General features: G+C 36.7%; 7 protein-coding genes and 1 long non-coding RNA gene across 12 annotated transcripts; 4 read left to right on the top strand and 4 right to left on the bottom strand.

Annotated features, from left to right (window-relative positions):
* Nucleotides 1-1,287: 1,287 nt before the first annotated feature.
* On the top strand, nt 1,288-16,780 carry LOC111513801 (protein argonaute-2). Its single transcript, XM_074174895.1, has 6 exons — nt 1,288-1,428; nt 4,849-5,070; nt 5,984-6,763; nt 8,785-10,154; nt 12,972-13,752; nt 14,640-16,780. Exons 1-6 carry the CDS (start codon nt 1,413-1,415, stop codon nt 14,990-14,992), a joined length of 3,522 nt encoding a protein of 1,173 aa, XP_074030996.1. The 5' UTR covers nt 1,288-1,412; the 3' UTR covers nt 14,993-16,780.
* Nucleotides 16,781-20,867: 4,087 nt separating this feature from the next.
* Nucleotides 20,868-35,254, top strand: LOC111513702 (protein argonaute-2). Of its 3 annotated transcripts, none has more exons than XM_023169953.2 (6): nt 20,868-20,895; nt 23,564-23,689; nt 25,407-26,663; nt 27,772-29,141; nt 32,477-33,257; nt 34,689-35,254. In XM_023169953.2, exons 1-6 carry the CDS (start codon nt 20,883-20,885, stop codon nt 35,039-35,041), a joined length of 3,900 nt encoding a protein of 1,299 aa, XP_023025721.2. In that variant the 5' UTR covers nt 20,868-20,882; the 3' UTR covers nt 35,042-35,254. The 3 variants fall into 3 exon arrangements, with proteins under 3 accessions (XP_023025721.2, XP_023025714.2, XP_023025699.2); XM_023169946.2 differs by lacking the exon at nt 20,868-20,895 and adding an exon at nt 21,216-21,504; XM_023169931.2 differs by lacking the exon at nt 20,868-20,895 and adding an exon at nt 23,181-23,461.
* A 629-nt stretch (nt 35,255-35,883) lies between these two features.
* On the bottom strand, nt 35,884-40,077 carry LOC111513731 (protein brambleberry). Its single transcript, XM_023169963.2, has 4 exons — nt 39,720-40,077; nt 38,601-39,255; nt 36,789-37,178; nt 35,884-36,555 (listed from the first exon to the last, which is right to left on the bottom strand). The coding sequence occupies exons 1-4, from the start codon at nt 39,969-39,971 to the stop codon at nt 36,092-36,094; spliced, it is 1,761 nt and encodes a 586-aa protein (XP_023025731.1). The 5' UTR covers nt 39,972-40,077; the 3' UTR covers nt 35,884-36,091.
* Nucleotides 40,078-41,138: 1,061 nt separating this feature from the next.
* Nucleotides 41,139-43,253, top strand: LOC111513742 (dehydrogenase/reductase SDR family protein 7-like). Its single transcript, XM_023169970.2, has 4 exons — nt 41,139-41,274; nt 41,332-41,620; nt 41,794-42,157; nt 42,221-43,253. Exons 2-4 carry the CDS (start codon nt 41,447-41,449, stop codon nt 42,664-42,666), a joined length of 984 nt encoding a protein of 327 aa, XP_023025738.1. The 5' UTR covers nt 41,139-41,274; nt 41,332-41,446; the 3' UTR covers nt 42,667-43,253.
* A 535-nt stretch (nt 43,254-43,788) lies between these two features.
* On the bottom strand, nt 43,789-45,657 carry Pmi (Transmembrane protein Pmi). 2 transcript variants are annotated; one of them, XM_074174894.1, is made up of 4 exons: nt 45,405-45,657; nt 45,132-45,359; nt 44,323-44,435; nt 43,789-44,155 (listed from the first exon to the last, which is right to left on the bottom strand). In XM_074174894.1, exons 1-4 carry the CDS (start codon nt 45,418-45,420, stop codon nt 43,982-43,984), a joined length of 531 nt encoding a protein of 176 aa, XP_074030995.1. In that variant the 5' UTR covers nt 45,421-45,657; the 3' UTR covers nt 43,789-43,981. The 2 variants fall into 2 exon arrangements, with proteins under 2 accessions (XP_074030995.1, XP_023025757.1); XM_023169989.2 differs by having other exon boundaries at nt 45,132-45,352; nt 45,405-45,655.
* A 1,786-nt stretch (nt 45,658-47,443) lies between these two features.
* On the top strand, nt 47,444-201,194 carry osp (myosin phosphatase Rho interacting protein outspread). 2 transcript variants are annotated; one of them, XM_074174891.1, is made up of 11 exons: nt 47,444-47,836; nt 56,420-56,500; nt 116,404-116,469; nt 157,896-158,358; nt 179,689-179,867; nt 187,500-187,866; nt 189,009-189,303; nt 191,045-191,772; nt 193,246-195,145; nt 198,957-199,485; nt 200,905-201,194. In XM_074174891.1, the coding sequence occupies exons 1-11, from the start codon at nt 47,729-47,731 to the stop codon at nt 200,908-200,910; spliced, it is 4,722 nt and encodes a 1,573-aa protein (XP_074030992.1). In that variant the 5' UTR covers nt 47,444-47,728; the 3' UTR covers nt 200,911-201,194. The 2 variants fall into 2 exon arrangements, with proteins under 2 accessions (XP_074030992.1, XP_074030993.1); XM_074174892.1 differs by lacking the exons at nt 47,444-47,836; nt 56,420-56,500; nt 116,404-116,469; nt 157,896-158,358; nt 179,689-179,867 and adding an exon at nt 181,728-181,872.
* Nucleotides 178,430-179,480, bottom strand: LOC141482145 (uncharacterized). Its single transcript, XR_012465368.1, has 2 exons — nt 179,419-179,480; nt 178,430-179,338 (listed from the first exon to the last, which is right to left on the bottom strand). It is a non-coding gene; the product is annotated as an uncharacterized lncRNA (long non-coding RNA).
* Nucleotides 201,195-201,883: 689 nt separating the features above from the next.
* On the bottom strand, nt 201,884-222,555 carry Pex23 (tectonin beta-propeller repeat-containing peroxin 23). Its single transcript, XM_074174893.1, has 13 exons — nt 222,127-222,555; nt 221,636-221,971; nt 221,476-221,568; nt 221,100-221,392; nt 220,137-220,419; nt 216,773-217,072; nt 215,305-215,619; nt 211,590-211,776; nt 208,274-209,098; nt 205,577-205,980; nt 204,168-204,483; nt 202,713-202,858; nt 201,884-202,095 (listed from the first exon to the last, which is right to left on the bottom strand). Exons 1-13 carry the CDS (start codon nt 222,349-222,351, stop codon nt 202,057-202,059), a joined length of 3,762 nt encoding a protein of 1,253 aa, XP_074030994.1. The 5' UTR covers nt 222,352-222,555; the 3' UTR covers nt 201,884-202,056.
* Nucleotides 222,556-223,147: the final 592 nt, after the last annotated feature.

Genomic DNA, 223,147 nt, shown 5'->3' with positions numbered 1-223,147 from the left:
TTTATTACTCTGAGTTCCATCTCAGGACTATGGACTTTTGGAGTCGACATGAGTATTTACTATTATTTTGATGTATTTTGAATTTTTAGGAGCTTGCATTACATAGAGCGTTCGTGATTGTAAAATCATTATTAATAATAATATGATAAATGATGGCAGTAGAAAAAGCTAGTTAGAGTAATTGTTTGTGATTTCGGGTTTCTAGGCCATAGACTGTTGTTTTTTTTGTGATGATTTGCTGGTGCCCAAGTAGACCAAGTCTGAAGTTTCGAACAAGTACTGAGCGAAAGTAGCCACTATATATTTAAAACAATTCGACTCAAACATAATCTCAATTTAATATTTTCACAGTCAAAAATATACTCTCCCATTCTTTATTCGTTTATTTTATCTCTTGAAATTTCGTAATCAGGAGAACCATATCACTACTATGACGAAACACTCGTTACGATTTAGGGTACTACGACCTACAGGTAATATCAAAATACGTATGCTCTAACTACCGACTTTCAGCGACGCCTATCATTGGAAAATTTCTCAATCTTTGAGAAATCAAATACTGGGGTGAAGGCGAATGAAATTATCGAGTAATTATGGCGAATTCAGGGTTTGCTTTCATTGGTCAATGCCAAAAAAGGCTCAAAAACATTTTTTTCCCAACATCGGTTGTCTGATTCCAACTTGAAAGTATGAATTAGACTTGTCGCAAAATTCAAAAATTTGGAAAATTGGGTACCATTTACTGTGTTGCGTGGTAGAAAGTGAGCATGATCCTAACAGTTCCTGTATCTGAACGGTACACCTCCTATGAGTTCTGTGGTATTTAATTTTGGATGTGTAGAGACCTTATAGTTCATCTAGTTGGCAACACCAGTCTTTATTTCCAAAGAGTACACCAATTAAAGGATATTCACGTTAAGAAGATAATGACGTCATTTTTGGTAATTTTCTATATCCAACATAACAACGTTAAAATTTCTAATGAAATGCGTTTAATAGCAATGAAACTAGTAAAATTTAATTTGGCAGTTGCTCAACTGATAGTAAAATTTCAGACGTTGCCGAATCGAAAGAAACTCGAGAACTGTCAGTCTTTCTTTTCTTTTTAGAACTAATCATTTGTTTTGATAAGACCTGGAGAATTGTCGAAACAATCTTAACAAATTTGTGTTTCAACTAAGTAAGTTAATATAAGGTTGATAGCAATAAAACATTACAAAATAATTTGAAAGTTCGAAATAGTGCACATGTTGGCAACGCCGTAACTTGTCATTTTGTGATGTCATTCTCTTAACGTGAATCCTATTTTCTATATTCTGTATTTTACATGTTGGTAGATAGAAGTGCTGACGCGAGAATTGATCTACTTATAGTTATTTAGATTACTTGGTTTTTGCGAAATTTGAACAATCATGGGAAAGAAAAAAGGTCAGTATTTCTGATTTCACAAAATATAACTAATATCTATTGATTTACTAAGAAGACACTATCACAATTAAAAAATATTTTTTTACTGTTTCTTTGCTGTCAACCCCCCTGCCAAAACCGTGGTCAGACCCAGCACCTATTTTAACGACAATTTGTGCAATTCAACTCATATTTTTAGAAACTTGATGGTTCTATTTTTGAAGTCTGTTTTCTGAAAGTTTAATCCTGATTTCAGTACTACAGTATCAGTTTTTTTAGTAAAATTTTTATTTTGTCTATATTTTAATTTCAAATTCCAGTCTCTAAAGTGTATACCTTGGTAATATTCATCAATATGTGAATAATGAGTTGAAAGGCGCTAATTCCAGTTTTAGTTACATTAATTAGTAGTATATTCTTGTAAATTTCCACTGAAGCAGAAAGATTATGAACTATCTGTTTTATTTATATTGCATACATATAAGCACAGCTCAGTTACATATACAGTGTCCTACAAGTACCAGTGATAAACTTAGATATCTAACATACAGTAAAACTAAAATCATAAACTCCATATAGAGGAGCATGTAAAATCGATAAAAGCAGTCAAATGAATAATTATAAATTGAAGTTGCCAAAAGTCGTTGAAGATAAAATGCTAATATATATGTCATACACTTTTATTACATAGATAATAATTGAAGTATAAGTTTGGCTGGGATAATGCTGAAGACATCAACTGTTCATTAGTGGTTTTCACGAGTATTCAACTGGAGAAATCATGTTGAAGTTGAGAAATGTGCAACCTCGTCTCAGGCGAATATCTGGTTAGCTGAAATTCACCAACTTTTGACGGCCACGGTCAACTTCTAACGTATTAATTTCCGCATGAAATCCATGTTTAGTCAATGGTAATACTATATCAGTGAATATCTTGGTACAGTTAAAATGTACATCTTATCCAATGAGAAAAAACTTGTACGATCAGTTTCCTTCCTAAAAAAAAACTGAGTTGACCTGTGTCACATTTTTGACAGCGATAAACCTGCATTTTTTCGATAAAAAAAGGATTTTAATTTACTTGGAATCAGTGAATGGAGAATTCTGCAAAACTTGGAGAAAACCCAGCCAAGTACTTGTAATGAAATGAAGTTTTCACTGTTCCAATACACATCGTTACCTTGAGAAAAATCCATTATTGATATTGACCTGAATGTTGTGCTAAGAACACATAGTTTATAAATAAATACTGTATTCAGGTTTCCTTATACCACAAAATAGCATGATTTGAAAACCATTATTGTAACAGAAAAAATAAGGTACATATTTCTCCATACAAAGGGTTCCATGTAAGTGAAATTTTTTATCATAACTCTTTTATACATTATATTGTGTAACTCTACATTATTGATATTGAACTGAATATTGTACTAAAAATACTTTGCTTATAAATAAATACTGTATTAAGGTTTCCTTATACCACAAAATAGCATGATTTGAAAACCATTATTTTAACAAGTGTCTTAAACAGAAAATATAAGGTACATATTTCTCCATACACATGGTTCCATGTAAGTGAAATGTTTTATCGTAACTCTTTCTTACATTATATTGTGTAACTCTCCCATGAATGATATCTGATTCAATTTCATAATGAAAACTTATTGATTAGTTATTATTAAAAACAGCAGTATCTTAATAGTATGTTTCAATAATAATGCTATTCTTGTTTGTTAGCCTAATTGCTTCTGAAGTTCCTTTCATCTATTTCGGAGATTGGCAAATTGTTGATAGTGCTCCACGTAACATGTAACTTAATATCTCTCATGTAATTTTTCTTTTCTATCAGGATTGGAAAACATTGGTGGAAAAAAATCATAATCAACCACGGTTTTCTTGATTTTTTTCATTTTATCACACATTTCACCTATATTTTTGCATAAAACGTAGTAAGGTGAAAGGTTAATTAACCGTGATTATTTAATATATGTAGATAACAAAAATGAATGAAGGATAATCATAAAAATAACTAATTTTCATTAAATGAGACATTCAAATCGCTCGCCACTTTTCCAACAGGATTGTTATTTTTGGAAGGACGCCATTGTGTTTTATAGGCAGCAAAGGGGAATTCCCGCGACACAGGGGAATCCCTGCGCCATATGGGACTCCCCGCGATACAAGGGAATCCCCGCGATATAGGGGAATCCCTGCGCCAAATGGGAATCCCCGCGGTACAGGGGAATCCCTGCGCCACATGGGACTCCCCGCGATACAGGGGAATCCCTGCGCCAAATGGGAATCCCCGCGGTACAGGGGAATCCCTACGCCAGATGGGAATCCCCGCGACAAGGGAGAATTCCTGCTCTGAATAGGAATCCCTGCGCCAAATGATGATGTCAAGAATTGTGCCCGAGAAATTTGTAGAATTCTGTAGTGTAGGGCTACGTTCATGAACTTATTCAGAGTATGATATCACTCCAAGTCATTCATAGAAGTATTTTCTGGTGCTCAGAGTATTTGGCGACCTGATTCTAATCACGTGAGTCGTGACCATGCTCTGTCATACTCTGCATACTCACAGGAAGTAAGTTTATGAACGCAGCTATGAGTAAAATGAATTTGGTTAATTTTATACATAAAATAGAAGTGCTGGCGCGAGAATTGATCTATTTTAAGTTATTTAGAGTACTTGGTTTCTGTGAATGTTGAACAGTCATGGGAAAGAAATTTAAAGAAAAAATGTCAGTTTTTCTGATTTCACGAAATATACCTAACATTTATTAATTAACCAAAAATACACAAAGGCACTATCACAAGTAAAAAAGTGATATATTATGAAAAATATTTTTTTTACTGTGGTTCTTTGCCGCCAGCCCACTGTCCGCACTGGAGAAAAGGGGAATCCCCTCGACAAAGGTGAATCTCCGCGAGAAAGGGGAATCCCCCGCGTCAAAGGTGAATCCCGCGATAAAGGGGAATCCCCCGCGACGAAGGGGAATCCCCGCGACAATTTTTTTTTAATTAAAAGGATACATTGCTTTCTATATTTGGATTTTCAGAAAAGTACTTTTGAAAAATATAAGATTGCAGTCTATTCAACTGTCTTTATTTTCAGTGAAAACTCATTAGAGAAGAAACTGTTTTATTATGAAGATATTTTGGAAACTTAGTTTCTTTTACTATGGAATAATAATTTTACAATCTATTACTGGGCGAATCAAAACTCGAAAACAATCTTTTCCTAATTTTTCATACCAAATATTTTTCAAAAACTCACTCCGTCATCTCAACTTCTCGAAAATAAATGAAAGTGTTGCTTACTGGAAAAATAATTCATGACTAGTTTATCATTGAATTGGAAAAAAGTTCTAAAAACTCAATCATCAGTAGTGAATTGATTTTGCAGCGTTACGTTTACCAAAAATGTTTGCCTTTCAGGTAAAGGTAAATCTCAAGAGTCTCAAGGAGATGCCTCATCGAGTGCCCAGTCTCAGCCCACACCATCTCAACCACCGCAGGGGGCTCCCGCTCCCAGACAGCCCGAGCATGAATCTGCCCCTCAACAAGCTGCCCAACAATCCAAAAAGAAGAAAGGAGGTAAGGGTCAGCAAGGGCAACAGGCTCCCCAATCGAAACAGCAAACACCTTCACCAAGTCAAGGTGAGTATATTTTCTAGTTGATTACATCTAGTTATGGGGTGGGAATTGAATGTACCAGGTAGGAGCCTCTATATTAGGGCCTATAATTAGATCAAGGGCCTCTATATTAATAATAACCTGTGTTACAACAGAACTCATGTTAAAAGTGTTGCTAACGAAAGTTACATTGCATCGAGAAACTTGTAACCACAGTTGAATAAAATAGGTCTTTGAAAAACAGTTTTGTGTATTCTAAGTTTTATTTACTTCAAATCTTGTGGTATCTTTCCTGATAGAGATATTCAACATGAGTTTCTTATAACATTCAATATTGAAAGCCTTGAAAACATACTTAGTTGTAAATGGTTTTTAACTGTTGGGTAATATTATTAATATTATTATTATTATTATATTATGCACGACAGGAAGCCACTTCATCTAGCTTCTTTTGTGCTTGAAGTAATGAATAACAGATGATCTCCCTACAAAATGATTTAGATATTCGATAGCAATCATTTATAACTCAATTTCTAAATATTTGCCCTCAAAATTGTGTCTACTGTTGAATTTGGTCTAAAAAATATCTCCTTCACCATTGATCCTTGTATTGTGTAAATCTATCTTCCCTGTGTAAATATATTTCTTCTTATTTTCTCAGATTTGACTCTTATATAAAATTTGTGATTTGACTAGTATTGTTAGTTCTGTGTTTGCTAATGTTAGCGGTTATAATGTATTTCCTATTGACCTTCTCCTCTTAGGTTTCCTCAGGGCTTTGTTGTATTCACTTAAGGACCTTTTGTATTGATTTCATATACTTGATTTTCCTAGCGTTTTAAAATTTTTTATGTTTTTTGTGTCATCTGTGCCCAATCTTCATTCCTGTTTGATCTCTGCTTGACGGTGTATGATTTTATCTGAATTATTTTTTCAGAGGAATTATCTCAGAAAGGACCTCAACAGAGACAAGAATCAAGTCAACCACCTCAGCAACAGGGAAGACCACAACAAATGCAGAGAGGTCAACCCCAACAGCAACAGTCCCATGTTCAACCACAATTACAGGTTGCTCCACCACAAGGGCTATGGGGACAACCAACCCAATGGCAGAGAGGTCAGGTCCAATATCCACAGATGGGTCAACCACAATACCCTCCCCAGCAGCATCCACAAATGAGCCAGCCCCAACATCCACAGATGGGTCAGCCCCAACATCCACAGATGGGTCAGCCCCAACACTTTCCTCAACATCAACAAATGGGTCAGCCCCAACATACACAGATGGGTCAGCCGCGACATCCACAGATGGGTCAGCCGCGACATCCACAGATGGGTCAGCCACGACATCCACAGATGGGTCAGCCACGACATCCACAGATGGGTCAGCCCCAACACTCTCCTCAACATCAACGGATGGGTCAGCCACGACATCCACAGATGGGTCAGCCCCAACACTCTCCTCAACATCAACAGATGGGTCAGCCCCAATATCCCCCTCAACAACCGCAAGCACAATTTCACCCTCAACAACAACCACCACAAGATGCACCATTTCAGCAAGGCGGTAGGGGTAGGCCCCAACAAGGGCAACCACCACAACAAATGCAATCACCACAACAAATGCAGCAACAGCCCCAAAAAAGTCCTCAACACCAGCAGGAAGGGGGTAAAGGTAGGGGTAAGCCTCATCAAGCACAGACGCAGCAAACGAGAGGTAAGATTTTTCAATGTAATAATTATTCACTCATTGGAAAGAAGTTTTTTTGCTTAAATAATGATATTCTTTGCTACTATAATGTGAAATTGCAACTGGAAAACTATTTATTATTTTGTTTTATTGCACCAATCAATGCAACTGGAGCTCTTCCATGACTTAAAAAAATTGTTATTTGGCTAACGCGATTATGTTTTATCCTGTGAATATTAATAAAGGCCGTTTTACATGCCCTTGTTTTCATAGACTATGCAGGTTTTTGGAGTCTCTATTCTTAACCTCAAAAGCAGATATTAGTGATCGGATATCGAAAGCAAATGCCGATATTCGATATCTATATTAATATCGTTAACCAATATTGATATTACCGATATATCAATCAATCAATCAATTTATTCATTGTAAATGAAACATTACAACGTCGTTATTTCCTTAGTATTAAAATTAAAATTAAAATACTTATACACAGAGATGCACAGATCAAAATAAAATAAATAAATATATACAAAATTATCATACACATGTAAACCTACAAGAGATATAGTACATGTATTATTCATTCATAAAATCTTCTATTGAATAGAAATCTTCTATTGAATAAAGAATAATATCGATATTTAATGATATCGAATTTCGATATTGAGAATAATTCAAACAAAGTTTTTAAAAGTTATAATAATTATAAGGTAATTTCAGATAATTTACAAAGGAGTCCTGAAAATAAGTGAAATTCGCTTTTCATGCAATTTTGAAACCAAAACACAAATACCTATTCAACTGAAAAAGAAAAAATTATTCAAGGAATTATTGAAAGCCTAATTTTCATTAACACTGCTGAAATTCTAAACCAAATTCCAAGTGTCTTTATCTACACTGCGTTGCGTAAAAATAATATTTGAGTTTTTGACCACTCAGTCCGTTCCTTCTTGCTGTCAATGTTTGTCCTGCTTTCAAAAAAGTCTTTCTGTTGGTACTGACGTTGCCATGATTGCTAAATATTTTACAGCAATATTTACAAGTTTAGGGTATATTTCTCTATGCGCCTTCCACCACAACAAAGGATTGGTTAAAACACTTTACATCCCCTTGAAATAGAGGTACCACCCCCGTGCCATGTACATCGTCTATGTGGTAGATGGTGTGGATGTCTTTAATATTTGTGTTAGTCTCCACAAGAGTGGCGGAGCAATTTTTGTTATGTTGGTTGCATAATATTTGACTTCGATATTGAAATTTTGATATTAGGAAAATGGAGATATCGGTCTCGATAATATCAGTCTTCAGTATCGATACTGAAATATCGATATTGGCACTCCCAAATATCGATATTTAAAAATATCGATCTATATCGCTAATCACTGGCAGATATTATTTCTTGTAAATATATATTTTGTTCCATGAAAATTGCTGTCTCCATCTCCCCTTCTCTCTATAAGTTTCTTCTTTCGTCTTCTTACTGTTATGAAATCTTCATTTTCATCATCTTCATTTTGATTTGATAGATTTATGATTTCGATAAATTTTTGTTTCATTACGATTTCCAAAATGTTTGCAGAAATTTGTTTTATAATAGATTCAGCGATACCCTGATATGACCCTATTCAATGGAATGCCCCTCCGAGTTCTGGGTTTTTGTTATCTTTCTTTTTTTTTATTTTTGAATGTCCCTGTAGAGGTCTTCTTTTTGCTGTGAATTTGTTGAGGATTGCCACATGTTATCCGAATATTGATGACTTTTTTGGTTATTTTCTAGTTATGCAGTTTTTACCCCTAACAGTGTTATCAAATAAATTTGACACTTACAATTGTGACCTTGTCTTTTGTAATTTATGTTTTCCAAAAATGTATCCTCAGTTTGAACCGTATCCTTGAAATTTGTCTAATTATCTATTTCGTTTCTGCATTCAGGTTTATTTTGATCAGCTGTCTGCTTTAAACATACATTTTCTATGATTTCTGTAGGCTGCCAGGTCAGCCATGTTGAAATTTGCTGATATACCTAATAATTGTAATTATTTCAGTGTCTCCACCGACCCAACAAATGGCTAAACTTCAAGTCGATGATTTGCCACCTATGCAGTTTATCAAAGTCCAGCCTGGTACACTGGGTCGTAAAATTCATGTTGAAACCAATCATTTACAACTGAATCTTGGAAAGTTGCGCAGTGCAATTCACTATGATGTCAATCTTGTGCCAGATACTCCCAAGAAATATTTGAGGCTTGTTGTAGAGTTGTTCAGACAAAAACATTTTCCCAAACGATACCCAGCTTTCGATGGTAGAAAAAATTTATATAGCACAACAAGATTACCATTTGATGACTTCATCTCCGATGAAATTGTGTATAAAGAACCAGATGGACGAGATCGAAAGTACAAAGTTGAAATCAAGTTTGCCAATGAGGTTGATTTGACACCGTTACAAAATTTCAGTTTGTCCAGAGATACTCCACGAGAAGCTCTACAGGTCGTAGATATAGTCTTACGAAGTGCTCCAGCAATCAACTTGATTTCGGTGGGAAGAAGTTTTTTTTCGAAACCTACAGGAATTCTTGATTTAGGAGAAGGCATGGAAATGTATAATGGATTTTATCAGTCAGCTATTAGAGGCTGGAAACCCTTCCTCAATGTAGATGTGGCACACAAGGCCTTTCCTAAAAATATTAGTGTAACTGACGCACTGGTGGACCTCTTTGATTCGTGTTATCAGCCTTTCAGAAGAGAGGATCTGAGTAAACCTTTAGACGGCAGACAAAGAGAGACTTTTGAAAAGTACATTAAAACTTTGCGAGTGACCTATGAAATTCCTGGTAATTCATCGTCAAAGAGATCGTATAGAGTGAATGGTATAGATCGACCACCAAGAGAAAAAGTATTCAAATTGGACAATGGTAAAGAGATGACGATTGAAAACTATTTTGCAACCTTGAAAGGATATAGGTTGAGATATCCCCATCTACCCTCGTTGTGGGTTGGAGATAGAAATCGTCCCACTCCAATATTGTTACCTTTGGAGCTCTGTGTGATAGAACAAAACCAAGCAGTGAATAGAAAGATGACGGAAAACCAAACTAGTAAGATGATAAAATATGCTGCCACGAACACAGAGGTACGTAAACAGAAGATCACAACTGCTCTACGACAAGCCAACCATAACCAGAATCAAACTGTCCTAGAATTCGGATTCTCTGTTGCAAATGAATTTGAAAAACTGGAAGCTAGAGTTTTGCAACCGCCCACTTTGCAGTACAATCAAACACAAGACAAACCATTTAAGGGAGTATGGAGAGGAAACAAATTTTTCGTTGGCGTTGAGATAAATAAATGGACTATTGCATGTGCTGACAGAAGACCCCCAAGACCTGATGATCTCAACCGACTTGCAGATATGGTAAGTACTTTCCTATCTAAAGGGTTCACAAGTTGACTCTGTGTACACTGATTTTCACAGAGCTTTCGACAGAGGTTAATCATTAGCTTTTGATTCATAAACTTTGTTTATGCGGCGTTGACAGGCTAATATTGCAGTGGCTCAAGGGCTAACTTTCAGAAAGAACACAAATTATCAGGATTAATCATTACTATTTTCATATCATCGCAGCAACATCGGGTGTTCCCCAAGGATCGCATTTGGGACCACTATTGTTTAAGTTGCTATTTGCTGATGATTAAAAATGTTTTGAAATAATTGAAAGTGGGGCTGATACGTCGATTCTACGCAAAATTGTAAGTGTAAAGAGTGCTATGACGGACATTAAGAACAAAAAGGCATCTTGAGCTGATGCTGCAAAAATAAATATGCTGCAAAAATTGCCCCCGGTAGCTATTGACACGCTTACTAATATAATAAATGAATCTTATGTCTCAGGAACATTTCCAACGTTACTTAAATCAGCCATGTTGATCCCAATTTACAAAGGAGGGGATAGGGAGGATCCATCAAGTTACAGACCGATATCCCTCCTATCTATTGTTGCAAAAATCATAGAAAAATTAGTAAAGAAGCGACTCATGTCATTTGTCATTAAACATAAAATACTAAACGGTTAACAATACGGTTTCCAAACCAACAAAAGTACAAATGACGCTATCTATAAATTTTTACAAAACTTGTACACTAATCTTGATAATTAAGAAGCGACCGCGGCGGTGTTCTGTGACTTATCCAAAGCATTTGATTGTGTGAATCATGGAATACTGCTGCAGAAGCTTGAGTACATCTTACTTGAAAGACTAGGAACAATATGTGAAAGTTTCGGGTGCAGTATCTGAGAAAAAAATGACCAGCGGAGTTCCACAAGGCTGTGTCTTGGGGCCCATATTATTTTTGTTATATTTAAATGATCTCACTAACTTGAATATTAGTGGTAGGTTCAGTTTACTTGCAGATGATGCAACTATAGAATGGCACACTAAAGATAAGCATACTCTCGGCCAATTGATCTCTCTAGATCTAACTGAAATAAAAAGGTGGTGCGATGCCAATCAAGTGTTATCATTTAAATGGGACATCGACAAAATACAACTAAATAATGATACACTCATGAAATCTGATTATAGATTCTTAGGTATTGTATTGGACCATAATTTAAAGTTTGATGAGCATATTATGGCAATGGCAAAGAAATTGTCATCTGGGTGTTATGCTATCAGAGTTATTCGAAATGAAATCGGTTATCTTATTGCTAGAGAAGCCTACTTTGCTCTCCTGGAATATCACATCAGATATGGGATAGCATTTTGGGATGCCTGCTCACAAGCGTTGTTCTCAATGATCTTTAATCTACAAAAGAGAACACTGAGATACATATGCCATGTTAATCACCGAACTTCATGTAAACCCTTATTCATATCTCAGAGGATACTCACGCTAACATCAATCTTACTGTTAGAATCGACTAGTTTAGTTCATAAGCATAAACTACATTTATTAAAATCTGACACTGCACATAATTCTAGGGCAAATGGCCAATATATACCTTTATTAATCCCCAGAACCACCCAATGCCAAAATTCAATTGTTCACAATGGTACGAAAATGTTCAACCATCTACCGAAGCAAATTAAAAATATTCATAGCACTCAGAAATTCAGAAGGGCTGTAAAAAAATGTTATCACATGACCGTTTTATGATTTGATGGAATTTTTTGAACAAAATTTTGAATAGCTGTGACAGCAGTACAAAATATGTCGCATCCATGTCTCTCAGTAAATAGTGTTAAGAGTAGGTGTTATTTTAATGTTTTTATCATGTGACAACTCTGTCCTGTTTTGTATTTATAACCAATTGATATAAAATAAATTAGGGAAAACTGTTTCATATCGATTTTACTGTATTGTTGTGAAAATATTTTATAGTAGCATGACTGTATATATACATTGAGTTTATCCACTTTCAACATCCGACAATCCATATTGGTTTGCATAATTTTAATTTCATTTAATTATCATGGCCTCCTGCACATTTTAAGCAGTTAGGATTTATGTACTATTCATTACATTTAGAAGCTTTGTCAATAAGAATTCTATTCTTCAGATAATAAAGCATGCTTTGATTTGATTGGACGCATCCAAATGCCATATTCTTCGCTTCCATCGAACACGTCTTCGAGTCACTTTCGAATATAGTATGAATAATCTGACCTTAATTCAGATTTTGAAACCAAAGATCTAGCTGTGATGCTGTTATTCAAAAAATCTATAATTTTTTTCTGGGTATATCTCGTCTCGATTATTGTTCCCACAGTTTGGTCTCCCCATTACAACCCCAAGTGAATCTTGAGGCTGTACAGCACAATTTTCTCAGATATATTGCTTTCATGATTCGTGTGTACCATGACTATATTGCATTAAAAGGCCCGCAGAAGTCCTAATTCTTCTATTTAAAATTATCAAAGGACTGAGTACCAGCCCTGAGCTTCTCTCCAAATTATCTTTACTTGTCTCCAGTCATTCAACTAGGCTGGTGCAAATTTTTTATGCTTTTTTTCACACATTCAGATTCAGCACTTTTTAATTCTTCTTTGGAATCATGTGAACAGATTGTAATTGATTGTTACAGTATATATGAGTGAATTTGTTAATTATTTTGACAATGCCATAAATAAATATATAGTAAGGGTATCCAAAATGTATAAAGGATGTTTGGTTTGTTTCATTATTATAAAATGTAGAAAATATAATTGAACTTTTTTTTTTATATTTCAGATTTTGAAAACCAGTAGCCAATGCGGAATGCAAATCAAACAACCGGCACAACAACCATTCATCACCATGGGTTCAGCGGTACACGATATCAAAAAGTTTTTTCAAACTCAGAAAGATAAACAATATGACGTTATTTTTGTTGTTGTGCCTAATAGCGGGCAACAGTATTCCTTTGTTAAAAGTGCAGCTGAAATCAACACTGGATGTCTTACTCAGTGTATCAAAATGAATACTGTGTGTCGTAAATTGAATCCACAAACCGTAACTAACATTTTGTTGAAGGTAAATGCAAAGTTGAACGGCACCAATCATTGTTTACTCAGACGTCCACCAATTATGGATAAACCCTGTATGATCATGGGAGCGGACGTAACACATCCAAGTCCAGACTCTCAAAACATTCCAAGCGTAGCAGCGGTAACGGCCTCGCACGATCCCAAAGCATTCAAATACAATATTTGTTGGCGCTTACAGCCGCCGAAAGTTGAAATTATTGAGGATCTCGAAGCGATTACTGTGGAGCAGTTGAAATATTTTTATGAAAAAAATAGAGGCATGAAACCTGAACGGATTGTATTTTTCAGAGATGGTGTTTCAGAAGGCCAATTCGACCAAGTGAGGCAGGCTGAAATCAGGGCGATCAGATCAGCCTGCAAAAAAGTTCAGGCTTCTGATTATGAGCCAAAAATAACTTTTCTTGTTGTTCAGAAACGTCACCATACTCGCCTGTTCCCAACGAATCCTAGAGATTCTGAAGACAAGAACTTCAACGTACCTGCAGGTAAGATGAAAATTTATAAATAGTTTAATCTAGAACGATATAGAATTTGTTGAAAAATTGAATGAAACATAGCGATACTTGATGAGAATTCTTATGAAAATCACTATATAATTTTACTACGAAAGGTTTACAAGGTCTGCTCAAAAATTGAGGTGAAAGTTCAAATTTCGCGGGCTTCGTACACGATTAGCGATTTTTGACGTGATAAGTTCCTATGGGAGGGTAAACCGCTTCGTTACCTAACGCAAAACGGCGCCAGTTTGTCTGGCTTCCCTCTCTCTCACGCATACGTAAGCGGAAGGCAGGCTCCTCCTTTCTCGCTGGACAGACGCTCAGTGTTTAGTGTGTGTTGGACATATACTGTTGACGGTATTATGAAAATCTAGTATTGTACACCTTGAAAAGGTCTACAAAAAAGTCCGCGATGGTATATGTCTATCTCTTAGAGATAACCCACAATAACCATTTTTATCATCGAGAAATAATGGCTTATAAACGAACGATTCTAAGCAATACAGCATTAATCCTTATGCAAGTACCTTAAATACATTGTGCATTCAATATAGATCAATATGACCCTTAAAAGTATTTAATTCAAGTGAATATTTTTCGAAGATATTACAGGCTTGAAATGCAGGGAAATCGCGGTTGCGGCGGTACCGGCCACGGGCCGGTGGCGCGTGCCTATAAATAGCGCCTTCATGTGTATATTTAGTATCAGTATTGCACCCGTGTGGAGCCTGGGCGGATCGCTAGTATACAACGTAAAACTACTGAATCTTACAATACAAAACCTTTCTGGCGTGATAGTTATTAATATGAATATGTTAGATATGTTTGTAAATTATGGTTTCCTATTTCAAATAAATACCATTACATTTTTTCAGGTACATGTGTCGATACGACGATTACACATCCTTTCTTGCAAGATTTCTACTTGGTTTCTCATGCCAGTATTCAAGGAGTCGCAAAGCCTACGAAGTACTGCACACTTTGGGACGACAACGATATGTCTCATGATGAGATTGAGGCGTTGACATATCACTTGTGTCATATGTTTACTCGTTGTAATAGATCAGTAAGTTATCCTGCGCCAACATATTATGCCCATTTAGCTGCTGCAAGAGCAAAGGTTTACATCGAAAACGATAGGATAGATTTGGATAATTTGCAAAGAGAATTTGCGAAATATCCCATTCAGGATGTTATTCGGAAGGAAAAACCAATGTTTTTTGTTTAGGGTTTTGGTTTTTGATAAGATATATACTCGAATATGTTAATTTTATTTTAACTATACATACATTTACGAGGGTGGTCTGAAACTTGACAAAGATAGAAGACATTTTTTTCAGTTTTTTTAATTTTTCAACATAGTTCAACTCTACAAACTTCTCCCAGCGATTCTCCAATCTCTGTAACCGTCCAAATAGTAGTCAGCGTTTTTCTCTGCATAATAATTATTCACAAAGGTGATTGCCTTTTCATGAGACAAATATCTCTGTATTCCGAACGCAAACAAAGGAAACAAAAATAAGTCGCTTGGGGCTAGATCTGGTGAGTAAGGCGGATGGTCAAGCAGTTCAAACCGTAATTCATGGATTTTTGCCATGGCAACCGCTGAGGTGTGAGATGGTGCGTCATCTTGGTGAAACATAATTTCTTTTTTCTGCAAATGTGGCCGTTTTCCCCGCAAGTTCTGCTTTCAGCTTGTCAAATCATGATGCGTAGTAATGGCTTTTCCTATTTAAAGACAATCGATTAATATGTCCATTTTATGACATATAATCATATCAAACTATATAAGTCAACAGTGGGGGAGGGAAGGTTCTCTTTCTTTCACCTCCTTTATATTTTTCTTCTTTTTCCCATCCCACCACCCCAATGTACGTACGATCTGTCTTTTTATCCCCCGGTTCCTAGCACACCAGACAAAGCTCGACACTCTAGTAGACGATGCATGTGCTGCTATAACCCGGCATACCACAGCAGTCCAGTCCAGTTAGTCGAAAACACGAAGTTACTTATACTTACAGCCAAGCACAGAAAACCTCCAACCTCAGTAGCACACCATTCCGGACACAGGCTTGCAAGCTGCAAGACAGTCTTTGTCTCCCGAAGAAGCTTTTGTTATGTAGCAGCCAGTTACGTAACAGGAGGAGCATTGGTCACATGCGCCTGAAGATAGGAAGCAATGACCATCCAAAATATAGAGAGGGAGAGAACTCCATGACTATCTCAAAAAACAATCGCCATTACTATCCCAAGAAACAATCGCCATGACTATCCCAAAAAACAATCGCCATCACTTTTCCGGCCGAAAAAACAGTTTTTGACTTTTTTGGAGCCGGTTCTACCTTTGCAGTTCACTGTTTAGACTGTATTTTTGTTTCGGGCGTATAATGGTGTATTCAGGTTTCATCTACAGTAGTTAATCGGTTTTGGTCTAACGTGAGCAAACGCGGCACCCAATGCGCGGGCAGCTTTCTCTTGCCTAAATGTTGATTAAATATGTTCGTAACTTCTGCTATCTCTCTCACTTTAATTCGGCTGTCGTCTAGCCCCACTTGGTGAACTTTGGCGATGTTTTCATCGGTAGTTCCAGTTTTTAGACGTCCCGAACGTTCATCGTCTCCCAAGCTCTTACAGCCACTTTTAAATTCAGCTTCCCAAAATTTCACTGTGGTAAATGACGGTGCAGAGCCCCCATACACCGAATCGAACTCGTCTTTGATTTGTGTAGGCGTATTGCCTTTCAAAAACACATTTAATGACAGCTCGGTACTCGATTTTGTACATTTTCATAACACATTAACTCACTCAAACGACTGTTACTGCTGCGCGTCCAAAATGACTAAAACTTTGGTGATTAACTGTCAACAGATGAACAACAAAATTCCCTAGCTTTTATTTACTAGTGCTGCCATCTTTATGTTGAAGTTGGAAACTTTTCAGACCACCGTCGTATACCTAACATAACATTTATAGAATATGATATATTGATTGAGAAAAATAAATTACTTATTCCATGTATTTTTTTTTCTTTTCGGTAAACAAATTTTGACCGGAATAAGTGAGGGCGATGACGTCTCGAAACCAAGCCTCGACACCGTCCTCTTTCACTGCAATAAGGCGAACTAATGGTAAACTAGAGTTGAAACACATCACACAACTCGGTTATTTGGTTGAAAATCTCTGTGGATATTTTGTTTGTTGGATTGGAATAGAAATTCTATCGATTAGGAATTATTTGTTTTGATAATTAGGTAATAAGTGTAAACTACAGCCCAAAAACAACACATTCATGATTCAACACCAGTCAGCGATGTTTCGACCCACCATAGGTCTCATCAGTGGTGCTAGGTTGCACAATAAATGCGTTGCTGGACTCAACAGTCCTTGAAGAACAAGCCTGAGTAAGTAAAATCGAAAATGTTTTGTAGTTTCTGCGTAGAGAAAAACGAGCACTTCGATCGTTACCTCATTGCCTTCAATAATGTATACCGCAGTAGTAGACGAAACGTCAGGCATGACGGCCAAAAAGTCCGGAAAATAGCTTTCACATAGTTGCCTCCGGCCGTGATCAATGTAGTTTACTTTTTAATATATTTAGAAAAATTGTTCTTGTCTCCTTTCCCCTCAAGATAACTCGGTATACGCCACTTCATAATGAAGAAGTATATATTAACTAATTTTCTAACTTGTAGAAGATATCGTTGCAGGTAAGTAACCAATTATTTCAAGTACGAATATGATTGGTTTTTGTAGTTCTATTAGTAACAGATCAGTCAAGTAAATAAATTCCAAAAGCATTTAATATGTATTAGATTTGAGAAACTAGCCCACGTAGTGTCACATCAAGATTCCATTTGAAGTTTGGAGGTAAAGGGATGGATGTGCATACCTTCTGATTGTGTCAACCAGACTTAATAAGAGTTTAGACCTGCCATTTATGTCGTAGACGATGGTATGAGCTATCAGGAATATATCTGAAAGTAGACTACTACTCTTCCTATAGACCTCAAATTCAAGATCCTGATAACTTCTAATCACTGAGACATCCAAGAATGGTAACTTCTGGTCATTTTCATATGTAAACTTGATAGTTGGGGTTCTGTTGTTGAGAGTTAAAAAAGTCATTTACCTTTGATTTATATCACAAATCGCAAGTACATAGTTTACACGTTGGATCCAAGTCTAATTCATATCTGCTTATGAACAAATCAGGTACGAAGGGGAACAATGGGTTTTCCATTGCCATCTGTAGAAACAGTTGTTGATAAGCAAAAAAGTGTATCATACCAAAGTACCTGTTTGGACAGAGATCAGAAATAGTGAGAATTAGATTAACATTTGTGCTTCAAGCTATTGAAATTAGTTTTGAGGATCGATCGATAAAAGAGTATGCATACGTCATCAACTTATGCATCTGGCACAAAGTAATGTATCTAATGCAGCGAAAAATGCAACCTTTTAATGACCATGTTTTGTATTTGATAAATGTACTGTAAAAAAATAGGAGTTCGCTATCTCAAAGAGTGTTTGACCGGTTTTATAAAGTTGCCTTTCAATGGCCAGAGAATAATGATGAGAATTTATTACACGAGACTGTGTTTTTCTACCTTGGAATCGTTCTGCATCCAGATCCAACGTTGATTGAATTCCTTTTCTTAGAGAGGAAACTGGGCATAAACACAAGTGTTTATATGAATAACTATTATTATCGAAGTCTTGCACTTGTAGAGCGAAATTATTATTATCGAGGTAGAGACCACTTGCTTTCATTTTTGAAATTCACTAGTGAAAGCCGTATGTTTTGATTTTGGGTCATTAAACTTATTACTTTTTAGAACCTGTTCTATTTTTATTTCTTGTACGCTGTTGAGCGTACAAGAAATAAAAAGTATTTTTACATGCGATAACCGGCTGCGAGACTACATCAGCAATGTTCGGAAAGGATAAAACATCAGTATTGAAATTGTTTGAATAAAATCATTTCAGTGATTGTGCTAAAGTATTAAGAGAAATTGACTCTTCTCCTCAAACGATAATCACAATAAAAGAAATTAGCTTTCTCCTTGTTGTTTATGGAACAAAAATAAATGTATCGACAAGTATACATATTCAACTTCTATAAGAAAAACATGGAACAAGAAACAAGTACAACTAACGTCTTCCTCCAACATAAGCTTCTGCTCATCAACACTTGTATCGAGTATACTATCAAGTTCAAACAAGGCTCGGCAATCAACAGAACCTCGAAGGCTTGGGTTGGAAATTAACAGATAATACTGTTGTGGATCATGCCCGAGAGAAATTAGCGCCGGCCGCCACTGGTAACCAAACGTGACGTAGCTGAGAGCGCGGGGATGGCAATGTTCCCTGCCGCTCTAGAATAATCAAGATACATGCTACCGATGTCGATGGAACTTCGGCGAAAATTCCACGGTGTTCCATTGCGATATTTAAACGCTGGCTGCAAGCGTATTCCGACAGTCAAGTACACAGTGAAGTGGAGGTTACAGTGCGGTACGCGAAGTGATCTAGTAAGGCGATAGACATTCAAATGATATTTGAAATTTTCAGTTGAAGTGTTTGTTGTATTTCAAGTGAAATGAAGTTAAGTTTGAATATTCAGTGTAGTCAATTATTGGTCGACCCACGGGTAAAACGTAACAATACTTTGGAACCGATACAAATTATACTTCCACCTGCTCTGAAAAAACTCCTAGATACTATGTTTTGCAATTGCAAAAACGTTTGTAGTCCTAAACGTGGCTATAGAAGAGTATTAGGAATATTGCGATCATCATTTGCACTAATTTCCAAGGCCAGTATTGCTCGAATGTTCGATAGGACGGTAGCCTGGTGGGTTGACGTGGGTGGTTATTTCCATTTAGTCAATCGACCGCTGTGCGAACCGGTGGTTCGAATCGCAAGGCCAGACGATCGATTTTCACTTTCTATCGTCCAACGACCCGTGTTAGGAATCACACGTTAAAAGGTAAGACCTCATTAGTACTAAGAAGACAAGACCGTTGAAGAGTTTGAATCAGATTAAAATATTACCAGAAATTTGAACTACAGTTTAAATCAATCTCCATCAATCAATAAATAATCATCATGCAGTAAATGCAGTATTTTCCCTAAAACTTTGTCATAACAGATAGTGGAGTATGCCTACCGGGGAAACCACGGTAGAAAAACTCGCCAACTACACTGCCTCATAGGTAGGGTGGAAATATGTGCATATCATATAGAACGTAACTCTTCAACTTTTAGAATAGTGATATCTTAGGAGTGGTGATTCTTAGAAAAAAGTTGATAATATTATTATCTGAGCTATATTTTTGATAAAACTTACCGCTTTTTTGAAAAAACTACCAACAAAATTCTTTGACCATGAATTATTCCTTTGACACGCAATCCATCAATCAAACATTTATTGATTCAGTTTTCCTGCACAATCACATTAGAAAAAAGACATAACATCATAAAATACTGGCTGATTCAACAGGTCAAACAAACATAAAGAAGTCAATATAAAACATACATTGAAAAAAGTTAATAAACTACAATCAAATTAGGATTCAATGAGAAACTCATCCACAGAGTAGTATGCTTTTTGCAATAGAAAAATCTTGAGTCGTCTTTTAAAGACATTGATATTTGAGGATTTAATGTCCTCACTAAGCTTATTATATAGCTTAACCCCAAAGCACATGGGGTGATTCTTTGATACTGTCAATCTACTATAAAGTTGATGTAGTTGAAGAGTTATTTCTGGTGAAATATTCATGGATTTGCTCATTTCTAATTGAAATATTGTTTATATATATTATCAAAGTTTGGTAGATACACAAACCAGGCATTGTTAATAAACTATAATGAATGAATAATGGCCTACAGTGTTCACTTGAAGATGCACCAGTCAGAATTCTGGTTACCTTTTTCTGAATAATAAAAACTTAAATCAGCTGTAGGTGATAAGCCCCACTGTTCAAGACCATACGAAATTACTGACTGAATTAAACTGTGGTATAAAAGCTTGAGAACATCAAGAGAGACTGTTTGTTTTAACCGACGAAGTAAATATATATATATTTACTGAGCTTCAGTTTGACACTATCAACATGGAACTTCCAGGTAAGTTGATTATCAATATCAACACCTAAGAATTTAGTACAATTAACTTGTTGTAAAGTTTCATTATTCAATAAAACCAAATAGCTTTCATCAGTTGTTGAGATCTATGGGGACTTTTGGCACTTTATTTCTACTGCTCTACCCAAGGTCTCTACCAAAATTCTACTCTGTCGGAATTTTTTTCATTTGAAATGTCTATTTTGACCGGGTAAAAAAACAGCCGAGAAAAAAACTAACGGTTTTTATTTTAGGTGCTGCAAATAATTTTCCAAACCAAATTAAAAACAATGCCATATTCATATGTAAAAAAATAACGTGAAACCCATTTCGAACATATCTAGCTCCACCTCTGCGATATGGGAGTTATCTAATCACGATAAAGAATTTATATTGAACATGATACATGATAAAATTCGGATTTATAGAAAAAATATCATTCGCGAACAGAGTTGCTTTGTTCAAGACTAGTATTTGAAAGAAAGTAGTTTGTGTGTCTACAAAAATTCAATAAGCGTTGTTTTGTTTGTAAAAAAATTGAAATTTGTTTATTTCTAAAAATAGTAAATTTATATATTCTTTGGTGACACAAAAAAATGGGAAGGAAAAAAGGTCAGTATTTTTTAATTTGTGAGACAAGGGAATGAAATTATTTACCTTTCATGTGTGCCGAGTGAGCGCTATTTCGAAAATAGACAAACTTATTTATGTTGTAATAAAAATAGTATCTTTATTAAAGTTATATTTATTCACCATTGACGAGGTCATTGCGATCAATGACGTAGTTCATTACAATCACCTGTCGGGGAAACACAGAGAAGGCGTAGTAGGTAATTTTTACGGATCTGTTCATATATTAATAATTAATATAACCACTTTTTATCATAGTACCGAAATGAGTTGTTAGAACATTTTATATCTCTAGGATATTAGGTATTAAAAATTTCAATTCTCCTTCGATTTCTTTTTTTAAGTAATGCTTTTATTTGGTCCAGTCTCTTGACTATATATTATTTCTTATTCACTGAATTCAAAGTCATGAAAAATTAAATTAACAGTGTTGTAGAAATTTCAATGTTTTACTCTCTACTTTCAGGCAAATGCGTGAGTATTTCATTATAGGTTTCATTAAAAAAGAAAATTGATTGAATATAACAAGGTACACAAATACTCGATAAAACTCAAAATTGCTAACCAAGAATATATTGGCAATAGAAATCCAAAAACACAGGAATAATTTCAATAGAAAGGAAGAGGCAATGAACATTAGTAAAATCTGGCTACCTGTCCTTAATTGTACACAAACGAGGTCATTAATTCCGATTAAGAGAAACGAAACCACGCCCACCGATTTTATAGAATCGGAGACGAATTTAAAAATTGTAGTTTCAGCCTTGAGAACTACTCGAGTACTTCGACCGTTATCTCATCGTCTCTGATGTCTACCGCAGGCGTAGACGAAACGTCAGGCACAGAAACCTGCAGACCACGAACAAAACATCGAAGAGGAGCTTTGATATAGTTATTAAACGCCATGAAACTTTACACTCTTTGATTCTCAAAAGGGTTTGCAGTATGTGAATATGTAGCTTTTGTTACCATTGAAAAATAGTGGATACAATGAGTATTGCCAAAGTGCGACTTTCTCTATTGGTCAACAATCGAATTCAATAGTTATATCGCCATTCATACGGACATTCATCTCACATCGATATTATCATTCCATTTTTGACATCGAATTGCTCTTTTGCTGTGATCTCTCGTGATTAAAAACAACCAAATTTTGCGAAATTGGTCATCCTATTGTAGAGGGTGTGGGGGTTTCATACTCCAGTTTTATCTGCTTCTAGCTTCAGTACTAGATATGGTCACAATTTCAGGCTGATCTCGAGATAATTTTGTGCTACCTATATCTCGAACTTTTTGTTCTTGATTAAACTTCGTTAAGGTAGCAGAATTCACCGGGAAAACATATTCTTACAACTACAGGTGCTTCTCTACTTGTTGGTCCAAAAGAAAACTGAATGGATTCCAGTAACCTGCTCTATAAAATATTCATCACTATGTGTGTTTTTCTTATTTACAAATGGGTTTTTATTTTTCGGTGTTTCCGTTATAATTCAATAGCTTCTCGCCTCAGCTATTTCTGCAGTTCAACAGTTAAGCTAACAGACCCAAGGATCTAAAAAACCACGAAAAATTCAGCCGAAGAGAATATAAGGTATTAATTATATTCCTGGTGTGATGGGATTTCTCACAATCTATATCATATCGAAGATAAGTTATCTCAGGTAGAGAATTCTCGAAACACGAATGCAACAGAATCATTGCGTCACTTTTTATACTTTTCCGTTGAAGAGAGATGGGCATATGCGTTGTCATACGCAACATGATGCATTCCTGTTTCGAAAATTCCACTTCAGGTCTGCTGATGATGTCCGGAAGGTCTCGTTTCACCATAGCACACAGTCAGATCAGAGAAGAAAGATCCCCCGGTCCACTTTTTTCTGTATCTCATCATTTCCATTATTCATTCAGGGAATTACGCGAAAACTAGAAAAATCAATAGGTAATAAAAATATGTGACTTTTCTGCGCTTCCGTGAAAACACTCGCCACAATTCGCCTTTTTCATAGTTCACTGATCTACATCACACCTTTCTGTCTTCAAGGTAAAGGAAAATCTCAAGAAATTCAAGATGCCTCATCTAGTGACCGGACTCAATCCGTACCATCTCAACCATCACAAGAAGGTCCTTCTATTAGACAGCCCGTGGGGGCACTCCCTGCCCAGCAAGGTAAGGATCTGATAATGAAAAATAGGTAATGAATTAGAAACGGACAACTATTGAATTTTTTTTCAATTAATTACCTGTAGGTACTCTTACCGTTGGGCAGAGCTCGCAAGCAGATCTTTCGTTTTTTGAACATCACTATACTCTATTTCCTAATATGAAAAAGTAATGAATGCTCATTATGAATACAAAATGTTCCCCAAACAAAATGTTTTGATTTCGTTGTGATTTGCCACAGCCGATATACATTTATATAATACTTTACCAGATCCACCTCAGTTTTGAATGGCAAACATGTTGCAAAGAAAAGATGGTCGTTTTATTACCTGCAGTGGCATGCTTTTGGGTATTCAATCAGAAAAAAAACTTGTGGAAACTAGAAACTATATTTATTTATATACAATCATTATCGTTATAATATTTTTATTTGAAATATTCACATAAAAATACATAGGTATGTATGTAGGTCAGTCGGTAGCCAAGCGGTTCGGCGTGGGTGTTTTGTTCACTCACTCGAATTGACTGCCGTGTTGGTCGGTGGTTCAAGCCCTAGTCTGAACGATCGATCTTCACTTGCTACCGTCCAACCCGTGTTAGGAATCACACGTTAAAAGGTAAGACCTCGTTAATCCTTAGCTCGCACAAGTTTCGACTTCTGAGGGTTGTCGTTCGTAGGGGTGCGACAGCTGGTTAACGGAAAAACAGATTTTAAACAGATTTAAACAGAAACAGAACAGATTATCAAAGATATTAGGTCTAAGCAAAAATTATGATTTGTTATCATCAGATAAATCCGATGAATCTTCGTCGAATCCTATGATCAAAGATTCTAAAATTTCTTCAACTGACTGGTCTAATTAACACATGTCCTCTTCTTTCATAATATGTTCAATATATTTTCGCCATTTTTCAAAATGGACATTTTTAAGGACTCCTTGAAGAGTATTTTGACATCTTTCATTTCAAATGTCGCGTTTGTTCTTGCAACAAAACCTTCTACTCAATTAGGATGAGTGAGGTTTAACATTTGCTCAAAATATTCTCCAAACACATCGTCCTTCATGTCTTCATTGAAATCGCTTTGACTCAAACATAAACCACCCTCAATAAAACCCTCAACACTTATAATGTGGGTGATTCTGTCTCTTTTCTTTTCCAGAACGCGACTTTAATCTGGTAGACCAACCTTCTAAAAATGCTTGAATTGAACTTGTTTTTGTCTTGCCATATCTTTCCAACTGTAAATCCTTCCTCAAGCAAATAATTTCATAATTTTCGATTGAGAACGATTTGCCGTTTTGTTTTTACTGGCTTCCTTTAAAGTTTTCCACAATTTTTTTGGTCTACCATTGGAGATATTCTTTGGTCTTCTTTCAAAACTCCCATTATATTTTGTCGATGGTCGGTATTTCTTTTTTAAAATAAAAATAATGTAGTTATTCTAATTGTAAGTTTGTGATTTACATCAACAGGCACAGTTTTTCTTCCTGAAGATTGTTTTGGTGATTTCACAACTTAATTTTTCCTCTCACTCTTGAATTTATATACCTATCGATGATTTTGAAACTCCTTTCATTTCCATCAGAGTATCTATACGAAAGATTTTGGTGTATGAGAGCATCATATACATGAACATTAGCAGAAAAACACATTTGATCATGATTGAAATAGGCTTTAGAATTTGCCGTAGAAATACAGGTCTATATTTCGCTTTTTTCAGAGGGACTGCCTCAGACAGGACTACAACAGAGACAACCGGGTCAACCTCAACCACTTCAGCAACAAGTTGGGCCAGTTGATCAGTCACGAGTTATCCATCCGCAACAGGTGCAGATGCCACTACAAGAAACTCAGAGGGGTCAATTGCCACAACATGCTCCGAGAGGTCAACCGCAACACTATCAGCATCAGCCTCATCATCTTCAACCACAACAGCTACAACCTCAATTTATGCCTCAACAAGAGCAGATGGGCCCCTTGCCACAAGGGCCGTACGGTCAACCAGTACAGTTTCAAGGAAATCAGCCCCAATACTTCCATCAACATCCACAGATAGGTCAGCTCCAAAACCCTCTTCAATATCAACAAGTCGGTCAGCAACAATATAATCCACAAAATGAACAGTTGGCTTATCTTCAAAACTCCCAGTATCATCCACAACATTCCCAAAACCCTCCTGCACATCCACAGACGAGTCAGCCCCCATATTCTTTGCAACATCAACAAATGGCTCAGTCTCCTCCTCCTCTTCATCAGCAACTAGCACAACAACCCGAGAGAATGTCACAGCAACCACAAGGGGGAAGGGGTGTGCAACAACGGCAACCACCACAACAAAGACAGGTAGGCCAGCCGCAATATCAAGGACACTTGGAGGGAAGTCCACAGCAACAACAAGGAGGTAGGGGTAGGCCTCAACAAGGGCAATCACCACACCAAGCAGGGATAGGCCAGTCACAACAAGGTGGAAGGGGTAGAGCCCAGCATGGTCAGCCATCACAGCCGCAGCAGCATCAAGGAGGTAAAGGTAGGGGTAGGCCTCAACAAGGGCAACAACCTCAGCATCCACAACAAACTCAGAGTCCTCAACAAGCTCAGCATTTTCAACAAGTTCAGCATCATCAACAAGCTCAGCATCCTCAACAAGCTCAGCATTTTCAACAAGTTCAGCATCCTCACCAAGCTCAGCATCATCAACAAGCTCAGCATCCTCAACAAGTTCAGCATCATCAACAAGCTCAGCATCCTCAACAAGCTCAGCATCCTCAACAAGCTCAGCATCATCAACAAGCTCAGCATCATCAACAAGCTCAGCATCCTCAACAAGTTCAGCATCATCAACAAGCTCAGCATCCTCAACAAGCTCAGCATCCTCAACAAGCTCAGCATCATGAACAAGCTCAGCATCATCAACAAGCTCAGCATCCTCAACAAGCTCAGCATCCTCAACAAGTTCAGCGTCCTCAACAATCAAGAGGTAGGACTTTCAAGTAGAAATTTTTCGTAGACATTATTATTTTTTGCTGAAAAGGTATATAGTTTTTTTGAACATGGGTATAACTTAAGTACCTAATAATTATTTTAATCGAACATTTAGAAATTACGCACAAAATCGCTCACCAAACGTAAATGAACTTTCATATGATCCACGATAACGAAAATATCTCAGGACTTAAATGGCTCCTGATTCATATATTGAGTGAAACGAGTTATAATAAAATAATAATTTACCAATTTACCAATCACCAATTTATTGGTGAATACCAAAGGGCCATCGATCGAAGTCCTTCAGCCAGTGTATAACTTTTTAAATATTTGCAGTGATTTTAACATATGCTTACATAATAGATACATAATATATATGATAGGTACATAATACATTATATTTCTGACAAAAAAAATATGACAGTGATTTGATGTTTTCCCAAATAGTTTTTTCCGGGTATTTGAATTTGGATGGTTGTCCTTCAGCTCTTTCCCTACATAATTCCTCCAAGTTAGTTTCATTTTTGGCAAAGCGGTATCCTAGGTCTGATAGTCTCTACTTTATAGGTTTCACTTTTGTAGTTCTATAAAGCAGTGCGTTTGAGGGATTGTGTAATATGTGCTGAGGGTGACGCATTTTGGTAATACTCCTTAGAGTAGATATTTCAGCTGTTTAGAGATTTTTTAATGCACGATTACGACAATTTGAATAGATTACATGTGCATATTCGAGAAGTAGGCTCCATATCTTTTATATGTTTCAGCTGCAGTTTTAGTGTTGATTCCTCGTTTTTTAAATGTCAGACTTACAAAGTGTTTTCCTCTATTGATGCATTTCTTTTTAATCATTTTTGTATGGCTGTTCGTTATAATATATTCCCACAAAATTCAGAAGTTACCTAAATTTTCTAAAACTATCGGAATTTTTCTTCGAACCAATCTCCGAATTAACTGCGACAGTGGCGTAATTCATTTCATAACGACAAGGCAGTTATTGAGCCCACAGTCAACATTTTCTTCAATGATGATGTTTGACTGTATCTCAATCATTTTTTTATTCAATATCGAATCGATTATGACTGTATCATTGTAATTTCCAGTGGAACCGCCTACCCAACAAATGGTTAACCTTCAAGTCGGCGATTTGCCACCTATGCAGTTCATAAAAATCCAGCCTGGTACACAGGGACGTAAAATTATAGTTGAAACCAATCATTTACAGCTGAATCTTGGACAGTTACGCAGTGCTGTTCACTACGATGTCAATCTTGTACCAGAAACGCCAAAGAAATATTTGAGGCTTGTTGTAGAGTTGTTCAGACAGAAACATTTTCCCAAACGATACCCAGCTTTCGATGGTAGAAAAAATTTATATAGCACAACAAGATTACCTTTCGGTGATTTCATCTCCGATCAAATCGTGTACCAAGAACCTGATGGACGGGATCGAACATACAAAGTTGAAATCAAGTTTGCCAATGAGGTTGATTTGACACCGTTGCACAATTTGAATTTGTGTAAAGATACTCCCATGGAAGCTTTGCAAGTCGTGGACATAGTACTGAGAAGTGCTCCAGCAGTGAATCTTATTTCAGTGGGAAGAAGTTTTTTTTCTAAACCTGCAGGAATTCTTGATTTAGGAGAAGGTATGGAAATGTACAATGGATTTTATCAGTCAGCTATAAGAGGATGGAAACCATTCCTTAATGTAGATGTGGCACACAAGGCCTTTCCAAAGAATATTAGTGTAATTGATGCACTGGTGGAACTCTTTGATTCTTATCATCAGCCTTTCAGAAGAGAGGATCTGAGTAGACCTTTAGACCTCAGGCAGAAAGAAACTTTTAGAAAATACATCACCACCTTGAGAGTGACCTATGAAATTCCTGGTAATCCTTCATCCAAGAGGTCATATAGAGTGAATGGTATAGATGAAGCACCACGTGAAAAAAATTTCAAATTAGACAATGGAAGACAGATGACAATTGAGAATTATTTCGCAACTGAGAAGAGATATAGATTGAGATACTCCCATTTACCATCACTATGGGTTGGAGATAGAAATCGTCCCAATCGAATATTGTTACCTCTGGAGCTCTGTGTAATAGAGCAAAACCAAGCAGTGAATAGAAAGATGACGGAAAACCAAACTAGTAAGATGATAAAATATGCTGCCACGAGCACAAAGGAACGTAAAGAGAAGATCATAACTGCTCTACGTCAAGCCAACCATAACCAGAATCAAACTGTCCTAGAATTTGGATTCTCTGTTTCAAATGAATTTGAAAAACTGCAAGCTAGAGTTTTGCAACCACCCACTTTGCAATACAATCAAAAACAAGACAAACCATTTAAAGGAGTATGGAAAGGAAACACATTTTTTGTTGGCGCCGAGATAAATAAATGGACTATTGCATGTGCTGACAGAAGACCTCCAAGACCTGATGATCTCTCCAGACTGGCAGACATGGTGAGTACTTCATTTGTCCGAGGAAGTATCATATTCAATAAAGCTTTCATACTTATTTTTCTCGTTAATACAGGTATAATTCGTCTATAATGTTTCATTACCTTTTGTACAAGCATGATTCTATAACAATTCTACAACATTATGTCGTAAGATTACAAGGAATGTTGCGAAAATTTAAATTGACTACAAGTTGAGTTAACCGTGTTTTTATATAACCAATAATTGACTACACTGAATAATCAAACTCAACTTTATTTCACTTTAAATACAACAAACACTTCAACTAAACTTCAACTATTATTTGAATGTCTACCGCCTTACTAAATTACTTCGCGTACCGCACTAAACGTCCACTTGACTGTCCCGATATCCTCGTGGACAGTCCAGTGCTCAGTATCGTAATCGAATGCCGTAGAAATTTCGCCGAAGTTCCGTCGAAATCGGTAGCAATATTCTTGCTGCTTCTAGAGTGGTCATCGTAAATTCGCGCGCTCTCAGCTACGTCACGTTTGGTTTATGGTTACCAGTGGCGGCCGGCGTTATTTTCTTTCGGGCATGATTGACAACAATATTTTAAGATATTTCTGATTTTTGCTGAAACTGATCCAAGATCGTGCAATGCATCCCAAACAGTGTTTAGTGCGGATTTGTGAGATTTTCTCCACACACCACAACGGTCCTCAAAACCCTTGCCATCGTTCAAATTTTACATGATTTATTCGCCAGAGTCATGGAAAATTAGACGTTTTGGATGCGCCCCACTCAGAAAAGCCGTGGCGGACATTTCAACGATGTTATATTCCACACATACTAGCATCAATAGGTCTTTCAAACGCATACAAAATTTCGATGATATCTTACACACACTTTATTATACAGGGTGGGCCATCGAAAACTTAACATTGAGGTTTTGGGTACTAATCTTGCAAATCCTAAAAAACGCTCAGGCAGGTCGATTTTTATTGGGAGGAGGACAGTTTTTCCCCCATTTAAAGCGTCGTCACTTCATCCTCGGAGCAGAGGGTGAAGAACCCTTGGAATTTTAATAGGGAACTGGGGGAGTGTCGCACATCGTTTGAAAGATCTTGGAATTCTCTAAACAACGGTGTACTTTTTTTAATTTGGACAACCATATTAAATTTAAAGTTGAATTTACTTTATTCTCATGTTAGCATATGCTCAAAATGGGCACCTCCAGCTTCCATGCAATAATAGAGATTCTGCTGGAAACGTTCTCGAACATTGTGGAGCATTTCTGGAGTGATTTGGCGACATTCATTTGTGATTCGTTGCCGTGAATCTTCAAGTGATGTAGGAGGAATACGGTAAATTCTGCTTTTCAAATAACCCCACAGAAAGAAATCTAACGGCGAAAAGTCTGGTGATCATGGTGGCCATTCGATAGTGCCCTCCCAATCCAGTGATCCGGAAAAGTCTGATCTAAGTACTGCCGAACAGGCAGAGCATAATGCGGAGCAACCCCATCTTGTAGAAATATTAACAGATCCTCCCGATAATTGTGGTTATTTTCAATAATATCGGTGAGAAGGGTATTAATAGTATCTTCCAGAAGCTTCAGATTCATTTGTCCGGTTGAACTGCCTTCTAAAAACAATGGGCCAACAGTACGGTCACAAAAAATTCGAGCCCATACATTTGATTTTTGTGGACGTTGAAGTATGCACTTCATGAAAAATGTGAGGATTCAAATCAGCCCAATAGCGATAATTCTGTTTAAAATCTGTTTTTCCGTTAATCATCAGCTGTCGCCTCCATACGAACGACAACTCTCAGAAGTTGAGAAACTTGTGCGAGCTAAGGACTAACGAGGTCTTACCTTTTAACGTGTGATTCCTAACACGGTTGCAGAATCATCCCAGCTTCAACCAGATGAATTCTCTCGAGAAAAATATCTGGTCGAGGCAGGAATCGAACCCACGGTCTTCCGATCGTGAGTCGGGCGCACTACCACCACGACCAATTCCAATTATGGCGATTAACTGTGCCAATTAGAAAAAAAGAACATTCATCACTGAAGCAAATGTTGAAAACAAAATGTGGATTTTCCACCGCTCATTCACTAACCAATTCACAAAATTGCAAGCGTCGATCGAAATCATCTTCATTCAATTCTTGCGTTAATTTAATCTTGTGTGTTTTTAAAATACGCCGAATGCTAGTTCGTGACACCCCGGAAACAAATGCAAAATTTCTAGTGCTCAAAGTATGGTCAAGCTCAACATGGCCCAGGATTGCCACTTGTGTCGCCTCATTTGTTACTGGTGGTTCGATTTGCCGTTTTTTATTTGTTACAGATCCAGTTGTGGGAAATTTTGCAATTAAATCGAAAACATACTTTCGCGACACATTCTTCCCATTGTGTTGATTGAACAGTTCAATCAACTCAGTTGTGTAAACCATTGTTTCTTTAGTAACACTTTACGGCACTCACTACTAGTAATAAAGTAGCCATTGTTTCTTTAGTAACACTTTACGGCACTCACTATTAGTAATAAAGTAGATATCACTTTCAACATAAAAATGAGATATTGAAACAGCATTTTTAAACATTTCTCAATTGTAATAGTCCTCTTATCAGAGAAGAACTAAAAAATTAACAAAAAAGTAGCGTAAGAAACAAATGAAAGAGTTCCAAATACATTCCAACTGAGCAGTGGCGTACAACAATTTGTTGCTATTAACAATATTGAAAAAGTTAATTATTGGAAAGAACTCTTTTAAATACGTCCAAATTTAGAAAATGTACACCATTGTTTAGAGAATTCCAAGATCTTTCAAACGATGTGCAACTCGCCCCTATTCCATATTAAAATTCCAAGGGTTGTTCACCCCTCTGCTCCGGGGTTGAAGTGATGACGCTGTAAATGGGGAAAAACTGTCCCCCTCCCAAAAAAAAAAACGACCTGTCTGAGGGTTTTTCGGATTTGCAAGATTAGTACCCAAAACCTCCGTCATGTTTTCAATGGCCCACCCTGTATTCATTCATATTAAAGAATTACAGCCAATACTAACTCTTGCTGTTACTGATCTCCAAATCTGTCCTATATTGTTCATCATGCTTGCAGTTCTAAATATTGACAAATTCTACACATTCTTTTCAATTATTTTGGAAAAATCATTGAGATACTGTGAATATATAAACAGTATGAAAACCTTTTGATACGTCATGAAACAGAGTATCTGAGTGCTTAACACCTACTCAAAGATTTCATAGAGTTAAGGGTAATGTATGGAAAAATTCATACTTTACAGCCAATATAAGCATTTAATTGTTTTGATATGTAAGTCATCATTTTTTTTCTTTTACATTTCAGATTTTGAGAACCAGTAACCAATGCGGAATGCAAATCAAACAACCGGCACAGCAACCATTCATCAACATGGGTTCAACTGTACACGATATCAAAAAGTTTTTTCAAACTCAGAAAGATAAACAGTATGACGTTATTTTCGTTGTTGTGCCTAATAACGGATCACAGTACTCTTATGTTAAAAGTGCAGCAGAAATCAACACTGGATGTCTTACTCAGTGTATCAAAATGAATACTGTGTGTCGTAAATTGAATCCACAAACTGTAACGAACATTTTGTTGAAGGTAAATGCAAAATTGAACGGCACCAATCATGTTTTACTTCAACGACCACCAATCATGGATAGACCCTGTATGATCATGGGAGCGGACGTAACGCATCCAAGTCCAGACTCTCAAAACATTCCAAGCGTGGCAGCAGTGACGGCCTCGCACGACCCACAAGCATTCAAATACAATATTTGTTGGCGCTTACAGCCGCCGAAAGTTGAAATTATTGAAGATCTCGAAGCGATTACTGTGGAGCAGTTGAAATATTTTTATGAAAAAAATAAAGGCATGAAACCTGAACGGATTGTATTTTTCAGAGATGGCGTTTCAGAAGGCCAATTCCAACAAGTGAGACAAACTGAGATCAGAGCTATCAGATCTGCTTGCAAAAAAGTTCAGGCTTCTGATTATGAGCCAAAAATAACTTTTCTTGTTGTTCAGAAACGTCACCATACTCGCCTGTTCCCAACGAATCCTAGAGATTCTGAGGACAGGAACTTTAACGTACCTGCAGGTAAGATGAAAATTCATTGAATGTTCGATATAGTATATTGTGAGATTTTCACTACAAAAGGCGGGCTACGTAAATTAGATTAGCGATTTTTATGTCGTCTCGAACATATGTACACAGTTTCAGCTGTTTGGTTTGTTGGTGAGAAGCATAACAGTTGGAAGTGTTTGCGTGGGATTCTTAGCACGGGTTGAATGATAGGGCTCGCGGCTTGAACCACCTGTTCACACAGCGGTCGATAATCCAACCATAAATAACAGCACATCTCATTTTGTGAGAATTGACCCCGAACAGTTACAAACAAGGAGTTTCCTTAGACGTGCATGATCACGCTGAGGATTTACCCGAGATGATCAACATGTACGGATTACGAAAATTAGCACTTTCTCCTGGGAATCTATTTCTCCAAAGTATTTAGTTTGTGTTTATTACTCAATCAGATGAATCTTCTGACCACAATTCCTTGATGACTTCTGCAAAAGCTTCCATTAAAGCACCTTTCCAGCAACCATCCCATGTTTGATAAACATTGAATTACACTGTTCATGAAATAGTTGTTGCTAATATTTTACAACCCATTAAACACGAGAGTTTTGATTGAAGAATGTATTACTGATCTAATGTTGTAACTGTTGATACGACGTTCGCCACTGATTTCTTCTGAGTAATCACGGTTGCGATGATTGACCCCATCATTGGAGATTTTTGGGATAAGGAATTCGAAGATAAACTGCTTGAAACTGAATTAGATAAATTCACAGCAGAGCTTTTGAGTTTTGGAGATGATAATTCCAGAACTTGTTCATATTTCTCTGTATCTTCTGAGGAATATCACAAGAAATATGGGAGGTTTTATGAGGAGTCAATCTCTCGATATGACTAGGGCACAGTAAAATAACACAACCAGTGGGCTCTTTTACCGCCCGAGTTGCCAGGAACCTTCAACCGCTCTTACGATGAGATTCTCATCCAACGCGTTCATTGCTGTAATATCGAAGGATTCGACGTGCCACGGGCATCGAATCAGTTATAATAAACGGTCGGAATTTGATATTGTGTTCAGTTTATTCGCTCTTGCTATTATTGTTTCAAGTTTTTGTAATTGTTATAAGTAGCTTACCACAAAATCTTCTATAATATCCTTGAATTTCGTTTTTATATGAGCGCACGCCTATGGTAAAATAACGAAATTGGCTCCGCACTTCATTTCGAGGTCACCGAGAACTTTGTGAATTTATGAATGAAAGTAGTGGGAGTGGACTTACTGGTTGATTTTTACTATGACTAGGCTATGAATATGGTTTGGAAACAGCGGGATAAAGAAAAATTAGAAAATTGGATATACCACGTTGACACACCAAATATGTGTGGAAATTTTTTATTTTGATAAGTGGATTGAATACTATGAAAAACTGACATATCATTTTTTTCTAGGTACATGTGTCGATACGACGATTACACACCCTTTCTTGCAAGATTTTTATTTGGTTTCTCACGCCAGTATTCAAGGAGTAGCAAAGCCTACGAAGTACTGCACACTGTGGGACGACAACGATATGTCTAATGATGAGATTGAGGCGTTGACATATCACTTGTGTCATATGTTTAGTCGTTGCAATAGGTCTGTGAGTTACCCTGCGCCAACATATTACGCTCATCTAGCTGCTGCAAGAGCAAAGGTTTATATCGAAAATGATAGGTTAGATTTGAACAACTTACGAAGAGAATTTGAAAAATATGCCATTCAGGATGTCATTCGGAAAGGAAAACCAATGTTTTTCGTGTAGGTTTTTAATTTCGATTAGTTTGAAAGTATCAACTTTGAAGTAAACTGTTAATATAATAAAAAAACATAAATATGGATATTTTTACTCTACAGGTACCCATGAAAAATAACGTTCATAAGAAACATAAAACTGATTTCTGATATGTAAGTTGTTCCTGTCATAACTGTTATATTTTATCTGTTGAGAAAAAAAATAAATGAGTAATTTTTGTGAGTTATATTTTTTATTCAAGAGAATGAATTTTAATTTGAAAGAGTCATGAGAAAAAAGTTACACTTGAAACCTGAAATCATTGTTAATCTTGAGGTAATGATAAAAAAGATGGCGAAAAAACGAATAAACTAACAGTACATATTTCAACAAATTCGATTTGCCCATTATAGTGATGTTCAAAAAGAACCAAAATTTGACAATATTGTTTCAATTTTTCATAAATTATTCAAGAAGGAACTGAAAACAAAAATCACTTGCTCAACACCACGTTTTAAGCTGTCTCCGAGAAACCATCTACAGTTTTAATTTTTTTATATGAACCAGAAACGATCATAATTGTTCAATTAGTAATTTTTAGAAGGTCTAAAATAACTTTTTTTTTTATTTAATCAACTTTGTATGTCTGTCGGATATAATTCAATGTCCGGCGCGGTATTAGCCGGGGAAGTAGTTGTTTTCCGGCAGACATTCAACAAAACCTACTGAGTAGGTACGACGAGAGAGATGAATATTTCGAGATCACATTTCGAAATATTAATTTTGTTATACGTATGTATCTCTCCTTGATATCATTTTTCGCAATTATTGAACAATCTACAGAAAATATTGGAAACAGAGATATCAACACATTAATAAATAATAAGTATAATTGAAAAAAAAAGAATTTTCACAAATAAACAGCTTGAATTGAATAAATACAGTCTACCATGTTCATTAAAAAACATTTTGACAAACTCTAGTCTAAGCGGAATGACCTTCAGATATTCTTCCGATCGCCTATGTACATTCATCCTCAAGTTATTAAACACCTGTGAAACCACCCGAGTCTTCATATCGTTATCCTATCACAGATTCACCAGTTTGATGTCTGAAACAGAAATCACGACCAGGCTGGGATATCAACTTACAGGGGGTACCTTGTCTTGTTTTAGCACGACATGGAGATCTGATGCTAGTATTCAATAAAAGGGGAGTTCGACTTCGACTCCTAGATCTGGACGAAGTAGGGTAGTGCCCATTTCTAGATATTGGTGGAGTGAAATCGAAATCTCGGAATGTATCTGAGTTCTCGTGACCATAATCATCTTCGTATAATCTCAAAGGAACAGCGCTGTAACCGTTAACCGTGCTTTCAGAGTTATATAATGTGGAAGTCACTTTATCATTCGTTGAACTTCCAACATTATCGCTGGTTGCGATACTCTCCTTGGTTTTTATAGGTGATGTGGACTCTTCCCAAGATATCGCTTCCTTCTTTCTTTTGTTCTTCAAATCAAATGCCCCGAGGATGATAAATTGTACTGAAAAATAAAAAGAAAGGTTCTGAGAATCATAGCAAATGAAAATGAACGTTAACACTGTCGACTCCAAGAGGAGATATTCTTTCACCTTTCGATAAGTCAATTTTTTTTAGGAAATGAAAATGAACCGTCTTAGCTTGCATATGAAAAAAAAACTTGTAACAACACAATGAATATAAAAACACGAAGAAATCTACTGAGTACCACCTCAAGAGATTGAAAAGTGAACTTACCAACAACAAATATCAAAATTGTGCTCAGAAGTCCCACAAAGTCCAAATGTTTTTGTTCTCCATAGAATGCCACAGCCAAATTCAGAGGCGGTAAGGTGGCAACAACTAATCTAGTGCTGGTCCTAACCCCCATGAAGGCACAACTGAGCATTGCCAAAAGTATAAATGTTGAATGCCAAAGCACAAGATAAATGCGTTCTATAGAATGATCTGTTCCTCCTAGAGCAGAAGTTATCCAAACTAATCGATCTTCCAATGTCCGCCATGTTCCTCCTACCAGAGCTGCCAGGTTGTGTACTGTCTCGTTCATCTCTTGTAAACTTCTCAAGGTAGACTGATACTGCCTGCCGAACTCCTCATTTTGAGCAAAAAGCAACGAAGATGTTTTGTCTGAAATGTATAGAAAATGAAACATTTTTCACGAGGGTTTACTTCTTGGATTTCTACTTCTCCATCTTCAAACAAAAAATGATAATGATAATGAAAATTTATTTCCCAAGAGACAAAATATTGAATTGAAATAGTCAAGTTCACATATTAGAAATGTTATATGTGTGAGATGTAACAAAAATATTCATAACAATATCCTTTTGAAAAGAATTCATCTGTTGAATAAAAACATCTCATAACAAGAACATTTTTTTGAGTTGCTTTCTGAAAGTCAATAACGAAGAACAGTTTTCTAATTCATTTGGTAATTTATTGAATGCACGTAAGCCGTTATTAGTAGGAGAGAAATGTAACTCTCTATTTTTACAAATTGGCAAATGGAAGTGATTTTGAGAACAATTATTTACTTGATGTACATCCGAATTTTTCACAAAATTGTCTCTATTCTTGAAAATATAAAAAAACAATTCAAAAATATATAATGACTGAAGTGTTTTATATTTGCTGAAAAAACCTCAACAGCTCTCGGTACTAGGCACATTCATGATGCACATGATTTTTTTTGTACAATATAAACTTCCTGAAACGTGGTTGACCATAATGTATACGACTCTTCATTTGCCCATAATACACCATCAGCAATTGAGAATGTGTAAGTAGCGTTTTCAAATTTTTCAGAAGATATTACTGAGAATGGAGCGCTGATATCAGACTCGAACAATGTACTTCCTAATCGAGATGTTCATCAATGCACATTCCTAAAAACTTGACATGGGTGTCAGATTTGGAAACTGGTATCATTTACAGTGAGATAGGGTTTTGTACAAAGTTTTTGACGGTTGTGAAACCGAAGATATTGTGTCTTATCTACATTGAAAAATGGTGAATTGTTATATGTCCAAGTTGCCAAAGATCGGATTAGCGCATTACAACGTGTTTTAAGGGTTTCAGCAGAATGATCTAACAAAAGTGCAGAGATATCATCTGCATACATTGTAACATGAACATTTTCACAAAGGTTTTCAATATTATTAATATATAGCAGAAATAACATGGGACCCAAAATGGAACCCTGTGGGACATCTATGTTGATATCAGCTAATGTAGAATTTGTAACCCTCAACTCATTGCATTATTCATTTTTCAAACATACATACTGTTTGTGATATTGTAGAAAGCTTGTAATTCATGTCAGTACACTATTTTCTATACCCTAATGCTATAGTCTCTTTATCAAAGTATCATGATCCACATAGTGAAAACTTACAGAGAAAGGCAGACACAAATCCACTTAAAAATGAACTATTTGCATAAATGTTTAGTTCATGCAAGGAGTTTCTTTATTCAGATACAAACTGAATAATATTTGTTAACTATAAAAGCTCATTTTACATTTTTTTCAAGCAAATTCAATTCACTTACCAATTTTTTCAAATATTTCTGTTGTTTTGTCCTGAATTGTCATAAGATCTTCAATCAACTGTTGATGGTTCAACTTGGTTTCACCAGATTGATCATTGAGCTGTATCAATGAATTTTCTAGTTGACCTTGTATGTTTTTAGTCATTTCGACCAACTGATTGTGTGTTTCCAATATCAATCGTTTTTCATCAGTCAATCTTTTAATATTATCCTCAATAGCCAACTGTCCATAGAACTGAGCTTTCTGAATGTCTTGCTGCTGCTTTGACAAACTTTCGTGACCTTCACTGAGCTTATCATAAGTTTTTTCCGCAAGACCTTGCAAACTCAGTTGGGTATCTGAGATACGATTGAGATTTTTTAGTTGACCGCGTGCTGCCTCCATTAATCGATTAACAGTATGCTCAGCTAAACCTCGAAATTGACTCTGTCGTATTGTGTAACAGACAGCTCTGGCTCTGTTGCTCATCAAGTGATAACTTGTCCATGTGTCAGAGTCCATGTTTGTCGTACATTCCCGAATACTCATGTCATCAGAACAGGGATAAATCTGGCGACCTTCCACGAATGACTGGCAGTTCAATAAGTGCACTGCCATCTTGGCCAGTTGTTCGTCGTCCATTTTATCACAGTCAGATTTTAACTTCAACACCACCTAGATAGTGGGAATGAAAAGTAATGTTACAAATGTAAATGACACTCATCATCTATTATTTATCAATTATTAATCTAATATAAAGGTTTGAGTCAAATCTTTTAAAATGTTTAGAAATCAATGTATTCAATAATTCTAAACATTTGCTTGATGACAAAATAAAATAAATTTTTTTAGTAAGAATCTCATCATAGTAAATACAGATTACATAACCCTTTGACTAATAATAGAAACTGAATAAAATGAATATATTATAAATAGAAAGTTGAAAATTCACCAAGTTTTCCATAATCAACCAAGTACCCTTCCTCTAATAAAAATATATCATAGCTGAACAAGATTAGAAATTGATCATCCATCAGTATAATACTCATGATATAGTCTGTTCCAGTAATTATTTCAGGTTCATTATCAAATCATGCTTTGATTCTAGACTCCTAGATATCATGGAGGGAAAATATTACCCTTTGCTGACAGGAATCCAAATCTGTCAAAGCAACACCAGTTAGTTTAGCTGCTTCACTCAAAAATTTCTCGTCCGTGGTAGATACTTCATAAGGTATTTTTTGATTGTACATTTCTTCTTGGTAGTCTTCCATAGGTCCTTCATTATGGAAATAACTTCGTATTCCAGTGAATAGGTTATCAAAAAGTGCATTCCCAGGCGTGAGCGATGATAAAATTATTAAAAACCAAATTAAAATATTCATCTTCATCTGGAGATATATTTTACAATAACCAATATTCTTATTTGAAATTCAAACTGATATAAACGGCAGTTACAAACTTACAATCGTTCGTATCGCACATAAAGCAGTGACAATGACATATGACAATCTGGCGGTACTCCAGTACCACAGAACTATAACTTCTTGAATTGAAGGGGTTATATTTTTAGGAGTGATTTTTTGGGAAAGAAAGTTTTTGGCTTTCTACTACTCCATCTTGATACAAAAAATTTAGGAATCTTCTTATAGTTCTGTGTCCAGCACTGACACATTTAAACTGCGTGTTTTGGCACGGTTCAGATACAAGATTACGGGAAGAACTCAGGCTGAATTTTCGATATATTGCTTCAACCAATGAAATCACGCTAACGTTTCGAATGGACCAATAAATGATTTCATTGGTGAACTTACCGGTGAATTTAAGAACTCGCCTTTTATTTGACTGATTTCTAAACTGAAATAAATAAAATTAAAATAATTTTCGGAACTAAAGTAGTTTTAAACTTGATTGAAGTAAAGAGTAATATTGATTTCCACTTCATTCGTTACCTTGCAATCTGTATATAATACAACTGGAGGCATTTTTATAATTTAAAAAGAAATCAAACACTGGTGCATTTATTGATGCAATTTTGATAGCATTACCGAAGAAGTTTTTGCGTTTTTTCAATTACTTTCAACTTTTGCCTCTTACTTAGTAATTCCCACATATAGGAATCCTGGGAGGGACCATTCCCATCGTTTCTATACTCTTTTATTTCTATTCCATTTATTACTTTTCACTGCGTTGCAATCGACGGAATCATTGAAATGGAGTATTGGGGAAAACATGACGTTGAATATTAAATTATTGTCATGATTGTTAAGTTAACCAATATTATTTTCGGCGTTTTCTTGGTATTCTAGATTCTACTCATTCCAAATGGACATACAAAAGCTGTGGGGAACAGCTGAACTCTAAGGAACGCCTGAACTCTAGGGAACGCAACCTAAGGCAAAGATTGATTCAGATTATTCAATGGACTTATCATCAATGAATTTAAGAACTCGTCTCAATGAAGCCACCGATTGCTCCAATAGATTTATCTATTGGAGCATTTTAAACGTTAGCGCGTTTCTATTGGATAAAGCAATTTATTGGAATTTCTCTTGTTGAATTTGAGGACTGGCTTAAGCGAACAGTAATGTCATTTATCACAGATTAAATATTTAATCTATGCATTTACCAATTATTTTTTCAACTCAATTTCAATATTTTAATCTTTGAATATTTGAAACGGAGGTAGGCGAGGTTCGTTTATTATTGTGACTCCGATGTTTTTTTATAAATGAATCTAACCTTTTTCAGAATTAAACAAACGTCAAATTTCTGGTCACATCTAATCATCATTAACTTGAACTTTTAACCTTTTCTTTTATCAGAACGTCAACTTTTGAAAATGGATTGAAGCTGTCTTTAAGAAATGTTCCATTTTCTGGAATTAATGTTTGAAAATAAGATGAGCGATGCAAAGAAACTCTACGAATCCCTGAGTTTAGTTGGCTCTTTCACTCTTGCAATTTCATTGCCATGGATTATACTTCGAGTTTTCAGAGCTTTATATTTACAGAAAGGCTACAATGAACTATTTGGAAAGGTAAGCAGAATACATTGCTTGTGAGTTAAAAGGACGAACTGCTTGTTTTCTCGATAATTTTCTTTGGGAAAACAGTATTATGTTTTGATTCAATAAAAAAAGTTTATTGGATATGTTGACAACAGGAAATGATTCAAATTTTCAGGGCATGTATTTTTTGATGGTATTTCTAGGTTGTGGTTATTACGGGAGCAAGTTCAGGTATTGGAGAGGCGCTTGCTCATGAATTCTACAAGCATGGCTGCCAGGTGGTATTGTGTGCCAGAAGAAGACAGGAATTGGAGAGAGTAAGAAATGACTTACTACATTCCCACTGTACTCTACAAACCCATCCGCCGATAATCATTCCTTTAGATCTTAGCGATGTTGATAGTTTGACGGATAATGTCAAAAAAATTTTATCTATCACCAAGAAGATAGATATCTTAGTTAACAATGGTGGTATTTCACACAGAGGTAGAGCTCTTACTACAGATCCTGATGTAGATATGAAAATTATGCAGGTGAATTATTTTGGATCGGTGGCTCTAACAAAAGGTTATAATCTCTTCAGTTTGTTCTGAATTTATTATTCCAGTAATATGGATTTCATTATTTCAGCCGTTTTGCCTGGTATGATTGCAAGAAAATCTGGTCACATTGTGGTCGTCAGTTCTATACAAGGTTTAGTAGCCTTGCCCGATCGATCTGCCTACAGCGCTTCTAAACATGCATTACAAGCTTTTAGCGATAGTTTGAGAGCTGAAATAGCAGCAGATAATGTATCTGTTACAGTGGCAAGTCCGGGATATGTTAAAACTCAGTTATCAATGAATGCTCTGACTGGTTCAGGGAGTTCCTACGGTCAGATGGACAGTACCACAGAAAATGGATTTAGTGCCGACTATGTAGCAGCTCAGATTGTTAAGGCCATCGTGGAAAAGAAAAAAGAAGTGGTGATATCAACGATTCTGCCCAAGTTGGCAATATTTTTGAGGAAATATTTGCCATCCCTCTATTTTTTTGTTATGGTTAGAAGGGCTAAAAATTCAAGCTTGATTAAATGAACAGATCCATCACAGCTGGTACAAAATTCAGTAATAATAAACTCATCAGAAAGTTCGTTCTACTTGATATATTTTGTAAAATCCCCCAATTTGTGTTTTGAAAACAGTATTAGTATTATACGAAGCAAAAGTACTCAAATCATCTTTCAATGAAATTCTGGACTCGTGACATCTCTAGTTTCCATGCAAAGTTTATTCAGTAAACAGACCATCACCATTCATTATTGTTTTTTTTCTCAATACATAATACTTGATGCAATATTTTTACATAGGGGATATTGACATTGAAAGAAATACACTTTGAAAAAACAAAAAACTTCTTGGGTGAGATGCAGCAAATTTCATGCACAAGGAGAATCACTATCAAACAGAAAATAACTTCACAAATAATATGGCTTATAATCGAGTATATTTAGATGAAAAATTTGTTAAATATGATAGAACTAACATGTTTGATGAAAATCCATTGTAACGTATTCTAAAACACACTTTACGTGAGATTTTCGTGTTTCGCTATATAATAGCACATGTTGTGGCTTTGTAAACTAAAAGTGAAAGTATCACACTGAATTAAAGTGTTTTTTGCATACGATTGTTTATTTTACGGTTAGGCGGACAAACTATTGTCAAATATTTTTCTTCTTTCATTCGGTCATAGTGACTGAGGACAGACAAGAATTTGTACCTACGTATGTGAGGATGTCCTGCTTAGAATCGGTGGACGCCCTCAGTGTACATGTTTGAAGGGATTGATAGAACTTGGTAACACTGCTCGAGTTCTGAACTAAAACCGATTCTACATGTGAAGGATGAACTTTTGAAAGGGTTGACTCTGACTTCACACGAAGACGATAGTGGTAATTCAATTGTAAATTTTGATGATTAGGCAGGAAATATTCCAACTTGTAAGAGTTCTGCCAGGTAACATTCCAAAATGGAATTTCAACAGGCATGTAGCATAAAAGAAATAGCTTGGAAAATATCTGTACTGAGAAATATCTTTTGGATTTTGAAGTGCTCAGGGTTCCCCTTGGCGATAGATGGCTCTTGAGTCTCTTAATGATTATGCCTTACTCACCTTTGCCACAAACACCTACTGATGAACAACAAATCACCCTAAAGTTAAAAAATAAACAATGAAACATTTATTCATAAATCACATTGGCGAAATATAGTTTGAAATGTATAAAAAAAGGAATTGATTTATATATTGTCTACATTCTCTCGTCTATATAATTTACAAGAAATTCTAATAATGCCCACAAAATGGGGCAATCTAACAACCGAACTTGTACCTATACATTGACAAAAACATTTATTTCATTTTACGGTATAATCTGTACAAGCAAAAGGCTGCCGCAGCTAACGAAACTGTACAGTGTAACACTTTTCGCTTTGTATCGTCCTTTCGCACTAATACTACAGGTGATGCTGCTGTGAGGCCTCCTAAAATTGGTAATCTGGCCAATTTCCTTGGATCCCTCTCAACCTGAAAAAAAGCATGACTTTCAAGTATACCAGAGGCAAGTTTTGATTTCAGATTAGTGATTAGCAGCAATTGAAACATTTTCGAAACTTGTGCAAGACATAATATAAATATTCTCCCTATTTTCAAGCTGGATTCAAGTATGTACTAGTCATTCTTTTATATCTTACCTGATATTTAACACAATGGTCAAATTGCCAAGATGCTGTGTACAGGCCTGTACATAAAGTTGAAACAATACTAAGAGGAGCTTGAGGAGTGAAGTTGTCGGACCAGGCAATACCTTAAAAACAAAATGGCACAAAAAAATATTGGCTAAATATAACAGAAAACATGAAAATATCTTGACATGCTCCATCACCTAGCACACTTCAATAATGATTCACAAAATGGCATTTTAACTAAAAAAAGAAGGAAATATCTCTCGTATATGTTATTTTGTGTTAGATAAGCCATGAACAATTTTGAACTATATGTAACCCAAAAACTTAATTTCTGTAAGATGTTGAATTGGTTTGTTTTTAAATGCTAAAAACTCTTTATGAGAATTTGAATACCGTTTGGATATAATAATAATAATTATTATCATATATGTACATATATGATAATTTTTCATGACATCCATTATGATGCTGCTTCCGCCCTTATTTTTTTGTGAAGATTATTTGCTGAATAGCAAAGAAACTATGAGGAATATCAAGAAATTTTATTGAATTCATTCTTATTAGATTGAGAATATGTGCATGTGTTGATCCTTAGAATAGTTTAACACCAACTTGGTTCCTCTCTATATTACAATCTGGTTCCTGTTACTTAAATGATTTCTAAACTAACTAAACGCTTCTCTAATGATAAAAAATTAGGATTTATATTTTGTGATCTACAGCATGAAATTCCTTTCTCAAATCAAGAGCTTATGTCTTTTGATACAAGCATTCTCTGTTAGAATCTAATAGTTGTCAAATATTCCATTACCTACCTGATACAATGGACATAACTCCTGAAATAACAGCGGTTTTATGTAAATAATTTCCAAAAGTGATCCATCTGGCTGTTTCATCTCCTAGTTGGGTTGGTTCAATAACAATATAGGAGCAACAGCTCTCAAGAGCTTTCTCTAACTCCATTGAAAAACAATGAGAGGAATATTCTCCATCATAAATTTCTCTGATTATGGCCATATTAGTTGAATGTAATGCCCTGAAAACTTGGAGATTTGAATATCGGTAAGTACTTTCTATTAATACAATACCTATCTCCTCCTGCATCCATTATGAGACAAGACAAATAATACAGTCAAATACAATTCGTCAGTTAGCAGTATAAATTGTACTTCCAGTGATACATTATCTTTTTTTACAGATATAATTATCCGCAGAGATTTATTAATTATTAGCAAAGTATTTTGATTATATAACTGTCCAAAATACTTTTGAATTCAGTGGAAACATTTTCTGTACTGAACCCTAAAATGTCAACAAACTAGACACAAATGACGATTGACAGACATGACATGACCGACCTGACACAGAACTCATTATAATATTTCAGGACATAATTATAGAATTTCTGTAATATTAATGCGACTGTTTATCGGAGTTTTACTTGTTGTCTACATAGATCTCGGAGGACGAAAAAATATAGGAATGAATTTCTATTTTTTCATGTAGCAATATATTTGTTTGTACACAAATCTCTTGAACTGTACGAATATACATCAAATCGTGTTTTTTCAGTATTTGTCGGACTGTTTTCGACATCCAATTGGTAAAATTCTCATTCGGTTATTATTCATATTCAGAAGTGTTCGCTTAATCTGTTTGTATACTTCAATCGAGGGGACGTTCTCGTCGACGGGAGAACACGTTTTCTCGTTTTATTCTGTGAATGTTTGCTGTCAGGAGTCACGTGCATTGCAATCTTTTAAGGTATCACTTCAAGGGAAACATCCTGAATGCCACAGGAACGGTAAAATTCGGATTACCAAAGACTGGTCAATCGCTCCAGTTACCGTAATTATTATCAAATAAGCAAGCAAGAAAAACTTGTTACTGATTTTATTTTTTTGAGGAAATCGATTCGAAGGGATTTTGGTGATGAAACAATACTGATGAACTACATCAAATTGAACGTTATTATACGTAAAAGAATAAAATTTAACATTGAGAATCCAGCTTAATTTCAAGTATAATAAATTACACAGCATATAGAATCAATTTCATAAAATAAGGTCTAGTTTTTTTTGTTAACTTCTGATTGTACCAACATTTAGAAAGTGAACTGACTGAAAACAGTAATATAAATTTTCTGAATAAGTTCACAATAACGTTAAATGAGCATCTGTGACAACCCTTCAAATGTCAATCTTGTTCTCATACTTGTAATACCAAACGTTTCGTCTACGACTGCGGCATATATCTTCAGTGATGTATGCGTCGACTGCGAGATTCAGAGTGATATATTGAAGTCACAACAACACCTGACTGGCTGTTTTGTTACAGAGATTTTTTGGAGAGTGAACATCCTATACTGAAAATAGTGTTCTTTCCTATGTTAGCGTGCACTATACAAATTGAATGAGATTTTGAATTATGCGCTTCGATCTGAGGAGAACGCAGAAGGTAAGTTCTTAAATTCAACAGCAATTCTTCAGTGATGCTGTGAAAGATTGAGCCTGATAGATAAAATTTTCAGCAAAATAAGAAACGTTCACGTGGAGTTGAAATACTTCTTCTTTTTTTCAAATTCATTGAATGTCAGTTGTCAACCAATCTAAATGCATCAACTGTATCGGCTGGTGTGGCAATGGTGGAAATAATCATATATTTGAGGAAAATTAATGGATGTCACATCTGTAATCCATCAAACAATAAAACAATAAAACAAAATTGGTGGAATGACGTGCTCATCATTGGATTCAAGGAACTCGTGTAAAAGTCAAAAATATTTTTCACCACAGAATATGGAATAAGTATAAGTAACAATAGAAGACAAAGAGAAAACGCGAAACTAAAACTGCCCAGTGAAAATGTAACAATAAAGTGTTACTTTAATACTTTATGGATTTTCATCAAGTATCGGTCAATTACATCACATATATCATTTGAGTATTGAAAAAATACGATTGTGTTAGAATAAGAAACATCACTCAACTCTGAAAATATGTGATAAAATTACGACGCGTTTTCAGAAGCACCATTAAAATCGACGGCGCATCTGCCTGAAGCGATTGTGGTCTCTAGACGCTTTTTAACCTCAGTCCTAGTAATCTCAGTCATATGCTAGTGGTATTTTGCGTTGCGGGCTCAAACATCATCGACAGTACTTGTTTGTTCACAGGTGAGTGTTCTGTGCGTTCGTTCGTTCAAGTCCAACGTTACTCGATATCGGAATAGGACTTATTCCTTCTCTTTTCTTATAGGGTGTGTTGTTTATGTCAATGCAAAAAATAAACCAAAGTGACTAAGTGAAGTGTGTGCGATGGCAATCATTTTCGGAAATTTGAGTTGCCACCAACTTTTAGGCTGCGCCTGCGGCTGATAGGTAAACAAAGAGAGGTTATTAGTTGAGTGCAACATGTCCCAGTGTAAGAAATTTACTCCTAATATTTTTCATAAGACGAAATGTTCCAGTTGTTTTCGACAGAAAGAGGAACACTCAGCCGAGGCACTGGAATGCAACAGGGTGAGTCTCGCTATTTTTACATACATGATATGATCATTCCCCTTTTTTCCCTTTGCATACTCTTATAATTTTGGAACTTTAACTTGGATATAGGTAAGTTCAGAATGTGTTTTCGATTTGAAAATAAGAACCCAACTGCAGAGCAGAAGCCTGTTAGAAAGAAAAAATAAAATAACAGTATAAACAATGTTAATAATATTATACAATTTTGTGCTTATACAGGAAAAATAGTTTCAAGTGGATCTATGATTTTTCACGATTTTCTCTGAAACCGGATCTGCTTGAAAAAAGTTGTATGTGAATGTTATAAATTATAAAAAGATAACAACTATACTACGAACTATATTAGTAACCCAAAATTATCCGAGAAAAATCGAAAAAAGTAGCTTTTTTGTTTTTGCTTTATTTTTCTCCCACAAAAAACATTGGTTTTTCACGATATTTGGTGGAAAGTCACTTTTTCATATTATAAAGATGCTCTATTTTCCCGTGCAAAATATTCAGTTAACCTTTTTATTTTGATGTTAACAAATAATGCTTCATTAACAAATATCCCAGTACCTAAATAACTACTGAAAACATGTTTTTCTTTTTCAAAATCACCAGTGGTCTTTTTTTTTTCAAATATTCACTGTAAATGTGAAAGAAAAGTAACATTACTATGGAAAAAAATGTTGGAAAAGTGAAAACTGAGAAAGCTCAATTTTCTTTTTTTTTTTTCATTTTACCTCAAATCTATCCATGGCTTGATGTTAATTTTTCTCGAGTTTCTTCTACACAACTTGGAATATTTTTCAATAAAAACACAATACTGATATTTTGATAGAGGCTTTTTTTCAATTCAATATCAAAGAATTGTGTGTTAAACTGAATATAATGAATAAAAAATATTGTTTTTTAGGGATTAAATCCTTCAAATCGATATAGTGAATTAAAAAATTGGGGCTAGGCCATCAAACTGCCACAATTCTGGACTAGTTGTATTCTTGGAGAGTCTATACACGGTCCATACACAATGTCAAATAAAATTCACCAATACGTGTTCAAGCATTATACTGTGCCAATACTCTGAACAGATACAGGAGACTGAGATAAACGAATTGCCACACTTCACCTATTAACATAACCTCACAAAAATAAGACAACAATCCTGCAATTCAAACTCCACTTCGAATACCAACAATTTATATATGTACAAAGTACTTTTAAATTTGAATCGAAACATTATAGTAGCAATTTCATTGAAATCGAAAAGAATACGCGACGTTGATGCATCACGTTGCGTCAAGTAAGTCGGGTGACTTGGGTGCCGGTTCTGCAATACATAGACAAATATTTTCCAACAATACCATCTTTGAACCCCTATTTTCCCTCTTGAGGGGTGGAAATTTCTGGCTCCTTTTCTTGATGCTTATTAACGCTATACAAAGAACCTACCTGCATATTTCAAGATTCTAGGTTCAGTAGTTTCGGCTGTACTTTAATATAAGAGCGGGCACTAGCTAGTAATTTATATTTTACTTTAAAAATACAGTTACTGAAAAAAGATGCAAACTGCACCAAGTGATGAATAACTTCGGAAATCGAATTATTTTACCTATAAAGAAATTTCGCAAATCTAACACAACCGTCAACGACGTCTGCCCTCACGGGACTGCCCGCGTTCGGGACGCGTTCTCGGCAATGGCACCTCATTGGTTAGACCGCCCCTCTACCCCGCGCATCGTCCCCCGTCGTCTTACAGTAGACGCGACGCGCAGTAGCTTACTGCGTTGCGTCAAGTTAATCTTATCGTGATAACTTTTAAACGATGCGTCCAAATTACTTAGTGTAAGGGACAAAGTTTATCTATATTAAATACTTAAAACGACAATTGTATCAATTTTCATAAGAATTTGACAGATATTCTAAAATGTGCATTGTAAAAGAAGTATCCAATTTAATTATATTCATGGCTCAGTATTTGGCATATAGTGGCTACCACATAAGAGGTAGATATATATGCTATACGCTGTATTTATGTGAAGTTTCATCAAAATCCGTTCAGTCGTTTAGGCGTGAAAGAGCCACAAACATACATACATCCATCCTCACAAACTTTCACATTTATATTAGTATAAATAGATTTACTCAGTCTGTTGTGATCCACAATATTTCCAATAAAATTTTCTACACTTCCTAACAATTTTCATGCTGCTCTCAATTTTCATTTTCTATCTATAAGTAGTTCATTTTCAAAAGGCGTTTAGTGATAATTCAATCAAAACAAACAATTCCAATGGCATGCTTACTTTTTAATCAATATGTAAAGAAGTCTTGTCTTATAATTGTTATTGTATTATTTTCCCAAGCATGACACGCATGACCACCACATTTAAATCGACTAACCCTTTCATACGTATGAAAACGCTTGAAACAAACACTTGCGATTTTGTAAACAATTGTTCGTTTTTGAAAGCAATGACGTTTCGGTTTCGATTCTTGACCAGTTAGTTCTCTTTCTAAAATGATTATAAGGAATTTCTCTAAAACTAAAGTGAATTTTAATTTTTTCAAAAAACATTTATCACTTTCTATTTTGTCCCCTTCAAAGTAGTCCCTCTCGGAGCAGTTCTGAAATAAACTTTTGGTATATCCTTGAACTCTCTGCAATTTGGTTTTTATCTCCTCAATCTTCGCAAAACGCCGACCTTTGACCTTTCATGCGTCTCTTCAATCTTGGGAACAGAAAAAAGTCGCAGAAGGTCAAATCTGGCGAATACGGTGGCTGAGGCATGATCAAATCATCGAAAAACAGCTGAAACTTGGAACATATGTTCGAGACGAGAGTACCAACATAAAAAAACGCTAATCCAATGTATGTAGCCCGCGAAATTTGAACATTCACTTTATGTTTTTGTATCTTTATTGTAAGATCCCCTTCGCAATTCCACATCACGTTTTATGATGTGTTTATTTTTATTCATTATTCAATACTCAAGATTCACTTGCAGGTGTGTAGTATAGACTTCTTTATAAATTTCAATTAGGTATAATGACACTTCTAATGAAGGTTGCCTCTAAAAGGAGTGTTCACATTGGAATTTTGCAATTTGTTGTCTCACAACTATTAATTATCGAGTGTTTTGTGTTATTTGAACTATTAGTTATTGTACAACAAATGTGATTCCTTTCATCTTTTACCAAGCTCATGTATATTTATTATGGAGTAGCAATGGAAACATATCCAAAAGCATGTTCATGAGTTTTCTATTGTGTGTATGGGGGAAGAAAATGTTCCAAAGGGTGCATTTGAAATATAATAAATCTGAGTAGTATTGCCAAAGCATACTTATATCAAATTGCATACATGTTTAATGAAGAAAAGAGAATTGAAAATTTCCATGTTTTTTACCACTTTTATTATTTATTATTAACGTTACTGCAGTTTCGTCCTATAAGGACATTTTCAAACTTATACATTAAATTATAAGTATAAGTAATGTATAAGTTTGAAAATGTCCTTATTAAATTTAATGTATAAGTAATGTATAAGTTTGAAAATGTCCTTATAGGAAGAAACTGCAATAAGGTTAGTTACAAATAAAAATGGTAAAAAACAGAAAGTTTCAATTCTCTTTTCTTCATTATGATTTCCTACCACGTATTAACGTATACATCCATCAATGTATTGCATACATGTTTTTTAAAGGTAAGATTAGAGAAATCAGATCAATGATCAGAAATCTCTGGGAAAGAACTAATTGAATCATGAATGAGACTGATAAAAATCATTATCAATTTTTCGTAGAACTTGATTATTCTCATTTCATGATTTTACAGAAAAGAACACCTCATTCTATTTTCACTGAACAATTCCTAGTACAATCCTCAATGCCTAAAGTTATTAGGGTGTTTCAAAAAGCTTTGTCCGTTTCAATGTCACGTGTTTTTGTATCTCCATATCTCAATAAATATTTATTCTACTGTGTCGTGAGTATAAGTATCGATAGAGAAATTTGTATTATATACATTGATGCCTGCTCATTTACTCCAAATTTTGCTCCTTCAGTCTATTACTATGTGATGTCGTTAACGATTTTCGGATAATTTTTCTCTACAAATTCAAATTTATTTATTTGTAATACTCTACAGGACATAGCCCAATTACAGAGCAGGAAATAACAGAGTATAATAAATACATCACAAACAAGTGACTGTAAAGTCTACAAACACTACAAACAAGTGACTATAAAGACTACACATTTTATATTTATTATAGGTGACAAAACAATTATTTTAGGAAGTGGGATTTTATATTTGACAATTTGCAACTAAATATATCTAAATTATCGCTAACAGAATTTGTCACTTTACACATGGTATGGATCGGAGAATTCTCCAGAACATTTGTGCGAGATGTTTTTATATAGAAAGTACTCGGGTGTCTGGAACAGATTCAAGGAATGCTAATATTAAACTTTTCCAGTAATGTTGGGCAGTCAACTATGATTTTGATAATTTTATAGGTTATTGCAACACTATAATATTCACGCCTTTTTTCGAGACTGCAAAAGTTATGCTTTTGTAGCAATTCAGAGTGAGTTGTTCCTATTGGAGGATAAATGCCATCGGTTTTTAGGCTTAGCAGTTTTGAAAATCGTCGTTGAATTGCTTCTATTCTATCAATGTGATATTGATAAAAGGGGCTCCACACAACTGACGCGTATTCTAACTTTGATCTTATGAGAGCATAGAATAAAGTTTTTAAGGTCGAAGTTTTTTTGAAATCACTACTGTTACGTGCAATTAATCCGTACAAACGACAGAAGGAGGTTACAACATTATCGATATGTCTATTAAATGATAGTGCAGTGTCAAATGTGACGCCAAGATCAGTAAATGTTTCTGGTCTCACCAGGGAAACGTTTTCTATTGAATAATCAAAGATTAAGATATTCGTTTTCAAACTGTAGGACATGACCCTACATTTATCCGGGTTCAGTGACAAGTTATTTCGATAACACCATTCTACAACCTGTCCTACGTTTGCTGAGAGGTTCACACAATCATCTATGTTCTCAACGAGGCAGTATAGTTTGAGATCATCTGCATATAAAAGGAAATACACATCTATAACATCTGCAATATCATTAATAAATATATTGAAGAGCAACGGTCCCAGATTCAAACCTTGTGGAACACCGGAACTAGCACTATATTCGGTAGATTTGAAACCATTGAGCTGAACATATTGTTTTCGATCCCGTAGATAGGACTGAAAGAGTGCGATTAAGGATGGAGATAATCCAAAGGCTACTAGTTTGTTCAGTGGAAAGCCATGGTCAAGCCTGTCGAAGTCGTTATAAAAGTCTGTGTAAATAACATCAGTTTGGGCCCTATTGTCAATAGATTCAGCAATATGTTGGGTTACAGTGAGAAGATTGGTGACCGTTGAACGATTTTTCATAAAATCGTGTTGGTTTATACTTATATTGCAACTAACATGCCGATATATAACTCGCTCCAGCAGAATCTCAAAAAACTTTGCAAAGTTGCAAATAATAGAGATATGCCGATGATTTGAAATATCTCGTCTATCTCCTTTCTAGAAAATGGGACAGACTTTTGATGATTTCCAGATCCTTGGTATTGTAGCCGATCTTAAGCAGATATTAATTAGTATAGATAGAGGACGAGCAAGCACAAGTGCACAATCTTTTAGGATGAAAGCTGGAATGTCATCTGTACCAGCGGTCTTTTCAGTCTTCAGCGACCTTAGTGCCTCGTATACTTCGTTTTCACTGAAGCTTGATATATCAAGAAAGTGATTATTATCAATATCAGAGTTTGGTTGAAAAGGGGAAGAAGCGGTATACGATTGTTTAAATAGATTGGCGAAACCGTTTACGATATTAGAGGGCCCCTCCAGCAAATTGAACCAAACCGCTGTTGAAACAGTCAGAAAAATTAACCAGGTATTTGACAATGATACTGTTAATCCAGGGCAAGGATTTGAAGACCCTGGTGGACACTGACCTATCACAAACTGAGGTTAGGATGGCGGAAGAACTGGGCGTCAGCTTACATGCGGTTTTTGATGGTTTAAAAAATATTGGAAACGTCAAAAAGCTCAAAAAGTGGGTGTCCCTCGATTTGAATGATCAACAGAAATTGTCAACTCTCGTGGTCTGTTCTTCTTTGCATTTGCCCAACCAAAACGATCCTTTTTTGGATCGGATCGTCACGTGTGATGAAAAGGGGATCCTATACGACAACAGAAGACGTTCAGGACGTTGGTTGGACAGCGTTGAGACACCCATGCACTTCCCAAAGGCGAAAACCTACCAAAAAAAGACTGTATGGTGTTCAGCGGCTGGTGTGATTCACTATAGCTTTCTACAACCAGGCCAAACCATCACAGCAGAGTCCTATTTTGAGGAAATCAACGCCCGTCTGAACGTGGCAACCAATTGCCATCTTTTCAAGCACTTCGGTAACTTTCTCACCGGTAAAGCCTTCGCAAATCATGACCAGACAAAAACGGCCTTCGTCGACTTCATCGAATCCCGAGTACGCAATTTTTATGCTGACGGGATTGATGGACTTTTGTTACGTAGGCAAAAGTGCACTGATTCAAATGGCGCGTATTTTGATTGAGTTGAATAAGTTCTCATTGATATATTATGGTTTTAAAACAACTAATAAATTTCGACAGCATCTAATCTAACACATCTTGAAAGAGGCAAAAGGATGATAAGGATTCTAGTGCTATCAAGATGAATAAATGTAATGAGCTTTCTATTTCTTCATCTCAAAAAAAAATTGAAAAATTTACAAATAAAGGAAGAAAGCAGTTAAGATGGAAAACTAGATGTCCAAAACATTGAAAGAAACTAATTTTTTGTGAATGAAAGTCAGTTTTTCATCGACATTTTTTGGGTATTTTCACCTTCCACAATCTGAAAAAAAAGAGCTGAGAAATAATTCAGTACTAATCTTAACGTTTCGGAGGCTAAAATCGGCCTCCGTCTTCAGAAATGAACAAAATTTATGCAACTAGGATTCCTATATTTTCGATGTTTTACATACATAGGTTACCAAACCAAAAAATTAACAAACATCTTTAAACCCTTGAACATCAACATCACCTACAAGCTGAACATGAAAATAACACAAAAAATAAACAGCTATGAAAAAGAAGAAGACAAAAACCTAAACGGAGTGTACAGCATACAATGCTCGGACTGTAACAAATTATATATCGGTCAAACCAAGAAAAAACTGATCTAAAGTTAGGACGACCACAAAAAAGCATACATAAACCCAATAACATATAAATCAAAACCTAAACATCCATGAATTAAAAAGTCACAATTCACTTATCGAGGAACAAATACAAATCAAAACACAACAAAGACCTAACATTCAATATACTCCACAAAACGATACACATTCCTAGAGAATGAACCTAGAGAAACACCAACACAAAGGATATTACCTGATGTTACCCAAGTACAGGCAAATCTAATGAGACATCCGGATGAAAGGAGAGGACAAATACCTGCTCAAGTTCTAATTAATGAACCATCAACAACAATAACAAATTCACTAAGGCACAGTCTGCTATCGAAAGCGCTCGCATATATTAATTAGAAGTTAGTAAAGCTTCAAATCATTTTTGTGAACAAGTGTTTATTTGCTGATTGCTGATTTTTTATTTCTCAAATTCTTCGATAGATGTCAAAGGAGTTTCGAAATGTGAATTATGTCAATGTTGTGGAAGGTGAAAATACCCAAAAAAAGGTCGATAAAAATATCCAAAACTAAATGGAATAAACATTGATAATAATTTAAGTTGAGCTGAGTTGTGTTAAAAACGAAACTTGGAGTCTATTTTATATTATACATTTACTTAGGGATGTTTTTCCCTAATGAATATTAGAGACGGGGGCATCCATTATCTACATATTTTTCTAGTTGGCTATGACTTTGAATTACGACAGTTACTTATATAATAGTATATGGTCGATATTATAATCTTAGTTTTCGTTAATATGGCAAAAATAGTGTTCACATAGCTTGGATTTTTTACAGATTTTACCCAGGTCTCGTCACGAGTTATCTCAGGTCTCAATCTGCCTACTCCTTAAATCGAATATTTCGATCAGAGACGATCAGAGATAACTCGTGACGAGACCTGGGGAGTAGGCAGATTTAGGCCCCGGCCTCAGGTCACACAATTTTTTGAAATTGTCTCCAAAATCGGAGCCGAAACGTCCAGACGCGGTTCAACCCGAACTCAACGACAACATACTACTGACCGCGGAAACGTATCTGACGATTCTCATATCAATTTTGTGATATATGGTTAATAAATAATTTGATTGAATGATCGATCGATTGACCGGCCACCTCGGTGGTCTCAAATGAGTGAGGGGTGAGTGGATTAACTTGACAGAATGAATTAAATGATGTTTTATACTCGTGTACATGATATTTCGCCCGAATTTTCTCTGCCAGTGAAATGTGGCCAGTCCGCCTCTGAATAAGCTTCACCGAATCGTGTCCATTTTTAATGACATATTACTTTTCGTTTTGCAGGCGAGCCGTTCCATAGCCCGCAGCGGGTACCTGTTTATCGCACCTGACTGGGATTTCTCCGTACCCCTCAACAGAACCAAGGTGAGTTATCCGATGGACAAGGTTAGCGATACGATGTGACGGAATGAATCGATTCTCCCATTCTGCGCCACGATGATATAATTGGCTTGATTCATGATATGGAAAATGATACTGGTTTGCTTATAGACTGATCGAGTTAGGGGTATATTATACATATCAAGCCTAATCGGTCCCAAAATTTCTTCATATTTGCAGAAAAAAGAACAATTCGAAAAGTAAGAATTTAAATTGGCCGCGTGTCTGTTGACCAATAAAAATGATCGTGTGTAGAGCGGAGTTGCCAAGTGTATTGGTTTTTAATATCCAATCACAGATCTGATGCTCCAATTTGACAGACGCCATTTTGTTGTTATTGTTGTCAACTCGGTGTGAATACAACTGTTACAATTATCTAATTGAAGAACATTTTTTGTAAAAAATAGGTCTCGGCGGGTGCCTATTTTACTGCATATTCCGTGTCATTAGTTTACATTCCGAAAAATATTTTTCAGGTTATTTTTGGATTGATATGTTCTGGAGTAATTCTACATTTCACTGTACATATTTTTGCTTCTCTTTTCAGTCACCATACTGCTCCTCGGCCGAGATAAAATAAAAATTAAATCAAAACTTTGCATCCTTCAATAAAAGACAAAGTCTGAAATGAAAGTCATATAAATAAAAGGGACCTACTAAATATACCACCTACCGTTTCAATTTTTCATTCTTCATTTCGGTACCAAAGTATTGCAAATTTTTCAAGTAAAATCCATCGATCATTTCAAAATCGACTCTTGGTAAGTTGTCGGAAGTCAGCTTTAACAAAACTAGGCTCAACATTCATTTTGAAATTATTTTAACAAAATACGAAGTTTGTGGAAACCGTTGACACCATTAGAAAGAACACATTGTCGCATACACTACAGAGAGCACTGGCTGACTGGATGACAATATGGCTAATATACCAGTAACGTTGAATTTCTTATTTTTGGTGGGTGGCATGAATGCATAATTGATTTATTGGTAAATTTTCGTTATGTGGACACCCGGCGATTTTGAAAAATTTTTTGACTGTACTTACGTATTTTGATGCGTAGATTACGAATCCGAAAGAAAAAAGCGGCGCTCTCCCTTATTTAAAGAGTTACGGCCCTTCGAAGCTCAGAAAAGGGCAACTTTTCAGCCTTCTTTTTCACTAAATAAACTATTTAAAAACACAAGCATTTATTCACTAGGTCACCTTTACACCTTATTACTCATTCTTTAACACTTTTCACTTCAATAATCAACATTTTTCTTATAAAAAACTTAATTTAAAAACGAATGCTTCTCCTGGTGACATTATTCTATTTTTAGGTTAGTTGCTAGTGACATTTCAGAAAAAAGCGGTTGGTATTGGCCGTCGCCTACTATTTCAAATTGGTAATACACCACCAAAAACCAATTTACGATCTAAAGAATGAAGGTAAAAAACATTTGAATTACTTCAGGAATATGGACTGCATCAGTCGTACCAACAATATCATTAACCTTAAAAACGTAAAATACAGTGATATGTAACCAAAAAGCAGCTCCGTACATTTTTTAACATTTTTATAAGAAAAATGTTGATTATTGAAGTGAAAAGTGTTAAAGAAGGAGGAATAAGGTGTAAAGAAGGCTGAAAAGTTGCCCTTTTCTGAACTTCGAAGGGCCGTAATTTTTTAAATAAGGGAGAGCGCCGCTTTTTTCTTTCGGATTCGTAATCTACGCATCAAAATACGTAGGTACAGTCAAAAATTTTTTCAAAATCGCCGGGTGTCCACATAACGAAAATTTACCGATTTATTTTATTAGGGTTCATAAGTATTCGAAAACCATTTGAAAATACAGCTCGTTTAATTCTATTTAGAATTATATTTAGATATAACTTGTACTATATCAGTTACCAAGGCAAATATTATTGTCCATTTTTATGCTTAATTCGTGGATTCGAGCGATCTTATTATTGTATATTTATTTGTTTGCTGGCTTTATTTAAAAAAAAATGAATGACTAATTACAGAAAATTTTAATTGATCGTTCATTTTCTCAGGAAAATGGAGTACTCATATCACAATTTATTAGTTTATTCGGCATTGAAAATGTATGTCATATCGGATCCATTCTGCTTGTTTTTGCAACAGAGTTTCAACTTTTTCTTAGCTGACAGCTCGCGAAGGAACAATTCGTTTTTTTTGTTTTCACAGAACTACTTTGCAAAATCACGTCGGGGTCACCAATTGTATTTTTTAAACTACTTTTGAAAACGTTCCTGATTGAAGTTTTTTCAATTAATTCTTTTCTATCATTTTTCTAAACAAAGCATCAAAACAAAAACATCTCCAGCAACACCTAGCATACTCCATTTAAAGGAAATTGTAGGGCACTACATGTTTGTCATCGCCCCATCTGCCTGTGAACGAGGTAACCGACCGCGTATCCGAAATTTGCCCAATTCCTCGTGTAACTTGTACTTGTACTTGAAGACACTGAAGTTATTCCCGCATATGCTGTTGGCGATGCAACTGCCGCCCACTGACTATATTTGAACAGTTTTCTTTCTTTGTATAAGGAATTGGACAAATTTCGGATATGCTGGTACAAATACAACTGTTTACCTGACAAGGCATAAATACGCTTTACGAAGTCTAAAAGGTAGTCATCGGACAGCAAGCCATGATGGTTAAACCTCTGAAGAAGGCCACTTGCGCCAGCGAAACGTCAGGAAGAAATTCCAAAAATCCACGGCTTTCAAACTTGAAAAGCAATGACACAGAAAACATAGCTGTCGATGTGTTGGTTAGCTAGATACTCTCTATTGATGCCATTATGTGTGGAATATATAAATAAATTCATTCAAATGTCCGGCACGGCTTCTCTGGGTGGAGCGCATCCGAATAGTCCAATTCTCCGTGACTCTGGCGTCGGTGTCGTTGGTGTCCAGATCATCCAATACAGGCCGAAAGAAGTTGGTAATCATCGACCTACAGTGCTCGCAGTTGACAGTGATTGCCTGGTCAACGTCGTTCTCAAAGAAATATGGATCGATGACGCCGCCAGCCCAAAATACACAACAAACAGTGACCTTTTCGGTATGCATTGGACGCTCTTGGATCATTCATTCAGAAGTGGGCCTCATCGCTGAATATTGGATTCAATTGCCAAATGCTCCACAGCCCATTCAGCGATCACACGTCGTTTTCTGTGGTCGTTTGCCTTCAGTTCCTGGGCCATCATAGACCTATGGTGATCGCCGTTGGCAATGATTACCTGGCCAACGTTGTTCTCAAAGAAATATGGATCGATGTCGTCGCCAGTCCAAAATCTACACCAAACAGTGACCTTTTCGGGATGCTTAGACGCTCTCGTATCTCATGTGGATTGGTGTCGTCGCAAATTCGACAATTTTGTTTGTTCAAGTACCCATTCATCCAGAAGTGGGCCTCATCGCTCAATATGATATTTCCATGAATATTAGAGTCAGTTGTCAACTGCTCTAGAGCCTATTCAGCGAACACACGTCGTTGAACATGGTTATTTACCTTCAGTTCCTGGATCAGTTGAATTTTGTAGGGGTCCAGACCCAAGTCATGAAGCAAAATTGGCCAAGTTGTGGTCTGCGAAAGGCTGGGTTCTTGTGGGCGACGCGAAATCGACTGTCTCGGATTCTGCTGCACACTCGATGTTTTCGGCGATGTTTTCGGCAGATCTTGCGTTTCGTCGTCGTACGGGTGATGTTTGATCGTTTACTGCACCAGTGGACTCAAATTCATCCACCACATCGCCAATAGTCCTCTCGGTAAGACGATTATGGCGACCGTAAAATGGACGAATCGCGCGGTAGGTTGCCCGAACAGAACATCCATTTTGATACAATTTTATTATTTGTACGTGTTGTTGAATGCTATAGCCGTCCGTGGTGACTTGGCAAAAGCCTCTTTATATGACTCGAAAATTGTTGGAAATTCTCGCAAGGTTTACTCTAATCTAGTGACCTTAGAAAACTGCTATATTGAGTGATACAACTTATGATGATATTTTATCTCGTAACAGATAACAGTGAATAACTAAAGAAAAAATATATGTCTAGCACAATTTGAAAATTTTTATTATGATTAAAATAAATTTCAGTAAACAATTGTACAACAGATGGTGTACGAGGTCTGTTAAAAAAACAAGCTGAATTTGCATTTCGGTAAGAAAAACAGCCGAAGCAGTTCATGCACTTTGTTGAATCTCCACAGCGATTTGGTTTTCATCTTCTCAATCGTCGCAAAACGGTGTCTTTTCATGTGTCTCTTCAATTTTGGGAGCAGGAAAAAGTCGCAGGGGGGCAAATCTGGTGAATACGGTGTCTGTGGCATGATTACGGTGTTGTTTTTGGCCAAAAAAATACTAACAAGCAATGACGAGTGCAAAAGCCATGAGCTTATTTTCCAGAATACCGGACGTTTTCTTCGTATTGCTTCTCGCAAGACCATGTTGCAAGAACACCTGATGCGGTATTCAAAGAAAACAATGAGAAAAACCTCGAAATTTTATCGAAATCGAAACAGGCGCTATTAAAACTGCCTCAACGACGGACTGTGGCTGCCCATCGTTTTGAGGTTCAACTCAGTACACCTCGAACTTCACTGTTCAAAAACTCTTTCATTTGGAGAAAGGCGTTTATGTGAAATGAGCTTCCTGAAAACGTTTTTCCAAATGGATTTGATCTACAGCGATTCAAATCCAAAAACACTTCAAAAATCCCCGTCAATTTTTGATTGAAACGAGTTATTTTCCACGAATACGACATTTGCACTGATTGTAAGAACCACTTCAAAATATCTTGTTGACATTGACGATCGTGTGAACTGACCTTTTAAAGCCGTTTAAATTGTCACTATACTACACACACTACACTAAAAAAAATTTTTGAAGGTTAAATTAAACTGACTTTCTGAATGGTCGAATAAATGTTTGAACCGAAAGTCCCCCGCTTCCCTACAGTAATATAAACCCGTACGTAATCACAAAAAATCAAGAGATTATAAATCAGGTGAACGCGGAGGTCGTTCATTCAATGCTTCATCTTTTCGCAATTCAGTGGCGCTGAAAATATTCGTCAAATTCAACAGTATTATGAAAATCATTCGATGTTTCAACAAGACGGTGCAATATGTCTTTATTGTTTGTCAATATTTGATCGGGAGGAGAGGCAGTTTACCCACGGTCATCATATTTATTGCCCCTTGATTTTTGTAGGGATAATTAAAAAGCGAAAAGTAAGAAGCTGAACAACGCTGAATTTCATAATATATTTTTTTATTACAATTTGGTGAAATATCGAAATTCAAAGACTATCGTATAAAGATAATTTCAAAAACATATATCCATGTAAGTGAATTCTGAAAACCGGATTCTGGAGCAACATTTGCAGATATTTGCAAAAATTTTCAGTTAGTGACTTTACAAAAAAGTCTTTTATAGAACGTCACTGTTTTAATTATTGTTGTTAATTTAGAACATGTAGAGCATCTTGACAAAAACTCTTCGATTACCTTTTCGAGAAATATCAGTTCGTATTGAATGATAAATCCATCATGTCGCCCACGTGGAAAAATAATTGCCGTAAACTATTTTTATAAATATAATTTCCGGCACTCTCATATGTAGACCCGCATACAATTATTCAGCTCTCATTTAGAATTCGATAATATGCATAACTGTGAAATTGTTAATTGATGAAATAATAAAATAATACCCTGAAATTACCCGCATTCGCAAATCAATTCGTTTATTTTGAGAAATAAATTACCATTATTATATTTTAATGTAGGTAAAATGTTGATATTGCAATTGTATCTTTTGAAACCGATTTCGTTTCTCGACAGCTTGAGAGCTTGAGCTTCAGCATCGGATTCGTTAAGAATTATTCAATTTAATTTTCAGTACATCTCCAAATTGACATTTTGTTGAAAAGTGTTACTTTAATTTACATATTTTTATGAGAAACTGAATATTTTGAAATAAAATCTCGACACATTCATCTCTACCAACGTACCTGGACATTTAATTATATCCAACAGCCAAAGTGAAATGTTGGGCAGCTGAATTTAAACGTGGCCATACGAGTTTGGGAGACGATGAACATTTGGGACTTCCAAAAACTGCAACTACCGACGAAAACATCGCTAAAATTCACCAAATGGTGCATTTGAAGCATAAACAACCCCAGCCGGTTCCGAGAAATTCGACCTCAAGTGCGATTTAGTATTAACGTATGGACAGGAATTTACAAAGATAGAATTTTGGGTCCTCATTGATTTGACAAAATTCTGAATGGAGAAACTTATCACTAGTTTTAATGTTTGTTTGAAGGTGATTGACAATGTTAAATGATGAATTTCACTAGTTCGGACTTCCATTGTCTAAATATATAAAATGATTTGAAATCCCTGAAACAACTAAAAAAGAAGAATTAAAAATGAATAGCTGAAAATAACAATTAAATTAAACAAAATAAACCTGAAATGAGATAATAGTGAAATAAAATACAAGTAAAAATAGAACAATTGAATAAATAAAAATGAAGAAATGGAAAAAAATACAAATAAAAATAAAAAATGGAGAGATTCCAAGTCACGTTAGTTCACGACGTTTCGATTGTTAGTATCTACAATCGTCTTCGGGTGATGACTGGACTGATTCCTCAACTAATTACGACGTGGAAAGCCTTTACACCAACAATCCGGTCGAAGAAGCACTCCAAATCATACAGAGAAAGCTATCCGAAGACGGGAACCTGAAAGAGAGAACAAATCTACCTATAGAAGTAATAATGGAATTACTAGGATGCTCTTTACGAAACTGTTATTTCCAACTGAAGGAAGAATTCTTTACACAAGATGAGGGACTGCCAATAGGATCGCCACTTTCACCTGTCATAGCCAACATATAAGTATATGGAGTGGTTTGAAACACTGGCCATTGAAGAAGCCCACAAGAAACCTCGAGTCTGGTTGAGATATGTTGACGACACCTTCATAATATGGAACCATGGGATTACTGAACTAGACGCCTTCCTGAAACACATCAACAGCGTGAGACCTTCCATCACTTTCACAATGGAGAAGGAAATCCACAACGAATTGCCATTCTTAGCCGTTTTGGTGAAGAGGACCGACACCAAGTGGGAAACATCTGTATACCGAAAACCCACTTATACGAGACAGTATCTGAACCACGAATCCAACCACCATCAATCGACTGAAAGAGGAATCATCGAGACTCTATTAGACCGTGCTTTTGGACTCTGTAATACGAAGGAAGGTCTCGAGAAGGAACTAGACATCATCAAAAATGATCTTCAACGGAATGGCTACTCCAAAGCGATGGTAGAAAAGACTTTGGCTAAAAGACAGCAGGAGCCTCGCAAGGAAGAGAAGCCTTCACAACTAGTGCTTGCACTTCCCTACATCAGAGGATTATCGGAGAGGATAAGAAGAATTGGTTCCAAGTACAACATCAGAACCTGCTTCAGATCCGGTAACACTGTCCGTAGCAGCCTCACGAAAACCAGGCCACCAAATGCGAACTGCGATTCCAAGAATTGCATTTACCGGATACCCTGTGAAAAATCCTATATTGGTGAAACTGAGAGGCCATTGAATGTTCGAATTGCCGAGCACAAGAAACATACACAGCGAGGGGAAACCAGCAAATCAGGAATAGCAGACCATGTTTGGACCCATCAACACAACATCGAGTGGTCCCAAGCTGAGATCTTGCACAGAGAGAAACATTGGTTTAGGATAAAATTCAAGGAAGCCGCATACATGTTGTCCAACAACGTATTCAGCCAAGCCAGCGTAGAAATACGCAACATATGGAAACCCATCTTCAAGCAAAAAATGGCCACCTCCCGCCAAAACGGTCATCTCCCACGGAACCAGTGAAGCGGAAAATGGAAAGCGGGGATAAGTGAAAGTACTCGAACGACCTATAAAATAGTCATCCTCGGAGGAATCAGTCCAGTCAACACCCGAAGACGATTGTAGATACTAACAATCGAAACGTCGTGAACTAACGTGACTTGGAATCTCTCCACTTTTTATTTTCATCTTCCTTTTTCATTTCTTTATGTTTATTTATTCAATTGTTATTTTGCTTAATATAATTGTTATTTTCAGCTATTCATTTTTAATTCTTATTTTTTAGTTGTTTCAGGGATTTCAAATCATTTTATATAGTAGACAAAGGAATTCCGAACTAGTGAAAAACCAGTTTTTAATGTCGATTTTCGAAGACTTTTTGGATTTTCTACCTTTGGCTAACTATAACAACATCTGGTTTCAACATGGTGCTCCGCCCCACATTACCAGACGAGTATCTAATTACCTGACTGAAAGGTTTAGTGATAAATGGTCAGAGAATAATGGGCCGGTGAGGTGGCCAGCAAGGTCTCCAGACTTATGAATACATTCTTATGGGGTTCTCTGAAAAATAGAGTTTATGGTTAGAGGGAATATCAAAATATTGAGAACCTTTAACACAGCATTGTTGGAGAGTTCGGAATATTGAGGAGGAGGGAAATTAATCGTGCAGAGAAGAAGGGCACTGTTATGTTATCATGAACACGGCCAACATTTTGAGCATTTGCTTTGATTTACTTTTGTCTTTACATTTTAGTTAACTATTGTTGTTTGTTCAAAGCTCTATTTTAATTGAAAGGACACAATGTCAAATTTACTTCATACACACCTCATTTATCAAATTTTGATTGTTGATTCTGTCTCAGTATTTTTTCATTGGCTTTTCAAACGAACCAAACTCGGTGAGATTTTGAACCAATAACTTGAACATAGTTCGATGCGGTTGTCGTCTATCGGGATACTAAATACATTTCCGATGTCCTAACACTCTTCCTATCGTATTTGTAATAAATTTGTATCATATCTCTTTTTTATTTCATTCGTGAAAGCCATTTTACGCCAAAAAATCAATGACTTCTACAATAGCAAAATGTCATTGAGTGTAACAAATTGAAAAGTCAAATTTAGAAACATCAGAGTCAAAGCCTATCATGATAAGAATAAATTTTTTTCAATAACTCCAATTTTTCGAAAAATAATGATAGCTTATGATACATCATTGAAAAGGTAAAATCTGGTTCTGTTCAAAACATGGGTAAATTTTCGTTATGTGGACACCCGGTGATTTTGAAAAATTTTTTGACTGTACTTACGTATTTTGATGCGTAGATTACGAATCCGAAAGAAAAAAGCGGCGCTCTCCCTTATTTAAAAAGTTACGGCCCTTCAAAGTTCAGAAAAGGGCAACTTTTCAGCCTTCTTTTTCACTAAAAAACACTATTTAAAAACACAAGCATTTATTCACTAGGTCACTTTTACACCTTATTCCTCCTTCTTTAACACTTTTCACTTCAATAATCAACATTTTTCTTATGAAAAACTTAATTTAAAAACGAATGCTTCTCCTGGTGACATTATTCTATTTTTATGTTAGTTACTAGTGACATTTCAGAAAAAAGCGGTTGGTATTTGCCGTCGCCTACTATTTCAAATTCGTAATACACCACCAAAAACCAATTTACGATCTAAAGAATGAAGGTAAAAAACATTTGAATTACTTCAGAAATATGGACTGCATCAGTCGTACCAACCATATCAATAACCTTAAAAACGTAAAATACAGTGATTTGTAACCAAAAAGCAGCTCCGTACATTTTTTAATATTTGTATAAGAAAAATGTTTATTATTGAAGCGGAAAGTGTTAAAGAAGGAGGAATAAGGTGTAAAGGTGACCTAGTGAATAAATGCTTGTGTTTTTAAATAGTTTATTTAGTGAAAAAGAAGGCTGAAAAGTTGCCCTTTTCTGAACTTTGAAGGGCCGTAACTTTTTAAATAAGGGAGAGTGCCGCTTTTTTCTTTCGGATTCGAAATCTACGCATCAAAATACGTAAGTACAGTCAAACATTTTTTTCAAAATCGCCGGGTGTCCAGATAACGAAAATTTACCAAAACATGAAGAAACCAATGTAGCGCCCATGAGAAAGAGTTAAGTTGATGATTGTGGTGTGAAGACGAAACGTCGGATAGCAAATCTGAAAACACCATTATGTAGCAGGGAAAAAGTGGCAATGTTGAAGTGCAATTTATTTTGGAATCTAGGAAAAATAAAGTCATCTTTGTATCTCTCATAGTTTTCGAGATCCCAATGGTGAGGATCGAATTTGGATTGAGGATCGAATGTGTACGGTTTTGAGGGTTTTTCCAAGTTCAGTTGGAGGGATGATGGTTGATTTGAAACCGCTCTACGACATGTCCGCTTCGAAAACAAAGTTGGCGGAGATTATTTCCGTTTTCATTGTGACGACACGTTTTCCTTCAAGTGTTTATGAAATCGTGCCCGAATCGTTGAAAATCTTCCGCGCGTTGTAAATTTATAGTTCCGGCGGTAATTTAAGAAGAGGCGAGGCACTCCTGCAGTAAACATACGCCACACACGCTCACATACAGCACCGGCTTTAGACTGGGAGAGCAAAAGTAGTTTGATTCTGGGGTTCCCAACTTGATTTGGCCCTGAAACCTAATTGCGTATACATTTCTGACGGAACCCTAGCTGGTTATTTCGATAAATGAAGTGTTCATCTAGGAAACTCACTAAGAAGATACAACAAAGCCCCAGGTCGGCTAAAGACAAAAGAGAGCCACTATCAGCAGCACATTGTTACGTTTTCCAGTGAGTTTGCCAATAATTGACTACAATCTACAATTAAACTTAACTGTATTTCACTGATATACTGACAATACAACCAAATACTTCAACTGAAACTTCAAACCAACATTCAAATGTCTACCTCTTTATTAGATTACTTCATACCGCACTGTCAGCTAGACTTCCCCAATATGCGTGTGGGTAGTGTTTATATATGGCGATCGAAGTCTCTTGAAGCCGATAGGGATGTCACTAAAATCTATCGTAGTGACGCGGCATGTAGAACAATCGCGAAGCGCAAGCAGAGTTGATAGATACTTGCTCAAGTGATATAGAGGGGAAACAAGATTTTGCTTGATATAAACTTTTGAATAGTCCAATTACTCTATATTTTGTATTAATAAATTCTGTTTATAAATAAACTTGAGTGTTGAACAAGATTTTTAATACTTAGCTTTTTCAAAACAGCTGCCGTTTCGGAAAAAAATCCATTTCCGTTTTCAAAACCTGCAGTTATTTTTGAATACGTCTTTTTTGAAAATATATATATGTATTGCTTCTGATGAATGTCAAAGTAATAAAATGTGAAGACGTCACACTCGATAGCCTCAGCAATGGTAACTACACTCATCGAATCACTATTAGAGAAGTTGCTGAGGATGTCGACATATCGGTTGGCTCATGCCATTTAATGTTTTTGGAGTTTTGAATTTTGACAAAGAACCGTCGCATGAGCATTGCTCAGGAATTGTTGAATGACGCCAGCGGCGATACAGATTTGCTTAAAAGGGTTATAACAACACCGTAATCATGCTTCAGCCACCTTATTCACCAGATTTGTCCCCCGCGACTTTTTCCTGTTTGATTGAAGAGACCCATGAAAAACGGCTTTTTCAAACGATTGAGGAGATAAAAACTGAATTACTGAGGGAGCTCAAGGGCATACATATCGGAACTGCTTCGAGGATTAATAATAATAATAATCTCTATTCAGATTCAAATCACGAAAAGAAATAACCAAAGTAATACATATAGTTGAATAAACATCGTAGAAACCACAGACGCATCGAGTGTTGCTTGTATGTGGTGAAAAAGAGATCCAAGGCAAAAATTAATATATGATAAATATTCAAGTATGAGAATAAATTATGTAAAAGGGATTTGCATATGAAAATAAACTACCTAATATATGAAATTAAAAACACATAAGATGATATAAAATCACAAATATAAGTATAAATATGAAAAGTTGTCAGTTTTGACATATAATATTATTTGAGTATAAAACCGTACAAACATAAAATTAAATTGACAATTAGGTATACAATCACAATTGTAAAATACGCGTACTAGTAATAATATATAAAAACATGTTGAAATCGATATGGATGTTGATTGGACAAATTGATGACACAAGTGTATCTGAGGGGGACTCCATTGAAGGGGACAAAGTAGAACTTGATGAATAAATGAATATTTTGTGAAGAAAATGAAAATTCACCTCATTTTTTGAACAGAGTAGTACACTTGTTACCTTAGGAAAGTATATGAGCGGGTTCTTTTATTCTTCTTTATTTTTCGTGAGGTTCTTTGGTGATTATTTGTGTTTCATTCTATTTCATTAGGTGTTCACCAGTTGATTTCAAAATATGCTCTGCTATCCGATCCTGTTTGTTGTCTTCTATTTTTGCATTCACGATGTTCCTTTTTTCTTTCATTTGGTAGTTTTGAAGTTTCCCCTATATATGTGCAACACTACAGGAAAAATGTATATTATGAATTTTTATCCATATTCTCGGGTTTTGTTCGTCTAAGGAGAAATCTCAACATATTGGTGGATCTAATAGTTGTCCCATCTTCATATCTGTAACAAATTCGTCTCAATTTCTCGGAGAAACCGAGCAGTTATCTGATGCGTATGCTGTTGCTGAGTTTGTGATCATTATGTGATCACTGTTAGTCTATATTTATCCATTCTTCAGATTGTGGAAGGTCCAAGACTAAAAAAATTAACGGACAGTAAGTTCTCCACAAAATAATGAGTATTCCACTTAATCGTTTCATGTAGCGTAGTGACAACATCTTTTACTGACTCAGCTGACAACTTTTCCTCCAATTCATAACCAGCTCACGATTGTTACATAAAAATCATTCGATACATTTTCAGATATACAAGGTCCGGCTATTAAATAACGATACTGGTTACGAAAAAGGGTTTTATTATGAAAAGTATTCTACATTCGAATGCTCCCCTTCAATTTACTCCCTTCCCCTCGCCACACATCTTTCCATACGTTTTTTTCATTGATCGAAGCAGTGCTGGAAGTCTTTTTTGGTGAGGGCCTTTAGGAGCTCTCCCGTTTTTTGCTTTACCGCTTCTATCGACTCAAATCGGACGCATTTCAAAGATGATTTTATCTTCGGAAACAAAAAAAAGTCGCACGGTGCCAAATCTGGCGAGTACGGCGCGTGTTCGAGCACTGGAGTGCGTTTATCGGCCAAAAACCGCTTTACATATAGCGCGTTATGGGCATGTGCGAAATCCACGAGTTGTTCTTCCACAACTCGGGCCGTTTCTTACGAACTCGTTCTCGTAGTGTTGCCACAACTGACAAATAGTGAGTCTGGTTGACAGTCTAATCCATTGGAACCCATTCAGTCATCACGATACCGTTAATGTCGAAAAAAAAAACGATCAACATTGCCTCGAATTTTGATTTGGACATCTTTGCTTTTTTGAATCTGTGCGATTCAGGGGTCTTCCAAAGCATCGATTGCCGCTTTGTTTCAAGGTCGTATTAAAAATCTACGTTTTGTCTCAAGTAATAATGTTTTTCATCAGTCCGGGATCTTCTTCTAACCTTTCATGGAAATCTGAGCAGACCTGTTGACGCAAGAGCTTTTGGTCAGGAGTTAGGTATTTTGGCACCAACTTTGCATAGACTTTTGTCATGTGTAATTCCTCATTTAAATTTTTCTAACCGTTTCTTTATCGGCGTTTACAGCCCCGGCAATCATCCGGATGCTCATTCGACGATCTGCACGCACAATTTGGTTGATTTTGATCACTGTTGCCGGAGTTGAAACAGTGACAGGGCGACCTGAGCGCTGGTCATCTTCAGTGCTCTCTCGGTCCTCACTGAAGCGCTTACACCACTCAAAAACACTCGCACGAGATCGAAAATTGTCCCCATAGGCCTCTTGCAACAATTTATAGTACTCAGTCGGAGTTTTTTCAATTTCACGGGAAATTTGAGATTGATACGTTGCTCCTGTTTTTCGTCACACATGGTTTTCGGCGCGAGTAAAAAACACGTCATTTTCAAACAGCTACTGCACAAAAACTATAATAGTGACGTGAATAGAGAAGATTTCCAGATACTCAACGCTTTACCACAGTATTTCTGTATACAGTAGTTTCACTCAGCGTCGGTCCCTTTGATGTCGGTGTCCAGGAGTTTCATTTTTTATAATGATGACGTATTTGACACTAATGGCATTTCTCCCTACTACAATCTCAACCAAAGCGTGTATACACTGCTCAACATAACAACTATTCATATAAACTGCTAAAAAAAAACAGTCTATGAAAACCATGTTGGGCACCTGAGAAAATTGTACAAATGATAATTTTGCATTTGTGTAATATTGAAGTAACCCAGATCATTTGGGCAATGATGAACTAAGTTTTAAGTAGATTTTAAAAATTCATGGGATCGGATGTGACAAAATATACTTTAATTTCAACAAGAAAAAAGACAAGATGAAGAACGAGTTTTGTTATTCATGAACCATGGTACGAATCCATGCGAAATTTCTTTGTAGTGATTTTTGGGGCCAAATATAGCATATTCATTTATTGATTGAAGAATTCAAGATGGCGGACGAGTTTGCCGATTCGATTATATTAAGGACCAATTATTAAAAATATTCCTAATCGAATTCATCACTCAAGATTAAGGAATCTGTAGAGCCTATTCTTTCTGAATTATGTAGTTACTATTCAGGACTTGAAGAAGTAAAAAAGTAATTAAGTATGTAGTGTTCAATCATACAAAAATAATTTTTTTGTATGTATGTACTAACTATAAATGTATGTGAGAGTTTTCGGAGTCGGAAGTTATGAATTATTTACACTGTAAGATAATAGGTTGTTTTGCTGCTTCCAGCTTTTATCCAAGTAAAAATTGATAATAAAATCACTGACAAGTCCAAATGCATTTTGACTATACCATTATATATGTTTTCCGACAGAAAACAACTACTTCTTTAGCTAATAACTCGACATATATTGACAAATGTTGATATTTGAATCTATACAAGTCTAGATGTCTAATCAACCCCGAAAAGTTGCTGCGTAGATTAAAAACAGTTATTCTAAATGAAACATGTCCTATTAGTCAGCAACTTCTTATATAATGTAAATTTGACTATCAAAAATACCTTACGACTGTTAACCTTTCGGAATCCAAGTCGCCTCAGACATAATTGCAAAGATTCTCACTTTGAAGAAACAACTTTGCAAGAGCTCTCTAGGACAAATAGTGGGACTTCGCCTGATTCGAACAAGGAACCAACTGCGAACCGTTTTGAAGTGTTCCTCATCAGTGCAGACCATGCTATCACGGTTGTATACACACAGGGACTCGTTATTCCTCCTAGAGAGCTCTTGCACAGTACCATGGTTCATGAATAACAAAACTCGTTCTTCATCTTGTCTTTTTTCTTGTTGAAATTAAAGTATATTTTGTCACATCCGATCCCATGAATTTTTAAAATCTACTTGAAACATAGTTCATCATTGTCGAAATGATCTGGGTTACTTGAATATTACACAAATGCAAAATTATCATTTGTACAATTTTCTTAGGTGCCCAACATGGTTTTCATCGACTGTATTTTTTTGAGCAGTTTATATAAATATTTGTTATGTTGAGCAGTGTTTAAACGCTTTGATTGCATGCCTGTCTTAAACTCGTCGTTTGCGCAGACCTAAGACATCGACGCGTGGGTCTGCGCGTAGGAAACTTCAAACCACAAATCAGCCTTTATGAAATTACTGTATACAAAATACTGTGGCTTTACTCGTTTTTCCCCACCCCTCTGTGGCACCCTCTGGACGCGCAGTCTCGTTATTTAATAGCCGGATCTCGTATTCGTACTGGCAACTAATATGTAGTCCACCACCTGACAGCAAGCTGACTTTTGCCGTTCCTGTGTTATGTCAACTGTCACTGAAAAATATTTTTTTGTACCTCCTGCGTGGTTGCTCCACCAACTCAAGATGGTCCAGCTGACGTCCAATTGGGTGAATTATCGACTGAGAATAAATGACTGCCAGAAATTATCACCGGCTTCGGGGCTATCAAGTCCGGCCCTGCACACACGCTTGCACACCAAAACGCATCGACTTGAACATGTATTACGGTATATTTCCTGATAACCCACTTCCTAATGTAGCTTTTCCAGTTCGGCATTAGACCAAATCCGACTGGGGTTTGTAGAACGTTAATTGCCTCGGGTCGTTATCTGGGGCGTTGCGAGTGCCGCGACAAGGGACTTCCTGACTAGGTGACACGCGTCTCCGACATCGAAGATTACTAATTACTTTCGCATCCGAATGTCCCATTGTATTCTCCAGTTAATGATTTTTTTTCGGATAATTTTGCCAAATGCCTGCGATGTTCGTAAAAATTTGAATTCAGGTTCCACTTCCTTCCCATTCAAAGTTGGCTCTGTAGCTTGTACTTCGGGAGTGAATGTCACACCTCAGCGGTGGAACATGTCAATTTTTCAACCAATAATCCCTCGTTTTCAAACGGTTTTTCCCGAACAGTTTGTTGGTACACCTTCCACTAAACATGCATATCAAAATATCTCTGTGGGTGTTCCCCAAGGCTCTGTTTATGGACCAATTTTATTTTTATTCTATACGAATGACCTGGATAATATCGAATCTTCTGCTTCGAATCAACTTCATTAGATATGCAGATTATCAATATACTTGTGCCTGACAAATGTAAAAATGCCTTGAAACAAAAATGTACGACTGCTGTTGATAAACCTCATTTCATGGTGTGATCAGAAGTCTCTTCATTTCAATGGTATCAAGACAAATATAATTCGATTCCACAACTACCAAAAACAATGCGAAACTTCAGTAGATTATTTTATCTTTGTAACTTCAAATAAGGATTTCTGTATTCGTTTTTCCATAAATCTATAGAATGTAAAATGGTCAAATAAAGTACTCTACTCCATTGTGTTGAACAATTAATATCAACAATTCAAAATCGACAGGATATTTTGGACAGCTAATTTTGGAAAGTTTTTTTATTATCGAATACTGAACGCGCAAAGCGATTTCTGTCCCACTGAAAATTATCGATGATTATGGAGAAAACAATACCCGTATGTTCGATTAGGCAAACGACCTCCTCGTGAACACTTTCACTGTCAATCAACCGAAATCTTGACGCATTTTAAGCGGCTCACAGTGAAACGCACAACATTATTATTATCGGGCCGAGTTCATGGAACTTATCAGCTGTTTATTATTCTATTTCTAATCTAATCACCAGGAGCTGGATTTCTTTGCCCATAAATGGAGTACCGAAGCAAACGCGGAGGTAAACACTTTCTGTTTGCATCGGATATTGCTGTTGAAACGTGTTTGCTTTGTACGAAGCTTGTGTCCCACGATTCTCGATCCGACATTCACACATACTTTGGAAGAAATAAATTTATTCGATTTTTGGAAAAAATATATATAATTACGGTTTTGTACGCGTACGCTCGAGAAAGCTATTGTTGCTGTTTTGTAAACTGTTCTGTGAAAATATATCAATGAAGTGTCACTTGAGTGACAAATACGCAAGTACTTGAGTAACGAGCCACAATAAACCCTTGCGGGTTACGGTGGAGGGTCGAATAGACCCACTCACTTTGGGCCTAACTTACTTGAGCAACACTTGAGCGTTACTTGAGTAACTACTGAGTGTTACTTGAACAACACTTGACCATTACTTGGTAAACTTGAGTGTTACTAGAGACTTGAATGACACTTGAGCGTGACTTGAGTAACACTGAATATTACTCGACTAACACCTGAGTATTACTCGAGTAACAATTGGGTGTTACTTGAGTAACACTTGAGTGAGTAACACTGAGTATTACTCGAGTAACACTTGAGTGTTATTTGAGTAACACTTGAGTGTTACTTTTCGAAAAATATATCTGTAAATAAAATACGGTTTTATAAGCTTTCAGCTTGAAACACTCGAGAAAGTTGTCGCATAGCGAAACACGTGTTGCGTTTTTGTTAACTGTTCAGTGAAAATCTCACAATAAAGTGTTCTCGCATGATACATGAGTATAACATGAGAACACTTGAGTGTTACTTTTCGGAAAATATATTTATAAATACGGTATTATACGCGTTCACCTTGAAACGCTCGAGAAAGTTATCGCACAGCGAAACACGTGTTGCGTTTTTGTAAACTGTCCAGTGAAAATCTCACAATGAAGTGCTCTCACATGTCACTTGAGTATTACTTGAGAACACTTGAGTGCTACTTTTCGGAATATATATATATATATATATATATATATATATATATATATATATATATATATATATATATATATATATATATATATATATATATATATATATATATATATATATATATAAACGTTTTTAAACGCTCGAGAAAGCTATTGTACAGCAAAACAAGTGTTCCACGAGTAACACTTGAGTGTTACTCAAGTGTTGAAGGTATGTATGTATATGTGTGTGTGTGTGTTCGGATTGGTTTCCGCGGTAAGCAATTTGGTGTTCTACAGTCAGGGTTGAACCGCTTCTGTTGATTTCTTCTGTTCGACTTCTACTTTGAAGCCACTTCAAAAAACCAATTAACACTAAAGTTACATGACTCGACGCCGGGGTCGCAATCTATTTGAACCCTAAGTCATGTCACTGGCTTCATTCTCAATTTGTTCAGATCCAATATAAACTTGATGTTCGGGTCCAGTATTTATACTACTGGACAGGTATAGAGCAGGTACAGGTACACGACTTGCCGAAAATGAATTCTTGACTTTTTAATTGACGTATGTTACCTTGAGATGTAATGTTATCCTGGGAAATTGGTGCTCATTATGTGGCCCGTTTCAAGGTGATGTTTGAAGAGGGATGAGGCTGGATCTGCTTTGCGAACAGTTCGTTCATGTTCACAGGCTCTGTTGTTAATTATTCTATTGGTATGACCTATGTAAGTTCTGGGGTAGGTGGAACATGATATTTCGTATATACCCTGTGCCTAATTGCGTGTCATGTCCTTGGGTGTTTGTAAAAGGGCAGAGATTTGATTGTTGGTTGTGAATACTGTTCTTGCGTTGTGCCTATTGAGAATTCGGCTTACTTTGTCGGTAACTCCATGGGTCTAGAGTAGAAGAGCTTTTGTCTGGTCAGTTTGTTCATCGGGTAGTTTTGGTGGTAGGGTATGGGTTTGCTGTCGTTGGATGGATCTTTGGATTTGGGAGACAGGATAGTCGTTTTGGTGAAGGACGGCTTTGAGATCGTATACTTAGTTCCTTGGATGTGTTGTGGTTGTCAGTGAGTCTTATAGATCGGTGTATGAGACTTATGGGTATGGGTAGGTTTTTGGTAGATAGTGTGCGAGAAAGTTGTTGTACGTTGTGATGAGAACGTCCATGCCGAAGTCATGATTAGACGGAACAAAATTCGAGCTGGTAGACCATAGTCCATACCACTTATGATGTATGTCAACCCAGATTTTGTTCTCTGCGAACAAGAATCAGTACAAAAAGTTCCTATGCCTATTACGACATTCATCAAGTTTTATAATTGATATTTCATCACATTGTCTGTTTTCAATTTTGAGTTGAAAAATTGATTTAATGTTAATGTTAGAAAACGGAAATGATCCGTTTGCAGTACATAAAAATTCAACGTTTTCTGCAAAAAATAAGGGTTTCAAGAATTCTTTCCTCAAGCCCGTCGTTTTTGTGTACTGCCTACGACTATATCAATCACGGCACTCTACTGGAAAAGCTGTATAAGCATGGAATTAGTGGCTGTCCTCTAGATTGGATAAAATCATTTACATTCAAACGTACACAATATGTAGCAATTAACAATCATTTCTCACAGCAAACTGAAATAGACATTGGTGTCCCTCTGGGTTCCATATTGGGGCCAATTCTGTTCCTGTTCTATATTAATGATTTGAATGAACTTTCTGTACCTGCATCCTTCACAATGTACGCTGATGATACGTCGTTAATCATATCTAAAAAAATGGACTCTTTCTTGCGTGACAATTACAATGAGTTGTTTACTCCTTTGAATTATTGGTTTTCAGCAAATTACTTATTTTTAAATACCTCTAAAACGCAAGCACTGGGGTTTCACCATATCCAAAATGAGTGTAATGAGTTGTCATTCCAATCAAACGAATCGGGTCCATCAATCTTAACTAGTTCGGATCGAACAATTTTCGTATGATTACGAATAGATAAAAATCTCAATTGGAAGGCTCACTTCCATTACCTAATCTCAAAGTTGAATTTGATTGCTTTTCAATTTAGAAATTTGCGGCATGTACTCAGTATATAGTAATTGATACAGCTCTACTATGCACAAGTTGGGAGTAGGCTACAATACGGTGTGATATTTTGGGATTTATGTACCCTAGCAAAAACGAATTTTACTAGCAATGACGGGGCTTTCATAGATTGATTCATGCAAAGATATATTCAAGAAACTGAACATATTAACAGTACCATGTCTAGTCATATCAGAGTTGAGTATGCTAGTTTCAATACAAGACAAAAGAATGATTTTTCAACTCTATATGGAAAATTCAAAATAACTCTCCAATTTCCCAGTCATATGGCTTCTAAAATATACAATGCTCTTTCTTGAAATGTGAAAAACTGTTTGACAAAACAATCATTCAAATATAATTTGAAATCCTTTTTGACAGTACAGTGTTTTTATAAACTGGATGCATATTTGTCGTGGCAATTTGCGGTGAAATCAATTTTTAGTATTAGTGTATTTTAAATGTAAGCAACTGACTTTTTCTATATGGTTTGTAACTTTCTGACGACCACTCCCCACACCGTGGGGTAAGTAATCATTAGGTCCGAGAATCATGTGCTCTGAGCAAGCGCAGTGAGCCAAGAATGACAGCCTTCTGCATCTGTCCGGCTAAGATTTCTGCCTCACTGCGGCAAGCCGGTATGGTTTTAAGATTTGAGAGTAGAGAGGGTATTATTCCACCAATGACTCCAATAATCAGAACAACCATCTTGACAGAATGATCTGGATAGAGTCTGCGGAGTTCAAAGAGAAAAACTCGATATTTTATCCGTATTTACTATTCTTTTCTAACGATATTCGTCTCGCCAGGAGCTGAAAACTCCACGACAAATATCGTTTTGCTCTGGTGGTCGAGAAGGACTACATCAGGCTTATTAGGTTGTATAAGCCTGAGGGTGGAGAACGAATAGTTCCAATGAATTCGGCACTGCTCGTTCCCCACAACGGATTCAATATCCCCCGGAGCGTAGGGCAACACCGGTGTCTCGTCAATACCGTATGAGTGGCGTAGATATTAATATAGCACTCTTAGGGCCGCATATGCCGAGACCGCATATGCTGGACATGCTGATAGCAAGTGCATTAGGGTCTCGGGCGCCTCGCGGCAGGTCCTGCACCTTGTGTCAGGAACCTCTATGCCAATCACGCGACTGCGGTAGACTGAGGTGTTGGAGACCCCATCCTGGCAAGTCATGATGAACCCCTCAGTTTCCGACTTCAGTCCACTCGATCTGAGGAAAGCGAACGTCAGACGATTTGATAAGCCAAGGTCTCCAATGTTATTGAAGAAGACCCCATGCATTGGCTTATTCTTGTGTTTCCGCAGAAGTAAGGTGATCTCTGCGGCTTTTATCTGAGCTTTTTGTTGAACGGGTTCCAACTCGGTGACAGAGTTGTAGTCACCTCGTTCAGTGTCGAAAACTAAACCGAGTTCATCAGCTGCTAGGGCAGCTGCCCTAAAGAGAAATGCTCCAATTCCTACTCTCTCATGGTCACGGACCATGCAGAGAAGAGGATTCGAACTCCTGATAACTTTAAAGGCCATATCCAGTATCATTCTGTCATGTAGACACTCCAAACTCAAAAGTCCACGGCCTCCCTGTTGTCGGGGGAAGTACAACCGTAGAACGGACGATATGGGATGCAAACTCCTATAGAGATGCATAAATTTTCGGGTCTTTACGTCGAGTTGATACAGCTCCTCCCGAGTCCACTTCACAACTCCAAACGAGTAGAGTAAGATTGGAACGGCAAGCAAATTTGTTGAAGCAATTTTGTTCTTCCTCGACAGTTCCGATGACCAGATCTGCCGAAGTTTGTGCTGATACTTGCCGCGGAGAGAGTTCTTCACTGCTGTTACCTCTTGTGAGTGGCGTTGTTCCACCCCGAGGTAAGTATACGTCTCTCCGGCATCCAGGTGGTGTAGGATGCCTACATCTACGAGCTGCACATCCTCTCCGTAGTCCCCGCATCGTCCTCTTTTGAGATGGACCATTGCACATTTGTCTATCCCGAATTTCATACCGATAGCATGCGTGTACTCTTCCACCACCCTCAAGGACTGATGGAGATCCTTCTCTCCAGAGGCATAAAGTTTAAGATCATCCATACAAAACAAATGGGTGACCTTGTGCCTCCGGTTTCCGGGGGTGCCACAGTTATATCCTCGAGTATTTCTGAGCGCAACGGATAATGGCAATAGTGAGATGCAGAAAAGGAAGGGACTATTATTATTATTACGAACTGAATAGTTAATGGCCTCATCTCTAGAAATAGGAAGAAGTTGTCGCCCTCGTATGTCGCATTAAAACATTCATGACATGAAATCCCTATTAAAATTCATGGGTGCACATATATGGTTGTATTCCAGGAAGACTTCTCAGTCTCCGATGATTCACTCTGTAATTATCATGATAGAATAATTAATTAAGTGATACTCGTACGTGTGAACCCACAGTGCATGCATACATCAGCTCGCAACGGTTAATCGATGCCATATCTAAAGTAGGTCCCGGATCTGCTTTCCATATCGCTTATGATCGAAAAAGTCGCGGAATTATTTCGATATTACAATCTTCACCTGTTTAAACGGGTTATTTTCGAGTGTTTCGCATCGCGCCGTACAGGTGATTAAAACTTCATGTTATAGTCTAGTTAGCAAGTGCCATTGCATCAAAAATCCGTCCTCCAGAATCGAAACATACGATTGAGGTGTCAGTCGAGTCTAAGTGGCATCTGAAAACATTTGTGAAACTCTTCAAGACAAAAATTGTAGAAGTTATAAACGATTGAGCAGAAAAAACTGACACTTCCCTGGCTCACCACGCCGAATTTTAAATTATAACTGCGAGACTAACTTCGGTGTGAAGTATCTTGCGTAAATGTCTGTCGGATATAATTCAATATCCAGCGTGGTGTTAGCCAGGGAAGTGGTTGTTTTTCGGCAGGCATTTACCAGAACCTACTGTGTGGGTAGTTAGTGGAGATGAATGTTTTGAGATGTTATTTCGAAGTATTCATTTTCTTGTATTTCTGTTGAAAAAATGAAGTGAATGTCCATTGCGATTTTGTAATTTTTTTATGTTTGTGTAGTTCAAGTAAACGATGTAGTGCAACCTACCTTCCAAGGGCATACACTTTTTCAAATGTTTTTGTCTGTAAAACTTCAAGTAGTTGGTTTTTGGTAAAGTAATATTCAAAATACAAATTGTTATGCATTAAAAAAATTTGTATTTCATCTTTCCTCGAATTTTCATTCCGTACTTTGATGAGCTGTCGCGAATGATAGGAAGCGTTGTCAAGAACTATTACACTATTCGCATCCAAATTTGGGATCAATGTGTTTTCAAACCATTCCTCGAAAATATTAGCTTCCATGTTCTTACGATAGTCAACATTGCAGTCTTCAATTTTTTTCCACATAATTTCTAAGAATTCGGAAACCCACCTTTACTTCTTCCGCAATGCACAATGGTTAGTCGCGATCCTTTGTTTGCAGGCATGTTAGGCGTACACATTCCCGAACCATCAGTCTACCCTTTCGTAACTGTGTCGTGAGTGTCATACCAAGTTTCTTCTAAATAGAAAATTTGTCGTTGTTCTTGTCTATATTTAGTTATTTGTTTTAAGTATTTGCTACGCAATTCCACCATTCTTCAGCTTTCCATAACTGCTTGACATTTTTTTATTATTTTAAATCTGAATCCTAGTTTCTTTATCCATTTCTGAAGAGTTTTGTCACAGCAACTTTCTTTATGGCCGGAAGTATTCAATTTCTTCCTTATGATTTCAGTTGTAGGAATCTCATTGCTTTTGTAACAGTCGTATATGTTTTTTTTAATGTTTTTATTAGATGACCATCTAAAGGTTTTGGTAATCCTGTATTCATAAGGTTTGTTTTTGACTATTTTACTTACAGTTGAGAAAGGAATTTGGGTCAAATCTGATGTTGCTTGTGATAGTTTGTTTCCCCCGAAACCAAACTTGGGATGTAGATTCTTATATACATTGAAACATACTCTCTGTGTTTCAATATTCAACTGCATCCGAATCTTATTCAATGGTATCTCTTTTTCGCATTGTTCACCATCGCTATTGAAATCACTACACTGGAAAAAATGTGCGTTGTTATCAGACTCGTTATTACTATTAGTACTTGTCCAAGAACACCACATTTCAAACAGATAATAAACATTTTAGGTAATTGTAACTGCACCAATATCAAATATCAACACTCAAATCGCGATAACCATCTCCGCATTTCCTGATTTCTATTCGTCACCGTAACATGACTTCAAATTAAATTTTATGACTCTCCAGCCAATCATAAAACTCGGTTAGAAAAAATTATCTAATACGAACCGCCAATTCTGCAGTCCACGTGGACTATTTCGCAGCCGGTTCACTTCTATGTATTGGTTTTTTGTCCATAGAGAGTGCCGCCAACTTTAAATGTTCACAATATCGTTTACTTCGACTATACACTCGTATCGAACATATGTTCACAGTTTTGACTGTTCAGCATGTCTAGTTTGTTGGTGATAGGTAGAAAGGTAGAAGTGTTTTACTTATTCGGCAATTTTCTGCAGCTATCTGAAAAAAATGGACCAAAGAATTTGCATCATATGTTGTATACAAAATGGAAGTGAATTGCTCAAAACATTTGAAATGTTGACAGTGGCATACTGTGATTGTACTCTGAGCCAGAAAAAGGTTTACAAGTGGTAGAAGCTTTTCACAGAAGTTCGAGAAGATATGAATGACGATGATCGCCCTGGAAGCTCCAGCACATCAACAATCGATGAAAATGTTGAGAAAGTGGAGAAGGTTGTTTCCAAGGTTGAAGACCCATGAGGAGACGGCGTTTTGTGACGATTCAGGCGATAACAATCGTATCTCTCGTCCATACATTCTTCAGTTTTGATTTCTAAAAAAAAACTGGTTTGGTATTCTGCGAATATCTACATAATAATTTTTGTCGATTTTTTACTTCTATTATTTGAAAATCTTATAAGTAAATGAAGTATGATTTAAAAAAAAATTGGGAATCTAATCTTTAATAAAAATAATTTGATTTTGTTTTGTCGATAAATATTAATATTGGGTGACCATTCATTTCAAACCATTATAATGCTCTCTCATGATATGAAAAAACTTTGATAATACTTCATTTGTTTATTAAATACAAGCGAATCACGTGAAAATTCGCGGAAGCGGCACTACTTGTTTCAAACCTGATTTTCACCTAAAAAAAATTATAAATGTTGCTCGATAACGGGGGACTTTTCAGTAAATTGCCTGTTCTTCAAGGATCTTTTTTCAAATTTCAGATATATCAATTAATATTACTGGAGTTTTTTCTCAACACCAAATCGTTATTTTTAACACCTCGACACGTGTTTCGATCACCAAGTGATCATCTTCAAAGACGAAGATTAAAACTGTTTTAATCTTCCTTTTTTAATCTTCCTTTTTTAATCTTCCTCTTCGAAGATGATCACTTGGTGATCGAAACACGTGTCGAGGTGTTAAAAATAACGATTTGGTGTTGGGAAAAAACTCCAGTAATATTCATAACTACACCAAAAGTTCCAAACAGTGCATCATAAGTATATCTCAATTAGTTTTTGGTGTATTCATAAAAACGCACTTTTGCTTTTTTCACTTAATTGTTCATAAATTTTGCAATTTTTACCCACCTTTTTCAAAAGTTTCATGAAATTTTCAGTTGTTTCCGAATCGAATGATACCTCAATCGTAATTTTCGTTTTTGGAGCACAGGTTTTTAGACAAAATGGCGGTTGTGAACTAGACTATGAAGGCAGTGGTGATTTTGTCGACGGCCTACACTCATTAAATAAATGGAACAATGACGAAGGTCGCCGCTGCTGGTGTGCGGACGAATATGGTATCCGATTTAACGGAAAATATCGATGTTGTCGCTTTTATGTTTCAAGTTGGCCATATATTTTGTTTCGATAGATTTATGAGCGACTCGTACTAGCTGGCCAGGTAGTGAGTGACCTTCAGATTGTTTCGGCCGAAAAATGTTATTTTGTCGTTGAACATGCATCGATAAATTCTGCGAAATTGTTGAGGTTAAGTCTAATTGACATTGAAAGATAGTATCAAAAAATTTCAAAAGATTATTCAATACAAAACAATTACAAGGTCTACCAAAGGTATTTTTGAACCTGAAACGGGGCTGGTCAGGAATAAACTATACTCTGCCTATCTAAGCTCCAAAACATTATCATGCATAGTGCACGTGATCTCCCAGGCAAGGCTGCTTGTACAGAGTCGCACTAAAGAACGATCGATTTTTTTGAAGTGATAACTTCTTATGGGATGGTAAACCGCTTGGTAACTTAACGCATAACGGCGCCTGTCTGGCTTCCCTTTCTCCTCTCTCTAACACACAGCGCTAGTCATATTTCGGACAAACGATGCTCTCGCTTCTCTTCGCATGACTCAGTGTTCAGTGTGCGATCGACATATATTGTTGACAGTGAGCATATAACCGCTTCTGAAAGTAATAAGTGGAACCAGCACTTATGAAAGCTGTTGTTATTTTGTATTTCAGACAGAATTTTGTTCAATGCAAAAGCCAAACAAGATAGAATGAAAAAATCAGGTATATATAGAATAGAGTGTGGTGAATGCTCTGCAGTATATACAGGCCAAACAGGTAGAAATTTTGACATGAGGCTTCGTGAACACGTCTGTTTGGGCAAAATATCTACAATGTATGAACATTGCAATGAGATGAGTGAAGATAATCTCAAAATTTCACACACATGTAATAAAGGAAAGAAAATGAATTTGTTGGAAGCAATGGAAATTATTGAATCAATTAAAAACCTGAAATATATACCCGTAAACGAGCAACTCGATTTATGTTGGTATAAGTTTGACAACCCTGGCAATTTCTATAATCTCCCTTTAACTACCTCCCCTTCCAGGTTACCTACAAACTCCCTATAAAACATTGTGTTCAGATTTCGAATGTATTAGTTAATTTTATACTTGACTATAGCTATACAAAGAACCTACCTGCATATTTCAAGATTTTAGGTTCAGTAGCTTCGGCTGCAAGTTAATATAAGAGTGTCAGTCAATCACCACTTAAACAATATTGAATAGCACCAGCAAAAAAAACTGAAAGGATTATAATGAAATACATAGGTAATTCTACTAATTCCACTCCTACTAATATTATAAATGCGTAAAGTTTGTAAGGATGGATGAATGTAATGTATGTATTTACGTTTTTTACTTTTTTACGCCTTAACAGCTGCTCAACGGTTTCAAATGTGAGTTTGTATATAGACAGATCATGACCTGGAATAACACACAGGGTAGGTTCCCACGGTAACGCGGGTAAAACAGCAGGGAACAGCTAGTATATAAGTGGGTACCTATTGATTGACTGACACTCTCATATTAAAGTACAGCCAAAGCTACTGAACCTAGAATCTTGAAATATGCAGGTATGTTCTTTGTATAGCGTGAATAAGCATCAAGGAAGGGAATCAAGAATTTCCACCTTCAAGGGAGGAAAATAGGGGTTCAAAGAATTTATTTAATTTTGTCAGTTTTGAAGTTGGAAACCTGAAGTTTTGGGTTGATAAAAAATATTGTAACTGTTTAAAATGCTCTTAGTACGACAAACCAAGCCGCGGGCAGCAGTTAGTAATGATTTATATTTTTACTTTAGAAATACAGTAGTTAAAAAATATGCCAACTGCACTAAGTAATGAAAAGCTTCGAGAATCAAATTATGTTACCTATAAAAAATCGCAAAACTAACACAACCGTCAACGAGGTCTGCCCGCGTTCGGGTCGCGTTTTCGGCGATGGCGCTTCCTTGCTTAGACCGCCTCTCTACCCCCGCACATCGTCTCCCGTCGTCCAGGCCAGTATGGCCAGGAATCCAGACCAGAGACAATCTGTTACGTTTTCCTATCGAGGAGACTCATTTTTAGCAATTTGCTACCAATTTAGAGTTTGCTCGGTAGAACCCAAGAGCTTCTGAAGCCGCTTGACTGTTCGAGAATATTTTTATTGAGTTATGTATGAGGTAGCGTAAATTTCCGCTTGAAATACAGGAATAACTTCAGTAAAGAATCCTGTACTGACACCTGTCGGATATAATCCAAAGCATTTCGTGGTATTAGCCAGGGAAGTAGTTGTTTTCTAATAGGTGTCAGTCCATTAAAGCACCTGGGAAAGATGGGATAACGACCGAAACTTTACAACTTATAGCTAATCATATACACAAACCATTGACGCACATCATGAACCTCTCACTGAAGACTGGTATTTTTCCAAAAGCATTCAAAATGGCAATTGTAAAGCCTCTTTTCAAAACAGGATCAAAACGAAAAGTCTCAAATTATAGACCAATATCACTAATCTCAAATCTAGCAAAAATCTATGAGAAACTTTTGAAACACAGAATCACAACATTTCTTAAAAATATGAATTGATGTCGGATAAGCAGTTCGGGTTTCAGGTGAACAGATCGACAGAAGACGCTATTAACCTATTAACAACTGAAATAAGTCAAGCTGTAGACAATAAACAACCTGTTCTATGCATCCTGGTGGATCTTGAAAAGGCATTCGATACTGTCTGCCATGAATTGCTTCTAAATACTTTGGAAAGTATAGGTTTTAGAGGTACTGCGTTTCAGTTATTCAAGAGTTACCTGAGTAACCGAGAACAATGTACCGAAATCAACGACTGCATAAGTTTTACCCGAGTCATTGAATTTGGTGTTCCACAAGGCACCGTCCTTGGTCCTATACTCTTCAATATATATTTGATCGACCAATTCAAATTGAATTTAGAAGGAAATGTGATGAGCTTCGCTGATGACACCGCAGTATTCTATAAAGCCAAAACTTGGGATGATTTGAAAATTTTAGTAGAACGAGACTTCGGAATTATCCTTGAATGGTTTGACGGGCAACTACTGACAGTAAATAAGGATAAAACATACTTCATTCCCTCCACTTCTTACCCCAAAAAATTACCTAATTTTGACACCATACAGATCAATCAACCTAATGAAGTTGTGAGAATTAAAAGGGCAGACAGTCATAAATACTTAGGAATTTACCTTGATTGTAACTTGAAATGGAACGTACATGTAAATTATGTAGTCAAGAAATTGAGGAGTATTCTATACAGGATAAAACACTATTCGAATATACTCACTACAAGTCAAATGAAAATATTATACTACGCGCTGATCGAGAGCCACCTCAATTATGGAGTCATTGCTTAGGGTGCAGCCAATAAAACGTTTCTTATAAATCTGGAAAAAATGCAGCATGGACTTAGGTCCAAAACTTTATAATGAATTACCAAAAACCCTGAAAAATATACATAACTTAAGAGTTTTCAAACGAAAAACCAAGTTATGGGTTCTCCGAATCCCCCGCCTTCAAATACATCAATATGTTGATGTAAAAAATATGTATTACTTATAATATTTATTCATTTTTTTTTCTCAAGAAGTTTCACTCTGATACATAAGTTTGAATCAGACTTGGAAATGCATTATTTTTCTTGTGATCATGTGTTATTTGGGTATATGTCTAAAAATGTATAGCTTATAGTTAAGCTATACATAGTTTACCTTTTGTGAGTTATCTTAATTTATTTGCAACGCATTATTTGCATACTAACTTTGTATAACTGTGTAACTTGTATGTGAATAAATTATTATTATTATTATTATTAACCTACAGTGTAGGGAGTTGAAACTGGCCTAAATGAATTGTTCTTTTAGATGATTTGATTTATAGCCAGTCTCCAAGTATGCCCACTGACTATATGTGAAAAAAAATCTCTCATATTTCCGTTGAATATATTTTCTCCGAGACTAGAAAAGCAAAAACTAACGCTGCCATCGGCCAAGTCCATCAAAAAAACAAAAACTGTTCTCAACGTTCTCTCACATTCAATAAAATGAAAGATATAACATTGATTGATGCATAACCGTTATTAGCTTCACCGTGGGTTCTCTTATTCCAGATACACAGAACGAAATTGTTTTTCAATAATACTTTTATTTCTCGCGGAAGTCTTTAGTTCTGATTGAGTGACTGAAAATAATCGACAGCGGTGGCATAGTATGTTATGTTATACTAGAAAAACTTTCGACACGATTTGACACAGCTGAATTGATATCGGATGTAGTGGAGTGTGAAAAGCCCGAGAAGAAGGCAAGAAAATTACGAGACTTGTAGTACAGTCATAGTTGGGGAAAAAAAAGAGGTTACCTGGAAAGTTTTCGGAGAGTTTTGAAAATTGATTATTTTATAGATTTTGAGGTGCTCTTTTCGAATTTCCACTGAGCCACCTGATATCTTTGCCGCTCGCGCCGCCATAATGAAAAAATGGCGTCGAAAAGCAGATTTTTGAGTTATCTCGCGAAAATGCGTATTGTATGGTTCTTATTATCCCAAGAAACATTGAATGTTCATGAATAGGGATCAACTAAATCAACTAAAGATATGAATTCAACAAAAAAATTGAATATTGAACAAGAAAACACAAGTAATTAATATGAGCAGTCCACATTCAGTAACAATTTGCGACGCTCATACGCCGAAACTATCGATTTTAAGAAAAATACTGTTGAGACATAAATTGTGGGAAATTTCCTCTAGTTTAATTTTGCAAATATATGTTTTCCTCGTGAAATGACTTGGAAAGTAGATATTGTCAAAAAACTGTTTTTGACGCCATTTTATCAATATGGCGGCGCGAGTGGTAAAGAGCTTCTCAAAACCTATAAAATCAGACATTTTCAAAACTCCGAGAATATTTTCTAGGCAAAACTACCAGAAGACTGTACTACTATTATTTTTCGTAGTATTAGTTTCTACATTAATTTAATGATGTATTTTAGGTATGATGGAGGATATGATAAAAGCGAATGATCATTTGATCCACTCAGAAGTACAAGTGATTTCGTTTTCCTGATGTAAAGTCTAGTTAATAAAAAAATTGAAAAATACACTCGAGGTTTATTTGTAATCATATCAGTTGCTAGGTGTCTATAGGCTTATTTTAGTCATGCATTTATACAGGGCGTTCCAACGAAAACTTGACCCCCCTGCAAGTCAGAAACGGACGTGTGATCGGAAATTTCAAAGAACACGTCAATTTTTATTTCTAGGGTGACTAATTCTGATATGGAAATCATACCCGAAACTCCACCCCCCTGCGGTCATCAACTACCCCGCCTATTTTTTTCAATGGCATGGGGGGTCGAGTGATACATCTTTTGAAAGGTATTTTGTCCCTCTATTACTTCTGTTTTTTTTTCGAAATTGGTTCTTTCGTTATTGAGAAATCAAATGTTGAACGTTTTATTTAAGAAAAAACAGAAAATTCGCTGTCGCTCATTTTATTGAGGAAACCAACAAAAGTAATATCAATGGCAACACAATCAACGGATAAAGTGTTAAAATGACCTCCATCTAGTTCCATGCAATGATACAGTCTACTTTCGAAAGAGTTCTTTAATTTATAATAGGGGAGCCCAAGCGGGGATCTCGGGATTTACTAAAGCGCGGCAGATTAATATACAGGGGGATACCTTGATACCTCCACCAAATATGAGCCCCATATATGAGGTCGCCTATGAGGGATAAAGGATCAGATTATTAAAAAAAAAATTGATCATCAGAAATTTTCGAGCGCGTCAGATTAAGGTAGGGTGAGTTAATTACATGCTAAAAAGTGTATATTCCAGTAATCTGACAATTTGAGAGTGATGTAAAGAAACGGGAGGGCAGCAAAGTTGTAAAAAAATAACGTCATTTCGAAATTCTCGAGCGTAGCTAATTTTTTTTTATTTTGAAGGAAATAATTCAAGGATAACGAAAAATATATAATCTGACGATTTCCGCAAGCCGAAATAACAAAAATTCGTCGATAAAGTTTAATGCGTGCAGCTGTGTGATACCTATATTTCCCTCTCCGAGTTTCTATTCCTCTATTCTCTATTCACTTTTTCTCTATCTATTACTCTCTCACTCCGTCCCCACTCTGAATTCTGTTGCCATGACGCCATCACAGCTGATCACAGAGACTCTTTCGTGATGAAGATGAAGATGATGATTAATTAATCAATTAATTGTAGTATGTAGAAATTAAACTTTCTATGTTTTTTACCACTTTAATTTGTAACTAACATTACTGCAGTTTCGTCCTATAAGGACATTTTCAAACTTATACAATATATAAGTATATATTTGAAATTTTTATTTCTGGGCATTTGTAACCGACGGTCCTGTATACGAAAAAAATAATGAACTATCATTTTAATAATAACTCGAATTATTAAATAATTCATACCCGTCAGTTTCGATGTATGGCTTCGCTAAATGTCTGCAACATTTAATGAATATGCATTAGCTCGATATCACTTCATCCGATTAATAAATATGAACGTATGACAAATCCATGTCTATAAGGGAATGTTACACATACGCTCGTACCTGACCCAATTTTCTATTTTATTCGAAGGCGATTCACATTCTCATTGTAGGCCGTTTATGGATTTCCGTGACCGTATCGGAAATGAATTGATGGTTAGAGACAAATTGAGACAAGCTAGATGCCGCTTAGTGATCGGGACCCGTGTTAAGTTAGCAGAAACAATTCGAAATTGCATTTATTTTTGGGTCACAATTTTAGGCTGATTCTGTACTCTATTCCAGAATTATTTGCTCTTCATTCAAAGGATATATCGTGGGTTATGCTAGCTTAACGTTAAGCTAGCAGAACCCAACCACAGAAAAAACATTTTTTTGAATCAGATTGAGTCATAACTGCTGCTCAACTTTAAGCTAGCAGAACCCAACCACAGCAAAACAATTTTTTCGAATCAGATTATGTCACCATTTAAGGCTCATTTAAGGCTCATTTAAGGCTCCTATTGTCAAATAATACCCCTTGTGATCAGGTACCCCTGTTAAGCTAGCTGAACCACTTTTAGTTTTTTAAATTTATTTTTAGGCTGATTTTAGGCATATTTTATACTCTATTCCAGATTTTTTTTATCTTAATTTGACGGAGATGTCGTGGGTTCTGCTAGCTTAACGTTATGCTTAACGCTGCTAGCTCAACTTTAAGCTAGCAGAACCCAACCACAGCAAAACAATTTTTTCGAATCATATTATGTCATCATTTAAGGCTCATTTAAGGCTCCTATTGTCAAATAATACCCCTTGTGATCAGGTACCCCTGTTAAGCTAGTTGAACCACTTTTAGTTTTTTAAATTTATTTTTAGGCTGATTTTAGGCATATTTTATACTCTAATCCAGATTTTTTTGATCTTCATTTGACGGAGATGTCGTGGGTTCTGCTAGCTTAACGTTAAGCTTTTGAATTAGATTTAAGGCTCATTTTAGGCTCCTATTGTTAAATAACACCCCTTGTGATCGGGGACTCTTGTTGAGCTAGCTGAATCACTTCAAATTTTAATATTTATTTTTAGGCTAATTTTAATGTGATTTTGTACTTTTATTTCAGAATTTTTTGCTCTTTATTTAACGGATATATCGTGAGTTCTGCCAAGCTGAACGTTGAGCTAGCAGAACCCAAACACAGAAAAAAATTCTAGTATCAGACTGCGTTATAATTCAAGGCTCATTTTAGGATCCTATTATCAAACAACACTCCTTGTGATAGGGGAACCCTGTTAAGCTAGCTGAATTTTTATATTTATTTTTGGGCTAATTTTAGGCTGATTATGTACTCTATTCCAGAATTTCTTGCTCTTCATTTAACGTATATATCGTGTGTTCTGCTAGCTTAACGTTGAGCTCAACATTTCTAGCTCAAAGTTGAGCTAGCAAAACCTACGACATATCCATTAAATGAAGAGCCAAAAATTCTAGAACAGAGTGAGACAAAATTAGTCTAAAATTGACCTAAAAGTAAATTCGAAGTGATTTTGCTAATTTAACAGGGTTGATCTTATACTCTGAAAATGATTCAAAAGTGGATCAAAACACTTGAAACGTTGACAGTTCAGCAGAAATGTTCGTCCTTGTTATCAGAAGTGCAAATTGGAACTTATTAGGCTGAGAAAAGGCGAATTTAAAGGGGACTTTTGATAAAATTACTGCTTCCCTCAGATATATCAGTCAGGTAAAAGTAAATTAGTTTCCTGAAGTCTCATTCGAAGTAATGCACATTTTTGTTTCGAGGTTCTCTGAAAATTTTGAACATTATTTATCTGAAATTGATACACACGCGAGAGAGAGAAAAAAGACACGACTGCATCCATAATTTCATAACCAGTTCAGTTAATTTTCCAATTAACCTTGAAATATCATTCAAAGAATAGAAACATTTCGGTCATACATATATCATCAAAACTTGACCTTGAGTTATAACTACTTCCGCGTTTTCATTAACTTGTCATTTGATGTCCAGCAATAATTATCTTCACTTTCATGATGTACTTTGTGTTGTTTTTTTTTCCACTCTAATAACAAAAAGCACATACATTATTATTCACGTAACAAATACTATCTTTTTCACTTCAAAGTATCCCATTCAGACTAGTTTTTGTCTGTTTGGTGGAATTCAAGTTTCCCGTTTATTTTCGAAACTAAAACAAGTTTTTGTTTCTGTTTTCGAAAACGATCATACCTAATAAAAATAATAAGTATACTTATGCACTAAGTCCTGTTATTCCAGTTATCCATGACAAACAATTGAAGCTGTTGCTAGGACTACCTAAACAAATAGTCTAATGAATACGCTGTCACTTTCAAAATTTATTCGTTGTGTAGTTTATAATTAGATATGGCAAATTATACTAGAAACGAGAAAATTGACATGTTGCTAATTTAGGGAGAAACAAAAAAGAATGCAACTGATGCAGCTCGAATTTATGCTCAGAGGTTCCCTAATCGTCGCCATCCCACTCGGCACTATTTTCCAAAAGTGAAAAGAAAAATGCAAAATGAACCAGAAGAAAATTCCAATCGTCAGTGAAGAAAAATAAGTAGAATTGTTAGCCTATGTTGAAGTGCATTGTACGGCGTCAATTTGCCAAATTGTTTCTGAGTGTGATATAAGTTATTCGTCCGTTTGGAAAATTCTTCACTAATATAATTATCGATTATTCAAGTACCAACTACACCAACTACACCAACATCTTTACGATAATGATCACAACCGAAGATTGACTTATTGCAACTAGTTTGTGGCTAAATACAGAGAAGATGTACGTTTTCTATTTAAAATTATTTATTCAGATGAAATCCGATTCACCAACTTGGCTATGTTCAATAAAGAAGGGCATTTTCAAGAGCGATTTGATTTCAATTGGTGGATGGGTATTATGAGAGGAAACCTTATGGGGCCAATAATTTTCGACTTACAACTGACTGCGGAAAGATAACCACAGTTCCTTAGAAATCAAATTAATGATTTCATTGAAGATTTTCCACTGGCTAATCAAGTTGAGCTTCAAAATCGTAGTTTTCCCATGTTACTTGATCAAGAATGAAGCGATTTACACGATCTATGGCATTCTAGATCAAAAAATAAAAATTGGAATAAAAATGATTTCATTTATCCAATACTTATCAACAAGTGAAGTACGGTTGGATTTAGAATGTCCTTCTCGATCGAAATGTACTATTTAAAAATCGAAAGTTGGGGTCATTTCCGGTCAAAGCGGAAGTACGGCAAAGCAAGTAAATATTTAAAAAAATGTAAATTGAACTATAATACACAACTCCCAAATTTCGTTTTTCTATCTCCAACAATAAAAAAATTATAGGGGTTAGCCACCTTAGAGAATCACCCGGTATACTATACCGTAAGTTATGTCACACTAAAGTCCAATTAACAATTATCAGATAAGCTAAATTCGAAACATAGATATATGTTATAATAAATCATATTTATGAAATTCGATACGTAGGTATACGATTTTCTTGTTTCGTCATTACAAAATAGAACGTAACGGTCCTCTTTGCCGTAATCGAAGTTCTGTTCGGTTATTCCGTATACGTGATTATATTCTCGACTCGAAAATAAATATTTACATGAACATTTTCGATCGGTCGGGCGTCACGTTAGAATAACTGATTGATTTATTGCCGTAAAAATGTGTCCGTTTCATTTCGATAATTTTTTTCTGTAGGAATGTGTAAATACAGAGAATACAAAGCCCATAGAAGCTCAGAAGTAGGTATCCTGGAATTTATAATATCTATCCTTACCACCAGAGAGCGATGACAGTACGATTTCTGGTTGTAGTAATGAAGACGTTTATTATCATTATTATCATATCGAAGTCGGGATGTACGCCAAAGTTAAATTAAATTAAAAGTTCGACTGGTTGTCAGCGACTGCTACCCAAATCTGTTGGTAACTACATAGAATAGCGACATCGTACTGCCATCACTCTCTGGTGGTGAGACTAGGTACTAAAAACTCCAGGATACACTAAAATCGTACTTATGAGCTTCTATGTGCTTTGTACTTTTTGGTAAAAGGTAAAAGTGCAATCTCTGGCATGGAATAAATAAAAAAGTGCACTTTACCCAATCAACAGAAATGCAATACTAGAAGAATATTGAATTTCTGGTGATTTGGGAAAAGTGCTCTTTTCAGGATGTAGGAATGCAGACTAGATACTTACAGATTTCGACCAGCGTAGAAGTCTTAAGGTGCAAATACAAATTTAAAACAGGCATTTGCTTCAATAACTTTGCTACATATCTGACAAAGCACCCGATTAGTTTTAGAACTAACAGCCCAAGGACACTGATAATCACAGGGCAATGATGAACATCTTTTTTTCAAATTTGACCTATACCGAGTATAATTTTTTTGGACAGATCAACGTACCTGCACAATAGGTTCTGGTAAATGCTAACAACTACTTCGCCGGCTAATACCAAGATGGATATTGAATTATATGGGACAGACATGGTGTTGCAGTTTCGAGGTATTACATCTCATCAGTACAGAAAAGATCCGACTCAAACAACAGTATGGTTCAAATCCAGACAACTTACTCTTTTATGATATCGAGTTATTAATTTTTCAATTCATTTTCAATATTTCTTTTTAATAACATAGGTTTTCACGGCCGGGTTATTCATTGCTGAGACTCCAAGGTATAACATTCGTCCTCGCAGTCAAGGCACATACCACTGATGATGCCTGCCGCAGTAGCAGACAAAATGTTTGTTACTTCAGGGTCCATTCGACCATGGCGTACTAGCCTGGATTTTGCTCTTTTCAATATATTTTAATATTAACATATGTTACAGAAAGGATTTGAAGCTTTATAACTTCTATTTATTTATTATATGCGAGCGCTTTCAATAGCTGGGTGTGCTATCATCTTCGTGGCTCTACTCAAACTGAACGTTTTATCTTCTTGTTTGTTCTTTTATGCGGTTAGAACGCCTTAGTGCAGGTACTGCAGGTAAATTTGCCTATATTTAGGTTACATCAGGTAATATCCGCATAAAAGAACAAACAAGAAGATAAAACGTTCAGTTTGAGTAGAGCCAAGAAGTTGATAGCACAGCCAGCTATAGAAAGCGCTCGCATACAATAAATAGAAGATATAAAGCTTCAAATCCTTTTTGTGACATATGTTAGTGTTGAAATACTAAAAATAAAGGAAATTTTGTTGCATCATTAAAAAAAATGTCAATATATATATATATATATATATATATATATATATATATATATATATATATATATATATATTTTGTCAGTCCTATTTTGAAATACTCTTGCCACTTCTTCAAGTTAGCATTTCTAAATTACAAGCTGTATAGTTGTCGAATGCGGATTCACATAGATATACACTGCCGGGCATAAAATTAGGTCAACAAATTTATGTTTTTCGATTTTTTCAAAGACAAAATACAAGCACTACAGGAAAATCCTCAATGCGCTCTAAGAGCGGTGCCTGTGCAAAGTAGCGATTCAGGTTGGATTGAAATCGTTAGAGAAATGTGTGCTCTTGTTCTACTTGATTACTCCAAGGCATTTGATACCTTAAGACATGATATTCTTCTCTCTATCTTACATTTCATTGGATTCGCAGACACTGCTTGTTCAATTATTAAGTCTTATCTATCTGGTAGGTCGCAACAAGTGAAATTAGATGATCATATTTCGGATTCTGTGGACATATGTCAGGGCGTTCCACAGGGAAGTATTTTGGGACCATTATTATACACCATTTACACTAGCAACTTCTCTCTACACCTGACAAATTGTAAATACCACTTTTATGCAGATGACACACAGCTATATCTCTCTTTCAAATTTTGTGATCTAGCGGAAGCTACGGACGTCATCAATTCTGACCTGAATAAATTGCTGACCCTCACAAATAGTCATTCATTAAGAATCAACTCAACTAAATCTGTTGCACTCTTATTTGGCACTGATCAGGAAGTGACCTCAGCAAAGAACATAATGACAATAAGGGTAGGAGGAGACAAGATTGAAGTGGCTGATTATTGTAAGAATCTTGGACTGATTATGGATAATAAGTTACGATTCAAACACCATATTACCCAAAAATTAAAAAATGCATATATGTCATTGAAACTTATTCACAGTCAAAGACATTTTCTGAACTACAAATTGAAAATCAAGCTGTGTGATAGTATGGTTCTCTCCCATTTCAATCATTGTGACGTAGTTTATGGACCTTGTTTCGATAGTTCGGATATAAGAAAAGTACAGAAGGTTCAAAATTCTTGTATGAGAATGATATATGGAATACGGCGTCCTATGCGTATTTCACATAAATTAAAGGATGCTGGGTGGCTAAGTATGTTCAACCGTCGAAAGCATCATATGGTATGTTTTTTTTACAAAATTTTGAAAAATAAAATCCCCCAATACTTATATCAAAAAGTTGGATTTAGGACTGACGTGCATCATTTGAACTTGCGACGGAGGAACATGCTAACTATACCCAAGCATAAAAAAGAAGTATTCAAACGATCTTTCTCTTATAATATAGCGATTTTCGGCGATGTCCTGGATGTACCTAATTTTTCGTTGTCTTGTGATGCATTTAAATTTAGGTATAAACGAGTTCTATTTAGTCAACAATAGTTTGTTGCCTGTATCAGTGGATTCTGTATGAAATCCTACTCAACAATCATAGTTGTTAACATAATATTTGGTTAGAGTTCGAAAATGTATAGTTTACTTTTCTTATCGTGTATATGTATTTATTGGCTTCTCAAGGGGCTGTGGAAGAATTGGCTGCAGAGTCTAACTGCTCTCCTTTTATTTACCTGCATTTGATACTTTTGTTTTGTAAAGTTATTTTGTATTATTTTTATGTACTGGTAAATAATAAATGTATTATTATTATTATTATTATTATTATTATTAAATTCATTTGGAAAAACGCTCTCAGGAAGTTTATTCCGAATACACGCAGTTCTGCAAATGAAACAGTTCCTAAACAGTGAAGTTCGAGGTGTACTAAGTTGAACCTCAAAACGATGAGCAGCCACAGTCCGTCGATTGTGCAGCGAGTATAGCGGCGGTACCACGAAACTGGTCTGACTGGTTCTGCAAACTCGTAGACCTGGTTCAGGACGAGGCAGGACCACAACAGCTAGGGATGACCGCTTTCTTGTATCTGGCGCATTGAGTAACCGAACAGTTACGGCAGTTTCCCTTTGAAGTCATCTGCAAGAATTCAGAAATGTAAACATAAATCTGGACAGTTAGGAGGCGATTCCGTGCTGCTGTATTATCTTCTGGAATTAGAGCTACTGGACCGCCGCGTTTCCGTGAACACCGGCTTTCAAGATTGAACTTTTCAGGAGAACACTTAGCTTCGTTAGACAGTAGCAGATTGAAGGCGTGTATTGTTTGCCGCTGAATCGCGATTCTGCCTTACGGGCTGAAATATACGTGCACAAGTATTGAGACGACCATGCGAGAGATATGCTGAAGCGTATATTGCCGAGCAACTTTTCTTTGGTGGAGGATCAGTTGTGGCATGGAGAGACATATCGTTTGACGCTCGCACGGAGTTAGTCTTCATCGAGAATGGGACATTGAATGCGCATAGGCACCTGATGGAGGTTCTACAAGACCATGTTTTACCATACATGGATTTTCTTGGAAGGACGCAACATTCATGCATGGCCCTAAGCTGCTCGTATCGTTACTCAGTATCTTGACGAGGTTCAACTCGCGTGATTTGTTTGGCTTGCGCACAGTCCGGATTTGAAGCCCATCGAACATGTTTGGGATAAGCTTAAGAATACGAGAATATTCCGCAGAATGTAATCAAAAATCAGATACAAAGCTTGCTTCGTCGTTTGCAAGCTGTTATCACTGAAAGAGGAGGAAACTCTCGTTGCTCCTTACATTTTTATTTTTAAACCAAATACATATCAGAGTGAAATTGTTCATTTCATTTCCTAGCATACTGAAGTAAAATTGACATTCTTAGTATTAATTTTAGAGTTAAAAAGAGACTAAAATGTCTTGTATCTTTGTTAGGTCGAAAACTTTTCGGTTCACCCTCGTACTCGTATGTTAATGTGAAGTTCCGAATCAGGGGGACCGAATCAGGTTTTTAGAGTTTGGCAGAGCCGTATTCTTACCATCTGACCTGAAAGACCACACTCACTAATCGGCTTCGTTAAGAAGCTGGGTTGATCACCTATGGTGCAATTGCTTGGTGGCCGAAGGCTTTACAGAAAACGGCTCAGGCGAAGGTCTCTGGCTTACAGAGACAGGCTTGTATGACCATCAGTGGTGCCATCAGTACCACACCATCACCGGCCATGGAGATCCTTCTAGAGCTACCTCCTCTCCACATTTTTCTGGAGAGAGAGGCTTGATGGACTGTATATAGACTTTTGCACATTGCCAATTGCATAATCAATTATATGCAGAGCGCAACAGACTGTTGGTTGACATTGGAAGTCACAGCATTCTGGAAATGACCTCTGGACTTTATGCCTCTAACTGTCAACTACGAACTGCCGTAAAAAGTACTATTCCCGAGTAGAGAGGGAGGATCTACTCCCGGAGGAGTAGATTCTCCGGGAGAAGGAAATATTAAGAGCAGATAGTTGTTGGTTCACAGACGGATCAAAAACACCTTCAGGTTCTGGTGCAGGTGTTTTCAGTCGCAGAGTCAGGAACCTGCCTAGGAACCTATGCGACTGTATTTCAAGCGGAAATTTACGCTATTGAATTGTGTGCGGGGAGATTGGAAGAATCCAACCTCATGCACAAGTCAATAAAAATATTCTCGGACAGTCAAGCGGCATTGAACGCTCTTGGCTGCTAGTGAACAACGTCTAAATAGGTATCAAATTGCCAAAAAAGACTTTCTTCGATAGAAAGACTCAACAGATTGTATCCAGTCTGGATTCCTGGCCATATTTGGAAGGCAATGAGGCTGCTGACTCCCTTGCAAAGGAGGGTTACTGCAAGCAGCTTCATCAGACCAGAACCTGTTATTGGCATCGCATTTGGCTTTGACAAACGAATATGGGACACCTGGATGATAAGAAGATTTATGGGCAGAAATTTCAAGTATGGCCCACTCCAAGGCGTTTATTTGCCCTTCGAAGCTTGATACCAAACAGTTGTTGGAATATAGTAGGGATGAACTACGATGTCTAACAGGCCTTCTCACAGGTCACTGTCATTTGAATCATTATATGCAGAGACTGTCGGAAGACAGCGTGTGTCGCTTCTGTTTGTAAAATGATGAATCAGCAGGGACCGAATCAGGTTTTTAGAGTTAGGCAGAGCAGTACTCTTACCATCTGACTTGAAAGACCACTCACCATACAAACTAATCGGCTTCGTTAAGAAGCTGGGTTTATTTGGTCGAGTGTGAATTGTGAGCCACAATAAACCCTTGCGGGTTGCGGTGGAGGTCGAATGGACCCACTCACTTCGGACCTAACCTAACCTAAAGTGAAGTTGAACGAAATACCTTCTTCAAATTCGTCATCACCTCTTGGAATATCACCTGACTCACGAATTTGATGAAGACAACCCTGAATCGTTATTCTTGTTAGTCCTCTTTCTAACGAACGAACGAAATTAGTCAACAAAATAATAGGAAAGATGCTCACTTACAATCTCTTTTCCTTCCGCAAATCCTCTCGTTTCTCCGTTCCGCGAACAACGTTCGATTGTTGTTTTTTTTCTTGCGATTGTGATGATTTCACAGAGTTCCAGAGTTGCAAGTGAGTCACCTTTCATCTATCCGAAGGCAATCATCCCGCTGTAATATATTATCATTCCGCAATTTGCAAAGAAATTGTAACGATTTCGCTCGTATCGACGAGGTGAAATCACATTGAACGAATGTTATATACGTCGAGTTCAAGGCCTAACGAGATTTTAATTCTAGTCACACGTTATTTCTCATATTGATTTGCCGATTAAATGAATAGAAGGTGAGCGATTCCGATTTGGCTTCACTTGTCTTTACAGTCGATATCCAACTGAAGTTTCACTGTAACCCGTTTACTGTTTACTTCGTTGATTAGTCTCATCAATTTGTGAAAATTATGGTTTTCAATTTTCCCAAATCTATAATTTGTATTCGTTTGGTAATTGAGAATAACGATGAGATTGGAACCTTTGGTGTGAAAGTTGAATAACTTTTTCGAGATCAATTGCCCTAACACCAAACTGATATTTTTGCACTCGACCCGCGTTTCGCCGACAAAGTTAGCATCCTCAGGAGAAGAAAATTGATACCTAGTCTAGTCTGGTTAGTCCTTATATACTAAAATTTGTTACCTGAGGTTGTATACCTGAAGTCCAATATGGATTCTCGGTAATTAACTACCTTCAAGTTATTAGTAATTATTCTCTTCCTAACAGAAGATTAAAAAGCGGGCTAAACGAGATGGGTCCTTTATCACCATTCACGTTGTTTTTACATTTTGCCATTTCTAGACTCTCGCTGAAGGAACGGCTATGGGTAACCCATTGTCTCCATTTATAGCGAACCTATTCATGGGTAGGTTTGAGACGGAAGCTGGGAAAGAACTCAGTTACTTCCCTACGGTCTGGATCAGGTATGTTGATGACATATTCGCTGTAGTGGATACAAGGATAACCAGAATTGAGAATGTCCTTTCAGCACTAAACAACAGGTGTAAGGGTATAAAATTCACATATGAAGTGGAAAAAGAACGAAAGTTGCCGTTTTTAGATGTATTGGTCATAAGGAACGAACAGAACGAAATAGAATTTGACATTTACAGGAAAGACACGGGCACTTTCAGATACATTCCCAATGACTCGGATCATTGTCCACAACACAAAATGTCAGCAGTCGACTGTATGGGTGTTTCAAGAGGAGCCAAATCCAACAAAAGTTATTCGCGCAAGAAGCACTTCCAAACAAATGGTCGCCTATTTTTTCGGAAAAACTGGACATTTCGCAACCGTACCATTAGATCAACGCAGAACAGTCAATTCTGAGTGGTACACAACCATTTGTTTGCCAGTTGTCTTCGAAAAAATCAGGAAAACCAACCGCCGAAGACGGATCACTCTTCATCATGACAATGCGAGCTCTCACACATCGGCGCAAACAACTGCATTTTTGAGCACCCAAAACATCGATTTGATGAGTCATCCGCCGTACAGTCCTGACTTGGCACCAAATGACATATTTTTATTCCCGCACGTAAAAAACAAACTGAGAGGTCAACGTTTTTCGAAGAACCAGAAGAAGCGGTTGCTGTATTCAGAATGAGAAATCATTGAGATACCTCAATCAGTTCTCGGACTTCTCTGTTTAAGAACTCTTCCATTTGGAGAACTGCGTTTATGTGGAATAAACTTCCTAAGAACTCCTCTAAAGTTCAGTGAAGAAAAAATCAAAAAACCTGAAAAAGCGTGCAGCCATCATTTATTGTCACTCAAAGAGTCTACTTCAAAGTTAGAAGAGTTTGCGTTTCCAGCAGTTTCTTAAATTTGTGTAATTGCTTCATCGCTTTGGTCTCACAAAATAAGTATATCACCTGAATTTCTCTTGTGGGAGAAATATCAATAGACAAACGGTCTAATTTTCAAAACGTTGCTATTGTTGTGCAACATCGACTCTTGCAATTACTTAATGCCACAATGATTGTTTTCTATACCAAAGTGAATAATATGATTGTTTGTACTCCACATCCCACATGTTTTTTTTCTCACGTGAGATATTGATTACATTATACAATTTATTTTTTTATCATGAACCGCGTATACGGTTGTTAATTATAGGTGTACGAGCTATAATTTGAAACTTGAAATATAAGATTTCGTATTCGGTCGTGAGATATCTGCTGGAAGATATGATGTGTTCAGATACTGAATCGGATAGATCTAGTCAATAGAAAATCGTGGATGAAGGTCGCATATTGAAAATTATGTGTACTATTTGACGTTTTTTTGGGGAATAACTGCTTTTTAGTTGAAATTTCTTGGGTTTTGCAGAGGTTAAAGATTCTTTTTTTAAAGATAAAACACAAGCACTACAGGAAAATCCTAAAGGCGCTCTTAGAGCGGTGCCTGTGGGAAAGTAGTGATTCAGTCAATCTTGATAAGAGTATTCATCGCCATTCTACATATTGCGGATGATATAATGAACAGCAATAGATGAAAACGAATGTACGGTGGTGTTAATCCTACTAGATTTCAGCCGGGCGTTTGATACTATTAACAAGAGTTTCAAATGGACAATCATTTGATAGATTGCAACTAAATGGAAGAAAATTAGTTTTTTCCAGATTCACTGTCAGGAGCCTTTGGTCAAACCATTTTTTGAGCAAGTGGAAATCTGTTTCTACGTTTCTACGAATCAGAATTATACTTAAAAAAACAGCACGTGCAACTTCTGTTTAGGGGGATCAATTTCGATATGGAATTTAAACCAGAAGTTCTTTGTGGGCAGCGGTAGGGCCCTGTTATAGGCTTAAGCCTCTTCAGGCTTGGGGTTAGTTTACAAGTGATTATTCTTATCTATCTTGTTTTATATATTGTAACAAATTAATGAATTAACTTGTCTTAAATAAATTTATTTTCAAAAATATTTCACTTATCACAAACTAATTTATTTTTCACAACACTTAGCAACTAACACTTAATTCATTTACACTATTTGAATTTCATGTTTTGCCGCCCGATTCACTTTCTGAACTGCCCTCTTGGGTCGGGAAGACGTGCTTATATCGGTTACGGTCCTTTCTAGGATTCTCTAGTCGGTTCGGTACTAGAATTTTACCGGCTATTCCCGACTGCATTCTTTCGCGGTGTTTGTTCCATGATTCGGCCGGCGTATTGGTCAGAAGCGGCTTCATATTCGTTACAATATCTAAGTTTTTCGGTTCGGATAGTCCGGTTCCATTGCGGTGGCCGATTTTTCTTGGGGTTTAGGTTAGGTTAGGCCGGGGGTTGGTGGGGGTACGACTTCAGTTTATTCCAGGATGTATGATGTCCACGATCTGATTGTCAGTAGGTACTTCTCGAGGATGTCCTGGATCTGCTCCATTGAGTCTTTCCTTGCTTCCAGGAGTCTGTCTGGGGGAAACGGGAGCTTTTCTCGACATCCTTCTGAGAGTAATATTTATTGTGTTGGGAGGGGAATAGGTATGGGAGGTTATTGATGTTGCGTGGGATTCTTCTCTCGGTTGTTGGCATGCGGTGGGATCGCCTTAGGGAGAGCGTACAGTAGATTGTGGCTTTATAATCCAGCATCGGTGTTATGAACATTTTGCACGTGTGTATTAAGAGTCTTAGTAAAATATTAGTAATGAAGTTGCAGGGAATGGAGTACTAAATTAGCCTAAGCCTTGATTCCAAAGTGGTTTTGCTAGGTTGACAAGTGTTCTGCGGGAGTGTTCCGTTCCTTCGAACGCATCGAAATGGCTAATCAATAATAATTAATAAGCGCCACGTATTCGAAATGGAAATACAAAAACTAATTTTTCACTCGCGTATTCTTTCATTTCGATCGAGGTCTGTCGGAACGTTTTTACGAATAAGGCATTATCGATTAGGTAACCCGATGGTCGGTGGTATTCTCTTGCTTTGTCTCGAGAACCACTTTCTCATCTTCTTCGCGGGTTATGTAACAAGTTAACTACATCTTCCACGATCCACGTCTGAAAATATTCTTCCTCGTTTTCGTCTGCATTGTAATTGATGAAAGAATTCTGAAAATATTTCTCACGGCACAGATATGTGTGCGAGTATTGTTCAATTAAATGTGCTTTTTTTTTTCGAAACGATTGGTAGTGTAGCCGGGATTCGATGTTTGTTCAAAGATTTTTTGTTAATTTTTGATGTTGCTCATTAAATTTTTTTGTTTTAAGGACAAAACACAAGCACTACAGAAAAATCCTGTAGTGCTTGTAGTGCCATAGATTAAGATGCTGAGAAAGATGAAATGTCCACTTCAAGTAGTCCTAAAAAAAATAAATACAGTGTGTCTCACTTCTCATGGAAACACCCCTGTATCTTCCGTAATATTCGAGGTAGAACGATGAAACTCTCAGGACTGATGAAAATGCTCAAAATGCACCTACCACCTGAATGGGGTTGGCCAAAGTGATATACACTGTCCGCCACTCGCGATGGAACACCCCATTTTTACGGTTAAACATATTACGGCGCAAAATAGTTCGCTTCCAATACCTGAACCCCTTCATTCTATCTGGAGAGTACTCTCAGGTATGAAAGATACAGATGATGTGAGCCTATCTGAGGAAAATGTCACAGCACCACATTCTCAGATTATCGAGATAGTGTGAAGCACAGTGTATGAAAAATTATCGGTGACGGCATCTATTATAACTGACGAATATTATTCGTAAAACTAATCCTGGTTGCCGAACATCCAAATTCTATCCCAACCAGAAGTGAGAGCTCTCGATTGATGAGCAAAAACTGCAAAAAATGGAAAAAATCTATATTCAAAAGTTCACATCTCGAAAACTGTACAATTCTGAGCTTTGACAAGCCATTTCTCATAAGAAATGTGCGGGATCCTTTATCAAAATATTGAGGAAACATTTTACCATCGGAAACAAAATTAATCTACATACTCATTGCAACACCGAAACAACTGTTAATTTTTAAAGAAAAAATCGCACTCGGTGAACAGGTAGAATTTGGATTATTTTACCTACTTGCTGAATTGTTGTCTGAAATCATTTGAAGGGATTGAATTACATCAGTTTCATTCAATTTCGTTCATGTTTTGATGTCAAAACCAAAAAAAAATCTACTTCAATTATTGCGGAAGATACGGGGGTGTTTCCATAAGAAGTGAAACAAATTCGGATTTTTCAGGACTGAAATTTTTTCAGGAAAAAAGTGTAATCGTAGTAAGTTGGTAGTCCTGATCACGAATCTGAAGGAATTTTGAGCCTATTTTGCCCCCTAATATGTTTTACCGTAAAAATAGGGTGTTCCATCGCGAGTGGCGGACAGTGTATATCACTTTGGCCAACCCCATTCAGATGGTAGGTGCATTTCCATCAGTCCTGAGAGTTTCATCGTTCCACCTCGAATATAACGGAAGATACGGGGGTGTTTCCATAAGAAGTGGGACAAATTCGGATTTTTCAGGACTGAATTTTTTTTCAGGAAAAAAGTGTATTACCGTAAAAATGGGGTGTTCCATCGCGTGTGGCGGACAGTGTATATCACTTTGGCCAACCCCATTCAGGTGGTAGGTGCATTTTGAGCATTTCCATCAGTCCAGAGAGTTTCATCGTTCTACCTCGAATATTACGGAAGATACGGGGGTGTTTTCATGAGAAGTGAGACACACTGTATAGTTTAAAAAAAACTAAAAAACGCTTTTAAAGAACATCGAAAAATACTAGTATTATTGTGAAAAAAGTGTGGGCGCTTGATATACAAAAATATGGCACAAATCGCCCACGCTTTTTTCACAATAATATTAGTATTTTTCGATGGTTATTGTTTTAAGCTTATTTTTTTTTAATTACACATTTTAGTTCGCTGTTCTTTAAAAGCGTGTTTTTAATTTTTCTAAACTATATTTATTTTTCACTTTTCAGTTCGATGTTCTTTAAAAGCGGTGTGTTTTTTAGTTTTTTAAAACTATATAATCACTAGATGCTCCCTAAGCTATAATACCATAGGAAATGTTAAAATTAAAAAATGCATGGTAGTATATTAATAAGAGGGATCTATTAACATTACAGCGTAGTTGTTGTATACAATAAGATATTGAGGATATCTTTTTACAAATCGTATTAATATGCTTGTTCCATTTTTGATTTTTTGTTATCTTCAAACCCAAAAACTTTGCCTCCTCTTGTTGTAGAATGGATCCATTAATTGACGTTACTAGTAAACTGTGATCTGGAGTGGTTCTTGAATGACTTAAACGTAAAAGCACAGTTTTTCTTTCATTTAACAAGAGACCATTGTCTGAGAACCACTTTAGGGTTCTTTTTATTTCATCATATGCTTTATTAACTGTGGCTTTAATATTTTCCTGAGTTATTAATAAAAATGTGTCATCAGCATACATAACAAACTGATCACTATAAAAATCATTTACATATATTGTATATAAGAGTGGACCTCATATAGAACCCTGAGGAACCCCTAGGAAACAATTTTTAGATTCTGATTCATTTCTGCTAACCTCTACATAGTAGTATCAACCCTCTAAGTAACTTACAAACCATTTGTGGGTTATTCCTCTGATTCCATACATTTCAAGCTTTGTTAGGAGAATTTTGTTATCTACCAGATCAAATGCCTTACTTTTAAGTCTATGAAAATCCCCAGCGTCTTTTTGCCTTCATCCAACTCCCTGTACACGTTGTTGAGGAACTGTGTAATCGCTTGATTTGTGGACAATCCCTTGCGAAAACCAAACTGGTTCACATTAAATAGACCCCATTATTTAAAAAAAGTTTTCATTAGGTTTAAAACATATTTTTCATATACCTCTGAGAATGGGCTAATGAGGGAAATTGGTCTGAAATTTTGTATGTCAGTGTCATTTCCCTTCTTATGAACTGGCACAATTTTTGAAATCTTCAGGCACTTTGGAAAAATATCCTCTTCCAAGGAGCAATTGATCAAGTAGGTTAGAGGTTCGGCTATAACATTTATGCATTTTCAGTATAGTCGTGCTTATTCCGTCGTCATCGGTGGAATTTGAGTGGCTTAGGTTATATGTAATCGTATCTTCAATTTCCATTGCATCAGGCGAAATTTTAAAATATGAAGGCTACAAGCGACATCTCACTTGACTACTACTCCGATTAAACGGTTCGTGGGCAATTCTTATTAAAATAACATTTTTTCAAGAGGGTTACTTATATTTGATGTTTCTCCAGGAGACTATTCGATATTCTTACTTCTCAACTCGCGTTTGAAGTATCATAGCTAGTTTTGAGCGTTGTCCAAAAATGCAAGCTCTACAAATCTTTTTTTACTTCATTCCCACGATATATCATATGACAGACAGTCTTGCACTACGAGCTCATAAAAATCGTATTCAGTGAAATATAATCCAAGTACATGCAAGTAAAAATTGAGAAGAATACACTTTATTTGATGTCATGGAAATTTTTACTTGAATTAACATGCTGCTAAAGAAATTACAGTTGAAAATTGAATTGTGGCGAATATAATAATGATAATAGTGAAAAAATAGTAATAATAATAATATCGTTTATTATAGAAGGAAAAGGGTTAGCCAAAGGCTATCTTCCACCTCTCCCAAAAATTATACAGAGAGTATAAGAAAATAATTATAAACATACTTATTTACAATCATAACAATGATAAAGAAGAGAAAAAATAATACATCATATAGTTGCTAATAACTCTTAATATTTTTAACATTATTTTGGTCAATTTAACAATTTCATTGCACTATTATACATTGAATTCTAATTTTTTTTAATTAGCACTGAGCAGTAAGCATCTGTGATTTTATTTCTTTCCTAAATTGATGAATATTATGATTTGAAAGGGGTAAAATTTCATTCAGATAAGAAGGGGCTATATAAGGAAAACATCCTTGAGATTTGGAAGTACGATGCCTAGGTATATTAAATGAGTTAATTCTCAAATTGACTATATGTATGTCAGAATGCCTGCTTAATAAACTATATAAATACATATATAACATACTAAATATCATAAAAATAAAAGCATGAGGTCGTTTAATTTCGATTAAATTGGTACACTCGACCACCCTGTAGATTTCTATGGGTTGAACAAAGCCTGCAAAAACGGTAACTAATCTTTCATCAAGTTTTTTACAAACTGTAGGTTTTCGGCTACAATGAATAATCTGAAAGTGTCGAGTTTGTACATTCTATGCAGTTCTTGCTCAGCAATTAAACTGGAAATATTGTGCTTTAACATAGAACGCCATCACTTACCATTGGCTGAGATGAATAGAGCTGTAGGGCTTCTTCAAGGTGGCATGCGACAAAATGATGTAGCTCTTCGTTTGGGGGTCTCCCAAAGTGTTATCAGTCGATTGTGGCGGCGTTTCCGTGAAACTGGCAGTCCAGCCGAACAACATCCAGGGCGAGGACGCGCTACAACTGCAGTTCAAGACCGATTTTTGGTCTTAACCGCAAGAAGACAACCGACAATCACAGCACCTGAGTTGGTTAACGTGTTACAGCAGACGCACCAGGTAATCATTGGTCGTGATACTGTCAGAAATCGACTGCATGAAGCAGATCTCCACAACAGAGTATTCGATTTTCTTCAAGAAAAGCTCTTATTTGACGGGAAACATTTTTCTGGATTATTTTGGAGAATGAGGGCAGAATGTTGATAGGGCGTAGGTCACTGAATGTGGCGGGTGCATTCTTTTTCGGAATTGGAATTATATCAGCAACCTTCCAAACCTTCCAACAAAATATATCTAGGAGACACCCTGTATTGTAGTAGTGCCGTCCCTTCTTAAGTCCACAAGATTAAAAAAGGATCGAACTGGCAACATATGCATTTATATTCAACACTCAAAACGAATTTCAAATCTCCTCCAAAATAGTAACATCCCTTGTAAGCCAGCGATAAATGTTTTTACCTGACCAGCTATTTCTGAAATATTTCACCTTGAGTTCGGTAAAGCACATCTACAAGTCACTAAACAACGTTCACCTTTTTCAGGTACCATCTTAATGTCCTTTTGGTGGCTGTTGCATTTCTATCCTCCTTGATTTTGTATGAATTTTGCAATTCGTCTTTCTGGTAATATTACTCATAAATCTTTTATGAGAAAAAGAACTCTTTTGTCGCAATTGTCCTGGCAGAGGTAGGTAACTTCTAGAGGATATAAAATTCTTCTTACTTTACAATGATTTATGTTGCATGTTGACTCATATAAATGTCCAGCTGAAAATACTGGCGCTTTATCGATTATCAACAGAAAGACATTTATGAGTTGTATTTCAAGGTGATTGTTTGTCTCAGATATGAGATTTATGACTTTGAAACATAGATACTATGAGTAGAAATATCGGATCTTATTCGTCTGCGAAAAATTATTTTCTGGCACGTCGTTAACCTCCTTGATAATACTTATGTTCAGTAAGAAATACTTACGAATTATATTTTTATTTGAGTAGATAGGCATTTATTGACTAGGTTAACAATAAAATTCATTTTCTGATTGATTCAGCCGTTACTTGATGAAGATCCATAGTAATTTCATAAACTTGTTTGTGTTGTGTAGTTTATGAAATTAAAATAAATTTGTTGTAACAAGATAGATTTGTGGTACATTCGAGATATACCCCTACACAGAAGATACAAATAACATTAACAAGACAACATAACATTAACATAACATAACGACATAACATTAACATAACATTAACATTGACAGATTTGTAGTGAGGCACAATTAAATCCAGAATATCACACAAATACACCTGAAATACTTATGGCAAATTGTGAAGCTTTTGATGAGAACTCCAAAGGTTATTGATGTCATTTTTAGGAAAAGGTGACAAAAATACTTCTGTAACTTCTTCAGCATACACGATTTCGTCATAATTGTCCTACTGAGAGGACTATTCCCAATGTGGTGGATGAATTTGAGTCCACTGGTTCAGGAAACGATCAACCAACATCCGTACGTCGACGAAACGTAAGACTACCGAAAACGTCACCGCTGTCTGCGAGAGTGTGCAGGAGAATCCGAGGCCGTTGATTTCTTATCGCTCACAAGAACTCGGCATTTCGCAGATCACAACTCGTACAAAATTCAACTGACCCAGGAACTGAAGGTAAACGATTATAGAAAAACGACGCATATTCGCTGAATGGGCTAAAAAGAAAGAAAAAAAAAGCGATTTATTTTCAACAACAGCATTTCCTGTAACTGTACTCAGTTACAGGAAATGCTAAAATATTCGTATACGTAGAATTTCAAAAAAGGAATAAAAAATTGAGTATATAACACAAAAAGTTACAAATCATGCAGTGTAGCAGTACTGCCACAAATGTTATTTATAGTATTATTAAAAGTGATTCTGGATACATGATACCAAGACGTTCAGAGAGTCGAAGTGAATATCGCAATATTCACAGATTTTATTGAAGCTACGGCATATCAAATTCAGTGGTGATCGTAGTTTAACATTTGTGCGTGATGCTTCGCAATAGAATTTCAGATTGTGTCGACCTTCACTTCTTGGTACTGAGAAATTGATCTCTGGTAAAAGAACCGTACTGTATATATTGTTGTTTAGTAATTTATGCAGGAATTTTATACCAAGGATAACTCTCCTATTTTCCAAAGATGTCATATCAAATCGTGTCAACAAAATGTTATGATCGATGCCTCTCTTGGGGTATTGTCCATCAACTTTTATACATAAGTATTTTAAGAACTTCCTTTCCACGCTCTCAATTGATGTTTTTTGGTAGTCGTAAACTGAATTCCATAAAACAGAGCCATACTCTAAGATCTGGCATACGCAAAATATAGCAATTTTAAGGTGGCAATACTTTTGAAGTATTTGCCCTTTCTGTAAATGAATCCAAGCATCCTATTTGCATCAGCAGTCATATTCCTTATATGTGTTGTAAATGTTAATTTACTGTCGTATGTTATACCAAGATCTTTTATCTCGTGTACGCGGTTGATTGTAGTATTGTTGATTGAATAATCGTAAATTAAAGTTCTCTTTTTTGTTGTAAATGATATTATTTTACATTTGGCTACGTTCAGTTGTAGATGATTATCATTACACCAAAGTTTGATTACATCTAATTCATGTTGTACACGTTGGCAGGTCAGTAATGTCGTGGATTTTATAATATAGTTTCAGGTCGTCTGCAAATAGTAGGCTAGGAATAATCAAAGAGGTTGCCAAGTCATTAATACAAATTAAAAATAAAATAGGTCCAAGATTACAACCTTGTGGTACCCCAGATGTACGTACATACTGAGCCGATATTAAAGATTGATATTCGACGAATTGTTTTCTGTTAACTAGATATGATTCAATTAGAGTAAGCAGGTGGTTAGAGAGTCCCAATTTTGTCAATTTGCTGAGAAGAACATAATGGTCTATTTGATCGAAGGCTTTTTGATATTAATTTACAGAGATATCAATTTAAATAGGCAAGATTCGTCATGCATACATGATCTTTGTTGTCGAAGCCATGCTGAGTAGAAGAAATAAATTTTGAATTTAGGAGAACATAATATTTTGCACACATATCTCGAAGAGTTTAGAAGAGTTACATAACATTGTAATTGCCGTGTAGTTTGTGATATCGCTAGAGTCGCCTTTTTTCAATATTGGACAAATTCGAGTCGTTTTCCTCTGCTTAGGGAAGGTATAAGTTGATAAAATTAAGTTGATTATGCCTATTAGAGGTATAGAGAGAATGTCGATGCAGTTCTTTATCACAAGACTAGGAACATTGTCAACGCCTGCGGTGAATTTATTTCTTAATTTTTTTGAAGCAGTAACAATATCGATTTTGGAGAAGGCAGTCATGTTTAATGTATCTAAATCCGAATCATGAGAATTTTCACGAAGCATATTCTCGTCCGAAACCAAGTATACACTTCTGAAGTACTTGGCGAATCCATTGACAATATCCCCAGGCTTATCAAATACCTCATCACCAAGTTTCATTATACTCGGCATACGCGAATGACCTTTTTTACTGTGTATGAAAGACCAGAAAGTCGAGCTGTCAGATAAAATAGTATTTTCAGCCAAGTTTGTAAATTGACTATATGCTGCTCTGGAGCAGTTGGCAACTGGCCCTTATTTTTAGCCCATTTCCGGATGAATGGGTTCACGAACAAACAAAATTGTCGTATTTGGGACGACATCAATCCACATGAAATCCAGGAGCGAAAAAGTCACTGGTTGGTGTGGATTTTGGGCTGACGGCGTCACCAGTTCATATTTCTTTGAGAACGACGTTGGCCAGGCCAACACTGTAAACAGCGAGCACTAAAAGGTCGATGATTACCAACTTTTTTTGGTCTGAACTGGATGATCTGGGCACTAACGACATGTGGCACTACTTGCCACATGGTGGCCCTTTTCTGGATGGAATCCAGCCACCTCATGGTATGTTTGGGGGCAGAGCTCCATACATGAGAACAATACTCCAAAGAAGGTCTGATCTGAACTTTATAAAGCATCAAAAGTGCTGTGTATACAGTTTTTTTGTTCGGAACAGTGCTCCAAGCTTTTGAGAAGCAGCCTTTGTAATTCCAGCGACATGATTGTGCCAAAAGACATTGGTGTCCATTTTAACCCCCATCAAACTTATCGAAGCAGTAAGCGGAATTGTCTGACCTGACATTATTATATTCGGTTCGGAGACATTATTTATCTTTTTGGAGAAAACCGATGCCTGGGTTTTGTGGCATTGAATTGAACCTGGTTACTTTCATCCCAATACGAAATCACTTTTAGATCCTCGTTAAGATATACAATTTCCTGCTGCCGGTGAAGATGTGCCTCCGTAACCGATGTCCTGGAATCCAAATGGAATGACGAACAAGAGCGCTGTTTTCAGCAGAGTAGTATATTGAATTCTTGGTTTCTTCCAATAAGTCGTTGATATACAATAAAAAGAGGGTTGGACACAATATGGATCCCTGGGGAACACCATCGTTAAAGTACACATTGAATACTCTGCACGAGCGATTTGAGGGCATGGTAATCTAACGTGGAGGTGATGTGAACTGGCCACCGAGTTCGTGCGATTTGACTCTGTTAGACTTTTTCTTGTGAGGTTTTCTCAAACCACAGCGGTCCTCAAAACCAACATAACCCATGCCATCGGTTAAATTCAGCCTGATTTATGCACCAGACTTATGGAAAACTGGACGTTTCAGATGCGCTCCAACCAGAAAAGCCGTGGCGGACATTTGAACGATGTTCAATCATATGAAAGTTTCCTGGAATGTTGTGAGTTTAAAAGCGAATAACGAAATATTCTATTTTGATAGAAACCCATTATAATTGGCGTATTCTACACGGGGTGGGAAGAGTTTAAAGAAAAATAATTTGAACAATCCCTTCACGCGCGGTTTTCAAACGATCAATTCCCGGTTGGAATAGCATAAATATTGCATTATAAGGTTTATGATTTCGAACAAATCATCAAAATCGGAGATGTATTTGGGGACTTTAGAGGATTGCCTGCTTTACATATCCATTGACGCGACTAGTGACATCTGTTCGACGAGAAAGAGACATCCTTCCTGCGAAGACCTACCCCACGTTGCGTTGTGCCTACTCAGGAATCGTATAGAGCGATAAACACGTTCTTATAACAAATAGGCGCACACCTACATGCACACCTTTCCAATGTGAGGAATAATCGTTGAATAATTGTACATAATATGAACAGCGAGTACTATTCAATAGGCGTCTGCGGGGTTCGGGTTGTGCGGTGAGTTGATAATTCACTGCATTGAATTTCCATAAAATGCCCACGGCACGTAGAATTTGTCTCACTCGAAAAGTTACGGGAATTGCTCCTGGGAACATCTGTTGGGAATAGTTATTTACGTTACAAATTCAGAAAATACTGTTTTTTGGACGATTGGACAAAATCCTAGGACGAGGTATAGACGAGTCCTGGAAGTCCTAAAAGTCTGGAAGTCCAAAAATCTGTAGTCAGGTGTATTACGTACACTATATTTTCTGCAACCGTGTAGAATAACGAATCAATGAGACACCATTCTTTGATATATTTCTTTGTGGAACAGAATTTCAAACATTTTAATTCTTATTTGTTTAAAATATTGAAATTCGAACAGAAGTTAGGTACTATTTTTGTTTTTATTTTCTTAAGATGTGACATTAAAAATTCACATAACCCCTCAATTGGTACCCTTCTATCACCAACCCCTATTTTTCAATAGCCATTTTAGTAATTGACTCACATTTTCAAGCCTGGTCATAGATTAGTTATTCCCGCCAGGCGTCGACCGCCTACCGTCTCACTCAGAGTAAACAGCACACAATAAACCTTTTCTTACTCCCTACACATAATCGAGCGTAGATACGGGTTGCGACGCCACCAAAGCTATGAATCTCTCCGTATTTTGAATCCACCACGGCTGTGCAACTGCACACGACTAGTCTTTGAAAAATTGATGAAAAACGTTGTCGAATCCAGCATTTCAAGTGGCAAGTTCCGGGGTAGAAATATATCCCAAAGCCAAACAATGTCCGGTTGTGGCTTGATTTTAGCACACCATGTTTTTTACACGGACAATTATACGTGGCATGCTTTCGAGTGGGCAAACCATCTAATGAAAAATATTGAACACACCGTAGCATTGAGTGTTATTGTTTTGACACACACAATGGGTAAATCATCATTTACTACCCTAGAAATTCCTTAGGAATAGTTTATTTTGAAAAGTTTATATTACTGCTACTTTCTCAAAGAAAAAGCGTCCGGGAATCGGGTACTTTCCGGATGATTGCCGAAAATAGAATTTATTATGGTAAATCATGCCCGAAAGAAAATAACGCCGGCCGCCACTGGTAACCATAAACCAAACGTGACGTAGCTAAGAGCGCGCGAATGTACGATTGATCCCCGCCACTCGAGAAGCAGCGAGAATAATGCTACCGATTTCGACGGAACTTTCTACGGCATTCGATAACGATATTTAAAGGCTAGCCACGAGGATATCGACACAGTCAAGTGGACGTTACAGTGCGGTACGCGAAGTGATTTAGTAAGGTATTCAAATAATAGTTGAAGTTTTAGTTGAAGTGTTTGTTGTATTTAAAGTGAAATAGAGTTAAGTTTGATTATTCAGTGTAATCAATTATTGGTCAGCCCACGGGGAAAACGTTACATGATTATTTGCTCAAGTGTGATAACCAATAATATGCAACCAGTTTGGAAATTTTCATTACGGTGACATGCGCTATGCCACTTAAAAACCAACTGGTTTCGTTTTTCCTTGTTGGAGATTCCTTGTTCCTTCAATAATTTTGAAAAATATTATTGTACATGTCAAAATCAGAAAAGTTAACGTTCCACAGTAATAACAAATAACTGCTAATATTTTCCTAGTTGTTTTAGAACGATTGCATATTTCACAGCTGACTTATCGTTTATCCAACATATTATTGCACTTTTCTGCAGATAATAATGGAATCTAATAAAAATAACATCATAATGATTAGTGACCTTCGACGTTTTATCATTCAAAAACATTATAAATGTCATGAACAATGATTATATTCACATTAAAGTGAATCGTAGACATAATTGCTTTGTAACATCGTTAAAACTCAATTAAAAGTCATAATTGCGTGAAAATATCTCTTCAAGTGACGCAGATTCTATCACGTTTTATGTGACAAAATCATTAGGAAGAGTGGAAATGTTTCATTTCGAAATCAATAGAAAAATGTGAATGAACCGTTGAATATGTTGAATATCAATAATTAATTGTTGATTTCTTATTTGACAGTAAATTGCCAACGATATGACATATTCTTTAACAAATAGTATGCTGAGTTCAACAGTATTGATTTCTTTCAAACTTCAGGTTGTATAGGCGGTTTTAATTTTTGTTACAAATAAACTAAATTACACCTTCATTTTACTATTATTGTCGTAGAAGTATAAAGCCGAAACCTTTTTTTATTATCACGCTTTTATTAGCTTCACCTGTACGTATGTATGTATGTATGTATGTTTCTTTGTTTGTTTGTAACTCTCAAGCTCGGGATCTGGACAGAATTATCGACATTGAAATTGCTTGGCATAACACTTGACAATACTTTATCTTGGCATCAACATACAAATCAGCTTAGGAGCAAGTTATCCAGCACTATTTATGTTCTACGACAACTTCAAAATATTACCAGCTTCGATATATTAAAAAATACTTATTATTCGCTTTTACATTCTCACATTGGTTATGGGATTGTTCTTTGGGGAAACTCATCTGGTTCTCTCAATATCTTTAGGTTACAAAAGCGAGCCATTCGAATATTGGCAGATGTAGGTTTTCGGGAACCGTGTCAGCCAATTTTCAAAAAACTAGGTATCATGCCTGTACCAACGTTATTCATTTCTCATGTTTTGCTAGAAATCCACAGAATTGCGAGTACCTTACCTAAACGTTCTAATATTCATCAGTACCGTACGAGAAACGCTGAAAAGATCTGTACAAATCGATATCGCCTAGCTTAATCACAAAAAAATTCTTTGGATTACAACTTATATAACTGTTTACCAGTCAAGCTGAAAGATCTTAGTATGAATAAATTCAAACAATCCGTCAAACAACTACTATTGGAGGGCTGCTTTTACTCTGTCTTTGATTACCTGGGGTATTTTAAAAATCGCTCCTAAGTCTCAACATACAAGCAACATACTCATCTGACTACCGTAAATATGCTATATCATGGTGTTCTTTCATGTTTTTAATGTTAATCTTTATGTTGCTCTACTTTTTATCTTAAATTATATTTTATACTCATCCGATCTGAAATTACTTTTGCTGTGCGTAAGCATATGTAACAAATTTGTCATGACTTGCTACAAACATGTAAAGTGTAATGTGGTTAAATGAACTTCTATTCTATTCTATTCATTATTGCTTGATCTATTCGCGGGCAGATGGGGCTGTACGTCCTCCTTGATATAATTCGAACACACTTTACACGTATTTCTTCATTTGAAAAAAGTATTTCTTTTTAGTAACACACGCGCCTCGTTTCGAAACTGAATAGTATATTCTGTGAAAGGGGTGATTTTAACGATCCCTAGCAGCAAAACTGTTTATTTTTTGGGGTTGGTACAATTGTAACGCTGGTTGATAACTAAATGGACTACATCATATCAAAAATTAAAAAAAAATCCACCGAGACCCAAATTCCATAAGGATTTTGCGGGGTCCTTTATAATTTTGAATTCTTCAAGTATAGAATTTTTTTACAAATAAATTTAACCTTTTTTTATTGTTTCAGAGGTGGCAACGACGCTGGTTTGTTCTGTACGATGATGGTGAACTCAGTTACTCCGTGGACGAACATGTGAGTACAAATGTTTTATATTCAAGAGACAATCTCTTTCAAATGTTTAAACATAAATGAATTCAAGACGCTGGTTGACTGGATAAAATAACAAAATTGTTCTGTATGATAGAATGTATTGAATGTATCTTTTTCATCAAAAGTGTGGAACTCGTCCTAAGATATATATTGGTCAAACTGGCAGAACATTTAGGAATCGCATCCAGGAACATCATATGAGCTATGTAAATAAGAAAATAAATTTAACATAATTGAATAGAATATTATTAACGCTTGAGAAAGCTATTGTATAGCAAAACACGTCGCGGTTTCTGTAAAATCCTTTATAGTGAAAATTGTACAAGAAACTGTATTGATGAGTTTCAAGTTCAACATATTCAAATCATCTTTTAGAAGAAAATAATATCTTCATCGGAGATTTCGAAATTTTACACATTGAAAATAAAGGTTTGAAGCTAAATTATTTGGAAGCATTGGATCAAGGCCGTAGCCAGGGGGGATCAAGGGGGATTGATCCCCCCGAAAGTTCTTCAAGCAACGGCAGTCCAAAAATTATATCAAATACAATGATTGGCTTGTTTAAACATCACAGGAGTCATGAGAATAACACTAACCGAGGCAATGGAATTAATTACTGGTCTGTCCCTTCTGGACCTGCACGTTAAGAAGGTTGTGTTAATGGCCACGTTACGATTGCACACGGCTGGTGTAAACCTCGAAGTAGGAATGGGTTAATTGAGACTGAGCCTATGGCGAGAAGCGCTTACTGCGCGAACTCTGCTGCAGGCAACCAGTGATGCAATTGTACCCAGGTTTGTGTTTAATAAACCCCACAAAATACAAATAAAACAGAACACAAGGTCAGATGCTACAAATGCAATACGCATATATACAGACGGCTCAAAAACCAAAGGAGGTTCAGGATGTGTAGTGTATTCCAGATCACTAAGCCTAAGGATTGAGTGGAGAATGGAGCGTGGTTCAAACAGAACTGGCTGGTATCTCAATCGCCACAAAAGAAATAACCAGGAAAGGAATTTCTGGCAAAAAATAACAATCTGCACTGATAGCAGACAAGCCCTATCAGCCTAGAACAGACAACGTGTTACCTCAGGGCTAGTACTAGAGTGCCACCAAGATTTAGCCAAAGCCTCGGTAGATAATAACATCATCCTGAGGTAGATTAAAGGGCACGACAGGAGTAAAGGTAATCGCATTGCCGACTCTTCAGCCAAAGAAGTGGCTGGACTGAGAATTTTAGGACCCAGTGGCACCTACGGCCTGATGATTTCGAGAATTGCGGAACCAGCCAAATGTTACACCCATGCTGAATCCCTAAAGAGATGGGATGGAATCAAAGGATGCAATCTTGCCAGGATCACCCTGGGCGATCCTGAGAAGCTAGCGCCGAAGAAATATCTGGCGATGACCAGGAAAAATCTACGCTTAACAGTAGGATTTCTGACTGGCCACTGTCAACTAAGCAAACACCTCCATAATATGGGGCTAGTGGACACACCTACATGCAGGATGTGTGAACAGGAAGATGAAACTGTCAGGCATGTCCTAGCGAGTGTCCGGAGAGTGTGTGTTCGGCGAGTCTTGGTCTACACCTGCCGAAATGAATGAGATGTCTCCCTGTGACATCGTCCATCCTGTCCTTTCCACCTTCCTGGAAAGGACAGGATGGACGATGACTTAGGAGGACAACTCCTCGGGAGGATGTACAATGGGTCACATGTGGCCTAAGTGCTGTGGGTCTAGACTCACCCTCCCTACTCCACAGATACAAATACTATTGGTATTATGAAATCCCTTAGAATTTTTATCAAGTCCTTGGCAAAACGAACCAAGTGCTTGAAAGATAATATTGAGAAAAACTTTCCCGAAACACAATGGAAAAACCTTACGGCAATGTGCGTACAAACTTTCAAAGATCTTGGCGACACTACCTGTTTCCACATGTACCCCTGAAAGGACTTTCTCTTCTCTGAAACGCCACAAAACTAATTTAAGAGACTAAGGAACGACTAAGACTAAACGGTTTGGCGTTTATGTCAATCCACCGTAGAATTGACATCGACACCGAGGACGTAATTGATTTGTTTGCTGCAAAGAAAGCTATAAAACTGAATTTGATTTTGTAAAAAGATGTTAATATTTCTGTAATGGTAATGGTTTTCTAATAAATATATATGATCATGTAACACAATTTTCTTTCGTTCATTATTTTTATATTTCATGTTTTTCTACTGTTCCACCAAACCCCCCCCCCCCCCGAAATTGTTTTCTGGCTACGTCCTTGATGGAAATTAATAAATTCAAAAATTCAAACATTTCACTGAATGACCAACTGGATTTAAATATATCACCATTATTAAAAGCCGAGGAAGTATTATTATTGATATAATATGCTCTCTAGGTAATCATAATTGAGGATGTACCTAATGTATATAAAAGTTGTACTTGTGATACACTGTTTGGAACCTTTGGTATACTAATGAATATTACTGGAGTGTCGAGGTGTTAAAATAACGATTTGGTGTTGGGAAAGAAACTCCAGTAATATTTATATTAAAGTTGAATAGATGTTTTAGGTAATTATGATTGAGTAAAGTAACTGGGTAGGTAGTCTCAATTGTGTTTACGTGGGATATATAAATATTAGAGTGAGAATGAACTTTTAGTACGTAATTTAGTACGGAAAATCTACTGTGTAGGTGTGGTTTACGAAATTACTATGAATCTTCATCAAGTAACGGCCGAATCAATCAGAAAATTATCAAAAGAAGAGTAGTAGAAGAAGAAATAATTTTGTTTTGTGCAACTTCCCTCACAGTATTTCTCAGTCTGTGACAATGTACATAATTTATCGCGTCAGCAGCGTTCGGTACTGGTCAACAGAAGAGTTCTCATCCTGCTCCACGAAATATATCAACCTAAACGCAAAGTCACTTTTCAAAAAATATTTTTTAATTACAAACTGTGAAAATTCGAAATTACAGAGATGTTATTTATGAAATCTGAACGGGGTTCATAGAAAACCGCCCTGCACTTCAGGAAAAATCAATAAGCTATACACGCAGTGCTTGGACAATTGTATTTTATGGGATTCTAGCAGTTCTACCAGCGTATGCCATATACAAGAAGATCAGAGACATAAATCTGCCTTCCAGAAGGAGCCCCCCAGAAATCCATAGCATTGCAGAATATTCAACTTCCTCAGTAATCCTCCGAAGTTGAATCTGTAAGGAAAGGAATAACATCGTACCACCTTAAGGGAGAAGACTTAAGATCTAATGAACTTTCCATCATAACCAATTCAAATACAGCAAAGACCTAGAAGTCAACCATAACAATATTTTACAAATGCACAAGTATTCAAACCAAAAAAAGTTTAATGCATTTGAACTAAAAAATGAATCTCAACCAAGACCTAACCTAATGAGTACGTCTACTAGAAATACTTGAACTCAACCTAGTTCAATGAATATATCATCAAGAAATCCTACCGACTGCGCCAAATATATCAACGTACATGAAAGTCACTTTAAAAAAATATATATGGATTACAAACTGTGAACATTCAAAATTACAGAGATGTTAACTGAATGAAATCTACCAACTGACTGATATATAAATGGAGTTGAGTCTTTAGGTCGATTCAGCAACATCAGCATGAAATGGCGTCCACGATGTTGAATAAGCTCTTCTCCCTTAAGGTGGTACGATGTAATTCACGACAAAACCCGTCCGCACGTTTCACAAATCACCGTCCAAAAAATTGAACGAATTGAGTGTCGAAGTTCTGCCTCACCTACTAACATACTCGGATCTCTAGCCGACTACCATCTTTTCAAGCAGTTCGATAACTTTGTCACCGTCGACTTCATCGAATCCCAAGCACACAGTTTTCATTCTGACAGAATGAATCAACTTGTATCGCGTTGGCAAAAGTGCACTGATTCAAATGGCGCTAAATTCAATCAAATTGAGATAATACGGTTCAAAATAGACTCCAAAAACGGTCAAAACTTTTGAAACAACGCAATATAAAGTGAAAATGACGTAATAGTTTATAGATTCTTATAGTGATTAGGTGTTTGACGAGTTGTTTCGTAACAACATTTGTTATCGCTTCGTGTAAACACGGTGGCTATCAGTTCTTTTAGAATGTTTAGTTAGAGACGTTCACCTGACGATATATGTTTATATTCGTGCATCCATTCTTATATTATTTTATTACCAATCACCTTTTTTGTGTCACGGTCACACACGGATTAAACGAACAAGTTAGTTGAATCATTAGCTTGGAATCGAACGTTTCAGTTCAGCGGATCGAGCACAGCGACCTAATTTTTTATTTATTCACTTATTTTCGCCACTTTTTCATACCCACAGTTTTTTCGGAAATGCTGCGGATGAAATGAGAGCGCTCAACATCTGGGTAGGGGGTAAAAGGACACTTACCCGAAGTTTGAAACGAAACCAGAAGAAGGGCCCTCACAATAAACATGAATCCAACATTTTTTTTTTGTATGAAGATGGAGAAGTACAAAACGAAACACTTTATTTCCCAAAAAATATTCTCTACTGAAAATATACCCCCTTCAATTCAAACAAGGTTCCTATGGCTGGGACTGAATCAAATAAGCGAATGAATGTCGTTACGCACTGTCATCAATGACATGAGTAGATTCAACTCATTCCTGACATGAGGTCGCAAGTTCATGAATAAATTGGGTGCTTCGTCTTATAATGTTATCCATGTTATTTTTATATATCAGATTGTGTAGCAGTCCTTTGAATGATATCTGATTCAACTTCACCCTCAATTATTGCATCATTTGCTATGGTAATTCAACCAGAATCAATGAAGTATTGGTTCTCCAACAGAAAATGCTAAGAGTTATGACTTTGAGATCATGATCTAATCATCTTCGTAAAAAGTTTATGTGGAAATTAATTGCTTTCTCCCTTTCTTCGGGAGATTCCCACTTTTCTTTGTGTAAAGATGGAGAAGTATAGAAAGCCAAAAACTTTCTTTCTCAAATGGTCTCCTCGAAGCATCATTTTGACATTTCTTGTTGAATCTATTATGGAATGAAAAGAGACAAACGTTGGTAAATAAAGTGGAAGCTTATAATGATTTTTCAACAGTCATAATTAAGAAAGGAAATATTTCTAATTATAATAATATACACAATCCATTTCTTACACACCAGAACAAAAAACCTGTTTCTTACGCGCGTTTTGCTAACCAAGCATGAGATGACTAAAATTGTTAATAGGTTTTCCGACAGTCCGAGTCTCTGCATATGACACCTCTGCCTGTTAGACATCGTAATTCATCCCTACTGTAGTTCAACAACTGTTTGGTATCAAGCTTCGAAGGGCTAATAAACGCCTTGGAGTGAGCGTAATCCTGGAAGATTCTGCCAGAATCTTTCAGGATTAGGACTAAAGCGATGCCAATGACATGTTCTGGTCCAATGAAATTGCTTGCAGCAACCTCCTTTGCAAGAAAGGCAGCAGCTTCATTGCCTTCCAGGCCAGTATGGCCAGGAATCCAGACCAGAGACAATATGTTGAGTTTTCCTATCGAGGAGAGCCGTTTTTGGCAATTTGCTACCAATTTAGACGTTGCTCGGTAGGAGCCCAGAGCTTCCAAGGCCGCTTGACTGTCCGAGAATATTTCTATTGATTTGTGTATGAGGTTGGATTCTTACAATCTCTCGCCAGAAGTCCATAAATCTTCTTGCCATTCAGGTGTTCAATCTTCGTTTGGCAAAGACTAAAGCGATGCCAATGACAGGTTCTGGTCCGATGAAACTGCTTTTAGCACCCTCCTTTGCAAGGGAGTCAGCAGCCTCATTGTCTTTCAGGCCAGTGTGGCCAAGAATCCAGACCAGAGACAATCTGTTAAATCTTCCTATCGAGGATAGTCGTTTTTGGCTACCAATTTAGACGTTGCTCAGTAGGAGCCCGGAGCGTCCAACGCCGCTTTTTATTGACTTGTGTATGAGGTTGGATTCTTCCAATCTCTCCGCACACAATTCAATCCCGTAAATTTCCGCTTGGTTTCTAGGCAGGTTGATATCTCTGTCCTGGGTATGCGACTGGAAACACCTGCACCAGAACCAGAAGGTGTTTTTGATCCATCTGTGAACCAACAACTATCTGCTCTTAATATTTCCTCCTCTCGGAGGATCCAGTACTCTCTACTCGGGAACAGTACTTTATAAGACAGTTCTTAGTTGACAGTTAGAGGCATAAAGTCAGAGGTCATTTCCAGAAGGTTGTGACTTCCAGTGTCAACCAACAGTCTGTTGCATTCTGCATTGAATTGATATGTGCCATTGGCAATGTGCGCAAGCCTGCATGCAGTCCATCTAGCCCCTCTCTCCAGAAAAATGTGGAGAGGGGGTGAATCTAGAAGGATCTCCATGGCCGCTGACGGTGTGGTACTGATGGCACCACTGATGGCCACACAAGCCTGTCTCTGTAAGCCAGAGAGCTTCGCCTGGGCCAAAGTAACTCAAGTCGGTTAATTCCGTCAGCATAAAGAGTTTGTGCTCAGGATTTGATGAAGTCGGCGAAGTCGGCTAAAATATCCAGAAGGAAATTTCGCAAACCAACGTCGAACAATGCGTTCTTTATTACTATCATTGCCAAATGCCTGGTTAATTTTTCGGTCTGTTTCGGAATCGCTTTGCTTCAATTTGAATTCGTAGGGATAAATTGACAGAAAATCACTTAACAATGTCATATAGTAATAAGCTGAAAAGAGACAAAAAATTGAAAATTAGTACAACATTCTCTATCGATCAATATATATCACGACCCAGTAGAATGAATATTTATTGATATCTACTAAATAACAGGACATTAAAACGGACAAAACTTCTGAGAAAAACCTAATTGGTATATTTTAACTTGAGTATTATTGACATTCAAGTAATATTTGAAGTCGCTACTTTACATCCAGCGTTCCAACGAAAAATTTTAATTCGGAAGCAAACAACCATGCGGTGAAGAGATCATGACAATTTTTATCGGTCGGTCGGTAGCCGGTCGGTTCGGCGTGGGTGCCTTGTTCACTCACTCAAATCGGCCGCTGTGTTGGTCGATGGTTCAAGCCTCAAGCTGTACGATCGCTATCGTCCAAACCGTGTTAGGAATCACACGTTAAAAGGTAAGACCTCGTTAGTCCTTAGCTCGCACAAGTTTCTGAGGGTTGTCATTCGTAGGGGTGCGACAGCTGGTTAATGAAATAACAGATTTTAAACAGATTTCGAGGAGTTTTAATGATGATATGAAATCCATACCCAAAACTTCTGCAGATTTTTTTCGATGACACGGAAGTAGAGAATCGTACTTCAGTTGAGATGTTTCTTGTCCACCGTTTTTTTTTTTCAAAATTGGTTCATTCTTCATCGAAAAATTGGATTATTGAAAGTTTCATGTGTTTTTGCAATAGGATGGAAATTACCGAAGGAAGACCTACACAAGTTGGCCTTCAAATTCAGGTAATTATCTGAATATTCCTGTATGATTGGAGAAGTGTCCGGGATCAGAAATTGAATGTTTCTAACACAGCTGTTTCGTCGACTCTGGATACATATTTTTTATGTGACAGAAGACCGCGACACGTGTTTCGCTATACAATACCATCATCGGGTGTCACGATACTCAGTATTGCAACAGAGGGGGTGCGTACTACAAAAAATCTGATTAGTCTGAAAGGTGTCCCCCTTCAATTAGAAATCGACGTGTCCGAGCTTTTTTTAAAAATCTTACTTTTTATATTCAAAAACGGCTCTGTTGAGTTTTCGTTGTTACACACTGTATAGGGTGGGTAATGTCATAATACCGTATAACACCGTAAATGATATCAGGTAAACCTCATTGTTTCCGTTTGTTGTTATAATATATCCCATGTTTATGTTATTTTCATAACGTCGTATGCCAAGTCATTTGCATTAATTATGTTGTTTTGCTGACAAAAATGTTGTAGGCATTCCGCGTAGATTCCTTAAATTTTTAATAGCTTGCAAACCACTCATCGGTAGATATGCAAATATTTCATTCTTTCGTGAACACCTGCTTCTAAATTGACTTTCTTCGAAGCTTGAGCTACCGTGGGTTTGGCAAAAATTCAATTACTTCCTACCGGCCATATATTTGCTCTTTTATTGGCTGTATAATATTTCTTATTCGAAAATGGCAACGACATATTTTGAGTGGAATACTATTATAATTTGACGTTGAAAAGTTTCGGTTTCAATATACCCTCGATTCAATAGAGAATGAAGAAACTTTCTGTTATAAAACTCTTCATTCTTCAGATATATTCCAGTTGGTTGTAATCCGGAAAGCGTAGAGGCCGATTCACTGACGTAGCGATTTGGAATGTTAGTTTAAATATAAATGACCGCTTACTTGAATAAATATAAAGAAAAAACTGCATGTAACAAGTTTTCATCACTGTGTAATGTAGTAAATAGTGTAATTTTCACGAAAAAAATATTGATATAGATAAATTTGGAACTCTTGACAAAGATGTGTAGATCATGCAAAGAAGTAGCTTTCAGACCCAAACTGGAAAAAACCCTCCTAAAACAACTACTTTCATACAAAAATTGAATTACACGAAATGAACAATACTTTCCAAACAACTATATGAACATTGAATTATACAAAAACACTTTCTCCTATTCAGTTCTATGCTCATTAATGTTTAAAATAATGGTCATATAAAATTTGGTAATTGGAGAGCTATTTAGACGGTTAGGACGTTATTCTTCATCAAATTGGATACGTTGGTTATTTCAGGCACATTGTAACTGCTATTTACACCATTCAATTTGAATTAATATCTCAGAAGTTATTGCAAAATTGAAACTTTCAAGCAACGAAATAAATCCAAGCGGCCTCACGCGTGATAAAAAAAGGTTGCAATTGCGTTGGTATTGCTTTATGTGGTGAATGACTATGAAGGCCAAGATCGCATTTTTGACCTGTCTTGTCTTCAGGTAGGTACATGCATTGTCATAACTAAATGTGTATGTAAAATTTCAGGTCAATCAGTTGGGGATAATTGCTTTAAAATTCATTTGCAAGATTTTTGACTCGGGCCTAATATACATACCTTGAAGCAATTCGATAACTTTCTCACCGGTGAAACCATCGCCAATCAGACAAAAACGGCCTTCGTCGATTTCATCGAATCCCGAGCACTCAGTTTTTATGTTGTAGGAATTGGTCGGCTTGTGTTACGTTGGCAAAAGTGTACTGATTCAAATGGCGCTTATTTCGATTTAATTGACAGATACTTTACCAGTTTGAATGGACTCAAGAAAATGGACAAAACTTTTGACACAACCTAATAACAGGATACAAATGTAAAAAAATGTGTTCTCCTCAATATTTTCACCTTGAACTCAGTTGTACCTACTATTCGCAACGATCGTTATTTTTTATCGCCGTATATTTACTGGCGATAAGCATGCGTGATGGCATTTTATACTTCCAGAATTCAAAATAATTCTTCACTTTCCATTTTATTGCACACGTAAGGAAAGGACGTGCCTGATTTATCAAACTATCATATTACCATATGAAGCTGGACATTTTTAAATAACGTATTTTGCGGTCATCAGTTTCTCCCATCGCTGCCTGCGTGGATATAATGTAATTAGTGTAAGCGGAATGCGAGATTCAGTACTTCCAAGGTCATCATCACTCGAAACTGATTTGAACGAATGCTCAGAAAGGTTCCTATTTTGCTTTTTTGCGCGGCAGATGGTATGCGATATGCGGGTTCCATTTTCATTTATCATTTTCCCATGGCAATGTTCTCGTAACATAAATGAGTTTCATTTTAAGTCAATCAACGCCTTCGATTATTCCCTTTGTGTATTTATGTGGATTTTTATAAATGTATTGACACATGCGCTTTTTAATGATAGCACTGTAAACTGAAATAATATTTTTAAACATACTCTTAATAAAACAGACTTTTTAAATTGGTTTTCGGGGTTCCGTTTCTGACATGGTGGTGGGCGGACGTGCCGATAACGACCGCTCACAAAGAAGGTACGCGGACGCCATTGTTGGAGGTGGAACTCATGTTGTGTATGTCCGCCGTTTTCTAACGTGCATGCAAAAGTTGAAAAATCGTAAAATTTATATCACGAGAAGAGATAAATCTAATTAAGAAAACAGAAGTCTTGGATTACAGCGTGATTCACAATCAGACCAAGCTGTAACCTGTTACGGGTTCAATTATACTGATACCTCCTAGTTGACTCATAACTTTAATAGCGATCTCGTAAGCCAAAACATTATAAAATGTATTAAATCATTCAGGATGAATAACTTGAAGTCACTCGGTGATCTTGCACAGCAGAAAAATATCTGAAATAAAGTCATATTTTTAAAAATGTCAATCAGCACAAGAAGTACTTTACCTACTTTGAATGCTTTCTCATTCAAGATACCAGTTTAGTTCATTGTGAATTTCCGAAAAGAATAAGAACATTATCTGTTTTATCACCATTCCTCAAGTTTCCATTTTCATATAGGTTAGTTTGTTATTGTTTGGATAGAGGTTATCTAAAAGATCCAACCCTTCTAAATATTCAAAATTTGACAGAAAGGATGTCATTCATCTTCAATATTCTCAACTTTGATGAAATGTCACTAATATTCCTAGTTTGACCTCCAGAATTTATCTGTTTCCTTTTTCCTTTATATTGTGGGCTTATCAAAGTGGAACATGTGGTTCTGATTTTCTCAAGTTATAGAGGATTTTCTGAGTCTGAAAAATAAAAAGTAGTTGTAAAACCATCAAGAAAATTGTCATAGGATTGATATTTCAACCATCCAATGTGGATTTTGGTTTTCAACTAACCTTAAACGTTTCCTGACGAAACTCTCTCCGAGACAACCCTCCATCGAAGGTAGGTATTCTGCTGGGACACATTCTGGGGATTATCCTCTAATAAGTGCATTTCGTATGTATTAATGAATCCACAGGTTAGTAACTTTTCTGTCTTTTCAGGTCTCTTTTTGTTTAGTACCTAGTTTTACGTTTTCTCTGTACGAAGGATATTACCAGCTCCCACATCATTATGTCCAATTATACACCAATTTAGCTAGCATGCATGTTTAGAACTTTGCTTTACACCTAACCGCTTGGAGACAGCTTCATCCCTACTTAGTAGATAGAGCTTGCTTGATTTCCTCTGCTAGTTAAAGTACAGACTTCCCCCAATCCTGATAAACTGGACGGACCTTGTATAGAAAGCCATTGTTGGGGATTGCAAAAGAAAGGACAACCTCCAAAGGAATATACAAGTAGGATCTACTTCATTTATTAATTTTGCCTTGTACAACTTTTGCTTCTTTTTAACATATAAGGAACATTTCATATCATCACGAATACTCCGTGAACTCGTAAGAGCAAGTAGTGGTATTTTGTAGTTAGCACCTAGAACATAGTGATTATAAATATTAATTATCAATTAACCTTATGCATTGAACTGATACCTTTATTATTTTAAATCAAAACTAGCTACTTACCAAGACGTCTGTGAACCAATAGTATATATACTAACGGGGAAAACATTAGTAAATAATATCATTCTTGTATTATTTGAAATATCTATTTTTTGATATATATATATATATATATATATATATATATATATATATATATATATATATATATATATATATATATATATATATATATATATATATATATATTGTATTTATAATTGCAATTGCACATGCACCATATTGCAATTATTCAGACATTTGACAGTTTCTATTTAAGAATATAAAAATCGATCAGCTGATCGACCGTGGGTTTATAGAGTAGAAGAATACGTTCCAATATACCGACGGCCCTAACTTTCGGAAATTCTATCCAGGGTTACATTGTTACAGGAAAAGGGTATTTACCCAAAGAGGGAAATTAATAAATATTGTTTTTTGTTATCTTTAGTGTCAAATAATTTATTTTACCCACCAACCCTCTACCGGCTGACTAATTTTGAGTTTAGAGTTTTGTTTTTGAGTCAATTCTATTACGCCCCAATAATTTGATTTTCCATCTTAGTCGGTGTAATAAACCATCCGAATCGAGCTGGCTAAATGCGCCTATCTGGAAGCAAAGGCCAAGAACTTTGAGTGAAGTGAAGTGAAATTGGTTTTCATTGAAAATGGAGATTCACTTTTCGACGACAGTTTTGACTCTTTTAAGCCGCTCGATCTTATGTCTTTCATTAAGCGTGTCCTATCTTTAATTTTAAATAAAACAAAGTGTGTGAGATATCACCGAAATTTGTAGTCGTTTGAAAGACCTATCGATGCCAATATGTGTGGGATATAACATCGTTCAAATGTTCGCTACAGCTTCTCTTGGTGGAGCGCAATTGAAACGTCCAATTTTCCAAGACGCTGGCGCATACATCAGGCTGAATTTGACCAATGGCATGGGTTATGTTGGCTTTGAGAACTGCTGTGGTTTGTGGCTTATTCGCACATACCTGCAACTTGAGAAAAACCCACAAGAAAAAGTCTAACGGAGCCAAATCCCAAGATTTCGGTGACCAGTTTACATCTCCTCCACGTGAGATGACCATGCCCTCAAATCGCTCGTGCAGAATATCCAACGTGGCATAAGCTGTGTGGCACGTAGCGCCGTCCTGTTGAAACCACATGTCGTTGGTGTCCAGATCATCCAATTCAGGCCAAAAGAAGTTGGTAATCATAGACCTATAGTGTTCGTCTTTGACAGTGATGGCTTGGCCAACTTCTTTTTCAAAGAAATATGCACCAATGATGCCACCAGTCACATATTCACACCAAACAGCGACTTTTTCGAGGTGCATTAGACGCTCTCGGATCTCATGTGGACCATTCATCCAGAAATGGGCCTCATCGCTGAAGATGATTTTTCGACATCAGGTGCCAGAGTCAGGTGCCAACTGCTCCAGAGCCTGTTCTTCGAACGCACGTCATTGTCTATGGTCGTTTATCTTCAGTTCATGTGCCAATTGAATTTTGTAGGGGTGCAGGCCCAAGTCACGACGCAAAATTCGTCAAGTTGTAGTTTGCGAAAGGCCGAGTTCTTGTGAGAGCCGTGAAATCGATTGCCTCGGATTATCATACCACTCTCACAGACAGCGGCAATGTTTTCGGCAGATCTTGCGTTTCGTCGACGAACGGGTGTTGGTCGATCGTTTACCGAATCAGTGACTCAAATTTATCCACCACATTGTGAATAGTCCTCTCAGTAGGACGATTATTTTGACCGAAAAAAAAGAAGCGCGCGGTACGTTGCCCGAACAGTCCCTGTTGAAAAACCCTATACAATGTTAGTGCAATACTATTGCTATCTAGGATTGTCAGGATTGTTAGAGTTTTTATATAATTTATTTTTCAATATTATATAACAAAATGGTCATTCATAATGTCATTTGAACGAATGAGGCATTGCTTGGTCCTATTTTCAATTTAAGATTCGAAGGTGTGTCCCCACATGGGGGGAACAACCCCCCCCCCCATGAGCAGCACCAACACCAAAGGCGAAAAAGCCCTGCACGGCTGAATCTAAGGCATCGTCAGGTGTAGCTGACGTGCAAAAACCCTCATATGGGAAGGTTGTCGTAGGTATCAAGGTGGTAATCTTGCAACTTGACTATCCGACTACCTTATTAACAGAACATATACTTTGTGCTCCGCTGGGGTCCGAATCAGGTCATTAGAGTTCGGCAGAGCCGTACTCTTACCATCTAACCTGAAAGACCACTCACCATACAAACTAATCGGCTTTGTTAAGAAGCTGGGTTTGTTTGGCCGAGTGAGAATAGGTGTGAGCCACAATAAACCCTTGCGGGTTGCGGTTGAGGGTCGAATAGACCCACAAACTTTGGACCTAACCTAACCTAACCCCACCTTCGATAGAGGGATGGTGCAATTTAATTTGAAACAAAAACATGCTGGTTTGATAATAATTTTGACGTCTTTTTTTCTTTGTCATATTTCATGAAAGTGCTGAAATAATGAAATCCGTTTCAAATTCACATCCTGTATATTATTGGCGTCTTTACTACAGATATTGTTCTAGTAACGATACATTATTAAAAATCAGTTATGCTTGTGTTCCTCTCTACATGTGTAATTATTATGATTACACGACTTTGAGAAAGACATGACATTACATTTATCAAGGTAGAAATATAATTCGTTCGTGATAGACCACCAGTAAATCCGAACAGTATAATTCCGAGCACTAGTACTTTGAAAAATTTCAAAATCTTTTAATATAATTCAATAACTAAGGGTGATCATTAATACAAATAATAAAATCGGCAGGCCAAGGTTAGATCATTGAGGTACAAGGTACTATTTCAATAAAGACAGATTCTCTCGTTTTAATTGACCCACTGCCCTGTAGCTCTCAAGTTGTTATTAATATCAATGAACAACATTGAAGTTTTCCGATAAAATGTCATAGTCAACCTTACTGAAAATTTGTCAAAATCTGCGAATAGCATGTCCACCTGGTCGTCTTAATTTCAATCAGATGTGAACATCGTTCTAGAAAAAGAATTCAAATAATTTTGCTATAACAGTCAAAATATCTACAGTTTGTTTTATTTTCGCTCGCACAATATGAAAAAATGGAGTAAAAAATATAAATATTGTAATGGAGAACGTATGATTCATTAGCTTTGCTTTCGATGGGCATAATTATTAAATATGACATTTTACTGATAAATAGAACATATTTCATTGTGAATCTACACAGTAACTTGCTGGCATAAATTTAAATGTTTGCACTTGTATGAGGTTCTCCCTTATAATTTTAATATTTCATCATATTGTGGAAGGTGAAAAAAAAAACGACAAAATAGGTCGATGAAAAATCCCGATTCCTTCTACAGAAAATGGCTTTCGTTCAATATCTACATTCTAAAGAATGTTTAATTATCCTGATTTAGGCTAAAGTATTGGATTATGTCATTGATTTGACACACTCATTTCATTTAGGTACTCTTTGACATTCATTGTTGCGTCGAAATTGTTTTTCGCATATTGCCTGTGGATACCCCATTGTTTGTCCTCATCAAGAAAAAGGCAGTATTGTTATCATCCAATCGGTAATTTCAATTGAATTTCACTATCTAATATCTGTAGAGTAGGGAGGGTAAGTGTGGACTCACAGCACTTAGGCCACATGTGATCCATTGTACATCCACCCGATGAGTTGTCTTCCTAGGTCATCGTCCATCCTGACCTTTCCAGGAAGGTGAAGAGGTCACCAGAAAACATCTCCTTTATATTGGCAGGTGTAGGCCAAGACTTGCCGAACACACTCTCTTTGGCAACCTTGAGGTGTCTCACGGTGGCCTCCGCGAAGGTTTTGGAAGGTGGAGCGATATTACTGTCATTGCGCGGCTTCTTCACCTTTCTTGGGTTTCCCTCCGTAGAGGTGCACAAGTGAGGGAGCTCTCCTGCAGGGTCAGTCGATTCCTTGACTTCATTCAAGACGGAGCTCTTGGCGCACGTAACAGGAAGTGTCTTTGCTGTTGGAGGTGATCTGCTATGTCCAGCCTCATTCCAAACGGTAGATTGATTGGGGTGGACATTTCTGTTCATCCCCAGTCACCGCCTTAGATGGAGCTGAGCACTTCTGTCCAGCCTCGGTATTGGTTTTTGTTGTTTCTGTTTTTGTTTTTGTGTTTGTTTCATTCATGTGTGTTCCCACGAGTAGCAAGGGAGGAGTTGGTCACCTCTGGCAGAGCCCCGCATTACCAGAGCTAGGCTGATTACAATGAGGTTTCCCACAGTTCCCCAACGGGATCGTTCGTGACCGCATATCATCCTGCGGCCATTCAGCTGTCGGCACGATTCCTTACACCTTAGCTTGGGTAGGCTGGTCCACGGTGGCATGTTTTGCAAAGGCTTTTAGGGGGTTTTAGTTCCCCTAACCTCACTTACTTCTGCCACTGACCAGAAGTTCGGTGACACCGTCCGTAAGACCACATTGGCTTTCAGGACAGGACCTCCAGTCCCCTGGCCGTTCCCCTATCCACCACCTGGGGACGCGCCCGATAGGTAGTCCAAGCCACGGGTTGATGAGGTTATTTAACCTTCAAAATAGGGGCATCAGGGGGATAATCCGGAGTATCTTCATCATCCACTTCCTCATCCTCTCGTTGATTGTATATCTTCTGGGTTGTTAAAGATACTTTGTTATTTTCGAGCAGAACACATATGGACTTTAGAGAATTTTTCCCAACCAAATTGCTCAGGATTCTTCACCCGAAGCTGTATCTGCAGGTATACATGCAGCAGGTAAAAGCTAATTCCTTCTGGAATTGTTTAGTTTGTACCATAACTCCTATTTCCTCCGTACAGACTTGCCAAGAAATTATCTCACCTCGCCTCGCCAGTTGTGAATATTCTTAGGGTAGTGGCAAGGATTGGGTGTTCAAAGCAGTATGAGGATGGCAGTCTAATGGAAATAGATGTTGGACGTTGCTGGCATACTTACCAACAGCACGACGAGGACAAAGTCTGTGACAACTGTGGTTGATCTGGGTTCCTTGGGCAGTATAATTTCGGTGGTAATAGTAAGCTTGGCAGCATCCTCAACAGGTTCATGCTACCAACGAACCGCATTTTAATTTATGATGAACCCAAAAAACATCAAGTTCGAACATACACCCGAGTTTTCAATTTTTGTTTGGTGAACCATTTGAATTGTCATTGTGTCCATTGATCGGAATGTAGAATGAATCTGATGAAAACACCATTCTTATACCAGAGCAAAAGTACTGACTATCGAGTCGTGTTTCGTTTAGCGAGTTAGCATCATCATGAGATGTCTGAAACTATCATTTCCTGATTATTCTGAATTGTTTAGCCAAATTCACGTTCCTGTGTGAAAATTTTGGGGCGGCGCTCCATACAGGAGAACAATACTCCAAGGAAAGTCTGATATGAGCTTTATAAAGCATCAAAAGATGTTGAGGTCTTTATTTTTCTGGTTCGGAACGGTGTTTCAAGCTTTGGGGAAGCAGCCTTTGCAATTCCAGCGACATGATTGTGCCAAGACAATTTGGTGTCCATTTTAACCCCCAACAAACTCATCGAAGCAGAAAGCGGAATTGTCTGACCTGAATTTATTATATCCGGTTCGGAGACTTATCTTTTTGGAGAAAACCAATGCCTGGGTTTTTGTGTAATTGAATCAAACTGGTTACTTTCACCTCAAGACAAGTGTGCTATCGTCAGCAAAGCAATAAATTGGATTCTTGGTTTTTTGCAATAAGTCGTTGATATACAAAAAGAAGAGGGTTGGAGACAATGTGGATCCTTGGGGAACATCAGCATTGATTGTAAAAGTTTTCGAGAGATATCCATCGACGGCCATTTGCAGGAAAGGTTCTTTCAGGAAGCTGAAGAGCCACACACAAAATTGATCGGACAAGCCATAGCATCGAAGTTTGGCCAGCAAACATTCATGCCACACACGGTCAAAGGCCTAAGAAATGTCAAACGCAAGAACTCTTTACTCTCCATGTGTCTTGATTACGTTATTCCCAATATGGGTGACATACGATGGAAGGTAGGCTGTTGATCTTTGTTTCCGAAAGCCATATTGATGGTCGCTCAAGATGTTGAAGCCTCCCAAATATATGAGGATCTAGTGGTTTGCGGCTTTGTCAATGATTTTTGATATCACTGGTAGACAAGCGACTTGTCTATAGTTATTTGGAAGAGTTTTCTTGCCCTATTTGGGAATAGTCTGAACGCGAGCAATCTTCCAACAAGAAGGAAAAACCTCTTTCTTGTAAGAAACATTGAAAAGTTTGCAAAATACTGGTGCGAGTTCATTTGCGCACTTTTCAAGTACGACGACGGGCTTGATCAGGACCAGACGCCTTGTTGATATTAAGCTGCTTCAAAATTCGCCTGACTAGACGCTGTCGAAAAGTAATTCGACTATGGAGTGGGACGCAAATTGTTCAGCTAGTAGATTCGCTTTTTCTATGGTTTTTGTTGCAATTGAACCATCCGCTTGAGTTAGAGGTGGAATTGTGGATTTTGTAAAAGTTCTGATTAACAGCTTTAGCTACCGACCAGAAGGATCTAGACCCGTTGGGATTGGCAAGCAGTTTATCCCTAATTCTTCGATTGTGAAGTTATTTATCCTAAGTTTGCAGCTGTTGCGAGCATTGACAAACCTGGTTCGGTTTTCGGCACTGGGGTTTTTGCAGAAGTTTCTCTTTTGCTCAGCAGAAGGACTTCGCTGAAGTTAATTTAGTGAGCTACAGACCCCTTTTCGAATATTACTCCTCACCAGTGCAGGACAGAATAGAGTATAAGAAAAAAAATCAATATTCACTCCCCCCAACTTTTCTGGTATTAGCCAGGGAAGTAATTGTTGTCTGGCAAGCAGTGGAAATATTCATTCTCCATTATAGGAGTCACTTTGGTTTGTGAGGCGCGTTTTTATTTCGAGCGATATACCTTACTTTTATTGGTATGCCAACTGTGCCCGTTAATTTGATGTAGCAAACATTCTTCCGGCAATTTTCAACATCACATAACCGAGACAAATAATAAAATGAAACATAATTCTGACCTGGTTCGTGCCACATACCCACACGGCACTACGAAGAAGTTTTGAATGTATTCAAATTTAGAATAACCGTTATCACATATTTTAATTGGAATTATTGTTGTTAGTGCGGGAAAATTGACCTCGTTGAGATGAAATACGCGAATGCTTCATGGGTCGAGTTCACAAAATGGAGTTTTGGAACAAGTTTTTTTTTCAGAAATTGAATGTCAATAAATTTTTGTACACGAAAAATCTGTAAATATCACAAAATTGCAATATTTTCAGACAAAAGTTTCGTAGAGGGTGGTCTCAGAAGCACCCGGCCTGACCTAGAGATGGCGGTAGTTGTTTCAAACATTTCACTGCATTAGAAAATACACAATCTAAAGAGCATATGTTTCGAGTTTGAAGACGCTGCGTTGTTTAGTAGATAGATAGAAACTTTCGAACGTACAGTTCATATAGAACGATATCCGCTGAGGCAGCATGCGTTATAGCGAGGGTTTCACCGATAGAAATGCAAGTGCTCGAGAGAATGGAACGCAACAGTGGTCTGTAGCGTAGGTTCAGTTGCCACCTACCTCATGCGTAGGTGGCAACTGAAATGGGACAGTGGTCTCTATAGGAGATGGACGTACCGACTCATTCCAAACGTAAAGAGCTGGGTTAACCCTTTGGAGAAGTAGATCATTACCTTACTCAAGCACGTTCTGGACACGGCTGCTTCGGTGAATATCTGTACGATAGAGGAAGACCGGAGTCTGCATCCTGCATTCAGTGTCAGGTAGATAATGATGCGAAGCACACGCTTTTTGCATGTCCAAGATGGACAGAAATGAGTACGGAATACCACCGAGAAACGGGAAAAATATTAAACATCGAACATATGATGGAAGATCTCAAAGGAGAAGAGACCTCATGGAACTGTGCATACAAAGTAGTGGGGAAAATTATCGAGACAAAGGGGAGGGAAAGTACAAATTGAAGTATCTAGTTACTATATATTTTTTTTTGTTTGTTTGTCCGATCTTTGGATATATCACGGGCCAAGTACTGAAGTAATGCGAGAGAGGATCCCGGTACTTGGCACCAAGAATAGGCGGAGGGGTTTTAGTCGGTAAAAATCCGGCACAGCGTCTATGAAGATTTTCCCTCCTCCTTCTGAAAAATAAAAGATAGAGAGATACATGTTATATCTTCATGCATTTATTCAACTACGTTACATAATGTTTGTAGCAGGTCATATAAATAAATGAACATCTATACATAGTCATGGGTAAACACTTTCACAACAAACCATTTCACAAAAGGCTAACCATATCGTCAATCTACAACAACTTCAATACCAAGATAAAAAAATGAATATTACCGGAGTTTTTTCTCAACACCAAACCGTTATTTCAACACATCGACACGTGTTTCGATCACCAACTCGTTATTTTAACACCTCGACACGTGTTTCAATCACCAAACCGTTATTTTAACACCTCGACACATGTTTCGATCACCAAACCGTTATGTTAACACCTCGACACGTGTTTCGATCACCAAACCGTTATTTTAACACATCGGCACGTGTTTCGATCACCAAACCGTTACTTTAACGCTTTGACACATGTTTCGATCACCAAACTGTTATGTTAACACCTCGACACGTGTTTTGATCACCAAACCGTTATTTCAACACCTCGATACGTGTTTCGATCATCAAACCGTTATTTTAACACCTCGACACGTGTTTCGATCACCGAGTGATGATCAGTTTGATCTTCCTTTCGAATCCAGAAACGGAGAGGAATATCCACAAAGCGTTCATTTATCTGAACATTGGGACATGAGATAGCTGTGTACCAGATGAATGCCGCGTTTGCTCACACTCGAGCGAAAACAGTGTCGTGAATATGTTTCAATTGAGTGTTTAGCGGAGTTTGACAGCAACAAAGCTAAGAAAAAGTGTTGTTTCATCAAAACAATGCACCAGCTCACAAATCCATTATTGCCATGACCAAAATTAACGAATTAACGTTTGAAATGCTACCTCATGCACCCTATTCGCTAGATTCAGCCCCCTCGGATTATTTTTTGTTCCCGAACTTGAAAAAATGGCTCAGTGGTCAAAGATTTTCCAACGACGAATAAGTTCATGGCTATTTTGAGAAGTAAGACAGTTCTTATTATGAAGACGGTATCGAACTTATTGAACGTCGCTGGAAAGAGTGTATAGAGCTACAAGGAGATTATGTTGGAAAATAAATACTTATAAAAAAAAATAGTTGTTGTCTTTGTTAGGCCGGGTATTTCTGGGACCACCCTAAAATTAATGGTGGATCACTGATGGGGAGCAAGGGAGCAATACTCTGACCCCGGACTGTAATTGTATATATTAATTAGATAATATCTTGAGGTTGCAGTCAAGGTCAAGGATGAAAACTTTTTGCTAGTTTGTCAAGCTTTCGGAAATGTTTATTTCCTTCTTCAGGACAACTGAAAAGATGATTGTAAAAATATATGTATGAAACGTTACAGATATAACTTACTCAACATGAGATCAATATAAAAAATTAGCAGAAAATCGAACAAAAAATAATTTGAGAGTTAGTTTTGACACGACATAACAATTATTTGTTGACATAAAAATAATAATTTTTTTTACAATCTGTCAGTTACATAGTGGATGTAACAGCATTACCATTTCTTCTTCGACTATCATTATCTAATTTAAATAAATAAGTATACATTCGACTGAGATTATTTGAGTCAGTTTTTTTATTCATGGAATTTAATTCTTTATTTATATGTATCATTTCTAGAAAACAACGTTTATAGAAATTTTGTTCAATTTCTAAAATACTAGCATTAGTATAGTTCATTTGGTGGTCTAATGAATTTACATGTTCTGATAATACACATGATAAAACATTTCTTCTGCAGTCGACCTTTTAGAAGTCTTGATGTCTGTCCAATATACACTTTATCACAATCTTTGCAAGGTATTTTATAAACGATATTATAATTTTGATCAGTATTAACAGGTGTTTTTAGTTTTGAGAAGAACTGATTTGTTGTTTTAACATTCTTGTGAGCAATTCTGAGATTTGTTTTCTTTAGAACATTAATCAATTTTGAAGTTAAATCTTTTACGTATGGAAGGCTATGGATTTTTTTGTTTGAATCTTGGTTTTCTTGGTTTGTATTTGAGGTTGTCTGAATTGAATTTGTTTTAGTATTAAAAAGTAAAGTGTTTACAAGTTTTTCTGGATATGAGTTTTCAATAAGAATTCTTTTTAAAGTATTAAGGCAATCATCTTTAAATATGGAATTTGTGGTATAAATAACTCTTTTTTTTCATGTTATTAATCATACTAATATCAAGATATTACCTAACTAATTCATAAATTCAGTCATTAAATATCCTATTTTAATATATATATATATATATATATATATATATATATATATATATATATATATATATATATATATATATATATTGAAATAGAGATGAAGAGAAAATTACTTTTTCTTCTCTATAGAGTTTAGTTGGAAATTATGTGTTTAGTATTATGTTCTATTTTGTTCCCATTGTATGATGTACTTTGAGTTGGTTGCTAAGCAGCATGTTGCATGATTCTATGCACGTTGCTATGCTGCATATAGCAGCATTTCTCCATGCACATTGAAGATATTTCGTCGTCGATGTTTGTTATATCTCACTGTGGTTCAGTGTGTACGTATATAATTGGATTTTATAAATCACAATCTTTAACGAAAACCCTCAAGAAATTATCATCAGAACACATGTCTTTTTAGATAAAAATCTCCAGCGACTACTTTTTCTGCAGTGTAAATTAAGTCACGTCAAATAATTTATAACCGGAGATGCAATTTAGTCTTTATGGTTGCGTGCAATTATAATTGTGCAGAAATTTTATTACCGTAATTAAAGTAACATCGAATCAATTAAGAACATTGTAATTTGGAATAGGAGGAAGACGTTGAACTTTCAAAAGATCTGGAACTCGGAAGACTAATTCCAGTCGAAAATAATTCGGCTGGAAATAATGAACTCCTTTCGATTCAACTTGAGTGTAACGTTACTTTTAATATGGAAACGGAGACAAATGATATTTTATCTTATTGACAAAGTAAACTTTGTTGAAACCGTATCGGAGAAATATTTATTCAAAAGTCATTCTCTGATCTCTTCGGTATTGTTCGTTTCTAGATATTTATTCATGGCATCACAATGCTCGTCTTCAACCTTAGGTAAATGGAGTTCATAATGACTAATAATAATATATAATGAGGGACCTATTGGTGACCAGTACGACTCACAAGAGGTAACTTCAGCGAAGAATTCCCTCTACGCCAAGTATCAGCAAAAACTCCGACAGCTCTGGGAAGAACAAAGTTGTTGTTCCAAATATGCTTACGTTCTGATGGTACTCAACTCATTTGAGGTACTGAAGTAAACTCGTGTTGGCACCAACTCGATGAGAAGACCCCAAAAATAATGCATCTTCAAGGGGTTTTGCACCCAAATCTATCGTTCCAAAGTTGTACCAACTGGATTTGAAGACCCGAAAAATAAAGTATCTCCAGGGGTTTTTGCACCCAAATCGTCTGTTCCACCGTTACACTTTCTCCGATCGTGAACTTTCGAGTTTGGAATGTCTGCATAACGAAAATGTTCTGGATGTAGCCTATAAAGTTATCGGGATTTCGGATCCTCTTATCTCCATGGTCCGTGCCCATGTTGAAACAGAAATTGGGGCATTTCTTTTTGAAAAAAGCTTTCCTAGCGACCTATGAACTCAGTTTATTTTTTCTACAATGAACGTGAAGACTAAAAAAAATGTATTTCCAGGCGATTTTGCATCCAAATCGTTTGTTCCAATGATGTACCAACTGGATGTGTCCAAAAATAATGCATCACCAGGGGTTTTTGCACACAAATCATCTGTTCCACAATTATACTTTCTCCGATCATGAACTTTCGAGTTTGGAATGTCTGCATAACAAAAAAGTTCTGGATGTAGCCTATAAAGTCATCAGGATTTCGGATCCTCTTATCTCCATGGTCCGTGTTCATGTTGAAACAGAAATTGGGGCATTTCTTTTTGAAAAAAGCTTTCCTAGCGGCCTATGAACTCAATTTATTTTTCTACAATGAACGTGAAGACTAAAAAAAATGTATTTCCAGGCCATTTTGCATCCAAATCGTTTGTTCCAATGTTGTACCAACTGGATGTGTCCAAAAATAATGCATCACCAGGGGATGAACGTGAAGACTAAAAAAAATGTCTTTCCAGGCGATTTTGCATCCAAATCGTTTGTTCCAATGTTGTACCAACTGGATGTGTCCAAAAATAATGCATCACCAGGGGTTTTTGCACACAAATCATCTGTTCCACAGTTATACTTTCTCCGATCGTGTACTTTCGAGTTTGGAATGTCTGCATAACAAAAAAGTCCTGGATGTAGCCTATAAAGTCATCAGGATTTCGGATCCTCTTATCTCCATGGTCCGTGTTCATGTTGAAACCGAAATTGGGGCATTCCTTTTTGAAAAAAGCTTTCCTAGCGGCCTATGAACTCAGTTTATTTTTCTACAATGAACGTGAAGACTAAAAAAAAAATGCATTTCCAGGCGATTTTGCACCGAAATCGTTTGTTCCAATGTTGTACCAACTGGATGTGTTCAAAAATGATGCATCACCAGGGGTTTTTGCTCACAAATCATCTGTTCCACAGTTATACTTTCTCCGATCGTGAACTTTCGAGTTTGGAATGTCTGCATAACAAAAAAGTTCTGGATGTAGCCTATAAAGTTATCAGGAGTTTGGATCCTCTCATCTGCTTAGTCCGTGTCAATGATAAAGCAGAAATCGGGGCTCTCCTGGCGACCCATGAACTCAGTTTAGTTTTCTCCAATGAACGAGATGACTACAAGTCTGTCATCGAGTTGGAACTCGATCAATAAAAGGCTTGCATCAAAGCCGCAGATATCACAATTTCGATTATACACAAGAATAAGTCGATGTATGATTTTTTTCAACAACATTGAAGAACTTTGCTTATTAAAACGTCCGACTTATTTCTGCTTTTCTTAGGTCGATCAGGCTCAAGTCAGGAAATGAGGAATTAATCATGCAATACCTTGGTCCACATTAGTCGAGAGGTTTCCGGCAAAGGGTGAAGGGCCTGTCATTAAAATCATCATAAATTTGTTGTTGGAAAAAAGGTGGAAAGATGGATGAAATACCGAGATGAATTATTTCTATTAAACTTTGTCATATACGTTTTTCATCAAGAATTGGCCGATTTCATCGCATATCCGGATGTTCTTTTCGAATTCTGCTCTCGAATTATCCATTGAAATAATTGTTATAATCATTGAAGTTCTAGGTGGAGTTATTCCCTTCCTACTTTCCAATTTCAAGATCATACCGGCACGCCGTACTACGGCAGAAATCTTGAAAGGCAAATGCAGGAGGCTGTCATTCTTGTCTTCTTACGCCTACTCGGGGCACATAATTCTCGGACACAGTGATCACTTACGTCTTGGTGTCTTATTGGTAATCAATGACAGCGCGTCAAATTTGCTTAAGCAGACAATTCAACTGGAACTACGTGGGATTCACCCAAATAATATTCTCTATTCGATAGTGTCGCATAGATCCAGAGCATTTTCGAATATTTTTGTCGTATTTTAAAATATTTCATCCAACGCTGTGTTGTTATTATTGGCCTTGATGCATAAGATTAAAATGTCAATATTGTTGTCTAAAGTATAATCATTAATTGTAGATTCAAATAATAAATATGTTCTCATTCTATAATTGTTTGGTACTTTAACATTTGATATAAGTCGACTGATTTCAAGTCAGACAAATTAGAATTCAATTGGGTTCATTCGCCAAATCAATAGATATTTTTACTTATCGATGTGTGCCAGAATGCTAAATTACTTATCAACCTAAACGGACATAGCGGAGTATATATAATATTGTTATGGAGAGAGACTATCTCATTTCGGCGAGAACCCAAAATTTTGTTTGTATGTATCCTTCAGCTACATTGGTGGACTTCCAGCCACCGTGTCTCTTCAAATTTGTTATGTTTCCACCATTATCGGCTAATAACGTCGCTGAAGTTCGACGAATGCTGTGGCCTGTGTAATTTTTAGAATTGTGTTAGTTGAAAAATTCCAAGATTCCCAATAATTGTTACTACCTGAAAATAAAGATAACTAGCTTCGGCTCCGCACGGGTGCAATGTTGCTACTAAATATACATATAAACCCGTGCTAAAGGGCGAAGTGCGGTCTTCGACGCTCTATCATTTTAAATCTGAAATATCTTCGAAAATATTCATTTAAGTTACGTGCTGTAAAGGGCTATTGACCTATAATGAATGCACAATGTATTTAAGGTATAGTTCAAGTAAACGATATAGTGCAACCTACCTTCCAACAGCTCCCCTTTAATAATATAGTTAGGGAGCTAACTAACTTTGTTATTCAATAATCATTTCTGATTATATAAGAACCACAATAAAACACAAAAATAGAGGGAAGACTCCGTATTGTGTGCCCATACTTTTCAGCAATACTGTCGAGGGCATACACTTTTTCTGTAAAACTTCAAGTAGTTGGTTTTTGATATAGTAATCTTCAAAATACAAATTGTTCGCATCCAAATTTGGGATCAATGTGTTTTCAAATCATTCCTCGAAAATATTACCTTCCATGTTCTTATGATAGTCAACATTGCAGTCTTAAAGTTTTTTTCCACATTATTTCAAAGAATTCGGAACCCATCCTTTACCTTACTTTGTTTGCAGGCATGTTAGACGTACACATTCTCGAACCGTTAGTCATACCAAGTTTCGTTCAAATAGAAAATTTGCCGTTGTTCTTGTCTATATTTAGTTATTAGTTCCAAGTATTTGTTACGCAATTCCACTTTTCTTCTGCTTTCCATAACTGCTTGACTTTTGTTTATTATTTTAAATCTAAATCCTAGTTTCTTTATCCAATTCTGAAGAGTTTTGTCAAAGCAGCTCACGTTATGGCATGAAGTATTCAATTTCTTCCTTATGATTTCAGATGTAGGAATCTCATTGCTTTTGTAACAGTCGTATATTGTTTTTTTCAATGATTTTATTAGATGAACGTCTAAAGGTTTCGATAATCCCGTATCACATCGCGTCTTGCGTTCATAATGTTTGTTTTTGACTATTTCAAGTACAGTTGAGAAAGGAATTTCGGTCAAATCTGATGTTGCTTGTAATAGTTTGCATCCGAATCTTATTCACTGGTATCTCTTTTTCCTATTGTTCACCATCGCTATTGGAATCACTACACTGGAAAAAGTCTGCGTTGTTATCACACTCGTTATTACTATTAGGACTTGTCCAAGGACTCCACATTTTAAACAGATAACAAAAATGTTAAGTTATTATAACTGCACCAATATCGAATTTCAATGCTCAAATCGCGATCAGTTCCTGAACTGAACACGACGGCGATAACCATCCCCGCATTCCCGATTTATTTGTCACCGTAACATGTCTTCAAATTCAATTTTATGATTCTTCAGCCAATGATAAAACTCGGTTAGTAAAAATTATCCAATTCGAACCGCCAATTCTGCAGTCCACGTGGACTATTTCGCAGCCGGTTCATTTCGATGGTTCTTTGGCCTTTGTGCCGCCAGCTTTAAATGCTCACAATATCGTTCACTTCTACTATACTTAATTAGATAAAGATTGCTAAGTATTGCTTAGAATTGCTCTGTAAGTAGGCAGTTGTTTTTCGAGAATAAAAAATTGTTATTGTGGGTTATCCCTAAGAGATAGACATATACCATTGCGGACTTTTTGGTAGGTTTACAATACTGTAGTACATTTTTTGATCTATCTCGTAGGGTTCAGCTAGCATTCACAATGCAATCCCAAAAAAGCTGTTGAAATTTCATAATGTTCCACTCATAAGTTTGTTAGTTATTATGCTAAGAGTAACACTACTTTTGTTATATTCAAAACAATGGATGAAAACCAATTTCGTGTTTGAATTTAACATTGCTTCTTGATGGGAAAAAATACCGTTCAAGCGAAGCAATGGCTTGAGAAGTGTTATAAGGACTTCGCTTCACTAGAAATAACAATTGAACGTTGGTTTGCTGACTTCAAACGTGGTCGTAGAGACACCGATGATGCAGGACGCAGTGGAAGTCCAAATGAGACAGTAACACCAAAAAACATTAAAAAAAACACACAAAAAATCGTTTTGAATGATCGAAAAGAGAAGTTGCGAGAGCTTGCTGACGTTGCAAAGATATGTTGCAAAAGAATGTGTTGGCTTTATATTGCATGAGCATTTGACTATGAGAAAGCTCTGTTCGAAGTGGGTGCAGCGCGAGCTCACTCTTGACCAAAAACAAGAATGTTTTGATGATTCTGAGCAGTGTTTTGCGTCGATGTGTGACAATGGATGAAACATGGATCCGGAATCAAAACGATCATCATCTGGGTGAAGAGCAACTGGTGAACCTCGTCCAAAGTGCACGAAAGCACAACAAACGGCTGGAAAGGTATTTTGGGATGAGTGACTATTTTGAGAAGAGAAATACCGTCAATAGTGATTATTACATAGCATTATTGGAGCGTTTGAAGATCGAAGTTGCGGGAAAACGACTCCGTTTGAAGAAAAAGAAAGTGCTGCTTCATCAAGACAATGCACAGTGTCACAAATCAATAAAAACGATGGCAAAATTGCATAAAATGGGCTTCTTATTGCTCTCGCATATACCATACTAGTACTATGTTGCTGTATCGCTGCTGTTCCGATGTTTTGACAGACTCAGAATCGACAAACTTAGGCGTGCGCAGCGTTATAGAACAGTGCTTTCGAAAAAATTGTTCCACAGCGCCATCTAGTGGCAAGTTACAGAAAAATTGATAGCCTATAAACCTTCTCTATGAAAAATTACTTATACATGTCAAGTTTCATTACGATCGGTTGAGCGATGTAGAAGTTTATCACTTACCAACCAATCAACCAACAAACATCTATTTTTATATATACCGGGTGTCCCACATTTTATGTGACAGGCAATATCTGGTTTGTTGAAGGAGATACACAAAAATGTTTCATACAAAAGTTTTAGGAGTTCATGAGAGCTATATTTTGATATAATTTTTAAATTTACAGGGTGTTTGGTGTAGGTGCTACAGACCAAAATTCCATTTTTTAAAATAGAACGCCCTGTATATCATTACATATTCAGATGCTACATTAAATTCTGATATCATTTCATGTTTGGTTTTTGAAATTCGGTTACTTCGTTGTTGAGTTATTGCTTAAAATGTAAAGTCTTGAGAACGACTATTATTTTTTTAAATATCTCATACAATTATTCTCTCTGCATCAGATCACATGAAAATTAGTCAAAATTTTGGGTGTTCGAAGTAATGGTTTCAATTTTGAGTTGTGGAATTCAGTCAGGAATCATTTTGAATATGAAACAATTGCGAAATTGAAAGAGGTGTATTCGAAAACAAATCTTTAATTAATAACAATGTAAATAATATAACTTGATAAATCATTTCATAAGAATGGTAGGTACCTAGAAATAAGTCATAAAAATTGTTCAAAGTGATGCCCATTAGATATTATACCGGCTTCGAAACGTCGAATCACTTCTCTCGTACAAGTCGCTCTTATAATATCAGGCGTAATATCACTGCACGCTAGTCGAATTTTCATTTTCAGATCATCCACATTCAAAGGGGGAGTAGTGAAAACAATATCTTTTAAATAACCCCATAGGAAAAAATCAAGCGGTGATAAATCTGGGGAACGAGCCGGCCACCGAATTGGACCCTTATTAGGTACCAATCCATCTATTTGGGTACGTTCTATCCAGATGTTCACTAACAACCTGTGAATTGTGAGGAGGAGCACCATCTTGTTGCCACCAAATTCTTTGTCGTTCTGCTATGGGAATATCTTCCATCAACTGGATCAAATCATTTTCTAGAAAATGTAAATATCGCAATCCATTGAGATTTTCATTGAAAAAGTAAGGTCCTATGATGCGGCCCTTGAACAATCCACACCATACAGTAATACCCCAAGTAGTTTGAAAATTACTTTCGCGGACCCAGTGGGGATTTTCTTGAGACCAATAGTGACTGTTATGTCGATTTACAACTCCATTATTGTGGAATCGCGATTCATCGCTCCACAAAATTTGACTGAATATGTTAGGACTTTCATGTAATATTACCTGAATACAAGCAATGAATTCAAGTCGTCGTTCAAAGTCCGTGGGTTTCAAACCTTGTACCAACTGAATTTTGAATGGGTGGTATTTATTTTCTTTCAGAATTCTCTGTACATTAGATTTACTCACACCGACTTCTTCTGCAAGAGTACGGATAGAAACATGTGGATGAATAATAATATAAGCCAACACATTGATCTCTAAATCTTCAGTTCTAACAGATCTCGTATGATGACGATGCTTTATAGTAGAAGGAAATGACCCAGTTCGCAATTTTTCTACAAGTCTCGAAAAAGTCATTCGTGACGGAATGGGTCTGTCTGGAAAACGTTCTTGGTATAGACGTTGTGCTTGACGGCAGTTTTTCTGACATTCCCCAAAAATTAATAAAATATCAATGCCAATCACTTGGACTAAACGCGAAAGGCATACTGGAGTTTTCGCACAAAGAACACAGTTACTGTTTTGCAAAGAAACACTGAATCGAACTGACAAGTAGATACAATTCAACAACATTTGTTACTATGGCATCAACAATCATAAGCTACTTGATGAAATTGTGCAATATAAAGCAATTCACCCTCAAGTTAGTCACATTCTCAAGAATTCCAATATTATATTCAACTGATATCGATATCGTATCGTAGAGGTGAGAATAATGGTTTGTATTCAGTAGTAGTCTAGTTCAATTTAATAAAAGATATAGACTGGATTCTTGTACGAGTAAATAAGTTTTTTTGAAACTTTATATTTAAGGAAAAGTGCAATAACTCAACAACACCGTAACCGAATTTCAAAAACCAAACATGAAATGATATCAGAATTTAACGTAGCATCTGAATATGTAATGATATACAGGGCGTTCTATTTTAAAAAATGGAATTTTGGTCTGTAGCACCTACACCAAACACCCTGTATATTTGAATTATATCAAAATATAGCTCTCATGAACTCCTAAAACTTTTGTATGAAACATTTTTGTGTATCTCCTTCAACAAATCAGATATTGCCTGTCACATAAAATGTGGGACACCTGGTATGATTCGCCAGATTTGGCTCCTAGCGACTACTGGCTGTTCGCAGACCTCAAAAAAATGTTCAACGGTAAGAAATTTCGGTCGAATGAGGAGATTATTGCTGTAACTGAAGCAGGGGACTAAGAAAAAGACACCTTTTTTTCGTAGTCCCCGGACTTTTTAGCCCAGGTTAAAATTCAGCTCAGTAAGAATTTTTCCGAAGATTGGAGTTACAAAATATTGTCATTGCATGTTCGTTTACGTGCACCTAAAGGAAGGATGTGAGGGAAATTCGATCATCCTCAATTTCGCATCTGCGACGCTCAAGACGATCTTTGAGAAGTACCACCGATACCTGTGGGAAAGGAAACGGAATATCTGTATAATATGCAAAACGTAGGTAGGCACGAATGTCTACGACGTAGTTTTTGTGTGAAAACATGTAGCGTACTAAAAGCCTCAATACACGCAATATTCATTACTCTCGAGAGATAAATGAGTACCCACTTCTCTCGGAGAACGAGATCTATATAATTGCTTGAAATATTTTATACGAAATTATTCATACCCGGGATACCTATTTGCTCGCGTGATACTCGAATGCATTTATAATTTTAATTAGTACTTAAGATTTATTATTGGTTAATCGCAGCAAATTATCGCCTTATTCAGATACATTTAATATTGTGTTCGATTTAGTCAACTGCGAGAACAAGTACCGATGTGTTATCAGGTGTGAACCCTTATTAAGGATGCATCAAATTGATAGATTTATGTTCTCGTATCTTTTACGTTCGTTCGTTTTATGCAGGGGAGCCCACGATGCAAAATGGGGATTTACCTGAGCGTCATTGTGACATATTAGGTTGCAAAGCTTAGATGATAAGAAGAAAAAAATGTTATTAATATATTACATTTTCATCGGTGGGGGAAGCGGCTATAGATTTTTAAATATTTAAAAATATACTGTTGCATGGACATACTCGAGCGCGTCAGATATTGATACCATCAATGTCATACGTATTTTTAATAATGTTGGTATGTTAATCTGATCGTTTGCATGATGTGAATGGTTGTACGTAAGGGTTAAAAGTGAAGAGAAAAAAATTTAATCGAGTGCGTCAGACTTTGTAAGGGGGTGTTAAGTGCGACAAAAAAAAAGCTCTCATTCAATAAATAATCTGATGATCATGGCCTAATCTGACGATTTCGATCTGACGCAAATTCGCGGCCATTATTATAATGTGCAAAAAAAAATTCGCCATTTTGAAATACTCAAGCGTGTCAGATTAAGATATATATGGTTCATCCTAATGTTTTACACGTGCTGTCTCATAATCTGACGATTATCTAGAGGGATTCGCTTAATCTGACAAACCCAATAATTTTTTTTTATTTTTTCAATTTATTGAACTTAATTGATCGAAAAGCTCAGGAAATAGCATGCAAATGAATAAGTGTATGTTTTTTAAGTAGAATACTTGTATTTATAAGAAAATAATTTTAAAAAAATGCTCAAAAAATTTAATTTTTTATAATCAATTGAATAATTAATGAAGAAAAGAGAAATAAAACTTCCTATGTTTTTTTCCACTTTTATTTGCAACTAACGTTACTGCAGTTTCGTCCTATACGGACATTTCCAAACTTATTTATTGTATAAGTTTGAATGTTCTTATATATTGTATAAGTTTGAAAATGTCCTTATAGGAGGAAACTGCAGTAACGTTAGTTACAAATAAAAGTGGTAAAAACATAGAAATTTCATTTTCTCTTTTCTTCATTATGATTTCCTACCACGTAGTAATGGCTACATCCATTAATTAATTGATAAATTGATCTTCATCTTCATCACGAACTAGTCTCTGTGATCAGCTGTGATGGCGTCATGGCAACAGAATTCAGAATGGGGACGGAGTGAGAGAGTAATTGATAGAGAAAAAGTGAATAGAGAATAGAGGAATAGAAACTCGGAGAGGGAAATATAGGTATCACACAGCTGCACGCATTAAACTTTATCGACGAATTATTGTTATTTCAGCTTGCGGAAATCGTCAGATTATATATTTTTCGTTATCCATGAATTATTTTCTTCAAAATGAAAAAAAAAAATAGCTACGCTCGAGAATGTCAAAATGACGTTATTTTTTTACAACTTTGCTGGACTCCCCTGTCTTTACGTCACTCTCAAATTGTCAGATTACTGGAATATACACTTTTCAGCAGGTAATTAACTTACCCAACCTTAATCTGACACGCTCGAGAATTTCTGACGATCAATTTTTTTACTAATCTGATCCTTTATCCCGATTAGTTGTTACGTTACGAGTCATTACCGTAACCACTCCTGCATTCGGCGTTATTTCGTACCTCGTTCAGAATGTTTGATTGGTGTTACGTTACGAATCATAGGCTCATATGGATAGGCGCCTATGAGCCGAACCAATATTGCAATCGGCGTTATTTCGTACCTCGTTCGCTACGTTACCGAATAATTGATACAGCCATATCTTGAAATGCTTTCGAAAGCGTGTTATTTGACTGCGAGTCGAACATGCCATTGGCCAAGCCCATCCACCATTGGTTTCCGCGTTATTTCCCACATCGTTCGGTACGTTACGGAATTTGATCAGTGGTGTTGCGTTACGAGTTATAGGCTCATATGGATAGGCGCCTACAAGCCAAACCACTATTACATTTGGTATTATTTCGTACCTCGTTCGTTGCGTTACGGAATGATCGATTGGTTTTTGGCTCATTTGACATTGGCTCATATGGACAGGAGTCTACAAGCCGAACCCACTATTTCATTCGGCGTTATTTCATACCTTGTTGGGTGCGTTACGGAATGATTGATCGGTTTTTGGCTCATTTGGCATTGGCTCATATGGACAGGAGTCTACTTCATTCGGCGTTATTTCGTACCTTGTTGGGTGCGTTACGGAATGATTGATTGGTTTTTGGCTCATTTGGCATTGGCTCATATGGACAGGAGTCTACAAGCCGAACCCGCTATTTCATTCGGCGTTATTTCGTACCTTGTTGGGTGCGTTACGGAATGATTGATCGGTTTTTGGCTCATTTGGCATTGGCTCATATGGACAGGAGTCTACTTCATTCGGCGTTATTTCGTACCTTGTTGGGTGCGTTACCGAATGATTGATTGGTTTTTGGCTCATTTGGCATTGGCTCATATGGACAGGAGTCTACTTCATTCGGCGTTATTTCGTACCTTGTTGGGTGCGTTACGGAATAATTGATCGGTTTTTGGCTCATTTGGCATTGGCTCATATGGACAGGAGTCTACAAGTCGAACCCACTATTTCATTCGGCGTTATTTCGTACCTTGTTGGGTGCGTTACGGAATGATCGATCGGTTTTTGGCTCATTTGGCATTGGCTCATTTGGCATTGGCTCATATGGACAGGAGTCTACTTCATTCGGCGTTATTTCGTACCTTGTTGGGTGCGTTACGGAATGATTGATCGGTTTTTGGCTCATTTGGCATTGGCTCATATGGACAGGAGTCTACAAGTCGAACCCACTATTTCATTCGGCGTTATTTCGTACCTTGTTGGGTGCGTTACGGAATGATCGATCGGTTTTTGGCTCATTTGGCATTGGCTCATATGGACAGGAGTCTACTTCATTCGGCGTTATTTCGTACTTTGTTGGGTGCGTTACGGAATGATTGATTGGTTTTTGGCTCATTTGGCATTGGCTCATATGGACAGGAGTCTAAAAGCCGAATCACTATTTCATTCGGCGTTATTTCGTACCTTGTTCGGTGCGTTACGGAATGATTGATCGGTTTTTGGCTCATTTGGCATTGGCTCATATGGACAGGAGTCTACAAGCCGAAACACTATATCATTCGGCGTTATTTCTTACCTTGTTCGGTGCGTTGCATCATGCCCTATTGTCTTGCATGTATTTGTAACTTTTAATTTTTGTATATATTTGTTTTTAAGTGGATATCAAGTCTTGAAGAATTCTGTTGGAAGGGGGTCTTCTCAATAGTAAATTTTACTTTTCTTCACTAAAATAATCCACTTTGGAATATTCACCAAAAATGCAAATTCACCCTGACACTGTGGTCGGAATAAAAGTTCAGAAAATCTCACGTTGAATGAGTTATTCTTTTAAGTTAATTATCGAACATCACCCGGAAGGGTAGTGATACGAAGAGCTTTCTTATTTCCTAGCTTCCTAGATTCATCGAGATAATATTTTATGTGTAATTACTGGAGAAAAACATAAGTTTCGTGAAATTTATGTATAAAATTAGTTATGCTCGACTCGTACAGCAGTACTTTCACTGGTACCGACCGATCGCCATGTACAACCTGTCGTCTGTATACATGCTTTATTTACTTTCAATATGTTGAGTAATTCTTTCGAATCGGTCGAATTTAAGCGTGAGGCACGCAATCGAAAGTGAAGCAGATATTTTATGAATTCGGAGTACAGTGCAATTAACGGACATTGTCTTAATAAACTTGCAGGAATGTTTTTTTCGTTCATTTGCTTATTTTGGTTTCAAATTTCCAAAATGAGTTGAGAACTTCGAAAATTTTGAAGTGACATCGTTTGGGATGAAATATCCGTAATCAAACAAAAAAAATGATATTCAGTCAACCATGTGAAAAAACTCTTTGAGATATCAAACATGCAATAGCCTAAAATAATAACCACAATCATTCTGATAATGAATAATATCGTATCCATCAAAATTACCCCGTTATATGTGATAATTTTTCAAACGGTTTAGTGAACTATCCTTAAAAGATAAACATATGCCTTCTCTGACTTTTCAGTAGATCTATAACAGAGGAACGATATGTAGGTTAGGTTAGGTTCAAAGTGAGAGGGTATATTCGACCCTCCAAAGCAACCCGCAAGGGTTTATTGTGGCTCACACCTATTCACACTTGACCAAATAAACCCAGCTTCTTAACGAAGCCCACTAGTTTGTATGGTGAGTGGTCTTTCAGGTCAGAGTACGGCTCTGCCGAACTCTTAAGAACCTGATTCGGTTCCCAGCGGGACAGGCACACATTTTGTGCTCTGCGGTTTCACCATTTTCCAAACGGAGGCGACACACCCTGTCTTCCGACAGTCCAAGTCTCTGCAAATGACAGTGACCTGAAGGAAAGGCCTGTTAGACGCCGTAGTTCATCCCTACTGTAGTCCAACAAATGTTTGGTGTCAAGCATCGAAGGGTGAATAAACGCCTTGGAGTGAGCCAATCCTGGAAGGTTCTGCCAGAAGTCCATAAATCTTCTTGCCATACAGGTGTTCAATCTTTGGCAAAGCCTAAAGCGATGCCAATGACAGGTTCTGGCCGATGAAGCTGCTTGCAGCACCCTCCTTTGCATGAGAGTCAGCAGCTTCATTGCCTTCCAGGCCAGTATGGCCAGGAATCCAGACCAGATACAATTTGTTGAGTCAGTCCTATCGAGGAGAGTCGTTTTTGGCAATTTGCTACCAATTCAGACGTTGCTCGGTAGGAGCCAAGAGCTTCCAACGTCGCTTGAGTGTCTGAGAATATCTTTATTGACTTGTTCATGAGGTTGGATTCGTCCAATCTCTCCGCACACAATTCAATAGCGTAAATTTTCGCTCGAAATACAGTCACATAGGTTTCTAGACAGGTTGATATCTCTGTCCTGGGTTTGCGACTGAAAACACCTGCACCAGAACCGGAAGATGTTTTTGATCCATCTGTGAACCAACAACTATCTGCTCCTAATATTTTCTTCTCCCGGGGGATTCAGTCCTCTCTACTCGGGAACAGTACTTCATAAGGCAGTTCGTAGTTGACAGTTGGAGGCATAAAGTCAGGGGTCATTTCCAGAATTCTGTGACTTCCAGTGACAACCAACTGTTTGTTGCACTCTGCATTAAATTGATTTGTGTAATTGGCAATGTGCACAAGTCTATATGCAGTCCATCTGGCCTCTCTCTCTTCAGAAAAATGTGGAGAGGAGGTAGATCTAGATGGATCTCCATGGCCGCTGACGTTGTGGTACTGATGGCACCACTGATGGCCAGACAAACGATATGTAGTGAACTGTTTGAATTGTAGACAGACATACGCGATGGAAGAACTATTGTATAGGTAAAGTTTGCCTTCCTTGATATTCTTTTCATCCAAATTACTATTTTCAGTCTGAAAGTATCGCTTTCAGGGTAAACCAAACTGCGATTTAATAGCTTTCAAATGACTCTGTTGTATAGTCTGGCGAATTAAGACGCCTAACTCGAAATCTGACCTTCGTCTAATCCAGACATATAAACAACATTAATCTATTTTTATCACTTGCGGTGAAACAAACCAAATAAAAAACTAGGTCATTTTTGTATTGTGGCCTCAAACGAGTGTGTGATAATTGACATTTAATGATATGAGTAATTGCTTTTTTCAATGCCTCATTTTCAAGGCGATATTAAATGACTTCCAGCAATCAGTGCGATCGCCCGCATGTGAAAGCGACAAAAATTCGAATGAGGAGCAAGTTTAATCCCGATTTCAAGACCATCAACATCGTTAGGGTGTATTTTACGAACAGCAAGATTAATATTTTACCACCAAATTGCAGTCTTTTAATTTGAATATACTGTTGACACGGTAAGGAGGACCTGTTATTGTAAGTTCTGCAGTATATACTGAGAGTTTCAATGGAAACCCATAAACGTACGTGTGTTCGAGGGGACTCAATTTTCATAAAAAATTCATAAACGCAGTTTTACCTCCTACCGGGCAGTAGATACCTTCCATACTTTTCAGTGTCTTGTCTCTGTTCTACTGTAGGTTTTTACAAAATTGGCTCACTCATTCATGACAAGTTGTCAACAAATAGCAACAGTAATAACTGTTATATCTCGGTGAATATATTTATTCAATTCGATCGAAATGAGCGTCATTTGAGTCAGTTCACTTTGGCTAATGTAACACAAGTCGATTCATTCAGTCAGCATCGAAAGATCATTGGACAACTAAGAATCCACCCTGGGTATATTCATAGATATCGAGGGAGCGTTTGATAAAACAACCTTTCCAACAATTACCCAGCAACTACACCACAGGAATGTACCCCTAGTAGTAGAAGAATGGATACTCAAGATGCTCTCTAGTAGAGCAATAAGTATCAATGTAAAAGACATCACAGTTAGAGGACTGTCCACAGGGAGGGGTCTTATAAACCCTTCTTTGAAACATAGTTCTGGATACCATAATTATTCACCTCAACAACAATGGATTCTACACAATTGCATGTGCAGACGGGATAGTTATCATGCAGACAGTCAAATTTGTGAACACACTGTGCGATAGAGCGCAGGATGGGCTCAAATTAACAGAAACATGGTGTAAGGAACACTTACTGTCGATCAATCCCAAGAAGACTGAGATGATTCTTTTCATCAGGAAAAGAAGTTTATGGGGCTTAAAACCTCCCGAAATCTTCGAAAGCAAACTAAACTTCTCTGAAGAGGTGATATACTTTGGCACTATCCTCGACAGAAAGCTAACATGGAACTTCACCTACAGAGTAGAGCAAAAAAGCATTTGTGGCTTATGAGCAATGTCGGAGGACAGTGGGATGCGCATGGGGTTTTTCACCCCGTGTGGTCACCTGGGTCTACACTGCATTAAAAGACCTATGTTAACGTACAGAGCCATTGCATGGGAATCGAAAAATCTACAAGCAACGACCATCTAAAAATTATATCAACAACACCAACCGCGCCAATGGAATTGGTTACTGGTCTGACCCCTCTGGACCTGTAGGTTAAGGAGGTTGCTTTAATGGCCATGTTACGATTGCGCACGGCTGGTGGAAACCTCGAAGTAGGAATGGGTCAATTGAGGCTGAGCCTATGACGAGAAGCGCTTACTGCGCAACCTCTGCTGCAGGCAATCAGGGATGCAATTGAACCCAGGATTGTGTTTAATAAACCCTACAAAATACAAGTAAAACAGAACACAGAGTCAGATCTACAAATGCAGTACGCATATATACAGACGGCTCAAAAACCAAAGAAGGCTCGGGATGTGGAGTGTACTCCAGATCATTGAGCGTAGGGATTAAGTGGAGAATATGAAAAAATACCAGCGTGGTTCAAACAAAACTGGCTGGTATCTCAATCGCCACAAAAGAAATAACCAGGAAAGGAATTTCTGGCAAAAACATAATAATCTGCACTGAGAGCAGACAAGCCCTATTAGCCTTGAACAGATCAGGGCTAGTACCAGAGTGCTACTAAGATTTAGTCAAAGCCTCGGTAGATAATAACATTATCCTGAGGTGGATTAAAGGGCACGACAGGAGTCAAGGTAATCGCATTGCCGACTCAAAAGATGCAATCTTGCCAGGATCACCCTTGGCGACCCTAGGAAGCTGGCGCCGAAGAAATATCTGGCGATGACCAGGAAAAATCTACGCGTGACAGTAGGATTTCTGACTGGCCACTGTCAACTAACAAAACACCTCCACAATATTGGGCTAGTGGATACACCTCTATGCAGGATGTGTTAACAGAGGAATGGAACTGTCAGGCATGTCCTATGCGAATGTTCGGAGTTATCGTCAATAAGAGAGTGTGTGTTCAGAGAGTCTTAGCCTACACCTGCCAATATAAAGGAGATGTCTCCCAAAGACCTGTCCACCTTCATGGAAAGGACAGGATGATGATGACCTAGGAGGACAACTCCTTGGGAGGATGTACGATGGGTCACATGTGGCCAAAGTGCTGTAGGCCATACTCCATACTCTACATATACAGATCAGTCAGCATGAAAATTGGGTGCTCGGGATTCGATTGGCGAAGTTTCTACCGGTAAGAAAGTTATCGAAGCGCTTGAAAAGATGGCACTGATCACTGAGTGACCAAAGAGCCCGAAACCTGTCTGCAAGTGTGTTTCAATAATTGAAAATCAAGTCCGGCAGTGTTATCGCCAACAGCGTATGCAAGAATAACTTCAGTGAAGAATCTTGCACTGACACCTGCCGGATATATTCTTACCGAAAGGATGTTTAACTCAGAGTCCATTCAGCGATCTCCCCTTTCCAAGTAGAAAGCCTTCTCACGATAATGCGAGCTCTGTTGCAATGGGCTTTTTTCCCTAGCTACTTGTGGATTCTGAACAAAGTAACCAAATAATTCCTCATAGGAGTTGGACGTCGTCGACTAAATGACTCCAACCGTTCTCCCTGTAAAATCGGATCAAGGTTAAGAGCTTTTCAGTTTTTTAATTCCTGATCCTATTAACACACCTAGGAAGCCTCATCTAGCAGATGATGCAGCCAGGAAGAGACTTGTCACTTCCTCAAGAGCAGGGTACGTTATGAATCTGCCTTGCATCGAATTCTTGAGCAGCGGAAGTAGAATTTGTATCAGGAGAGGTAACAATACGCCTCTGAGTAGGTCCTGCGAACGCTTATGCTCTAACGATAATTCACTCAAACCAAAGGCGGACTAACCTTGCATGGTTGAATTTAAGCTATCATCATATATATCGATTGTAGATGCCCTCATATGGGTACGTTCTACGGCTATTAAGGTGGCTAGGGAATCTCACATTCGACAACCTCAATATCGACCAATCAACTGGATTTTTTCCTGAAGTTGGTGCACAAGTACGATTCAAGAGCTGCACATTCCAGCCTGGATGGCTATATGCCACCTGAGAGTATCACAAAAGCGTGGGTACAGTTAGTATCCTGTCTCTCTGAAATTTGTCAGGTCCTAAGATATCTACCTGGCGAAGGAAGTCACAGACACCGCCAATCAGGTCCTCACTAGATTGAGGAAAATGTACCATGGTATGGCAACGTGGGAGTGGATTATTCTTCATGAAGAAATTCGAGTCCTGCTTATGCAAGGTGCACACTGCGACAGGACGACTTAGGACGGGAACATGCCGTGACGGGAACATGCCGGGACGGGAACATGCCGGGACGGGAACATGCCGGAACGGGAACATGACGTGAATGTATCCATCTCTTTTTATAGTTTCTTATGGGGAACACGCACTAAGGTAGGCAACGGACCGGCATATGCCAGGACGGGAACAGGAAGGGCCAGACAGATGCTGTCTCCGCTTCAAGGCCACGTCTCGTCTTGTTCTCGTCCAGTGCCGTTCTGTCGCAGTGTGCGTTAGACTTGACAGAACACATACATTGTGTCTGCGGTAGGCATTATCAAAGGCGATGAAGCAACGGATGAAGTGTTCGGGTTGTTCTCACAGCAGTGGAAAGTGGCTTGGTTTCCAATGATGAGGTATCTGGTATGAGGACAAGCCCAGCACTTCGTCCGTTGTCTCATCGCCTTTGGTAATAATAAATCCAAAAAATAACTTTGACGTAGTTCTCTCGGATCTTGAAACTTTACACCCTTTGATCAAATACACTTATTTTACCTTCGTTTTTCTGTTTCATTATTAACTTTGCTTTTTTTCTCTTCCAGCCCGACACGGTACCCCAAGGATCAGTCGACATGTGCAAAGTTCTCGAAGTTACAGGCGCCGAGCAAGTCACCGGCCACCCCCACTCTCTCGCCCTCACGAGTCCCGATCGGGTGACCTTCGTGAAGGCGGCGAGTCGCGAGGATGCACGCTGGTGGGTCGAGTTGCTGGCGGTCTTCCCGCGCCGCCACAAGCGCAACGCCACCTTTCCGGGCGGCCGGGCCTCCCCCAGCCTCCCCAAGTTAGGGAGGAGTGCGTCGCCGCAGCCACCACGTCCGCGCCATCTGTCGGTGACGGGACCGAGCCCGCGCGCGAATTTCGAAACGCCGCCGCTGAAGGAAAGAGAGTCGCCGCCCAAGGAGCCGGATAGGAAACCGGCGTGGACACCTGCTAGGACTATGCCTATCGAGACGCCGACTAGGACGATGCCTATCGAGACGGCCCCGTCCAGTTATTCGAGACCTGGTGAGTTTCAGTTTAATTTTCATCTTATAACCCTTAGTTTATTTTTTTCGCGGTGGAATAATGAAAGCTCAAGATATTTGCATAAGCTTCACAGAATGCTCCATGTAAACTCTGTATTCCCATTTATTTTATTGAGAATGGATATTTTTGGCACGACCAGGGTCTCCAGGAAATGAAAACTATTTTCTTACTTTACTAATACTTTCCAGTATTACCATTTATTTTATCAAAATCAATATGCTGGAGTTCGATTTAATTCCTCGTTTATGCATGTGGTGACAAACCCTATATAGGATCTTGTTTCGATGGTGGCCCAAACTTGTTTCGAAGGGAAGGGGAGTATAAAAATATGTCACATATATGTTTATCTACCATAATGAATAATTTTATTGATAACGACCGTTGAATATCAATTCTCTTATAAAATATCTACATGTAGACGTAAATAACCTCCTTCCCTCTACTGTTGAACGGGGCAAGATATCAGAGTTGAACAAATATTTGTAAAAGGAATTACAATATGATTTCCCAATATTCCCTGACATTTATTTTCTCAGGAGGTTGTTGTCGGGAACTGCACCTTCCTAAGTGGGCCGCTAGTGTTTAGCTGTATCTGGCCACTTATTTTTTGACCCTTGTCTTGTATGAACCATTTTTCATAACGATATTTCAGTTCAATAATATGTTCCTGAAGAATTACTTTGCACAAGTCACACTTTTGTCGCAGACAGGTCAAAAATGTAAATGAGTTCGATTGTAACCGACAATGAACAGATACATCTGTCAAATATTCAGTTGAAAAGTAAATAAAGTTCACTAAAATCCATTCAAATCAATACATGGTCCTACGAGCCGGATTAATCTAGAAAAACATTCGGTGAACTTAAACTAAACAAGTGCGTGTATCCAATTTAGGTATTGGCATGCGTGGCAGAGAAACAGGCAAGCCTGGCAGAAACCATCAAATTCCACAAAGTGGGTCTCCTTTGAATTCACATTCATTCTTTTCCAAATAAAGAGTAGATACAGTCCACTAAAATCTATTGAAGCCAATACATGGTCCTTCGAGCCGGATTAATCTAGAAAAACATTTGGTGGACTCAAAAGTAAACAAGGGCGTGAAACCAAGTAAGGTATTGGCTTGCGTTCCACAGAGTGGGTCTTGTTTGAATTCACATTCATTTATTTTCAAATAAAAAGTAAATACAATCCACTTAAATCAATTCAAGTCAATACGTGGTCCTACGAGCCGGACTCAAAAACAAACAATTGCTCAAAACTAATCAAGGTGTTGGCGTGCGTGACAGAAGAGCAGATAAGCCAGGCAGAAACCATCAAGTTCTACAAAGCCGTCTTTGAATTCACATTCATTCTTTTCCAAATAAAAAGTATATACAGTCGGATGGAAACAATCAATGTGAGACGGAAACTTTACCTTCTGCAACAAAAGGCATTTAAATATACCTACGTCTCCGGCTTGTCCTAGAATTTTGTCTGCTCGTCCAAAAAAACAGTATTTTACAAGTGGTACAAGGTTTTCACAGAAAGTGAAAATGTTGAGACGTCATTTTCACCAACACTGTTGTCGTGGACTGCAGGGGGTTATTCACTAAAGACGCAACGACTTCTGTCTGTTTCTCGACCGAGATAGATTTTCTTCCAGCTCCCCTAGCTCTTGCTACTCTTCCAGTTGTTTGGAAATTTTCAACCAATTCCCTGAGATCTCTTCAGCAGATCGGATTATCACGTAATCTTGTATTGAACAACGGTTCTGCCTCACAAAAATTACGGCCGCACTTGGCGCATATAAGGTTCACTTCTGCGTTGAAATTGAACCTTTTTACCCAATTCAAGACGCTGTTACTGTCGAGTCTGTTGATTTTGGAACCGCCGGGAGGTACAAATTCTAAATCCACGGTTCTCTTTTCTGGATTTGAGAGAAGTCTTTAAACGCAACAGGATATGAGATATTGACAACCGACGCGGAACCCTGCGTATTTATAGGTACAGCTGTGCCACATTAACGAAGTATCTTCGGTAAATATAGTTAAGAGACCTTCGCATTTAACTGAATTGTTCGCGCCTCCTATAGAACGCATGTGTTATTCAGATTTATGCAACCGGCAAACAAATTATCAATGATTTCATTCATACGAAGCAAATAATCGTATGCAAATCAAAAATACGACGCTAAAAATTTTTTTCTCTCACATGTTGGGCGGATTGTTCTCGGCGATCCCACCTTTATAGTGTCACCAACTGTAGAGACAGCTGTTATATTTGCATTTTGAAATTATCAGTGACAAAAGGGCGTTTGATACTTATGCTAAATTATACGGGGATTATCTTTTATGTTTTTTTCAAAAAGTGGAAACCACCAAATGTGGCATCATTATATTTGTAAAATTCGCCTTTCATCACCCTAACTAAACTCAAAAATACCTCAAAAATTGACGACTTAGTTGGCTTCAAACCACTGAGTAGTTTGAAAAAACTACTACAATGCAAGTGTTTCATTAAAGGTTTTCATTGGATGAGGCTTAGAAGTTATACATATACAGTGCAAATCTCATGATGGACGACCAGAATAGCTAGATAGATAGATCTTTATTCTTGAAAAATATAGACATTATTCATACATTTTGTTTAGGATTTTGAATAAATATATAACAAAAATATTCAGATCCATGAGATCATACATATTACAGGTGTAGTTTATGAAATTACTATGGATCTTCATCAAGTAACGGCCGAATCAATCAGAAAAATATTACAGATCATTTCATAATTAAACAACATATACGCACAAAGCATTGAGCTTGACTGCAAATATAGTTGTTTTCTTTTCCTCTTTTCTTCCTATTCTACTCCTTTTTTTCTATTATATTTAACAATTCTAAAGTATCGAAATGATATTAGAAATCAAATAATTTGATAATAATTCTGACTTCTTTTCATATCCTCCAGTATATTATTATATGCTAGTTGTTGCCCGTGGCTTCGCCGCGTTGAATTTGATTTGTCACATTAAGTTTCGTGACAGATCATTTCAAATAAATAGTCACAATATTTTTTTATTAACTCAAAACTTCAGGTTTCCAACTTCGAAACTGACAAAATTCAATTAAATCTTTGTACCCCTATTTTTCCCTCTTGGGGTGGAAATTCCTGATTTTCTTTTTTGATACTTATTTACGCTATACAAATAACCTACCTGCATATTTCAAGATTCTAGGTTCAGTAGCTTCGGCTATACGTTAATATAACAGCGGGCAACAGCTAGTTTGGAAAATCCGTATCTACAATATTATGACAGATAACTGCTGTTGTATAGGCAATTTTTATATTTAGGGTCATCCCATATTCCACATAACAGATAATTTGTGAAAATATTCGATTTCACCACAGTTTTGGAAAACTCGGATTAAAAATCGCGGAATTTTCAAATTTACCCAATCCTAAAAAATACACAAGCCACATCATTCGCCGAACTTCATCGACGTTATTTGCTGATACTGGAGGAAACATCACAAATTTGAAGAGACACGATGAATGGATACACAGATAATTCACTCACAAACAAAATTAAAATTGCCAAGACAGTTAAAAAATTATCAGATGGAAACAATCAATATGAAACGGATACTTAACCTTCTTGTTCGGACTGCAATTTGAAAATACCTACGTCTACGGCTCGTCCTAGAATTTTGTCTGCTCGTCCAAAAAAACAGTATTTCACAAGTGATTCAAACTTTTCATAGAAGGTCGAGAGAATCTGAATGACGAAGCTCGCCCTGCACATCAACAACCGATGAAAATGTTGAGAAAGTTAAGAAAATGGTTTGGATCAGATTAGCTGGCCCATGGCCTGAGTCACTGCAACATTTTCAGATCTATTGTGATGCTCCTTGGTTGTTAGAGCTCATTGTCTAGCTTGATCTTTTTGATGAGACTCCATAGCCCTGATACTGACCCCTTCATAAAGCTGACAGCCTCTGGTTTCACTTCCCCGCATCTTGCGTGTCTCAGCCTTGCTATCGATTCGCATTCACAGAGCACATGCAGTGTGGTTTCTACCTCTTCTTGACAGAAACTGCATTGGGTTTCTTCTGTCAGACCCATGTTGCTCATATGTTTCCTGAGTCGGCTATGTTCCGTTAATAGACCCACCACTACCCTTACAACCGTACGGTTGTGGTTGAGCAGGTCTTTCGTGAATCTGGGCGATGGTTTCTTTATGAACTATTTCGCCTGCCTTATTTCTGAGAGCTTATTCCATCAATATATCGATTTGGCTTGCATCAATGAATTCATGGATGTCTTCATTCATGCTTTCGCTACCTCGCAGAAGGGTTCTGGGCCTGTCATAGCCTTGGATGCGCCTTCACGGGCTAGAACATCGGCCTCATCATTGCCTTCATGACCTTTATGTCCGGGTACCCAAGCTAGAGTCACCCTATTTTGGGTATTTAGCTCCGCGCTCAGACAGCTTCCCACCAGTCTTGAGAAGACTCGAAATGAGTTGAGGTCCTTAATTGCCGCCTGGCTGTCAGAGAAAATGGCAATAGTTTCATTTGTGACCTTCTGCCTGTTTACTTCTCCTATACAGGGTTCGATGGCCGCTATTTCTTCCTGGAACACAGTTGCATTATGTCCGAGGCTGAGAGTGATTCTCGTCTTTGCTCTGCCTCCGTATATACCGGCTCCCACTCCTTCTTGGGTCTTTGAGCCATCTGCATACCAAGTTTCTTCCGCTTTTACCGGTGGGCCGTTTTGCTAGTCCTCTCTACTTAGTATGGTGATTTTGAAATATTTTTGAAAGTTGTACTGGGGAAGTGTTATCCACGGACATTCCTAGTATTGGATCTGCCTTCAGTTAATTGTACAGTTTCAAGTATTCTGCACCGTGTGACTTGGCTGATTCGGGTTTGCCCCTGCATTAGCCTGTGTGTCACCAGTCGAGCTTCTCTTCGTATGTAGATGTGCAATGGTCCAAGTCCGAGTAGGATCTCAAGTGCTGTAGTTGGGGTAGTTCTCATGGCTCCTGCGACGCTTAGGGTTATGGAGAATCGTCGTGCTGTTAAAGAAGTTGTTAAAGAAGAAAAAGGAATTGTTGAATGACGTCAACGGCGATCCAGATTTGCTCAAAAGGGTCATAATTGGTGATGAATCATGGGTGTATGATTATGACATCGAAACCAAAGTATAATCGTCCCAATGGAAGAGCCCAGGAGACCCAAGACCGAAAAAAGCACGTCTAGTTTGATTACATGTCAAGGTTTTGCTCAGTTTTCTTCGATTACCGTGGCGTAGTGCAACAGGACTTCTTGCCACATGGTCATATGCTCAATAAGGAGTATTATCTTGAAGTTATGCTCCCCTTATAAGAAGCAATACGAAGAAAACTCATGGCTTTCGCATAACAATAACGCACCTGTTCACTCATCGTTGCTTGTTCGTAATTTCTTGGCCAACTTAATCATGCCTCAGTCACCGTATTCACCAGATTTGGCCCCCTGTGACTTTTCTTATTGCCAAGATTGAAGAGACCCGTGAAAGGACGGCGTTTTGCGACGATTGAGGATTGGAAAACACGCTATCACAATTTTATTATAGCTAAGAGGGGGACTACTGTGAACGGGACAAAATAGAAATTGGTGAATAAATTGATATTTTTTGAGAAAAATGTCACTTTATTTTTCGAACAGCGTATATGCGGCAAGATTATTCGCAGTAGAGAATCGTATTCAGTTGATTGAACAAAGTTGGCAGATTAATTGGAAAAAAAGAACGGATAGTGGTCAGGTTCCTCGTGTGCGAGCGCGTGTAGCGGGATTCTTTAGATAAATCTAGTTAGCATAGATTATGAAAATATTTGTTATGGAAATAGTGTGAGTACCTTCATGTGACCTGAAAGTTATTAGAGAGTAATAACCTCGGCGGATAACCGCAACGTCGTTCCTAAATATAAATAAAACCCGACAATGAAATAAGCGCAATAAGATAGGTAGTTAGCGAGGCGGTTAGACGGAATCTGCATCTCCGAGATTCTAAAATCTTCCAAAAGCTCACTTTTTGTTCGTTTTTGGATTGATTGAAACTTTATACAGACGTTATTTTTGGTATGAAAAAAAAAGGATTTTGAAATAGTCGGTAACAATCTGAATCCTCCATTTTTATATATCTCTTGGAACGAAAATCTGTGTGTTACTTTTTTGAAAAATAGACATGAATAGATAATTTTTCGACTACGTTGAGTACACAAAAAAAAGTAGTAAACGACAGATCAAGGTCACTGTCATCATACTCAGTTAGGGTTACTTTCACTAGTCAGTGTATTTACGACAGATTCAACAAACCATCAGAGATAATTAATTAGTGAGTACCCTTCGTTATCTACCCATTCGTCAGGAATTGGTCTGGGAGCGCTGTCATTCTGAAACGAGCCCTTAGAGAAATAACAGCAAATTCAACGACCTGTTGATACTTGTAAAATACGACTACTCTTCCTTACCTAACGATTTGTTATGTCAGGATAGGTTAAATCTGTCCTTTACCTAAGGATTCGTTAGGTAAAGGACGGATAGCGCTTTTAAAACGACAGAAGCCCATAATGAATTAACGACAGATTCGACGACTTGTTAGAGATAATTCTATAGTACCTTCTGTTACTGAGGGTCTGCCAGGTAACGGTCTATTACCGCTGTTGAGGTGAAAGATATTTATTGAATCAATGAATCCAGCTGGAAATGATTGTACAGTTTTTTCTTTTACCCAACGATCTCAGAAGTACCTAACGGTTTGTCATGTAATGGACAACTGAAAGGTAGCGGACAACTGGCACTATCATGATGAAAGAGGTTTTTAGTGAATCAACAGCAGATTCAATGACCCGTTGGATATAGTTGTAAAATACCCTTTATTGCTGAGGGTCTGTCAGGTAACGGTCTGTTAGCGCTGTTGTGGTGAAAGAGATATTTTTTGAATCAATGGATCATCGGTGGGAAATGATTGTACATTATTTTCCATTACCTAACGATCTCTGAATTACCTAACGGTTCGTCAGGTAACGGAGCTATCATGGTGTAACGGCAGACGGAACGTCAGGTAACGGACAACTGGCGCAATCATGGTGAAAGAGGCCGTTAGAGAATCAACAACAGATTCAACGACCCGTTAGAGATAATTATAAAGTACCTTCCACTACCGAGGGTCTGTCAGGTAACGGTCTGTTAGTGCCGTCGTGGTGAATGAGATATTTATTGAATCAATGGATCCAGTTGGAAATGATTGTACATTATTTTCCATTACCTAACGATCCCTGAATTACCTAACGGTTCGTCAGGTAACGGCGTTATCATGTTGTAACGGCAGACGGAAGGTCAGGTAACGGACAACTGGCGTTATCATAGTGAAAGAGGCTGTTAGATAATCAACAATAAATTCAACGAACTGTTATAAATAATTGTAAAGTACCCGTACCGAGGGTCTGTCAGGTAACAGTCTGTTAGCGCTGTCGTGGTGAATGAGATATTTATTGAATCAACGGATCCAGTTGGAAATGATTGTACAGTATTTTCCATTACCTAACGATCTCTGAATTACCTAACGGTTTGTTAGGTAATGGACAACTGACGTTATCATGATGAAAGAGGTCCTTAGTGAATCAACGGCAGACTGAACGTCAGGATAGCGGATAACTGGCGCTATCGTGGAGAATCAATGGCAGATTCAACTACCCATTAGATATAATTGTAAAGTACCTTCCATTACTGAGGGTATGTCAGGTAACAGTCTGATTGCACTGTCTTGGAGAAAGAGATTCTTGATGAATTATAGACAGATTCAACGACCCGTTAGAAATAATTGTACAGTACTCTCCATTACCAAAAGATACGCCAGGTAATGAACCGATCGCGCTACCAGTGTGAAGAAGGCACTCATGGAATTAATAACAGAATTAACGACCTGTCAGAATCAATTATTACCCCGACTTACCTAACAGTTCGTCAACTGGCTTTGCCAGTTTCGAAGTAAAAAAAGCTCTTAGTGAAACAACTCCAGGTTTAGTGACTCTTTGGAGTTACTTGTTCTCAATGACCCATCAGGTAACGGACCGATAACAACGCTGAAGTGGTGAATCAACTTAAAGGACTATTAGCTCTGTCGTAGTAAAGGTTAGTAAGTTAACGGTACATGTCATGACTCCTTAGAGATACTTTCACTGTATTCCATCTCCTAACAAGACGTCAGGTGACGGACCGATAACGTAGTCGTATTGAAAGAGGCCCTTTGTGCATCATTGCAGATTTAATGACTCATTGGAGATAACTGTACTGCGGGTCTTCTCTAAATTGAGTCCATCAGTGGAGGAAATGGGACTTCTCCAAAAAACAGTTAGCGCAATCGAGAAAAACCTGAGCATTTACCAAGGAATAGTCAAAAACGGCAAGGAATTTAAAGTCTACAAAACTCGAAGGAACTCCTCATATCAAGGCATCATAGACTATCGAGAATATGAAAGACCGGTACCAGAAACAATGAATACCTGACAGAAAAACAAGGAAAAGTCGATACTTTGTGAAATGTGTTAGCTTTTGGTGCTCAAAAGCCCAGAATTTCTATTTTGATCTAAAAAATAACGGGTAGAGCCCATTGGTCCAAGATCAACCAGATGATAAAGAGCACACCTTCACCACTAACCTCTAGATTGGTTTTTCGGTCATATATGATGAAGAAATATGCTGAATCAATTGCGAAGAAATTGGTATTGCAACCTCCAACCAGACAAACAGAACCTTGGATCTGTTTGGTGTTGTTGTTCCAAGATCATAACATCCTATAAACCTAACTATCAAAAGGGAAATAGAAGACAAACGGTAAAACCTGAAAACAGTGAACCTAAATATGGTGCAAACGATGCTGAGGAAATCCAATTAACTTATAATGGAGTATAGTTCATCAAATGAAAAACTGTGAAGAAGACTGCAAGTTTGAGAAGTCGGCAAATAGGAGGTATTCCTTTTCAGAAAATATATTCAATGGGGATAACCGGGTATAACCAAGAATGGAAGCTCATTCGAATCTGATATACTCTCCAAATTGAACCCGTTTTTTATCGGTATACATATTCAATATATATATTCTTCAAAGAAAACGTGGGAGGTTCTATCGCTTTGCCGTTCACACTTAGCCGATTTTTTTATTAGTAATTCTTCCCAAAATCGATCGAGTTAAATCACCGTTATATTTTTTGTGGCGTATGTACGAATACATCAGTGTTCTTAAGTGCATCAGCATGACTGGAGTTATCTTAACAATTGTTCACTCTAGGTAGTAATGCATGGAATTTGGTACGATGAGTCGGCAAATGCTGTTCAATTTCGAGGCGTTTCGAAATTTGCCCAGAAGCTTTCACACTTCATTCAGTTGATTTCCATAAAGTTTACGAGTGATATTTAGAGAATTATGTACTTAGTTTTGAATAGGAAAACATAGTTCTCATGTATGACGTTATTACATAATTAGTGTGGGGGATTCGGCGCTATAATATTTGTAAATCTTTCAGTTTGTTGATGTGAAACATCTATAGCCGCCCGTAAAATCGATTTCTGTCGTGGCGACGGGCCGCCATGCGTAAGCGACTGTGCGATTCTCTTTCCACTGGTTCGGCGTTACGACATGTTTCGCTAACACAGTAGTTTCTTCAGCAGCGATTTGAATACTACAAGTTGCTTCTTACGCTAATATTTATATACCACAGGTAACTACAATTGAGACTACCTCCATCAAATTACCTAAACCTCTACAATAGGGAATGTTCCTGCTGACGAAAATTAAGTAGTTTTCAGGAAAGAGCTCTAAAACAACGCATTTTAAACTTATCAGTTCAACCTTTTTCTTTAAAAAATTATTTAAATACTTAAAAAAAGAGGAATGAAATAATGCATTCAACATTTAAAGGGATTCGTTTCTATTTCACCATTTGGCAACATCGGTTATAGCTAATAAAGGACAATGAATCTGTTACCTGTATGAGACAAACAAAGATGACATATTTCAGAGGCGTGCTTTTCTGTTTACTTATGTTCCGGGTTCCGAGACATTCTGTGACATATGACATTTTGTGCACCTAAGCTATATTCCTCTATATAAATAAATTCAATTCAATTAAATTTTATTTGGAATATGTTAATATACAATTTATTAATATTATGGTTAGGACCACTAGGAGTTTGAGGAAAGCAGCCTAAGCGCAGGTGGCTTGTAATGTGCTTCCGTCTGTCTCCCCGTGGAAGTACTTTAAAAATATATCAGGCACAAAAGTAACAAAAGATTAAATAACTGTTGCAGTTGTATTAGTGAATAGACAGAGGAAGCTGGTATATTTCATGAGAATAAGTACCTATAATTATCTAGGTTTACATAATATTGGAAATAGGTACACATACACTGAAAGACACATAAATAACAAAACAACTGTTGTTTATGTGGCTTGTGGAGGTGGTATTGAACTATAATTTATATTCTGCCTTAGTTGTTGATTTATAAAGATAATTTTCCTTTTTTGAAGTAGAATATCTAGGTACGTAAAATTATTTCAACTTGATATAGGCGCTGTTGCCAATATGTGAATTAGAAACAAATCCCTTTGAAAATTGAAACCCAACATTTGAAATATTAATTTGAATACTTTTCGAAGTGAATTTGAAAAACTCATGAATTAAACTCAACTTTATTTTGTTCATACTTGAATTTGCTGTAATAACCCAAATTGAAGAACATTTCCCATTGGCATGTAGCTTTGTGTAAACAAGTCATTGAAATCAACACGAAATGACTATCAATGTTCATTACGTAGCCATTATATATTTTCGTTTATTCAATATTCATATATTCATGTAGTTATATTTGTATCTGTTCAGCTGGGCTTAATATTGTTCTGTCCATATACTCTGCTCTTGTCTAAGCATTATTTTATAGTATATATTTGTTAATTTAATGTGCCGTATACACGTTTTAATTTACTAGACTTTGCCAATAAGACGTTCAGATCTTGGGTAATAAAGCATGTTTTGATTTGATTTGATTTGATTTGGACGTCTACTGCGTTCGACATCATCGGTGTCTCTACGACCACGTTTTAAGTCAGTAAACCAACGTTTGATTGTTGTTTCTGATGGAACAGACTCCTTATAACCATTGCTTCCCTTGAACGGTATTTTTTACCATCAAGGAGCTGTGTAAAATTAAAACACGAAATTGTTTTGGATCCATTGTTTTGAAAATAACAAAAGTAGTGTAACTCTCAGCACAATAACTCACAAACTTATGAGTAGAATATCAGAAATTTCAACAGCTTTCTTTTGAAGATTAGTACTTACTGAAAGAGCGGTGAATGCAATAAGATTAGCGCCATCTATGTGTTAGTCCCGAGACTTTTCATAACATGACTGTTCTGTTTTGATATTAATTTGAATATCCTAACAGAATGATGTAAATAAAATCCAATTAATTTGAATTAGAGTTTATTCATTACTGTCAAAAATAGGAAAGTCTGAGATCGTCAGTCGCAAATCAGAATATAAAAAATATAAAAAATACTTTGTTTTTATAATGTTATCCTGACCACAAATACAGAGTGATTCAGCTATACATATATAACAATGACAATGGGTGATATTATAATGATAGTGAAACTTAGCAGTTCTCCTAACTTCGGTGGTATACAGAGTGCAAAATCCACAATTAAAGGAACATATTATATCCTGAAGATAATAAAAATGCGTTAGCCTTGAGGGGTTAGCCTAGAGAAAATCAAAAGAGAGAGAGAGAGAACTGTTCATTTCGTCTGACAGGCATATGTCATTTGTCATATGAAAATTATGAAGAAGAGGAGACTGAATCTCGTATAATACGATGTGAGGAGAGTTCAGATAGCTTGATATTATGAATAATTTGATGTTCAAGGGATACACTACAGGGTCTGGGATATTCAACAGTTCTTTTTGATTAATTGGGAGAATTATTGAAGTCTTTCTTTTCTAGCTTCAAAATTGAATAGAAAAATGGACATGCTTTCGATAACCAGTACCTTTCGCTTAATGTGAGCACTGTAACATAGTTTTGCAAGTAAATCGCTCGGATATGATCGAAAACGAAAGTGAATATTTATGCGCTGTGGCTACTTGTGAATCAGTTTGTCAAATCCGATTATACAGTCACGTGAAAATGAAAAGATGTAGTGGCATTTGTCGATCATATTAGATTTTTTGTGGGAATTTATTTGATGTTTCTTCGGTGCACACCGTATTCTCAACTATGAATTGGAGTTCAAGAATAGAGAAAACATTTTTGAAAAGTTCATGAGAGAATCTTTTGGAGTGTTCAATTGATTTATTAGATGCTTCTTCTCAGAAACAAGCTACCGTCATGCTTGATGCCATAATTGAATATTTACTCATTTTGACGCACGTAATTACGTTAGTAGAGCAATAAATTGTATTAATAGCCAGTTATTAACTTATATAATTATATGTTTGTTGACAATTGTAATCTCGACTTTTTATTTGCCGAGTTGAAATTGGATATTCTTATTTTTAGTATATATGTACCTATGTTCATTTTAAAAGTGGCATTGCAACTATTCCAAGAACGTTTTTGATATATTTCAACTCCATGTCATTCGATGGAAACTGTAAAATATTAAATTTAATGAGGGTTTACCGTTCCTGAATATTGTAAGATAAGTTCATTTGCAGAGACCATAGTAGCATTCGCCGAGAGGAACACGAGAGAGGGACTAGGACCTTTTCAGCTCAAAAGCGAAGAAATACAACATAATCAAGGACCACAAGACACCGAAGTACACAGTCGACACAAACTTCACGTTTGGAGTAATGGAACGTGGAACGTTTATGGATAACATAGAATGGGAGTTGTAATTTGCTGAGTAGAAAAATTATTCTATTACAGCTATCCGCTCGAATTGTATACATCCGCCGTCCAAGTGGAACTGTTCGCTATTTTGCAATGAGCAAATAAAATCACTTGGAGCGGATTGATGTTCTTATACACAGTCAGGCCGCAACTGGATCATTAATGAATCCGAATTGATGTCGAGACTGGTCTGGGAGTGGTAACACAGAATATTTGACCTATATAACGGGTCTTCCGACAGGGACTTCTGGCAAAAACATCGTCGCTGTCTGTGAGAGTGTGCAGGAGAATCCGAGACATTTGATTTCACGTTGCTCACAAGTACTCGGCCTTTCACAGATCACAACTTGGCGAATATTGCGCCGTGGCTTGGGTCTGCACCCGTAAAAAATTAAACGGACCCATGAAGTGGAGGTAAACACCATAGACAATGAGGTGTGTTTGCTGAATGAGCTCTAGAGCAGTTGGCAACTAACCCTAATTTTCATCGAAAATTCATCTTCAGCGATGAGGCCCATTTCTGAATGAATGAGTACGTGAATAAACAAAATTGTGGAAATTGTGGAATCCACATGAAATCCAAGAGTGTCCAATGCATCCCGAAAAAGTCACTGATTTTGGGCTGGCGACGTCATCGGTCCATATTTCTTTGAGATCGACTCTAGGTCGATGATTACCAACTTCTTCTGGTCTGAATTGAATGGTCTGGACATGTGGTTTCAACAGGACGGCGCTTTGTGCCACACAGCTCATGCCACATTGCATATTCTGCACGAGCGATTTGAGGACATGGCCATCTCACGTTAAGGTTATGTGAAATGACCACCAAGATCGTACGATTTGACTCAGTTAGACTTTTTTGTGGAGTTTTCTCCAGTCTCAGGTGTATGCGAATAAGCCACAAACCAAAGCGGTCGTCAAAGCCAACATAACCTATGCCATCGGTCAATTTCAGCCTGATTTATGTGCCAGAGTCATGGAAAATTAGACGTTCCAGATGCGCTCCACCCAGAGAAGCCGTGGCGGACAAGTAAATAAAAAAAATTCAATGGATATCTCACACACACTTTGTTCCATTTAAATCTAAAAATAGGAAGCACTGAATGAAAGACCCAATAGGTTTATACTGGGTGCATGGATATTTGAATGTTTAGGAATCACAGAAAACCAAAAAACTGATGAGTGCGGATAGTAGTTAAACTAATGTTGAACTAGATCGTGATAGACACATGCCATCCGCAATGACATCCGAAGCTGGATCAGGAGGTCATAGAGAGGTCATTTAGAGGTCATGTCTTGTAATTGAGTAGTCGGCAATGACCAGATGGTTTTTAGTTCATGTGTTCTGCCGCCCGTTAATGAACGATGTCGCTGCTGTCGCTAATGAGGGTGGTGTATCAAAAGGACCTTAATTTTCAACCCTAATATCAATTTCGTATATGTATCGTGTAAATGGGTACCGGGGTACCGTCCCGTGTCATACTATCAAGACAGATCTTTGATTGTCTGAGAAGATGAATAAAAACCGCTTTTTCAAAAAAGCATGAATTGGCTCAGAATAATTTTAGCATTACTCATTGGACATTGTACATTTGGAGCACAAATGAACAAAAGCAACAGTCATCTTTCCCGCTCCCTTGAGAGTAGACTTTGGAAAATCCTAACTTCACACTACTTTTTCAGCATGGAAAATAATGAATAATGCAAGCTTTCTGAAGTTGAGCTGAGCCGAGCTCAAGTCAAAGCTCGGCCCTGCTCGAATACATCCCTAGTTTTTAGTGATGTTTGAATTTTTATTGTCATGTGTGCATTATAATGTTTTACTTATTTGTGTCTGATTTATGTTATCAATGTTCTCTTTACCTTTTTTCTCTTGGGAATCCCATAGCTGCAACTGCTCCCCATTCTATGGTGGTTGCGTGGAAGAGCGCTATTTTATCAATTTCTCAACATATAAAAGCGAACGATGCCATTTGCTGTTAAATTCTTCAATATTTGTAATGGAATGAAATGAAATGCTTTATTCAAATAGGATACATCCTAATATATACAACAATGATAGTAATGTTAACATTAATTTACATATAAATACAAAAATACAAAAAAGACCTACTTATATTTGTTAATAAGTAGTCTTACCTACGATAATTGAAAATACAAAAAAAAAAGAATAAAAAATATCACATAATACCTTAATGGTCACTTAAATGGTCTAATAAATTTATTTTGAACAGAATAAGACTGTTAGAAGACTACATTTTCAGGTAGACTGTTATACTTAATAAATCCTTTCAACATTAATGTTTTAGTGTTGAATGTTTTTGTTTGATTATTTACATAGAAATTATTTTTTGATTATTGAAAATTACAAATTTGTCAACATATGAGGGTAGAAGGTCATGTAACATTTTGTAAACATAAATCATCGTTAAATATGTAAGCCTATTTTCTATAGATAACCAATCTAGAGTATTTAACATTAAATATATATGGGTACTCCTGTCACATCTCAAAATAATCCTCATTGCGCGATTCTGTAGTTTTTGTAGTGTTCTCATTTTATTCAAATCACTTGTGTATAGAAGAGTGGGACAATATTCAAAATGTGGTTGTATAATTGTCTCATATCCGTGATTGCATAGTTGAGTGTCGGGATACTCTTGTGAAAAAACATAATTTTCTTCAAAAATTTTTTCTGTATGTAGGTGAAATGGTTATTCATTGATAGATGATTGTCTAACATGAATCCTAGATATTTGAATTCAGTAATGAGTTCAATTTTATCATTTTCTATTTTTATTTCAATTTGATTTAAATCTAATTCTCTGTATTTAAACGGTGTAGTAAGTATCAAACCCTTTGTTTTGTTAACATTCAGCTTCAATTTATTAGTTTTTGAATATATAACAATATTATGCAATGCTTCATTCATGTTTTTAATAGCTTTATCTATATCTTTATCACTAACCGATACTAGGGCATCATCGGCGAAATAATGTTCATATTCACATTCATTACATTTGCTGATATCATTAATGTATATTAAGAATATTAATGGCCCCAAAATACTTCCCTGCGGAACCCCGTGGTCTATGCTTATTGCTGTTGATACAAATTCATTGATTTTGGTTACCTGCTTCCTTTCTGTGAGGTAATCACTGATCTAGTCAAGTACTCCTTCAATGCCATATTTTTTCAATTTTTCAATTAATATTTCACGATTAACCTTTTCAAACGCACGTTTAAGATCTAAAAATACTGCTACAGTGTACATGCCTTTACTCATTTTATCTTTCTATTCAGTAACTGTAAGTTGAATTGCGGATTCGCATGAGTGTCTGGCTCTAAAACCAGATTGGTTTGTGAATAGTATGTTTTTTTTATTGAAATATTTTAACAGTTGTTGATATACTACTGATTCTAACAGTTTTTCAGCGCAAGGTAAAGTGTTAATTGGCCGATATTCGTCACATTTTTTTGTGTTTGGAACTTTTTCGATAGGCGTAACTGTACTTGTTTTTATATCATCTGGAAAACTACCATTTTGTAACGAGGTGTTGACAAAATGACACTACACATGTCCAATTACTTCAAAACTACTCTTTTTGCTCGATAATGCATCTACTTGTGATCCTTTGTTTGCTAAATTGGATACAATTACTTTCAAATCTTGAAGAGTTAGTATTTTAAAATCACTGTAACACTGTAACAATTTGTTATTGTTATTTAGGGTGACAATGAAAACTTTCATTCAAATCAAATCAAATCAAATTTATTCCATGTTAATATACAATTTGTTGTATGACATACATAATTAATAAATTTCAATTATCTTGAATGAGTAACTTTCACCTAGACATTGAAATGCCTGTATTGTGATCTGTTACTCACCAAGATAAGAGCTCAGTAAGTACATTTTATAAAATAATAAAAAAATATGATAATATTATAATAATTCATGGTAATACGATTAGTGAGAAAGAGAAAAAAAATAAAATAAACATTTTTTTTTTCAAACTCTGAGGAAACAAAAACAAAAAAAAAATACAATATACAAATACAATATACAACAATATACAAATGGTATAGGAGTTGCTATTCAATGTGTAAAATTCTTTTTTATTCCTTTTAGTATATGTCAAATTTTTGAGGGTTTTCGATTATGAATTGTTTGAGCTTTTGTTTGAATTTATTAATTCCTTTGATAATTTTCAATTCTACTGGGAGTATGTTGTATAATTTCGGACCATAATAAAACACGAATCTTTGTGTATGGCTTTTCTTGTATAGAGGTATTTTGATATTTAAATTCTCGATTGCTCTAGTTCTTACCGTTATACGTGTTGAGTAATTACTAAATTTCGGGAACATCCATATTAGACACAGGTAACTGTATAATGATCTTACGTTTAGTAATTTAGTCTCTTGATATAAATGATCCGTTGAAAATCGTCTATTTTTTTTCAAAATTATTTTCAAAATTGAGTTCTGTGTTATTTGTAAGCTGTTAATGTGGTTGTCGAAAGTACCCCCCCATGATGTCATGCAATATCTTATAATGGATTCTGCCAAAGACTGATATATTAATAATGAGTTTTTTTTAGATAGAATATCTCTGAGACTATAAAATTTACGCATGAGTAGCCTCATCCTTTGTATTACATATGAAATTTGTTTGTCCCATCTCATATGTTGATCAATAACAAGACCCAAATATTTAATGGATACAGTTTTTTCTATTATCGGGCATTTACAATTGTAATTTTTTGTGCAGGTCATTTTGTGTAATTTCAGTTCATTAATATGCGGCTGATCATCTGAATTTAGTGAAAAAGCCATAAATTTTGTTTTATTCACATTCAGACTCAATAGATTATTATTCAGCCAAAGAAGAATTTTTCTCACATTGATTTCAGCAGTTTCATAGACTGTATCCCAACTATCACCAGTAAAGATCAAGGCCGTATCATCAGCATAACACACTATATGACCGTGAAATTCATTAATTTGTGTAATTGCGTTTATATAAACAAGAAAAAGAATCGGGCCAAGTACTGTACCCTGGGGTATACCAACATTGATTTGTAATGTTGTACTGAGCTTGCTACCAATTTTAACAGTTTGAGTCCGTTCTTTTAAATAATTCTGCATTAGTTGCAGAGCATGACCTCTAATACCATAATTACACAATTTTTGGAGTAGGATTTCATGTGACACAGTATCGAACGCCTTTGCCAAGTCCATAAATACCGCAAGACATTTCGAAGACTTGTCCAAGGCCCCTACTGTTTGTTCTACGAAGTCGAGCACGGCATTTTCTGTATTCGATTTGTTTATGAACCCGAATTGTTGTTGTGTTATTACCTGATGTTTACTAAAGAAATCCATTATTCGATTTTTGACAGATTGCTCGAATAGTTTCGCAAAATTATTGATGACAGAAATTGGTCGGTAATTGCATATTTCACTTTGACTTCCAGATTTAAAGACTGGAGTTATTCTACTAACTTTCCACTGAGACGGTACATTACCCTTTTTGTAACACAAGTTAATCAAATGAACTAGTGGTTTCAATAGGTATTGATGTATATGTTTTATCAGTTTGCTAGTTATTTCGTCAGGACCTGGTGCACTATAGTTTTTTAACTTAGAAATTAGACATATTATTTCATTTTCTGTCACTGGTTCGAAAAATAAGGAGGATGCTACCTTGGTATCATTTAAAAAGTTTTTGGGTAGGTCACATTTTTCAATTTTTTTTGCCATATTTGCACCTACACTATGAAAAAAGTTATTGAACAGATTAGCTTTTTCTTCATTACAACTTACGGTTTCACCATTTCCTTTATTGATTGTTGTGCTTTCTACATTATTTCTATTTGCATCCATGTTTGTGATATCTTTGATTATTTTCCAAGTTTGTTTACAGTTGCCATTAACCTCTTGTAGTTTATTTTTATAATAATCATTTTTTGTTCGTTTTATTAAGTTATTGAGTTTATTTCTATAGTCCTTATATTTTCTTTCATTTTCTTGAGTATTTTTAAGCAGAAATGTTTTTTTTAGGCTATCCCTCGTTTTAATCGACTGTATCAGTCCTAATGTTATCCAAGGTTTTAGCTTTTTGTTTCTTTTGTTATTTATAATGTTCGTTTTAGTTGATTCCGTGATATATTTTTTCAGTTTATCTATAAATTTATTGTATGAAATTTGTAGCTCATTGCATGATAAAATTTCATTCCAATTCTCTCTATTCAAAAGTGCTTTCAGTTTACCGAAATTTATTGTTTTGAAATTTGTTATTGTCGGTGGTGCATTCGTTTTCGGTAATCGGGAGATATATATAAATGTTGCATAATGATCTGTCAAGCTACTGTGAATAACAGATGGGTCAACATTTATTTTATGGTTTATAAAATTATTTTTGTTAATAAAAATATGATCAATGATGGCGTTACAGTCTTTTGTTTCTCTTGTGGGAGCGTTAATGCATGAATGGAAACCATTTTCGCTCATTATATTTTTATATAGGTTAGTGTGTTGTGTAATCATATCCTGTAGATTAATATTAATATCTCCTAAAAAAAGTTCAATAGTTTTTTTATTATAATTTAAAAAATAATTCTGCAGATCAAGTAAGTAGGTTGGCAAATCGATAGAAGGGGGCCGGTATGAGGCTGTAATTCCTATTTCAATATTGTTATTCGAATGATTCTGGAAAAATGTTATCCTCAATAGTTTTGTGTCGGTTAAAGAAATGATTTGGACATTAGCTGAAATAGTTTTTTTGATATAAACAATCAGCCCGTCATTTTGATTTATTTTAGACTCATTATAATAAATAGCAAAATTCTGTAAATTAAATTCACTCACCTCTTCTACTTTCCATGTTTCTGATAGAACAATTACGTCTAATTTGTCCAAATCTTCTTGTAAATGAAGAAGTAGCTCATCAAAATTTTTTCTTATACTCCGAATGTTGAAATGAACAATTCCTATATCACCAACTCGTCTGATTTTATCTCCACAAAAGTAATCATGTAAGTCATCATAAACATTTGTTTTTGTTTCCTCATCGTTATCCAAACTATTAAGTACTTCGAGCATATGTAAGTAAATAAGCTAATATATGTACAAATTTTAACATACACCCAAACTCCAATATTTTAATGTAAATCTAAAAAAACATTATATATAATCATATAAACAGAGACATAAACATGAATATGGAATAATATATCATCATTATATCAGTTTATTGAAATCTTCAGTCTTGACAATAATTATTTTAACCCCAGTATTAGCATAAATATTTCCTGAATCTGTCCATACATTATTTATACCATACTTTTCGATAGCTCTGGCTAAAAGTTTCACTCTTAAACTCGTCAGGTCCTCTCTTATTACTATTCCAGTTCCCTTGAGCATTTTTTTATTGCTATAAACTTTCTTTTTGGTTTCATGATTATTTGCTTTAATGAAAACACCTCTAGTTTTATGCTCTTCTTTCCTTCCCACTCTGTAACATATCTCTATATCTTGGTCCACTAAATTGATGCCCATTTTGGAATTGATTAAGCGTATAACTTCTTCCTTGGTTCTTTCATTCGGCTTTTCTCTAAAGTTGAATATTCTTAAGTTACATCGTCTTGTATTCTGGTCTATGTAATCAAATCTTTTTTCTATGGAAGATTGATCAGATGTTATTTTCGCTACTGTATCTTCAAGTTGTTTCGTTCTCAGATTATATTCGGTTTTCATGTTAGAGAGTTCACACTGTACACCAGTAATTGTTTCTTCGAGTAGTGATAATTTATTTTCCAGCGTTTTTATTATAGCCTCCGATACACTGTCTACAATTGTTTTTATAAACGCTTGACTACTAAGGCACTTATTTATCGATGAATTAACTGACGATTCTATTTCTTCCCTGATTTCTCGCGTGATAACCATTTTTTTACGTTTCTATCAAAATAGTTGTGTTGATTAATATGCAATATAGCAGCAGGATGATTTTCACCTTCCTATTAGCTCTCCTAACCTTGTATTTATTTATTTCAACGGAGCTCGGGTGCAATATAGCAGCAGGATGATTTTCACCTTCCTATTAGCTCTCCTAACCTTGTATTTATTTATTTCAACGGAGCTCGGGTTTATACGTCCGCACTACTCGCGTACTACCATTCATTACTATTATTATTATTATTGAAACAAGTGTTATGTTACCACCGTCACGTTCGTCGATTATTTACATCGTGGACGATTAGTACCTCGTTCGCGCCGAGTCGCTTTCTATCTTGCATATCTTCCGAAATGAGAAGCACCTCGCCAACTTGTAACCTGTCAGTTTTACCATCGTCGTCATTATCTCGGTATCTGTTTCTTTTGCAGATTGCATAGTGAGCTCCGGTTCGCCACCGACCCGAGACAAATTGCGATGCGAAGATAAGGCCAGAACGAGACGTGACTGGAGGAACGAGAGATTGCGGGACATCGCGACCGCCCTCACCGATAGGTCGCCCGAATCGAGCTTGGCCTTACCTGCTGAAGGGCTGCTGCACATGAAGAAGGTGAGCTGTTTCTTATAAAAAATCTTAGTTGATAACGCATTATTCGCTGTTTTCGGGTTCATTAGCTATGATCTGCAAGGTTTGTGGCATGCCGTTTCGTCTACAACTGCGGCAGACAAGGCGATACGGCAATGGTCGACGTGATTTCCCTCCCTTGCTGCGATATACAAATTGAAAGTGGACTGGATGTGATCGCGTTAATCATGGAATTGTATGTCAGATATTTCTTTGGTGTCATACCTAGATTACCCAATTCGACCAATCATTTCAATCCGCAAGGCTGCGAACACGAAAATCGCGACGGCCGAGCGTTGGCGACTGCGGGGCGGCGCGGAGCGAGGCGATGAGGAGAAGTGTCTCGCGTGGGCACGAAACACCATCACTCGTTTCGTGCGCTTCGCCTATACTGTTGGTGTTGTATGCATCGCCACCGTTCATCACTCGCCCGTCGCCATTTTCGTGCCCGCAGACTAAGGGTTTATTGTAATCACCAGCCAGCTTCTTGGCAAAACCTATAACCTAATACGATGACTGTGGTGGTGATGGCACCAAAGTTAGTCTGGCAAGTCTGTCTCTGCATACCAGAGAGACATTTGCTGTAAAGTTTTCGATCTACAGGAAGTTACTCCGTTCGTGATCATCGTTCTGACAATCACATATATCCGATGAATCTGTTTGGGGCCTGAACCTAAAGATTTTTCGACAAATCCTTTGGCATGTCAATGAGGACAGACTGGCTTTATGTATAACCTTTTCTTAGCGTTGCACGTGGGTTTTAATCAAGGATATTACATCTCCTTCGCGAATGGAATAACCTCACTATTCAGGAAAAGAGGAGTCGATTCATCCAGATTTGTCTTCCTGGTGAATTAGACTATCTTAGTTTTGTTGGCATTTATAGAGGGCTGCTTCTCTTCTGGACCAAATATGAACAACGTCTAGCGATCTTTGTAGGATATTACAGGCTACTCTTTATGACATAGTCCTTGCCAGGACGAAGGTCATCTGCATAGTATTGTTTGTCAGCCAAGGACATCATCAGGAGTTACCATAAGGAGGGATAGTATCCCACCGTGATGGTTGCCTCTGATAATTCTGAACCCAATGGCACATTCTTGAATAGCCCCTCTGCTTGTACGGCTTTAGTGCAAGCAACCTACTCTCAATTTGAATGAAACCAATCATATACACTTCTGCTCATATGCATGTGGATTACCTAATCTCGGAGAAACTGATGTTGGGTTGGTCTGCACAATATCTGTCATTTGAAGAGGGACCTACAACAGAAAGTTTTATTACTATTTCAGTGATTTTTTCTACAAATTTTGAGCTGGAAGTTAGCAAAAAAGTTCTTTGTCTCTTTAATATCAAATAATCTTAACGTGTAATGCTTTTTGTGTTGTTTTCCAAGGCCGGTTAAATGAGTCCCGTGACTACTTTTTCGAATCCGTTTTTGAATAAACAATTATGAACATAGGTTTTAAGCTGATCTTGTTGTTAAGTTATTGAAAAGTGATTTTGACATCTTGATTCTTAATCATAGCATTCTAATACCAGTAGACGATAGAAGAATTTATTCTGCATACAATAAGTATCGGGATTTTCGAAAGCTATGCGATATTTCATCAAATATAACTGAAAATTCATTAAATCCTTATCAGATTGTAATTTTATTATATAGTTTCTGTGTTGGTAGATGGTGTAAACCAGTCAAAATTACAACATCAATTACCATACAAAAGTACCGTAATGAATCGAAAATTACTTGATTAAATCTTAAAATTAACAGGGTTTTTTCTATTCCCAAACAGATTTATTACTTCTGTAACGTCAATTGAACTTTACGATCGGAGATTGTTTTTTATGAAGGCGATAAACTCATTTTACTTTAAAGGAGAATAATTTCAGGTTCATTTCGATCATTAACGCGGTTCTGGTTGTGTCCTACAAAGTTATTAAGTTAATGGTGTGAAATTCCATGGACTTTGCAAAAATATACAAGCAGGTATGTTGAAACGGTCTATTTGGTATCTATACCAGCTGATTGTAGTTGAGTACCAATCATGGTAGAGCAAATGCATACTTCTATATTAAAAAAAAATAATTATACAACTTTTACGACTTCGACGTCTTTATAATCAATACCAAAGTGGTTGTCTTCAAATAAAGGGTGAGAATCAGCAAAATTTCCCTTTGTTGCATTGCCCGCAGTTAAGGCCTCCGTTGTACAACCTTATTTTGTTCAAGTGTCCTCATAATTGACAGCGTCAAATCCTCTTTTCAGATGATTCCTATATAAAGGTTTTCTATATGTTTCTTATCTGGTACCGTACCAAAGACTTTGGTACCCCCACACCTTGCAAAGGAGGGTGCTGCAAGCAGCTTCATCGGACCAGAACCTGTCATTGGCATCGCTTTAGGCTTTGCCAAACAAAGATTGAACGCCTGGATGGCAAGAAGATTTATGGACTTCTGGCAGAATCTTTCAGGTTTGGCTCACTTCAAGGCGTTTATTCAACAATTTTTGGACTACAGTAGGGATGAACTACGATGTCTAACAGACCTTCTTACAAGTCACTGTCATTTGAATCAACATATACAGAGACTCGGACTGTCGGAAGACAGTGTGTGTCGCCTCTGTTTGGAAAATGATTAAACAGCAAAGCACATACTTTGTGTCTGCCCCGTTGGGGACCGAGTTAGGTTTTTAGAGTTCGGCAGAGCCGTACTCTTTCCATCTGACCTGAAAGACCACTCACCATACAAACTAATCGGCTTTCTTAAGAATCTGGGTTTATTTGGTCTAGTGTGAATAGGTGTGAGCCACAATAAACTCTTGCAGGTTGCGGTGGAGGATCGAATAGACCCACTCACTTTGGACCTAACTTAACCCAACCTAACTCCCACAACTGGTCAAGACCTACATATGGAGTACCCTGGCATTCACTTTAGAGTTCGACAGCGCCTCCAGTGTAGCACGGGTGTCTGTGAAAATATTGATTAATTCATTTCCTCTAGGCTAGGCTTCAAATCAATGTTCCTTGCGAATTGCAAGATTGCATAGCGTTCAGCCTTGGAGACTGATGTGAACCGACCAAGTGGGTAACTCATATGAAGATTTCTCTTCGTACAGAATATTCCAGCTCCCATCTGTATACCAGGTGTTCGCTTCTCCACATATTCCTTCCCGATCCCACGTAACCCTGTGAATGTGTGCTTCCCCCATTAAAACTAGATGTGAAGGAGGAAGATTCATGTGTGTTCCCAATGCAGCTGTAGGAGTGGTTTCCATTGCTCCCGTTATTCCCAAACATGCAAGTCTCTGCATCCTGCTCAACTTGTTGATTTCGGTCGTTTGGATGGTTTAGAGCCAATACGTCATGTCTGGTTTGAGCCCCACTGCCTTTCTGTAGGTGCACCTGGAAAAACCAATGAATCGTTCACAACTGATACATTCTGTCCTGGTTTTTTCACGAACTTTTTCCAGAAATATCTAGCCAACCAACACATCGACAGCTACGTTTTCATTTGAACGTCCTGAATATCAAAACCATGTAATGGTGTGCATGAGCCTTGGTGGCAGGGGGCACATTACCTAGTCGTTTTTGATAAAGTCTATGTTTCTGGGTGAGCATCAACCCGATAACATCGTGGGGGGCGTTCCCCACCGCCTCCTCTCGGCGGAAACGCGAGGGCGCGCCTGCCTGAAGTTGAAGTCACTTTGCCACTCTACCCTTAAGGCAAAAGTACTTATGAAATGCAGACATATAAATAGTTTATTTTAATTGTTTGCTTTTGTTCACAACTGATCGTAGACTTCAACAAGAGTTGAGCAATCCGAAAGGCACATTTTGAGTTTCGTGCCTTAGACAACAGCATCAGCTCCCATTCTGAAAAGGCCATTTGTTTATTCTCTTTCATAATAAGTCACAAATAGGAACCGAGGTCATTGGTCAATAACATATAAATTAGAATGCAGAAATATAATACCACGGAAACTCATTAACGATACTCTTATCACTGAAGGTAATTTAGAGTCACAAAATGAGGTAATGAGGTTCATAATAATTCACAAGACAGCCACGTTTGCCTCGTTTTTGGATTTTGCGAGGAGTTTTGATAGCGCAATCAGTAGATCAAATGTCATATTCTAGACCAGGGGTCTCCAAACTTTGAAGCCTTCGGGCCATAATGATTTTTTTCAGTTTGTTCCAAGGGCCAATTTCTGCCCTCAACTATATTTCTAGACTAGGATAGTCGCAAAGTGCGTGACCTAAGCAAACTTACGCTTTTTTTTCATTTCAATTATTATTGTGTATTGTGACACTTAACGACATCTAGTGGCGAGTAGTGGTACTATGTATTATCTTTTTCAGCTACCCGCTAGGTGGCATTAGGCGTAATCAAATACATTGTCTATAGATTTAAATCTTTAGACAATATTAAATATTTGGAATAACTGCGTTGGTTCGAGAAAGTTCTGGTTCTAGCTATTGTATTCCGATCACCTCGAGATGGCAGTAATAATTGCATATAAAAAGGCTAGCGGCGCAACTGCGAGTTAGTCTGCGTAGGAAAGGCGAAGGAAGCGAAACTGTCTATTGTAAAATAAAGAAACACCCGTCAATAAGAGTATTTTGATTTGACTTATTGTTTTTATGTGTGATTTGTTAGTATGGAAAAGAAGCGAAAAATTGACAGTGAATGCAGAACGTTCCAAGAAAAATGGAACTTTAAGTATTTTGTGATTGAGTCCAGTAATAAGGCGCCATGTTTAATTTGTAATGAAACCATAGCTGTTCTCAAAGACTAACATTAAACGACACTATGAATCGAAACACCTTCGAATTTACTCCAAGTATATAGGAAGTTTGCGGAAGGAAAAATTTGAAACTTTGAAATGCGGACTCAAATCGCAGCAATCTTTGTTTACCAAAGCGAATACTGAACAAGAGTCTGCAACTCGCGCCAGCTTTCGTGTGGGTCTTGAAATCGGAAAACATGGCGAATCATTTACCGATAGAGAAATGATAAAAGAATGCTTGATTGCAGTAGCCGAAGAAATATGCCCGGAAAAGGTAAATTTATCTAAAAGTGTCAGTTTGTCAGCAAACACCGTGGCTCGGAGGGTGCAAGGCAGAAAATATATCATCTCAACTGTCTGACAAAAATGGACATCATGAGTGGTTTTCTCTAGCATTGGATGAGTCAACGGATGTGTCAGATACTGCTCAGGTGTTGATTTTTATTCGCGGAGTAGATAAAAGCAATGAAATGTATGAAGAACTTCTTGGTATTGATAGTATTCACGGCACGACAACTGGGGCAGATATTTTTAAGGGAGTTGAAAATTCCATTAATAAAAAGAACCTTCGATGGAGAAATTTGAAATCTATAACAACTGATGGAGGCAAAAATATGTATGGTAAAAATAAAGGAGTGGTTGCACTTGTGTCAAAGGCTGTAGAAAATGATGGTGGTTCAAAACCATTAGTCTTACATTGTATCATTCATCAACAGTCCTTGTGAGGAAAATGTTTGAATATGTCTGAAGTTCTAAAACCAGTCATATCATTTGTTAACTTCATCAGATCCACTGGGCTGAATCACAGACAATTCCGCGAGTTTATTCAACAGATTGGAGAAAATGATTTACCATATCATACTGCCGTACGCTGGCTTAGTTGCGGAAAAGTCCTTAAGCGCTTTTTTGAACTTCGAGCAGAGATCGAAATTTTTTCAAATGAGAAGCAGCGCCCTTTTGCCGATTCAGAAAATAATGAATGGATTTGGAAGTTAGCCTTCTATGTCGATTTGACAAATCATATGAACGAACTGAAGTTTAGATTGCAAGGAGAAAATCAGCTTCTCCCTGATTTATACAGCAATATCAAATCCTTCAGGCAGAAAATAATACTATTTCAATCGCAATTACGTAAAAAATGTTTCACACATTTTGAAACATGTGAAATATTCAGCCACACTACAGAGACTGGATTTCCCGTCAATTTTGCAATCGAAACTTTGAGTGCTTTGAAGATAAATTTTGATACTCGTTTTTCAGATTTTGATGTCATTGCGAATGAAATTAAGCTTCAAAATCCTTTTGATTCTGACATTGAAACCCTGGCTCCGGAAGTCCAAATGGAAATTATTGATTTACGTTGTAGTGATATGCCGAAGAACAAATATCAAAATTCATCTTTGTTGAATTTTATTAGTCTTCCACTGGAACAATTTGATAATTTGCATAAATTTCCTTGTAGGTTGTTTTCTGTTTTTGATACTACTTACTTGTGTGAGAAAACGTTTTCCAAGATGAAGTACACAAAGAATGTTTACAGATCTCAATTAACCGATGAGCATCTTAAATCTCTTTTGATAATTGGTACAAGTAAAATTGGTCCACAACTACAAAGTATTGTCGGTGGAAAATCACAATTACATAAATCTCATTAGGGTTTTTGTTTTACTGTGATTCATTTCAATTATTTGTTAATTATTAATATGCTTAAACTTAGATACTTAAGTTAAGTTTTCTTTGTTATCATTTCTGTCTTTAAGTTTTACTTTGCAAGTAAATAAAACCGAGTAATTATCATTCTGTGTTTTCTTCTTCAACTTATCACAGCAATAGTAACAACAATTAGGTAATCATTCGCTATCGTGGGCCAGATTGATGACAGTAAATCATTGGCTGTCGCGGGCCGGATTGATGACACTGGCGGGCCGGATTTGGCCCGCGGGCCGTAGTTTCGAGACCTCTGTTGTAAACCATAGTAATCTTATATTCCTTTCTGCAGAAAACTAGAGTAGGCGTGATGAAAAGTTGTGGAAAAACAGAATAATTCAAAATAAATGAAGGGGTAAGGCAAGGGATACACAATTTCAACAATGATTTTCAACATAGCACTTGAATATGCAACAAGAAAGATAGACAATGGAACAGTAAGAACAAGAGGTGAACAACTAATAGACTACGCAGATGAATTGGTGATTCTAGCAAAGAGAAGAGACATGATGAGAAATTTGTTGGAAGGGGTAGTGGCAGAGGTAAGCAAATTGGATATGGTGACAAACAGAGAGAAAACGAAATTCACGACAGTTATAAAATGGCTGATAAGATACGAAATTGAGATTGGGGAGTACTCTTTTGAGGAGGTGGAGAAATATAAACTTTGGGGTCACAATAGCTAAAGATGGAAGTAGGGAAATGAAGTTTGAAGAGAGAATTATGAAACCAGAAAATCCACAGGCAAATAGGAAACTATTGAAAAGTAGGGAAATCTCAGATACCACTAAAATAAAAATGTATAGAACAATGATAAGACCATCAATAATGTAGGCAGCTGGGACAATGTCAATGACCAAGGAAGATGAAGAAGACCTTCCGATCTTACTACTTCTTAAATTGAAAATACTTCTCTTTTGAAGCCTGCAATCCAATTTTTCAGACACGTTCTGCCAGCTCATATACACTGGTCACCAGTACAGGATAGTCGTGATTATCGCGGTTTCTTAAGAATAAACTTTAACTTTTAAAGACTTCTCTATAACACTGAACGTTTCCAATTTATATGATCTCTGGTGATACTTCAGTGAGAACAATCAATGAAGAAACAGTTTTTTCAGGGATGGCTGTTTATGAAAACGTCCGATTCCGATTGGGTGCGACGATGGATTGTCCTCAACTGGCCGACGCTTCAAGTTTACCCGAACCAAGACGAACAAGGTACTCCCGAATACACCGTCGAACTTTCTACTGTTATCAATTGCGTAGAGGTCCCGACGGAAACGAAATACGGATTCGAAATTCAATGGGGTGGTCCAACCTTAACGCTGAGTGCTGTTACGCAGGGGATCAGGACGAATTGGTTGCAAGCTTTGAAAAAGGCGACTCAAGTTAGTCCAGCTGCTACCGATAGCCCTATTTCTCCTTCAACTCCTCGTTCTCTTTTGGCTTCCAGTGACGAGGAGTATCGAACAGCGTCTGAAGGAGGTTAGTATGGCTTTTTTACATTTTTTAAAATTTAATTGACCTGTATTCACTTCAAGTGAAAACTGATACATTCTGGTTCAGTAAACCATGGCCTGTTTGTTTTTTTTATGCTTGGGAAACTTCTGTCTTGTTCATTTCTTACAAGTCTCCAAACAACAATGAAATACTCCTTGTTGTGATCTGGTCACACTCTGGTTCAGTAAATCACAGCTTATTTGTTTTTTTGATGCTTGGGAGCCTTTTGTCTTGTTCATTCCTTCCAAATCTCTCTGCCTGTTGTGATCTGGTCCCTTGTCGGAATTTTTGGTACTCCCACAACTGGTTCTGGTCCAATATATTGAGCTGATTTCTGGTCTGTTAGTTTCTTTACTTCTTCACAGCACTTCCAAGCCAGTCTCTATATCTCTTTTGGATTTATCAATGCCCCAAGTGCAACTTTGCTGTTTGTAAGAATATTGATCCACTTTTGCTTGGAAGAGGGATCATCATCCACACTAAGTTCGTAACATCAACCAAGAAGTATGATGTTGACTTAAGACAAGGTTAGTGTGGACCTAGACAGTAGACATAGCTATCTACACTGTAAACTCAAAAAGCTAAGGGATAGGCAGAACAGGAGCTGATTAGGACCATACCCGATTTTTCGCTAATACTGTTTTTAGGATCGAAAATATGGGTTTCGTTCAAGAAAGTTTTTATAACTGAAGATACTTGGCAAGGTCACGGTCAAATTGAAGGCCACCATTGGATAACCAGTAAAGCCCCAGGTACCTTGAAGGTTTGATCTTCAAACACTCATCAATATCAAATCTAAGGACCCTCGAGTAATCAAGAGAGAAATTTGAACATCTCATTCAATCTCTATTTCTTTCTATTCAGTATATTCAACCTTCAAATGATCTTCAACTCAAGGTCATACTCGGACATACTTTTCTTTCTTACTTTCGTTTCCCTGATAAAATTATGGTGTCCTATCCAAAAACTGACATTGACCTTCCAGTAGTAGAAAAAGGTTATGGTCAAGGTCAAATCCAAGGTCATCGTTGGATGGCCAAAAAATCCCAAACCGCTGATTCTTTAATTATATTAATGAGCGTTTCTACCACATTTTGATGTTATAATTTAAATTTATTTTGGTTCAGGCCGAAGAGGATCAGAAGATTGGAGCGAGTTGCCGCCTTCGCCACCTCTTACGAAATTATCGCTATCGAAAGTTAAAGAGAGAGCAAGATTGAGACCGCGACTGCCAAGGAATCAGTCTAGACAGTCCACTCTCGACAGTACGTCCACAGATGAATTAGATTGTGCCAAAGACCCTGACAATGTACAGATTCATATGTTGCTGAACAACAAGCAAGAAGAAGAAATCAACGACCTTCAGAAAAAACTTTATAAGGCTGAAGACGATGTGCGGTTTTTGGAAGAGGAAATTGCCAGGTAATTATATTTTATATCAATGACATGTTCGCAGGGGGATGATTTTGGTCCACTTTATGAGCATTACAATCAATGGAATATTTTTCCAATAGTTATGCACCTTTCCTCTTTATATGATATTTTCGGTATTTAAAAATATGGTCGCTCTAACAGAACATACGCATGCCAAAATTGTAACAATTATGGAAGTATACACAACAAATTAAAATTAAAATTGGAATTAGAATTAAAATCAAAAACAGAGGAATTGATATCACTGTTCTTAAATTGGTGTAAAATGAAACAATCTGATTGTAAACTTGACCAAAACAAAATATATCTATTATAATTTAAAAAACGATCTGAAAAAGCAATCGCTTGCCTTACTAATCAATGGAATGGCACTGGTATGCACAAGCTGTACAAAATTCCTTGGCGTTCATGTAGACAACTGTTTGAAGTGGTCTGACCATATCACAGTTGTATGTAAAAAAACCAATCAATGGTATTATGTAATCTCAAGAATTAAGAATTGTATGCCTTTACGCGCCATTTTAGATGTATATTACAGTCTAATCTATAGCCATCTAAGTTATAATGTGATCCTACGGCGAAACAGTGTTGACAAAGATAGGGTTTTCATTGCTCAAAAAAAAGTTATTAGGAAATTACTAGGCATCCCTTGGAGGAAATCATGCAAGACATTTTTCATTAGTCATCAAATTTTAACCTTTCCCTGCATCTACATCTTTAAAATACTTTTATATGTTCGCGAATGTATAACAGACTGTACTAAGAACTCATTCTATCATAGCTACCCAACTCGATATGCAGAGGAGTTGAGCATTCCTAAACATAAAACTATAAAATTCGAACATTCTCTCAAATATATGGGATACATTTAATCGGTTACCAGATCATTTCAAACAGATGAACACTGTAGCATTTAAAAAAGCAGTTAAAACATTGCTTCTTTCTAAGGCCTACTATAGTATTGGTGAATTTCTCTCGGACCATCTCGACTGAATGGGTTCATGCGGCTTTGGCATGACATATTCAATTTTTATAACTACAATTGTTTCAATTTTTGTAATTCTGTCTTTTATTGTACACATTTTTATTGTATTATTTTTATCTACGGATCTACAATTTTATCGTTTGATGTGATTTTCATGTGCTTAATACTGACCTATCTTATACGTTTGTCAACGTCTTTAAGGATGGATAAATATTATTATTATTATTATTATCGCACGCGCACAACACAAACAAATGCACAATACCTTCACAGTCACGAGACTTCACAATCACTACTTCGCAGTACAACTAGAATCCTTCTCCGACCGTATCGCTTCGATCACTCGACTCAACAGACTCACGTTGCGCCGACGCACTTATTTTATATCGAATTAGGAAGGTTCTAGTCGAAGACTCGAAGCGCGTGGAAGATGATATTGTTCTCAACAGAAACAAAAGAGTATTTCCGCTTGTTGCCAAGAGATGGCGTTACTGTCTATGATTGAGTTTACTAGAACTGAATAGGTACCTAACTAACACTCTCTCGCTTGTCTAGGCACGCGCTGCCCTTGAAATTATATATAAATGTGTTGTGCGCATTTTAAAACTTCGTAAACTAATTTCTTGATCTGAATCTCATCTCTATGTGTTTTCAAATAGTCGTATGTACAATTTTCTGACCTCTTGCTCTATCATTATAGGTCCTAAATACCCTACAATTAATCTAACAATTTTATTATTATAGGTTGAAAAAATTTCAATCTGATGCAACGATCAGAGAGCAACGAGCCAAGGAGATGTTATTGAATTTCGAGAAAACCGAAAAAGAATTAAACCAAAGAAACTCACAAATCGAAATAAATTTCTTGAAAGAACAAAGAGCGTTACAAAGAAGACTGTCTGAATTCGAAGAATCTTCTCGAATATACGAAGAGAAATGTAACATTTTATCCAAAGACCTTCATACTAAACAGCGCATGCTGATGAACTTACAAGAAGAATTAGATGGCTCCAATGACAGGCTGCAGAAAGAAAGAAATGAAAATGACAAACTTTTCAAGAAAATTCAAGAGTTGGAAGGAAAATTTTGCTTCAAAAATAAAATGTTCAATGCTGATTCGGTATCCGAATTGATCAACATTGACTTGGATTTGGATATTGACGAAATGGATCAAAATGAACTCAAGGAATACTGTCTGGACCTCAAATCTCGCTTCGAGAGAGCGATAGTCGAGATCAGAGCAGTGAGACGGGCATTAAGAGAATCCGAACAGAACTGTGATATTTTCGAGTTAGCTAATCATAACTTGATCAATACCATAAGTATATTGAAAAAAGAGAGCGAGAGCGAAATTAAGTTACTAGTACAAAGATTGGACCATCTCACTGCGAAGTTGACTGCTACTGAGAAACAACTCAAAACCAAAGCCAAGACCGAATCAAAAGATAAAAGGAGATCCTTGTCGCTCAAAGGTAAGACGGGTACTGTTCTACTGTTCTCTTTAGTGATGCTCATAATTTGAATTGTAAGACGAGTATTCTACTTGGAAAAACTGTATCATGAATTCAGAGTAGAAGAATTGATATAGATATACACTATGCAAAAAATGTTGTTATATATGTGTCAATATTGTTCCAAATTCTCATGAAAATCAAAAAAGATTTTCAGATTCGTATGTTTCACTTTGAATTTTACATGTCAATAAATTTTTTGTTATTTGAGAATTTGCACTAAACTCAGAGTTTGATTTAGGGAGTAATACAATTCCACACAATAACTTGTTATTTTTGGCTCTAAAGAAGGTATTGAGCATCAGGTACATCGAGAAATAATTATTAATAACTATTTCTCAATACATTTTTTGTATAATGGGTAGAGAATACTAGTTTCAGTTTCAAAAACCAGTTGTTTCCTTTTGGAGACAAATTTTGCAAATTCTACAGTCTCCAACTGATAATGTACAGAGTTTGGTATCACTTCAAGACACTGTCATAAGTCACCTGTCACTATGCCATCAATCACCTGTAACTCTGCTATCTGTAACCTGTTATGTGCCAACTTTTGGTGCAGCCACCAGGTAGATAATCTACAAAATTGCTTGCAATATTGATAATAACATACCACTATATACAAAGATTCAATTCTTATACTATTTCCGAAGATTGTTTGCCAAAAGATTATAATATGATTTTTTTCCTACTGTTGATCCATTGTTTTCACCAGGAATTGTTTCGATTTTGTACAGATTATTATCTGCATGCTCTGAAACGTCATCCCCATATTCCTGTTCCGATCAGATCGTCCAAGATGAAGTATATCTTGGGTTCATTAGACATGAAACTGTTCAAAAAAGTCGCCGCAATATTGCATGACATCGTTGAAATTTTCATTTTCAAAGACAAAAAATAGCTCGCCGTTCACACACACGATGTTCTAAACACGATTTACTCGATTATTCACTACACGAGTTCCTCGATGTTCGCTACATGAGTTCCTCGATGTTCTCCACACGAGTTCCTCGATGTTCGCTACACAAGTTCCCCGATGTTAACGAGCTCTCGCCTCACTCTGGCGGCTGATGTACTGCGCATCCAACTTTCAGAGACATAGCTAGATTTGCCAAGTTGTGTGTCAGTCAAGAATACCATATCGCAGATGGCGATTGAATTTTTATAACGAGGATTCAATGAGATGTTTTCATGAAAATGAAAATGTGATTCTAAAACCTTAGAAGGTATTGATTGTGCTTTTGTGTGAAGTCAACATGGGTCTATTTGAGTAGTGTTGGAGATTTATAATGTATCTTCGAACAAGAATATTATATATTTTTCACTTTGTTTGGAATTGTAGCCAATGCAGATACAAACGATAATTCATGTGTATACTTCAGTAACTGAAGCATCGGTCTTGATGAATTTGATTAACGGATGTTTTATTTTTCATAGGTCGTGAGAGTGTCTCCATAAACAAAGAAGTCGAGGATAAAGTCACAGAATTGGAAGCCAAAATAATAGCTCTTGAAAGAGGCAAAAATAAGCGACGGTATAAAAGGGATCGAAGCAGTGAAAGGGGTTCTCCAATCGATGACAAATCTCTCAGACGTTTGAGGCGTAAAAGTTTAGACAGCGCCACTACCTCAGAACCAATGAAGCTGTTGATGCGATTGAGTTCTTTGGAATCGAAAGTCACCAACGTAAATGGATCCAATGAATCTTTGAATACTTTACACGGAAGCTTATCGGATTTAACCAAATTGAAGGAAGATTGTCCATCTGAAAGTAGAAATAACGTTGATGTCGAATATTTATTGTCTACTGCTAAAATTAAAGTCAATGAATGTTTGCAAAGTGTCGGAATACTGAAAACTAATAACAGAAAGAGAGCGTCATCGCCTAGTCTAGATAGACTTATTTCGCTCGAGAATTCGTTGAATGAACTCCTGGATATTCTGGATAGGAGAGACTGTTCAGTCCCCGCCGCCGAAATAGAAGTCATCAACAGTTCGGCAGGTGCAGTGGTTAAACAGTTGCAGATGCTGTTGCTGGAAAAACTCACGAGTTTAGCGGAGAAGAAAAGACTGTTACGAGAAAACAAAACGTGGGATAGCTCCGCTCGTTTGCAGATGCTGGCGGAAAAAGTAGCCTACGAGAATATTTTAGTCAGCCGGATCCAGGAAGCTTTACTGTCTCCTGTAACTGGAGAAGCCGTGTGCGAAAGGTTAATCGGTAAAGAACTGAGAGAGACTGCTTACCTGATAATAGCGTTACAAAACAAAATCAACGGAGCGAACGAAAAACCTCTCCCGTGTCGGACGAGCGCGGAGTATTTGTCTAAAATATTGGCGAAATGTCTTCTGTCGGCTTCCCAGGGATTCAGGTCATGCAAGAACTTCGTAACCGCGAAAGGGCCTTCATTGAAAGTGCTCTGCGAAGAAAAACAAAGTTTAGATAATCTACTGGTCAATTACAAAACGGCAAAGTTACCACAACTAGCGGAAACTCTGGCTTCAGAGGCGCTGAACCTAGCTTCCGATAGTACGTGCAGATTGGGTTCGTTGACCGACGAGACTGTCAATGAATTCAGTAAAACTGCCAGAGAGTTCGTCAACGCCGAGCTAATCCGTTCAGAAATCAATCACGTTTTACTGAGGGCCGCTCAAGTCTTCCATACCAACGTTAATGCTGATCACGCATTTTTCTTCAGCTTTTTTGCTTCGGAACGAGCCGCTCTGGAACTGTGGTCAGATTCCGTGGGAGACTGCCTATATAAAGATGTCAACGCCAGCATCACCGAACTAACAGAGCTTTACCAAAACTGCCTGAACAAACTGCTCAAAGAAAACTGGACGTGTCGGTTGGAATTGGATAGAAATAATCGTTCGCCAACTAGCTTGTTGCACGAATACGCAGAGATCGTGGCACACAAAGCTCTGATCGACGCGAGGATCGCCGTTCTGAGCGGTCAATACGTAACCCCTGATGAGTACAATGAAGATAAAAGTAGTTTTAGTAGCTGGTTAGAAAACGAGAAATACTGGTCCCTCATTGAGGATCAGTCTCTGATACAAATAAACCAAAGTTTAGAAGCAGAGTTCAGTTGTATGGTCGACAAGTTTGGTCAGCAATGTTTCGCTTTGCTCGGTCAGCCAGAACTGGAAGAGGTCTTGGGGTATTTGAACGAGTTGGCGTCCAAAGTGCTGGAGGTGCAGAAGTATTTCGCGGTGCCCGTCGCAGACTCGGATGTCGCTCTCAGGAGTTGGAGTGACGTTTGCCAGACTTGTATCAAGCTGAGGAATGACTTGGACGAGATCCGAGTCACTTTGGAAAAGTCAAACTCACTCAACAGGTAGGTTGCCTACTACTCATACCTAGGTGTCGCTTCAATGGCTATTTTAATATTTTCTCTCCTGGCTGACTGTACTAGAAGATGGTTTCATTTATTTCCTTATCGATTTGGTATGCCTGTAGTTAAAATTAACGATGTTGTGGTCTCGTCTGTGACATTTGAGCTCTCAGAAAATAAACTTTGTTTCTTGGTATAGGAATGTAGGCTTTCGCGGCTGGCGTCAATGTTTTGGTGGGTTTCCGGGTTTTTGCCGTGGTCTTCTTTGGTTATAACCTCCAAACGTTTCAACTACAATTGCGACAGTCATCTTCAGTGGCGTGGTCCAAGTACTCTTCTTGACGTATCAACTGAAACTGAAACTTTTTCTTTCTTTATCAGATATTTTTAAGTATCTCTTGACAGTTATTTTTAATGGATAAGAACTTTTTGCCCCTGTGAATAGTAAAGTTGATTGTTGCTTATCCAATATCTTGAAACATCGAAGCAGTTATTTTTAACGTTATTTTAATTAACATGCTATCATTAGCTTCGTCTGTATGTATGTATGTATATATGTTTGTTTGTAACTCTCAAGTTCGGGATCTGTACTTGACTGATTTATCGACATTAGTGCTTGATCTATTCGCGGGCAGATGGCGCTGTACATAACCTCCTTGATATATTGACATTATTGCTTGATCTATTCGCGGGCAGATGGCGCTGTACGTAACCTTGATATAGTTCGAACTCACTTTACATGTATTTCTTCATTTGAAAAAACTATTTTTTTTTATCAACACGTCGCCTGTTGCCTTATTTGTAACCCTCCTTTGCGCGCCTGCTGCCTTGGGCTTTGTAGCTGATTTTCAGGCTCCCTCTCCGGAATCAGAAAATATCAACGGTCATTTTTCTAAACAATATACGGCTGATTGATATCAAAGTTTAGATAAAATAAATATAGTTTAAAAAGACTAAAACACGCTTTTATGGCATACGAAACTAAAAAATGAAAAATAAATATAGTTTAAAAAACTAAAAAACACGCTTTTGAAGAACATCGAACTGAAAAGTTAAAAATAATTTTTTTAAATAAGCTTAAAACAATAACGAACGAAAAATAGTAGTATTAATGTGAAAAAAGCGTGGGCGCTTTGTGCCATATTTTTTGTATATCTAGCGCCTGTGGCTTTTTTCACAATAATACAAGTATGTTTCGTTCGTTACTGTTTTAAGCTTATTTAAAAAAAATATTTTCAACTTTTTAGTTTGATGTTCTTTGAAAGCGTGTTTTTTAGTTTTTTAAACTATATTTATTCCAAGTGGCTTTGCCATATTTGACATTAAGATCGTTACTGAAAGTTGATAAAAGGTAACATTCTTCAAAGATTCACATGCATTTTGGTGTTTTATATTTTACGAAAGATAATAAGAGTATATTCATTTTATTTATTTATTTATTTAATTGATACACAAAAATACAGATAATAAGAATAAAACACCAACAAAGAGACAGATATAAAGATAGTAGTTGCATTACATAAAGTAAAGATTGTGTATGAAATAACATCTAAGTGACTTAACACTTTTGTTATGCTACAAAGTAATACTAATTACATTGTGTACAGATAGTTAGGAAACTATCAGTGTATCTATTGGTGTTCTTATATTTTGATAAATTCAAAGTAATTTTAGAAGTTTTTTTTTCATTCTATAGAGAAGGTTTTATAATTTTTAATACGTTTTTTCCTTAGTGGTAGAATATTGCAAACTTTTTAGGTAGTGTGTAAGTTGAAAAGCGATGACAATTATTTTTATTGAATTTTGGAGTGGATAGCAACTCGTTTGTGGTACTTCTAGTAATATAAACTGTGGGAACATAATTATGGAATGTTTTGATTTTGAATGCATACATACATAAACTATGGAAGTATAATGTTCGAATATTACTAAGATCTTCTGAATATATAAGATTAGTGTGATATGAAATTTTTTCAAGATTGTTTTCAGAATATAGTTCTGTTTTACGTTCAGTTTTCGCAAGGATACCATAACGAAAAAGTGACCCACCTAGAGATTTGTAAATTATTATGAGTATATTTTTCGATAGAAACTTTAGCTGGTAAAATTTATGTATTAGCTTCCTTACTTTTTTTTGTCAGATAATCAACATGATTGTTCCATTTTGAATTATTGTCAATAATTATGCCCTAATACTTGACCTCATTTATTTCTTTGATTTCCTCCCTCATATCTGGAACTTTAATATTAGAGAAATTAGGTCCGTTTGCTGATGTTATATAGAAAGCAAGATAGTCGGTTTTAGTAACGTGTAATGAAAGATGATACATATTCAACCATTTCTGAATTTTTTCCATGCTTGACTGGATAGAATTTTTGGTTTCAGACCATGTATTTTCGTTTAAAATAATAACCGTATTATCAGCGTATGATATAATTCTGCTTTTACTTTCAAAAAGAGTAGAGAATTTATGTAGGCTTAAAAAAGTATTGGACCAAGAACGGTTCCTTGGGGAACCCCTGTTCTTATGGTATCACTTATTCTTTGTTACAATATAAAGTGATTGAATTCAAACGGGTAAATCAAATCAAATCAAAATATGCTTTATTACCCAAGATCTGAACATCTTATTGGCAAAGTCTAGAAAAGTAAAACGTGAATATGGGACAATTAACAAATATTAACTTAGAGACAAGAGCAGAGTATATGGACAGAACAATATTAAGCCCAGCTGAACAGATACAAATATAAGTACATGAATATATGAATATTGAGTAAATGTAAATATATAATGCTACGTAATGAACATTCATAGCCATTTTGTGTTGATTTCAATAACTTGTTTACACAAAGCTACATGCCAATTACTCGTTAGAGCTTTAGTAGAATTCGTCTATAATAGGGCCTCCCAACAAGGAATTCTTTTACTTTCTTTCTGAATTTCTTTTCATTATATATTCGCCATAAATTAATGGGAAGGTGATTAAATTACTTCTTGCTATCGAAAATAATAGAATTTTGTGTAAGGGCTAGAGTAGGTGTTGGAAGGGAAATGAAGCAAGACAGACGTATAGCATAAGTTGAGGTGGTATTTTTATATTTTTTGTGGATAAGACACACTGTTTCCAAAATAAAAAGACAAACTAAGGTCAGAATTTTTTGCTTCACAAATAATGGGGAGCATGAATCCCTGTAGCTAGCCTTGCATAAATATCTGATGGAACTTTTTTGTAGAGGGAATACCATATTGAAACGAAATTGTGTACAATTTCTCCAGAAACAAATTCCATAACGTAAATAGGACTCAATTTGTGCAAAATAAACTGATCTTGTGATAGTAGTGTCTAACTCTCTTGCAACGACTCTCACTGCATGAAATCCTGCTGCTAGTCTTTTACATAAGTAGTCAACATGGGAATCAAATTTTGGATTCTCATCAATGAAGAGCCCTAAAAATTTGTTTTTTTCCAAATTTTCAATTTTAACATTTTCCAAGAGTACTTCCCCTATGTTACATCTAAACGTGACCACATTTGTTTTGTCGATGTTGAATGATAAAAGATTGGAATCACACGACTCTTCCACCCTTCTTATGTATATTTTTAGGACAGATTAGTTTTTGGGAAAGGTTTTGGCCTTCTACTTCTTCATCTTGATACCAAAAAGGTGTGTGTGAAACTTCCAAAAAAAGAAAGAATGCAATTAATTTCACAATAAGCTGTTTACAAAAATGTGCAGCTAAATCAATATGTATTTCAAATCAAATTGCCTCATCTGATGCGAGTTTTCATGCGATAATGTATTTTCTTGAAGGTATCACTCTTCCGAAGAGAACCGACCAGTTTACTTGGGAACGGAATACCTGTCTCAGGTGGAAAACTTGAGGGCGGCGTACCGACGAGCCCTAGCTTCGTGCAAAGAACATCACAACGAAGCCGACATCGAGCAGTTGCAACAATTGTGCGAAAGAGTCCTCCAATCGATGGAACAGTGGCACCGAAGGACCATTCAAGATTTGCGAGAAGAACACAACCAAGAAGTCGAGATGCTCAAGCAGGACAAAGAACAAGCCTTGGCGGAGGAAACGCAAGCCACTCTGGCTGCTTTGGACGTGATGAAGAAGGCTCACGAAGCGGAGGTACAGCGAGAAGTTGCCAAGTTCAAACAGGAGTTTATAAGGCAAAAAAGGGACGACATCTTTGATTTGTCTGAAAAACTTTCCGTCAAGTCTCTGGAAGCTTCCGCTCTTGAAGGTCAACTGGCTAGCGCCACGAGGCAGTTGGCACATGCCCAACAGCATATATTGAAGCTGGAACGTAACCCCAAGATCTCGTCAATGCAGGTAATAATCATGTAGATTTTTTTGATGAAATCTTTTTTCAGTATAAATGTTGCAACTGAATATACTAAAAATTATGATGATACGTCCACCCCACCAAATTTATTAAAAATAATGGATAGTTTAGTTATTCAGACTCGCATTGCCGGCAATGCGAACATTGCCGAGCACAAGAAACACACACAGCGAGGGGAGAGGAACATTGGTTTAGGAGAAAATTCAAGGAAGCCGCAATAATGTTGTCCAACAACGTATTCAGCCAAGCCAGCGTAGAAATACGCAACATATGGAAACCCATCATCAAGCGAAAAATGGCCATTTCCCGCCAAAACGGTAATCTCCCACGGAACCAGTGAAGCGGAAAATGGAAAACGGGAATAAGTGAAAGTACTCGAACGACCTATAAATAGTCATCTCTCGGAGGAATCAGTCCAGTCATCACCCGAAGACGATTGTAGATACTAACAATCGAAACGTCGTGAACTAACGTGACTTGGAATCTCTCCACTTTTTATTTTTATTTTCTTTTTTCATTCCTTTATTTTTATTTATTCAATTATTCTATTTTTACTTGTATTTTATTTCACTATTATTTCATTTCAGGTTTATTTTGGTTAATATAATTGTTATTTTCAGCTATTCATTTTCAATTCTTCTTTTTTAATTGTTTCAGGGATTTCAAATCATTTTATATAGTAGACAATGGAAGTCCGAACTAGTGAAATTCATTCTTATATCACTCTTATTAGAAGGATTTTGGAATATGCCTCCATTATATAGTGTCCTCAATATCTGTCATAAGTATAGCATTAAAAGAGTTCAGAACAAGTTCTTGAGATATCTTCACTTCGAAGAAACGGATAACTATGACCTTGATATTCCCTAAGTAGTGCTACTTGAAAAGTACAACATACAAACCTTCGAGAAAAGAAAAGTATTTGCATACCTAATATATTTGTACAAAATAATACATAGTGATGGGGATGATCCTTGTCCCCACCAAAAATCAATTTCAACTTACCGGCTTATGAAATTACATCGTATATTGAATCGGCAAGAACAAATTATTATCAAAATGCTCCATTAAATGCTATGTGCAATACCTATAATACTATACAAAATGACTGTGATATATTCTTCCAAAAGCTCGCTAGTTATCAAACTGTTGAATATTTTTTTAAAATTTTTTGTCATTTTGGTGTATGTACAAATCTATTTGTGATATTCACCTTTCCTATTATGTAACTGGGCCATAGCCTGTAAAGTTTGTATAAATAAATAAATAAGTAATGATTGCAAGTACACACTGCTGGGCTGACAATGATTGTCAGCATTAGACATCAATCCTAAGTGACCATTAAATTTTTTTTAATCTCTCTTTGAACTTTGACAGTATCCATTAATGTTTTTTTTTTGTTTCAGAACTGACGGAATGTGTCTGTTAGAAGAAAATATACTAGTCTTAACAAGCCTCATGTACCAGTGTAAATTAGTACAATATCACCGTTGTGTACAGAAAATAGCACCTCTTTACTCAAGTTTAATGATTGTTTTACCCCTTGAATGTTTTTATTTATTTTACCTCAACTCTCACAGCATCCCATATTTGTACAAATAATAATAGTTTTTTTTGTAACAGTTAACAGTTTATTGTTTATATGTGTTGGGTTTTTTGGAATGTTTATATGAACAAAATATATAAATTATTAATTGTTGTTGTTTTTTTATGCTTATAAGTTTCCAAGGGAGTTTCATAAGCAGGTACCTGAATGAAAACAATGTCTCCCAATTTTGAGCAAAATTAATCCCCATCTTGGTAATACTTATTAAATAGGGTCAAGTAATCAATCACACTATTTTAAACTGTAATACTTCACTAAATACTTATTCAATTTAATCGAAATAAGCGCCATTTGAATCAGTACACTTTTACCAACATAAGACAAGTCGACAAGTATGCTCGGGGTTCGACGGAGATGACGAAGGCCGTTTTTGCCTGGTCCTGATTTCCTCACTTTTGTTTGAGATATTATAGGCTTTTACTTGTGTCTATATTTTTTCTATAGGGTTCAGTTCCAGATGGTATGTGGTAGATATAATATAGTGTTGAATTGTCATGTTTTGATAGAAGTATGTCAACAATATACCTTTCATTACTTTGAAATAACTTCATGAAAAATTTGGACTAGGATCAACCTCTACGTCATTTTTTTGTAGCATTAAGATTATGGTTTGCTTGGTGACTTGAAGGGAATACCACGTAAGTTGTTCAGCTCCCATAATTACAAATGAAACACATTTAATGAATCAATTATTTTTGTATGGTTTTATATTCAGGTGAAGAGTGGAATATCATAAGGTAAACGACGAAAGGAATGAGAGACAGTAAATAAGACAAGTATACAAGTATGAAAAAGTTTTGCAAAAGCTATATATTTTTAAATAGAAATAAACTGAAGCTAAATAAAACTTATAGCTCATATAAATAAAATTCTTTAAAATTGTTAAAGCAGACTTAGAACTAGCTTTGGATAAAATTCATCACATTGTTTGTATTCTCCATTCAAATATAGTCTAGCTGAAGGCTCTCACACTCACATGCTGCCAATTGCCCTGAAATTAAAATGAAAAATTAAAGAAATACACTCCAACAAACAGTAGTAGTTCTGTATGTAACACATCCTTGAAAGTTGTAGCTTTTGTTCGAACAATGTTGATTTAACGCGGCTCATACTCAAGAACTCTCTAATTTATCTTGTATTCCAAAAAAGCACACCCATAATCCCTAATGAGAGCCTTCGAAGTACCGAAGAAATATTGAGAGTTAGACTTGAGATCTTGTGAATAACAAGGGCGGCCATCACTCAAGTATTTAATTAATAAAAACATCCCATATTAGACTAAGTTTATTTGAACTGTGCATACCCTATAGAGCAAGGCAGAACTAAAACATTTGGCTCAGAAAGAACACTTCCACCACACGAATTGTAAGTCTCTTGTCACCAACAAAGTTTGGCTCAGCAGGAGATGAACTATACTGCTATACGCCATCACCTGATGATGCCAACTTGGATAATGAAATACTTATCAATAAGAGTGTTGCAATTCTATCGCATGTTTTTTGTAAGATATACTGAATTTTTCTCAGGTGCCTGCAGAAGTGATGGTTATTACTCATAACTGAGGGCAAAGGTAGCAAAATCAGTAAATTGAAATTCAATTTCACTTACAGGTATTCCAATATCCCAGCCAGATCCTGCAGGGTTTGCTGGACATATGCCTTCTCGTCGGACAATGACTCCTCCATTTGTAGTTGCCCAAACTTGACTGTTTCCAGCACTAACATGTTTGAAACCCGTTGTATTAGGTGCCGAATCTGAAAATCAGATGGACATATCAACTTGAGTTGAATAGCACTTTGAGGTTAAGTTATAATCAAGTCAAAATATTCTTCACTAGGGTATACTTTTTATGTTTCTGCCAACCACCATTAGATGGCGCTGCAAAAATGTAGTATGTTCATGAAATTCGCCATTTATTACCATAGAATTGTCGGCGGTTTAGATATGACAACGTAGTAGATAGACAGTTATTGCCAAGAAAATTGCAAGTGTATAGAATTGCTTCCTTCATCATTCAATGCCTGAAAGCGGTTTGTGTTTTTTGTGGTCATGCTTTCTTCAGAAATAAATCGTAGTTTAGCCAAAATCGGTCACAACTGTAAAAACATCAATGCCATGAGCAAGATGGTCCAAAAAGACGTGCTTGGGATGTATTGTGAGGACTGTTCCTTAAAAAAGCTCCTGTTAATTGGTGCGAAGAAATATTCAAAAAATTCAACTCACAAACTGAAAAATCTGTATACGTTATACGTTGTTAGATGTAATCGAATAGACAGAGAGAGAGTAGAAAATCTGTTGTGAGAGTTGATTTGAATATGTGAAAAATTGTATAAATCTTGAAAGCGAATATTTCAAAAAGTTTGTTTCAGTTTTTTCTCCTGGTCTTTGTTACCCTCGTGTTTTTTATGTAAAAGTTTTCTCTCGTCGCTGACCTGATAAATATTAATGGGACTCAAATCGTCACATTTTTTAACCAGTTTAAAACTACATAACCATTCCTGCATACAAAATTCTCAAATTATAAAACTCGTGCAATGAAATCGGCCAATACTTGATGAAAATCCATAGCATATTCAAAAAACACTTTATTGTCACATAGATCAGGAGTATATCTTGTGGCTCCTGCCCAAAATTTTATATTGGCCAAACGCGGAGAACATTTCCCCAAAGAATTAAAGAGCACAGAAGTAGTTTCTTGAATGGACAGATCAATTCCACATTTGCAAACCATCTTCTGACAGAAGGACATGAGTTCAATCACAACTATGTTACATTTAGAAGAGAACAGTTTGAAACTCAATCTTTTAGAACTTTTAGAAATGAATAGATTCAAGAATAGTTTTTCAAATGTGGAAACTGTTAATCAACTGATACATAAGCTCAGGTTACTTCATTCATCACATTTTCATTTAAATGAGTTTGTATACTTTCACTTCATCGAATATGTAGATTTCAATTAGCATAGACACGCCTAACACAGCAATTGTATAGCAAAACACCTTGTAAAACTGTTTAGTAAACATCTCACAATAAAGTGTTTCTTGAATACATTACAAAACTCACTCAAAATAGGTGGATCAGGTTCAAGAGTCTGCCAGTGGGTCCCCCCGGGAGCACTCGAGGTGATTTCCTTCCTGACGTGCAATCTTGCTCGATAATCTACCGCCCAAACTCCTATCGAACTAACAGAAATTTGTTTCAATTGTCCTTTATGTGGAGCTTCAACGCAAATCCATTTCTCGCCTTCCAATTTTTCTTCAGTTATACCCACTCGGAAATATGCACAGCCGTTTTTACCTGTGGCCCAAACTTTATTGAACGGACCACAACTGATACTGTTCAGGGGTTGATCGGTATTTACATGTTCCCATATATGACCCTATAAAAAGAAAATATCAATCTCAATTTGGGTGTCAGTACTTTTTGGGGGATTTTATGAAAATTCATATTTGAATTTGGCTTTTTCAAAAAGTTGTGAATGATTCAAAGCCATATTTGCAGTAATATTGCGAAGATGGAGTATCTCATAATTTTTTTAATGTCTTTTATAACTTTATTCATTTTAAATGACAATATTTTTTGTCTTTTAGGTCAGGATGACCAAGTTGGTATTAGGTATGACATTTATTTTATCCTCATTCCTGTTCAGCGATAAATTAGGTACTATCCTATCCCATCGTAAGCTTAAATATTGATACCTAATACATCTTGTAAATCAATTTTTCCAAAGGTAGGTATTCCATTCTATTCCATTCTTAAAAATAGCAGTTTACACAAGTACATTACAAGAAAATGTGTCACCTACATCAACGATACTCAAGATTATAACCATTGGGTAAAACTCACACAAATATAAAGGTATTCTTTGTTATAATAGATTTATAGGTTTGTTTAATAACAAAATTGATCTTTCAGATCTGAGGATCTGTACAAATATTTAGAATCCAGGGCATTTCACTCGTTGGAGGAATTTCTAGATAAATGAACTAATATAATTTTATACTAATATGTTATACTAAATACTGAATTTATATTATATTTTGTGACGAGTTCAAAGAGTTATACATTCTGTACTCCTTTTTGTAATAACTTCAGAGACAAATAAAGTTCTATTATTTTCTATACTGTTGTAAATCATCCCCTAAAAATATCGCCGACCACCGCTGGTCGCGTAAATCAATTTGGATGTGGCCAAGATCGTGCTCAACTCTATTGGCGTTTTGGAATTGTTCTAGGTGGTGCGTCGCTTCGACGACGGCTTCCTAAGACTTCCATTGGCATATATAAACACTACCCATTCGCATATCGAGAAGTCGAGTGGACAGTGTGATACGAAGTGTTCTAATAAGGCGATTGACATTTGAATATTAGTTTAAAGTTTCAGTCAAAGTGTTTGGTTGTATTGTCAGTGTAACAGCAAAATAAAGTTGACAAACTCACGGGTAAAACGCAACAATACAAATGCAACTTACCAAGGGATTGGACCTTGAAACTCCAAGCCGCACCATCGCCTGTCCTCCCGAAGCAAGGGCCCACACTGCTACAACACTGTCAACAAAGTCATTGACAGTCTCTAAAGATACTTCAAGCAACTTTGTATGTCCAAGCTCCTGCCAAGGTCCAGTTGTAGCAATCGCGCATCTCCTGTACCATCTTCTCCTTCTAACGTAATCAGTGAATTGTTTATTAGCATGGTAACTAGCCGGAAAGTCTACAGCATACTGCCAACCATCACGATCCACCCCACCAGGTACATGAAAGTCTGTCATCCAGTCAGAAACCCACTGCCACCTGCTCGAGAGAAGTTTAACTTGATCTCTGGTTCGTTTCTGTTTTCCGGTGACATCACTCCACATATATCTATCTGTTGGTAAACCTGTAAAGAATGAAAATAAGTTTCGGTTCATTGACATAATGAAACAGACTGGAAATTGAAGTGAAAACATTAACTCCAACATATAGAAAATGATGGAGAGATCCACGTTTTGGCATCTAAGTTAACCATGCGCTCAAACGCCGAACATTAATATTGGCACCTGATCTCACAGACCCGTCCCTACCCAAATAGGATATGGTATTGGTTATCCACGTTTTGGCATCTAAGTAACCCTGATCTTACAGATCCATCCCTACCCAAGTATGGTATTGTATTGGTTATCCATGTTTTGGCATCTAAGTATCCTATGTGCTCACAAGCCCTACATTAATATTGGCGCCTGATCTTACAAAACCGTCCCTACCCAAGTAGGGTATTGTATTGGTTATCCACGTTTTGACATCTGAGTAACCCTTGCACTCAAATGCCGAACATTACTATTCACGCTTGATCTTACAGACCCATCCCTACCCATGTAGGATATTGTATTGGTATCTAAGTAACCCTTACGTGTTAGCATCTAAGTAGCCCTGATCTTACAGACCCATCACAACCCAAGTATGCTATTGTATTGGTTTCATGTCATGTCATGCCATGTTTTGGCATCTAAGTAACCCTTGTGCTCAAAAGCTCTACATTAATACTGGCGCCTGATCTTATAAAACCGTCCCTACCCAAGTAGGGTATTATATTGGTTATCCACGTTTTGGCATCTGAGTAACCCTTGTACTCTAATGCCGAACATTACTATTCACGCTTGATCTTACAGACTCATTCCTACCTATGTAGGATATTGTATTGGTATCTAAGTAATCCTTAAGCTCAAATGCCGAATATTGATATTCGCGCCTGACCTTACAAACCCGTCCCAACCCAAATAGGGGATAGTATTGTTTATCCACGTGTTGGCATTTAAGTAACCCTGATCTTACAGACCCATCCCTACCCAAGTATGGTATTGTATTGGCTGTCCATGTTTTGGCATCTAAGTAACTACCCTTGTGCTCAGAATCCCTACATTATTATTGGCGCCTGATCTTACAAAATCATACCTACCCAAATAGGGTATAGTATTGTTTATCCACGTTTTGGCATCTAAGTAACCCTGATCTTACAGACCCATCCCTACCCAAGTATGGTATTGTAAAGGGTTATTCACGTTTTGGCATCTAAGTAACCCCTTTACTCAAAACCGTCCATTAATATTGGCGCCTGATCTTACAAACCCGTCCCTACTCAAATAAGGTATTGTATTGGTTATCCATGTTTTGGCATTTGAGTAACCCTTGCACTCAAATGCGCCGAACATTGACATTGGCGCCTGATCTTACAAAACCGTCCCTACCCAAGTAGTATATTGTATTGGTTATCCACGCTTTGGCATCTGAGTAACCCTGATCTTACAGATCCATCCCTACCCAAGTAGGGTATTGTATTGGTTATCCACGTTTTGGTATCTGAGTAACCCTGATCTTACAGATCCATCCCTACCCAAGTAGGGTATTGTATTGGTTATCCACGTTTTGGTATCTGAGTAACCCTGATCTTACAGATCCATCCCTACCCAAGTAGGGTATTGTATTGGTTATCCACGTTTTGGTATTCAAGTAACCCTTGTGCTAAAAAGGCAAACATTACTACTGAATAGGGTATTGTATACGTTAATGCTTTGACTGTGCACAGCGTAGTTTAGAGATTCATTGAACAATAATAGTCTTTGGTTTCGAAACAAAAAACTCACCTGTTGAAGTAACCCATCCAAGTAACCCTTGCACTCAAATGCGCCAAACATTAATTTTCACGTCTGATCTTACAAACCCGTCCCTACCCAAATAAGGTAAGGTATTGGTTATCCACGTTTTGGCATTCAAGTAACCTTTGCACTCAAAAGCCGAACATTAACATTGGCGCCTGATCTTACAAAACCGTCCCTACTCAAGTAGTGTATTGTATTGGTTATTCCCGCTTTGGCATCTGAGAAACCCTGATCTTACAGATCCATCCCTACCCAAGTAGGGTATTGTATTGGTTATCCACGTTTTGGCATTCAAGTAACCCTGGTGCTCAAAAGGCAAACATAAATATTGACGCCTGATCTTACAAATTCGCCTCTACCAAAAAGGGTATTGTATTGCTTATCCACGTTTTGGCATCGACATAACTCTTGTGCTCAAATGCCGAACATTACTACTGAATATAGGGTATTGTATACGTTAATGCTTTGACTGTGCACAGCGTATTTTAGAGATTCATTGAACAAAATTAGTCTTTGGTTTCGAAACAAAAAACTCACCTGTTGAAGTATAACCAGTAACAGGATTCCACCTCTGGTTTTCATAAACCCTGGAGTCCTGTGAATCAGTCATCGGATGAACATTGAGGCTGTCCAAGGTACCTAAAAATCCTCCACCCCAACCGCCCGTGTAGACCCACGCTGTGTGATCATAACCGATGCCCCAAGTCACCCCCACCTGACAACTTTCCACTTTTTTCAAATGTCCGCCACCAAGTTGCCTCCAATACAAGTCCAACATATCAATTATCAGCACAGGGCTTTTGATAACCAATTTGAGGGGCTGCATTTTTCCCCAGTAGCTCAGAACAGATACTGAATGTGGTGGCAACCGGTGCCTGAAGGACGTGAAATTTTGATCGTTCACGTAAATTAGGTAGGCGTCTTCAGTAGTCTCAATTTTCAGATGGAATTCTTGACCGGGTACGAAAGGATTACGACCATCCTTTTCCTCTGCACCCCACTTTCCTTCACTCATCGAATTCCTAACTACAACTCCTTCGGTGAAACGTGGATTTATGTGCAGGCAGGTATTTTCTAGCTCGGCATGGGATTTGTGCTTGACTTTGTAAGTTACCGGAGCGTCTAAGTTTATAGCGATACGCTCTGCCTTGTCGGAAATATAACCGGTCAGGGTTATCACCGTGCCTGGAATGCAACCGACATGTAACGCGACCCTGAATGGAGATTCTTTTTTGCTAAGATCATATTTCTGAACGTAAAAGTCATCTTCTCGCAGTTGGTTGGATTCTAATTTGGTGGGATCCCAAACGAATACATCTCCAAGACCTGTCACTGCCCATATACTTTCATCACTTGGTTTACCTATAATAATAATAAACTTATTTTAATTTTTGCTTCATTACTTTCGTTGAAATTCAAAATCCTACAAGTATAGACTAGGAAATGTTTGATATAATAATAATCTAATACATTAAATTCTCGTGTCACAGTGTTAGTTGCCATACTCCTCGGAAACGGCTCAACCGATTTTCATGAAATTTCATACGTATATTCGATAGATCTGAGAATAGGTTTCGAACTATTTTTCATACTCTCATACTCCTAAGTGACAAGGGTGTTCCACCTCAAACATTTTCAATTTTTCAGACAAATTTTTACCCTTCTACCACCAACCCTCATTTTTAAATACACATTTTAGTAATGTTATCATTTTCAACCCTGATCATAGATCAGTTATTCCCGCCAAGCGTCTACCGGTGTCCCTTCTCATTCAGTAAACAGCATTCGGTCACTATTATTGTCTATTCATCGAGCGTAGATACAGTTTGCAATGCCACCAAAGCTATAAATTATCCAACAGAATTTTGAACTCATTGGATTTGCCAGGCATAACACAGCATAATTTACAACTGAAGGTTGGATCACCCCGTAACTTGAATCCACCACGGCTGTGCAACGGCACACGATTAGTAATTATAAAATTATTGAAAAACGTTGTCGAAGCCAGCATTTCGAGGTGAAAATATATTAATACCACGAATTCTTATTATACCTACACATGTTCCAATTCATTTTAAACGTGTGGAAACTTCAATTAGATTGACTATAACTATTAATAAGTCCCGAGGCCAAACAACGTCCGAGCACACCATGTTTTTCACACGGACAATGGGGAATGTTCCTCAATTTGGGTTATTACAGCAAATGCAAGTTTGAACAAAATAAAGTTGAGTTTAATTCATGAGTTTTTCAAATTAACTTTGTATTCAAATTGATGTTTCAAATGTTAAGTTTTAATTTTTACATTTTACGTAATTTATACATACCTAGATATTCTACTTTGAAAAAGGAAAATTTTCTTTATAAATCAACAATTAAGGCAAAATATAAATTATAGTTCAATACCACCTCTACAAGCCACATAAACAACAGTTGTTTTGTTATTTATTTATATAGAGGAAGATACGTTAGGTGCACAAAATGTCATATGTTACAGAATGTCTCGGAACTCGGAACTTAAGTAAACAGAACAGCACGCCTCTGAAATATGTCATCTTTGTTTGTCTCATACAGGTAACAGATTCATTGTCCTTTATTAGCTATAACCGATGTTACCAAATGGTGAAATAGAAACGAATCCCTTTAAATGTTGAATGCATTATTTCATTCCTCTATTTTAAGTATTTGAATAATTTTTTAAAGGGAAAGGTTGAAATGATAAGTTCATAATGCGTTGTTTTAGAACTCTTTTATGAAAACTACTTGATTTTTGTCAGGAGGAACATTCCCCATTATACGTGGCACCCTCTCGAGTAGGCAAAGCATCCAATTTGTTTGTGTTAGCTAAACATGGACTAACGAAAACTATTGTACACACCATAGCATTAAGGGATTAATATTATCTGTAAGTGATACTGCTCTGATAGAAATAATTTACATGGCAAAAAACCGTTAACCGAGTCCACTAGCAATAATATAGGTTTACTCATGACATTTTATTATATATACATAGGAAATAATAAAGAAACTTCTAAATGAATTGATAATAAACTTGAAAAGTGAAACTTGGTGCCTAGATAAGAAAAAAATTTTATAAATACAATCTCACATATATTCATATACAAATAATTTACTAGGGAGTTAATCAAAAAGTAAATATTGAAAGTGAAGGAAAAGAAAATAACGAATGAATACATAAATTTACTTATGATGCACTGTTTGGAACCTTTGGTGTAGTAATGAATATTACTAGAGTTTTTTCCCAACACCAAATCGTTATTTTTAACACCTCGACACGTGTTTCGATCACCAAGTGATCATCTTCAAAGAGGAAGATTAAAACTAGAAACTAATGCGAAGCTAACCCTATTTATGCTATATAGGTATCTCATGCAGGTAAATCATCCAGGTGTACCACCCATACAGGTATACCAACCTAAATTAATTTTACAATTTTGCCTTATCTGTTATTTTAATATGATATTTTATATGAAAAAAAGATTTGGAATTTTTTATATAATGAGGCAGCTCATCAAATATATAAGGAGTTATATACATGTAATTTTTTTTGAGATATCGTTTTCTTTACTCTATTTTCTAAAGAATATGTTAATTTATTTATTTATTTACTTCATTATCAATAAATTTTGGCAGGAGGATCCATATACAGTGTGGAAACGAATACTAGTTGTCCTCCTCCCTCTGAATCAAAATGCCATTGTATACCGAAACACCTGTCACAGTCTTGTAAACAATCAGGCGGAAATCTCACATTGAAGTATTTTGAATACTTTATAATGGATTTTCCTCAAGTATCGGTCAGTTCTGTCGAATTTCTAGACGAAAGATTTACCTGAAGTTTCATGAATTTTTCCACAGGTACTTGAGAAATGTGACTGCCATTCCTCAAGCAGAGCATCACTGCTAAATTGCAGTTTAATAACCGGTGTCTGATGTCTTGGAATATGTACCGCTAAACGAGGATTTCCAGGATCGCTACACAATTGTACACAAGTTACGTCGCTGAGACTGAAGGAATACTGAAAAAAAGATGAAAAATCAGATTATGTTTTCAACTCTCTACATTTAAATCAGTCGTTTGAGAAAGCCACTTGACCGCAAACTGAATTTTGTGGAAAAAATTAATCAAATTCCAACAAATCAACAGCCTCGGCTGAACTTCGCCTTATCATTGATTTTTGTATCTACTTCTTCTTTATAAACAACTAGCCTTTACCCGCGGCTTCGCTCGCATTTATGCCATTAAATAAGTGTCAGTACAATAGAAATGAATCTATATGAGAACTATATTTTATTGCTTGGCTGGAATTATCAATTTTTAAAAATTATTACCTAACCTAACCTGACCTAACCTAAACAAACCTAACCTGACCTAACCTAAACAAACCTAACCAAACATATCCCAACCTAACATGACCTAAACTAACCTAACCTAGCCTAACCTAACTAACAAAGTAGCTGAGTTGAGATTTTTTTGACAAACAATTTTTTTTTTACACAAAATATTACTTTTAATACAAAATTTCATGATGATTAGTTGAGTAGTTGTTGCGTGAAACCGTAACATACAAACTTTACATTCACATTTATAATATCAAGTAGGGATGTATGTAAATGAATTAAGCCCGTTTATTATAATTATTACCAAAAACATGAAAATGCAAGCAATGCCATTTTTTTCTTTTGCAAAAATTGTATTCATTCGTCCACAGTGATGCAGCTTCCGCTGCGGCATTCTGTGATTTCTTACCGATTCTACTCAAAAAGGTTTGCGAGTAGAATCGGTAGAATCTTATCAGTCAGAAAGGTATCAGATGGTTACAATAACAAATTATTCAAATATGGCACCCACTGCATGTCATGTACTGCAGAGATCTATACTAGGACCCACCCTATTTTATCTTTAAGAAAATGACATTTTGAATATCAATATGAGGTCAGTTCAAAAAATGAAGTGAATTCTAATTTTTTTCAAAAAACATTTATTTTTCATCAATTTCTTTTTGTCCCCTTGAAAGTATTCCCCCTCAGATATAATACACATGTTTTATGTCCTTAATCGTCGCAAAACGCCGTCCTTTCATGTATCTCTTCAATTTCGGGAACAGGAAAAAGTCAAAGGGGGCCAAATCTGGTGAATACGGTGACTGAGGCATGATTACGTTGCTGTTTTTGTTTATTTTTTGAACAGTTCACGTATGTGGAGGGGTTTCATTGCTAATGTATAGTTTGTGTTTGAAGTAGGGCGTATTCAATTTTATTTTAAGTGTTTCAAAACCTGCCAAATTTTGATAACAAGAACATATCACCAGTTTCGCAATGCTTTCTTGAGCCGGAACAATAGCGTAAGTGGACCTGCATTACACTGCACAAAACATTTGAAAAAATTTAAATCGATTTTGTGGACAAGTTTCTCAAACGACTGATTCATCTGCCCACCATCACCAATGAAGCCTAGAAGCTTTTTACAAATGATTAGAGCGCTAGTGTGTTTATTATATCATCTGTGTACCTAAAAGGACTTTTGGGGGCATCTACTTGATATTTGCTTTGAGTTTCTGAAAATAAGTATTAATTTTAAAATATAACTCGTTGGGTGATTCGAACAACTGCAGTTGCGCAAAACAATTGGTTTAGGATAGCAGTCAGTTGTGTCACATAATGAAACAAATATTATTTTTCCTGTGAGCAAATTTATTAGTTTATTAGGTCAATAACATTTTAAAACCAGACCTCAAGGAAACACAACATAGAACTCAGTGATGCAAGATACACATATTTGGTGCCAAAAAATCCCAGAGCTTTCAGAGGCTCGATGTGTAGGCAGGAGAGTACCAGAACCGATTATTCAGCTCTTTCATCAATGACTATAATTTGGAGGGAACCACCTTTATGAACTATTTGAAATATACTCAAATAGCATTACTTTGGTAAATGTTGTTTCAGCATGATGGCATCACCTCACAACAGAATAATAGCTTGATATTTTATGAATAGACGTTTTCCTAACAAATACATAGTAAATCAAGGAGTAGTTTGGTGGCCCGTGAGATGTCTGGACCTCATTCCACTTGATTTTTTTTCGAGATACTTCGAAAGATCTAGTTTTTCAAAAGGAATTTCAAGACGTTGAAAATTCAACAGCTGATACGTTGAACAGGAAAGCCTCTTGTTCGTGAATTTATTATAAATCTGACAATGAATCTATGAGGTAGGTGATTCTTCATTTTTCTGAATCATTGACTCTTTCTTGATTAGGAAAACAAGATATCAAGCATCAACTAATTCCGATGAAGAAGAAGTAAAAAGCCGAAAGCTTTCCAAAAAAACATGTTAGAAAATGGACGTGAATGTTCTGTTAGTCATAGAGGAATGCAATTAACATAATAAATTGATAATATCGCAATGAAAAAGGCCTGAAAAGATGAACCTTATGAATTTTTCAAATATTCATTCTATACTGATGACTTAAGGTTCGTTCCAACCAGCGTCAGAAACAGTTTCTGACAGTCAGGATTCTGCGCAGTAATGTTATTGCGTTCCAACGCGAGTTTCCAACCATTAGTAAACTATCAGTTTTTTGTTCCATTCAAGATTCAAACCTGTTCGAAATCTATCAGAATGGTTTGAGGATTATCTTCTAACCATTATTCTGACGCATGCGTATTCCATATTACTGTTTCTGTTTTATGTTCATGCAACTTGTAAACAACATAACCTGCAAAAATTGTTATAAAATAAATTATGTATTTGCTGGCGCAGGAAAAATAGGAATTCTTTAGGTGAACCTAAAATATGAACATATTTAATTACACAAATTAGTTATTGCGGTGACTTCCCAGTTCCATGTTGATTAGTAAATAGAATAGAGTTATAAAATACTGCAAACTTCTTTTACTCTCCAGAAATACACTTGATTAGACTTATTTTTCAAGGTTATGTTGAAATTCCATGCCAAACTTCAGTTGAACTATCAGCTGTTCCAATCAGAAATTTCAAATTAATCAGAAACCAATATTTACCAGACATGCGCGTTGACAACGATTTACAAACAGTTGGAAATCTGTTTGTGACTCAAGGTTGGAACGAACCTTTAATTTCATCAAAACCAATTTTGAGAGGTCTTTGATTTTATCACTACACATGACTGTATGCAAATCCTTTCAACTGAATCAGATTTCAGTGCTGAAAATCGCACGTTAATAGATAAGACTTTGTTAATCCATAGCTCACACAAGTTTCGACTTGGGTGACGGAAAAACAGATTGAAAAAAAACAAAAGGGAATGTTTCATTCTTCTTGCATATTTCTTAAAAGTAATTCGAGTTCTCCTGTTTGCAAATGAATAAATAATATACAAATCCAAATAGTTTTCCCGATAGGTGAAGTTTTCCTGAAAATAGTCCACAAAAATACAGAAATTTTCACAAAATCTGAGAACGAACTAGTTGAAATTTCAATAACGTGGCCAATATTTGAATGAAAAACAGTCCTAGGCTAATATTATCTGAAACCACCTAAAATAAACTGATTTTTACTTTACTCACCATGGCAGATGCTCCATCCGGATTCAAAATGGTCAAAGCTCCAGTGTTTTGAACCCATTCTATTTGCAAGATACAATCCACAAAGCCAGACGATCCCATCTTCACTCTGGCTTCACCAGAATGTGTCCATGAAGTTGTATCGACAGCTGGTTCGTACTTGGAAAAAGAATCTGTAGACTGAAGCCGGGATTTCAAATCTTCTAATATCTTTTCCCTCCAAGGTTGATCCAACTCCTCGGAAGTATTAGCGCAGCCAGATTCTCCGAACCAATTCGGAAGTTGAGTGATGTCAATTGTGCAGGCACCTGATTCCACCTTCACATATGCATAAAATCAGAATTTGCACTGTACATTAGATTCACAATCTCAATTGACTTTTTTCATTATTGCTTTTCTTTTCAACGTTCATATTTTTCTTAATAACTATTTGTTTATTTCTTATTATTGTGGAATCAATAAATGTTAATTTTTAAATACTCATAGTATAAAAGATACTGTAATTTCTAAATTTTCTTTCAAAAAATTTCACTTATTCATTCGATACAAAACTTCCAGACAGAATTATGCCGGTTAAAGAAAGTTAATGAAGATGTTTAATGTGTAATAAAATTTCTAAAAAATTGTTTTTCTCTACTAGAATTAGTAGACAATTAACATTCCAATCTAATTTGACTGTTTATAAAACAATAATCCTACCAAACTTTGATTACTGTGCTACTTTGATATCATTATTAGAAGGTAACTCTATCTCTACTCTACAAAAATTATAAAACAGAGGAATGCCGCTTGTTATTAAAATATAAATATACTTCTATATTATCAATGATTAATATTCTGAATTGGATGACAGTAAAAGATAGATTACAATATTTTTCTATGATATTCATATTCAAAATCCTCACTGGAAAAGCACCACATTACTTCAATGAGTTTATTACATATAACCATCAGATACACAAATACGATACAAGAGGAAGAGATGACTTTGTTGTCCCACAAACTAACCTTGCAAGAACAATGAATTCTATTTTTCACAGAGGACTCTTGGACTATAACAAGCTTCCTAATGAAATTGAACAAAGTAACACTAAATAAATTAATATATAGATAAAATTGAAGTTGTGTAACTGTGTTGTTTCTATACAGAGATTCATTAGAGAAACTATGTTTTACAAATACTGTATAGCACCGTATTGCTGAAGTAGCACTATGTCTAAGCTATAAAAGAGCGTTTACAAAAGTGCACACAATAAGCAGACTTGTGTTGTCACCGATCCAAAACAATTTAGAGTGACGTAAAAGATTAGACTGATCTTCAAGTTTGAGAAAAAAAGTGAAGATGGCGCTGTAATGATACTTCCATTTTAATGCTTTTGTTCAGAGGGCTTGTTCTGTCAGTTTTGTGAGCCAGAACATACATTGTTCATCTACTCATCACTATTATTAACTTGAACTGACGAATACTTACGCAGGACCATGGGGCCTCATATTCCGCCCATCCAAGTTCTTCGTCATCTGCAAAAATACAGGAATCTCTACTGGATTCACTCCAAACACTCTCGTCCGTTTCAGGATGTACTTCCATACCAACTATGGAACCGACCGAATGTACGGGACTCCAAGCCTTTGGGTTTTTTGGTTGAATCTCATATTTAGTGCCCAAGTCTCCTACAGGCAGTGAAGCAGGAGCACTGGGAGCTGAATGAGCATGGTCTTGCCATTCCTTTATAGCTGACTGCTCGACCATACTGCTGGGTCGGGGCTGGACCTAAGAGAAAAAAGTAATTAATCCTCACTATTCAATTTCTCACTTAGAAACAACTACTTGGGAGTGTAAAAAACTTTAGCAGTCGAGGCAGAATGCAAGCAGGCAATACAACTCAAAAAAGAGAATGCCAAAGCAACTCCAAACGAGTCTTTCAAAGTAAAAGGGTTCCTGTCCTATGTGAAAAATGGGCCAAGAGAAAATTCTGGTATTCAGGCCAATAAAAACCATCAGAGAAAGTGTAAAGTCAGGGACCCACAGGTCTTCAGCAAAACCTGCGGTTTACTGGATTCTTTGTGTCTATGGATCAGTGTATATGGGAATCATGAAAAGTCTTAGTACCTGCTCTCTGAACACAAGATAAATTATCGCATGGGGCATATTGACAAGTCAACTGTAGTGGAACATGCACTTAACAAGTGTACCTAAGTTATCGTGTTTGAAGATAGATGCTTTGTAGGATTTAGAGCTTACTGCTCACGACTATATAGGGAGGCAATGAAAATTCAGAAACACAATTAGAATTTTGATTGAAAAGAAGAGATAATTAACATCACTAAAGAGTGGCTACCTGCACTGAACGACACTCACGGAACAAAACCAAAAACTCCAACCTTGAATGAAGAAATACTTGTGGACGAGTTTAGAGTCTAATGTCAAAAAAATTTGGTCATTCTAAACATTTCCAAATCAATTTCAGTAATTTTGGATAGGCGTATTGATTGCTTTTGTTCAATTTTTCATTTTGTATTTTGACTTGTGATTTTGAAAATTATTGAATCATTCGTAATAGGCATTTTCTCAACTATTCAATTTATTTTATCTTAAGGTTGAGTTCCTCCGTTGTGTGATAGTTTGAATCAGTTTCTCCCTTCCATGAACATGTATGTTTCCTGGGAGGAAAATTCGTTATTGCTATTATAACTTCATTGATATAAGACGTCGTGAACATTACACAACACAACAAAAAAATATTTTTTGAATGTTTCCTACACTAAATTAGTCAATTTCTACTAATTTTGGGGTGATAAAAACGAAAATAACAATGAAAAATTTTTATTAGCTCTGGTTTTTGAGATACACAGTACTTAATCTTAAAGAGTAGTTATACTATACGTGAAAAGTGAAAGTACATAAAACAATATTGTTATGTTTCTTTTAGAATATTTTAAGTACAAAATTAATAAAAAAAAACATTATTCTTAGTGTTTTGACAAATAAAAGAAGTTTGTACCAACAAATTTCAATTAAGTCCATCCGATTCATTGTAAGATCGCTGTCGTTTAGCTTGTCTTTTATAAAACACTTCTGGAGCATCCCTACACACAGACCAGCAGTAGTCTGCAAGCATTGCTTCATTCCAACGGCCCTGATATCTCTGTTCCATTAAGGCAATGTCTTGATGGAATCCTTCTCCATGTTCGTCACTCACAGCTCCACAGTTTTGTGGGAAGAAATTAAGATGAGAGTGAAGAAAATTAATTTTTAAGGACATGTTGCATCCAAGTTGGTGGTAAGCTTGAAGAAGCTCTTTAACCAATGCTGTGAAGTTATCATCTCTTTTGTTACCTAAAAACCCATGTACAACCCCCTTAAAGGCTTCCCAGGCTCTTTTTTCATTTCCTGTTAAAATCATGTCAAAAGCAGGATCATTTACGATTTCACGGATTTGAGGCCCAATAAAGATGCCTTCCTTGACTTTAGCATCACTCAACCTGGGAAACTTTGCTCTCAAGTACTTAAAAGCTTGTCCTTCCTGGTCCATGGCCTTCACAAAGTTTTTCATTAGTCCCAACTTAATATGTAATGGGGGAAGGAGAACATCCTTAGGATCTACAAGAGGCTCGTAAACTACATTTTTCTCATTAGGGTTTAGGTCTCGTGTAGGCCAGTTCATTTTTTTAGAGTGAGATTTTCTATCCCGACTGTCCCACAGACACAAAAAACAACAGTACTTGGTGAACCCTAATTGCATTCCTAGGAGTATAGCAATGACTTTCAGATCACCACAGATGTGCCACTTGTGTTGTTCATATTTGATTGATTGGAGAAGTGTTTTCATATTTATATACGTTTCCTTCATGTGAACTGCATGACCTATAGGAATAGAGGGTAGCTGATTTCCATTATGCAGAAGTACAGCTTTTAAGCTTAGTTTTGAAGAGTCTATAAACAGTCTCCATTTAGATGGAGTGTGATCCAAATTCAAGCAGTCCATCAAACCATTAACATCAGAACAAACTACGAGGTTTTCTTTTTTCTCAAAAAAAGGAAGCAAATCTTTTTGACGCTGTCTGTACTGAGATATTTTCACATCATGTTTTAGAAGATTCCACTGTTGTAGTCTTGACCCTAACAGCTCAGCCTTTTCCTTAGACAAGCGAAGATCTCTTATAAGGTCACTCAACTCTGCTTGACTAATTCTGTGCGGATCACTAGACCTATCGCTTACCTCAAAATCAGGGTCATAGGATGTAGAAGGATGGGTTGCTCCTTCTAAACAGTCTTCATCACCTTCCTCTAAAATTTCATAGTTTTGGGGTGGAGAAGGGACTGGCAAATTGTCTGAGTGTGGTACAGGACGAAGAGCAGATGGGAGATTAGGGTATTTAACCGTTCCTCTTTTCTTCATAGATAAACCTTGCTTAATGGGAGGAGTTAAGCAGAAATAACAGTCGTCTGTATGATTGATAGGCTCACGCCAAACCATAGGTACTGCAAAAGCCATTGCCCGGTTTTTATTTTTCAGCCACTCTCATTGACAAACAATTGACAAACAATTGACAAACTCACATAGGTTATGTTTACTACTTAAGAACAGCTGATGAGAGGGGTGTTATGTAAACAAACATGTGTACCAACTGTTGGTGACGAAATATTTCATTTGTTGAAAACTCAATATACATATATATAATATAATGATACTATATCTTGAAAACAAGAGCTAATATATAATTTTTATGGTCACTTTCGGTTTTAACACGTGGAAATACATTAAAATCATCTAATTTCAACCCCGAAACAAAAACTTTGTTGTGTTATAACTCATTCTCATTAACATACTCACTAAATTACTGAAGCTCTGATGGAACTTGTCTCTATTCAAACTAGCATTGCTACTAGCTCGGCTGACTTGCAATGCAGCTCGTAGAGCCCGCCAACGTTTTCCAGTTAGATCCTCAAGACACACTCCTGTTCTGTGATATATCAGTCGATCATCAGCACCCACAGCAAAAACTTGATCATTGGCTGCGACTGATACTTGTACCATTCTACCAACCATTTCAACCCAACCACAACCAGTAGATAGATCTTCGCTCATGCTAACTGCTTCTCCTTTGACACCTTTCCTATAGAATGATAATAAACCAAAATTGACCAATTCAACATTTGCAAACCATTTTTTGGCAGAGAGGCACAAGTTTGATCACAATTATGACGTATTGCATTTGGACGGGAAAGGTTCAAAACTCAACCTTTTGGAAAGTTTATAAATCAATAGTGTTGAAAATTCGGAATTATTTCTCAATTATCAAATATATTTGAATTGTTCCTCTTTATTTAATCAGTTTGCAATGAGAAAATTGGTAATTGGAATAGATCTCAAATGTATATAAAATGATATCTCAGGTAAAAATTGTATTCATTATTCTCCAGTTTTATGAGTTGTTCCTAGAATGGTAAATGTTGTATGTAATGAATTAATCATGTAGACATTTGTTGAGTAGTAATAGTCACAAAGATTTAAATTACTACAAAAGCACAACACAGAATTTGTTCAAAAAGTATTTTGTTTGTTGAGTTGGTCTATCCATTGAAAAACTACTCCTATGTTCTTTTATTCTTTTGGAAAAAGTTCTTCCGGTTTGTCCGATATAAAATTTTGGACAAGAAACATGCGAAACATGTGTTGAGGTTTTGTAAACCTTCAACTGGAAATACATTGAAGTATGTATTTTGAATACGTTGAAAAAATATGACCCCTGTAATGGAAAAATTTCCCTTTCAAACATTCAAATGTGTAACTCACCTGAACCAAATCTGTTTATCTTGCGTTATGGCCCAAACGGCACACGTTCCAACAGAAATCTGTGTTATTTTCAGATCAGGACTTGGGCTTCTGACCTCCACCCAAGTTTCCCCTTGCAAATTATCACGAGTTACTCCTATTCTAACTAATGCCCGTCCGTCCAATAAAGATGCCCACAACAGCCCAGTGGGGCCAACACTGATCTGATTGACCTCGCAATTCGTTGGCGTTTGAATGTGATTCCATCTGGCCCCCTCTGGGGATTTGGTACTGACGCATGTTCGAAACATAACCTTTTTGAGCGAAATAGAAATTATTTTTATGATTCCTCAATTGTGTCGAATTTCGGTTCGATATCTTAAAAAGGAATACTTACTCGGTTATGTGAAGTTACTGCCCAAACTAGCATAGTACCAGCATCAGCTCCTGCAACATTTTGGCCACCAATGCAGATATCAATAAAGGGTTCCTGAAAGTAGAAAAAAATGTAATGAAATGAAAGCTTCACTGTAATCCACTAGAAAAAATGTCCTTACCGTAGTAGCATCTTTATGCAAGGGAGCTATAGCACACCAAGAATTCATGGCACTATATCTCCTAGATCTGACCCACAACCTTCTTCGTACACAGCTCTTCCACTGTTTTTGGGAATGATAGGTACTAGGAAAATCAACAGCATACGTCCAGCCATTATGGTCAAGAGGCTGACCATTCAGAGTCAATTCTTTCTGCCAATCGCCATCCCACTGCCAGGCCATGGAAGGCAGTCTGATTTTGTCAATTGATCTATCTACAGTGCCATCCGCGTTCGAAAAGTGGCATCGATCGGTAGGTAAGAGTCTAGATGAAAATCCCTCGATTGGTAACCATCTCTGTAATTGGAAAAAAATGCTGGGATACAATGCTGCAATGAAAATAACTGTAGCACCAAAAACGAATGTTCACACGTAACATAGTCTATCTCGATATCTTCGTTACCACCCTTAAAACCGTTCTCCTTAATTTATTAATATGATAATGCTGTTACCTCATTCTCATAGGCTTCTTCCGTTACTCTGATAGGGACATCAAGTCCATAAACGTAAACATAGATCTGGTGATCGCCTCCCAGGGCCCAGAGGAAATGGGGCACCGTAGATAGTTTCTTGAACTCCTGTCCGCCGTATGGTAGTTCTCTCCAAATGGAGCCAGTAGTTTTGAGAGTGTGCACACGGCCTTCGTTATTAATTCCAAAAAGAAGAGAACTAGGCATATTGAAATTTAGTGTAATTGAATATTCCTCAACTTGCCGAAAAAGTATTTGATTAGCCTGCGTCTAGGCGTCGTCACTAAACACATATCACAAAAAAGTTGTGCAATAATACTAATACCAACAATATTTATTTATTCAATATGTATATTTTGTCCATTTAATTTTGGCAGAATCAATAGACACTGACAGTTCTGACAGCTGATAAAACTTTTTATTCAGGTTGGTCAACATAATGAACAAAAAACAGGAAATGACTAGTATCCCAGCTTGAGGTTTTTCATTTTATAGGAAGTGACTGATATCCCGACATTAGACAACATTCCACAGAAACCGGATAGATTGCCGAATTTAGTACATTATCGAAGGATTCCCACACGATCTAATAGCGGATCCAGGGTAATCTGCAGGGGATGTCATGCTCAAGAAAACAAAATATGGGATTTTCATATCTTTCCCATTCATTTAAATCGCAAATGTTCGATTACATTTGATGATACTCATGTCAAGTTCTATGGAAGCAAGGGTTGAACGATATACTGTGAAAATTGTCCATCTGGCCGCAGTTATCGAACCATCATTTCATATAGAACAAATGAATGAATAAATGAATAGAACGGACCACTCGCGCTAACTCGACCATCAGCTATATAATGAATTGAATTGAAACGTCTCTATGCAGTCAATTGGAAATATCCCAATTGAGTCGTTTTAAAACATTCAATAAATATATAGTGATTTTGAGATTTTCTTATTAAAATCATGCATACCTCAATTAGAGCTTCAAAATAATTCTTCC

Source organism: Leptinotarsa decemlineata, unplaced genomic scaffold, assembly GCF_025532065.1.
Source record: "Leptinotarsa decemlineata unplaced genomic scaffold, Ldec_3_MD MMD2_tig00000882_RagTag_RagTag, whole genome shotgun sequence".
Classification (NCBI taxonomy): domain Eukaryota; kingdom Metazoa; phylum Arthropoda; class Insecta; order Coleoptera; family Chrysomelidae; genus Leptinotarsa; species Leptinotarsa decemlineata.
This window is presented reverse-complemented; position numbering and strand designations above follow the sequence as displayed.

What these genes read in the sequence shown, in the direction of transcription:
- Pmi (XM_074174894.1), bottom strand. An exon ending in AGTTATGTCCATTGTATCAG is followed by an intron (nt 44,436 to 45,131) that starts GTAGGTAATGGA and finishes TTTGTTTTTAAG; the next exon opens with GTATTGCCTGGTCCGACAAC. An exon ending in ACCATTGTGTTAAATATCAG is followed by an intron (nt 44,156 to 44,322) that starts GTAAGATATAAA and finishes GCTTTTTTTCAG; the next exon opens with GTTGAGAGGGATCCAAGGAA.
- Pex23 (XM_074174893.1), bottom strand. Translation starts at nt 222,351, where the DNA reads ATGCCTAGTTCTCTTCTTTTTGGAATTAATAACGAAGGCCGTGTGCAC. An exon ending in CGGATGGAGCATCTGCCATG is followed by an intron (nt 211,777 to 215,304) that starts GTGAGTAAAGTA and finishes TCTTTTTTTCAG; the next exon opens with TATTCCTTCAGTCTCAGCGA. An exon ending in GCTGGGATATTGGAATACCT is followed by an intron (nt 202,096 to 202,712) that starts GTAAGTGAAATT and finishes TTTTAATTTCAG; the next exon opens with GGCAATTGGCAGCATGTGAG.
- LOC111513731 (XM_023169963.2), bottom strand. Translation starts at nt 39,971, where the DNA reads ATGAAGATGAATATTTTAATTTGGTTTTTAATAATTTTATCATCGCTC. An exon ending in AGAAATATTTGAAAAAATTG is followed by an intron (nt 37,179 to 38,600) that starts GTAAGTGAATTG and finishes TATACATTTCAG; the next exon opens with ACAAAACATCTTCGTTGCTT. An exon ending in AATTTTGATATTTGTTGTTG is followed by an intron (nt 36,556 to 36,788) that starts GTAAGTTCACTT and finishes TTTATTTTTCAG; the next exon opens with TACAATTTATCATCCTCGGG.
- LOC111513742 (XM_023169970.2), top strand. Translation starts at nt 41,447, where the DNA reads ATGTTCCATTTTCTGGAATTAATGTTTGAAAATAAGATGAGCGATGCA. An exon ending in ACAATGAACTATTTGGAAAG is followed by an intron (nt 41,621 to 41,793) that starts GTAAGCAGAATA and finishes TGGTATTTCTAG; the next exon opens with GTTGTGGTTATTACGGGAGC. An exon ending in ATCGGTGGCTCTAACAAAAG is followed by an intron (nt 42,158 to 42,220) that starts GTTATAATCTCT and finishes TCATTATTTCAG; the next exon opens with CCGTTTTGCCTGGTATGATT.
- osp (XM_074174891.1), top strand. Translation starts at nt 47,729, where the DNA reads ATGTCCCAGTGTAAGAAATTTACTCCTAATATTTTTCATAAGACGAAA. An exon ending in GTCCAGTTATTCGAGACCTG is followed by an intron (nt 158,359 to 179,688) that starts GTGAGTTTCAGT and finishes TTTCTTTTGCAG; the next exon opens with ATTGCATAGTGAGCTCCGGT. An exon ending in TTGGAAGAGGAAATTGCCAG is followed by an intron (nt 189,304 to 191,044) that starts GTAATTATATTT and finishes TTATTATTATAG; the next exon opens with GTTGAAAAAATTTCAATCTG.
- LOC111513801 (XM_074174895.1), top strand. An exon ending in AACACCTTCACCAAGTCAAG is followed by an intron (nt 5,071 to 5,983) that starts GTGAGTATATTT and finishes TTATTTTTTCAG; the next exon opens with AGGAATTATCTCAGAAAGGA. An exon ending in ACAGACGCAGCAAACGAGAG is followed by an intron (nt 6,764 to 8,784) that starts GTAAGATTTTTC and finishes TAATTATTTCAG; the next exon opens with TGTCTCCACCGACCCAACAA.
- LOC111513702 (XM_023169931.2), top strand. Translation starts at nt 23,206, where the DNA reads ATGCAACAGAATCATTGCGTCACTTTTTATACTTTTCCGTTGAAGAGA. An exon ending in GGCACTCCCTGCCCAGCAAG is followed by an intron (nt 23,690 to 25,406) that starts GTAAGGATCTGA and finishes CGCTTTTTTCAG; the next exon opens with AGGGACTGCCTCAGACAGGA. An exon ending in GAACTTTAACGTACCTGCAG is followed by an intron (nt 33,258 to 34,688) that starts GTAAGATGAAAA and finishes ATTTTTTTCTAG; the next exon opens with GTACATGTGTCGATACGACG.